The sequence below is a fragment of the Astyanax mexicanus genome, chromosome 11 (assembly GCF_023375975.1).
Source record: "Astyanax mexicanus isolate ESR-SI-001 chromosome 11, AstMex3_surface, whole genome shotgun sequence".
Lineage (NCBI taxonomy): Eukaryota > Metazoa > Chordata > Actinopteri > Characiformes > Acestrorhamphidae > Astyanax > Astyanax mexicanus.
The window spans coordinates 2673205-2957500 of record NC_064418.1 but is presented as its reverse complement, the minus strand read 5'-3'; the positions used below and the strand labels follow the sequence as shown (position 1 = coordinate 2957500).

The window sequence follows — 284296 nt, the reverse complement described above, 5'->3', positions numbered from 1 at the left end:
ACAATAAAAGACTTATTTTAAAGTTAACAGTTAAGAGTCACATATCCCATCTTGCTGCAAACTTCTCTTACTTTTAAACCTTGAATCCAGTTCTATCACTCTTTTTCAGTCAGTTTATATCACTTAAGTTGTAGAAGTATTTAGGTGGTTTTAACTACAGTTTTTAACTCAGAATGATTGCTACTCCTACTCTACCATCCCTGTGGTGTTGCAATCGCAAGTCCAACAGTTAACAGTTCCATTTGAACCACAGTGTATAAATCACTGCTATGAGTATTATTAATAATAATAAAACATTGCCCACAGTACAACAAATATCATCTCTTCACTATAAACTGGAAGAATGTGTTTATTAACAGTTTTATTATCATAAACAGGAACAGGTTGGTGGGGGTGGAAGGAAAGAAGTGTGTTTCTGTGATGCGTGCCCTAATAAGATGTGGATGGGTGATCAGGAAATGAGTGTGTGCGTGTGGGTGTGGGTGGGTGGACCCCACGTCAGTTCGGGGCGTGTGCTCTTCCGCATGGTGCCATATGATGACCGGCACTGGTAGAATTAATCAGTGAGCTGCAGAACTAATCCTGTTACACCAAACACACCCACATACAACACACCACCTCTTCTTCTCTTCTCTTTTCTTTCTTTTCTCATCTTCTCTCCGAAGCAGAACTTCTCTTTTCATACCTCCACTTCCTCTCATCCTCTCTGTGCAGCACTGATAGGATGTTTTTATTGGTTTGTCACTATTACGCAAAACTCTTACAAGTTGATTTTTTACTTTTTAACATATTTTGACAACTTTTCACTTTGCACTTAGTAAAAAAACTTTAATAGTTTAATCTGTTTTACGTTTTGATATTTCCATAATTTTACCTCCCAGCTCTGCGCTCCACCAGTGAACGTTTTAGTTCCCCAATGGCGGAATAAACTACCTTCTACTACCAGATCAGGAGCGTCCCTCACTATCTTTAATAAACTCCTGAAGACAGAGCTCTTCAAAGAGCACTTACTCTCCTAACACCTCTAACTAACTACCTTCTACTACCAGATCAGGAGAATCTCTCACTATCTTTAATAAACTCCTGAAGACTGAGTTCTTCAAAGAGCACTTACTCTCCTAACACCTCTAACTAACTACCTTCTACTACCAGATCAGGAGAATCTCTCACTATCTTTAATCAACTCCTGAAGACAGAGCTCTTCAAAGAACATTTACTCTCCTAACACCTCTAACTAACTACCTTCCACTACCAGATCAGGAGCGTCCCTCACTATCTTTAATAAACTCCTGAAGACAGAGCTCTTCAAAGAGCACTTACTCTCCTAACACCTCTAACTAACTACTTCTATCCTCATTTCCTTCTTCCCCTCCTTTCCTTCCACTGGCATGAGAGGATCAGACACAGCAGTGCTGCTGGAGTTTTTAAACATGTCAGTGTCACTGCTGGACTGAGAATCGTCCACCAACAAGGGTGTACAGTAAGCCAAAAGGTTCTATAAATAGGATACTTTTCACAAATGCATCAGTTTTCTTTAGATTGTCCCTTAAAAAATTCTGCCAGTTTTCTAACAAGGACTGGAAAAGTCATAGTCCTAATAGACTAATTAAAGTTTGAGACCTTGGTAAATAATTATTGAAATTTTCACAAGAACGATACTGACAGTGATATGACAAAACACTAAATAAAAAAAAATAATAACAATATATATATATTTAAAGAATACACTACTGCAACAAAATGAATTTTTTATTTTATTATTGCATACGATATGATATGACACACCCCCTAACTGAGATATTTAAAACATACAAGATTTTTTTAAAAACAGAATTTAATGATCCAGAATGTCATGATACTAATAATAATGCACTCCAGATATCTCCATATATCCAGGATTATAGTAAAATTAATGATATTGGATGTATATAATCTGACTCTAGAAGATATATAACGAGAAAGAAGAACAGTGTGAATTTCTCTTTTGCAAAAAACTGAAAAAATATTACACGATATTTCAGAGTATACCATTCACAATAATCAACAATGCAATACAATAAAGCACATGCCTAATTGTTTATTTAGATGCTTAATTCACCATATATGTACAAATATGATATAAATACAGGGTTTACTCAACATTAGTAGGTACAAAAGGCAAACCTAGCCCAGTGTTGGTTTGGAAACAAGTCTACCACAGTTTGCTGTGTAAAATACATCCTTAAAAGTGTTTTAGTTAATAATATTTGTAATTTATAAAAATCTACTTTGTAATACTTATTTATTTATGTATTTGGGTTGAATGATATTTGTTTTTAAACCATGAGTGTTACTCTTAAAAAGCTGAAGACACTATTCAAAGCCCTCTGCATCTACATATATAGAAAACCAGGCCTCATTTTGTACATCATTTTTTTTATTTTCACACAGTATGTCACAAAAAGCCTTGAAATTAAGAGATTAATAGAAATATTCATTTTATTTTTCCATAATTTAAAAGATTCTTAAAAGACACTTTTCACATTCACATTTTTTTAAATTCATATTGCACAATCAAGATCAAGAAACAACTTACCACATTTTTTTATTTGTAACGTCACATTATTGTTAATTATTTATTATTATTTATAATACTGGTGGATTCTTGCAGTACAATTTTAATACAAAGTTCACACCTTCTCAATGTCAGTCTGATAATATTTGAGCACCATCTACTGGATACTGAACAGAAATGCACTCAAGCTCTTTTCACAGATAGGCTTTTGATTAATAATGCCTTCTCAATTCTGATTGGCTGAATTGAGTTGCTGCTGTTTTAAAAACAGAAGTCAGATTTCTTTCAGATCGTTTAAATCAATCCATACTGAAGCAACATTCACATTCACAATGCAGGCTGCAATGCTACAACTATTTTATTACATTTGCTGATTATTAGCCGAATGTTTTCATCAGATCAGATCAGATTCATTTTTAAATATGAAATATCATTTATGAACATGTGTCTAAATGCAGGAGGAGTGCAGCAGGTGGAGGTTGCTGAAATTAGTCACTGATCACTGAACCACCTGCCCTCATTTTCCAGTGAGCTTCAGGACGTCTCGGACCATGGCGCCAATCCCATCAAATATCAGGTGGAGCTTCGTCTCACACATGAATGCAGGAGAGGTGACGACCTTGTTCTTCGGATCAACGTGAGCTTCGTGAGGTCAAGAGTTAAGGCTCAAATCATATTTAATAGACAAAGTATAGGTTAGGTCCAGCTTTGAAAAAAGTACACCACATACTCACAAAAAAAATGGTTCTGTAGAGTTCTGTAGAATACGTAAGAAAAATAAGCCTGTAGCTATATTGAATCTCCATCTTAACAGTAAGCAAAAGACAGAGCTCTTTAAAGAGCACCTACTCTCCTAACACCTCTAACTACCTACCTTCTACTACCAGATCAGGAGAATCTCTCACTATCTTTAATAAACTCCTGAAGACTGAGCTCTTCAAAGAGTTCTTACTCTCCTAACACCTCTAACTAACTAACTACTTCAATCCTTCATATTCTGTAGAATACTGAAAAACAATACCGTAGATTTATTGAATATTCAACTTAACAGCAAGCAAAAGCAGTTCTACATACAACTAATAGGTTTTTGCCTCTTATTTTTTTTAAAGTTCCATAAAAACATCTATAAGTGGTTCTTAACAACCATTTCACCTGACAAAGAACCATTTAAGCCCCAAACTTCCCTGTCCCAGGCTACATCATCCAACTTTGACTGGGGTATCCCCAGGCGTTACCATGCCAAATTGGAGATATAACCTCTCCACCTGATCCTAGGTCTGCCCCGTGGTCTCCTCCCAGAGGGACGTGCCAGGAGGAACACCTCTTTAGGGAGGCGCCCTGGTGGCATCCTTATCAAAAATACAGTAATCAACTATATACTGCTATTAGTGTATACTATGTTTTCACCTTCATTCTTTTACAAAGGCGTTAAAACTGACTTTGGTTTGAAACTGTTGAACTATAAATTATATCAGTTGAATAAACATAATGTCGTAAGTGCTGAGCAGGATATGGTAACCTCCTTAATCTTGTGTTTGGCGCCAAATGCAGTGATGGCCTGAGCAGTGCCAGCATACGGCCATTTCCCCCCCTGCTCCTCCTCATGCCCCACAGTCACCTCCACACCTGGCAGCACCTTCGCAGCCAAAACTGGAGAGATACAGCACAACCTGCAACACCAACACATTACACAGGGGGAGAACAAATACAGGAAAGGAGAAAGAGACCAGTCAAATATGAACGGGACAGTTCCAGATGCTCAATACTGAGGTTGTACTATGGGATGAGCCAAAACATTAAGACCATCAACTTACCCAATAGGCTTTCCTGCTTTGTGGAAATCCTTTAAGATGCGCTCCACCTCCTTATTCACCTTACAGTCCGTTCCATCAACAGCAAACGTAGACCTGATACGCAAAGACACCATCATGGAGAAAAATCAAGGAGGGGTTTATTGGATGCCCTTAACTGTAAAAGCCAGAACACAATGACTCAACGTTTTCCAACAAACAATATAAAAACTGAACATGTTGATATTACTGTGCTATATCTGTCATTCATGTCTTGTAAAAGTTGGATTAGAGCAAAACGTGGACCATCAAGGGGTCCCTGAAGGGGTCTGCTATTATATGCTGCTGATATTTTGTGATAATGTGAGCAAGGACATATAGTATACAGTATATCGCGATTGTTTCAATTCAATAAAAAATACATAGCATAAAAAAATCTTGTTTAAAAAATCTGTGGTAAAGAAAAGTTTAAATTAATACTTTTTATACATTCTTATACATTTTGGCCTGGACAAAAAAAAAGAATGCCAGCAAAAAAAGATGACTAATATTTTGTTGTACTGCCTATTTATTATTTTTTTTTTTTTGCTGCCTACTTCTCAATTCCACCTTAAATGAAGCAGCAGCTCCACTGAAGCTGGTTAGCCCACAGAGGCAATAAAGAAGCCAACTACAGTATTGTTTAAGGTGGAATTGATCATTCTAATAAGAAACAATGTGTGGAAATAAAACTTTAACTTTGTAATGGTTGGGTTATTCAGTTTTCTAAAATGTATTGTATAGTATAAGTATGCACAGTATAAAGCATAGGTATAGCACAAATGCATCATGACATAAGCAGCTTATTTATACCTGTATAGATTTAAAGAATTACAACTGTCAGCATCCTTAAGTTAATTTATTATGCTTAGTAAAAAATCAGCTTGGAAAATTATCCAAAAAAAGAAAGTGAATCAAATTTGTCTGAAATGTCCATGTCAAATTATTACTTCATACCCACACAATATGAGCCCATGCAAATCCTTACAAGTTTTTTGCAGCCCCAAAGCCTCCTGGGAAGATGACAGCATCATGGTTACTGGCCTTCAGCTTAGCCAGGTCTGTGATGTTGCCCCTGGCGATGCGAGCTGACTCAGCTAACACATTTCTGCAACACACGCAAAAACACACACACACACACACACAATTACACATTATAAACAGAAGGAGAAATATTTATAGTTCCAACATATATATATATAAAAATAATAATTATAATTCCAACCCATCACCTGGACTCCTGCTCTGCAGGCTGCCCTTTGCCGTGGTCTATCACATGCATCTGAGCCACATCAGGAGCAAACATCTGCACCTCAGCACCTCCCCGACTCAGGTGCACCAGGATCCTGCATGCACACAAACAACCCACAAAAACACATACAGCTTTATAAAACACATATAAAACTGTACAGCTGCTGTTCTGTTTATATTTACCGAAACATTACTATAAACACAAGAAATAATTGTAATTAAAAACATCAATAAACTAAACTTTTATTGAGGTATTGTGTTTTGATATGCTTTAACTGTATATCAAATGAACTTGATATGAATCTAATTTAAAGATATTAAGTTGTTATTTAACAGAGAATCCTTTCAGTGACTTCTTTAGTAAATAATAAAACACTAAGATATGGGCGAAATTGCGTAGAATAATATATATAATATTATATTTCAGGGTATTTTGGTATTTTGTAATATTTTTGCGACAATAATATTCTTGGAAATCGTTTATTTTGTTTATTATGATATGGCACCCCCCTAACTGATAGATTGAAATAGATTGAATTTTTTTCCAGATTGTAACAGAAGTTAATAATCCAACATGTGATGATACTAAACAATGCACTTAAGTAAGACTGGATAGATATAATCAGATATAATCTGCATTTCTGCTTATTTCATGGGAAATGAGAACAGTTACAGCTACAAACAGCAAAAGTACATAATGCCCTAAAATATTGCAATATTTCAGGGTTATTTTGCAATAACAACACAAATAAAAATACGGCAATAGTATTGTGAACAATATGATATGGGCACCCTACACTGAGCTTATTGACTAATTAACCCATTGTTGGGCATGGTTTATTTCTCAGTAATGGTTAATGTGTGTGGACAATAAGAGTTATAAAACAAGAGAAACTCACGCTGACGCCTCATGGATCTCTGTACCATCATACACTCCACATCCAGACAGCACCTGTTCACAAACACAGATTTAATGTGTTTAACAAAATATTAATCCTGTGGGGAACTGAAAAACACAATCGTTTTTTTTTAATAGTTTCAATAGTAAAAACTATTCCAAATATCGTCATTAATACTGCCATGAAGGTGACTTGGATAAGGTAGCGTATATATATTATATGGACATCCCTACATCCCTACTCTTCCATGTAGTGTTGTTTGTGTGTTGTATGTTTTTCAAAAGGCTGTGCCTCTTGCCAGGCTGCCATTGTTAATAAGAATTTGTTCTTAGTGGTTTGCCTGCTAAAGTAAAGGATAAATAAAAAAATATATGCCAGTCTGCATTTAGCTGAAGAAAAGAATTTACTTTACACAAAGATTGATTTTAAATTGAACAGTGTGACACACTATTTTAAATGTACCAATAAAACAGTGACACATCACACATTAAACAGAGGTATATGGCACTTGGTTGGTTAATTCATTCTCAATTCCACCTTAAATGAAGCAGCCGCTTCACTGCAGGAGGTTAGCCCAGAGATGAATGGATGGATGGATGGATGGATGGATGGATACTTTATTGATCCCAAAGGGGAAATTCTGGAATTTGTTAAGGTGGAATTGATATTTTCAATAAGAAACAATGTGTGGAAATAAGACTTTGTAACTTTGTGATATAGGGTTATTCAGTTTGGTGAAATGTATTGTGGTGCGTTTGTGTTTTTTGTGAAATAACTTAAATAACAGGAGCTATATGTTCTGTTTAGCTAATCTGTTTATGACTGCACATTACTGCACTGAAGTTCATAGGGTCATAAATGGACAGGAGTAAGATTAGCTAGGCCTGGGAGTTTTCTAGTTAACTAAGTTATACCTTGTCTTTAAACCTGGGAAATAGACAGAATGGCAAAAACAGACCATAGTTATCTAATCTAAGTATACAGCTAATTTATTGTAAATACAGGCTTTAAGTTCGTGCAAATCACAGACTTAAAACATATATATACTCACCACAGCGACTTTAACGCTGCTATATTTTGCACTAGTGTGAATGAAACTGGTGAGCTGGGGCTTCAGCTGCAGCAGCAGCACAGGTCTGGATTTAGAGAGCACTGAGCGCACAGAGAACATGCTGTAAAAAAAAAAACTGCGGGAAACTGCAGGGAAACTTTGCACAGAGTCTTCTTAATAATCCTGAGCTCAAGCTCAAGGACAGCGCTACGTTTAACTAACAAGGTCAGGGGTGCAGTCAGCAGATTTAGCGGCTCTTAAACTCCGGGCTGCTTAAATTAAATAAATAAAAGCTCTTTTATTTCGTCTGCGCTGAAATACTGAACTGCGCTGAGCTCCAGTAAACAGCGGTACAGAGGAGACCCTTCAGTATGAATGTTATGTGCTTCAAGAATAGCAGTACTTTTTACCGTAATCCACAGAAAAAAAACGCACTTCTCCGTCTGTGTAAGTGTATATAATGATCCACTGCTCGCTGTATAGAAGCATTACGGTAAAGTCTTCTTCTGGCAGGTCACAGCTCTATAAACTGTACCACAGCGCCATCTACTGTTCACTGATAGCAGAGCGCTAGCGTCGCACCTCAACTGTGTTTATTATTAACTCTTTTAAAGCCTGTTTTAATGTTTCATTTAGTGTATTCTTGCATTTAACACAGTTTGAGGCCTGTTGTTCAACAGTATTGACATTTATTTTATCCTTAGCCAATCAAACAGCAGTTTAGCAACTCTTTTTTTTACTGCCTAGGGATTTGTTAAATAAAAAAGGTATATAAAATAAAAATAATATTTATACAGATCTATAAAATACGTAAAACATTTCTTCTAAATAAAAAAAATATATATAGTCATTTAGAGCATTTATTTGCAGAAATCAAGAAATGGCTGAAATAACAACACAACCTCAAATAATGCAAAGAAAACAAGTTCATATTCATAAAGTTTAAGAGTTTAGAAATCAATATTTGGTGGAATAACCCTGGTTGGTTTTTAATCACAGGTTTTATGCATCTTGGCATCATGTTCTCCTCCACCAGTCTTACACACTTTAGTATAACAATACCAAAAAGGGAAAAAAAAGAATACCAAAATACATTCAGCTGGAAAAGGTTAAATACAAGGACAGATAGCTGACCAGATGCCTAACATACAAATCCATGATCTACTCTTGGTAAAATCATAGCAGGACATCCTCCAGACAAACATGACAAAACATGACACGTGGTAATGTCCACAAAAGTTTTAATGAAAGACAAACATCTGCTTTAACTATGTGATGCTGCAGTTTTGTCACAGCAAAAACTAATATATTTTGCAATATACCTAATAACAAAAAAGCAAGCTAAGAATTAAAAAGAGCACACATGTCAAAATTTAAAGTCTCCATCCATCTCCTCCTGAAGCAGTTAAGAGGCAGAGAGTACAAACTTGGACAGGACCTGCCGGGCTTGTCTAAGGCGGTCTATGCGTTCGCATGCTGTCTTCCTGCGACGGGCGACGTCAGAATCCTCTTCAATGAGCTTCACTGAATTCTTTTCTCCAATCATGGCTAACATGGCCGTCTGGAGGTGAGAAATGTACCAGTGCAGCACATGATACTGCACTATCAGAGGCACCTGGTTAGCCAGACGCTCAGTGGTAATCTAAAACACACACACACACACACACACACACACACAAACACACACAAAAAAAAAAAAAAATGCATTTAAAACCCGACATCAGCAATATCTGGTAATCATCAACTACTATAGGTTTGTGTGCAATCAATAAAGTGTTAAATGAAGAAGTGGTCAAGGTTTCTCTAATGATATTAGAAAAAAATGTACAGTATTTTGTGCATAGAGAGCATACCACAAAGTAGGCACTTAGGTGCTGAGCCATCTCCCGAACGTCCGCACTCATGGGATAGGAGAAGCCAAATCTCTGCGGCTCTGGTTTGCTCTTGACCGATTCTAGTTTTGAGCTGTAGAGACTATCCTGAGAGTAGACTAGCCTTTCCATCCTAAACTGAGACTTTATCTTCTCCTTGGCTTTTTCATATTCCTCCTCATGCAGATCCTCAATAGGCCCTTTAGCCGCCCTCAGCAGGTTGGAATACGCCTCAAAATGAGTATTCGCAATTTTGTTCAGGCATGAGTGAACGATCTCTTTCAGAATAAAAAATAAACATAAGTTAGTAAGTAGGTAAGTTGCCTTTATTGAATGGATGCAGTATTAAGCTAAAATTAAGCCACACAAGTGCTGCTCTTCACCTGTAACATCCGTCAGTAACTGTAAGGCAGGTTCTTCCAGCTCCTTTATGTGCTTCCTGGCAATGTTCTCAAATGTCCTGTAGTTAACAAATCCAGGAAGCTCCTTTCCCCTCCGGACCCTTGAGTACTCTTCTACCTCATCCCTGAGGTTTTCTTCAACTAGAAAACAGAACAAGGACAGAGAAGATGCTTTTGGGTAGTGTACCTCTTGGTGAGAGATCATTGACAAGATAGCAACATGCATGAAATGTATGAAATGTCGCAATTTACAGCACAGGTGCAAGGCATAGAATTGACTGTTTGCTGGGTGTAAGATAGCAATGAGCATCATGACATGCCTTGCAAAGAGTTTAAGATAGGGCCCATAGTGTATCTTGTTCACACAGAAAGTCTTTTATTGAAAAAATAAAACCTGTGATGAATCCTTCTAAATGAAGCTTGAATGAAATCATATTTTGTTATATTATGATTAGACTGGTCTGTCTAGAGTTGAGCTTCCTAATTACCTAATTGTAGTGCTGCAATTTCATCTACACCAATGAGCACTTCTATATAGCTAGAACTCTAGAAAGCTCTCAAGTGATTATAGGACCTACTCACATGTGGTAGTCTTTTTATCCAGCTGAGATTTCCAGTTTGTGAACTCAGCCCTGATTTTGGTGAAAACTTTGGTGCCTGAGCTCGTGTCTTCCTCAGCCCTCATCACATCTGTAAGGATCTGGTTAAAACCGTTGATTTTCTGAAAATTTAAAAATGAATTAAATAAATATATAAAAGATTAGATAATATATGAATAAATTTATGACTATCCAAAGTGACTTAGAAATAATGATGTACATTTAGCAATAGAGGACATAGAAGGCAAAATCATTATAGGCAGGGCCTAAAGGAGGAGAATAGTGAGGTAGAGGATGAAAGGAAATATATAAATATAATTATCTGCCACACCCAAAATACGTCTTACTAATTTGGTGTTTTTTACCTGAATGAGGAAGCTCTTCTTCTCATTTTCGTCTTGAGGAACTCCGTCACCAAGCTGTTTCAGCTTCTTTTCTGTCACCTCCAGTTTTAGATCAATTTGTTGTTTGAGATGTGGGAGTGACCTCTGTAAAATGAGGAGAAAGACCTTTTCAAAACTGAACTCAAGTAAAAGCTTTTTTCCTGCAGAACTTTCAGTACTTTTTTGACTCACGCCAATGTGTTCCACCAGTTCCTTTGTTAGTCTCTCTGCCAGTAGGGGCACAGTGGCTCTTCCATCTTCCAGAAGAGGCCTGGTAAAGTCATAAGAATCTTACTAAGGTGCATAATTTGATCATTTCTTTGGCCATGTTAAAATTTATTCTGGATTAGTAAATTAAAATATCTCTTACCTGAAATGGGGATGTTGCTCAAAGAAGTCTCTCTCTTTCTGAAGGGCTTTAGCTAGACTCAGATTGGCATTGATGTCTTGCTGTCCACGACACTTCACCATCATGTAGCCCTTCTTCAGTGTGATCACCTGATTATTGACCGTACTCACCACTGTATCCTCCGCACCTTTGTCCACCAAATCAGGCTTGGTTAGAATACCTGTATTAATAAATAAGAGTTATTTTCCCTCAAAGCCATTTATTCTGTCATCAAATCCTGAATATCTTCTGATTAATTCTGCTAAATTACCGAGTGTCCTGAGACCATTGGGATCCACTTTGCTTGCCATCTTCAGTGCCTCAGTAGTGGCAATGTCAATGTTCGCTGGCACAACCACCAAGCTAATGGTTTCTTGTCTCTTAATGAATTTCTCAATGAGATCTTTGATCTGTTGACAATACAATAACAAGGTTTATAAAACATATAGTTAATTAAAAACTACATTTCTAAAGGTTACCAATAAATTCCTTTAGCAAGAATTTTGCAGGTGCACTCACCTGTTTCTCAATGTCCACTGGTTGGTCACCTGTAGCTACTCTGGCAATGCCCGGCAGATCAATAAGAGTGAGATCCGGAACTTTGCTGGATTTGATCTCCAGAGTGATCATATCATGACTGATTCCCTTTCCATTTCCAGCCAAGGCATTCTGAGCTAAACACAACACAGAGCCACATTACTGTCAGGCTTAATGTGAGAAATATTAATACAGAATTTACAAAAATGAAAGAGAAATACAGACCATCTGAAACAGCAGTTCCCACATCTTCTGGCTTACTAAGAACCCTTTCTTTTTTCTGGTAAGAAATGTGTCCAGACCATGCCACTCCTGTTTCAACTCTCTTTAGTTTCAGCACCAAAGGACAGCGAGTCACAATACCTAAAGATCACATAAAAGAAAAAAAAACATGATTGTTCGTAGAGACATTGTTCAGTCCAAGATTCAACCATTACAAACAGCTAAAAGTTCAGATTTCTTCTTAGAGATCACAGTCAAAGCTACTGTAAAAGGCATTGTGAAACTCTACTGGATAAGATTATTGTGATTATTGTTAATTAAACAAACTCTTTAAAAAATAAACAGGTTTTCCTGTTCTTCAGTGTGTGTATATGGATGTCTCACCTGTGCCTCTGGGCAATGCCACGCCCGAAAGTGCTTCCAGCACTGAGCTTTTTCCTGAGCTTTGATCACCTATAACAGCGATGGCCGGTAAACTCAGGTCCTTCTCCACTCCTAAAGACCTGAGTGAATCCACAAGATCGATGCAGGGACGCACCTTTTCCTCATACTGCTGGTTTAGACTGTTACTTATCTCCTCCAGCTTCTTGGAATCTCTCGGCGCCATAGTTTAATCCAGATACTGCTACAGAACAGAAATGTAAATGCAAATATAAAATAATATAGTGAGTTTACATATTTTGACATACGCTACTGTTGACTAACAAAACATTCACTACAGGCTGAATTTAACTAAACTGTTAAAGCTTTTAAACTGCAGATATACATTTTAAACAAGCTGTGACTGTAGGTCCATCACCAGCTCACCAACCAATCAGCACACAGTAGCAGTAATGTTAGCTAGATTTACTCTACTCTAAACCCTGCTGTAGAAAAATGGAAACGTACAGGTAGGTTTTCTTACTTTTTTTGCAAAATACTTCATTATAATGTCTAATATCAAAGGAATTTCCAGTACAAGTAGATAGATACTACTTTCAAAACCTCTGGGATATAATCAAGAGAAAGATGGATGATCATAAGCCATCAAACCAAACTGAACTGCTTGAATTTTTGCACCAGGAGTAAAGGTATGAAGTTATCCAAAAGCAGTGTGTAAGACTGGTGGAGGAGAACATGATGCCAAGATGCATGAAAAAAAAAACTGTGAATAAAAAACCAACCCGGGGTATTTCACCAAATATTGATTTCTAAACTCTTAAAACTTTATGAATATGAACTTGTTTTCTTTGCATTATTTGAGGTCTGAAAGTTTTTTTTAGGGAAATACTTCATTATAATTTTCTACAATCAAAGGAATTTGAGTTTTTAGCTGTTTATCCTAAACTACACAACATGTACAACTACAATTACTGAAATGACCACAGTTCTCTGGAGAAAGCTCAGTCAAATAAAGTGTAATAATAAAAGAATAAAGTGTATAGGCTGATATAAGTTACAGGCTGTAGCGGAACAGTTTTATCTGACGGGCTTTTCACAGATGGGCTGCTGTATCTAGGTTAGTTTACCAGGCACAAACCACACACTCTAGACAATAGAAAAATCAAGTCTAATACCGGAAACATTTCTAGCCAATACCCAGAAATACTTACAGATTAAAAAGAGGAGATTTTTACCCCGAAATAAATTTAATATGAAGTCTACAGTGAAAAGCATGTTTAGTATAGAATTGATGTAGCGTTAGTCACCTTTTCTCATTATTTACCTGACTCTCCGCGTGTCCAGTCTTTCTCTCTCAGGTGTGTGTGTGGGTGTGTGTGTTTGATGTGTGAGATGTGAGAGTGGTACAGCCTCCAGTCCATCGCTCTAGTTTCGTTTTACCTCACAGCTGACTCCATCAGTCCTGTTCAAAGTTTCGTTTTCAAAGAAAATCTTAAAGCCTCATTTACGTTTCCTGTGGTGTCATATTTCTTTCTTTCATTCTTTCTTTCTTCTCAGGTAAATTTGGATGTTATTCATCCCTTTCAGCCCTGAATTATGTTTCAGTGATGGACAAATAATGATAATAAGAATGTTTATTTTTTCTATCTGTAATGGACACAAAATAACACAATACAATAAATAAAATAAAATGTATAAAAAATGAAAAATAAATCAATTAACTATTTGTTTTATTCCTTAACATGATAAAAAATGTTCTTAATAAAAAAAAAATAATAAAAATTAGCTTGTTTTATTTTTCCTCATTTGTTTCGTAGTGCTGATATGCAATAATGCCCGAATTGCTCATTTCAGAGTCTCAAAATCAAATATAATTTATTTATATAGCACTTTTTACAACTGATGTCATCGCAAAGCAGCTTTATAAAAATATAAGAGCAGAACAGAATCAGAAAAAACACTGAAAATAAAATACAGAACTCCTACTGAGCCAAGACTCATGTCTCACATATAAGTTACTATCCAAAGGTGTAAAAAATATTTTCATTTATTAGTATAGATACTTAGATTTAAATAATACTTATTTCCGTGTCTGTAAGTGCATGTAATGATCTAGTGCTCGCTGTATAGAATCATTACGGTAAAGTCTTCTTCTGGGAGGACACAGCTCTATAAACTGTACTGCAGCGCCATCTACTGTCCACTGATAGCAGAGCGGTAGTAACTATTTTTTTACTGCCTATGGATGATTTGTGAAATAAAAAATGTATATAAAAATACAAAAATATATATTCAGCTCTATAAACTACGGAAAACATTTCTCCCAAATTCCAAAAAAAGTATTGTCATTTAGAGCATTTGTTTGCAGAAAATGAGAAATGGCTGATATAGAAAAAAGATGTAGAGCTTTTAGACCTCAAATAATGCAAAGAAAACAAGTTCATAATTATACAGTTTTAAGAGTTCAGAAATCAATATTTGGTGGAATAACTCTGGTTTTTAATCACAGTTTTTATGCATCTTGACATCATGTTCTCCTCCACCAGTCTTACACTTACACATTGGTATAACAATACCATTTAGTAATACACTTTAAAAAATAAAAAATAAAAATAAATAATAGCAAAAAACATTTAGCTGGAAAGGGTTAAATACAAGGATAGATTACTGACCAGATGCCTAACATACACAATACCTTCCACACAAACAAAATATGACATATGTTTAGTTTTCACACAAGTTTTAATTAAAGACAAACGTCTGCTTTAACTCTGTAATGCTGTAGAAGTTATAACATTAGCAGAGGTGTACACAAGCAGCTATCTGAGAAAGGAATTGACTCTTGACTGTTGTCTGGGTTTATTTCTGTCAGTGGTACACCTGTGTTTTCTGCGAGCCATCGACTTTTGCCACAGTGAATACCCACTAAACATTAGACGTCTTGTGGACGTGCAGATCATGTCTATATTGCGTCGGTCGGTCCAAGACCAATTCTGTACGTCTACACGACGTGCAAACTAGGTCCACTATTTGGACGTCTAACTATTAGAGGTGTGCGGATCGATCCAAATATCGATAATATCGATACCAACGCTGGTATTGGTATTGAGCAATACTCGTGTAAAAATATCGATATTCAAGCTTTTTTCTCTGCCGCACGCACTGACTGCTGCGCACGAGATTCACCACAGTCTACTCTCTGGTCTCTTGTTGTTGCACATGCGTCACATGGCTCAGCAAAGCCAGCCAAACCGCCATGCAGGTAGGCTCAGCCTGGCCCCGCCCACTCAGCGCTCTCCTCAAGTCGACACGCCTCTACCTCAGGAGATTAGTGTTGAGTGATATTTTTTTACACTCTGTTTATTTAAGAAAAACTTGCATTTGAATTGCGCTGAAAGGAAGACAATTCCTTATTTTTTATTGTTTTTCCAAATGACAATTCTATTAAAAAAAAGAAACAAAGAACTAGAAAAGATGTCTAGTGAGGGGAGAATTTTTATTTTATTTTTTTATATTTTTTTATTTTATATTTAAACTTTGTTTTGTTACTGTTCCATTGTTTCTAAACAAAAAATGTTGATTGTGATACTAAAGTATTTTGTTATCACTTACAATGTTTGGTGAAATTATATCCTAGGTTTTTGGATCATTTGGCTCTATAAAGCTTAAATATTAAAAAGTATCGGTATCAGTATCGATATCGGCAATACTGGCCCTGCGTTTACTTGGTATCGATACCAAAATTCCCAGTATCGCCCACCTCTACTAACTATGACCCCACTTGGACGTCAATATGCAGTTAAACATTTGAACGTCGGACTAGGTCACTTTTTTGGACGTCATGGGGACGTCTAATACAGGTGCAGGAAATTAACGTTATTTAAGAATATATTTATTTTTAAATGTATGTCAACATTGTTGTTATCAATATTGTTAATCACTATGAATATAGATTATTTATGATTAAGCATCATTTATTTATAATTATTTATTTGAGTATTATATGTTTTATCTATTTAATGAATTAACGAATGTAGGTATTTATTTACGTATGTATTTATTTTTATTTGGAAATGCAATTTATGTGGAAAATTGTTAAGTTGATTTCAACCAGTCAACGCCACTCTGATTTGCTGAGACCGCACGTCATCATAAACTCCACTCTGATATGCCGAGGCAAAACACGCTCAACATTTTTTGGCTGCTGCAGTAGCTCAGCTCAGCTCAGCTCAGCTCGTTCAGTTCAGCTCGCTCAGCTCAGCTCAGCTCAGCTCCGCTCGGACTCAGCTGCCACTAAGCTATAAGGTAAGACGATATGTATAAGTTAATGTATTTGTAGTGTTAGTTGTTTTAGCTCTGTGGTCTTAAATCATCTGAACCTGCTGGCGTTGCCTCTCTTCCCAGGCAGTTAGCTAACTAGCTAGCTAGCTAACGATAGCTAAACAGTGGCCAGTTAAAATGGAATTGGAATTACTTTTGAGAACGACGGTATTGCCAATAATATTTACTGTAACCGAAGCTTTAACGCAGAAGCATTGTCCGGTCATTAAGTCAATGCACTAACCAGAGCTAGGCTGATAAGCCAATCTAAGCTAAATCAAAGAACCGTCTTTGGCTAAATTCGCTAAGCTAGCCTTAAGTTATATAAGTTTGTGGCGCCCACAATTAACCTAGGCAACTGGGGGCAATATCAAGTGCATTCTGAATAGTGTGAAGAAGTAAGTTTATGTTAATATTACATAAATAAGGCAATTTAAAATAGTTTGTTGTGGGAAAAAAATTATTAAAATAGCTTAATATGATGTGTGAGAATTAAAACGGCACGATAATTCTCCTCAGGTGTTAAATGTGTATTCCCACCTTTAGCTTAGCGTTAGCTTAGCGTTAGCTAAGCCATAGCATGAAGAAGCAAGTTTGTGTTAATATTACATAAATAAGGCAATTTAAAATAGTTTGTTGTGGGACAAAAATAAATTAAAATAGCTTAATATGATGTGTGAGAATTAAAACGGCACGATAATTCTCGTCAGGTGTTAAATGTGTATTCCCGCCGTTAGCTTAGCGTTAGCTAAGCCATAGTGTGAAGAAGTAAGTTTATGTGAATATTACCTAAATAAGGCAATTTAAAATATAGTTTGTTGTGGGACAAAAATAAATTAAATAGCTTAATATGATGTGTGAGAATTAAAACGGCACGATAATTCTCGTCAGGTGTTAAATGTGTATTCCCGCCGTTAGCTTAGCGTTAGCTAAGCCATAGTGTGAAGAAGTAAGTTTATGTGAATATTACCTAAATGAGGCAATTTAAAATATAGTTTGTTGTGGGACAAAAATAAATTAAAATAGCTTAATATGATGTGTGAGAATTAAAACGGCACGATAATTCTCGTCAGGAGTTAAATATGTATTCCCGCCGTTAGCTTAGCGTTAGCTAGCTTAGCTGAGATTTCTAATTTGTCTTTTTCTACTTGTGCAGATGGAGTCATGAAATGTGACGGGACAGCCACCGAGGACTTCATACGGATGTGTACTTCGGAGCATCTCAAACATGCACCACAAAGACGTGGAGGACACACCGCTGTCTCTCAGGACCTAGAATCTTAATGAAAGTATAATGATGTTAAGGGAAGGTGTAATGTAAAGTTGTAATGGTGTTAAGGGAAGGTGTAGTGGAAAGGTGTGATAGTGTTGAGGGAAGGTGTAATAGTGTTGAGGGAAGGGGTAATGTTAAAGGTGTAATGGTGTTAAGGGAAGGTGTAGTGGAAAGGTGTGATAGTGTTGAGGGAAGGGGTAATGTTAAAGGTGTAATGGTGTTAAGGGAAGGTGTAGTGGAAAGGTGTGATAGTGTTGAGGGAAGGTGTAATAGTGTTGAGGGAAGGGGTAATGTTAAGGCACATGCTATTTGCACCCGGGTGTACATAGCAGTGTGTGCTATTTGCACCCGGGTGTACGCAGCAGTGTGTGCTATTTGCACCCGGGTGTACATAGCAGTGTGTGCTATTTGCACCCGGGTGTACATAGCAGTGTGTGCTATTTGCACCCGGGTGTACGCAGCAGTGTGTGCTATTTGCACCCGGGTGTACATAGCATTGTGTGCTATTTGCACCCGGGTGTACGCAGCAGTGTGTGCTATTTGCACCCGGGTGCAAATAGCACGTGCCACACAGCAAGGCTATTTTCACCCCTTAATTAAAAAAAAAGAAAGAGAACTCATCTGCGCATGTCTACCAATGAATGCGAGGGAGCGAAAAGGCGCAAATTCACAGATGGGGAAACGGAGACCATAGGAAATGGTAAGCAGAATTTGGTTATTATTTATGTATAAAAGGCCCATCACTCAATTTAACTCTACATTTTAAGATAAATATTTAAGACAGAGTGTGAGAATTATTATCTATCGAACACTGTTGACTGAAAACGAATAAGCTAAGCTAGTGTTTTGGTGGATCTCAGTTTAAGTTATTTGATTGAATTAAAGTTTGAGGCAGTTAGGTAACTTGTATCTAACCTTATCTTAGTTATTAAGTAAAAAGTTTTGTATTTTGTTGCTTATTCTGATTAATTTAGCTAGCTAGCTAGCTTATTGCTGGCTAGTATAGAGCCCGGGAGGGGCCGTGGGTAAAAAAAAAAAATTAAATCGAGCGAACGATGTAGCAGTTCATGCCAACAATTTCTCTAATTCGTGCGAACGATTTCTTTTATTCCAGCGAACGATTAAGCCAACTCTTATTTCTAGTTCATGCATGCACAGGCAGGATAAACACAGTCTCCGGTGATGTTCATGCCTTCTGCGGTGGCGTTTTAGGGCAACTCTTAAAGGTCACCTTCCGCGAAAATCCGATTTTTCTTGTTTTTTGTGGAATACAGTAGGTTTCTCCGAGTTGAATGTGTACACCTGCACATTAAACTGTTTTGCAGCCCCCATTGTCTGCAGGAGCTAAGCAAAGAAATCCCCCCTCCCCCCCTCCGAAAAACGGGTGAATTTTGAATTATCTTTCTGCCTACGTAGGCAGAAACTCACAGACCAGCCCACCTTGGCTCGAGAAACTCCCAGAGGCGGAGCTGAAGCGACGCAACATCACCGCTCATCAGTTAGGAGGTGGGAGGCAGTGAGCGGCAGAGCGGTGGAGGGGCGTCGCAGTGCTCCTAGCCAATCAGAGGAGAGATATTTGCATGCTGTTTGCATGTATGAATATTCATGAGCAAAGCTGGAATCCGGTCATTTTGGACACACCCCTAAAACAGTCCATTAAAAAAGAGCTATACAGAGACAGCTGAGCACTTTTTTTTTTACAAAAACGGCTCACATGTCATTCATTCATACTAGAGACCACAACTAGACATTTTAAAATGAAAGAAAAAACGACGGAAGGTGACCTTTAATTAGAGAATAAAGTCTAATATAACGAGATTAAAGTCGTAATATTACGAGATTAAAGCCGCAGTATTTTGATTTTAATTGTAACTGCTTGGCCTGCAGCGCAGGGCACAGAGGGAAAAGAGCACATGCCGTCAGTTAGAAACGTAGAAAAATGACGGTGATCTCAGGATCTCATAACAGATCATGCATGATCACCGTCAGTTATCTACGTTTCTAACCTGCTTATTATTAATGTTCTAGTGTTACAGCTTTCGGCTCTGCGCTGCGAGATTCCTCTGTGCGGGGAGAGCGCGCGGCGCGACACGGAGGCTTTCCACCGCATTTTAGTTTTTGCTACCAAACGAACATAAATACAGTAAATTCCAGTCATGAATAAAGGAAATAAACCTTTTACTGAAACAAGACGACTGTCTCTGTGTGTTATAAAAACCATATCAAATTCAAATATACTGTGAAGCATGATATGCGCGTCAAAGTTATGATCAATGTGGAATAGTTAATTTCTCACTATTTAGTAATATAGGGCTAATGTATTAATTAAATAAACATAATTCATATTAAAATATTCCCAATATTTCCCAGCAGATCTACCTTATAAAGCACCCCCTATAACTGTACACCCAACCAAGAAATACTTTTAGTACTAGATATTCAGTCAGCCTCCAAGGAAATGCACCCCTTCTTAAATCTGGTTACATCATTATTACATTCATGGTATTTACACCCTCTATATGGGAATCTGTGTAGCAAAATATGGTCACCTTTTACAGGTATATAATGATGGAAACACAAAATTGCATTTCATGTATAACATATGCTGTTTCTAGTGTTGTGTCTTCTTGTTTCTTGTGGACTCCTCTTTGGGTGTTCTTGGAAGGCTGTTGTTTCTTGAAATAAAACTCAGTACACACTGTCTTCTTAACCGGAATAAATATTTATTTCAATCAGAAGCAAAGTGTGGGAGAGAGCTTGTCAATTCTCGGTGTCCCATGTTTTTCTCCCTCTCTCCCAGTCTTGCAGGCTAACCCGTTTAAATAGTCCCTTACAGTCACTCCTATAGCTCTCATGCCTTAAGAATTTCAACCGCCCTATTTACAGCTTTACCATATATGTAAATATGACCTTTTGAGAAGCGGCATGTTGTTTACCTGCAACCACTTGTGACATGCCAATCATATATAGAAATGGACTTCTCAAAAATAGTTTAGCTGGACACATTAACTTCTCTGGGCTAAAGGCCTCTCAAACCAGAAGTGGTGGCCATCCATAGCACAGAAATACACCTCACTAGCTTTTATGTCATATAAAAAGACATAAAATCCAAATAATTATAAAGTAGTTCAAAAAATATGCACATGAAACAGTGTGATAAAACGGTTTATGTATGTTTCTGAGCTTATAATATTATCTGCATTATAATTCTGATAATGATGTATCAGAAAATAGTATGTTTAAATGGTTTCATTTTCATATAATTTGCATACAAGTGTAATTTGTAATACAAATTAGTTGGGATAATTGTTATATGAGATAACAGGATACCTGTTTTTGGTGTAATATCATGATATTAATGTCCTACATCTTACAATTACATTTGGTCACACATTTTTATGACATACTGGAATAAATTATCAAATTGATCCAAATTATAATATATACTGCCCACTCAAATAAACATCTTAAAACATTGTATTATTATTTTAGGCCAGCTATTTTAATTTTATATAGTGTTACAGATTTAAAGTAGCCTAGTACATTATATGACCCATTCATAGACAAATGTCACACACTGTATTATATAAATTTTTATATCATCTTTATTTCCTCATTATTACAGTTTACAATTGAATATACTGTACTAAGTAAAATATACTTATTTACGTTATATTATTGTTGAACATAAGGAATTAATAAACACAATTCCACATTGATCATAACACGTGATTTATAACACACAGAGACAGTCGTCTTGTTTCAGTAAAAGGTATATTTCCTTTATTCATGACTGGAATTTACTGTATTTATGTTCGTTTGGTAGCAAAAACTAAAATGCGGTGGAAAGCCTCCGTGTCGCGCCGCGCGCTCTCCCCGCACAGAGGAATCTCGCAGCGCAGAGCCGAAAGCTGTAACACTAGAACATTAATAATAAGCAGGTTAGAAACGTAGATAACTGACGGTGATCATGCATGATCTGTTATGAGATCCTGAGATCACCGTCATTTTTCTACGTTTCTAACTGACGGTATGTGCTCTTTTCCCTCCGTGCCCTGCGCTGCAGGCCAAGCAGTTACAATTAAAATCAAAATACTGCGGCTTTAATCTCGTAATATTACGACTTTAATCTCGTTATATTAGACTTTATTCTCTAATTAAGAGTTGCCCTAAAACGCCACCGCAGAAGGCATGAACATCGCCGGAGACTGTGTTTATCCTGCCTGTGCATGCATGAACTAGAAATAAGAGTTGGCTTAATCGATCGCTGGAATAAAAGAAATCGTTCGCACGAATTAGAGAAATTGTTGGCATGAACTGCTACATCGTTCGCTCGATTTAATTTTTTTTTTTTTCCCACGGCCCCTCCCGGGCTCTATACTAGCCAGCAATAAGCTAGCTAGCTAGCTAAATTAATCAGAATAAGCAACAAAATACAAAACTTTTTACTTAATAACTAAGATAAGGTTAGATACAAGTTACCTAACTGCCTCAAACTTTAATTCAATCAAATAACTTAAACTGAGATCCACCAAAACACTAGCTTAGCTTATTCGTTTTCAGTCAACAGTGTTCGATAGATAATAATTCTCACACTCTGTCTTAAATATTTATCTTAAAATGTAGAGTTAAATTGAGTGATGGGCCTTTTATACATAAATAATAACCAAATTCTGCTTACCATTTCCTATGGTCTCCGTTTCCCCATCTGTGAATTTGCGCCTTTTCGCTCCCTCGCATTCATTGGTAGACATGCGCAGATGAGTTCTCTTTCTTTTTTTTTAATTAAGGGGTGAAAATAGCCTTGCTGTGTGGCACGTGCTATTTGCACCCGGGTGCAAATAGACACTCCGTAATGTTAAAGGTGTAATATTGTTAAGGGAAGGTATAATATTGTTAAGGGAAGGTGTAATCTTAAAGGTGTAATAGTGTTGAGGGAAGGTGTAATATTGTTAAGGGAAGGTGTAATGTTAAAGGTGTAATAGTGTTAATGGAAGGTATAATGTAAAGGTGTAATAGTTTAAAGGGAAGGTATAATATTGTTAAGAGAAGGTATAATGTTAAAGGTGTAATAGTGTTAAGGGAAGGTATAATATTGTTAAGGGAAGGTGTAATGTTAAAGGTGTAATAGTTTTGAGGGAAGGTGTAATAGTTTTGAGGGAAGGTGTAATGTTAAAGGTGTAATAGTTTTGAGGGAAGGTCTAATAGTGTTGAGGGAAGGTGTAATATTGTTAAGGGAAGGTGTAATAGTGTAATAGTGTTGAGGGAAGGTGTAATGTTAAAGGTGTAATAGTGTTGAGGGAAGGTATAATATTGTTAAGGGAAGGTGTAATAGTGTTGAGGGAAGGTATAATATTGTTAAGGGAAGGTGTAATAGTGTAATAGTGTTGAGGGAAGGTGTAATGTAAATGTGTAATAGTGTTGAGGGAAGGTATAATATTGTTAAGGGAAGGTATAATGTAAAGGTGTAATAGTTTAAAGGGAAGGTATAATATTGTTAAGGGAAGGTGTAATGTTAAAGGTGTAATAGTTTTGAGGGAAGGGGTAATAGTGTTGAGGGAAGGTGTAATGTAAATGTGTAATAGTGTTGAGGGAAGGTATAATATTGTTAAGGGAAGGTATAATGTAAAGGTGTAATAGTTTAAAGGGAAGGTATAATATTGTTAAGGGAAGGTGTAATGTTAAAGGTGTAATAGTTTTGAGGGAAGGGGTAATAGTGTTGAGGGAAGGTGTAATGTTAAAGGTGTAATAGTTTTGAGGGAAGGTGTAATATTGTTAAGGGAAGGTGTAATAGTGTAATAGTGTTGAGGGAAGGTATAATATTGTTAAGGGAAGGTGTAATAGTGTAATAGTGTTGAGGGAAGGTATAATATTGTTAAGGGAAGGTGTAATAGTGTTGAGGGAAGGTATAATATTGTTAAGGGAAGGTGTAATATTGTTAAGGGAAGGTGTAATAGTGTTGAGGGAAGGTGTAATGTTAAAGGTGTAATAGTGTTGAGGGAAGGTATAATATTGTTAAGGGAAGGTGTAATATTGTTAAGGGAAGGTGTAATAGTGTAATAGTGTTGAGGGAAGGTGTAATATTGTTAAGGGAAGGTGTAATAGTGTTGAGGGAAGGTGTAATGTTAAAGGTGTAATAGTGTTGAGGGAAGGTATAATATTGTTAAGGGAAGGTGTAATATTGTTAAGGGAAGGTGTAATAGTGTAATATTGTTAAGGGAAGGTGTAATATTGTTAAGGGAAGGTGTAATATTGTTAAGGGAAGGTGTAATAGTGTTGAGGGAAGGTGTAATGTTAAAGGTGTAATAGTGTTGAGGGAAGGTATAATATTGTTAAGGGAAGGTGTAATATTGTTAAGGGAAGGTGTAATAGTGTAATATTGTTAAGGGAAGGTGTAATATTGTTAAGGGAAGGTGTAATATTGTTAAGGGAAGGTGTAATAGTGTAATAGTGTTGAGGGAAGGTGTAATATTGTTAAGGGAAGGTGTAATAGTGTAATATTGTTAAGGGAAGGTGTAATATTGTTAAGGGAAGGTGTAATATTGTTAAGGGAAGGTGTAATATTGTTAAGGGAAGGTGTAATAGTGTAATAGTGTTGAGGGAAGGTGTAATGTTAAAGGTGTAATAGTGTTGAGGGAAGGTATAATATTGTTAAGGGAAGGTGTAATAGTGTTGAGGGAAGGTTTAATGTAAATGTGTAATAGTGTTGAGGGAAGGTATAATATTGTTAAGGGAAGGTGTAATGTTAAAGTGTAATAGTTTAAAGGGAAGGTATAATATTGTTAAGGGAAGGTGTAATAGTGTTGATGGAAGGTATAATGTAAAGGTGTAATATTGTTAAGGGAAGGTGTAATAGTGTTAAGGGAAGGTGTAATGTTAAAGGTGTAATAGTGTTGAGGGAAGGTATAATATTGTTAAGGGAAGGTGTAATAGTGTTGAGGGAAGGTGTAATAGTGTTGATGGAAGGTATAATGTAAAGGTGTAATATTGTTAAGGGAAGGTGTAATAGTTTTGAGGGAAGGTGTAATGTTAAAGGTGTAATAGTGTTGAGGGAAGGTATAATATTGTTAAGGGAAGGTGTAATAGTGTTGAGGGAAGGTATAATGTAAAGGTGTAATAGTGTTGAGGGAAGGTATAATATTGTTAAGGGAAGGTGTAATGTAAAGGTGTAATAGTGTTGAGGGAAGGTATAATGTAAAGGTGTAATAGTGTTGAGGGAAGGTATAATATTGTTAAGGGAAGGTGTAATGTAAAGGTGTAATAGTGTTGAGGGAAGGTATAATATTGTTAAGGGAAGGTGTAATGTAAAGCTGTAATAGTCTTAAGGGAAGGTAAATGTTTAGTGAAATTGTTATGGTGTGAATCTAAGGTGTATGTTATGTTGATGTAAAATAAAGGCATTAACCCCAAATGAGATTTACTCATTATTTTTATTATTATATTAATGTTTCCCCAAACAGAAAGGGTCAATTTAAAATCAACAGTGGTAAGATGGGGGTAATTAATTTATTCCTTGCTTTTACTGGTTCTTTGCAGGTTGACATGTTTTGGAAAAAGTGAGAGGGTTGAAATGCAATTTATTTGTAAAGCATATTGTGTATAACTAACGTGCATAACTAGTTCCAGAAGGTTGTGAACCTAATTATTTGGCTTAGCTTTGTATGCGTTTCCAGTTATCTGCTGAAGCTGGAACAATGGAACAGTTGCCACCGTCTGAAATGGCACTACAGTTATGCAGGGAGCCTCAAAGTAGTTGGTCTATAAAAACGTATACATGTAAATTTCACATAGAAAAGACGTCCACAACGACTTAATTTAAACTAGAATTAGCCCTTATCTGGAGGTCTGGGGGACGTCAATACTGGACGTGCAAAAATGACCTAGAAAAGACGTCGAAATTGTGGGGGGTTGCGGGGGGATGGGTGACGGTAGCTCATCGATCATTGTGATGTCCATCGTGAAAGGCTTTGCGCAAGGTGCCAGACAGGGCCCAGAGATTACAAACTTGGACAGGACCTGCCGTGCTTTTCTGAGACGATCCATGCGTTCGCATGCGGCCTTCCTGCGACGGGCGACGCCAGAATCCTCTTCAATGAGTTTCACTGCATTCTTTTCTCCAATCATGGCTAACATGGCCGTCTGGAGGTGAGAAATGTACTCGTGCAGCACATGATACTGGACTATCAGAGGCATCTGGTTAGCCAGACGGTCAGAGGTGATCTAACACACACACACACACAAACAAAATGCATTTAAAACCTTCTGTTTGACATCTGCAATGTCTAAAGCTATAGGTTTGTGTGTAATCTATAAAGTGTTGAGTGAAGAAGTGGTCAAGGTTTCTCTAATGAAATCAGAAAAATTCTACAATAGTTTGTGATTCCTAATGGTAAACCTGAACATACATGTAGATAGATGGACAAACAAACAAAAAAAACATTAAGAAAATGGAAAGTAGAGGGCATACCATGAAGTAGGCACTTAGGTGCTGAGCCATCTGCCGAACGTCCGCACTCATGGCATAGGCGAAGCCATTTCTCTTTGGCTCTGGTTTGTTTTTGACCGATTCTAGTTTCCAGCTGTAGAGGCCATCTTGGGAGTAGACTAGCCTTTCCATCCTAAACTGAGACTTTATCTTCTCCTTGGCTTTTTCATATTCCTCCTCATGCAGATCCTCAATAGGCTCTTTAGCCGCCCTCAGCAGGTTGGAATATGCCTCAAAATGAGTATTCGCAATTTCGTTCAGGCATGAGTGGACGATCTCTTTTAGAATAAAAAATAAACATAAGTTAGTAAGTAAAATAAGTAAAAAAAAAAGCCAAAATTAAGCCACACAAGTGCTGCTCTTCACCTGTAACATCCGTCAGTAACTGTAAGGCAGGTTCTTCCAGCTCCTTTATGTGATTCCTGACAATGTTCTCAAACGTCCTGTAGTTGACAAATCCAGGAAGCTCCTTTCCCCTCCGGACCCTTGAGTACTCTTCTACCTCATCCCTGAGGTTTTCCTCAACTAGAAAACAGAAGATGCCATTGTGAGAGAAATATATACACTGAAAAAATTATCTGTCTAAAGATATCACCTGTCTAAAGCACACTTTCCCAGAAGTCCTGACAAACACCTTTGTTTAGGTGTTTTCTGTCCAAATTCAATCTCCAACCCTCCAACCAATGTTCTAATCATCCGTAGCTGACTTGCTGTATCTTTAACTTTGGACCCAAAATTGTATTTCCATTGATTACACTTATTACAACTTATTTTTAGATATTTCTTCACTCATTAAAAAAAGCATAAATAAATAATGCACTAATCCCTGCATGCAGCTAATCCCTGCATGCAGTTGTTTCTCAGATGTGGTCAAACTAGACATTGGGTCTTGCCATAAGACAGCATAAAACATCTAAAAAAAAAAAAGACTCTCTGTGAAAATTTGGGTAATGTACCTGTTTTCGAAAGATCTTTGGCAAGACAGAAACATGCCAGAAATGTACCTAAACACACCTCATGCGTGAAAATAGACTGTTTGCGCGGTTCAAGATAACAATGAGCATCACAATTGGCCTTGCGCAGGGTTTAAGATAGGGACCAAGTGTTTTTTTTAACTACCTGTCATGAATCCTTCTAACCAAAGCTTCAATAAAATCATATTTTGTAATATTATGATTAGACTGGTCTGTCTAGAGTTGATCTTCCTTTGGAAAACAATGGTTCCCAATATTTACCTGTATACTATTTAATTTTTCTAGAGTTCTCTATAGCTAGAACCCTAGAAAAATTTAATTTGATTATAGGACCTGCTCACATGTGGTAGTCTTTTTATCCAGTTGAGATTTCCATTTTGTGAACTCAGCCCTGATTTTCGTGAAAACTCTGGTGCCTGAGCTTGTGTCTTCCTCAGCCCTCATCACATCTGTAAGGATCTGGTTAAAACCGTTGATTTTCTGAAAATTTAAAAATGAAGTAAAGAAATATATAAAAGATTAGATAATATATGAATAAATATGTGACTATCCAAAGTGACTTAGAAATAATGATGTACATTTAGCAATAGAGGACATAGAAGGCAAAATCATTATAGGCAGGGCCTAAAGGAGGAGAATAGTGAGGTAGAGGATGAAAGGAAATATATAAATATACTTATCTGCCACACCCAAAATACGTCTTACTAATTTGGTGTTTTTTACCTGAATGAGGAAGCTCTTCTTCTCATTTTCGTCTTGAGGAACTCCGTCACCAAGCTGTTTCAGCTTCTTTTCTGTCACCTCCAGTTTTAGATCAATTTGTTGTTTGAGATGTGGGAGTGACCTCTGTAAAATGAGGAGAAAGACCTTTTCAAAACTGAACACAAGTAAAAGCTTTTTTTCCTGCAGAACTGTTTTGACTTACGCCAATGTGTTCCACCAGTTCCTTTGTTAATTTCTCTGCCAGTAGGGGCACAGTGGCTCTTCCTTCTTCCAGAAGAGGCCTGGTGAAAAAATAGGAATCTCACAAAGATGCATAATTTGCTTGGAAAATACAACATACAATACAACAACAGCAGGTTCAGCAGTAAAACCCTACTGTTGTTTATCCCCAAGCTCTCTTTAATTAGTCCATGCTTCTAAACATTAAAAGTATTTAATTCCTTTTACTTCACTTTCTTCTTTTCTCTTACCTGAAATGGGGATGCTGCTCAAAGAAGTCTCTCTCTTTCTGAAGGGCTTCAGCTAAACTCAGATTGGCATTGATGTCTTGCTGTCCACGACACTTCACCATCATGTAGCCCTTCTTCAGTGTGATCACCTGATTATTGACCGTACTCACCACTGTATCCTCCGCACCTTTGTCCACCAAATCAGGCTTGGTTAGAATACCTGTATTAATAAATAAGAGTTATTTTCCCTCAAAGCCATTTATTCTGTCATCAAATCCTGAATTTCTTCTGATTAATTCTGCTAAATTACCGAGTGTCCTGAGACCATGGGGATCCACTTTGCTTGCCATCTTCAGTGCCTCAGTAGTGGCAATGTCAATGTTCGCTGGCACAACCACCAAGCTAATGGTTTCTTGTCTCCTAATGAATTTCTCAATGAGATCTTTGATCTGTTGACAATACAATAACAAGGTTTATACAAAAACATATAGTTAATAAAAAAAAACTACATTTCTAAAGGTTACCAATAAATTCCTTTAGCAAGAATTTTGCACTCACCTGTTTCTCAATGTCCACTGGTTGGTCACCTGTAGCTACTCTGGCAATGCCCGGCAGATCAATAAGAGTGAGATCCGGAACTTTGCTGGATTTGATCTCCAGAGTGATCATATCATGACTGATTCCCTTTCCATTTCCAGCCAAGGCATTCTGAGCTAAACACAACACAGAGCCACATTACTGTCAGGCTTAATGTGAGAAATATATTAATACAGAATTTACAAAAATGAAAGAGAAATACAGACCATCTGAAACAGCAGTTCCCACATCTTCTGGCTTACTAAGAACCCTTTCTTTTTTCTGGTAAGAAATGTGTCCAGACCATGCCACTCCTGTTTCAACTCTCTTTAGTTTCAGCACCAAAGGACAGCGAGTCACAATACCTAAAGATCACATAAAAGAAAAAATCATGATTGTTCGTAGAGACATTGTTCAGTCCAAGATTCAACCATTACAAACAGCTAAAAGTTCAGATTTCTTCTTAGAGATCACAGTCAAAGCTACTGTAAAAGGCATTGTGAAACTGTACTGGATAAGATTATTGTGATTATTGTTAATTAAACAAACTCTTTAAAAAATAAACAGGTTTTCCTGTTCTTCAGTGTGTGTGTATGGATGTCTCACCTGTGCCTCTGGGCAATGCCACGCCCGAAAGTGCTTCCAGCACTGAGCTTTTTCCTGAGCTTTGATCACCTATAACAGCGATGGCCGGTAAACTCAGGTCCTTCTCCACTCCTAAAGACCTGAGTGAATCCACAAGATCGATGCAGGGACGCACCTTTTCCTCATACTGCTGGTTTAGACTGTTACTTATCTCCTCCAGCTTCTTGGAATCTCTCGGCGCCATAGTTCAATCCAGATACTGCTACAGAACAGAAATGTACTGTTACACATATGGACAAAATTGTTGGTACTCCTCGGTTAATAAAAGAAAAACTCACAATGGTCCCAGAAATAACTGAGAATAATCTGAGAAAAGGTTTTCTTTCATTAACCGAGATGTACCAACAATAAGCTACTGTTGAGTAACAAATCATTTACTACAGTCTGAATTTAACTGAATTGTTTATTACATTTAATGCTTGTAATAATAGTTGTAGGTCGGAGATGGAAGTAGAGCTAGACAATAATTAGATATCAGTATATTTCTTGACAGAAAATGTTTCTCAGCTTTACTTCAGGTCACTGAGGACCTATTTGTGGGCTACAAATAAGAAATAAAAAGACATGGTTGGTCATAGAGATGTTGTTCAACATTTACTCGATTAAAATGATCAACCTTTTCAATAACACCCATGACTCAACCATTATAAACAATACATTTATAATCTATATAATAATTTACTTATACCACAGTTTTTTTTCCGATGCTGCAACGTGATTGACTGTCAAAATACGACGTTAAAACAACTTTGCCGTATCAACGTTGATTCACTTTTTAAAATCAACACCAAGTCAAACCTTAATTCAACGTTTAAAATGCCAGCTGGGGGCGGCAGGCTCTCTATAAATCGACTCTGACTGAAAGTGTTAAGCAAAACTACAACAATTACTACTAAAATTACTGAAATGATCACAGTTATCTAGAGAAAGCTGTATCCCAGAGCTCCACCAAGACATTCCACCAATAAAATAATAAAGTGTAATAATAAAATAATAAAGTGTACAGGCTGCAGTGGAACAGTTTTATCTGATGGATTCACAGACAGGCTCCTCAACAAACCACACACATTTAACGATAGATTTGTGTTTAGATTTGCGCGGCTCTACACAATGGAAACATCTCTCTCTAATACACAGCTATACTGTATTCACCCTTCCTCATTATTTACCTGACTCTGCGCGTGCCCAGGCTCTCTCTCTCTCAGGTGTGTGTGTGTGTGTGTGATGTGATGTGTGTGTGAGTGTGTGTGTGTGAGATGTGAGAGTGGTACAGCCTCCAGTAAACCGCTGTAGTTTCGTTTTTCTCACAGCTGACTCCATCAGTCCTAGTCAAAGTTTCGTTTTGTAAAAAAAAAAAAGTGTAAAGCCTCATTTACTTCCTTAACCCTCCAGTGGTGTCAGGATACATGAATACTGTGATTAAAAACAGATTCTTTGGTGGGTTATTCCACCAAATATTGATTTCTGAACTCTTAAACTTTATAAATATGAACTTTTTTTTTGCTTTATTTGAGGATGAAATATTTTTCTCAGCCTCTTGAAGGAGTTTCTGGAGGTGCTGAACAAAAAAAGTTGCAGCTTTTCCTTCACGCTGTGAAGTTCCAGCTCATCCCATTTAAATCCCCTCAAATCACCATCTCAGTTCATCAGGTTTAGATCAGGGGGGATTAATGTGGACAAATAACACTTTTTACTGTTTACTACGTAGTTGCATATGTGTCTCTTAATTGTTTGATGTCTTTAATATTAATCTTCAGTGTAGAAAATGTATTAAATAAAGAAGTCATATTGTGTTCCTTAGCTGTGGGCCTTGGAAGTAATCATTTGTGCTCCACTGACTGAAATGAACCTAGACAACATGGCCCTTTAAGCTCTAATCCCTCAGATGGCACAGCGTCATCAACCATCATTCAACAACAGCTGATAGAACCAGTTGGACAGGTGATTACTTCCTTTTAAAAGCTTTACCAAGCACTACAATACAGAGTCACATTCATAAAAGCCTCTAAAAACTTTATTTTGTAAAGCAGGAACTTAAGGTTAACTTTGCCAAGAAGCCCAGAACTACCTGTACTGCTGCACATCTTAACACAGGTTTTGCAGGAAGTATAGTAATACCAGAAACACTTCATGACGTGGCATCATCTGTGCTAAAACATCTTAGAAATGTTGTGAGAAGTGTATTAATTGGTTACTACCATTGCTTATTTTAAAATGTGTTGCAGGCCTGAATGGATGTATTTTAAACAAATTATACAAAGATGACCAGACATTTGTTCCTGAATTTCAACTGTGATGTACTGTAAAACACTGTGCAATAAAGAGAAGAGACAAGTGTGAATTATTTCACTTCAGTTTATTCATCAACCACAAAGTGTTTCAGTTGGCTCTCGATGTTTACAGACAGCACTGACAGGGTACACCCTATGCATATTATTATTATTGTAGTGGAAAATCCTGTTTGAGACAAAAGAGCCCTGCAGTTGTGTTACAGCACATGCTGGTGAATGTGTTGGTGTTAGCTGAAGGTAAAGCTTAGTTGAACAGAGCAGCAGAGGTAGGACATTTTAAAGGTAGAGTGACACAAGTGAGAGGACAATGCGCACGCCACTGGATAAAATAACGGCAAAATAAAAAACTGGGCACTGGGCCTGTTCTTTGCTGTGTGATCCTGTGGCTAATGGAGGGTGTACTTCAGGACCCTGGAGGTCAGTCCAGTTTTTAGCTGTTGTGCTGCATCTCCTCTCTCCCTCCCTCACTCCCTATGATGTGTTTAGTGGTCGCAGCCGAACAGCTCTTGGGCCACGTTGTGCTTCTCAGGGATGGCCTTGGAAGCAATCATTTGCAGGGGGCTTTCAAACTGGTAGAAATGGCTTCCGATCACTACCGTCAAACCCTTGGGTCCACACATGGCGGCATCAATCTGCTTAAAGTGGGTAAGGGGTCCCTCGTTCACTGAGACACGTGGGCTGGCCTTCAGGTCCACATCGTAGATCGTCTTGCCTGCGGATCAAAGGAAACGCTGCGTTAGAATAGTAGTGCATGCAACCCTCGTGGTTCCGCTTGTTTAGCCAATCAGAGCGCGAGTTTGGGGATGCTGAGACTGAGGGGTCTCAGTTTGCTGCTTGCTTACAAAACGGGTTGGAGTTTTTTTTAAACGGTGCAGACATGGACAATAAAACCAAAAAATCCACTAAAACTATATTTAAAATTGATTATACTAGGCCTAAAATGAATCTGACACACAATTCTTTTAATAATAAAATGTGTGTCAAATCCTGAGAGCTCCATTGTGTAGGGCTAAATTACTGAATTAACTCTGAGCTGATGTATTTTTTGTTAGTTAAAAATAGATTTTCTCCATCGATAAACTGAAACACAAAGATGTGTAGACCACATTTCCATTTTTCAAAACTTTCTGGGTATTTTTATTTTTCCAAAACTCATACAGGCCTGAAAATAGCTATTTTCAAATTCCATGACTTTTCCAGGTTTTTCATGACCGTACGAACCCTGTTTTAGAATAACACACACTCACACAATCTATTCTGTATCTACCATAATTCATCTGCTGCAATAAATACTGTTTTTGGGAGTACATCATCTCCAGCAGTTTAATCAGATTGGGATTAAATTGGGATAGGATGATATTTAGTGCTTTCTTACCTTTAATAACATGAGCAATGTGCTTGTCAGCGCACACGAAGGCGGCATCAACAGGACCCTCAATGCCAAGCTCCTCCTTCAGAGGCTTGGGGTATCCATCCAGGTGGGTGTGTGGCTCTCCCACTTTGTAGACGAACACCTGGTTGTCCTGCAAACATTCAGAAGATGTGCAAATGCAAAGGTTAACAGTAGCCAGACGAGCTCTGTACCTGTCTCATACCTGTCAAGTTTTGGATTAAAAAAAGGGACATTTTCCACTAAACCAATTGAGTTCAGTATCCCTTACATTTTAAGACAGATTTACAAGAAATCTAAAATAACCACCTGTGAACCACTACTTACAAACTACAATTAGATTATCAAAATCTGATAGGCCTACGTTTGTTGACACTGAAATGCTGTGGACATTCCTACATATGCAGCTTTTACTAAATATGGACCAGATATATTCTTATACATATATCAGTAAATCCATTCCTTAATAAATTATTCAAAACAGTACATCAACAATGGATTCCATTTACTTGTTTCTAAATTGTTCCTTTACATTTTATGACACGCTAAAACTAATTTTTGAAAGAAATATTAATAAATATTAGTCCTAAGAGGCTTGCCCACTAACCCACTGACTCTCATCCGCAAAACCAGCAAGCTGATTAGCTGTTTCTCCTGAGAGGCGGAACTTGCATCATCCTTGAACCATAATTGGCGTTAAGAGATTTCCCAATTACACAGCGGCCAGTGTCCTGTCTCCTCATTAATACTGTTTTTCTTTTATTATAATAAGGGAAATTTACGGGTAAATAGTAATATGGGAGGACAGCAGGTAAAAGGGGTAAAATATGGTAAAATATTTCCTGGGCCAAAACGAGAGAACTGACTGGTACAACCTGTCTTGCTCTCCCTCTCTTTCTTTCTCTCTCTTGCTTTAAATTCTGATTCTTAAATTATTCTGATTCGATTTTTAAAGCCAACTAAAGGTCCTGAATCAAACCCAAAAACAACAGTTTTTTGCACTAACCTTGATCATGTAAAGATGTTCCTGATAGGAGAAGACAGCGTCCACCTCGCTGTGCAGCTCTTTGAAGGCACTCTCGATGGTGTCAGAGTGGAACTTGTCACCAGAGACACTGATGAAATGGTGGCCTGTGAAGTGAAGAGAGAGAGAGAGTTATTATTTAAAAAAAAAAAAACTATTTTTCGGTCTATAAGGTGCACTTAAAACATAATTTTTTTCCCAAATTCTTCAGTGTGCCTAATAATTCAGTGCATCTTATGTATGAAGAGCAGTAAAGTAGTGTTATACACAAGTTTTTAGTAAAGTTTCTCCAGCACTGAGGCTGGAGCAGTATTAGCATTAGCCGCTAACCATGCTAAGCACTAACACATTCGCTGTTCAGAGGTGAGTATTATCAGCCTGTAGCCTGCTGCTAACCCCGGCTTACACTGCTGGAGCAGCATTAGCATTAACCACTAACCGCGCTAGGTGCCTGCTGAATTAGAAGTAAACATGGCGACACCCCTGTTCCTTACTAGTGTTGCATAATGCACCTTATAATCAGCAATATGGTACACATACTGTGTACATTCAAATATATTTTCACCATACTCAATATTAAGGGCAATATTGACACACAAACAAAAAAAGTTAGTAGTAGCAGACCCTGGTACATAATGAGTACAGTTGTTTTTGTATTAAAAATCCGCTGTATTTAAGCCAATTAATCCAGTTAAATGGGACTAGTTCTATTTTTGCTATGTCTACTTTAAGCACAGATGATATCCTCAATATGCTTAGGAATATTATGACAATACGATAAAATATTGTAATATTGCCCACTCCTAAGGTAAGGTAGGCAACCAACAGGATGTTATTTAGGACGCCTTTAGCAAATTGTACAAACCTCTGAAAGCATAGAGATCCCCGTCGTCCTCCTGAGTGATGGCGTCCAGGTGCACACGGCTGCACTTCTCTCTCTCAAGGTGCTCCTCAGTCTTCTTATCACCTACAAAATACAGGAAACAGGCTGTCAGATACGCGCCGGAGAAATATTAACCTGTTATTCTCTCTTTTCCTCTCTGTCTCTCACTTCCTTTCTGCTTCACGTACCGAAGTGAGAGCATCTCATGAAGTAATCGCGGATCTCCTTGGGGTATCTTCCGTGGACATCTCCGGTGATGGGGTCGAATTTGGAGAACTGGTGTCCGTGAAGGCAGTAGTAGTGTTCCATGTAGCGGAAGGCGGCGGTGCAATTGGGCATGCCTTTGAATTCTTTCTCGTCGACCTTCTTGGTCTTGATGTCAAAGTGGTAGATGTCATCACCTGAAGAAGAAGATAATTGAAACTGATTGAAATAAAAACACCCATCCATAATTTCTCGAATACGTTCTTTTTTGCTCAGATCAAATTTGTCTCTCTTGACGGTTCACACTCACAAATGTAAGTGATCTGTATCTGTGTGTAATGTGAATATAAAAACAACAAAAAAACTCATATTTGAAAGACGTAATGACTTGTAGCTTTATAAAGGAAAATGGATGAGTTAGCAGCTCATATGTGGAACATCTTTTCCTGGAGTGGAGAGTAAACAGCTGGTCAAGTACATGCTCAGGTCGAGGAGGTGAAAAAAGAAAAAAGGCCAGGTGGTTTGCTTTTGCTGTTTTTTTGCAGCTATAGCTGCACAGCTGCACCAAGAGATGTAACGGTACGAGAGAGAAGCACGTAGCGCTAATGCTAATGCGTAAAAGCAAAAAGACGCATGAATTCCACATGATTAGACAATTCACATTCATGTTGCATGTCCATGGGTCAGATACATATCTGATTTAGGACCACATATGAAAGTGAAAAAAATGCATTTGGCCCGTTCACACAGCCATGAAAAAATCAGATCTGAGACAAACTGAGCAGAAAAAATCTGATATGAACCACTTTAGCCTGGTAATGTGAACGTAGCTTATAGTATCTATCATGCATTCTCCATTAGAAACTGTGCTTTGTGCTTCATAATCTCAAGGATTCAAGGATTCAAAGAATGATCAAGGATTCAAGGAATAATCTGTTTGTTATAGATACCCTTGAAGAAGATGACAGTGTCGCTGGGGCAGTCTGGCTTTGGGCACTCCACGGCACCGTCCAGGTGATCAGGGATGCCAGGGAACATCTCAGAGATGTCTTTGGGATAATCGGGCTCCAGCTTGTGCTTGTAGTAGCTAAAGACCTTGGTGTCCTACATGTGGTGAAACAGAAAGGCGAGATGCTCAATTTAAGAGACCAAGACATTGGAAAAAAAAGGCTGAGAAGATTAGAAGAACATGTGGTGACCTGATAAGGACACTTTCTAAACTGTGCTAAGGTGCAATTGACACAGTACCAGGAAGAAGAACTGGTGGTCATGGTGCTCGGGGCTGTCCTCGGAGTGCATGCGGAAAGCTGCATCTACGTGCCCCAAGTGGTGATGGTCATCCAGCTCGGCAAAGGTCTCGTTGGAAAGCTCGGCTTCACCGTGGAATCCCTTAAACAGATGGTCACCTGTTTAAAAAGACATAAGAAAAGAAGGAGTTAGCCATTTTTAAAAAACTTAAAACAACTAGAATTCATTTTTACATTTTTTTTTCTTATTTTCTCCCCAATTTACACGGCCAATTATCCAACCCACTCATGTATATATGATATGCCCCAACACCAGGTTGGTGAAGACTAGCACACGCCTCCTTTGACACATATAAAGTCAGACTCCGCCTCTTTTTGCCGTAGCATTGCCGAGTAGCATCACAGCGCTAATGCGGTTCCGATACATCAGCTCACAGACGCAGCCTTGTGCTGATCCACATCACCCTATGAGTGATGAGGGGAAAGAACGCCATCTATGCCATCTACCCACCCAGAGAGAGCAAGAGGCCAATTGTGCTCTCTTAGGGCTCCAGCAGCTGATGGCAAGCTGCATGAACAGGATTTAAACCGGCAATCTCCTGATCATAGTGGCTCACTTTAAATTAGGATGAGCTTAAAAGCAAAAAGCAATTAAGCACAATGATTATTCTTAAATGCTTAAATGTGGCTTTTGATAAACTGGACCAAGATTAGTTGTGTTATTTGTTCTGGACCAGAAAAAAAAAACAATAAAATGAGCAGGACATGGGTTTCTCCTGCACTAAAGTAAGGGTGCATAAAATGTATAAAATAGTACAAAAAATATTTGTATTTTTCACTCACCCTTGAAGAAGTATGGAACTCCCTCCTCATTCACAGCAACAGCATCGAACTCAATTCCCTTGCAGCGGTCGATCACAGCCCCATGGTGGAATGAGTGGTGGTGGGCGGGCAGGTCTTCAGCAGGTTCCTCTGAGACATGCATAAGAATATTATTAATAAATTCATTCCTTTATTTATTCATATATTTTAAATAAAGTTTGATTTACTTGAGTGAAATGCATATCATCGCTGCTTTTTCACATTACAAAATCAATCTAATAATGTACTACATTTAAAAGCACAGGAGCCTTTATTCACATTGGACCAATAGAATGCCCTGAAATTACTTATTCTGAAATTATTCAGCATTTTTTATTGAATTCCATTGAGTTTTAAGGAGCTAATATTACATTTTAGAGCTACATTTTTTCACAGTTTTCTTTTTTTTTGGATAGTTACGTTCCACACTCATGCACTTACTCACCTGCAGCCACATGCTCGCCCTGGTGATGCCTAAACACCAAAAATCATTTAATTAAAAATATTTAAAAATTAACTTAAAATGTTCTTTTTTATTATTTATCATTGTAATATTGCAAAGTGCAAAATATCTATAATTTTCAGGAAATTAACTACATTGTAAATATATGAAGATAACAAAAATAAGTGAATAGATTGTCTATTAAAAACTGCAATTCATAAACAATACTTCAATACTAATATAGAATATATGTACATTTTTTGCATTTTGACTGCATGATAGAAATCAGCTTTGCAGAAACAGATATTAACTGAATATTAGAGGTATAAAATTGCAGAGACAGTTCAGAAACACTCACGAGGGAACTGCCAGGCTGAGAGAGACAGCCAGGCAGAGAGCGAGGGTCTGTGCGAACAGCCTCATGGTTAAGAGTGTCCTCTGGTCCTGCTGGAGGGAGAGCTCAGCTGGAGAAGGTGCCAGACCATCTGAGACCCTCCAGCTTTTATAGTCCCTGATAGAGAGGGCTGTCGCTCAGGCAGGACAGCACTGGCACCAATCAGTGTTCCCCAAACGCCCACAGTTTGCTCAGAGCGTAGGTGGGGATGCATACGCTCAGACACACGTACCCCCCCATAATCACGTAAGCACACACGACACCCACTCCACACTCAAACCTGGTCAAGGTGCATAAAACTGTTTCAAGGAAACAAAGTGCAGGGGTTGAGCAACGTAAAGCAAAAGTAATGTATCTAATCAGAGTGCTCATCTGCATCATTACAGCTTATATGTGTGTTATAAGTGTTTTATTAATGCTGTTTTATTATATAGGTTTTGGCACTGTGATTTTGTAAAAGTGTTTTGGAAACTATATTGATGTTGTTTCTCTATTTAACCCTCCTAATATATTCATTTGTCAGGAACAGCAATCGTGTTCGGGGTTAATTTTATCCAAAAGATGTCTGAAACAAAAAAAAAAAAACCCTAAAAAGCAGTGTATGTATTTAATTTTTAACTCTATTACTAATTATTCTATCTATATTTAGTGCAATGGTGTTCCTTACCTCTAACAGGTAATGCTTCAATTAGGATAATTCAAATATGTGAGATGAACCATTTTCATATTATATGTTAATTACACAAATTAAGACAAGCAGAAGAAGAACTATTTTTCCTAAATCTTCAAACTTTATTTTGACAGTTTAACCCGTAACATAACAGTACTGTTAACTGTATTTTTAATTTGGTCATATATTTAAAAATATATATAAATAAAGATATAACAAACCAATTTAATAATAATAATACAATTATAACATTAGCAAAGTGTTACATTCATAAATTTAAAGTTATTATGGTCAAACCATTAATTTTGTTTTATGCATGAGATGAGACTGTGTACCAAAATCTGTTTGTGCAAACAAACAGAAAAGGTGCAAAAACTTGCTATAACTTTTTTTTTGTAATTGCCCCACCCACATATTTTATTTTTTTTGTTTTGTTAATTTTCAATATGTTTCGAAATACTAATGCTATTTGCAGCTTTCCCTGTTTCTACAGGATCATATACAACTAAATAATAGATGACTAAGTAAGTATTTGGTGTTTTAAAGCTGAGAAACATACACATACAGGGTTCAGGGTTAGTGTTGTTATTTTATTCTATAAACTACAGGCAACATTTTGTAATTTAGAGCATTTATTTGCAGAAAATGAGAAATGGCTGAAATAACACACAAAAAGATGCAGAACTTTTAGACCTCAAATAATGCAAAGAAAACAAGAAAACATATTTATAATGTTTTAAGAGTTCAGAAATCAATATTTGGTGGAATAACCCTGGTTTTTAATCACATTTTTCATGCATCCTGGCATCATGTTCTCCTCCACCAGTCTTACACACTGCTTTTGGATAACTTTATGCTGCTTTACTCCTGGTGCAAAAATTCAAGCAGTTCAGTTTGGTGGTTTGATGGTTTGTGATCATCCATCTTCCTCTTAATTATATTCCAGAGGTTTTCAATTTGGTAAAATCATTTCCAGTTTGTTGTTTTTTTGTTTTGTTTTTTTGTTTTTTTTCCTTCTGTTTGGCTAATTATTACCCCCACCCAAACACAGTACTGTACGTTTTATATGTGATTTCTATACATTTTGCTGTCTAAGCAGTTCTCCTAGAATAATCAATACTGGTCACTGGTCAAAATAATTGGCTTCATGCCAATAGATTACATCACTTAGTAGTCTAAATAGATTAGGCCAGTTGCTTTAAATAGCAAAATGCTAAATATTATATATTATAATGTCAGTAACATTCATTATATTAAGCCTAATTCTTGCGTGATATCATGTATAATTCAATTATTTATTTATTTTTTTTGGTTTCCGTTGTCTGTGCTGCAGCTATAATGACATTTCCAGCAAAATTAATATGAAATATGCCATTTTCCATTCATTCTCACTCTCAGTCAGAAAGGAATATTCCAGAAGGCACAGAGCAGCCAGCAGGGTCCAATCTATTCTAAAGACCTTTAAAGGTTAATAACACGGAGCATCTAGAAAAATAAATATAAACTGCTGACCTCTGCACTTTACTTTAATAGGGTGATCATTAACAGGATGAACTTGATCTTTTTTTTTTTATTCCTCTTTGCTTTTTAATACCGAAGAGAGATATGAAATATGTGTTCTGCTTAATAGAGCTTCTAAAACCATGAATAAGATGCAAAATAAAATGTAAAAAAATCAGAAACCAATCGTTCCTAGAGTAAGATATATTAAAATATATATTCAGACTGAGCCAGAGAGTTTATTCTCATCTGCACCAGAGTTTGATTAGATAACTGCTATTAAAAAAATAATAATCTCTCTGTCTCTAATTTTCATAAGCAAAATAATCAATGATGAAAACTGAGTATTATTAAATTACAGTAACAGCAAACTGTTATGCTTAGTGAACTCAGCACATGTGTTTAAACATATGCATGCAGATTCCATATCACTGCCAAACAGCCAGATATGAAAATAAACAAGCAACACAAATACTCTGCGTTCACCTATTTATAATCCTGATTTAAGCAACACCCACACTCTAAATAAATGCTGACTCTACGCGTCCAGAGCCAGATTTATTAGACTGATTATGACGTTATATGCTGACTCTTTTTTCCTGTCCCCTCTGATCTGAATCAAGGACGAATTCGCTCATCATTTCTTTTTTTATTTTATTGCTTTTCCAATTTATTATTAATATAACTGTAGTTTCTTTTTAACAGTATATGGTGCTTTGCAAAAGTGATATAATTTAAGGAAAACTCCTCCTCCGCAGCAGCAGCATTGCACATCCAGTTTACTGAGGAACACGGGGACTGTCATTAGGTAAATATGCAACACCTACTCAATAATTTATAAAAGGTTAAAGCTGTCTTTGGTTTTATAGCATTGTTTTAGGATTTTATATTTTATGCAGTTTATGATTTGCTTTTGTGTGCAGAAAATATGAATCAGTATTTTAGCATTTTAGTGTTTTTAACTAAGTACAAATGTAATTTATTAGCTAATTACAGTAGCTAAAATACATATAATTTGATAATTGGGCTATGTGTTTTTAGATAATTCATATTCACAAGAAATGTCATGTTCTGCATTTAAAGCAACATAATGTCAGTAGAATATTATTATACTGAACTTTAATACAGATAAATCTAATTGGGAAAATTGTAGCTGAATCATCTGAGCAGAAATGGATGAGGTGCAGACGTTTCAATAAAAAAGAAATAAAAAAATATATTGTATTTAAAAATATATACTTAATATAATATAGATTAACGTTTTTTATTTAATATAATATATAATGAGAAACTTTTAGGAACAATTGTTAATCTATAATTGTTAATATAAGAGGAATAAAAGTGTGCATGTTTGCATGTTTCATCTTCAGCATAATATTGTATATGCAATATATAGTATACTGTATATAAGTGCATGGATCAGTTTTTAATTGTATTTAGGTATGTTTTGGTATTTTGACACCTGATCACTGTAACAGGTCCTGTTTCATTTGTATGTGGTATTTAAATTCCAAATAGGATGAATATAAGTTTATACTCTAATATAAGTAAAAATTCAGTTCTAAACACATTGTACAAATAGTGCAATATATTGCACTGGTTTTATGTTATTACTAAATGGACTAAACACATCACTCAATTAAAAAGCCAAAAGACCAAAAAATAGTCAGGTCCATAAATATTTGCAGAATTGTACCAAATCTGAGAAAAAGTATAGCTCTGTAAACTTTAGAATATTCACGTCTTCAGTAAACCAAGTTTACCACTAAACCAAGTTTGATTGGCATCCAAACCTGCTCATGTCATAGCCCTGCCTCCACCATGTTTAACAGATGATGTGGTACACATTGGACCAAGGACCTTCCTATAGCTATGCTTACTCAAGGTAATTTTTGGATTATTTTCTGATTTTTTATCTAAAATAACAAGAGATCAGGCAACATCTGGCTGTAACTTTTAAATTTCTGAATGGTAATGCAATATTTTTAATCATCTTTTATTATCTCTAAATAATAAAGTCTTCACTTCAATCACACCCTTTTGCTTTATTTCCATTCAATTTATTGTAGAAGTTTATAGAGGCAATTATTAATGCATTCATTTCTTTATTCCTTAGTCCATCCTGTCCATATAAGGAAACTACAGGATACAACAGGATAGCTCCGCCCATTCACATTACAAATCCAAGTCTTATTTGGACTGAATTCAGTTTAAACAGGGTTCTGGATTTTTGCCTCAGCTAAATATTAATCACTATTTGATTCACAAAAATGAATAATTTATCCTAAATTGATGCAAATTCTGTGAATGTAGTATGATATGGAAGTAAAACAGTCTCACTAGATTTTGAAGTTTAAAAGCATTTGAGTTTCTAGCACTGAAATCTTTTGCATGTTTTTAATAAACTCATTAAACATTAATTTATTTATTTATTTAACATTTTTCAATATATAATTTTCACTTTTTTCAATATAAACAAACTCAAAAGCAAAAATTTAGGTTTTAAAGTAAAATAATTAAAGTAAAATAAATTCAAGCTGCTCAAATTCGTCATGTCAAATTCGCAGCTCAAATTATGAGGTAAAAAATTATTTTTAAACATCCAAAACACACAATATGAGAAATCGATTCACTGATGATCATTTTGCACGATGTGATCATTAAATCGTGCTTATTTATTTTGCACAGTTTGCACTGGAAGTAAAAGAGTCTCTTGTTTCAGCTGAACATTTTGCATGAATGTATCTGCAGCATACCTGCCCAGTTAAAGGGTCCTCTTAAATATATAATAAATACAGGTACAGTATGCCTGTTAAAGATGCGTGAGTATGGCATTAAGTCACGTTGCCTGAGTCAGTGACCGTGCGGAGCCCTACCAGCAGACGTCTCTCCTGAGGTGGACACAAGGTCACTGAAGCTCAGCACTGAGGGCTCCCTGCCAGATTTGTTGCCCCATGAACCCTGCTCTCCCTGCAGCACGTCTGCAATGGCGGTCCCCTGCAGCCTGCGGCTAACCTCTTCCCTATTGAACCAAAATGATCTCTATACAAGACAGAGAAAAGGATCATTTTATACATTCAAACATCAACTGCAATTAATTTACATTATAAATCCTGAACTGTCTGCAAATGATCTAACCAGAGCTGATGATGCTAGTCATCTGGGTAAATTATGGTTAATGCAAAAACAAATGGGCATACTTCAGAATGCTACAGTAATATTACTCTCAAGCCCTCACACACCCCATAACTGCACTACTGTATATACTTGCACTTCAAAAAAAACTGTATGCACTCTGTGACCTTGTTGTATTTGTACATTAATGTCATTCTTTTATTATTATATATTTTTTATTGCTGTAACTTTGGGAAGGATGGTAGCGTCATTTTAATCCTCTGTACGTCCTGTACATATGCAGTATTGACAATAAAACTACTCGAAGTTAAACTTAAACTTGAGAAAGGCTTCTGTGTCAGTTTGATTATATATATATATAATATATATATATATATATATATATATATATATATATATATATATATATATATATATATATATATATATATATATATATATATATATAACCAAAATGTCTTTATATTTGTCATCCCATTCAGTCATTAGTCGTATTATTGCCTCCTTTTACAAGTGTTCTTCAAGCAGAAACAGGAAAAAAACAAAGTATCAGGTAAAAAAACTATAATTCTTGGTATTTGCTTATTGAGGAGTATTTTATCCTTTTTATTTTATTTTTAGTAATACAGATGGCATGATGTATGATACAGATTTGTCTTGAGATATATGGAGTATCACAGAATCACAGTACAGTACAGTGATATTGTTTTAGTTTCGTGAGATGCCCTGTGATTTCCACCCCTAATCAACATCTCTGACTCTCCGGCATATAAATAGACAATCCCAATGCTGATATTTGCATCAAAAAATGAGTATTCCAGATCCTTTTTTTATTTAAAAAAATTAATGCATGTGCTCCAGATTAAAGATAAAAAATAACCAACCAGAATGTTATCAGCAACAAGTCCAAAAGCCAGGGTCTGACATGGTATAGGGTTCAGTCAGTACGTTTCTGTTATGGCTGCAGTGAGATCAATTGCAATTGCACACATTATAAAGGCATGTCTGTGAAAAAAGAGGTGCTAAAGGGTGTTTATACAGGACTGCAATGCCTCCTTTGTTCTGACCTGTGCCCCATAGACACTGTGTGGATTATTTTTACTGTTGCACAAGTTAAAATAGTCAGTAATCTCAGTAAATGTAATTATTTTGAGTATTCCTAAAATCTTTATTATTTTTTTTAAATCACAGCAAAGGCTGATAAAGAGATTTAGGCATTCAAGATATGCTACTGATAATCTGCAAACACGAACAGCAATCTGTGGCTTGGCTTTCAAGAGAGCAGTGGGCCTACATTTTGCCCCGTAACTCAGCACAGTTTTAGCCAAAGCAGAACATTGCATTTATTTTCTCATATTGGCCACATTTTATCATAGGGAGCCCTAGCTAATTTATATATAAATGAATGCCTAATGAGGAAGAGAATATTTAGATACCCAAGGAAAATAGCACTGGCAAATTAGATAATGGCTAAAAGCAATAATAGATAAAAGGCTCTGTAAAGCAAATCGTACACATGTACAAATTGGGAAGTATATTTACTCCTGTACTATTTAAAGACGGAATCTGTGCACTGATGTGCTGAACAGTTAAAACAGAGCAAGTCAAATAGAAAAATAGCAATGCACGGTGCAAATAATCAGTGCAATCAGTCAGATTACAGCACTCTCTGTAATATTAGTCTAATCTTGATATTCACATGGATTTCACTCAACACAGACAGGGCTCATCTTTAACCCCTCCTGGTCTCATTATTTATTCATATGTGGGGTCAATATGGAACATATGGACAAAACTGTGTAGGTATGGGTGCCCAGGTGGACAACCCATCCAGGCCCTGCATGCTCATGTTACACTCTAAAAAACAGAGGTAAGATATGAGTACTTTTTTGTACTCAGAGGTACACTCTTCATAATTGTACCCGCAAAGGTACAATATTGGTCTTTACAGGGTCAGATTTGTTCCCTCTGAAGTACAAAGTAATTTCTAACAGCAATAAGTACAAATTTGTACCATTTAAGCAGCAAAAAGGTACATTCAGTATTCTGTATCACTGTACTAATAAACTATATATATTTAAATTGCACATTTTTTATTTGAAAGCCAGACAATTTTGGATCATCAAGTTTTTGAGCCATATTTAGTTGATGATAATGTTTATAATCTTTACTGGCACAAAAACCATGGGTACAAAAAAGCACTTTCACTGAAAGGTACTTTTTTGTACCTCAATATAAGGTACAGCCCCAGCAACAAGCTTTATACTCTTTTAAGTACAAATCTGTACTTACTTTTCTTAGTGTGTATCTGGTTATCTCATATCTCATGTTATCACATTGTTCATCAACAACAGCCACATTTATTATAATTCTGCTGGGACATAAATGAAAAACATTGTGAAGCACAGTAATGGTGCTTTGCTGCCCTCTATTGACCCAATTTAGAGCAACCGCAAGATGACAAATAGAGCTGATTAGTCCCAGTAAAATAATTAGGTTATTATGTAGGTATTACTACTTTTAATCAAATTCTAGGAAACATTAGGATTCATTTAGGAGTTCCTGTCATTTAGTAAAACGAATAAGCGGGCAGGCGCCATATCACCGGCTATTTTAAGATGATCATGTTTAGAGAGATACAGATAGAGAGAGAGCTCATTTTACTGTCATATCATCTCATATCATCTCAAACCTGAAACAGACCACTGTGAGTTTCCAGGCAACGGAGAGCGTAATGCTCCACAGCGCACGACGTACAAGCTGACTCATACAGGAATATAAACTGTTTACAATCTCGTCCAAAACATCAGCCGAAAAAAAATATTGAAACCTGTATTCTATTAAATTAATCTGAGAATGGGCTTTATTTTGGTTAATGAACCAATGGGGCACCATAGTCACACCACCATGCCAACACACCCCCTGCTTTTGTGCTTGTGTGCTTCTGATGATTAGATTACATTAAACTGTAAGAGCTGGGTTTAAAACTGGGCCCTGTTTACTATATAATCTACTATATAGTACATTGTTAGAGTGTTCAAAAACAGAGCAGAATTGCATAATACCAGTCCCAAAATGCACTGTTGTATATAGTGTACAAACTATATCTGCGCTCTCCAAGGAGTAGGCTGCATTGTGGGTGGACTTTTTGAGTGATTTCAAGGACGCAACCTATGTATCCTTCCGTGTTCTTAATTAGCCTCTATTCACTGCACATGGCCAACGTGATGATGTAAAAAGAAAAAACAGAGCACCATAAAAATGCTAGGAAATGACAGGAAATTAATTTTCTTGTGCAGAGTGTGTTTTAGAGTGTTTTAAAAATATTTTTAGATATTTATAAGGAGTTTCTCAGAGCTTATCAGTGTCTTCACGAGACATTTATGTGTAACTTCACAACAAATCCTCGTTAGACTGTTTAAAATGTGTAACCAACAGGCTTCTGATTTATTTGTAGTATACTGTATGTCTATTCTGATATAATGTATATACTACAGAAGAGTCTAAATGTTTTTTTTTTTAACTGTGGTTTTAATGTTTTTTTTTGTTTAGTACACATATTACAGTAATAATTACATACAACCAACCAGTCACAAACAAGCATAACAAACAAGAGGGAATGCCTAATCAGTAATAGGTATTTTAACTAAATTGTTTTCCTTTAATAAAAAAAAGGTACTTGCACAAACATTAAAATACCATAGGTGATAAAAGATCTGGCATTGCTTGTATTAATGGTGCCCATCTTTTAAAAAATAAATTCAATCGTAACTGTAATTTTGCTGTAATTTCTTCCATTATGAACACATTTTTTACCCTTTCTCTCCATTGTATTATTTTAGGTGGTTGTGGCTTAAGCCAGGAGGTTTTTTTTTTTTTTTTTTTTTGCTATTAAAAGCCATATTCTCAATAAATAGGTCAAATTTCATAAAGTCTAAAGAGTATAAAGAGTTCATAAAGTCTGCCCATTAATGTAGTTACAATAATGGTTGGTTTTTTATACCACTGTCCTTACTTGGCTTCATGGTCAGGAAAATCCACATGACCCGTAGAGATGAACATAATAAAACACCCGCAGTCTCTATGGTGATCAGAGATTATGGCCGACTAATGACCCTTTTGCTCCTCTTGGAACTTCATTTAAACCAACAGAGCTGATATCAAAAATCCATCAGAGCATCAGAGCTTCAAGAACTGAACATATTGAGACCTAGTAAACACATTAAAGCTTATTTTTAATCAGTGATGCTCCATTAATGCTGTTTCTTCATTTGTCATTTTTTGTTCTTGCTGTAATTAGTGTGATTTCAGTTGGAGAACCAACCCCCCAATCGCCTAAAACAATAAATGCACTTTGTTTCTTATATGTACTTTGACTTTTATTACATTGCAGAAGGTAGGAACTCAAGATATTTCAGGTTTTATCTGAATTTTATTCTGATTTCAGACTATTTCAGACTTGCTACATATTGTAATTTACACAGTCAATTACCCAACCCATTGATTAGGACTCCCCCTATCACTAGTGATGCCCCAACACCAGGAAGGTGAAGACAAGCACACGCCTCTTCCGACACATGTGAAGTCAGACTCCGCCTCTTTTTGAACTGCTGCTGATGCTGTAGCATTGCAGAGTAGCATCACAGCACAGCGCTAACGCTCGGAGGAAAGCGCAGCGACTCTGTTCTGATACATCAGCTCACAGACGCAACCATGTGCTGATCCACATCACCCTAGGAGTGATGAGGGGAAAGAAGAGCACCATCTACTGTACCCACCCAGAGAGAGCAAGGACAATTGTGCTCCTTCAGGGCTCCAGTAGCCGATGGCAAGCTACATGAACAGGATTTGAACCATAATTTTGTCTTCAGCAGCCATGTCTTTTTAATGTGTGCAGTGTGTGGTTTTGTATTGTCCTCTTGAAAAATGCATGGATGTCCCTGTAAAAGATTTCAAATGGTTTCAAAGGAAGCATATCAATGAGGAAGCTGTCCAATGAGAAACATGCATTTCCAAAACAGCAACTTTACAGGAGAGAGAAAAAACCTTCTAAACATTCAATGAAAGTCAATGTAAAACTGTCATGTCTTGGCCTCGTCTCGTGTCTCTGTGTGTCTTCCCCACGTGACCTGTGCTCCCCTGTGTCTCCCGTCTCAGTACTTTTCCACCTGTGTCTCATTTGTAGCTCCGCCCCTTCCCCAGGTGTTTCCAATTCTAGTGTGTTTCCTGTTTCTTTAAATAGATCCCATGTGCCACTTTGTCTCCGTCGGTCTTTGCACCTTCCTCTGTTGTTTTTGTCGTTCTCGTGTTTTCTAGCCTAGCCCTCGTTTTCTTAGCTTTAGCCCTTGTCCTTTGTTTATCTCTAGTTTCTTGTTTATTTCCGTGTTCCCTAGTTCCTTGTACATACCCCTGCTTTGTGTTGATTCCTAGTTTAGCTCCTTGTATATATTCCCTGTCTGTTTATCATTATTATTATCTCTAGTTTGTTTGTTTTAGTTCTCTGGTTCCTCTCGTTTGTTTCTGGTTATTTTCAGTCATTTAGTTTATTACATAGTTCCTTGTATGTATCTCCCTGTTTTATGTTTAAGTGTTTACTTGTTTCTCGTTTTTGTTTATTTATATTTATTTATTAAATTATTCATTTTTCCCTTACCTGCACTTGTGTCCGCCTCCTCGTCTCCCTGCCTGGGTATTCCTGACAAAAACAGTTAATTTCAGGTCATTTTAAAGTATTTTCTATCTGTCTATTCATCAAGAGATTTTGGCACAGTGTAAGTGACTATTTTTATTTTTTTCGAATTTTGTAGTAAACTAAAAATTGACAAAATTGAGATACATGTTTTTCATTGGACATGAAAAATATGCACATTAGTACTAAGACCTCTAAGATTCTCTAAGAATGCATTTCTCTGCATTAATGCTGGTGCATAACAGAAGTGTAACGACACAACCCCATACTATAAAAAGTTACTGGAAATCTAAGAAACTGATTCTTTTTTCTTTTTCTTTGTTTTTTTGGGGTTGCATTTTCTTACTGTCCGAACTTTTAGGTTGTATTCTCATGCCACTATTAAGCCAAATGTTGTGGGTCTTCAACATTCAGCCAAAGGTATTTGCATTCCACCATGTAGCAACACCTGAGCGACCAACACCTACAGTATATCACAGCAACACCGCTGAGCTGTAATCACACTCACAGTGTCTGCAGGAAGTGCAGGAACTGGTTGAGCTCTGCTGCTGTGGGCACAGTATGCAGCGCCACAGATTTTGGCTTCTGAACATATCTATCTTTTATACAATTTACAAGGAAATGAAAGGTCAGCGATAGATTTGATATTGAATTTGACACATATTCTTTTATCTGAGCTCGAAGGGAAAGCACACAGAGTGGAGCGCTGTAAGTTATAATTACAAGCCCTGCAGTGTTTTTCCATTTCTTTGCATTCAGTCACAACATTTATGGCCTCTGTAACACCATTTTTTCATATTTGACATTTATGATCTTTGTCTTTTTCTGTATTTACATGGCCTTGTGCTCCACGGTGAGACCACAGGGCTTTTGCAGAAAAGGAATAACCTCCTCTGATCTTTCCGCTTTGCACTGTGACTCCTAACTCTTCTATGGGTTTGCATGGCTGCTTAAGGCAACATAAAGATATGCAGAGTTACTGAGAGCACAAAGGCGTTAGTGTGGGAGCGAGAGAGCGTGAGCAAGGCAAAATAAAGAAAGAAAGAAAGAAAGAGACATTATCAGTTATACAAGCTCTCAGTTAATGGTTAAGTAAGCCACTGTAATGAAGATGCTAATTCTATGCAAATTAACACGGCATGCTTTAACCTATAGTTACATATGTTAATGTAAAAGAGTCAAGACTTTTGATGCATGACTTCTTTAAAAAATTCATACAGGAGTTTAGATGAGCATAAATAAACAGACTATTTTCTCAGTGAATGCACAGCTGGTTAGTAACTATATAAAAATATGTTTATATGTTTAATTGATTTTAATTTAACATTTAACTACACATGTAACAACGTTCACAATGTTCACAAAGACACAAAGGGACAATGAGTGTTAAAATATTTTTTGCATGCAAGCATTGCCCTATTCAGTGAATTATTCTTTTTCGGTGCACACAGACCCAGAAGACTTCTGCAGCAGCAAGATTTTATTAGGTCTGTGGTTTAGACTGAGCACAAGTTCTGAATTTGATCTCTCTGACTGTATTAGCACAAGAGCCAAGTTGACTCTAGATGTAGCACGAGGAGGACAGTCATGAGACATAGCCAGAAAAACACAGCCAGTATGTTTTTTTAGTTCCTCAAAAAGAAATCGTAGAATGTTAGAAAACTGAAAGGAAGCTTCACTGATTGGTGGAAACTTCACACTAGACCTCGAGCAGTTTGGACTGTGTGTCTCTCCACTCTTCCTCCAGACTCTGATCCCTTGATTTACAAATGAAATGTAAAATTTACTGATGATCAGTGATGGTTTGGAGAGACATGTCATCTGCTGGTGTTGATCCACTGTGTTTTATTATCAAGTCTAAAGTCAGTGCAATTTAGTTTTTTCCACAAAATCTTACAGCACTTTCTGTAATTCTCCCACTCCCAATTCACTTTCTGTAACATTTCTCCCAAATTTCAAATAAAAATATTGTCATTTAGAGCATGCATTGAAAATGAGAAATGGCTTACATGCTGGTTTTTAATCACAATTTTTATGCATCTTAGCATGTTCTCCTCCACCAGTCTTACACACTGCTTTTGGATAACTTTATGCCTTTACTCCTGGTGCAAAAATTCAAGCAGTTCAGCTTGGTTTGAGGTTTGTGATCATCCATCTTCCTCTTGATTATATTCCTGAGGTTTTTAATGTGGTAAAAGCAAAGAAACTCATAATTTTTTAGATTCTTCTTCTTTTCGTGTCTTGAAGCTTGTTGGTTATATGATTGTTTCCTATTTCTTTACACAGTCTTTTGCATTTTTATTGAATATGGCAAGATCTTTTAAGCTGCACTGATTGTGTAGTAGGGGGCAAACAAGGCAGTGCTGCATTGTATGGTCCTCTCCACATTCACAGGTGGTTTTGCCAACTTTGTAGCCCCATCTAGCCATGGCAGCTTTTGATCACCCTGTTCCTGTATTTTTAAGATGTCTCTTATTTTTTCCAGAGCTGTATATAATATGAGTTTCCCTTTTTTTTTTTACTGAATTATTGAAATAAAGTGACTTTTCAATGATATTCTATATATATATATATATATATATATATATATATATATATATATATATATTTTTTTTTTTTTTTTTTTTTTAGATAGATGCACTTGTACAAAACTAAATCAAAGTAATGTATAAAAACTACTTAAAAGACACAGACAGACGCAGAAATGTGTTTTGCTGCTTTAAGAATCAGCATAGTAGCAGTATAAAATCTTACACAGTGACTAATCCAGAGAGAGTCAGGCTGTGGGAACAGCTGGAGATGGTGTGGAGATGATTAAAGGAAACTCGCTGTAGAAGAGTGAGTGAGCGGAGCTGCTGGAGCAGCTGGAACTGGAGCTCAGGAGCTCAGGGCTGGCTGATACTGGAGGGTCGCTGGTGGTGGAAACGGGGAAACTTTAAATAACCGAAGCTCTGATTTATCGATCTGCTGCAATGAAGCTTTACAGTGGCCGGACCGCGCCGCTGTAGTCCTACTGGAGTTAAAAGGTAAAGGCTAATGAAGCTAAAAACACCACCAACACCAGCAGCAGCAGCAGCAGCACCACCACCACGCCTCGTGTAGCCTCACAACAACAACCACAGCGGCGGCGGTGGCAGCAGCGCTGAACCCCCGCGGAGTGAGCCGGGCTCTGGGTGAGGACAGGCGGAGACACGGCTCGGTATGGACCGGGGAGGAACAGCGGGAGCAGCGGAGAGATAGCAGCAGGTGAGTTACGATAAAACAATAAAATAACACACACAGAGGAATCTTTACTAACATAACGTTAGCTGTGTGATTTAGTTCAGATTTAAGGTAGCCGCCTTACAGCCGGGCTTTTCCCCGGTTTTTGACCGAGCTGAGGGCACCTGTAGCCCGCCTGCAGGACCTAACTTCTCCCCTTCAGCCTGAATTTAACCTGACTGGAAACGCTACGACAAAAACACAGCCTAAATTCCTTTAAAACGAGCGTCCTGTCGTCCTATTTTCCCCGTTTCCCCCCTTTTCCCCGTAGTCACACAGCTCAAAGCTCTACTACAAAGAAACGAAGCCCAACTTGGCTTTCATTCGCCAGCTTTGTTATTCGACTTTTCCGTTCCACCTTAAATGCTACAGCAGTTTCAATCTGCCGCCTGCATGTTACAGCGTAACTGCTCTCTGTAACTGCTGCACCGTTTAAGGTGGAACGTGAAATTTGAACGAGTGAAGTGTTTCTGTAGCTACACTAATGATAAATACACTCAATTTTAATTTAATTCTTATATTTGTAGCTATACTAATATTGTAGCTATACTAATGACAAATAACTCGCACTTAATTAGTGATAAAATTTAACTTATTTAGCATCTATAGTTGTATTATATTTGAAGCTACACTAATTGTAAATACACCTAATTAGTGATAAAACTGAACTTTTTTTGTATCTATACTTTAATTATATTTGCAAACATGCTTCCACCTCTTGTCTTACCTAAATATTAAAAAAGTGTTACAGAAAGAGTCAGGTCTGGCTGAACCACATGGCAATACAGCTGTACTGGACTACTAGACTTTTTTTTTCATTTATAACCCACTTGTGCACCTAATTGTTGTTACTGTATGTAGATGTGCCATAAAAAATGTCAAATATTGGGCAACACTATAGCGTAAATGGTGCACAAATATTTATGATTTGTGTGTGTGTGTTTGTGTGTGTGTGTGTTTGAGTAAAATGAGCATTGTTGTTTTATTCTATAAACCACTGACAAAATTTCTTCCAAAATTCAAATAAAAAGTCATTTAGAGCATTTATTTGCAGAAAATGAGAATGATGGGTAAAATAACAAAAAAAAAAATATGCAGAGCTTTCAGACCTCAAATAATGCAAAGAAAACAAGTTAATATTCATAAAGTTGTAAGAGTTCAGAAATCAGTATTTCGTGGAATAACCCTGGTTTTTAATCACAGTTTTCATGCATCTTGGCATCATGTTCTCCTCCACCAGTCTTACACACTGCTTTTGGATAATTTGTGCTGCTTTACTCCTGGTGCAAAAATCAAGCAGTTCAGTTTGGTTTGATGGCTTGTGATCATCCGTCTTCCTCTTTATTAAATTCCAGAGGATTTCAATTTGGTAAAATCAAAGAAACTCATAATTTTTAAGTGGTCTCTATTTTTTTTTGTTTCAGAGCTGTATTGTAGAAAAGTTGTAGAAGTATTTACGAATTTAGAAAGTAAGTTCATAAATCAGTAAATAGTTAAGAACATTTAAGGGCATTATAGTCAGAAAAGTGAGGCGTTCATTAGTTTGGGAGTTGTTTTGTTCTTTGTTTGGTCTCTAAATGTGGTGTCATTGACCTGCATGGCCCCCATTTGAATCCTGCTGTGAGATTTTAGCATGGCACTGCCATTAGGAACGAACATAAAAGAAAGAATGTAAAAAATGTGTCCGTGTTTGGTTGGAAGGTGACGGTAAAAGGAAGGGCGTGGTCACGGTACACGTGGTGTGTAGCCTACTAAGTTGCCCACAGGTGTGTCTGAGTTCAGGTAAGCTGTGCTTAAGCTTTGCGGGCGTTTGATAAACAGCTGGGTATTTTACAGGTGTGGTTTCCTGTGAATAAATTGCAAACTAACATACATGTATACAGATCTGGTAGGTGGTGATTGACCTATTTTTCTGAGTGAGTGTGCTTCATATAATGACACACACACACACACACACACATATACACAAACACAGACTGGCTGTGTGAGGTTTCCAGCAGTCTTTCACTGGCTGCTGGTTGGAATGAATGAGGCATCCAGATCTACAGAGGAGGCACTCTTCTGTTTCATGGCCTCCAGTGAATTGTAAGCATGTGATGTATATTTAGAGCAAAAATCCAGCCTCGCTTCTTCTCTCTTCCTGAGGGATTTGGGAGAGAAAGAGGAAGAGTGGCGGCCGCCAGTTACAGCGTGCCTGTCTGTGCATAAACTTTGACCCCAAAACAAACCTTAAGCTTCCATAACTCATTCAGAATCTTGGTGTCTCTGCTTCTCTCTTTCTTTCTCTCTCTTTCCTCATGTTCCCTCTCTCTCTCTTGCTCTGTTCCTCTTTGCTTCATGCCCTGGCATGTCAGGAACCGGGAGGGGAGGAGATATAGGAGAACAAGAAAAACCGGTGAGCAGCTGTGAGAGTGTGTGTGTATATGTGTGTGAAAGGAGGAGGAGATTCCAATCCTGTCAGCATAACCCATGAGACCTGCTCAGAGAAACGAAGGAGACGTACAGACATGGAGGAAAGCAGGAAGAGAGAGACTGGAACCGAAGACCTCTGGGAGAGCATTAAACTAGGAGGGGACAGTGATACAGAGATCATTATCTGAGACACAGTAAGAGATTCCACTTTTTCCTTTCATTTTCTTTCTGACTTCTGTTTCTGTTTTTTTTCACAGACTGAAACTTAGTTTAAACTGTAGTTAAAGGTCATTTAAGTTGCATGTTTTAAGTATAGCATAGAATGTGTTTGATCATGTTGGAACTCTTTCACTTTCTCTGTCTTAGTTTAAGTTCTGGGGTGGGACGTTCTATTGATTCATTCATTCAGAGATGGTTAGATTATTCACTCACTCATTCATTCATTCATACTTACATGCTTTCTTTCTCTTTGTGTCTTTTACTTTCTCACTCGCACTGCTATGGGATATGTTGACCAACACCAGTCTCTGCTATAGGGCTGGGCAATATGACAATATATATTATTGTATTGTGATAATTTTTAATTTTTTTTTAATTAATCATGATACACAAACATACTTTTCAAAGCATATTGTGGATATTGTCAGTGCTAAATGACTGAACAGACTGACAGACTGCTCAACTTAACATAAAGAGTTGAATTAGTCCTGATTAATTGGATGTAAAGTAATGGGTATAAGATGTCTTAACATGTCTTAAATGGTCTATGTGGTCTTATGTCTATACGGTCTACATGTCTAAGTGGTCTTAAAATGACAGAAATATAATTTACATAATTTCATTGCAATTATTTCAAAGTCTAATTTTTTCATGTGCTTGTTTAAAAACTAGATTTACCCAAATGAGCATTGTGAAATAATGATATAATTTGTTTGTGTAGGGTTATGAATTTGTTTCATTAATAAATTAGATTATTTTTTTTTACATAGTATCCCAGCGTTAATATTTTGCTCTTCCAGGCAGCTGTAAAGCTTTGTTTAAACAGTCAGCCCAAATCCAACTTTTGGCAAATCTACATAGATTTTTGATAGTCTGCACAACCAGAAACCATCTAAAATATTCGCCATAGGTTAGTTACTGGCAACAATCTTAATTAACCATTACAAAACCACGTAAATACATTTGTGATGCCTGGACAGGCAATCCAATCTGATCACTTACAAATAACAGTGCAAAAAGTCTTCTCAACACATCTGATTTGAGAAATAAATCCTATTTTCTATATATTTTTTTTCAATTATTTGTTAGAATCGATATGATTCTAATGTTATAGTCTTAAGTCTTACCCTAACATTTGCATAGATGACAGGAGAACTGTAAAGCCACAGCAAGTTCAAGTATTGAGGTATCAGCTGGAGCATATTGCAGTCTGCTTTCGGAGAGCTTTGCGAACCTCAAGGTTTGTGTGTTTTGTCCTTTTCTAGGACTGCTAACGAAAGCAGAACAGCACCTGCACCCAGAAAGCATCTGACGACACACTTTCCAATCCATCACTGCCGGGGGAAATACGAAAATTGACTGAGTTCAACACAAATACGCCACAGCACCTTATATGATCCTCTTACGCAGACGACTGTAAAACTGATCTAAAGGAATGGCTGGATAATTTCAGAATGAGCTCTTAATTGGCAGCAGTATCCATTCTGCTGCTGCTGGAGTGACATGGAGCAAGGTCCATCATTCACGAGGGCCATCGTCACTCCGTCTCTCTGGGCCAGATGAGGGGCTCCAGCCCCAGCCTGCTGCGGGGGCGGCGCTTCCACTGTCGGGAATGGGCCCTGGAGAAGCTGAAGAGGTGCCTGGAGGCGCGGGATGCGGCCAAAGGGCCGCAGGGTTCTGCCCATGGCTCACAGGGGGTTCTTGTGACGGGGGGTCAAGGCACGGGCAAGACGGCCTTGTGCACGGAGTTGGTGTGGCCTCAGTCAGAAACAGGCAAAGCGTTAGGTCTGGCATCGCGATGCCTGGCCTGGCATTACTGCCAACAGGAGGATGCGGGCACTATGGAGGTCTGGAGATTCGTGCTGGGCCTTGTGGAGCAGCTAAGGGACAGTCCACTGCTGGCACCCAGCTACAGCCACTTGTTGGCAAGCCCTGCTATTGCTGCCAGCCTGGAACCAATTCACTGCCAGCGAGACCCTGATGACACATTTAAAAGGTGAGCACTTTAGATTTCAACTTTAAGGCGTTTAAGCCAATTCATAAATAGTCTAAGACTACACTGCCTGTTAAATAGAACGTTTTCATTGAAATATATATAATCTACTAATATTCGTGATCCCTGTGCCTTAGTATTTTTGCCAAATAACCTGGGTGTTCATGTCTAATCAAATGTTTGCCTCCCACGCATTTTCCTCCTGATTTTCTGGGTTTCTCACTATTTACAATGCCTCCATACTACTCGTGCACAAGCTCTCCAACAATAACAATATATTCCGACAAGTTAATCTGGTAATCTGGTCTAATTAACTTGTGGTCCTCTAATTTCGTCCAGTTCCGTCTATTTTTGGCCAGTTCCACCTAATTTCGGCCAGTTCTGCCTATTACGCAGTTTTCTTTCTCTCTCTGCCAATCACGTAAAGGAAATTCGAAACCTCCCTCCTTAGACGAACACTTAAACTTTATTCTTACAAAAAATCCCGTCATAAAACATTTATTTTAGTAACGCTAACAATGTTGTAAAAGTGCAAAAAACTGTTTCTGTAGCTTGGCGGCTATTTTTCTCGATTTTTAATAGTGTTTAACACTATTTAGGGAGCCTAATTCTAAGGGAACAATTTGAACCACCCCTTTCCATGCTTCTTTTATGTAATAAAATTAATACCTTTGTTTCGAATTTAACCATCTCTGCCCACATTTCTTCTGTGTGTCCTTTGCTGTGGCATGGGCTTTAAGCAATACATTCACTAGAAGTCTGTTTACGCTAAAAGGTTCTGACAGAACAAACATGGCGACAGTGTAGGAAGTCATGAAAAGGTCCTAAAAAAATGCCATAGATTTATTTTTTTTTCTTCTTTATCGTCTTCATTCAACAGTGGTCTTGTATTGCTTGTACAATTGCCCCCACAAATTTCCAGTGATATTGCCCCATTCCAACCATGTCTACGTATAAGCTTTTAGAGAATGTGCGAAATATGGATGAAATGAACACAAAGTACAAAAAAAGAAGGCTCCTTTTGTTTCGATATCTTTAACCTTAAAACATCACACATGCATTTCTGGACAAGCTGAGTGACTCAAAATAATACGCTTCACCATCAAAGATTCATAATGCATTTGGCAGAGCTTTAAGCCCAAAGGAAAAGTGAGTCGAGACATCATTCTCCCAATTCTTCGAAGTCAGTGCAGCATCAACAGGATTTTGAAGTTGATTAAATTGAATTTGTTTGCATTATGTTAAGTTTTGTTTCAGCATCAGTTAGCATCTCATCTAAAGATGTGTACATTTTCTCTATATGCAACAGAGGACTACTTTAGCCCATTCTGATTCATGCAATGCTTTATAAGTTGTGTCTGTGTGTGTCTCTACTTCCCTAATATAGAAACCAGCAAAGTATCTGTGCTAAACCATTTCTTACCGCTTGAAACATGTCTCAATGCAGCAATTATCTCCTTAATAAGTTTGTACTTTGTGTTGAGGTTAACACACCTACAGTCTCCCTTCCCTGCTGAGCAGTTTTACCTTTTCACATCTGTTTTTCTTTTTTCTTTCTCCTTTTTTTTAAAGAAGCTCTGTTCTGATATCTCTTTCCTGCAGTGCTTCTGTTGTTAGCACACTAAATCCCCACTGGACTATCTGCTGTCTGCCTTTGAAAGGTCTCTCGGCATTTTGTGTTTGCTCTGTGTTCCTGTGAGAAGCCCTGATGTTTCACAGTTACACTCTGGCTCCAGCTAGCATATTCCCTCTCTGCATTTCTCATTAGCCATTCATGTAAAACTGCACTTCTCTTACTTAAAATGCTCCAAGAACGTGTGTAAATAAACACCACCCTCAGCTTTCCAAACAGATCATAATCTACTTAACCCTTTCAAACCCTGCGTCCGTTACAAAGGACTTCATGTATTTCCTTTTTTGTTGTCCATCAGAATAGAACATTAACCAGCCAATAAACAAGATTTAAGATTCTAACTGTGCACTACAAATTCTTTGAATCTTGAATATTAGAAACACGTTTTCTGGTAAAATAAAGTTCTTTTTTTGCTCCTCGCCAAATATGCCACATAAAGAGAAAAGTAGAAAATATACAATAAAGCAAGAAATAACAAATTCACTAAATATAAATATTAAATAAGTGGATGGAAATATATACATAACAGTGATGTGTTATGGATATTATGTATAAGCAAGTACATGATTATCTACAGCAGTGAACTATGAAAAACGTGCAAAAGTTTCAGTAGTACAATTATAACATTTTTGCAGTAAAGTAAAAGTGAACATGTGCCTCTGAGAAATGTCCTTCACATTTAAACGTGTAGAGAGTAAGGTGCTGTAGGGTTATTTCTGAGGTAGGTTCAAGAATCTGAGTGACCGAGTTTAAAAGACAATGAAATAGTAGCTTAGCCCCGCCCACTTCACTGAAAAGAAAAAAAAAAAACGGCAGCTCAGGCATTAGAGAATGGAAGCACTTGGCACTAAAACCAACGAGGCAAAGTAATGAGAGCTCATTTTTGCTCATTTTATATGATTTAGACACTTTAATTATGTTTATTTTACAGTGTAAGAATGGTTTGTGACATAAAAAGGTCAATATCAAATATAAAGTGTTATTACTCCACCACATACAGGTAACTTAGCCACGATGCAGCGCTTACAAACCAAACAGCTACAAACAGCACAGCTACAAACAGAGCAGCAATGGAACTATAGTGTTTATAACCAAACAGATCGTATTTTCTCCTCCTCTTTTAACTCAAAATCATTCAGTAAACAGCGATAATGGAACTGCGGTATAATTGCAGTTTCTCTGATTTTGCTATTTATAGGTTTATGTTTGAGTAAAATGAACATTGTTTTATTCCACTACTACAAACTACAGACAATATTTCTCCTAAATTCCAAATAAAAATATTGTAATTTATAGCATTTATAATTTGTAGAAAATGAGAAATATCTGTAATAACAAAAAAAGATGCAGAGCTTTCAGACCTCAAATAATGCAAAGAAAACAAAAAGTTTATATTCATTAAGTTTTAAAAGTTCAGAAATCAATATTTGGTGGAATAACCCTGGTTGGTTTTTTAATCACAGTTTTTTCATGCATCTTGGCATCATGTTCTCCTCCACCAGTCTTACACACTTCTTTTGGATAAAGTTATGCCTTTTACTCCTGGTGCAAAAATTTAAGCAGTTCAGTTTGGTGGTTTGATGGCTTGTGATCATCCATCTTCCTCTTGATTATATTCCAGAGGTTTTCAATTCAGTAAAATCAAAGAAACTCATCATTTTTAAGGGATGACAGTAAGATGACAGTGAGAAGTGCCTGTATTTCCACACCATGGATTCGCACATGGAGCGAGCTCTTGTGTGCTCATCTTCATAGCAGATTGTCAGAAGCTGAACTGTTTTGCCTGTGTTGGAGTGGAGTAGTGAAGCACCACCCTCCTCTTCTCTCCTGTGGCAATTTGCGAGGGCAATTGGGCTAAACCCTGTTTGCGCTCGCTTTTATCGTCCTCTCCTCCTCTGACACCAAGCCATCGTCTGTACCCCTCTGAAAGACATTCTCTATGTCAACGACAGGAAAGGGCTGATTGTTCGGCTTCCCTGGCACTTATATTTATTTATTTATCTCTCTCGACCCAATAATGCAGCCTATTCACAGCTATCACAATAGGCCTTGAATGGCATGAATGGACAACGCTATTTACAACCCGTTTATAGTGGGGAGGGGGAGCAAAGGCTGGAAAAATGTGCCCCTGCTGTGTCGGGTTGGGTCCAGTTGGTGAGGTCGCCGCTCTGACAAGCGACAAATTTTCCCTGTCTCTTCTAGAGCTGCAACTAGGGGTGGGCGATATGGCTCTAAAATAATATCACGATATTTCAGGGTATTTTTGCGATAACGATATACTTGGCGATATAGGAAAACTAAAATAATTCATTCATTTCAGGAATATAGTTTAATAGTATAACAGCATAATCATAATATGGCAAAATAAATTATATAGCATAAAATAATATAATGCAGCAAAAAATATTGCAGAATATTTAGTGCATGCATATAAACTGCAAACTAAAACAATTATACAATAAATACACCTAAAGCTTCACAGTAAATAATAGACTACTTTTAAGACAGAACATCCCTATTATCACGATATGGATTTTTAATATCATGATATTTCTGTGTCACGATATATTGTATACGATATAATATTGCCCACCCCTAGCTGCAACTAATGATCATTTTGGTAGTCGACTAATCTGATGGTTATTTTCAATTATATTCGATTAGTCGATTAGTCAACGATTATTTCTGCCATGTCCTCCAGCTAAAAACAGCTGAACATGAGATTTAAAAGCCATTTGCATGTCTAGATGTTGTTTAAACGTGGAAACTATGAATATTAGTTATGCCTGTCACAATAAAAAATATATATATATAGTGCCAAAAATTATTGCGATACACAATTAAAAAAATAAATAATTTAAAGACTAGTAAATGCCACTGACATAATTATAACAGAATAGCATAAAAATTATACACTTTTTTTAAAGACAACAAAATTTTATTTAATCACTTAATGTAATTAGTTTGGGAATTATATACTTATTTCTTCACCTATGTTAGTCTACACTGTTTGTATGTTATGGAGTCACAGTTATTGAAGCATGACTGGCTAAAACATATTTTTTTGTGTATGGCATAGCATCCCAGAAATGATTGAGAGACAGGATATTTTTGTTTTTTTCAGAATAGTAAATGCCACTGACATAATTTTAACAGAATAGCATAAAAAAACAATTATACACTTTTTTTTTTTTTTTTTTTAAAGAAACCAAATTTTGGTTTAATCATTTAATGTAATGTAATGTTTGGGAATTATATACTTTATATATATTATATACTTCACCTATATTAGTCCACTCTGTGTATATGTTATGGAGTCGCAGATATTGAAGCATGACTGGCTAAAATACTGTTCACTGTTTTATTTATATGTGAACAAACATACACACAATAAACATAGACGATCTTATATCACGATTATCAAAAATGGTTGAGGTAATGTTAATTTATTGTACGAATAATCGATATAGAAAATATTGTGACAGACCTAATATTAGTAAGTAAATATGTAATCTGTTGTGTTTGTGCACTTTCGGAGGCACAGATTAAGTTGAGTATAAACTGTGTGAGTGATCCATTAACCCTTTTATCTCCCATTGCGCTTCTGGCCTCAGCACTTTGTGTAAAGCGGTGATGTTACAAATTAACGATTTACAAGTCGACAAAAAAATTTGTTGTCGACAAATTTAAATAATCAACATTCTCGATTATATCGAATAATCGTTGCAGCCCTAGTCTCTCCCCATCTCTCTGTTCAGAGAGCCTTTTTTACTTGTTGCTAACGGCTTCCCTGGCATTTATTTGCTGATCACAGGGCAGAGGTATGGCCCCACATTCCACACCCCCCTAACACACAATCTGCCGAGATGTTTTTCCCTCAAGCACAAGCAGGAGAACGAATGTGTGTGTGTGTGTAAATAAGACCTGAAAGAACTGCAGTTGCTTTGGGATTCTGCTTCCTGAGCTCCTGTCGTATTTACTGACATACTCTTTGATGTACACAGCTCATCTTTAAAACGAGTTCTCTGTGTGTTCAGTAAACGTTAGCTGGTTTGTGGACGGTTCGCTGTATTGGTTTTAGAGTTACAGTTACAAGAGTTTATATTGAGAGGACATTAGGGTTTGATTTACTTTGCATTATCTGGTGCTGTTTACATTGTGTGAACACTCTTCGTGTGAACGTTTCACTTGGAATGATCCAAAATATATTTTTTAAGTTTAACATTAAAATGAAAATTAACTTTGCCTCTTTAAAAGTACCATTGTTTGAGTTTTGTTTTTTACACAGTGATTAGTGATTTACGTTGACTAAAGGACTCGTTCATTCTCTGTATACAATGCCTTATTTGTTCAATAACGGCTGATCTAAAACTGTCATTATGACCCTGAGACTGAGGCAAGACAATTTTCCAAGCAAGGTTGATCCAAAAAAAAAAAAAAAAAAAGCTTGTTTCTTGTCTTATATCGGTCTTGAGGCCAGTTTTAGGATGTTGTTGTTGTTGTTGTTGTTGTTGTTGTTTTGAACTGTACCTATTTCTTTTCATGACACCACTTTTCACTTTTTATTTTTGGAATATTCAGGGACATAAATGATTCCCGCTGACATTGTATAGGTCAGTGTGTTGGATCATGCCAATTATTTAAAAAGGCAAATTTAGATGCAACTGTAGTTTTTTCTTTCTCTTTCTTTTTCTTAATCCAGTGCACATTATGTATGAATTTTACCAGTCAGGTATTAAGAAGCAGTAAAGCCACTCAGCTGAAGTACAGCTTTATAAAGGAGTTTCCGTGAAGTTTCTCTAGCACTAAGGCTGGGTGCAGCAGCATTAGCATTAGCCGCTAACAGCTTTCTCCATTCAGAGGTGAGTATATCGGACTGTAGTCTGCGTGTTTACCATGGTAAAACAAGCTACATGGGACGAACCGCTAGCTGATAAAACAGGAGCGTTTTAGTCACCGAAATAAACAGTTTTCTTAAGAATCTGTGTAGATTATCATCCAGTGCTTGTTTGACTTTGGAAGAAAGCTTTTTTTTTTAAGAATTACAGTTTTATTTACTGTTAGACCTGCTAAACTTAGAAGGGAAACATGGCGACACCCTTGTTCCTTACTAGTGTCGCCTTATAATCCGAGGCACCTTATGTATGAGAATTATTAGTCCAAAGAATGCGGTAAGTTATTGACTAAACATCTTAAAATAGGACAGACCCTATATATGCAAGAATTTGATGTTGATGCAACATTTTCAAATATAATAATATAATATGCTTTAAAAAAAGGTCCAAACATACAATGAGGTCTACTAATGTCCATGATTTTTCATAGCTGAGGCTTCAGGTGTTCATATGTTTTATGTTTGCCATAAACCCAATCATTTCTCACTCCATAAAATTTAGACTGCAGGCAAAGATAAAATATTTTGTGGAGTGGTTTTGCCGTGCTGAGCAGTTCTACTGAGTTTTGGGCACGCAGGACAATTTTCCCTTGAAAGGTTCAAACTCTCCAATCACCTCATCTGCTCTACTGTCCAGCTGGAGTATGCAAGGTCAACGACTGTGTTTATCCTTTTGACCACAGCGTGCTCCGGCCCCCCCTCTTCCCTGCACTAAACCAGAAGGTCGCTCCCAGTTCTTACCATCTCAATCACCGCCATGTGGAGAGAACAGTGCAAAAAGCAGATTATAGGGTTTGGTAACTTCAGTGTTTGGAGTGTGTACCTCTTATCATCTTATAAAAGCATCATTCGTGAGGAGATAAGAAGCTACCAATATATTTGAAGCAGAGGAGCATGTTTATATTCATAGCTGTGTCTTCAGGGTCCAGGAGAAAGAAGAAAAACCCATTAAACATGCAGAACGATGTGGTGGATGAAACATGAGCAGCTGTAAACAATGGATTGGGGATCAAGTTGCGCAGATCCTGCTCACCTCGTTTACCCCAAGCCTCTTTATCACAAGAAGCAAATGATCTGTGAAGATGAAAGGCAGAGTTTGATTGGAGCAGATCAAATATCCTGCATGATTCATCAATAATTGCAATGACTGAACTGAATGCTAAATACTGAGCTTCAGAGTCAGACTCAAGAGCCAAGGCAATAAATTGAGGTCAGGGAAGTTCTAATCAATCAGCTTTAGATAAGTAAGTGAGATAAGCAGTTTTTAATGTGAGTGAGGTGCAGAACTTAAAGGCAGGGATTGTACGACCATGAAAAACCTGGAAAAAGTCATGGAATTTGAAAATAGCAATTTCCAGGAGTGGATAAGTTATGGAAAAATAAAAAAACTCTAGAAGTTTTGGAAAAATCATGGAAATTTTGTCTACAAATTTGTGTTTCTGTTTATGGATAGAGACAATCTATTTTGAGCTAATAAATACATCAGCTCAGAGTTAAATTTGTAATTTATCCCTACACAATGGAGTGCCAGATTTATTTTAGGCGTACTATAATCAATTTTGATTATATAGTTTCAGTTGATTTTTGGTTTTATTGTTTATTTCTGCACTGATGTTGATTTGCCTTGAAGGTATGGAAAAGTAATGAAAAAATCATGGAATTTTTGGGGGTTAAAAAGACTATGAACACTGTAAAAGAGTAGTAGGGGCAGGAGTAAACATGAGGTAACCGAATGGCCTCCATCCACGTGGTTGGGCACGTGCTTGTAAACATGAGCACGTGTGGCAAGCTGTGCACCTTAGCCCAGCACAGTTTTGCAGTGCAGATATTTCCAGTTACAGCTGAATTCTTACTTTTAATCCCAGAAGAAAACGCTCTTATTTACCTTTTAAAAAGGCCATTTAAATGCCTGATTAAAGAGTAGATTACTGTTTTTTGCTGTTTTTTATTGCGATATAGCGTTTGCGATAGAGATTTCCTTTAAGTAGTTAGAGCAGTACAGGGTTAAGTGTGTAATAGAGAGGGTGGCGGTATATAAGGATGCTACGCTTTGACCGGAACAGAGTTATCTTTGGCACTTCAGCAGCACGAGTCTGATATGGTAACAGCATGCGCGTTCGGTCTGCGCCGACGTCTAGCTGTCTCCCAGCGTGCAAGAAGGCACAGGAAATCTCTGAGCTTCCATAGCACTGACTCACCATGCCACATCAGCCACACCTCAGGCCAGAGAGATGAGGATGAGACAAGTGGGAAGAGATTGCGAGTGTGAAGGAAGAAGACACCGGAGGAGTGATAAATGGTGTTGAAGAAACAGGAGGCTGATTTAATTCTAAATCTTAAAATGAATGAATTCGTGATCGGCCGTGTTCCTGCGCCGACATGAATCTAATCCGTGCACGGTGGCATCTCATCTTATTTTTCTGGTTCCTGTAATCAGTTAAACACTGTTGTTTTCTCCACTGCCTTGCTCTATTTCCCCTCTCTGTCATCTCCCTCCTCCCCTCTCTTTCCCTGCCGCTGACACTTCCTCCTCTGCTTCTTGTGTGAAACCCCCCCTCTTCCTCCCCTCAATTGTCCCATTTGTTACTGCTCCCCTCTGCCATTGTAATTAAATCACAATGTGTTATGTGCCATTTCTAAAGCTGCATTAGTCAATTCAGGGTTGATTAAAGGACCATGGCTACACATAATAGGATGCTGGAAAAGAATGAAGCTCGGTGGAAAAAAATGTTTTTACTCTAAGGCCCTATCCCATTTACCATTTCACCCCTTGCCCCTACTACTTGGGCATAAATGTGCAAAACAGAGGAAAAAGGCTTAAGGGTAGAGTGTCACAATTCATGTTGGGATTGAGGGGTAGGGTGAAGTGTTTTGGCTACATAAAAAACAAAAAAGCTTAGATCGAGCCCAAAAAAAATGTAGCCTGCCCCATAAACAGTCATTGTGAGCCCGAGCCAGGGCCTGATTTAAACCTGACATTTTTTTAATAAGTAAAGTGTTAAAACTGAGCTTTTTAGAAATATTTTTGGGCTGTTTGAATGAGCGAAATCTGTTTGGAATCATGTTATTTAACATTGCAACACTGAAGAAGCATAGACCTATTATTTAAGAAAAATATTTATTAAGGAAATTAAGGAAAGCTTCACACGGCTACTTTGCTTTACTGTGATTATCACACCATAGCTTTTATATAAAATAAAAAAAAGCATTAAAAAAAAAAATAAAAATTGGGTCGGCCTCGGACAGAGAATCTAAACTCTACTAAATGGCACTCCAAACTAAGAGTAATGAGAAATCTCCAGCAGGAAACCAACCAACAAATGGATGATATTCTTTGTTAAAAAAAAATGTTTATATCCATTGCATAATCTCAGAATCTTAGTTTAATGTAGTTTCTATAGATTATGATCCTTAAAAATGTCCCATAAGCATTTAAAATTGCTAGTAGTTTGTCTCATTAGCTAGCCAAGCAAGCTAAATATCCTGTTTCACCTTAAATGGTGCAGGATTCATGTTCTGTCACCTGAGACGGCTGCATGATTTAAGGTGGAAGAAGCTTGTGAATACTGTAGCTAAGGGAATTAGGAGTGGATGATAAACAGTAACACACACAAATATACATTAAAAAGGGATAAAATGCCCTAAATTGAAATAAAGAACATCAGCAAGGTCACTGAACATCACCATTCATCTATTATAATGATAATAGAATAGTGACTAGTAACCTGGTAATAAAGCAGTGTAATTTTTATTTATGTTGGTGACTTATCAGGTTTTTAATGGTTGTCTCAGAACAAAGTTAAGAGGGCCTCTAAAAACTGAGGTAAAGGATGACACTTAAAAATAAGGGGTAGGGTACAGATATGATACAGGGTTTGGTCTGAAACTGAACTGTCAAAAACCTAAATAACCTAAAATAACCTATTTATTTATTTATTTTTGTTTCTCAGAGCGGTACTAGAGCCCCTGCTGTCCCTACCTTCTCCAGCTCAGGCTGTGTACATAGTGGTGGACTCTCTGAATGCTGGCTATGGCGGATGTGTTGGTGCTACTGAGGGGGTGACGAGTGGATCCATGGCCATTCAGAGTACTTCAATAGCGGAGCTTCTTCTCAGGCACCTTCAACTTTTCCCTCCCTGGATTCTGCTGGTCTGCTCTGCAAGGAGACAGAACAAAGCTGTCTGCAAGATGTTCTCAGGTATACTAGCATATATAAATAAGTATATATAATATGAAACCACCCATATGCTGTAAAATCTCACGTGCAAAAGGCGAGGTTTTTAAAAAAAAAGGCGAGGCTTTAAAAACACATTATGATCACAGTATTACTCCACAGCTGCCTGTAATGAATACTGTGTACCATTTCATGAGTAAAATAATTCTGATTCTACAATAATGTCGGAATCCCTGAAGCAGCGTCTCAATTTTCAAAGAATTTACACAGTGTGGCGCCTTCATTAGTGGCATTTATAATTTTGAATGCCCTTTGATGTTCCACTCTTTTAGGAAGTTAGCAATCACAAAAACTAATTGGCCATAGGTTTTTAAGCATATTTTAAAGAAGATTCTCATGTATATAGATCAGAGTCTTTGTTCTCGATTGGTAAGTTTAGTCCCAGGCATAATACAATCTAAAAAAAAAAAAAGTATTATTTATTTATTTATTTATTTTTTGTTAGTAATTTCTTCTTTTTTGCTCTTTTCACTCTCTCCACACATCTTTTACGCTTTTGTTCTCATCTGCCCACATCCTTTCAAATGAGTAAATCTGATTTTAAGAGATTAGAGACCCACGCACTTATTAGCACTTTTTTTAAATATGAAAGACAGGCCAAGAAAGCATGTTACTGCTGAGTGATATTTATCTATCTGTCAAAAATAAGCTTTTTTTTCCCCCATTTCTTTTCATTTCAGCCTTTAGGCTTCTCAGATCAGGCAGTTTACTTATAGTTGCCTCTGAGGGATAGGTGGAGTTTTAAACTCTGTAGTCAATCTGGCTAGGAAAAGAAAGAACACGGAAGAAACTCAGCATGTTGCCCATTTCTTTTCTTTCATCGTTCGCTTGTCCAAATCTCCCCTTTTATTTATTATTTTTTTGTCATTCTCTCTTTGATTTCTTCTCTCTTCTCTCTGCAGGGTTTCGGAAGCTGTGTCTCGACGACTTGCGAAAACCTGCAGCCGTGCGGGATGTTCAACACTACATTCTTCGGAGGCTGGATCAGGAGGGAGCGCTGCGCCGGCAGCTCACTCCAGAAACGGCCGACATGCTTAACTTGCTGCACATCAAAAGCGGTGGCTGCTTCCTCTTTTTGGAGCAAGTACTGGATGGGGTGGCATGTGGTCTTGTAGGACTGAGGGAGATCCGGGACATTCCTGGAACGCTGAACGGTCTCTACCTGTGGCTCTGCCAGCGGCTTTTTCCCCGAAGGCTTTTTGTCCACGTTAGGCCTTTGCTCAACATTTTGCTGGCCTCCCCACGACCTCTCACTCCTGAAAAGCTGTACTTTGCAGCATACGCCAGAGACAACTGCTTGGGACATGAGGACTTCCAGTCACTAATGCGTGCTCTGGCACCCCTGATTGTGGAGGGGCCTGAGGGCAGTAAACTTTTGTTCCATGGCAGCTTCGCAGAGTGGTTAACTGATGTGAAATACTGCACACAGAAGTTTCTATGCAGTGTGAAGGATGGTCACCTTTCTCTCGCCATGTCCCTGTCGCTAAGATCTAAAACCCTGAGCACAGAGGACATATGTCAGCTGGGCCACCATCTTCTCAGCAGCGGAATTCATGCTGGGGACCCATCTCTGCTCGCTTTATGGATGATATGGACTGGTGTCCCCACTTTGACATTTTGCACAAAGGCCAGTTCCCAGCAAATCCCTGTGCTGGTTCAGCAGGATGTGCTACAGCTTCTGATGAAAAGTGGAGTGTATCCTCCTACCTGTTCCCCAGACAATGGCCCTAGTGTGGGAATACACTGTGTGGGTGGAAGAAGAGGGATAGTTCGGCGAGCCTTGCAGAGGGAGGACTCTGTGCGAGCACTTTTGGACAGTGGGGTCAGCGTGAACCGCACAGACCCTTCAGATGGACGAACACTATTGTCTACCGCAGCTCATGCAGGGCTTGTGGATATTGTTGCACTGTTGCTGTGTCGAGGGGCGGATCCTTCCCTCAGTGATCACCAGGGTCAGACGGCTCTAACCCTTGTGGCCAGGCAAGGCCACATTGGTGTGCTTCAAATACTGCTTGAGTGGGCTCAAGACCAGGGAACGGACACTCCAGCTGTTCAAGCCCTGCTGGAACATGCAGACAGTGATGGATGGACTGCTCTGCGTTCAGCTGCATGGGGTGGCCATAATGAAGCTGTGAAGATGCTTCTTGAAGCAGGAGCAGATGTGGACGGTTGTGATCCTGATGGCCGCACAGCTTTACGAGCTGCTGCCTGGGGGGGTCATGAGGAGGTCTTGATGACCCTTCTAGACCATGGTGCTAAAGTTGATTGCATGGACCATGAGGGGCGCACTCCCCTCATTGCAGCTGCCTACATGGGCCATAAAGAGGCAGTCGAGATCATTCTGGATGCAGGTGCGGAAGTGGACCTAGCAGATGGAGATGGGCGCACTGCTCTTTCTGTAGCTGCCCTGTGTGTACCATCAGCAACAGGAGGTAGAGGGCACAGAGAGGTTGTAAGTCTGCTGTTGGAAAGGAGTGCTGATCCAGAACATAAGGACAAAGATGGAATGACTCCTTTACTTTTAGCCTCTTACGAAGGCCACGAGGAAGTAGTTGAGCTACTTTTAGAGGCTGGTGCTGATGTGGATGAGGGTACTGGAGCTTATCCTTCTGCTGTTACGCCTCTCCTTGCTGCAGCAGCCATGGGACATGCAGGCACAGTGAATCGCATGTTGTTCTGGGGGGCTGCAGTAGATGGTATCGATGGAGAAGGTCGTACAGCTCTATGCCTGGCTGCAGCTAAAGGTAGTGTTGAGGTTGTGAAAGCGCTACTCGACCGCGGGCTCGACGAGAATCACAAAGATGATTTAGGCTGGACTCCACTTCATGCAGCTGCATGTGATGGTCACAAGAGTGTTTGTGCTGTTCTGACAGAGCGAGGCAGCATGGCACGTGTTGGTGAACTGGACGTGGAAGGGCGGACCGCCCTTATTTTGGCAGCACAGGAGGGTCACTGCAGTACTGTAAGACTATTGCTTGACCGCAAGTCACCCATTGATCATCGAAGCTATGATGGACACTCTGCCCTCAGTGCAGCTTCCCTGCAGGGACATACTGAAGTGGTGGAACTGCTGCTGAGACGAGGAGCTGACACTGATGTGCGAGATGCAGAGGGTAGACCTCTTCTATACCTACTGATTCTGGAAGGACGCTTGGATAGTGCCACCTTGCTCATAGAAAAAGGTGGAGTCCCACTTGAATCGAGAGATGCTGAGGGGCGAACAGCATTGCATGTAGCAGCTTGGCAAGGTGACCTAGATGGGATTGGGCTTTTACTGGGACATGGTGCAGACCCAAATGCACTAGACCAGGAAGGTCGGCCACCACTGCACTCTGTGGCATGGAGAGGTCTCACCTCCGCTGGCAGACTCTTCCTCAGAGCCAGGGACATTAATGTTGATCAAGCCTGTAAAAAGCAAGGTGCCACAGCACTCAGCATTGCCGCTCAAGAAGGACATGCTGAAATTGTCGCCATGCTTCTGGAAAAAGGTGCAGATCCAGATCACGTAGATCATTATGGCCGGACTCCAGTAAAAGTTGCAGGAAAGAGAGGTCTTTTCAACATTATTCGTCTCCTGGAGAGCTATGGCGCAAAGCCTTTCCCTGGAATCATACCTCCGTCACCATCTGGGGCTCCATTAGGCTCCTCTTCCCATACATCCATGGTCAAAACTCAGTCTTTCTCTGGGGAGGGGTGTTCCAGTGGAGCCACAGCCACTTCTTCAACCTCCTCAACATCTCTGTCAGCCTCATGTTCTCCAGCCTCTACGGCTGAAAGATTCCACTCAATGCCTGGCTCTCAGACATCTTCATCCACATGCCACTCTTTGGCTACTGTGCAGACTGTCCCTGCCGACTCCCTGAGTTTCACTCAGCAGATCCAGCAGCACTCCCTCCCTCGTTGCCGCAGTCGACCGTCCACTCTTCCTATGCCCGTCTCAAACCCTCCGAGCTTTCAGGGAAGTGCGTCCAGAAACAAGCAGAAGGCTTTCCCCAAAACTAACCTTCCCCTTGCACCATGTTCTTTCCTTGCACTGCAAGACTCAAACATGCTCCTCAAAGTGCTTGGGTCCCCAGAAGCTGGTGACTACCTCTTAAAATCCAAAACCACTCACCTGATTGAGGATGAACTCGGAAAGTGCCCCCAGCAAGTGGGAAGCGGAGGAGGAAAATGGAACTCATTAATGATGTCCTTAGGGTTAACACCAAACCAAGAGGGTGTCATCAGAGAGCCAAAAAGTAGAGACAGTCCACCATTAGGATATCCTCCTCGTCACCTCCAGTCCCATTCACAGAGGGAGAATTGGGAAGGTCTTCAAAAGACATCCATCTCCCCAGCCTTTGACCTCTCAGCCATGTCCTTACACAGTGCCTTACTGGAAGAATCTGTCTTCAGCATTACAACCACAGATCCCCAGCTCAACCTTAAACAGGCAATCAAGTTGCAGTTTGAGGGGCCAACCAGCGCAGCACTTTACAAGAGGGAAACTCCACTTTAAGGTAATTGAATGTGCTCAGATTAGTAAGGAAAAAATGGCTACCATATTTTTCACATGATAAGGTGCACTTAAAATCTTTTAATTTCCCAAAAATCAACAGTGTGCGTAACAGTCAGGTATTAAGGAGCAGTAAAGCTACTCTGCTGAAGTACAGCATTATTTTTTAGAAAAGAAATCTCTGTAGATTAGAAGGCAGTGCTTATTTGACTTTTTAAGAATTACAGTTTTGTTTACTTGGGCGCTTTCCTCAGTGGCAAGACCTCCTAAAATTAGAAGGGGAAACACATGTGGCGACACCCTTGTTCCTTACTATTGTTCCATAAAATGTGCCTTACGATGAAAATAGACCAGAAAATAGATGTTTGTGCGCCTTAAAATAAATACAGTACTTTAACAGTGTGAAATTCAACATGTTAGAGTCATTAAGTTAAGAGCATGAAATATTTAGTTCTTTGGTTTCAACTCTGCAGTCTATTGCGAGAGAATGTCTGGAATGCTAATGACAACTTTTGTCTCTTTTAGGCAACCCTCGGTGATTAGGAGCTCTAGGAGGGCAGAGTGGTGTGGATAATTGCTGTGTGTTTGAGTCACTCAGGGCGGAGGGAGGTGGTAGAGGAGATCCCACCACACGCTGACCTCTGACCTCCTGCAGGACTGGCATAGCAGAAGGAACAAAGAGGAACCAAAAGACTTCAAAGGACTTATGCTGTGTACATTCCAGAGATTTTCTTTTATGTTGTATCACAACAGACAACAGCTGGCCGTGCCTCCTTTTTTTTTTTATTATTCACACTCAGACACACACAATGACAGGAAAACAGACGTACACAGGAACACATTGGGGAGCGTAGTGCTATGCAGGAAAATATATAGAACGTCTCCTTATGGGACACAGTTACAGGACTGTGATGTGTATATATAGGAAGTTTGCAGCGGTCGTCTCCTTGTGTCAGCTGGGACAAACTATTTTCAGTGCAACTGAAATGACAGAGGCACCAAGTGAGAAAGAAGAAAGAAGACAATGAATGTGGCTGAACTGTGTGTCGATGCTGTTTCTCTGGGCTTCTTCTGTCTTAAACCACTCATTTACTCCCTAACTCCCTCTCTGGAATGTACCCCAGCATTTTAGTGACCCAGGACTCCTGCCAACAAGGGCTCAAGCACATCACCAAAAACACACCCGAACCATTCTTAACTGTCCCTCAGAGGATTTTGTACTTTTTTTTGTTTAGGAATTGCTTTGGTCATCAGTGATGACTGTTTTAAGAATATGTTGGCTTATTATTATTATTTTTTTTGGTGCTGTTTCTATCAGCGACTATATTTATGTTTGTATTTGTTTGCTTATTGTGATTTATGTCATATTCTCCCGTATCTGAACACTGACCAGTATATAGACCAGTCAGCTACTGACACTGCAATACTAACAGAGGCTGTTAAATTTGGATAAAAAACGCATAGAGTACAATTTGAGAATGTAAAAAGGGGAAGGCTATGTTCAGACTGCAGGATCTGAAAAAATAAATCTTCATGGTATAACAATAACAATAACGATACTCGTGGCGATACGAAAACACTGAATTACAAAAATTACTGCAACAAAATGAAAATTAAATGTAATTACTGCATACGATATGGAATGGCACACCCCTAACTGATATATTAAAATAAATACAACAATTTTATCAGATTTGTAACAGAATCCAATGATCCAGAATGCCATGATAATAATAAATAGTATGGAACCCACTTCTGACACCAAAGACATTTAAAATCTGATTTGAATGTTCAGATTAAGACACATTTGAGACAAATCTGATTGTAATCATGTTTCTAAACCACCTTCAAGTGTGGTTTGGATTTGGTTTTGTGGTTTCTGGCTGTCTAGAATATAAAAAATACAGTATTTTCCGGACTATAAGGTGCATCAAAAATCCTTTAATTTTCGCAAAAATCTACAGGCCACCTTTTAATCCAGTATCAGTTTAGTTCTCCAGCAGCGAGGCTGGAGTAGCATAGCATGAACTGCTAACCATGCTCATTATTTCCCTGTTCAGAGGAGAGTATTATCGACGTATAACCTGCTCCTAACCCTGGCTAGCACTGCTGGAGTGATTAACCGCTAATGCTAGTGCTCCAGCCTTAGTGATGGAGAAATTCAGTAATCTAAGATGTAATTGTAAGTGAAAGCGCTTTACTCACACAAATAAACAGTTTTCAGGAGAACAATCTGTGTAGATTACCATTCAGCACTCGATTGACTTTAAAAGAAAGTCTTCTTTTTTGTTACAGTTTTGTTTACTTAGCTTAGCTTTACTTAACTTGGTTAGTAATCCGGTGCGCCTCGTGTATAAAAATAGACCAGACCAAATTGACATCCACTTATAGTCGCTTTATAATCCAGTGCACCATATAGTGCAAAAATACTATAATCTGGATACAATTTAGGCATGCTAAAAATCAGATCTGTACTGGTAGTCTGGACATAGCCAAAGAGACTGAAAACTAGACATTTGAAGGACCATGTCGGGGTCATAATTATCCAAAAGAGCTGAATACAAGAATCTGCCATGTCATTTACAGTGTTTAACATTGTTTATAGCGTTCTTTCTGTTTCTCACAGTTTAATTCATTTTTATACAATTAAAACATCTTTTACTCTTGGGGAAAGTGAGATGTGGATGATTATGGAAATGATTGATTATGGAAATCAGTTGCTTACGGCTGCAACTGAAGGGATGAAAACAAACATTCACCTGTGGAAAAACTGCTTGGAGCTCATCAGATAACTAATCTTTTAATCTCTCTCTATTTCTCTCTCTCTCTTTTTCTCTTGGAACAAATCAACTCTTTGCTGTAAACATGTCTCACCTCTGTAAAAAGAAAAAACAACAGTACATCTGGTGGATATATTATTTATATAATGTAAGCTGCATGTCCAAACGTCCACCCACGTTGCTGCAGTATCAGCCTCTACTCCTCTGAGAAGGCTTTATATATAATATTAGAACATTGCTGTGAGGATTTGAGTGCCTGTAGCCACAAGAACATTAGTGAGATCAGGTACTGCTGTTGGATCCCTTATAAAAGAAAAGTGCCTCATAGTGCAGTATATTTTTTAACAGTATACTTAACATGGAAAAGTACATACATACATACTTTTAGCATTAAAACATACTTAAATACATACTAAATGTGCTATTTTGCAACACCTTATGGCAACTTAATTATATTTTAGCTTTAGGTTGTGCTCTTGAGTGTATAGCGTATTGTAATGTGTAACTTTTTCATATAACTTAGGTAGATTAAGGTCTGTGTTTTTTAAATATCATTTTTAATACACTTAAAGTATATTGTAAATGTACTACTTTTCATATTGATGTACATATTATGTACACCTTAATGCTTCTTGAAAAAAAAACTACACTAAAGTGCACTTTAGGCAGTATTTAATGCCAAGGCACATATCATATTTTTGGCACTATAAGGTGCACTTAAATGATCAGTGCACATGATAATCAAACCCTGTATATAGGTGGACATCACCTATTTCCTTTTGTTAATGTTGTTTTGCACATAACACTAATTGAAACTAATGAAACAGTAGATTAGCCCTGCCTACTTCACTGGGGAAAAAACAGCAGCTCATGCGTTAGAGCATGATGGCAAGTAATAAGAGCTCATTTTTACTCATTTTATGTGATTTAGACACTTTAATCATGTTTATTTTACTGTGTCGGAATAGTCTGTGACATAAAAAAGGTCAATATCAAATATAAAGTAAAAATGTTAAAAACAGGCAATAAAATTGTAGAAAACAGCATTTTTATATTTTTCCATCCCTGGAACATAGCTCAGAATTGAAAGGGTTAAAGCATAGTGCTTAAAATACATTTTATGGAAGTGCAGAGAAAGTATATATTTAATGTGTGTTTTCTTAACATTCAGTCAATTAAATTGAAAATGTACTTTTAGTATTCTTTACCTAATTTGAACATACTTTTAATGTTCTTGAGTATACTTCTTTTTCACGAGAGAAAAACAAGTTCTGCATCACAAACTCCACTCCAGTTCCTCCGTAAGTAATTAGATGGAGCTAAAACACCTCAGAAAGCACAGTTCCAGCGCTCCACAGGCGAGAGCTGAGAAGACTTGTTCAATTTAAAGCTTAATGTTGGCATGGCGACCTAAAAGCGCCGACACAATAGACAGTACAGGAACAGAACAGTAGAGTTTCAGATGCATGCAGAAATCATGACCTTCTACAAGTCATGGGAGGTCTGAGGGGGTTTGTACGGCTCACGTTCTGTCTTTTATAAGCACATTTTATTAAACAGTTTTTTTTTTTGACTCAGGCAGCATCCATACTGGAAACGTGTGAAGGAGCTGCATTTTTGATGCTGTGTCAGCCTCTAGTGTGTAGGCTGCCTCGGGCTGCTGTATGGCGGCTCCAGACTGTTCCACTCCATCAGCTGTGCTTTTCTATGGGGATTATAGGAACTGTGGGTGTGCAGTTGAACACTGGTGTCAGCAGTGTGTGCACTTTCAAGTAGCCAAGCAGAGTTTACTCATTAGAAGAGCTGCCTGGATATGTGGATATGATCTTGATGATCTTGATATGTGGACATAATTTTTTTGGTGGCGACTTTTTGTGTATTTCAGTGTAGAAGTGAGACTGAAGTGTTCAAAAACTCTTTATCCACTCGTACCAGTGTCACTGCAGTGCTGAGAAAAAATGATCCACCACCCTTACAGATTTGCCAGGTTCGTGTTTTTTTTTTCAGCCTAATTGGGCTTGTTTGAAAATCCAGGCAGGGTGCGTTTTTGTTTTTTGTGCTACTTTTTGTTCGCCAAAAAAACGAACAAAAAAAATAATTAAAAAGTCACAAAAAACAAAAGAAATCACAATGTAATCAGAGATCACCAGGCCATGAAAAAAAATGTTGAAGTCAGTGTATTCTATAGACTATGGAAAACATTTCTTCCAAATTGCAAAAAAAAAAAATATTGTCATTTAGAACATTTATTTGCAGAAAATGAAAAAGCAAGTTCAGAAATCAATATTTGGTGGAATAATCCTGGTTGGTTTTTAACCACAGTTTTCATGCATCTTGGCATGTTCTCCTCCACCAGTCTTACACACTGATTTTGTATAACTTTATGCTACTCCTGGTTCAGCTTGGTTTGATGGCTTGTGATCCGTCCATCTTCCTCTTGATTATATTCCAGAGGTTTCAAATTTGGTAAAATCAAAGAAACTCATAATTTTTAAGTGCTCTCTTATTTTTTTTTTCAGAGCTGTATATTCTGGTTGGTTTAAGCTGATTAAAATTTCTGAAGGCAGGTCTTTAGACTGACTTTAGGATGGTATTGTTGTTGAACCTGGCAACCCTGCATCCTCATAATAGCTGCTCTGTGGTGGTCTATATATCCTGTGTGGTCCTGAGTATTGAAGAGCTGGGTGAAAGGATAATAAGGATAATAATAAAGTATACAGAAAAACAGATACAGAACTACAGTCTGTAATTATTTTTTATTATAGAACTACAAAGTGTCCTACATGCTCAGTGGAGCTGAAACAATGCACACGGAATGTAGATATAGAGATAGGAGGCGATTTTTATTTATATTCAGGGTTCCTGCAGGTCCTTAAAAAGTTCTAAAATGTCTTAAATTAAAATCTGGGTAATTAAGGTCTTAAATTGTTTTTAATTTACTGTTAATTTGCTGTAGATATTACATTTTCAGACGGTGCATTTAATACCGGTGGGTAAACACATGCTAACTTTAGCGGTGAGTTAGCTAACATCCTCATGTTAGCAGCGAGTTATCTAGCTACATTACTGGGAAGAGGACAATGGTTAGCGGAGAGCTAGCTAACATAGTAACATTAGCGGCGAGCTACCTAACATAATAATATTAGCGACAAGTTAGCTACATTATTGGGCAGAGAACTAAGGTTAGCAGCGAGCTAGATAACATAGTAAAGTTAGCGGCGAGTTAGCTACGCTACTGGGGAGAGACTCAAGGCTAGCAGCAAGCTAGCTAAAAAAAAAAAAAAATTTCCAATACAACTAATCATTATTTTCTACCAAAGAAAATATGACTACATTTTTGGATGTTAAATTATATTTATTACAGTCTAAAATAGGTCTTAAAAAGCCTTAAATTTGACTTTTAAAATGGTGCGAGAACCCTGATATTTTCTGACTGGAATGTGTAGTATTAGTGTGCAGTGTGTAATTGGGACAAAAAATGTTTGTTTAGTTCTTCTTCTTCACCCCAGTGTTGTTGTCTTTTTCAGTATGTGTGAAAATGTCAAACATTTTCTATAAGCTTTACTCTGTTTGTAGATGGACCTTGGCATTCTCTCGCTCTCTTTCCCTCTCTCTTTCTTTCTTTTCCCCTCTCTCTATCTCTCTCACACATGTCACTAACTCCCAGTGAAGAGCGTTTTTTATTGCTTGCTTGTTACTTCCATAAATCCCCTCAAGCTAACAGAGCCAAGCAAGCCAAAACAGCCTCCTACACACACAAAAACGCTTAGAAACAGATGTCCACAAATATATGCATATTGTACACATGCTTTCAACTATACACATTAAAACTATATAAATGCATCACCCACGGCATCCGCCCATGTACAGTTACACAGTTAAATCACTGTTTAAAGAAAAATGCATGCACAATATGACAAAAATGTTCTTTTGAATAGTGTATTCAAGTGTTTAAACACACTCAGGACTTCAAAAATCACACACTAACTAAGCTGACACACAACAAAGCACCATCCGGTGTCAAATGTGTGCCAAACCTGTGTCCTGAAGGGACCAAAAAAAAAAAGCTCTCCATTAATAATCCTTACTCATTCATAATCTCATTTTCTTAAGTACCATGCAGAATAAACCAGGGGGTAAAACTGTTACCACATACTGAGGCTTAAAAATAGGAAACCAATAGAACAAACTGGGACACACTGCTAATGTCAAAAATATATAAGAGAGCACTTAAAAACGATGAGTTTCTTTGATTTTACCAAATTAAAAACCTCTAGAATATAATAATCAAGAAGAAGATGGATGATCACAAGCCATCAAACCACCAAGCTGAACTGCTTAAATTTTTGCACCAGGAGTAAAGCAGCATAAAGTTATCCAAAAGCAGTGTGTAAGACTGGTGGAGGAAAACATGCCAAGATGCATAAAAAAAAACAGTGATTAAAAACCAGAACTATTGATTTCTGAACTCTTAAAACTTATGAACTGAATATGAACTTTTTTTTTTTGTATAATTTGAGGTCTGAAAGCTCTGCATCTTTTTTTTTTTTTTTTGTTATTTAAGGCATTTCTTATTTTCTGCAATAAATGCTGTAAATGACAATATTTTATTGTTTATATATATATATATATATATATATATATATATATATATATATATATATATATATATATATATATATATATGATTACTTTTGATTCGTTAATTCGCAAGCATTAGTTATTCGAGGTTTAGATCTGCACAACATTTACAGTCATGGCTGGTACATATACTGTATTTCCTCTGAAATAAGGGAAAACTTGCACAGTGGAGGGCTTTTTTGGGGGTTAGTCTTTCATTTCTTTTTAAATAACAACCCCAGAGACTCTGTTGGATGCATTTTATGAGAGTAGAGTTAAGAAAATGACCTGAAATTATTTCAAGATGCTGTTTTTTACTGTCTTATTCAACTCAGCACTGATGTTTGCTTAGAGCACTTTCCTAGTAATTATTGTGCCTTAAATTAAGCTCTTGGAGTTCTTGGAATCACAAAATATGTCACAAAAATAGATTTATTGATAAAAATTTATTTAAAAAAAGTACATGGTTGGACTAAACACCACCATTCACACTGTATTGCTGAGGTAATTCATTGTCTTGTAGCCTCCAGGGCCTTACTTGAGCACTCCCACTTCAGGGGTGGCGTGCCTACCTCCAGGGAAGTTATGGAGAGGTGACGACTGGGCTGTGGTTTCTTTCTTTTTTTAAGGGGTTTTAAGGAGTTTGAGCCTTAAAGGCATGACTGTAAAAAAGTCTCACATCCAGGGGAGAATTATACTTCACACATGTGAATCCTGTTTAGAAAAGGAATGATGGAAAACATGCATTTACTAAAAGCCATGTTGGAAAATGCAACGTGGGACACACTGCTAATGTTAAAAAGAAAACAGTAGTTTGGAAAAAATGAGAGCACTTAAAATGATGAGCTACCTTAATTTTACCGAATTGAAAACCTCTGGAATATAATCAAGAGGAAGATGGATGATCACAAACCATCAAACCAAACTGAACTGCTTGAATTTTTGCACCAGGAGTAAAGCAGCATAAAGTTATCTAAAAGCAGTGTGTAAGACTGGTGGAGGAGAACATGCCAATATGCATAAAAAAACTGTGGTTAAAAAACAGGGTTATTCCACTTAAAACTTTATGAATATGATCTTTTCATATTCTTTGCATAATTTGAGGTCTAAAAGCTCTGCATCTTTTTTTTTGTTATTTCAGCCTGTAAAAAAGTCTCACATCCAGTGGAGAATTATACTTCACACATGTGAATCTTGTTTAGAAAAGCAATGATGGAAAACATGCATTTTCTTAAAGCGATGTTGGAAAATGCACTATACCAAAAATGCTATCTCTCAAAATAAGCTTGAGAAAAGTTGACATTTGAGTGTAATATTATTTACATTGTTATAAATATGTTATTTACGTAGCTGATTTCTTGCAAATCATGATCGTTTATGTATATATATATATATATATATGTATATATATATATATATATATATATATATATATATATATATATATATATATACATATATATATTTAATTTTGTCTTGTAAAACAGCTGGCAGTGAGAACAGGTGGAACTGGTTTCTGTGTCTTTTCCCGCAAGCTGATAACCATCTGTGGAAAGTTCATCTGCCCGTATTTTCTCACACTTTTCCACACTGCGCTGAGACTTGCTCTGAAAAGCCAACCTGCCATCTGCTTGGAAAAGGTGACTGTATAACGCCACTGTTTTCATAAAGGTCACCGAACATGTGGGAAAAAGATGTGAGGACTGCTTTGCAATGGAAACACTGGTTGAATTAAATGTGACTTGAATCACACTCTGAAACCCAGGCATGAGATATTGCTTTCTCAAGCTTAAAAAATTTAAAAACAAATAAATGAATAAATGAATAAATTAAGATGACGTGCTTCCATGGTATGAACAGAAAGAAAGAAAGAAAGAAAACAAGAAATTAATTAAGAAATTATTTCATGTTCTTTCAGTGAATCTGCTTTTAGAGTATAGGAGAAAAATGTACGTTCAGGAAGAAAAAGCTAAATAATTCATTTTAAATACTGTAATATGCAGGCAGTGGACTGTTAATGGAAGTTTTAATCATTTTGTTTATATTCAGCCTTCTTATAGCAATATGTTTGATTTGATTAATCAAATTATATGAACCCAATGGAAAAGATGTATCTCTGAAATAGTAACTTTACAGGAGAAGGCAAAATGTTCTTGAATTGAAATTTATTCTGTTCTTGCAGAATTATTTACACAGTGAGACTCTACAGGCTTCAAATGATGAATATAGATAGATGGTTTTCATTGGATAGGAGGGATATACTAGTGCATCTCAAAAAAGGAGAATATCATTGAAAAGATTGAAAGCTTAATTTCAGTAACTCAGCTCAGACTGTGAAACTCATATATTATATAGATGTATTACACACAGAGTGATGTAATTTAAGCATTTTATTTAAGCTTTTATTGTTGATGATTATGAAATGAAATGAAAACCCAAAAATCCAAAAAGTCTCCGAAAATTAGAAATTAGAATGTTATATAAAAAAAATGGTACTTTTGGCAGTGTGGGCAGTGTGCCAAATCCTGCTGGAAAATGAAATCCGCATCTTCATAAAAGTTGTCAGTAGCAGAGGAAGCACAAAGTGCTGTAAGATTTTGTGGGAAAACAAAACTGCACTGACTTTAGACTTTATAATAAAACACAGTGGATCAACACCAGCAGATGACAGACATGACTCTCCAAACAAACCATCACTGATCATCAGTAAATTTTACATTTCATTTGTAAATCAAGGGAGCAGAGTCTGGAGGAAGAGTGGAGAGACACACAGTCCAAACTGCTCCAGGTCTAGTGTGAAGTTTCCACCAATCAGTGATGGTTTAGAGAGCGTTTCAAAAATTCATAATGAATCGACCAATAGAAATGTTCCAAAATAACACTCCCAAAGAAATAGACCTGTGGGTGTCTGAGTCTGAATACATGAAAGACTCTCACATGACAAACTACATTCCTGACATTGTTCAAGCCTTACTGCATTGCCTAATATTTAAAAAGTGAAAAAATATTTAAACTAAAGCTATTTTGACGGTAGAATGTGTTTTGAGAAGGTGAGTAGTTTAAGTTTACGTTGAAACGACCTTTAAGCTGTTGTATTTATGTTCCATCTCAAAAGGTCACATCAAATAATGTGAATAATATATATATAAATATATATATATTTTTCTTCAGAAGAGGTTGTATGGTGACTAAAGCACTGTTCACACTCTCACAGTTGCCCTCTGTAGGTGATTTTTAGGCATATACTTGAAAAATCACTGTATGCTGTAAAAAGATGAGCCAGAAATTATAAGGCCTAGAGTAGGCTCTATGTAGATCATTAAATTTGCCCTTTTAAACAATTTAGACATATCAATTATTCATTTAGTTATTTGTTTGTACAATTACCAACTATTAAACTATTAAAACATGCACAATTTCACCTACTATTTATCATATCGTCTAGCTTAAGGTAAAGCTTAAGCTCTCTACCCTGTTGTGGTAAAATCTTACTGTAAATAAAGTAATTTTAGAAAATCAAAATTAAAATTTAAAACAGAACAAGCTCAGCATGAACAAATCAAAATGACTTCAATTTTATTTTTTCATCAAATGCCAGTTTATGCCACACCAGACATTATCCACCCTGTCAAGCATCTTCTCTTAGCATGTTGGACAAATGTAAAAAGGGTGACTAATATATAGGTGAAAATAAAGTGATTAAGCTGGGAAAATATGTCTTTTTTTGTATGTAGTTTTATAAACGCCTTATGAACATGATAAATAGTCGAGAATGAAGGAATTAAAAATATTGTCTTATTTTAAAAAAAGGTTGAGGGCCAAAAATGCACAGAAACATTATTTAAAAAGATAATATATATCGTTGCTGTCCTATGAAAAACAATTATCTCCATTTTTGTCGATTTTTAGTTTATTACATAATTTGAACAGACAAACTGTCCCTTACACTGTGCCAAAATTACTTGATGAACGGACCAATAGAAACTTCTCAAAATGACCTGAAATAAACTCTTTTTACATTGACTTCTATTGAAAGTTTACAAGGTTTTTTCTCTCTCCTGTAAAGTTGCTGTTTTGGAGGTTTTGAAAATTATGCAAAACTGCATACAAATGTATTGAATGCAAGTATTATTTTAAAAACTTTTTTATTTTCTCAAACAACTGCATGATAATAAATCAGCAAATACTGTATAATGATATTGATAATGATAGTATTGAGTTTGCCCACAGAAAACTGAAACATTAAGATATAAGCATATCTTGACACCTACTGAAATATACAGAACGTTTTTGTTTTTTAACTATTTTTTTTATTTATTAGCTAAATCACATTATTTATACTTGTAAATCTTAATGCAATGGTGCATGCTGTCTGACACCACTAATAATCCATTGGGTAGCAGAGCAAGCCCCCGAGGGCTGCTTAGTCCCTCAGTAATTATCACACTGCCTGTCCCTTCAGGCAAATACAGCACCACGCGGTGCTGCTCAGCCCAATCGGCCACCAGCACGGCTCCATCCTTGTCAATACACAAACCCCAGGGGCTAGAAAGTACAGGCCCCATGCCTGAACAGACTCCCAGGATCCGCAGAGTGTTCCAGTCCGGTCCCAGAACCTTCACACAGGGCTCTCGACCCGTGTCGCTTCCTCGTTCAGACACCGCCACAAGACCAGACTGTAGACAGGAAGATACTAAGTAAGGTCTGTGGAATCCAGTTACTACTGTGCGCTCTAGCCTTGAACCAGTTTTGGGCTCAAGCTTCATAGCAGTTAGAGTGCCCTTACGAATGTCAGCAACTAAGAACTCATCTTTTTGGGTCACTGTCACTCCTCTGGGTGCTTCCAGCTCATCTCGTGGCACTCCTCCGATGTACGGCGCCCCTCCGAAGGTCTGAAGGAGGCGTCCGTGACGACTCAAGATGAGGAGGGCTCGTTCAGCAGCACAGCTCAGGGCGATGAGGCCTTTAGCGTTTACAGCCACATCAAAGAAATTGCGGCAGCGTTTGGACGAGTCCCCGGTGTCTTTACTCGGGGAGGTCACTTGTTGAAGAACATTACCATTATGATCAGTCACCTGAACACGGGCATTCCCACAGTCCACCAGGAAAAGCTGACCCTGAGGTGTAACATGCACACCACTCGGCAGTGTGAAATCAGCACGTCCCGATCCTTGCTTGCCAAACTGTTGCACAAGTCTTACTTCCTCTGGCGCCAATGGCTCTACATCCTCATCCAGCTCCTGTAAGATTGGATCACTTCTATCTCTCCAAAGTCTGACTCCTCCTGAATCCTGGGGCTTCAACCTACTATCCTTGGAGTCTTGGAATGATCCATCTATGACTGACATGGACAGTGAGCGAGAGACTCCCAAAGAACGTCTGGTATGTTGTTTTGGAGAGTGATTTCCACTACCGGGAGAGGACTTAGTCTGCGTAACCACTGGATGATGCGAAGTGGACGAACTTAGAACTGAAGACTGACGATTTTTAGTAGCTCTCCACTGCTCCCTCACGTTGATAAGCCGTCGACTGAGATTAGCAAGGTCTGCGCTGGATTTGGAGAGTCGAGGTTTAGGCGAAAGGAATTTTTTAGGTGAGCTGACTATGAACGTGTATCCTGAGTCAACACTTTCAGCAGGAGATGGAGCACGAGTGTATGCATGGTCATCTGAAGATGTACTCAATCGAGAAAGCGAGCGATCACGTGAAAGAAGATCCTGACAACTGTGGCTAGTATTGCGGGAGGAAGGCAGTGTGCCAAAGCTAAATCGGGATGTCCCTCTGAAGGAGTTCTGTGGGGACCGACCCCTATCTGTCTTTAGATCTTCATAGTCGAAGCTCATGTGTTCGTGATAGCCTCGTTCTGGGGATGGCGATAGCTCCCGCTGCTTCCGTGCTCTATGCAAAGCAAGCGGCGGAGTTGGGCCATTTCGTCGATACGCAAAATCTTCGCCTTCTGATTCCCCGTTGCTAAGCAATGCAGGAACAGCCAAGAAAAGCTCATCTGCTTTAGATTCAGATGTGGGTGATTCACATTCTTCATCCTGTGATGAATCACGCTCACTCAGGACTTGCTTTGGGGGCCAGCGTTGCATTAGTGGCGACGGTGACTTGGATAAAACCTCCTCTCCAGAATCATCATCACTTCGGGATGACAGTTTGATCTTTCTGACAATCCTCTGGCTTCTTGAACTGTTTGGCAAGCCAAGCACCTGGCCTTGCCCAGGTCCTGCTCCATCAGGGGTGCTCCTCCCATCTCTTCCTGGCTCGGCATGGTTGTCACATTGCCCCCCGGAGGCGTGGAGGGAACAGAGCTGTCCCTGTGGGCCACATCCGCCAACATGGTAGTGAACATTGTGATCCTGCACTTTGACCGCCCCAAAGTTCACAGCTTTAGGTTGAGCACTGGGTTTGAAAGAAACCCGTTTGAGAGAAAGTGCAATTTCCCATGGTTGAAGCAACTCCGCTACACCCTTGAGAAGCGTATCTTGCTTCTGCTCCACTTCATTTCCACCCTTGACACAACCTTTATTTATTTGTTCTCGCAACTGCAAGATTTTCTGCATTCGCTGATCTACCAGCGTTTTTCCGACTCGGATGGCTGCTGCGTTTTCTCTCTGCACCTGCTCAAGTTTGCGCTGCAGGTCCCGGTGATCCTGCTCTACTCTCTCCAGCAGGCGGCGTTCCTCTCTTTGTACTCCCAGCAAAGCGCGATGTACACCACGAACCACCAGCTCAGCCTCAACCGCCTGTCGCTCCTGCAGGCGTTTGAGCTCTGTTTCGCTGTGTGCCAGGTCACAGAGTGCCTGTGTGGCCCAACAGGGCAATGAAAGCGACTGTTTTTGTTCCTCTGTGCTTTCCGTATCTGATTGTACCAGAGGCAGTGCAGCAGTACCAAAGGAAGCCTTGCTGCCAACTGGAGACCCAGGAAACATCTTCGCTCTGGATTAAGAAGAAAGACAGATAGCACAAGAGGTCTGGTGATAATGACTGTGACTGATCCTTATGAGGAGGTCTCTTGTTGCTAGGGACCTGTCAGGAGAAAAAAAAAAACAATGGTTGGAAATTAGAAACACATTCATTAGAAATCAAAAAGATTGGAAAATCTTGTTTTTCAAGAACAATCTCTTTTAATTTCTGATTTTTTTAAAGTGTCTGTGTAGGTGTATAAGAAACTCAAAGAGCTTCAAATCCAACTATGCAACAGGGAATTAATTTGCGGAGGAAAATGATTATTATTCTGCTGTCGTCTCGATTTCGTAGCTCTGACTTTTTGTAGACGTCATTAAATTCTGTGCATCGTTTGATCTTCTGGAAGTTCAAATGACTGAAAGTTATAACAATTAATTCTAGACCATGGTTTCAAGACTGAAGGAACTTTTTTGTAGTTTTTGTCTGTCTGTCTGTCCCTCTCTCTCTCCTTGGCTATAACTGTCTTGTAGGCGTGGCAAAGAAGGCTCTTCAGCTTTTTACCCCAGTCTCCCACATGATGTGGTAACTCAGTAACAGGTAGTGGTGTTATCCACTGCACCACACCAACCATATTTTTTGAAAACCCAATTTTTTCAAGAAACTGAGGAGGAACACGACAACTACATGTGTAAAAGTTACGAGAATAAAATGAAAATAATTAAGGCCACAAAATTAGACATTTCACTTCTTTGCATATCTCTGCATTCAGAGTACATTAGTACGAAACTCTATCTATCTCTATTTCCCCCCAATATAACAGACAAGTACAAAATCAGATGTGTATTAATTATTTAATAAATGTTACAAATGCATTTATTTTTTACAAGCTGTCTGCGACCCACCCAGAACGTGCCCGCGACCCACCAGCTGAGACTCGCTGATCTAGAGGACACATTATTATAACTTATTACAAAAAGGGGCACCCTAGTGAGTACTATATTACTTTTCCCCACTAAAAAAGAAGCCAATAAGAAAGGAACTTCATATGTTTTTCGTCACTCCAGAGGTCACTCTAGCCTCTTCTGAGTTCACCAGCCTTTTTCCAAAAACAGTTCCCTCCTCACTAACTAAGATTTTCAATAAGCATAGGGGGGATAAATTCAGGAGTCCAATTTTAGATGCACTTCTTTGCTTTTAAGCAGCAGCAGGAAACTGCAGTTGCCATGGCGTCAGACAGAAGTCTTTCTTTCCTGGCATTACAGTTACATTTAAAGCATTTTTGGGTAAAAAAAAAATTAGCCAATTATGAAGTATCATCTCAACAATTACACATGCCATCACTTTCTTTGAAACAGGTAATATTAGGTGGAGTAGTTGGGAGAGGAGCCAACTGTTTTTAAAATGCAAGATCCAAGATGGCTGCTAGTGAGAGAGGACTGGTTTTGCACGCTGTGCTGTGTTTTTACTTGTACCATATTTTTCGCACTATAAGGCGCACCCAATTAAAAGGCGCACCCAATTATTATGCACATTATGCGACATTAGTAGCTTGAACCAGTCGTGGATTGCACTAAAAAACCTAGTATTCTTCGGTTCCCTGTGCAAACGAACGTTCCCTTCTTTAGAGCCTACTTTTGTTGGTTGAAACAGTACGAACTGGTTTAAAATTAGGTTCATGAACCAGAACAATGAATTCAGCACCCCTGCCAGGAAAAGCACCCCTCACAAGAGAGGCTACAGGTGACATGACTCGTTTTCAATATTTCTTAGAAGTCAGCGTAGCTTAGAACAGCATCTTGAGTATTTCTGTTATGAAAGTAAAGTTGAAGCCAAGAAGACGGTGCATGCACGCTCCTAAGAGAGGGTGCTTTTCCTAGCAGGGGTGCTGAATTTGGAACGGGTTTCATGTCGGTGGAAAAACAATTGTATATTTGATCCGGTTAGTTTGCTTTTAAGCAGCAGCAGGAATCTGATCTTTAAAACAGGTAATATCAGGTGAAATCTTGTTGTTGAATGAGAGTTTTGGAGTAGTTGAGAGATGAGCCAACCATTTTTAAAATGCAAGATCCAAGATGGCTGCTAGTGAAGGAGGACTGGTGTCACATGCTATACTGTATTTTTATTTGTACCATATTTCTTGCAGTATAATGCACACTATCAATTATTTTTTTTTGGTCTATTTTTATTACTTCTATTACTACTAATACTTTTTATGTTTTTACTACTCCTGTCCTTCTCAGCTATGTGGGCTACACCTCTCTATACATCATATTAATTGGTTTAGTAGATGTTCGCATCCCTTTTCACACCAGCTACTTTGGTTCAGACCCAACTAAACGTCTGAAAACGAGGTAGAGTAGCTTGATTAGAGCTCTGAGGGGTAGGGTAGTGTGGTTGTTTTGGTCTGTTCCCTTTATTTAGTGCTATCAAGGTCAAATTTCCCAGTGTGGTACTGGAGAACAGTAGTTTTAAGTCGTGTTACTGTATAGTTTTGAACAGCTATTTTATTATAAATAAAAGCTCTTTTATTGCTCTTGACATTTTTTTTATTAGAGTGTCAATTATAATGTCATTTATCCCACAAATCTGTACTCAGGGAGGGAAGTAATAGAGCTTGTCATAGAAGTACTGTACATATTCTAAGCTATTTCTAGTTTATTCAGGCAAGTGTTCTCTTCTGTGTTGACAGGTACAGTGCAGAAGATGCTCAGGGCATCATGTCTGCATTCTATATTTGTGCATCTGATAAGTTGCTTGGAGATAGAAACAGAGAAGAGGAGCTTATCTAGGTACCTGAACTGTCGCTTGTTGCAACACACTGCAACAACTGAGACAGAAAAAGAGCTGTAATTTGATACAGCTGAGAGCATATGCTAGTCACTGTGGCTGAGTGATAGAGCAGAAAAGGGGAGAGGAAAGATGAGGGACTGTGGAGTTTTGTGGATATTGACCGATATAATATATATATATATATATATATATATATATATATATATATATATATATATATATATATATATATATATATATAGTTATATTTAGTTATATATATAGTTTTAGGCAGCACAGCAAATGCCACTAATCCATTTATCTCAGCAATATGAGTGTTTTTTACCTGAAAAAGCAGCACATATGATTTGAACAGATGCAAATAAACATACACACAGTAAAACGCAAAAAAACGATTTCTCATTTTTAAATAAATATTGTTAGTATATTATATTCTGTGAGCCGAGCTGAAGAACAGTGTAAAGTGTAGAGATTCCAGATTTCTCCTATTATGTTCAGTTCCATCAGCAGCTCACCTGATTTACAAAATTTACCAAATTAACCAATTTACCAAACCAGGTGTTGATTGATATGATGAGGACTAGAAATAAATAACTATTAAACTCAGATAAGCAGGAGATATTAGGAGATGTTTTAAGGGTTTTAAGGAAAGAAAACAGGGCTGTAAAAGCTCTGCTTTTTGTAAAATTGCTTGTTGTTTGTATTTATTGTAATGCTGTCATGTGTTTTACTGAGCTGATAAACACTTACTTAAAGATTAGAAGCTAAAATTGTCTTTGCTAAAAATGTCCACAGGTGCCTAAAACATTTGCACAGTACTGTATTTGTATTAAAGGTTGGATTATATAAAAACGATGAGCACAAAGAGGACAGATGGACAGATAAACACTGAATAAAAGTAAAAAGAGACTGCAGACGAATGTAAGACATGTAAGAGAAGCCCACCTGTATCTGTATCTCTGGCACTAAGGACTTTATTAGCATTTCAAATGCACAAAGACAGGCAGAGGAGAGAAGAGGAGTGTGTATGAATGTGTGTGTGTTTAAGTGTGTGTGTGTTTAAATGTGTGTATGAGTGTGTGGGTGGAGAAGTCAGCCTTAAAAGCTATAATGTCATTGTAAAACACATCCACACTTTTCCCATCTCAGCTCTCCTCTATCACTCGAGTGTGACGCTACGCATCAGCGTGGAGATCTAATATTTAATTCATGATGATGAACAAAGACGCCGAGTGAGAAATGAGTGAAGGCGAGACCGAGACACAGAGAGGAAAAGAGGTCAGAGAGAATCTTTTATTTTTTCTGTAATTTTTTTCTATCACGAATTTGCTCTTTTTAACAAAAAAGTGCAATTTTTATATTTTTTTGTGTTTTTAATTCCCTGAAATAACCAACACGTCGTGGTTCTGTAGAGAACTAACTACACTGCTCAAAAAGAAATGAAGGGAACACTTAAACTATACACACACGGCTCTCGATGAACAAAAGATTCAAGCTTAAAGTCTCCACTAATATAAACTGTGTAATAAATTTTAAAAAAATTACATAATAGTCAAAGAAAACTAAATTCATAGCAAAAATCAAAAGTTAAACTTTGATGTACACAACACACAGAGTGATCTGTTTTAAGAGTTTATTTCTTTTATTGTTGATTAATGATTATGGCTTACAGCCAATAAAAACCCAAAAATCAGAGACCGATTGGTAGTTTTGGCAGTGTGGGCAGTGTGCCAAGTCCTGCTGGAAAATGAAATACGCATCTCTATAGCAGAGGGAAGCATGAAGTGCTGTAAGATTATGAGGGAAAACAAAACTGCACTGACTTTAGACTTGTGGAAGTGGATTTCATTTTCCAGCAGGACTTGGCACACTGCCCACACTGCCAAAAATACCAATTGTTCTGAGATGCTTATTTTTAGGTTTTCATTGGCTGTAAGCCATAATCATTATTCAACAATAAAATAAATAAACACTTAAAATAGATCTCTGTGTTTAATATAGCTATGTAATATATAAGGTTCACATTTTGAACTGAATTACTGAAATAAAGTAACTTTCCAATAATATTCTGTCTATATCTTTTGTACCAAATCATTTTCCATACTGCCTCAAATTGACCTCTAATGTAAACTAATGAACAACATGACTGTAGATGTATATATATATATATTTCCATGTGTGTGGTTTATACAGTATCTGGGACATGTGATATACAGCACATCCCTGCAGTGAGTGCTTATCCTCCTACCAGGAGATCAGATTATCCTCTCGCTTTACATTCTGCATTATATATGAGGGTTTAATGTTTCTGTAGATGTGAACAGGCCTCTATCTGCTGCACTACATGCAAAAAAAGCTCTATACAGCACTAAAAAGGTTCATTGACTTGTAAATAAAGTAAAAGTCTTATTATAATATTTGTATTTATATACATTTATCCAGAGTACCTTACAGTTATCTCTAATATTGTAGTTTTAGTTCCAAAAGCAGTGTGTATGACTGGTGGAGGAGAACATGATGCCAAGATGTATAAAAAAAAACTGTGACTAAAAAGCACCAAATTATTTCACCAAATATTGATTTCTGAACTCTTAAAACTTACTCAATGAATATGAACTTGTTTTCTTTGCATTATTTGAGGTCTGAAAGCTCTGCATCTTTTTTGTTATTTTTTTCAGCCATTTCTCATTTGCTGCAAACAAATGCTTTAAATGACATTATTATTTTTATTAGGAATTTGGGAGAAATGTTGTCTGTAGTTTATAGAATAAAACAACGACGTTCATTTTACTCAAACCTAAACCTATAAATAGCAAAATCAGAGAAACTGATTCAGAAACTGATGTAGAAAGTGGTCTCTTCACTTTTTCCAGAGCTGTATGTACTTCTATATGTTTTAGAAAGAATCACAAAAACAAAGATTAAAGACAAAAGAGATTAATAAAATAACTAAACGAATATTTGTACTCTACAAAAGCACTACAAAAATCCAACTTTAAATGTTATTGGCTATTTTTATAAAGCTGATTGATTAAGATAAATGTCTAAAAAAATTAAAAAAGCAAGTTAAAAGTTGAGCCAGCAAAAAAAAATAAATGGTTTCTTTTGTTGCGCAAAAGTTTAATTAGTTTTTAAAGTGGACATACACAACTAAAATAAAAACAATCAATTATTGAACTAATATTATTAGGGCTTATATTTTAAAGTCCTGAAATAAAACTCATTAAAATTAACATTAACATTAAGCTGAAATCATGACTTAAAAAAAAAAAAAACTTAAAAAGAATAAACGTTTTTAAAACATTTCAGTGTTGATTAAATATTTTTTTAAGCACATAAAACACATAATTCTGTTAGTTTAGTTTAGAGAAAGAACACACACTCAGAGTCTTACCTGTGCTCTCAGAAGCCCTGCACCCGTCACCTGTACAGAGCGGCTCTGTTACAGCAGGTGAGCGGTCCTCTTACAGCTTCCTGCTGTTGCTAGGATACAGTTCCTCAGATCTCAGGGCTGGAATAGATGGGCTGTCTCTTTTCTCTGAGAGAAATGAAGGTGTCCTTTTTTTAATTGAAGAACCCACACTGCTTTCATTCAGGATTTTAAGGGATTGAATGCATGTGATTCAGGCTGGAGTGAAAAACACTTAGTTGCAATTTTACAAAACTATTTACAATCACGTTTTACTTGTTAAGTTTGTGATCGTTTTTCATTTCTCTTCAAAAGAAGACACCGGGCACACATGGGGACGTCCACCGTGGTTAAGGAGGCCTTTAAGCAGGTTGTACAACCATAGGATCAAATTTTAGGACCACAGCTAGTTATACAGCTTTAGAAAAATTAAGAGAGCACTTCATTTTCTGAATCAGTTTCTCTGATTTTGCTATTTATAGGTTTATGTTTGAGTAAAATGAACATTGTTGTTTTATTCTATAAACTACAGACAACATTTCTCCCAAATTCCAAATATAAATATTGTCATTTAGAGCATTTATTTGCAGAAAAAGAGAAATGGCTGAAATAACAAAAAAAGATGAAGAGCTTTCAGACCTCAAATCATACAGAGAAGTTCATATTCATAAAGTTTTAAGAGTTCAGAACCCAATATTTTGTGGAATAACACTGTTTGGTTTTTAATCAGTTTTTTTATGCATCTTGGCATCATGTTCTCCTCCACCAGTCTTACACACTGCTTTTGGATAACTTTATGCTGCTTTACTCCTGGTGCAGAAATTTAAGCAGTTCAGTTTGGTGGTTTGATGGCTTGTGATCATCCATCTTCCTCTTAATTATATTCCAGAGGTTTTTAATTTGTTTTCATTTTTTTAATGCTGTATATGTGAGGGTGAGATTACCGTATTTTTCAGACAATTTTTTTGAAACATAAAATGCATCGGATTATAAGGCATATGCACATTATAGTCCTAAATTAATACAGTAAATACCTTAAAAAGCAGTCGTTATATTTGGACATCATTTACATCTTGCAGCTCTTGCAGTGGATTAATAGAAATGCTTACATTAATTTCCTCTAAAAGTTAAGGTTTTTATTTTGCAGTAAAGCTCCAAATTTGGTGATTTCAGGGTAATTTGCTCTGTTTTTGGGTAAGTAAATTTTTGTTTGAGGATGTTTCTTGGGCAGCATGAGGCTGAGAGCTTTTCACAGTGTATCACTCCACTTTATCATTGCACAGTTCAGTAGAACAGCATGAGATGCCCCATCAACTTCGTAACATCTGTGATTCTACTTCCTGCAGTTTAGGGAGAGCCATCTTTCCTTTTTCTGCACATTTCACTCACTCTCATACACACACACAAAACATACACACACTGAACACTGCCAGACTCTCCTGCTGGAGGAAAGCTCTGCCAGACAGAGCTGTTGTTAGTCATGACTCGTGCAAACGCTGCCAATCCAAACAGCCTAAATCTGGATGGTGCTGAGGAGATCTGGCAGCGTGCTTCGAGCGATCTGCATGTCTTCACTGATGTAACAAAACCTCTGAAGGACAGTAGGAGGAAATAGCAGGACATTATTGTAGGTTTGTGTACAGATATAAAATATTTTAGTCCTGTAATATCATCCTTATACTGCACGACCACAAGGAGGCGCCACACTTCTTTACTTTGTGTTAGAACGTCTGGTGTGGCAGATTATCATTACTATAGATTAGAACCAGGGTGCAAATATACACTGCCTGGATATACAGGTGTTGGAGAATGAAACTGAAACACCTGTATTATTGTGTTTTAGAGCACAATAATTTATGGTGGTGACGGACAGTTCTGGTGGAAACAGGAGAGTTGAGGTGCACATTGAACTCTGCCGTGATTTGATCAGCCGTGGTTTTATGTTTTTTGGATACAATCCGGGTTAGCACCCGAACATCCCTTTCAGACAGCTTCCTCTTACAGCGTCCACAGTTAATCCTGTTGGATGTGGTTGGTTCTTCTTGGTGGTATGCTGACATTACTCTGAATACCGTGGCTCTTGATGCATCACAAAGACTTGCTGTCTTGGTCACAGATGCTCCAACAAGATGTGCACCAACAAATATCCTATGAAGCATTTGGGAATTACAACCATTTTTCTACAAAGCTTCCTCCTTTTCAGGAGCTTAAAAGTCAATGGATGAATTAACTTTACCATAAATAAAATGTTCATTTTTAATACTTTGTTGAGAATCCTTTGCAGGCAAAAACTGCAAATCTGGAATCTGTAACCTATGTCACCAAACACTGGGTTTTATCCTTTATATGATGCTGTGCCAGGTCTTCTGTACAGCTATTACTTATTATTACTATTGAGGAGGCTTGAATTAAGCCTGAAAGACTACATTTCAATTGCAACTCATTGATGATTGAATGCAGAGCCTAAATTATGAAGATTGCATCATTGAACAAATATTTTTGTGCAACTGTTTTCATCGTTTTGCATACATTTTGAATACACAGTTGTCCTTTGATGGGTCAGTCTGTCCACAGGCAGTTTTAGCTGTATAAAGCATAAGAAAAGCCTTGAATGTGTCAGATTTTGCACAGATCTATGCTGTATCAGACGGATAAAATGCTCTCTCACCACAGTCAGATTAAACCTGAGCAAAGCTTGATATATTTTGCATGATTAGAAAGATCTCACTGCTGATGAAATTCTCATTTCTTTTCCTTCTCAGAAAGAACCTGTACAGAGCAGCTCCTGAATGTAAACAGTGCTCAACACAATATTGGATTTTAATTCGGGAGCAGGGGTGAGACAGGAATCAAATACCTTCCTTCTCTCATTTTGACCTTTTAAATCTGCAGCTCCAGCAAAGAGCTGCTATTTACACAGACTAGATCATAGCAGCTGTTTGAGTTCTGTCATGGGCGGATCTACCGGGGTGGCATAGGGTGGCAGCTGACGCCCTTAAAAGAAAGCCTTGCCACCGGTGATACCGGTTGAAGCTACTTAACCACGTCATTGTGCATTACTTTTATATATATATATATAATTTTCCTGAGTAAAAATATATTGTACTGTCCAGCTGAATGCGCTGAACGTTTTCTAGATTTTTCGGTACCACTTTAAAATAAGACTACCTTTATAAAGGGTTTATAAATGGTTTACAATTAGTTTATTAATGGTTACTAATTAGGTTGTAAATGCCTTTAAAATCATTAATAATCAGTTATAACACTTATATACGTAGTAAGAGCAACAATATAGATGGCTGTGGGTTCAATATTTGGCACTATTTCTACGTATGTGTTATAACTGATTATTAATGATTTTATTTTTAAGGCATTTACAACCTAATTAGTAACCATTAATAAACTAATTGTAAACCATTTATAAACCCTTTATAAACCCTTTATAAAGGTAGTCTTATTTCAAAGTGGTGCCGATTTTTCTTGAGTGCTACAGCAGGATTTTAGTGTTTAGTGCTGTTCGCTGGATTGTCCACTAAAGTCCTCCTATTAGGTTTAATACCGCTGTCCATTTTCCACACCTGCTGTCTCGTCCCTGCCTCTGGCAGCGTCCTCCATCTCTCAGGCTGCACGCTGTCTCTGCCCACACCTCTGCTGTGCGGTGTTTCCAGCAGTCGAGCAGAACAGGAGCTGGATGAAGCTCAAAACTCTGCTGAGAACAGAGAACAGAGAGGAACGAGAGCATCAGATCAGACCCTGCTGCCACTGAACTGAGAGGAGGAGAGCAGAGCGGAGAGAAAGATAAAGAGAAAATCATATTAACAATCATATCAGACTATATTACCACTATCTCACTGGAGTCCAGGTTATCAGCTCCACTGAGCACAGAGGAGCACTGTGTAGTGAAGCTCTCTATTCCAGGGATTCATCATGACATCAAAATGTAGTTTAGGTACTGTAGCCATCATTATGAGAACTGAATCAGGGGCTGGTCAGCTTGACTGATACCACCACAACCTGTGCACTGTTCTGAATCAAAAGCTCAGCTTTCTATTAGCTTCTTTTATGTTCTTTGTTAAAGGAGAACTCTGGTGTAAAATTGACTTTCGCTCTAGTAAAACATGATAAAAAGTTCTTACCTTTAATAAATAGCACACCTCCGCTCTCCCACAGCGTTCAGAGATCCAGAAATTTTAACAGTTTGTCCAACAAACACCCTTCAGACTGGATGATACGGGGCATAATTTGCCCTAAAAAACTGCTTTTTACACCGTTATCCAGCTCAAAGTAGCTTCACACCTCCTGGATAGAATCAGAGAGGAGAGCCCTGACATTTAAAAGGAGGCATTAATAACTTAAAAACTGCACAAGAAGCTCATTAAAAATCCTATAACTCTTTAGCTTCAGCTCCGAGCGCCGCCATCACTGTACTGATAATGACAGACATGTATATATACATGGACTCCGCATAGTGTAGCAGCCGGCGCCAGGAAGCAACTTATTGTGCACTTTTTAAGTTATTAATGCCTCGTTTTAAATGTCAGGACTCTCTGGATTCTAGTAAGGAGGTGTGGAGCTATTTTGAGCTGGATAACGGCGGAAAACGCGATTTATCAGGACAAATTATGCCCCGTATCACCCAGTCTGAAGGGTGTTTGTTGGACAAACTGTTAAAATTTCTGGATCTCAGAACGCTGTGGGAGAACGGAGGTGTGCTATTCATCAGTGGAAAGTACTTTATCATGTTTTACTACAACAAAAGTCCATTTTACACCAGAGTTCTCCTTTGATATTTAAATATTTTATTTGATTGACTTTTTGTTCTCATTTTTTATTCTTATGTTTATTTTAATCTATATTTTATTTCACTATTTAATGTTTTTTATTGTTTATGTTTTATTAAACCTTTACTTTTTAATTTGTTTTTATTTGTTTGATATTACTTATTACTTGTTTTTTTTATTTTTCTGTTTTATTTATTTTTAAATGGAATCACTTCGAGCTGCATTTTTATGTATAAAAAGGTGCTATATAAATAGGTATTATTAATATAAACTCTCATATTATTCTATTCTGTTTAGAATCAAATGGCAAATGCGACTCAAACAGCATTCATTACACAAACATAGAAATAATGAGAAAATTGTGCTGCATCTCACAAAGCTACGGCCTACAACCTCAGACACTAATCTGTGATTCTGAAGAGTCTGATACCATCTGTTCTGTATCGGATCATGCAAATGTTACTTAAACACATTTAAATACAAAAAAAGTTGAGAACAGCAAGAAAAAAACAGTTCAAACAACCAAATAAAGCAAGTCTGCTCAAATAAAGACCAAGGCATCATTAGTATTGCTAGGTAAAACATTTATAAATTAATAAAAACATTCCCTTTTAGTGTTTTACATACTTTACCCCCGAGGTTTAACATTGATTTTTCTTCACCCCATTAAGATCAATCGTACTGACTCAGGATTTTAAGTGTAGAAAAATATTTCTGGCAAAATTCATCATTTCGCATGAGTTTTCACACAGTCCTGTAGATTATCGAAGGAAGAGAAAGGTGGGCTGGGTTTAAACGGTAAGGTGTGTGTGTGTGTGTGTGTGTGTGTGTGTGTTTACACAAGCTGAACTGTTTTTTTAACAACCACTGGGACATATTTGCATAGATAATGCGCCACAAACAAAACATCCACTCTCCATTTAAGCTAAAAAAAAAATAAAAGGAAAATAACTCAGATAATACAGTATTAAAAAAATAAAATAAATGAACAATTACACAATAAAAAAAAAATTCCTTTGCACATGCACACATTCCCCATTTTCCTACAATTATCAAACGTTCAACAGGCAAATAATTTCCCCAAAATTCACCCAAAAGCTGCAACACTAACGAATTCACTTCATCCACAGACAAGTGAGAAATTGAAGTGCTCTCGAGTTTTCAAATCTGAAAAACTGATGTGTGTGTAAAAGGTGCTGTAAAGTAAATACATAATTAACAGGCATCAAAAATGGCTGGAAGTTTGCTTACAAAAAAAAAAAAAAAATAAAATAAGACCTCTGAAGATGTGTCCCATTTTGTAGGTGAACTGTTTTTAATTCCCAAATTAGGATCTTCTTTTTGCTGTTTTTCTTTATGGGTAAAGTAAGGATCACCATATTACATAACTTGACAAACATCATATTTTAGATGCCAAGTTTTAAGCCAGAATGTCCTCAATCGTGTATAACGACAATCATGATTGGCCAGTTTTTAAAATAAAAATAAAAAAATAAAAATAAAATGACAATTTTTGCCTCTTACACTGTGTCAATTTTTTTTAATGAATGAACCAATAGAAATTCTGCAAAATGACCTAAAATAAACCCTTTTTTACACATATTTCTATATATATATTCTGTAAAGTTGCTGTTTTGGAGATACAATTTTTTTCACTTGACAGCAACAATATGCATGTGAGGTTGTGATTGATTCCTGCCAGAGTCACTTTTCCGTTCACACGGACAATTCTAGCCAGATGCCACCGGTCATGATACTGATCTACGCCTGGTACTGATAATTCACTTCTCCTTGCCATGAGCATGCTGGACAGTGTTTTACCTCACTCACAAGATAATACCTTACAACTTTGGGCATTTCCAAGCCGTCCCCTGAGGGAACACTTCATGATCAATCTGCATACTGCATACTACATATCCCGTGACTTATGGCATCTCAGTGTATAAATATAGATATTATCTGTAAAATACTGAATCAATAAAATCATGAAACCTCAAGCTCATATTTGTGCCTAATTATCTTCCCTAGATGTAATAATGATCTAGTGCACAATGTTTATTCACACTTTTCACTAATGTGAATTAAGAAAAAGAAATAAGAAAATAAAATCAGGGATGTTCAAGTTAAAATCTAACATGGATTCAGATTTACATCCAAACACTTGGTAAATAAAAAAGAACACAAATGAAAAGACACTTTCCTGCAAATAAATCTCCCATCTGACGAAACTGGCATGGCACACCACATTCAAACATAACCACATGCTGTCTGTCAAGAAAACACTTAAAAGAACACTTTTTCCCAAAATAAGAGCAGAAAAAATATATATTTTTATATCCATCTGAACATAACGGACAGAAGTAGGGCAGATGAGTAGCTGGGGAGGATGGATACATTGATGTTTAAGGAAGTGATACTGAGACTAACTAGCCATTCCATCCATCTACTGATCTGTACTTTCTTTAAACTATCGCTTCCTCCTTTCATAATATCAATCTGATTTAATATGCATACATGATTTAAAGTGATTTCATTTCCAGTAAAAATGCCTCCTTAAATCAGATCTTTGCCACCTTTCCAACACATGATATGATTTGGCTGCAGGGAGCAATTCACACTCAAAAAAAACAAGCAGTCAGAAATTAGAACAAAATGTGAGGTATCATCTCTATGGCTTGTGCAATGATCAAATAAACAAACAAACTAAAAAAAAAATATCAATGAGAAAAATATTATTTTCAAAGAATCGAGTCATTCTCACAAAAGCCCAAAATGCAAAACACACACATGCACTCAAACATGCAGCACTTCCACAATGGATACTAAAGTGTCATAAGTGTCTTGGCAATCAAACAAATTAAACAAAAAAAAAAAAAAAAAAAAAAAAAAATTAAGAAAACTAAACTGAATCATTGTGCATTCGCAGCTTTCCCCCCTAATTTCAAGCACACTGATCTTCTGAAACACTGAGATGGCTTCTGCTTTTCAAACATGGCACATTTCCCAACAGAGCAGAGATTTCAGGGCTCTTCTGAAATCCTGTCGAAATCCTGTCTGCAAACCTGCGGCCGACCACAGGAGAAACTAAAAAACAGAGTCTGAGATGTCTAAGACGGAGAAAAAACATTTAAAAAAGGGATAAAACATCATTCCTAAACCAGCAGCCCAGGTGGATCTCTGCTTTCCCACTGAGAATATCACACCTGACATGAGAAACAGCATGCATTTGTTCACAGTGTCGCACACTCATAATCTACAGGGGTTGGACAATGAAACTGAAACACCTGTCATCATTTTAGTGTGGGATTTTAGGTTTCATGGCTAAATTAAAGCAGCCTGGTGTTCAATCTACATTAATTGCACATTGCACCAGTAAGAGCAGAGTGTGAAGGTTCAATTAGCAGGGTAAGAGCACAGTTATACTCTAAATATTGCAATGCACACAACATTATTGGTGACATACCAGAGTTCAAAAGAGGACAAATTGTTGGTGCACGTCTTGCTGGAGCACCTGTGACCAAGACAGCAAGTCTTTGTGATGCATCAAGAGCCACGGTATCCAGGGTAATGTCAGCATACCACCAAGAAGAACCAACCACATCCAAAAGGATTAACTGTGGACGCTGTAAGAGGAAGCTGTCTGAAAGGGATGTTCGGGTGCTAACCGGGATTGTATCCAAAAAAACATAAAACCGCGGCTGATCAAATCACACAGAATTCAATGTGCACCTCAACTCTCCTGTTTCCACCAGAACTGTCCGTCAGGATAATAAATTATTGTGCTCTAAAACAAGGTTTCAGTTTCATTGTCCAACCCCTGTATATTCACACAGCAGGATAGAATGGTAAATCTGATACCCTTCATTTATCTGAATTCTTCACGTGAAGTTTCGGTTTCATTTTGTCAGAATCACAGGAGCTAACAGGTAGTTTAGTGTCTGACAGCTGGAGTTACTACAGATAATTTGTTTGGGTTTTGTGTAAAAAAAAAAAGTGTAGAAAAACATATTCTTTTAAAATGCAATTTAGCATCTAGAACTTTGAGGCTGCATACAGGCTTTAAAGGCTTTACAATCTTTAAAGCCTTTGAATAGATCTTTCTTTTACAAACAAATGTTAATGTGGGAGAATGTGATTTTTCTTTTTTTTAAGCAGTGGAAAAAGCCTCCACACAAGTGGCTGAATGAATTAATGATTTATGTAAAGTTTAGGAGTTTAGGAAGTGCTGTGCATCTAAAAACAGAATAAAATCCAGTAAATTAAAACTTGGAGAGTGCAAGTAAGTTTCTAATGTAGCTTTTCTGAATAAATGCTTGCTTCATGGTCTTCTTGTGGGATGCTCAGGGGGCTCAATGTAATCCAATAACCTATTAAAAAGCTGCTTTTAGGTTTAATCTCTGTGGTGTGAGCTGGGAACAGGTTTCAGTTTCGTCTCAAGTCTTATCCTGGGCTTAATAGTTGAGCTGTTTTATTCCCTTCTTAACAGTTTAATCACTCTATTGGACATTTTCAGAAACAAAGGACACATGGAGGGGCAGTGATTGGCCGACACTCAAAAGCATGCAACCTGAATCCACCTAAAACAGAAGGCAAGACCCACATTTCCGTCTCACACTACTTCTTCATTAAAGGCTGAATGTGCGCTTGATTTAAAAAAATTGCAGCCTTAAAATGTTCATGTAAACTCAAAACAGGGCAGCATAAACAACAAACGCACCCAAGGTTTCAATGAAGGAAACTGCTGTGCGATTGATTGATTGACATGAGCTAACTGCCAATGGTTTCTCATTCTGTAATTCTGTAATGATCTTAAAGTAAGATTTGTTTCTATACAAAGCAGGAATACAATGTATTGGTTTTTCTTTTTTCTTTCCTAAAAATGCTAAATTTTAAATTGTTTCCCCCAATTCTGATTAAAAACCAACAAAAAAAAAAGTTTTCTTCTTAGGCAAGACTCTAAAGGACAAGTTCATGCTGCATCATAAACTAAATATTGATTATTCACATTTCCAGCATGCCATTTACCTTATGATGTATCGTTACATTGACCAGGACTGTGCTTTTAATTTAAGGTGAAACTTTCTGGACATAAAATTGATCAAAAACAATATAACACTATTAAATATCTCCCTACATACTTATCTATAAGCAAGTATCACACATGTGTAGATTCTTGTTACAATGATTTCTTGCAAAAAAAAACAAAATTCACGGTGCACAACAGCAGCAGCAGAAGATGAAAATCAATACGTAGTTAAATCAGGCAGAACTTGTCCTCTAGGAATTGCCTGTTTACAGCCAAACCTCCACATTAAAGGATACAGGTTGCTCTGAGTGTACTGTGTAAAAACATTATACACATATTTTATATAGACTATTTACAAGATTTATGTGCACAATTTTCTAAAGCTTTATCAATGATGCTCTTACATATCCTGTACAGTTAAAAAAAAATATTATAAACACAAGATTACACCTGTCTCTGTCCGCACGTCGGCTTTCCTTTTCCTTTTTTCATAAAGTCAACAGTTTGTCCTTAGAAGAAGTCCAAAAAATGAAATTTAAGGGTTCCTATGAAAAAAATTAAATAAGATAACAATAATGAGTCTTAATGTCGTACGTTGTGTGTTTTTCTACAGCTGTGTGCCTGGAACAGTGGGTAGGACGGGCACAGCGGGCGCACTCATTCCTCAGTACCCTGGCTGGGGGGGAAGGGCATGGCCACCGCGTGTTCCTGTGCCAGAGCGGCCAGCTCTTTGAGAAATTCAGAGAATATTACGGCACAGTAAACTGTGTTCTTCACACGCAGAGCCTCCGCCTGCTTCTCTAGACCGGATGCCCCGGTGCCCGCCACCACCCCCCTGAAGAGGGCGCTGTGCAGAGACTGACCACCGTCCCTGACGTGAGCCAGGGCTGCCTGAGCCGCGTGCCGCGCCCGCGTCGGACTGTTGGTGTGCCTCAGGATCAGATCGCCCAGCGACGGCTTCCGACTCTTCACTGTGAGAATCAAAGAGAGAGAAAGAGAAACAGAGATCTGTTTTTAGCAACAAATCTGAGAAAATAAGACAAACACAATTATATACAGTAAATGGATGTGATTTTTTATTGTTTGGCATCTTTAATACAAAATAAACGCTTTAATAGTATGAAAAATGCCTTTTATTAAAGAAGGGTGCTTCAATATGACTGAAAAAGAAACTTTCTTAACTGGGTTGAGATCATTAAAAAAGATCACTGACTCTCCTCCTCCTTTTCTACTTCTCTTTTCCTACTCCTTCTCATCCTTTCCTATTCCTCCTCTTCTACTCCTTTTCTAATCCTTCTCCTTTTCTAATTCTCATCTCTCCTCCTCCCCCTTTCCTACTCTTACTCATCCTCTCCCTTTCCTACACCTCCTTCCCTATTCCTCCTTTTCTCCTCCTCTCCTAATACTCCTCTCCTACTCCGCAAGAAGGTGGTAGACTCGAGGAGAGGAGGAGTGCAGAAAAGGAGCAGTAGTAATTTGGGAAACGTGACAGCTGATCCATTTTAATAGGATGTTGATCACAACGCTCATTTTTAGCAAATCTGATTAAAAAATATGTGCTGAGGTGTGTTGTGGGCGTGGCCAAAATCTTTAAAACATTACTGGATAGGATACTGTGGTGTATCGTCTGTTGGAAGCCTCTTCAATGAGGATTTTAAACAGCTTCTTTTGTCTCTTCAGCTATTCGGACAGGCAGCAAAATTGCGTCATAAAATCAGTTTCCGGGTCACAGAGGAGAGGAGGAGGATCAGTAGGGAAAAATGAGCGACTTTTGGAGTTTCTGAATGCAGTCGCTCACACTCTCACGCACACTTTCTTTCACACACTGTTACGCACACTCTCGCACACTCAAACCCTTTCATTTTCTCCTCCAGTCTTACTAACCCAGTGAGTCTGAGCGGCGCAGAGGCGGCACTGCCGTGGGCGAGTCTGCCCAGTCCAGTTTGCCTCTCGCCGCGAGGAAGCGCCGCGCTTTCCTCAGCATGGAGGGAAAATCCTCATGAACTGCAGCAAAAGCTTCAATACGATTCTTCACAGTTCCGAGCACCTGAAGAACAGAGAGAGAGACAGGAACGTTACAACTGCCATCAAACTACAACAGACAAAACACAGTTCAGCACACAGAGGCTAAAATCTCACTGTGAACTTCACTCTGAACTACAATCTAAACAAAACAGAGCCCTGCGCTTTTCAATCAAAACTAAACGCACAAAAAAAACTCAGGGAAAATAGAACAGGAAACAAGAGAAAAGCAGACAAATTCAGGCAAAAGATTATTGTTTCAAAACATGACAAAATACAAGCTTTCACATCAGAAATGCTTAAAATTAAAAAAAAATAATAATAATAATAATAAAAATCTAATTTGAAAGGCCAACTAACCCACCCACTTATTAGGACTTTTGATTCTCAAGTTTTCAAAATACAGTTAAAATGGAATATATAACAGGCAAACCTAACAAAGCAAAATCTTATTTTGTCACCTTACAACCACAAACTTAAATGTATTTTACTGACATTTTAACACAAAGTAGCACAAAATTTTCACTTTCTGTGACATATTTCTCTATATTTTTGTATTATTTTCACCTGTGATTCGAATAGTGTCTGTGTTCCTATTATTGTACATCATGGTCTACTATCCAGTCCCCTTCCCTCCCCCATCCAATGTGTGAAAAGTAAAAAAAAAAGTTTAATAAATGTCCTTAGAAAGTTATAATGCTATACAACCCAATACTGTACATCCTCTTATCAGTATATCTTATAACAACTAGAACTCCACAAGAATGAATGAGGGGCATGATGGGAAAATGACCTACAGATAAAGTGTAGAATCCACTAGAGGGCAACACATACAACAACAAGAAAATTACAACAGCTTACATAGAACTTACACATTAGGCATAATTTACTACACACTTAGTATTTTATTATATTAAAAGCTTTGCCACCCTTAAAAAAGGCATATAATTCATTGTATTTTTAATGTGCAATCCAAGCATAATAATAATAATAATAATAATAATAATAATAATAAGTTTGAATATGTTTGCAAGATACTGAAGATTAAACTACATTTTTACTGTTGATTGAACTTTTCTCTTCTGTGGTACAAAAATAAACGTATTCGTGTTTAACACAGTCTGTTCCCACAAATTATATGTAATTTGGTTTATTTATTTCTATGGATTTAGACTAAAAAGCTCACCTGTTTATCCGTGCAAAAGTCTCTGAACTCTGCCACTCATCCCCCTGACAATGCTTTTAGACAAAATGCTCATAAAAAGCAGCCGCTGGAATTAAAGCCTGAATGTTCGTTTGTATCTGAGCTGAGTAGGATGATAATGTACAAATATTATGAACCTCGCTGTGATGCTTCTAATATTATGTAGTAAAAAAAAAAAAAAAAAAAAAACAGAGTTGCACAACTGATTGTAGGTGGGTAAATTAGCTTAATTCAATAAACTGGGTTCATCTACAGCAGGGGTCAGCAACAGGCAGCAACCATGAAACATGAATCTGACCCATGAGGTTGTTTGAACTATAATAAACGATAATGAAGAAAATAAATAAATAAAAAGGCGTTTAAAAAATTATTTTAAAAATAAGTAAAAAAAATAAAATAAAAAATTCCTCTCTTCTTGGGTTTACCTGCTTTGAGATCAACTGTTCTGCAATTGGGTTCAACAACCCTCTGGGCTGGAGAGCTACTAGTCTGTAGCACTTTTTCCTATTACACTTTATTTTCCAAAAATTTATTTTTTTTGCGAACGATATTTTGTCCCAAAAATTATTGCGATAGACAATATTTTTGGCCTTTTTAGACCACTAGTTTGGCACTAGTAAAATAATAACATAATATTGTAACAAATTAATTAATCCTTTTAAAGACAATAAACTTTCCATTCCTGAAAACGCACCTAATTGTGGGACCTAAAAAAAGTTCCAGCTTGAACCAAAGTAGGTAATAGTAGGTTTTTTTTTTTAGAGTGAACTATATATAAGTACACACATTGCAAAGTGCGGAGGCAGGGGAACTGTGTGTCCGCCCCACGCCATGACGTGCAGCCCCGGTCTGTTCAAGCTGGCTCGCATTGAACCGTCATAAAGAACCTGAGGCAACATGAACGCCGCACTGGGCCGTTACTATGTTTCTTTAAGCTGGGTGTTGATAAAGTGCATTTTTCCTAATAAAGGTGCAGCCATGCCCACAGTCACAATATATGTCAGTGAATTTTGTAAGTGCAAACACAAAGGACGATATCACGATTATTAAAATGACTGAGGTCATGTCCACTTATTGAACGATCTGTTGATAATGTAGTGATTGTGACAGGCCTACTGCCACGTAATGGCTTGGAAAATATCTATAACATGGCCGAACTTAATTCCCGACCCCTGATCTAAAGCAACGATGTGCTGTGAGGTCTTACCTGTATGAGGGACTTGACGCTGGGCTGGAACACCATGTTTGTGTTGAGAAGGAAGGAGCGGAGGAGAGGCTGAGGGTAGCAGGCCAGCTGAAACACAATGCCCGTCAGCAGAATGTTCACATACAGAGAATTCTGCATCATGCTCTCCAGCTTTGAAAAGAGCACCGTCATGAAAGGACCTGCACACAGAGCAGACACAGCACAAGAATTATCCATCATTATTTCTGAAAGAAATAAAAAAAAAATACATTTTCTATGCTTTCATTTTTCTTTACAACCTTTCTGTGCCTTTAGTCCACGGCCTACTCAATTCATTTAATCTGTGCGCAGAGACTTTTACATAAATCCCTCATATTAATCTTCATGTTCTGTCTGTAATGCACTACATTATGTCTCATTGTTGCACTGCCCTCAATACACAGGTCAGCTAATTACCTCGTTTCTGCTTGTATTGTTTTGTATTATCTGAAATGCAAGAGTAACACCCTGACTCTATTTTGCATGTGTGTGTGTGTGTGTGTGTGTGTGAGGGACACTACACTGTTGCATGTGACCTGTCGCACTGTCGCAAATACAGCATTTTTTATGGTCATTAAGAACATTTTCACACCTGTAGTTGGTTTCTATGGTCAGAATCAGTTGATTCAGTTCACTGAATGCTAAAATTCTGCACTTTCACAGCTTAAAAGTAGACATAGTAAATGGAGTGAATATGTTTAAATGTATAATGAGCTGACGTATAGTGTATAGTGAGTACGGGGGTTGTCTTGTCCCCTATCTGGAGTGTTTACACTTTTGGAGACACGGAGAGCCACTCGGAGAGATGTCAATGAGACAGTGAAATTGTGGGTCAGTAAGTAAATTTAATGTACAGTACATGCATGAAATATTTAAACAACACTGACAGACAGTTACCTATGTAAGGTTGTGCGAGAGGTTGCCCGAGGGGTCTTGCTGGGCTAAACATTCCATCGGTCTTCGATTCGCCGGCACCTCCCTGCTCTGGCTCCAGCGGAGGACATTCCTCGTCTGCACGGTTTGCACCAGGAGAGGCGGTTAAGGGATCCTGGCTGAATTCATCAAAGCTTCTAGTGTGAACCTTCCTGGCTTTCACTTGCTCCTCCAGCTCTCTTAGCTCCTGGTGGAAAGCTTCGATGCTGATGCCCTGGCCGTTGGAGTCTCCGGGCTGAGGTTCGGACGGCGTCTGTTCCAGTAGCTCCTCGATCAAGCTCTCCACAGACTCCAGGCCGTGGGTGGAGCACGTCGTGAGGGTGGTGTCGGCCGTGCTGGGTGCTGAAGTTGAAGTTGATCTTTGGCCCTCGCTGGGGTTACATTCCTGGGATGAAGGCTGTAGGATTGGGGGGCTTCTTTGTGGTTGTGGTTGTGGAAGCATATTGGATTGCACCTGAGATGGAGCTGGTTTCTTCACTGTAGTAGAAGCAGTGTGGAAATCCCTGTAGCCTCCCTGTAAGGTAAGACTGGATTCGATAGAGCCCGTACCCACTCTTCCGTTCATGCTGGAGTCTCCGTCTGTGACGTCTGCGTCTCTCTTCACCTTCTTCACCTCCATCCCACCATCCGAGCTGTCCACTCGTTCATCTACCTGTCCGGTGCCGTTATAAAGCGATCGGTGAGGGGCCGTATGTGAACCCGTGGGTTCTTCGGTCCCTAATAAGGGCACAGTGGTTGATGAAGGTAGTGAGGAAGGCTGCATAGGGATGGAGCTGGGCAGTAGGCTGCGTTTCTTGCTGCGTGGGGTGAGGCTGATGCAGTTTTTGGTGATGGTGACGTCCCACTCTCCGCTGTTCCTCTCCGAGCTGCTCCACTCCGCTCGAGCCGCCGCCACCACCGCTGCCCTCTGCTGGGCGGCGTCTGTAAGTCCTCCACGCTGCTGCATGGAGAAGTGCTCAGGCACCATACTGAGAGACGGATTGGACGTTGGAGGAGGGGGTGGAGGCGGTGCAGCGTTTGGGGACGGGTTCTCTCCATCGTAAGGAGCTGACCAGTTCCGACAGGCCCAGGAGCACAGCTCGATACCCCGGCGAGCGTCACGCAGGTACTCCAGGTACCCTGACTCAGCGTCTGAAGCGTCTGGCTGCTGGTGCATTGGGCTGTTGGGAGAGGGAACGCTGCTGCGGGGGGAGGAGGGAGTGTTGTCGAGGCCGGAGGAGGGGGAGGGGTTTCCTGCACCTCCAGAGCTTTGTTGGCGGATGAAAAGTGCCAGGCGGGATGGAGTGCTGGGTCTGGGGTGTACCGGTGACTCGGAAGTGGGGCTGCCCAACACTAGAGAGAAAACAATCACACAATTACAAAAAATGTCATGCAACTTTATTAAAAAAGGTTTTAAATTGACCAGGAACGATTAAATTGACCAGTAACAATGGCAATAGAAAAACATGCTGCCTACAAAGCATATTATATGAGACATTCACACAGCATAGATGTTATTTTCAGAAAATTCTACTTAAATATGTCTTCAATTTTTGTTTCTATAGTGAGAATATTTTTTGTAATAATTTTACTGAGAGGGAACTCAAAGATTTTTTAATTCATGTAAATTACCTTAAGTCAGTTGATTATTTCTATATAATTAGTTTATTTATTAGTATTACCTCTTTTAGTAATAATATTTCCCTTTGTATTGCACTCTTAATTTGTAGCCTTGTAGCCCAAGTTGCCAGGTTGACGATTTTTACAAAGTTGGGCTTGTCTAATAGTTGTGGGTGAAAAAAAATCTCAAATTTCATTGCAAACTGTTCAAAATAAAAAAGAAAGTACTGGGTTGAGAACATCTGTTTCAGTCTTAGATACTGAGCATTAAACAGACTTTGCAAGTGATTTTTTTGCAGGACCTGGCAACCCTGGCTGCAGACTGCGGTAACTCTCTGTCTTGCTTTTTCTTTGTTGCTCCAGCAGAAGCTTTAGGGAATTATTCGCTGAGGATATGTTATAAAAAATATTATATAATGATGTCCATATACTGTATAATAAGTCAATGATGGAATTATTATAATCAGCCTAATAAAGAACAAATCTTCTCCAGAAGGTCTTTTATGAGCTCATTAGTAAATGTTCTCACCTTTGCCCCAGAAGGCCGGCTCCTCCTCCCTCTCACCGGAGGGCGCTGTGGTGATCCGGCAGCACTCCGGGATCAGAGACAGAAACTTATCGGCTGATTTGCCGTAGAGGTCAGTCTCTCTGACGGCACGCCGCTGACTCAGCATCACGTGTGTGCAGGGCAGCAGATACCTGCACAGAAGACAGCGCATTACAGCAGCGACTGCATCACACAGCGCATTCACACTGTCTAAACAGAGAATCTGTCTCACACAGCCTCACACACACACACACACACACAGTCTCACACACACACAAAGAAAGAGAGAGACACACACAGACCTGAGAACGAGCTGGAGCATGAGGTCTTCACAGTTGAAGGAGAGCAAAGTCTTGAAGAGACTGAGAGAGACCATGCACAGCTACAGAGCGGTACAAGTGAAGGAGGAGGAGAAGAAGAATAAAGTTACTACATATATAAACCCACACCAATTCAAAAGTCTTTTCCTCTGTTTATTATATATATATATATATATATATATATATATATATATATATATATATATATATACACTATGTATATATATATGAATAATCTATAGTTTTTTCTTGAAAGGCCAAAATTTGCACGATCATAAGGTAAGACCAGGCAACAAAAAAATATAATTACAGCCACATCTACATTCCCTACATAATGTGCAGCTAGACAGGATATACTGCACAATATTAAAATTATATAAAAAAATACCATATTATAATATTACTTTTGCATCAATTAATAAACTATATAAACAAACTAAGATTAGCCATATAAACATTGTCATTTTTAAATCAATTTAATGCCACTGACTTTGTAAATGATAATATAAAGGCAATACTAGTAAAATATACCTTTTTAAAAAGCACTTACTTACTTCACTTCTAATTATAAAAAACAACATTTAGACACTAGAATTAGAAAAAAAATCCTAGCATAAATAAAAATGAAGTGAACATTACAAGCTCATAAACGTTAATGGGTTCAACCTCACCAAAAGAATAAAATTACAATGTCGAGGTTAAGTTTTACAATTATATATATAATAATATATATAAGGTTTTCCTTCATATCTTTTTATTTTGTATATTATGCTACTCCTCATAAACATATTGAAATATAGGTTTTAAATCTTATCACCACAGATCTTGTTAGTGCCACTGACTACTGTGTGAACAGGAGTTCTTGTAATGATAATAAATTCCCACCCTTCAGCAAAACCAGCCAATCAGCTCGCTTTTACTGTGGAGATGTGCGCAGGCACAGCAGCCATAGCAAGTCTTGGTCTCTCCACATTCAAACCAATGGAAGCCTAAAAGTACTTTGATACCACCCAGCCCTGTACTGAGGCTAACAACTTAGAACCTGCTTAGCATTTTTAAAACGAGGATATAATTTAAACTGCCTGGTATATAATTTGTCATTCATACATCATTAATACACACCAATACACTAATAACTACACCAAATAGCAGCTGATCCTTCTTATTAAAATGAGTGTGTTCTTATAAATTGATAAATAATTATCATCATCATCAAACACTAATGCTAAATGAGAGCACAGCAGTTGTAAAGAGCTATTCAGGCAGAAGACAGTAAGGGTTCTAATCACTACAGAAACCCTCTCCCAGTAGAAAGCTCAGGTTAACTGGTTTCCAGACTGACCCGTGAGTTGCTGCTGATGCGTGTGAGCAGTGTGTCGAGGATTGTGTCGTTGTCGTGCCGGTGCAGCAGGATGAAACGGAGGAAGGTCTTGAGGAGGGACTTTTCTGTGATACTCCGCAGAAATAAGTCCAGATAGGCTGTGCTCGCAATCATCTCATCCACAGACGACTAGAAAGACAGAGAGAGAGAGAGAGAGAGAGAGAGAGAGAGAGAGAGAGAGAGAGAGCAAAAAAAAAAAAAGCATGGTTTGTATTAAGGGTAGTATGTCTGTTATCTCCTGCCCTTACCTGGCAGTCCACAAAAAAAAAATTGGGGAAAAAAAAGGAATAAAGGTATAATGGGATGGAGTGCTACAGACTAGTAGCTCTCCAGCCCAGAGAGTTGTTGAACCCAATTGCAGAACATTTGATCTCAAAGCAGGTAAACCCAATAAGAAAGGAAAAAAAAATAAATAAATAAACACAGTGCTCCTCACACGGGACAAAACCTGAGTCGTCAGTGTCGCAGTTCAATACACTTTCCATCTTTTTTGTTCAACTTCACAATTATGTGCTACTTTGTGTTGGTCTACAACTTAAAATCTCAAGTTTGTAATTGTAGGGTGACAAAAAGTGAAAAAAATCAAGGGGTATGAATACTTTTGCAAGACATTGTAAGCTTTTTGAGACTTTTGAATTGAGACGTTTGTACTGTACGTTACAACTTGTTATGTCACACTGCTAATTTCCATATACTACTAAAAGCATGTGTATAACTGTCATTATGACGGACTCACCTTGTGCAGGGCAGGTCCCATTACAGGCACCAGGAAGCCATTGTGGAGGTAGTCGAGGAGCTGGCAGCGCACGAGCGGGTGAGTGATCTGCACCACAGCGTTACAGAACTCCAGACTGTTCATGAAGAGCACCAGAGACGGCACTCCCATCCAGTCCTCCCGGCGCAGAGCGTGCCAGTCATCACCCCGCACCTCGATCTTCCGCGGCAGAGACGAGTACAGAGCACTCAACCCCGTCGCCAAGACCTGCCGGAGAGTTCAGTACTTCAGTAAATCAATCCTAAAGGATTTAAACATGTATTACTGATGTATTACAACATTTTAGATGCCGTCCTACTATTAGGCTGTAAAATTAAACATGGTGTCACTACAGCCCGGTCTCACGCATTCAGATATTCTTAAAAACAGAGCGTTTTACTACTTCATTAGTAAGTAAAAAACTCTATTTTTGGTGATTAGGAACTGAACTTTCAGGAAATACAGATGCTACAACTTTAAATAACTCTACGCTCTTTGGACCAATACTATTTCACCCCTTGGTCCTACCCTATAGCTAAAGCCCTCTGTTTTGAGTGTACACTCCTAGGGGTAGAATAAGAATATGAAGAATAAGAACACAAAGAATATAAAAATGACTGGATAAACTGATTTTATTTAAATAAATGTTATATATTTTTTTATTTCTGAATCAATCCAGCATGTGTTTGGACTGTGGTAAGAAGTGGGAAAGCGCTGTGTTCATTTTAAGCACTAAATTAAATTTTAATGTCCGGAGCGGGTGGTAACGGTACTAAAACAAGCGGGAGCAGGCAGGAGCGGGTTTAAAAAAGCAGTCCTGCGCAGACCTCTAATGTGTAGTTTTAACCTCCTGAGACCCTGACTTTAGAATCTAACAAGCAAAAAACAATGTCTTCAATTAGAAATTGTTGTTTATTTTAACATTTAAGAACTACGTTTAACCCAATAAGTCCAAAAACAACCTTTTATCTTATGACAGTAAGCAGAGCAAAAAAACATAAGGAGAATAGTTTCAAACATAAAATTGTATCTGGCCCATGTTTCTGTCTGAACTGGCTGTAGAAACCTTTGACTGGGATTCCCACCCTCTTCATTTCAAACAAACGGAGTGTTGAATGTTGTCATGTGGCCACTAGTTGATACAGCAATGTGTCCATATGAGGCCAAAGGGTTAAAGTTCTGCAAAAGTATTAAGTATAATGTTGCAGAGAAGCAGAAATGTGATGTCCTCATATGAGGACGCAGGGTCTCAAGAGGTTAATGTTTTGTGGTCATTTTCTACATAACAAGGATAAAACAAATGGTAGTTAATCATCTTAGGAGCTAACTTTTCCGTTCCACCTTAAATGATGCAACAGAGCCCATTATGCCATTAATCATAACTATGAGGAAAAATGCTGCAGTACTTTACTATGCACACGTTTAAGATAACCTCTTATCTACTTGTTGTTGTTGTTGTTAAGTAGGTCAGATGAAAGCTAATATATTATTCTGCTGGAGAAGAGAGGAGGTGATTAAAACAAAACTGACCCATCTTCCCTCCATGAATAATTAATATGTGAAATGCCCAAAACCACATGTTTAGCATCAGCGCAGAAAAACAGGAAACAACCCTGCACACATTTACACTACAGAAGTGAGGATGATATAACTCTGGAGCCACCTGCTGTACAAACACCACAGCACACCTGATTATGACTGATGGCAATATCAAAAACATATAAAAAACATAGCCACAAAATTCTATATGTGCAGTCACATTAATACAGGTTATTTACAATGTGTCTATTTTCACAAACATCCAGTGAAAATTAAGATTTTTCATCATCTTGCTGTAAAGTTACAGTTTTGGGAATGTTTTAGATTTTTGTGTGAATGCACAAAAACAATATAGTCTTATCCAGGAGCTTTAATATTAGGTCAATGTAATTTGAGAAATATATCTGAAGAACACATACAAAAAACCCTAACAAAGTAGAACAAGGACTTATTAAAGACTTATAATAATAAATAAATTGAGGTAATTTCTGGGGCGTTTTAAGAGAATTTATTGCAATTTAAATGCCACTGATTTATAATAGATAATAGAATAGCATAACAAAGCATTCATACCCTTCTAAAGACAACAGTACTGTAATTAATCATAGATTGCAAATATATATTTTTATCTTTACCTACTGCTGTCAGTCCACGCTGTGTGTATGGATTTGCAGTTATTGAAGCCCTGATTGGTCACTGCATGACTGGCTAAAATACTATTCACTGCTATATAAAGTTATATGTGGAAAAACATACAAATTAACACAACATATGACAATATCAGAATTATCAAATATTATTGAGGTCATGCCCATTTATTGCACATTAAGTCAATAATGTAATTATAATGACAGGCCTATACTCAACATAAATTTACATTCACCGAAACTGTAATAAGAGTTAATCGTTTCCAATAATTTATTGTTTTTAATAAATTAAGCATCAAGGCCAGTATTAAAAGGATTAATAGCAGCAAACATCTGACAATTATAACTGCAAACTCATCTTCTTCCTCTGTATTCATGCAGTGACACAGCAGCATCATTTGGCTGCTGCTGACTGGCTGTATTCATCTACAGGCGCTTTGCTCTTGTTCTTATTAGGCTGTAATTTCCAGTTGCAGAACTATTTAAGATACCATAATTATCAGTGAAGGCTGTAATTAAAGCTGCAGCATTGGTTTAGTTTACCACTGCGTGCATGCGCTCTAAATAAGATAAGATGCTCTCATTATAATTATTACCTACAATTACACCACAGAAGACTATTTAATTTTCTATTTATTAGCAAATACTACACTGCCTGAATGTGTATAAACACAAAGAACACTGTGCAGCTGAGTGAAGGGAACAGATAAAAGCCTAAACTTATTTATCGCTCATCCAAGCAGGCAAGTTTAAAATAACAAGTGCTGTTTCATCATTACTTTCACAATCATTCACTGATGCCACACACAATAATATCACACAGTGCACCAGCATCCAGGCTTCAAATTCATACATCTTATTTAAGAAAAAAAACAGCAGCAAACTATTACTCATTCACACTTATATTATTGAGTCGAAAAAAGGCCCTAAAATAATATCACAATATTTCATGGTATTTTTGCGATGATACTTTTGAAGATATGACAAAACACTAATTTAAAATTTACACACACACATATATATATATATATATATATATATATACATATATTTATATTAAGAATACAGTGCTGCAACAAATTGTAAAAAAAAATTATTAATGCATACAATATGATACAGCACACCTCCAACTGAGATATTAAAAAATACAATAATTTTATCAGATTTGTAACAGAAGTCAATGATCCAGAATATTATTAAACTAAGAATAATGCTCTCCAAATATCTCCATATATTCAGGATTAAAGTAAAATAAATGAAACTGGACAGATACAATCTGTCTCTAGTAGATATATAATGGGAAATGAGAACAGTGTGAATTTTTGTGGATAAAGGTATCTGGATGTAAATATTAAAACACAAAATGTACTTTCAAATATATAGCTCTAGCTCTGAGAAAAGAGCTATATATATATATATATATATATATATATATATATATATATATATATATATACATATATATATATATATATATATATATATATATATATATATATATCTAGCTCTTTTCTCACACTCACCGGGCAGAAGTAGGAGTTCTCAGTGATGTAGCGTCCCACAGCGTGGTTGCTGGCAGAGGTAGCCATGACGAGCAGCAGAGCGTCACGGGCCTGCTGACCCAGAACGCCGTCTCGATGGATAAACGGCACCAACAGAGAGAAGATCAGCAGGTTAGTGGGACCCTGCTGGACCGCCCCACACCTGAACAACAGCTCCAACACTGCAGGCTGCCTCGCCATCGATACACACACCTGAACAAACAAAAAACAAGGTTTAAAACAAGTCTCTGTGTACCAAAAAACATTATTTACAAACTTTTAACCTAGCTCACACCAGCACGATTTTTGCTGCTCCATGCTGTTTACACACTGAGTGCTGTATGTGCAGCGTTCACTGCTCACATTCGCGCAACTCTGTTTATTAAGTTTAAATCTGTGCTACACATCCCATTAAAATCAATGTGTTTAAAAGCACAGCGGCACATTTTCACTCACGTTTTCAATTTAGAAAAAAAAAAGATCTTAAAGACTGTAGCATTAACAGACAGAATCAAACAAGATTTTTATGATCCATGAAACAAAAATCGCTATTCTGGTTGGCTCCCCTTACTATATTTGCACACAATAACTACTATACATGCACACAGTAACCCACCTGGTTAAGCAGCAGGACGAGGCTTGCCTCCAGGTTCGAGGGACATCCGAACTGAGGGTCCACACAGGCTCCCAGCAGCATGAGCAGCGGCTGCAGGACGGAGGTGTGCTGGAGCAAAGGCTGATGGGACTGACCGATAAGCATCTCAAACAGCTTTAGCAGTGCCATCTGGCTGTCGGGGTCCAGGCCACGGCGTATGTGCCACTGCACCAGCCTCTCCAAGATGTTCTCAGAAGACACCAGCTGCAGAATTGGGCCCATTGCTGAGGGAAGAAATTCAACAACATTTTTTAGAGTTGACTGTGTTAATAAATCTGGTGCACCTTTAAAAAACAAAATAGATATTTTGTTTACAGAATAAAATCAGCAAATTATCAAGAGATCTTTTGGAATGATGTAAAAACCTGGTGGATCACTGTCGCCCCCTGCTGGTCTCTCCTCTGCCAGGAGACACAACATCTGATCAGTGTGATTCCTCACTGCAGTCAGATCATCTGCTCCTCCGGCCCCAGAGTCCCTCTGCTCCAACACCCAGGATACCTGAGAGAGAGAGTGAGAGAGAGAGAGAGAGAGAGAGATAGAGAGAAAGAATGTGAAAGATAGGTAGACAGAGATAAAGTGAGAGACAGTGTGTGAGAGAGAGACAGAGAGAAAGAGTGAGAGAGAAATAGAGAAATAGTGAGAGATTGTGAGAGTGAGAAAGAGAAAAAAAGAGAGTGAGAAAGACAGACAAAAAAGTGTGAGAGACAGTGTGAGAGAAAGACAGTGGGTGAGAGTGAGAGAGATAGAGTGTGAGTGAGACAGTGTGTGAGAGACAGAGAGAGAAAGTGTGTGATAGAGTGTATGAGAGTGTGTGAGAGACAGAAAGTGTGTGACAGACAGACAGATGAAACATTTCTTTCATATTTTAAGAAAGATCATTGTTTTCCCATCTTATACAATATCATTTCATCGTAACATAAAAGGAAAGGACTGAAAGAAAAACATAGCTTTGTTTAACATTCTACAACTGAGTTACATCCCTTTTGGTGTGCATCAAACTTTCTGTATCCAGCACAGAGTATTCACTTCTTGTTTTGGGGGAATTCTTGACTATTTTTACATGACTTCTAGTTACAGTGGCTTGCAGAAGTATTCATACCCCTAAACTATTTAACAAACTTAAATGTATTTTATTGAGATTTTAAGTGATAGACCAACATGAAGTAGCACATAATTATGATGTAGAACGAAAATGTAAAAATCTAAAACGTGTTACATGCAAAAGTAATCAGCCCCCTATATCAATACTTAGTAGAGTCACTGTTAAGGTGTAAAATTAGGTGTTCTGTAAGAGATTAAGATTTTTGCCTATTCTTCTTTGCAAAAGAAGAAGAAGTTGAAAAAATTAAGGGCTCGGATTGGATGAAAACGATGTGTACAAGGGGTGTGCTATATCGTAACGTACGCAATAATATCGCCAACATTTTTGAATATTGTTATCGATATTATACCCTGAAATATTGTGCCGTATCACCCACCCCTAATTATCACATCAGGGAACTATTTTTTTTTTTTTTTTACTGTTTTTAGCAAAAGAAAAATTCAAACTGTTCTCATTTCCCATTATATATCTACTAAAGACAGATTTTATTTGTCCAATATCATTAATTTTACTTTGAAATAATATGATATTACTTTAGGGCCATATCGCCCACCTCTGATGTGTACAGTAGAATATGGATCCATACAAACGTACATGCTGGCAGGTCTAAAAGCAGTGCTGAAACACAGCACCATACATACAAACCACACATACAGTATGTATCCAGACACACTACCATCCTCTCTGCTCTCTATTCCCTCTCCTACAGTCCAGTCCTGATCAATTATCTGATATACTGTACAGAATCTGGCAGTAATCCATAGGCTACACTCCAGCCTGGACCAGTGTATACACACACATGCACACATCGATCTGTAGTGGTTCAGGTTCTGTGTGAGTGATTGTATTGATTTTGTTCTACACAGGCTTCCCTACTGCAGCATGTTTAGCAGTCAGTACTGTAGTCACGATAAGATTTTTTTATTTTATTTCGTGGAATATATTTTGTCCCAGAAATTATTGCGACACACAATAATTTGGTATTTTTTGTTACTATTAAATGTCATTAACATAATGAGAACATAACAGCATAAAATTATATGCAATTATACATGTATTAAAGACAAAAAAATGTGAATTAATCATTTATTGTAATTATTTTTGGTGAATGATATACTTATTTCTTCACCTATTTTTTATTGAAGCATGACTGGCTAAAATACTATTCACCGTAATACATGTCAACAAACACACAGTACAGGCCAGATGTTTGGACACACCTTCTCTCTTTCAATGCGTTTTCTTTATCTTCATGACTATTACATTGTAGATTCTCACTGAAGCATCAAAACTATGAATGAACACATGTGGAGTTTTATCTACTTAACAAAAAATGAGCTGAACCTCCACAGTCACCGGACCTGAACCCAATCCAGATTTAGGGTTTGGGGTGAGCTGGAGCACAGAGTGAAGAAGGCAAAGGAGCAACAAGTGCTAATAAACACCTCTGGGAACTCCTTCCTTCCTTCCTTCAAGACTGTTGAAAAACTTTTCATTTCAGGTGGCCACCTCTTGAAGAAGAGCTCATTGAGAGAATGATGCCAAGAGTGTGCAAAGTAGTAATCAGAGCAAAGGGCGGATATTTTGAAGAAACTAGAATATAAAAAATTATTTTTAGTTTTTTCACGTTTTTTTGTTAAGTACATAAAACTCCACATGTGTTCATTCATAGTTTTGATGCTTCAGTGAGAATCTACAATGTAAATGTTCATAAAAATGCATTGAAAAAGAGAAGGTGTGTCCAAAAATCATTGAGGTCATAAAGCGATATTGCAGTTATTGTGACAGGCCTGTTCTCACCTGTCTCCAGTGATTCTCAAACACCATCAAGCATGTTTCAGGGTCTGCAGTACAGGGGCTGGAGGGGGCAGCGTTCCGATCCGTCCGTCCTCCGGTTCCCCTGGGAGTGATACGGCTTAGCCAACTCATCTTCAGCTCAGAGAGGGTCAAAACTCACAAGACGGCCTTGAGTAACAGGGAAAAGGTCAGAGAAGGAAAAGAGAGGAGGAAAAAGAGGAGGAGGAGGAGGAAGAGGAGAGTAGTGGGGAAAGAGGGGGAGGAAGGGAAAACGTGGGACAGAAAAAAAGAACCAAAAAGAGAGAAAGAGAGAGAGAGTCCACAGGTGTTCTGGAGAGGAGGAGAGACGAAATCATGAAAAGGAGGGAATCCCGCTGTCGTCCTCAGCAGAGTTTGGGGTCGCGTCACGTTAAGAAGGTGGTCAGGATGTGGGAATAAGGCTGGCCAGCGCTGTCATCCGGTCTGGAGCCAGCACCACTCCATACCGATACACACACACACACACACACCTGAAAAGAGAGAGAGAGAGAGAGAGAGAGAGAGAGAGAGAGAGAGAGATTTAATGACAATGCATAATGCACACCTGCAAAGAAAGCACAGATGGAACATCAGAGTCAACAGTTGAGAATAACTGAAGTTATCAATCATAACAATTAGGGCTGTCATAGTTAAAGCGTTAACACACTCTATTAATTATTAGGAATTACGAATTAGTAATGCATTAGTTTAGTCCCTGCTGCTCCTCCATGCAGCTAATTACCACAGATTAGAGCTGGACGATTAATCGATTTTATCGATTAATTAAAATTTACAGTTAAGGACGATGTGTTTTTATGAAAATCGATTTTCTCTGAGTTTTACCACCATTTTCTCAATTTTCACCACCGACGCTCCTCTGAGTTTAGCCCCGCCCCTCCCTTCCGCGCCCGCCTGATAGGCGTTTAAACGGTCTATCAAAACAAAGGCCTTGTTCAGTATAGATGGTAGGCGTGCTGTAAGAACTGCATCCTCAGGGCAGTTTTACAGTAAAGCAGTGAACAGTGGAGAGCAGCTGAGCGCTCGCACGGATAGCGATGAGCATTTCAGCTCTTTTCAGTGGGTCAGATCAATCAGCTCAGCTCATCAATAAGAGCTGACTCTTTCAGAAGCTCGTACAGGATGTAAACAGCAAAGTTACAGTGGCTTGCAAAAGTATTCATACCCATATATTAATATTAAGTTGAGCCACCTTTTACTGCGATTACAGCTGCAAGATTTTTGCCCATTCTCCTTTGCAAAATAGCTGAAAATGAAGCACTCGGATTGGGTGAAAGCACTCTGCTCTTGTGCAGGTCAACGGCGTAATTAACTTCAGTGACAGCTTGACTGAAACTGGTGAAATGTGAGATCAAATTCTCGAATTATGTAGAATATATGGAACCGTAGTGAAATTTGAAACAGATCTCAGAGGCTCAATAAAATTTCATTTTCAGCATTTTTTGTCAACACACAATAAGACACACACACAATCTTATAGTCACCAAAATAAATGCAATTAATCAAAAGAAAAAATAAGATAAATAAATGTGAAAGGCATTTCCCTGTGTTGTTCCCTCTACCACAACACATGAAACAAAGATGCTCTGTCTCTCAAACTTTACTAACTTCACAAAACAGAACTAAACTCATTTGAGTGTTACCAATAATAGGGAATAATTGAAGCTTGAAGTCTGTTTGCATTGAATAATAATACCAAGCAATCAGGTTTTTGAGAAACTATGCAGTACACTGTAGTAAATTCCAATGCTGACAAAAAACATGAATGTTGTCTAATTCGATTCAGGTCTTTCTTGTAGCCACCAAAAACACAGAAAAACTTTCAGAGCAATAAACAAAATTAACAAAGGAAAAATAAGCTTAAGGTAGAAGCAGAATCCACATGAAGTTTCTGAGCAGAATCTGTACCCATATCTACTGAAACTTTCCCAGAATAGGGGTGTGTTAAAAAAATCGATTATTCGATTTAAATCGATCCTCATTTGAATGATCCGATATCGATTTATATAAACCCGAGATCGATCTTTATAACTAGCCCCTTTTCCCCGTGTATGCGTAGCTTTAACGTCTCGCGTAGATCTCGCGAGACCATCCTTTTTTTCCGAGCAGCGCGCTCTGGCTGGGGTGATCAGTTAAGCATGGCTGAAGCAGGAGTGCAGGCGCCCAAGAACCTGAAGGCAGACGTGTGGTTGCATTTTGGATTCAGAAGCTATGGCGGTAGGGAAGAGCTGGATAAAAGCAAAGCTGTGTGTAAACTGTGCAACAAGGAGCTGAAATATTGTGGAAATACCACAAATCTGAGAAATCATCTAACGCGACACCATCCTGATACTCAGAAAACGGCAGAACCCACACAAACTCCACTAGAGAAAGCATTTGCGATGAAACTACCTTCAAGTTCTCCTCGTGCTAAAAAAATATCTGAAGCTCTGGTAACATTTATATGTAAGGATATACAGTTCATAAGTGAGTGTTCATAATATAAACTAATATTTTAATAATGAAATTTGAGTGTTCCTTGTATAATTACATTTCATATTCAAACTACAATTTTTATGGTAACTGAAATTTCCCTAAATTAATCGATGTTGAATCGAGAATCGAATCGAATCGAAAATCGATTTGAAAATCGAATCGAGACCTTGTGAATCGGAATCGAATCGAACTGGGAAATCAGTGATGATACCCACCCCTATCCCAGAAGCAGAGCAGCTTTCCGAGCACTCCACCCTGCTACTCCAAAAACTTCCTGGAACGTCACATGACAAGATGGCGCTCTTCCCAAAAAGAACTCGCTCACCCCACAGAGGAGGGTAAAGAATTCAGACGACTTTTTTTTCGTACAGCCAAAGTGCTGCAGAAAGCTGAAACAAGGGTCACCAAACACAAGAAAACCCAAGAGGTCCGCCATGACTTCATGCAGTTGGCATGAACATTGTCACTGTCAAAACTAATGATGTTTGGCAGAAGAAATTGAGAAAAACTCTGGCCACAATGTGGGCGGTGCTTGTAGCTCGAACAGCCCTGCGCTCTTTAATTGGAGTAAAGCAAGTAAAAATATGATGGAGGTTTCCTGGAAGAAATTAGTAAACTTCTATAAGACACTGAGAAATCACGAAGGGAGCAGCTGGAGGAGCAGAAGACGCAGCAGGAGAGCAGCCTCCACACCAACACGAAATAACAGCCTAAATCTACGGCCCATTAGCTAAATAAAAACTCCTCAGAAACTGAATTACTGCAGTAACGGGTCATACTCCAGCAGATTCTTTATCTGGCTTGTGAATCTGTAACATTTTGAAGAGTTTATCTCTCAGATTACTGTATTCACAAACATCTCCTGCCTTATTCACTGCCAAAACCACTCTACTTTACACTGTTAAATGTACAAATCCCTATGTTTTTTAATTAATACCAAAAAAAATGCCTGTAAAAATACTCAGCTGCTAAAAAAGAAAATCAAAACCTACAAAAGACCTTGAGGAAGATATAGCAGACTCTGCAGTGGCAGCACCTGCATAAATATAACCTTTATAGAAGAGTCATCAGAAGAATGTCTTTCCTGAGTCCTCACCACAGATGTCAGTACTATGATTGTCTAAGTTAAACACTGGTCATTTATTTAGTTTAAAACTTTTAAGATATATCTTTTTACCAGGGGTGTAAAAGCAGCTACAGAGCACATTGAATACCTGAGGATCTAAACTTGGTCCTAGTCAACAGAGATAAAATGAAATATGTTTCAGTTTGTTTGCAAAAAGCACTTAGTTTACTTGGGTTGTTTTCACACTATCACTACTTTCCAGTTTAATGGACTCTGGTTTGTTTGTAGTCTTTGTGCAGTTGATTTTGGTAGGTGTGATGGCAAGCTGCATGACCGGGATTCAAACCAGCAATATCCTGATCAAAGTGTCAGCGCTTGTTTCATTTCAAAGATCAACTGAGGATTAACATGGGCCTCATTTGCTGACATCAACATGTATGGTACCTAAAACCTACACATTTTCAAACTTATGCTTTCATACCATCACTGACTGTTAAGAGATAAAAACTCACAATATGTGACTAGACATGAAATACATTCAGTTTTAATATAAAGATAAGATTAGCTTTATCCAAGTTGCTTTTAAATACCATACATGATATATAGTATGTATAATTAACATGCATATAACAGCTACTGTTAACAAAAAACCCTGCAGCAAAAACATTAAAATAAGATATTTGTGTAACTATTCCAGTAAATGCAAGTCATTCAGGATAGTGCTGCTATCAGCGTGGTTAACCTGGCTAACTGAATGGCCTTTAAGATAAGAACCCTATTCTGAGGAAGTGGCAGCTGTGTGTGACTGCGCTAACATTAGCTGCTACATGTTAATGTTTATGCAACTTGGTCTTATCTAGATATTATTCTAATACTTAAGGTGATAAAGAGGTCAGGTATAAATGGGGTCAAAAATTATAATTCATCAGAATATTCACCATATTTTACGGACTATAAGGTGCACCATCAATAAGCATTCATTTTCTGGCCTATTTTTATACATAAGGTGCATCGGAATATAAGGCATGGTTAAAAAAAAAAAAGGCTTTCGAATTTAAACAAGCGCTGGATGTTTATTTGGGTAAGTAAAACGCCTGCATTTATTTTACAGTAAGCTTACATTTCCAATACTTTCAACAGCACAGTTAGCAGCAGCACTAGACAGGTTTAAAGGGGCTTAGCACTAGTAAATACGGTAAAAACTGCTCCAGCCTTGGTGATGGAGAAACTTCACTGAAACTCCTGTATAACTCTGTACTTCAGCAGAGTGGCTTTACTGCTCCTTAATACCTGACTGATAGAATTCATACATAAGGCACATTGTCGAGTTTTGAGAAAATTAAAGGATTTTAATAGCGCTTTATACTGCAAAAAATACAGTACAAATAGTAATGTTTCAACTTTATTAAAAAAGGTACATGGTGAGTCAAAAGGACACTTTTAAATTCAGAAATGAAATATGTCAGCTTTCATGATGGTGGCGATGTTCAGGATACAGCCTAAAAGATAGGCCCTCTCATATATTTTTCTAAAATAAAAGGGTGCCCTGTGACGTTTGACTCACCCTGTATATTCTATATGTACACTAATATTCTATAAGTATCTAAAACCCGTAAAAGAATGCTGAAAGAAAAGACTTGCAGGCAGAGAGAAAATTTTGCATAAAATCTTTGAGTAATAACTATAAAACATGGCCTAAAAAACTGAAAAAGATTTTGTGCCCCTTTATTCTGTCCCAGATTCAGAACAACAATCACACTGCCAACTAAATTACAAGCGATCCAGAACTTTGGGGTGGGTGGAGGGTGTACAGCTTAGTGCTGCTGGTCACAGAAGGCCGTCCACTCCAAATTCTTCAAGTTCCTGGTTTTGTCTCACAGAGTTACAAACAAAAAATACCAAAATATAAAACATGCATTGGAGACGGAGTCAGTTTCTTGGTTTACATGCTGTGAGGCTTGTTATTGACTCCAACAGCCAGATTTCTTTTCTTACCAGGCGGCCACACTGTGTGGAAACATGGAACACTGAATACCAAAGCGTGATATTCAAAATGCACAGTCATACTTAACTCAGTCTCACTCATTCTCAATCTTTCCTGGAACAAATCATAAACACATCACGCTCTGACCTTTGAACCCAAGCCACTTCAGTTTCTGCCTGGAGTCGTACCTGCACATTACTGAGCTCAGCAACAGCAGTAAAGCAGTAAACAGGCTTTCCAGAGAGCGCCGCTGATCATTTCTCTGAATTTTATTCTTAACACCAAACAGATTTGTGGTTTAAAGCAGAGTGGAATGATCAGTAGTTATAATAACACTCCTAAGGCTAATCTATAGCTTTATACCGTCACCTGACCACAGCGGGGAGAAGAGAGACAACAGCCACACCTAAGCTATTTCGTAAATTTGTCAGCTGAGAACACTTAGCTCAGATCAGATTTTCTGCTGTTCTCCTCCAACTTCTTCTGTCTTAGTGAACAACCGTCCCCACTCACTGTCTAAAGCTGAGACTACATGCAAAAAGAGCACTTAAAATGATGAGTTTCTTTGATTTTACCCAATTAAAAACCTCTGGAATATAATCAAGTAGAAGATGGATGATCACAAACCATCAAACCACCAAACTGAACTGCTTGAATTATTTTTTGCGCAAGGAGTAAAGCGGCATAAAATTATCCAAAAGCAGTGTGTAAGACTGGTGGAGGAGGAGAACATGACAAGATGCATTAAAACTGTGATTAAAACCAGGGTTATTCCAACAATGTTTATTTTACTCAAACATAAACCTATAAATAGCAAAATCAGATAAACTGATTAAGAAACTGAAGTGGTTTCTTAATTTCCAGAGCAGCATGAATTTCAATATTTAGCAATGGAATTCATTAACAGTAAAATACCCTTGAGCTGACAACTGATATTTAGATAATTACACCATTACACATTTTTTTCATTTTGTGTTATAGGTCACACAAAACAAACAGTTGTTTGTACTGCTTTGTCTTTGTTAAATTATTATGAACTTTATATTAAGATAGACTACACTCTATGGACCAGAAAGAAATAAAACAGCATACATATAATAATAAATTCATGGGCAGTTGTTAGATAGTCCTTTGTTTAAAAAGTGATTGAGTACCAGCTCCCCTCAAAGTAAAATTATAAAATTGTATCAGTTTCCCACGCACTGACTGTGGCAGAGAGGAAATATTTTGGTATCTAATTACATGTACTGACGTTACCCTTAAATATAGGCTACTGGACGCCAGATAATCAGCTTAGACAACACTTTCAACAACACGCAGCGGTGTCAGCAGTGACACTCCTCATTAAGGAATTCAACTACTTGAAGGAGAACACACAGCTGATTCAGGAACACACAGCAGCGGAACAGCAGTACAGGGCTTGCATAATCTCCACAGAAAAGCCCTGTCAGTGTACACTGAGCACTGGCACGTGAGGTCAACATGCAGAGAGCCAAGTGTCAGCTAGTTGGCTACCCTCAACACTTAACTGTGGAGCACTGAACAGTTTTACTGGAAGGAGTTCGATCAACTGAGATTGTGATTTGAGGTGATTTGGAATGAGCTGAATAATATACAGGGCAATCTCACAAAATTAGAATATCTTTGAAAAGCTACTTTATTTCAGTAATCCAGTTAAAAATGTGAAACTCACATATTATAAAGACGTATTACACACAGAATGATCTATTTTAAGTGTTTATTTATTTAATCAGTGTCTCAGAAAATAAGAATATTGTGTAAGACCAATTGGTACTTTCAGCAGTGTGGGCAGTGTGCCAAGTCCTGCTGGAAAATGAAATCTACATCTCCATAAAAGTTGTCAGCAGAAGGAAGCATAAAGTGCTTCTGGGAAAAAGATTTTGTGGGAAAAAAAAAAAAAAACTGCACTGACTTTAGACTTGATAATAAAACACAGTGGATCAACACCAGCAGATGACACACATGACTCTCCAAACCATCACTGATCATCAGTAAATTTTACATTTCATTCCCATCATTCAATGTATATGAATACTAGTCTTCATCAAGTCAGGACTTGAAAGTGAAAGACAGAAAGAGAGGGAGAGGAAGAGAGATATTGATAAGTGGTAAAAGGTTCTGTAGACACAAGCTCATCCCATCTTAAAAAAATGAAGAACAATCATTCCAGAGGACACAGTTCCTCTACTCCACAGCTCACTGCTGAAACTGCTTCATACCTGCCTTGCCCCATCTTAAAGGCATTAGGTACATTACCAATAGATTCGTTTTTATTGGCACAAGAAATCTAAGGTTCTATTTTATTAGAAGGTGTTCACAAACTTTTGATATATAGCGTGTAAGTACTAATACTATTTTCTCTAAAGCAACGGCAACAACAACAAAAAAACTAAACGTCTGTACATTCATCAAATCTTTTAAATGTTTCAATGAATTCATCACTTGCAGAAACAAGTTGTTTTGGGTCTTCTTGCACTGAGTAAAAGGGGCAGCTTTTGTGCTGGGCAGCAGGAAGGCTGTGGTGGCTCTCAAAGGGCTTCTTGTGGAAAGTCTCTACATCTCTACTGAAGGCCATAACTGACAACATTGTTGTTTAGCAGGACATTCAATCGAGGGGTGTTTTGTAAGCAGTGGTAGAAAACACTGTTTAGGTGGTGTCCCCAACTTTATCTTCATACAGAATAATTTTAGACTTTTTTATTGGTTTGAGAGCCACTAAAATTACATTCAGAAGCTTATAAAATCCATAAGATACTCAAAAGCAGAAAACCTAGACACTTGCAAACCACAAACATACTTCTATCCATTTCAGTTTAGTTCTATACAAAATGGTCATTATGAACAAAGCTTTGTGTTCACTTTTTAAGATAAAATAATAACAGGTTTCCTTGTTAGGCAGTGTTCCATAACCTCTTCACTGAAAAAAGAATGCCATTGAAAAGTTACATTATTTTAGTAATTCAGTTCAAAATGTAAAACTTATATTTTATATAGATGTATGACACACAACGTGATCTATTTTAAGCGTTCATTCGTTTTATTGTTGATGATTACGTCTTACAGCCAATGAAAACCCAAAATCTGTATCTTAAAAAAATAAAATATATATGCCAAGTCCTGCTGGAAAATGAAATCAGCAATTCGATAAACGTTTTCAGCAGAGGGAAGCATGAAGTGCTGTAAGATTTAGAGGGAAAACAAAACTGCACTGACTTTAGACTTGATAATAAAACACAGTGGATCAACACCAGCAGATGACATACATGACTCTCCAAACCATCACTGATCATCAGTAAATTTTACATTTCATTTGTTAATCAAGGGAGCAGAGTTTGGAGAAGGAGTGGAGAGACACACAGTCTAAGCTACTAAATTACTGAAATAAAGTAAATTTTCATTGATACTCATTTTTGAGATGCACTAGTAAGCATAACATGATTACTGACACATGAACCAGGCAGAGTGAATAAACTTATTTTGGATTTTTCTTTTCACCATATACAATCATTTACCCTGCTGTCTCTTTAGTTTTTGTAGTTAGAACATTATAATGGCTTTACATTTCAAGTTATTTGCCTGACTGTAAAATGGACAGTCATTATTAATAAATAATGTTGTTCAGTAGCCCCAGAAAGCTGTCTGTGCCGTGATTTCAGTTACAAGCAGCAGAACACTTAGCTTCTTCACTTACAAACAGTGACGTCTTTATTGAACCATACAACCACAAACCCACAGAAAGAAAACAGCTGTGTATCACTATTGAACGTTATTTGCATGCTCTTTTCAATTCAAAACACTCTTTTACACACAAACACACACTTACCAACTATACCAATACTATACCAACAGATTCATATTTTATATGAATATCTGCTCCAGAAAGTATTGGTTTCTATTTTATTGGCAGTATAGCTGCTGAATAATTAATTAGAAGCTGTGTTCACACACACACAATAGATATATAGTGCCATTACTGCTGAGTGAACGCTGATCAGGGTCAGACTGTTCTGGCTGAACAACTGGGTTGAGGTACCTCTGAAATAAATAGCTATGCTGCCAAATAACATTTAAGAGGATTTGGGCATGCAAGGCACTTGGAAGGAAATGTAAAAGGGCAACAAATGTTATACCATCCTGGTATAGGCCTACTGTAGCACAGATCACAGAAACAGAGTATTAAACCTTTTAGGAGAACATTTTAAGCAAAGATCACCATCAAATGCATCTAAAATGGCCAAGCAATGGTCAAAACTGATATTAGGAAAACATGCTTAGTCAGCAGTGCTTCAGTGCTGCCCACCTCCATTCTCCCAGCCACATTCCAAAGAGACACAGACACACGAACACTTGCAGGAGTATAAATGTGGACAGCTGCGTAGGGCGCTCACACAGGCTATGCTGTAGCCAGCATGTTGACTCAACACAGAAGTGTAAACCAGCCTTAAAGCTACACAATTCACCTAAATCAGATTAAAATGCTTCTATACTTCAGACTTCTTCTGAGGCATAGTTTAACAACTACTTTAACAACCACTCCACCCAGTTTTCCACTCCGTTCATATCCCTAAAGTGCATTTCTGCTCTTTGCTGCTATAAATCATTCTGGATTAAATCACTGGATGAAACGTGACCACGTTAAACTGTGCAAAGACACCTGATTCACTGGTAAGTCAGCATTTCTGACAACTTACACTGTGCTTTTATTTACGTACACAAACAAAACCAATGGCAAAAGCAGGTAGTAGTAGTAGTATTGAGCCACAAACACTGTTCGTATGATCATTCAGCTTATTCTGCTCATTTAAGTCACATGAGCTGGTTTCACCTCTGTTCCACCTCTATTCCACTAAACACAAATCCCTGGTTTGTTTGTTCAAATCTAAAAATAAAACTAGACAGCAAAACTTGGAAATGTGAGTTATATTTTCCAGACAGGCAGTAGAATTACATGTTTGTAAGGAAAACTCTCATCTATCTCAAGTTCTCCACACATATTACACATATATTATTTTACATAGGGGTTATCAAGAGTGAATAATCACATAAATACCTGTGTGTACTGAACACAGATATATATACACACACACAACAACAGACTTTCCACAGAAAGTCAAATCAGCCCTCAGGTCATTATGAATCATTAGCCACTTCTTAGCTGGGAGTCTACAAACCTGCTCTCCGGTAATAGCAGGTCACCGCCGCCCGGGAGTCACCCGTAACACACCAACAGAGTTCTACAGAGTTCACAGTGTAATCTACTGGGTCTCTTCTCGAGAAAGGTTCTCGGGGTCTGCATGCCCGTCATAAAGGCTTCAGCTATTACCTGCAAGAGCTCCACTTCAAGCAGCAGGCGGACTGTAAAGACGCAACAGCCTAGATCACATCAAACATCTACTTCCTTATGATTTTCATCCCGTTCAGCAAACATCATATAATCAACTCCCAGTCGCTCACAACATCTGACCCCATAATTACAGAAAATGAGGGGAAATTGTGCACAGCAGCAGGAGGAAAAGAGAAGGATGAAGTACTACTGTAAAAGGAGGTGTTTCTTATGGATGGCATAGATACTGGAGACAAGAAAAAGAGAGAAAAATTAAAAGAGAAAGAAAGAGAGAGAGAAAGAGGGAGGGAGAAATTGTGTTTGCAGGTCACATTCCTTGAGTCAGCAGCACGCGATCAAAGTTCAGTCAGCCTGACACTAAAATAAATTCAGCAAGAACACTCAGTAGCAAGAGGAAAACAGAGGAAAACATTACTCAGTTTTTTTGCATTTCTATGTGTGTGTGATTGTCTGTGTGTATGTGTGTGTGTGTGTGTGTGTCATAAGGTTAATGATAGATGGATCTAAAGCAGGCAGGGCATCACTTTACGGTTTGGGTGTTAGGGTTTGGGTGTCATGTCTGTTAATGGCTTTACGACACAGTTATTACACAGTTACAGCAAGGACACAAACAACGTGACTCACTGTGGTCTACTTTTGAGGTGATATATTGTCTCTACATGTACTGGAATTATTCATTGTATATGTTTACCACAGTAAGTTCTGACCCTGCAATGTGATTGGCTGAGAGGTGTTCATGAGTGCCGTTATCAGCCGGTAATGCACTGTAACCAAAGCTCTCTATGTATAAGCTAGCAACAATGCAGCGCTTACAAACCAAACAACAATGATCTTACACACAGAAAATATACAGTACATGCCATTAAGGTAAATACAGCAATTTCACAAGGCTGCACCATCCTGAAACCTTATTCCACTGAGTTAGCATGGAATTGTGGGAATTGTTGTGTAGTTTAGGAGTATTGCAATGGTAGCCTTGTTTGTCTCCCTGTCCTTCTTTCTCCTTGTATCCACACTTTTTAAGTTCTGATCCAATTCTAATATAAACTACCAATTTAGACACACATTTCCATAAAGGTAAAGCATGAATATTAAACATTGTCATTTATTTACACATTAAACATATTTGAAAGTTCATTTACTGTTGGTGCTTATAAGTAATAATAATAATTTAAAAAAAAAAGTCATCATTGGAGAGCAAAAAAAATATACAGAAATACACCACATTTAAATGCATTCCAATGAAGCTTATAAAACAGATTACACCTGGACACTAAATGCTCTAAAACAGGCTGGAAACACAACAGTTTTCACTAAGGATAGTAACTGGTCATTATGTATAATGAAAATGAGCTACTTTTCTGTAATTTCTTTAGCTTTTGGGTAGTCTTCTGACTCACATTCATCACATTACTGAATAGCTACATCAGGCTACACAGATTACTCTGACGTAGCGCACAGTGCAAATAAGAAAATACTGGCTGAAGCTCTGCTGACAACAGTTGTCTGAGCTTAAACTCAGCACGTTTTCTTAATATTTGATTAAATATCCTGATCATGTAATGAGTTACTACAGAAAATCTAATGCTTAATGGTCGTTTAATGTGTCAGAAATTGTCTGCAAATGTCTGCAGTCTACAGATTACAAATACATCACTGTAGGAGGTCTCTAGGAATGTTTTCAACACCAGTAGAGATGGTTGCATTTTAAATAAAAAAAACAACCACATTTATAAAGCAAAGCACTCAGCACTCAGCATTCAGTCAGCAAATGCAGGTTCCCTGCACAAAAAATGACTTTAAACGTCATCAAATTCTTGAATTCCACAATGCATTGGAAAATGTAACCACTCTGAATTCAGCACTACTGGGACGCCAGCAATTAACACTAGCTTCAATGCACATGTGGGACGTGATGCAAGATGAATGACCAGTGTGATAAGTGAGTGAGAAACAGAGAGAGAGGGAAGGAGAGGTTCAGAGTAGAGTTAGAGTTAGGGAATTGACCAGTTTTCCATACAGGCGCTGTCATAAACTGTCAAATAAAAGACAAACTCGGACAGGCTCATCCACCCTCTTTTGTTATTCTAACTCTTTACTCTATGAGAAACGCTCATGTTGTGACTTGACCTGCTCAGACCGAAGTAAATTAGGTTTGCAAAGGGCGGGTTCAACACAGAGGGGACTTGGAGGCAGTGTCCTACTTACAGACCAGAGCACTGAAGACCCCAAGCACAGCAATAAAATACTCAGTGTAAATCTATACACAAGCTAAGAGCCCCTTTTACACACTCATCATCCTGCTCACACTTATGTCTGGACTAAAGGAATTTTCAAGACTAAGTATAATGCTAGTAAGTCTGGCACTTACAGAGGCAGTTTCCCAGACAGGAATTAAGCGTGGCCTTGGATTTCACAACATTTTCAGAACTAGGACAAAATCTCTGTCCAGTAATCCATTCATTAGCTTACACTCTAGCAAAGACAAACCACAAACCATATTTATTATATCATCATATTACAAATGTGCACACTTTTTAAGCATGCATCTGTAAAAACAACAGGGCTGTTTACACAACCTGTATTGCTCTTTCTAATATGTGCTTGATGTTACATGTTGCTGATATAAATTCGGTTTTGTTTACTCAGCTTAATAGAGTTCCTATCAATCTACAGAATTCATTAAACACAAACTACGCGTCAAGCAACACAAATCCACCACTACACAAACCGTCAATTACCCAAACTCAACCTAAAGAGGATGTCTTGGTGTAGTTAAACTGAAACCTTATCCGGTTTATCTACATTGTAAAAACTAAAAAATACTTTTTAGCTGGTTCACACTTTTTGGATAAATTACAAAAAAAAAAAAATAAAAAATAAAAAGGACATCATCACCCATTCAACATCAGAATAAAAAAAGAAGAACAATCATCATTCTACAAATCAAACAAGATCAAGTGCATGAGGATGCAGCGCATGTAGGTGAGGACAACAGGATGTAGCAAAGTTCTATAATGCACTCACTAAACTGCAGAGTGAAACCAAAACTAACCAGACCAAATAAAAAACAGTAACTACACAAAAACACAAGAACCTTGGTCTACTCTAGACGTTCAGGTATGATTATGCCCTATAACCTGAAACACAGTGCCTTCAACAAAGGACTGAGCAATAATTCAATATTAATATGTATTAAAATACAATAACAGTGAACATTTTAAAACAGAGTTCCAATCCTTAGATTTAATCTATATTATTAACACCCATCACTGATGTCCATTACAGGGTGCACTATATTAACTAAAAATATATTTTTAACATGTACAAAAGCTTGGCGTTCTTGACAGTTTAAGTGTATCTAGCATTGGAATTAAGAACTATAATGTGATACATTAGGTCTGAATAATAATGGAAAAAATATTGCAATGTTTTGCTGTTATGTAATATACATTGCAATAATAAAGAACAGTTTTTTTAAGTTAAGTTCAGCATGTGGTAATAATGCATTTGGTGTAACAAAGATTCAAGTAAAAACTTTAGGAATATATAATATGGTGTATCTGGTAGAAATGTCAAGGAAAAATGGGAACACTGGGTTGACTGCGGTGAATTTTGGGGTCTGGGGTTAGTTATATTATTTTTGGTTGACTAGCTGGACTTCAGCTGGGTTTTTAGCAGGGTAGCAATTTGCAAATATGGAAAATAACAGTACACTGCTAGCTAACCTAATTAATTAACTAATACTAGTTAAGCTATATAGCTATAATACTACTACTAACAGTTGGCTCACCAGTGGTCACTTTATATTCACCTTGAAGAGGCAAAATCTTCAAGAAAGCCTTAGTTTATCTCCAAACCAAACACAGACTAGCTAACCTAGTCTTGCAAAAGTAAAATAGCTCTACAGTGTCAATCAGTGAACATTTCATCCAGAAAAAAAGAAAAAACACACGAGTGACATTATTTACCACTTATGGCAATCGTTATATTGTAACTAAACTACTGTTCTCATTGAATAAAAAAACAATTTTGATTTAATGCTAAACAATCGCGACACGTTGCCTTGCTTACAGTATAACTTTACCATTAAATCGCGATATTCAGATTCGTATCCCCGGTGTCGTGATGTGCCAAGCTTTTGCCAACACACAGCTATTCAATAGCCAGCTATTGAAGGATATCTTGGTTAAATAACAGTGAACTGCTAACTGTTAACTACCTAAGCTAGCTAACACTGATTAACCTAGCTAACTTTAGCTATAACGTTATTATTAAGGGTAAGTTAGCTAGCTAGCTAACAGCCAGTTAACCAACTAAGTTAGCTAGCTAGCTAACCCTTCCACATCTGTCTCGCCAGTGGCCACTTTAAATCCACCTTGAGCAGGGTAAACAAAATATCTCTACAGTGTCAATCAGTGAACATTTCATCCAGAAACACACAAGTAAGTTAACATTATTTACCTATTCTATCAGTTGTTAGATCATAACTACGGTTCTGATTGGATAAAAAGCTATCAGAATCGTAGCCCCTGTATCGTGATGTGTATGGTATTGCCAAGCTCTTGCCAACACACAGACCTAGTAAACAGCAGCTACCGTTAGCTAACCTAACCCAGCTATTGAAGGATATCGTAATTTAATAACAGTAACGTTAAGTTACACTGCTAACTATCTAAACTAGCTAACGCTGACTAACCTAGCTAACGCTAACGTTAGCTAAAAAGCTAGTTAGCAACAATATTACTATTGAGGGTTAGTTAGCTAGCTAGCTAACCGTCCCACATCTGTCTCTCCAGTGGCCGCTTTACATACACCTTGACGAGGGTTAAAGAAATAGCTCTACAGTGTCAATAAGTGAACATTTTATCCAGAAAAAAAGAAAACACACGACTGACGTTATTTGCTTCTATAGAGTAGCTATAGATACATTTTTTCCCAAACTCTTAACGTTACCGCAGACCTGCAGCAGGATAACGTTAACGTTAACTAACCGAACTAAACACTAAACAACAAGTCTCTCCAGGGTCAGACCTGCACCCAGCCCACAGACCTGCAGCAGCAGCACCCAGCGTTAACACGCCCCAGGGCTAAACTCACCTCACAGACTGAGTGCTGTTCCCCGGCTAACTCCTCCCGCGTCCCCCGCTCGCTCTTCCTCCGCTGGATGGTGGAGGTGCGGTGGGTGATGTCCCGGGAATAGAAAGCGCTAAAGCTAGCGGGCAGCCCAGCAGCCGAACTGGGTCACAGCTCCACTGTCCGCCCGGCACGGGTCACCACAGCGGGCACGCACACATCCACCGGAGGCCCGCCGGAACTCCGACACACCGCGGGCCGTGTTCTCTCCCCCGTGTTTCTGCAGCGGACGGGCTGTCCTCCACCATCAAATCCGAGCCTTCTCACTCTCCCGATCCGCAGCCATCTTCTCCTCTCAGGCACACACCCACACGCAGGGGACGCGCTGACGTCTTAAAGCGCGAGACTCAGAAAACACCGAGCCGCAGGAACACACACCGCCTCCTAGCGGAGGACAACACACACATATATAACACACACACACACATATAACATAAACATATAACACACACACACACACACACATAAATATATAATACACACACTTATATATTCACGTATCACACACACCACATCGTAGTGGAGGATGACACATATACATATATTATAAACACATACATATAACACACACATAGATACACACACATACACATATATGTAATACACAAACACACACACATGACACACAAACACACACACACACACTGCAATACATAATACCAACATAACACAAGCATACACACACTGACATATATAACACAAACACACATATAGCACACACAAATATAACACACACACACACACATACACTGACACCCTGCAACACATAATACACACACACATATATATGTAATACACAAACACGCAACACATACACACACACACATATAAACAATGACATATGTAACACAAACAAACATATAACAAATAGACAAATAAAACACACACGCACACTGCAATAAATAATACACACAAAACACACCCACATATATAACGCACACACATACAAACTGACATATATAGCACAAACACACACAGACAAATATAAGGGAGGCTGTTACTGGTAATAATCAAGTCATTTTGTTACATAGAGCTACTCTTGTAACTTTTACATTTAAAATGAAAAAAAATATGCCGTGTATAAATGTGCACAAGGTAACTTTAAAATACATTTTATTATCAAGCATAGTGTCTGCGTTGACCTAATTGCAAAAGTAAGATATGAAATTAAAAACATTACAAAAACTACTTAGAACACTGAAAACTAAGCATTTGTTACTTGTCCCCTCTCTCTTATCATACATTTTACCATGAAATATTATTAAAATCCTTCAGATAAGTATTTATTTTGCATTGTGCATTGTTGTGTGAATGCAAATAAAAAAAATCATATTAATTCATAATATATAAGTTAAAATACACATTTTAGTTGTGTCTCTGTTTTCACTTAGCTATTTTTCATGTTTTTGGTAATTTTATGTAATTCTAATTCAAAATAAAGTAAAATTAATTAATATAAAAGAAAAGTTTTGTTATCCTTGGGTGTGTGTGCAATTAACCCCACCTATAGAGGAAGTTGCAAACATTACCCAGACATTGTACTTGGGGCTAGCGGGATAAAATCAGGTTAATGATCCGTACAGCTGATACAGACACTGGCATTCACACATACAGCTCCTCTGAGTAATATTCAGGAAGAGTTCTGGGTTACACTCTCAGGAAAAAATGGTACTGTACAGGTACATTTTGCTCATCAAAGTAGCACAAAAAGTGCTGATGTCCCCTCAAAAGTACAACCTGATCCTTCAGGTCCAAATGTGTACCTTACAATGAGGTGAAAACAACTGCAAAGTCATACAGTACATCACAAGATGATCAGGGATTGGACCCAAGCACACGGCGGGTAATAAATGTACACACATATGAGAGTATACATCAGTTTTTTGTATATTATTGGCTGCTTATATGATGAAGTAGAGACAGTGAGTGCGTTCACCTCTGTGAGGGATTGTTTCAAGCAGGGCTTTTAAACAATAACCTTGTCAGTGCTGGGCAAACCCTATAGCACTGCAACACGCACACACACATACATGTAACACACATACATACACACACAGCAATACAAAATACACACACAACACATAACTAAAACACACACATAATATACATACATAAACCATACACATATATAACATACAAACAACACACACACACACACACATGCACACAAACAAGTTTATTTTAATTGATAGATTAAGGTATAATTGAGTACAGTTTCTCTTTATACAGTATTCTCTGTATATTCTAACATGACTAAAGAATCCAAAATAACAGAAAAAGACACCTTTTTATTGTAGATACATTTTTAAAATTTGACATTATGTATGTAGAGTGCAGAAATGAGTGTGTGGCTTTCAGACAGAGGAGAAGTGTATGATGGGTTGCTAAGATCACCTGAGCTGATTTGATTACCTCTCAGGAGGTTTGTTCTGTCCTCACTGCCGCAGGAACCGTACGCTGAGTCAGTGTGAGGAACCTGAGGGACTCCTGGGGAGCTGATGCTGTGGCAACCAGCATCACCTGTGCTGCCCAGGTGAGGCTTATGAGGCCAAACAAGGCAGAGAATGTTGAGCTTACAGCTGAACGAAAACACACACACACACACACACACTGACAGAATTGCAGATGGGAGGATGGCAGTTCATATGTGAGAAGATGTTCTGGGAATATGTTGGAGTTATGTTGTAGGAGATGCTGGGATCATGCTCAGTAAGATCCTGGACCTGGACTGACTGATTTTAATACAACAATATATGAAATAATGAGTCGCTGGAATAATCTTCTTAACTGGCAGCGCATGCAGAAGAATGATGCACAAGAACCAGCGCAGGAGAACAAAGCAGGCCAGGCAGCGGAGACGAAGAAAGAGGAGAAGAAAAAATTTAAGTAAGTGTAAGAAAATAATATGCCATTGTTTTAATATTAACTTAAAAAGGTTTCCATTTCTTACTTCTGTAACTTTTGTATTTATTTCTGCTTTTGTTAGAACCTAACTCTAACCCCAAACCTTAACCATTAACCATGAACCAACCTTAAAACCTTACCTTAACCCTAATCGTGACCTGTACTTTAGGTCTAACCCTAAACCTTACCCTAAAATGTTGATATTAGAGTTTGAGATATTAGAGTTATGTGTAGAGTTACATTCCATAGAGCAGGGGTTGGCAATTAAGTTTGGCCACAGGCCAGTTATTTTCCAATATTTTCCAATTACACACAAAAAAAATCTGTTTTGGAAAATGAAGTGTAATGGGATGGATTGCAGACTAGTAGCTCTCCAGCCCAGAGGGTTGTTGAACCCAATTGCAGAACTGTTGATCCCAAGCAGGTAAACGCAAAAAAAAGAAAAAAAGTAAAAAGGTAAGCACACCGCTCCTCACGCGGGATCGAACCCGTGTCATCAGGGTTGCGGTCCAATACACTACCGCTGCCCCGCCTAGTGAATTGGGACACAGTGGGGAAAAAACGTCCTCATAAGGAGATAGGGAGCCCAAGAATGGGACTAAAGTCTAAATCCGAGCACGACAGAGAGACAGGGGAGGGATGCAAACAAAAGCTCTCCAGAGAAGCATGTTATTAACTGTTTTTTTTTTTTCATTATTGTTTCATATCGTTTAATTATTTTTTGCAATAGACCCCTGCAATAGAGAATCATTCTCAACTCAGAGTTCAGTTGCAATCTATGATGCATCTATAATGGACCATTCAGGTAAAGAAATGGCAATATTTTTGCGATTTTGTGATGCCTCTGTTGGGTTTATACAGACCACATATTTGAATAATAGTTCAGCAAATCGAATTTGAAGTCAGTTAGGCAAAACACGAAAAGTGTCTATACTGTGGTGCCATTGATTGTGGAGGGGAAGCTCCTGGTATGCTCAGCAGCCTTCTTTTTTTATTTGGGTTATTTTAGGGTGGTTTATGTTAATTCTTGGTATTGTTCTTATGGTACTTCCAATAGCAGAATGTCTTTCACCCTCCTGAGTTTGGGGTGGAGGGTGGATAAGAATCTGCTCATTTGCAGATATTTTTAATGGTATTTCTAACTTAACTAAAGTATGGCTCAGCCTCATTCTTCCACACCCAGTAATGCTACAATACTGGGCCCAGTTTTACAAAAGCATCTTAGAATTAAGAACATCTTTACATAGAAAAAGAGAGAAAGAGAGAGAGAGAGAGAGAGAGAGAGAGAGAGCGAGAAAGAGAGAGACTGCTAAGAAGCTTGTAAAAACCCTGTCAGTCTGTCTGCTCTGGACTCTGAACTATTTAAAGACTCCAATTCCCAGCATGCACTCATACCAGACTTCCCTGACTCTGCTAATCATGTAGAACTACAGTGTTCCCGCTCTCCCAGTAACTGATTGCTTTCACCTGGCCTGTCTTGTATAAATACCCCTCTGTTTGCTCTGTTCCTTGTTGATCAGTAGTTGTTTTCCTTTTTTACCGACTTACATTTTTCCATTCTTTTTAAAAATATGTAATAGTATCATCAAAAACTCATATTCAACCTTTTTCTTCCTTTCTCTCTCAGCTTTAAGGAATGGTCGATTGATCCCTCTGGAGATTTTTATTATACTTGGCTGCAGGTCATGATCTTTCCTGTTGTCTACAATTGGTTTACCATCATCCTAAGGTAAAAGATAATGATTCATAAAGGTATCTACATCAAAGATGCTCTGATGTAGAAACTGTAGTGCACTCTAAAAAACAGAGGTACGATATGAGTACTTTTTTGTACTCGAAGGTACACTCTTTATAATTGTACCCTCAAAGGTACAATATTGGTCTTTACAGGGTCAGATTTGTTCCCTCTGAAGTACAAAGTAATTTCTAACAGCAATAAGTACAGATTTGTACCATTTAACCAGCCAAAGGGTACATTCAGTATTCTGTATCACTGTACTAATAAACAATATATATTTACATTGCACATTTTTTATTTGAAAGCCAGACAATTTTGTATCATCAAGTTTTTGAGCCATATTTAGTTGATGATAATGTTTATAATCTTTATGATCTTTACTGCCACAAAAACCATGGGTACAAAAAAGGACTTTCACTGAAAGGTACTTTTTTGTGCCTCAATATAAGGTACAGCCCCAGCGACAAGCTTTGTACTCTTTTAAGTACAAATCTGTACTTATATTTCTTAGAGTGTGAAAATGAATTACAGAATCATCAGATATCAATTTGAAATATATCAGTCAAATCTAAACTGATACCAGTATGATTCCAATATTAGTGTGCATCCCTGGCAAATCTTAATTGTAATCTCTGTAATTATATCTAAACTGTTTCTTTATTGCTGTAAAGGGCCTGCTTTGATGATGTTGAGAAAACATACCTGGCAGTTTGGCTCACTTTAGACTACGTTTGTGATCTGGTCTACGTGGGAGATATTTTCATGAAAGTCCATACTGGTAAGTGTTTCAGTGCCAAAATATGTTTTATAGAATATTAATATTACTAATATACTAATATTATATATAGACACATTTTAAAAAGAGTAGAGCTATGTCTTCTTAAAGAGTTTCTCTGTATGTTTCACTGAAAATCTCTGCAGGGTTTTTAGTTAAAGTTTAATAAGATCCAGTCTGAGTATCATAATGTCTCACTTTTTATATAGTGAAGTAGCCAATTAGTAAAATTAACATTTTATGCAGACAATAATCGAATGTTAGATTAAATTACAAAAACGTTTACAATTTAATATATTTCAACTATATTTGTTCTTACTATTATATAAACAACTAAAATGCTAAATACATGTTGTTCTCATTTTAAAAAATGTAGTAAAATAAAAAAATATGCTTTGGATAAAATGTGCATTCTTGTAATGGTGCCTAATAATCACCATGATCTCAGAACATATGTGACAAACCAGTACAAAACTGCCCATGGGAAAAATGAACATGTACAAGTTCATTCTTGTTTTTAAAACTTAAATTCTGGAGTAGCCTACATTTCTACTTTTTTACTGAACTACTTTTTTCTCAGACTCAATGATGCACACAAAAAAATCAGCCTTTTCTGGCTGCTGCGCTTACGCAGATCTCCACATTCTCCAAGTTGCATTGTAGTTTCTTCTTTTTATCTGGCTTTTTATGTCAAATAGAAGTACTGTTAAAGTAAATGTCACCTTTCTGTGGGATGTATAGCTAACATTATTATATTATAAGTGCTGAACATGCTGACAGATTGGGTTGATGTTTTGATCTGTACTGTTCTCTTTTGTTCTGTTCCACAGGGTTTCTGGAGCAGGGTATTCTGGTTGTGGATCAGGCCCGTCTGAAAAAGCGGTACCTACATTCCTCTCGTTTCCTGTGGGATCTGGCCTCTCTGCTGCCCACGGACCTGCTGTACCTGCACCTGGGCGTCCACACACCCCTGCTGAGGGTAAACCGCTTGCTTCGGACGCCCCGCCTCTCAGAGGCGTTGGACCGTATGGAGACTCGCACGGCCTACCCCAACATCTTCCGTATCGCCAAACTGATGATCCTCATTTTCATCCTCATCCACTGGAACGCGTGCGTCTACTTCGCGCTCTCCAGCTTCATCGGGTTTGGGACGGACTCCTGGGTCTACCCCAATCTAACCGACCCCGAGTTCGCCTCCATGAGGCGTCAGTACTTCTACTCCTTCTGGTTCTCCACTTTAATTCTCACTACAGTGGGGGACACTCCTGACCCTCAGCGCGAGGAGGAGTACCTGTTCATGATCGCTGACCTGCTGATCGCAGTGCTGGTGTTCGCCTCGGTTGTGGGGAACGTGAGTAACGTGATCATGAACCTGCGGAACCGAGACAACGTGTTCTTCCCTAATCACGAGCTGGTGAAGGGCTACCTGCGCAACCGGAGGATCAGCAAAGTGCTGCAGAACCGTGTGAACGACTGGTACCAACATCTACACATTAACAAGTGCGTCTTCTGTTCTAATTCCTAAATTCATTAGTTTATTCTTCATTAGGTTTTTATTTGTCACAAGAGTTGGGTGGCATCCACATTTTTTATAACCTTATATTGCCTCAAAATATAAAATACTACCTCATCATATATAAAGGAGTAGCATAATAAAATGCAAACAAAGTGCAGATGGTTCTGCATTTGCATAACTTGAGTATAATCATACAAAAAATATCAATTTGTTATTTTTTTCTACTACTGTTTTATGTTACAGTCCCCCTTTTTAATCAATCAGTTATTCAATAAATCAGTTAATCAATCAATCAATCAATGCTATGATTATAATTGATTTTATTATTTTTATTTTTTATTTTTAACTGTTTTTTTTAATGGTTTGTTTTAGCTGTCCTTTTACCTTCCTTTAATTTTTTTTTCTTGTTTTATTGGTATTAGTTATTGCTTATTATTTTTTTACTCATTTATATACGTCAAATCAATGAATCAATGAATCAATCAATCAATCAATCAATCAATCAACCTTTATTTAAATTCAGAGTACATTGAGGGGTGGCCCCCATTTACAATGTAACGGAGCCAATGCATAAGGAAGGCATTGTCAAAGACAAGGAATAAAAAAAGACCCAACATTATAATAAAATATAGCAGATATTTTAAAATAAGGTCTAAAACAAATAAAATAAGAATTTAGTGGGATCATAAAATCATAGGTAAGAAAATCAAAGGTAATAAAAAATGTAAAGAATGCAATAACAGGTCAATAAAAAAACAGATCAAAAAACTACTAGGAAAGTAAATAAACGAGTAACAATAATAGAACTAACAATTAAAACAATAAAAGAAGAAAAACAAATATAAGAAGGACAGCTTTAACAGACTAAAATTAAATGAAAAGTTAATCAAAAATTAAATAAAACTAAAAACTACTAAAAAAAAAGGGCTATGAGAATCACTGGCAAGGTGGCATCACAAGCAACCAAAGAAACTCTCTAATTTGAATATTTTCCTTGTTAAAAATGACTAAAACCTCTAGTTATATTGCTATAATTTTAATTAATGTATAATTTCAGTCTTTTATGGCCACTTTCTTCATAACAAGCATAAAGAAACTGCTTTACTCTTATCTTAACATTGTTTTTGGTGCTGGAGTGTTTTGATAAGACTGATCTCTGTACTGTAACAGAAAGATCACGAGGGAGAATGAGATCCTCCAGCAGCTCCCAGTAACTCTGCAGACGGCCATCGCTGTCAGTGTGCATCTCCCCACCCTCTCCAAGGTCACCATCTTCCAGAACTGTGAGAGCAGCCTGCTGGAGGAGCTGGTGCTGAAACTCACACCGCAGGTCAGAGAGCAGCAGTCAGAAGTGATCAGAAGTTTGTGGGTAACGTCAGGTTAACGTTTATTATAATGCATCTGCTCTGCTTTCTGTATACTGTAGGTGTACAGCCCTGGAGAGTACGTGTGCAGGAAGGGAGATGTGGGACATGAGATGTACATCATTAAAGAAGGAAAGCTGGCTGTGGTGGCAGATGATGGTGTCACGCAGTTTGCTGTGTTGGGAGATGGGAACTTTTTCGGAGAGATTAGCATCCTGAACATTAAAGGTAAGATGAACTGTGTGAAATTCTGGGGACACAATTAATGTACTAAAAACAGGCTATAATACCCAGCTCAGATACGGCTGTTTAATATTAATATTTGACATTTCATTCAATGTTTTTTTCTTTATATAATTAAGGTCCAATCGCCACCAAAAAGCTTTGATTAGCTTTGATTGCGGCTTCATGCCTTAATTGTGGCATAGTTTCAATAAGCTTCTGGAATGTCACAAGATTAATTTTAATGCAGTGTTGCTTAATTATTAATTCTTCACCAAAATCTTACATAATTCCACCAATCACATGGTTACATATGAATTAGGGCTGTCAAGATTTGACACCAAGTTTGACCCCAAGTTCTGCCGTAATCAGTTTAATCTGGTATACATAACCGTTTAAAAGTGCAGTGATTGATTTACAGCATTCTTAGTTTAAGCACCTTCACACTACACAAATATACGCAGTAAAACACAGAATCTTCTCACTATATTTACTTTCTTGCTCCCACGCCAGACAGCTCTGTTCAATCAGAGGAGATGATGTGCTTGCTTGGTTTATTGGTGCACATTTTGGTGCATTTATGTTCACAAACTCATCAACTCATCTGATCTGGATCATAAAAACTTTCACAGCTACAGGTGTGAAAACGCGCTTTTACTCAGTTCTTTAATTCAGTTCTAGTTTAGAAACCCTTACAAACAAGCTGAGATGTTTATAGTAAAGTATAATGCAGTTAAGTATTCCAGCGCCCCACATTTTTTTTATCTCCCCTCAAACATACAAGTATATATTAATATTTTAGTATGTAATAAATATGTAGTTTTTCTCATTTTTGTTTTGTCTCTATATTTATCTATTTTAAAATTCCTCTTTGGGTGTAATCTGGACATAGAAAATTTCGTTCCGCCTCATGCATCACATGTGATGCGAAATGAAATTAAAATCTCCTTGAATTCTTATTAAACTGAATTATTAGCATAATTATCAATGTTAAACATCACCCAACTGACCCCAAACTACTGTACCATTTTCTAGGCAACAAATCAGGCAACCGCCGCACAGCCAACATCCGCAGCATCGGCCACTCCGACCTGTTCAGTCTGTCTAAAGAGGACCTGACCGACACGCTGTCCGAGTTTCCAGCCGCCAAGCAGCTGCTGGAGGAGAAGGGCCGGCAGATCCTCACCAAGATGGGCATGCTGGAGAAGACAGATGAATGTGAGGTGGAGAAGGAGAAGACCGAGGATAAGGTGGAGCGTCTGGAGGGAAGCCTGGAGACGCTGCAGACCAAACTGGCGCGGCTGATGGCCGAACTGGAGTCCACGGCCCGGAAGATGATGAGACGCGTGGAGCAGCTGGAGCTGCAGACGGAGGGCTGGGAGGGGATAGTGGCTGAGGGAGCGTGGAGCGAAACGGAGGAGGAGGGAGAGAGAGAGAGGGAGGTAGGGGACGGAGAGGGAGAAAAAGAAGAGGAGCCGGATGGAGAGAGGGGCGAGGGGGACGGAGGAGAAGAAGAAGAGGAAACAAGCAAGGATATAAAAGAGAAAGAGTGAAGAAAGAAAAACAGGACATTGTTTTATATAAGCTTAAACTACTTATTATTTGAAATAGTTTCATTAACTGCTTGAATTTCTGCACCAGGAGTAAAGGCATACAGTTACCCAAAAGCAGTGTGCAAGACTGGTGGAGGAGAACATAATGCCAAGGTGCATAAAACCTGTGATTAAAAACCAGGCTTATTCCACCAAATATTGATTTCTGGACTTTTCTTTGCATTATTTTAGCTATTTAATTTCTCATTTTCTGCAAATAAATGCTCTAAATGGCTCTATTTTATTTGAAACAATGTTCATTTTACTCAAACATCTACCTATAAATAGCAAAATCAGAGCAACTGATTCAAAAACTGAAGTGGTCTCTTAATTTTTTCCAGAACTATTACCTTTTCTTGTTGTAGCTCTTCCAAATAAAACTTATCTTCTACAACTCTGAATCTAATAACACCTAGATAATATAGAACAATCGTTAAAAAAGTAAGTATACAAAAACTATGTTATAAGATGGTCATTTTTAATTTATAACTACTAGAGAGCTTATCTGAGAAAAAATAAACTTCTATAATTCACCCATCATACTACTTTGGAGGTTCTGTTCCATGTCAAAAAACTAAAAATAGTAAAAAACAAATGCATTTTTCATACTCCAGGTGTTCAATGTACAATTGTATATTTTTTATCTGCAGATGTGTGTACTGTCGGTCAAGCTCAATGGCTCTTTTAAATAATTCTTATTAGGACAGGCTCCATATAATTGTAAACTTCACTTTTTTAAAAGCTAAATTCCATGTTTTTTATTGGTCAGATTGAAATGGTCAGGCTCAAGTTTCAATTTCAAACCTGCTATATGAATAAATCAAGAATCAGGGATCAGAGACACTTTATACTACAGTATTTTATAGCAGCTGTGCATCATCCTGATCTGAACACTAGGTGGCAGCAAATATTTTCCTATAGTTTTTTAAATGTATTACTGAATTGTTAAAAGCTGTGAAATTGTTTAAGAGAGTCATATTAAATGACCGTGATTAATAATACACCGATCTGCAATGTAATTGTTGTTTTGTATTGTATTTAAAAGCCATAATATTAATACATTTTTGAATGGTTGTGAATATTAGTGCATTATTAGCAAAATAGGTGCAGTAACAGTGATTGGACACTAGAGGACAGCACACATTGCGTTCATATCTGTTAAACAGATCACATATACAGCTCTGGAAAAAAGACACCACTTAAAAATGATGAGTTTCTTTGATTTTACCAAATTGAAAACTTCTGTAATATAATCAAGAGGAAGATGGATGATCACAAGCCATCAAACCACCAAACTGAACTGCTTGAATTTTTCTGGTGGAGGAGAACATGATGCCAAGATGCCTGAAAACTGTGAAAAACCAAGGTTACTCCACCAAATATTGATTTTCTCTGTTAAAACTTTATGAATATAAACTTGTTTTCTTTGCATTATTTGAGGTCTGAAAGCTCTGCATCTTTTTTGCTTTTTGTTTTTTGCAATAAATGGTATTTGGGAGAAATGTTGTCTGTAGTTTATAGAATAAAACAACAATGTTCATTTTACTCAAACATATACCTATAAATAGCAAAATCAGAAAAAAACGTTAAAAATAGCACATTTATTATGTATTTAAGTACATATTTTAATTTTAAAAAGTATTTTCTTTTCCATGTTAAGTATACTTTAAAAAATATAGCTAATATACTTTTCTTTTACAAGTGAAATCAATATGTTACTTTATAGAGTCTATTATTGAGTAAAATTTAGGAAGTTTTTGTATATAGTTGATTTCTGTGTTTTTTATCTGGTATTTAGTCTCAGAACAGAACGTTGCAGCCCTGCAGCCACGCAAACTGGTGTCAAGAACCTGTCAGACAGTTCACTGTCCATCAGATGATGGACTCATCCATCTGTATCAGTTGAAGCTTCTCCCCCTGAGGGAAGCTGAGCGACTGCATGGTGTTGAATCTCCTGGAGAAATCAGAGAACCTGATCCTCACAGTTCTGTCTGTTGTGTCTCAGTGGGTTTATGTTTTGACCAGCTGGTGAATGACTGACTTTAATATCATCCTGGTAGGTAAAAAACTGCAGGGTCAGGAGATGATCTAAGAGGAGGTTTCAGGTGAGCAGGTGACCATCTCTCCATCAGGTGGGATGTCAAAGCAAGAGATCAAATCATTCACTGATGTCAGCTGGATTTTTTTGGGGGGACCACACAAGATGTTTTCCCACAGACTGAGAAACACATGCAGAAATGACAGCCGAGAACATTTTAGCTTATCAGAGACCATCTACAGTTGCAAGAAAAAGTATGTGAACCCTGGTTTCTGCATAAATTGCTCATTTTATGTGTTCTGATCTTCATCTAGGTCACAACAATATGTTTGCATGGTTTTATTGAACACAACATGTTACCATCCACAGTGAGGGGGTGAAAAGTATGTGAACCCCTAGGCTAATGACTTTTCTAATAGCTAATTGGAGTCAGGATGTGATGAGATGTGATGGATGTGTTGGTTAAAGCTGTCCTGCCCTATAAAAAACATCAGCACACCAGTTTTGAGTTTTAAGCTGTTCTTAAGAAGCATTGTTTGATGTGAATCTATCTACGTACAGAAGACCTGCGTTCAAGAATAGTTGACTTGCATGAAGCTGGAAAGGGTTACAAAAGTATCTCTAAAAGCCTTGATGAGCACTGTTGCTACTCTCCCTAGGTGTGGTAAAGTCCTGTAAAGATGACTGCAAGAGCACAGCAGAAACCAGTAGAAACGTTCTAAAATGACTATATCTGATATTTTTAAGATCTTAAGAACATTTTTGCCTGTAAAGTCACATTTTGGAGATACATTTGGAGTTTTTCACTGAACAGTGATGATATTGACAGCTCTATTTGTACCAGACCTCTAAGGTGTGTTTTCCTGCATTGAGCCTGAGCCAGTCTGTCCCCAGCCAGCCCCTCAGATCCTCGGGTCCTCAGAGGGACGGTCCCACCGCACCGCCTGCACTCATTCCATTCATTTTTCCCCCGTCAATCACAATCTGTCATGGATTACGTCAATTTAAAGCGCATAATTGTACAGCAGTGGTCAGGGGGACGGAGCGGTGGAGGAGAAGGTGGAGGAGGAGGAGCAGATGGCTCCTAATTGGCGTGGGGTTAACAGGGAGTCCATTTTACGCCTCCCTGCGGCCTCGGGTGTGCTGCCTTTGTGTTTGTGCAGATGTGATTGTTTTCATTTATCTTCTGTTTTAATCAGAGTATCAGTCAGGCTGCTCTCATAACCGTATCTCAGGACAGTTTTGGGGAAAAACACAATATAGTGATGGAAACTGTGTTCGTCCCCAGTGTTATTTACACACTGATATTGAAATTATTCAGTATGAGCTTCATCCACCTCCAAACACGCAATGGATGGGATGATATATATATATAATCACATCTGCTCTGAATTGCATCTGTTTAAAGAACATATCTATTTACATCTATTAACATCTAAAATCTAAAATCAATACAGTGCTTATTACCACATTAACTGGTTAAATAAGAAAAAAACTGAAGAGAAATTTGACTTTTAACAACTTTTTATTTTTCCCAACAAGCTTTTTTTTGGGGTCCACCACCACCTCCCTCTTCTGAGGAAATAAAGATAAGTATTTGCCCAATCTGTGTGTATGTGTGTTTTATATGAATTTCTCACAAAAAAATAGATTTAAAGGTTATTTATTTTACATGATTTCACCATTGTACTTTCACTTTTAAGAGTGCTTGAGCCTCCTAAAAAGAGCTAGCAATGCTCCTGTACTCATTATCACATTTAACAACCCAAAAGTAGGTCAAACATATACATTATCTCTATAAACATTATCTTTAGCTTAATTAATATTAAGACAATCACTATTTAACTTTTTTTTTTACTTCTGTGTAACATACTGAATATTAGATTTTTTTAAATGGGTCTTAGCTGTTCATTTTTGGCAGTATTCACATATTGTCAATGACCAATCTTCATTTACGAACATAATTTGAACAAACAAGCTGTCTCTCACACTGTGTGAAAAATTCTTGATAAATGGGACAATATATATTCTTTAAAACAACCTGAAATAACCACATTTTGCCTTGATTTCTATTGAAAGTTAAGGTTTTATCTCTTTACTATAAAATTTCATTGGACAGCAACGATATAAGCATCCAAAAGACTATGGATTTAATGGCGTTTTCTTATTTTTTACTTGACTATTACCTGTCTGGGTTTAGAAACTTGACAAAATCAGGGAATAAGTGCTAAAGTTTCCTCAGGAAGCTAAACAGGCCATCTCCCATTCCAGCTGTGATGGATGAATCAAATATCACTGGAAATTGGAATAGGAAACATCTATAAATACACTATTGTGATTTTGAGTTAAAATGAGGAGATTTGAGAGCAGGTGTGAAAATTCTCCATTATGAGTTAGAGCCTCTGTCTTACTCTCTCCATCTCTCTCTTTCTCTCTTACTGTCTCTCTCTTTCTCTCAGACACACACACACACACTTACACAATCACAGCCATCATTGCCATCACAATCACGAAAGCCCATCAGCCCAGAATTGTATGTTAGTAAATGAATTATATTGTATATTGCACTGCTGTATTGTATATTCTGCTGCTGTACTGTGCTATAGGCTACTTGTGCTTTTTTCAGGCTGTTTGTATAAGTTTCCTAACTACTTCATTGGTAATTATTGAGGCAACTGTTAGACATCTACCTTTTTATGACAAATCAAAATTTAACAAACATATTTAGCAAACATTTATTTAATTGCTATTTATTTATTGCTCTGGTAAGATAGGGTCTTTTTCTGAACCTGCATTATAAAACCTATAAAAGCAGGCGGCAGGCAGCTTGGACAGTTTTGTGCTTGGAGTGTGTTAGTCATGGTGCTGTTATTCTGAGCTGGATTACTCACTGAGTGTTAGTTACAGGTTCAGGGCACCACACTGGATATATCAGTCAAATGTTACTCTTTGCTGCGATGTGTGTTTGTACCTACATATCTGTAGGTTATTCTCTAAGGTGGTCAGTCGCTTACATCTGCCTAATTATCTGATACCCATGTTTTTAATATCAGGACTGATATCTGATCTTGTGAGAGATTGTGACACACTATTATTTTAAAATAAACTTTTATTTTGAAAGTATGGTTCGCGTGCTGTGTTTGTTGTTAGCAACTGGTTTTAGTTGTAATGTGGTCTTTCACTTTGTTTAGGCTTGAGTTGAGTTCAGATGCCTGTTCTGCCAGAAATGTCCTGCAGTCAGGAGCTTCACTGACCTGAGCTTTCACCTCATTGGACGTCAGCTTTACACGCGAGGTCAGTGATGAGAGCAATGAATCGCAACACTACCAATATACTGCAATAAAAGCTGCTTCTGGATATTATATAATATAATAATAATAACCAAATCTGTTGTTATATTATTAAGTATTAATTATTAGGTGATAACTGATCAGTTTTTGTCATATGTGTATAAATCAGACAATGCACGCATAATCTTTCTAACAACAGTACATGTAATATGGAGCAACATGTTTAGGTTGTAAAGTCAATTTTGGTTGGATTTAACTAATAATAAACAGAAGTAGAGATTTTTTTTATTATATGTTTTATGTGATTAACTGTAATTCCACAAATGTTGTTGTAAGTCACTGTAGGGTGTGTCAAATCTGCTCCTACACCTTTGCATATATATATTTATATATATATATATATATATATATATATATATATATATATATATATATATATATATATATATATATATATATATATATATATATATGTGTGTGTGTGTGTGTGTTAATTTTTGTGTATGTCTCTGTGTGTTTAAAGTTGACTTAACTGCATTTGGTCTTGGACAAATGATTAAATCCAAGCAGATGTTGAGTAGGAGTCTCATAATACCAAACCAACACCTGCCGATTAAGACCAGTAATCCAGTAATATCATGATTGGAATCACTCTGTAGACTGACGGCTATTTTTCTTTTTTCCAGAGGAAACAACTTTTTTTCTATAAGCAGCAGCTGATGCCTATCGTTGCGTTTTTATGAGAGCAGCTAAAGCCTCCTTAAATGACAAAAACCAAGATCTATCCTGACAGATTTGGGATGAAGTGGCATGGCAGTGTTCCTGGTGCTCGCAGGATTGGGTGAGATAGCTCTGCTCGCCATGTCTGTGCTCCCAAATGAATACGGCGAGCGGCGGCTCAGGTGGTGCGCGCCGCGCCTCAGATTGTCAATTTAAAAAAGAATGCCTCGGAAATGGCAAGAGGAATGCGCCGGAAATAGGATGCGGTGTGAATTCCAAACGAGCCGCGCGGAGAGCCGTCGCTCTGTATAATGCCTCTCGCTCCTGTATCAAACTAATAAATTACAGTCCATCTCTCCAAAAACGGCAGGATAGAGAGAAAGAGAGAGAGAGAGAGAGAGAGAGAGAGAGAGAGAATGTGATTTAGATCCCAGATGTGACCCAAGGTTACCTAGCAACAGGTCAAACCATGAAGAGAGAAATCGAGAACGAGAGAGACTCAATATCTTACCAGAGTGTCAGAGATCACCAGAGAATGTGAGTAAAATGTCAGTAGTGCTTTTATCCAGTATATAACACTACAGCTTATCAAATCATATCAAACTACAGCTTCAAATCGAATCATTTCACCTCACTGACTTCTTCTCTAGACCTGGAAGGGTGACATCCATCATTGTGTAGTATGCCACATAGGTAAAATGTACAATTGGACAATTATATAGTTTCTAAAACTTTACAGCATAAAAGTTGAATCTAATTGTGTCTATTCCAGATGATCACCTGACCCACACACTGTTAAATATGTGGTGTGTTTGGCGTAATTATGATAGGCAGAGCTTTCAATCAGGTTTTGGCTGCAAACGCTGTGATATAAACTCAAAGCGCAGCAACCTATTTTTGACCCAGTGCATGTGTAATATATTCAAAATATGTGTGAAACAAAAAAAAAATACTTACAAGCAGTGTGAATATTTAATTCCTAACTCCATTACTAATTATTCTATCAATATTTAGTGCAGTGGTGTTTCTTACCTCTAGCAGGTAATGCTTTAATTAGGATAATTCACTCGTTTAAAAAAAAAAAAACACACGTTCAACCTTTTTTTGTTTTGTTTTTGTTTTTTGCTTGCATAAATGTGAGATGAACTATTTTCGTATTATATGTTTATTACACTAATTAAGGCAAGCAGAAAAGGTTTCATACCGAATAAAATACTTTTAACTATTTTTCCCCAGATCTTCAAACTTTAAAACGGGTGAATTTGACCCAGAACATAGCAGGACAGTTAATTATTTAATTATTTTCTTTTTTTTTTTTTTGGTGTCACAGGAGTCAAACATGGGACAGACAAGCACAAATACAACAAAAATAGTTTATTAAAATAGAGCTTTAACAGATAAGAGTAGTCAAGGAGCAAGATGGTAGCATAAATGCACAACATACCACAGTGTTTAAGGCATGAGGTCATACACAGGAAGTCCAAAACAGAGCAATAGGGCAAGAAAAAGGGGAGGTTGATTAAAAAAACTGACTAATATTTGTGGAATATTTGTCACATTGTCACAACACAATAAAACCAACATTCATACAAACAGTGGAGGTTTTACTCTCCTCATCAGTGTCTTAAGGAAGGTATTAATAAAATAGTTATCATTATAACTATCATCACACCCTGTTGGATAAATAAATGCTTAATGTTATATGATGTTAAATCAGGTGAGCTGTATTGTCGCATGTTCATTGATCAGATATCCGATTTAAGAACACATGTAAAAGTGGCTCAGATCTGATTAAAAAAAAAAAAAACGGTTTTGGCATGTTCACACAGCCATGAAAAAAATCAGATCTGAATCACATTGCAAAAAATCTGATTTGAGTCACTTCAGCCTGGTAATGTGAACATAGCCTGTGTTTCCAGAAGATTGTTGAAGTAATCATGAAGTTAAAATGAGCCACAGAATGGGCAAAAAAGTACATTATATTTAATTTTGTATTTTGCATCTGCATATATATATATATATATAAAGTTCTCTGGGATGATGTTCAAGAATTTAGGAGTAGCATAAGATGCCGTGGACTATGAGTGGTCCTAGAGGTTTGCAGTAATGCCTCAGCCATGCTGGAGCGAGGCCATGATGTGCAGTTATGTTGGGTTTTTTACATATTATATTTTTCATAATATTTATTTTAATAATTAAAGTTAACTGATAAACTAGGGTTCTCTGTATGTGTTTGTGATGGAGTGAGTGAGTGTGTGCATGTTAGAGCCTGTTGTTTTCCAATGGACATGAACATTCACTCATATCCTCAAGGGAGGACGAGCATTTTCGTGCCCTGACATGCTTTAGTGCATCCCTCTTTCTCTCTCTCTCCCTCTCTCTCTCTTTCTCTCTTTCTCTCTTTAACTCCAGTGGCTCACACCAGGTTTCACTTTATTTTCTATGATCAGCTAATGTACATGTCACCTCTCCTCCCAGGTATTATCTCAGGAATTATCACCACAGCGACCCGTCCGTATCAGCACCTCAGAGACCCGGAGAAAACAAATGGCTGAAAAACACATGCAGACATGCACACACCTTACACTGCAGCATATGTTCTACTTCCCTCAGGACTTTTCTACAGGAAGAAGAGTTCTCGCGTGAGGCCGGCTGCTGAAATTAGAGCCGTTTGTTTCCATTTACTGCATGTTTTCAGAGAATGCACCTGAAATCGTTAAACTTTTGGAGTAATTGAAAAGACTTTATACTCATGAACTGTTTCTGATATCGCAGGACCGGAAACAATTCAGCAAAAAAGGAAAATTTTCGCAATGCATTTCACACCTGTAATAAGCTTCTCTGGTCAAAATCAGTTGATGAGTTTGTAAACTTGGAGGACTTTCTTCCTTTCGGCCTGATTTGTTTTCACACAGGCAAAAACCTCAGCACACTAAATTGCACCAGAGCTGGAGTTGTCTGGCATGGGAGTAATAAAGTAAATACAGCTAGAAGGTTCTGTGTTCCAGATTAGTGTGTTTTTTTGAGCTGTAAAGCTGGTTTAACAATAAATGTTGAAAATTTGCTGCTGCGCTCTCAAACACTGATTTTAATGTGATTTTCTATGCTGTAAGCGAAGTTGTACAGGTGTGAACGGCAAGCATATAACCGGCTAATATATCAGGTTAAACTTCACCTGAACAGCCATTTAGCTCATACTTTCTTACCACAAATGAATCACCTCCTCTTACAGGTCTCGGTTCGGGTGTCTTGGTCCGGACCAAATAGTGCTGGTGTAAAAATGCTGTAAAAGATATGTGCATGTGCTAAACAACATAAATGCTAACTAAGGAAGACTAGAAACGTTTATATGGTGTAATCCAGCTGGAAAACGGCCAGTGTGTAAAGCTTTAGTAAATGAATACAAAGCGTGATAAGTGGTGCTGATCACTTTATTTAAACTGCTGTTTGTTGGCTCTTAACATCAATCATGTAATATTTATTTTAAAAAATACATTTTACTGACAACAGTCATACCTACAGAGACATGTTGATCTGCTGCGGTGAAAATCTGATGGATAGAAGAAGAGAAAAAGAGGAAGAGAAGAAGAAGAGGGGGAGAGAAAGTCATTTAAAAGAAGAATCCATCATCACGGGTCCTGTCACTTTTCATTAGGCAGTGGCTGTGGGGGTCCAAGACAGACCTAGAGGAGCTGAAGACGAAGGAGAATTAGTGAAAGAGAGAGAGAGAGAGAGAGAGAGAGAGAGAGAGAGAGAGAGAGAGATGGGTGTTATTGTCAGATGAGTAACAGGCACAGTTCTCCTCGGGCCAAACACCAATCCCTTATACACATATGTCCATTTCACTCATGTCTCTCTCTCTCTCTCTCTCTCTCTCTCTCTCTCTATCTATCCACTCTCACACAGGGGTGACAGACATGATGAAAATGATATATGATGTGAATTATAGTGAGGCAGTGCTGATAGCTGATGGCTGAACTACACTAAAAACACAAAGCACGGGTGATAGGTGCACGTTCACAACAAATAGAAATCTGAACTGGCTTGAAAACCAACACTCATATTTTTACTTCATTTTATTTATAACCATCATTCTTACTGTAGGTTCATAGTAATTTAATTAATTTCTAAACTGCACTTTATGGACAAAGTACTGGGACACCTGCTTATTCATTGTTTCTTCCAAAAATCAAGTGTATTTAGAAAGATTTTTTCTGCTTTTGTTGTAATAAATGCCTTTATTGCACAGGAAAGCCTTTCTACAGCTTTGATTATTATTAAGAGAATAAATCTGATGAGGATGTTGAATGATCCCCACCCCACCTCATCCTCAACTCCTCAATTCATCCCAAAAATACTCCCAAACTATAGCATGAAGCTCAATCCTGATACATAATGATTGTCAATCTTCTTTTGCCAGCTGATTTCGGCTCTTTTTGTTAAAAGGTGGGATTTTATATGTAAACAGATGCTATTCATGTTTCCAACAGGTTTGTACCACTTCAAGCATTGCATCCCTAAAAATCATAACCAGCACCAACATTTCTAAATGAAATCTCAGTACAGCTGTTCTTTTTTGTGTGCTGCTGATGACGAATTGCAATGTTTAGCAATACCATAAGTTACATAAGTAAAGAGCTCCCACAGACAAAAGTGAGATACGGTGGATAGACGTAACAGGTAAGAAGACAGGAAGCTTGATAGAGCAAAACAGATGGACTTTAAATTCAGTGGAAATCCCTGAGGAGACAAAGATACAAAGGTCTAGAACCACGATTTACACCTCAGATGTGTGTGAGAGTGTGTGAGCGTGTACTAGCTTTCTATTTGCACCTCAAATGTTGCTTATGGTAGAAAACACTATAGCCAATACCTCCATGCCACACATTCTGTAGAAGCTGTATCAACTCAAGCTTTTAACTTAAATTAAAGTTCTGGTAAATACAATGGGCCCTATTGTACACCCTGTGTAAGTTGCCTCAAAACGCTCTTTGCTATCTTACACCCCGTCAACAGTCTATTTTCACACCTTAGGCTCATGCTGTTAAAATAGCGTCAGAGTTCAGAAAAAAATCTACACTGATGGAAGTGTTGGTCTGGAAGTGAAGAGCTCAAACCCGACTTTTAACTCAATAATAAACAGAATAAAGAACAAAATAACATTACCGTGAGCTGCTGGCGTATATATATATATATATATATATATATATATATATATATATATATATATATATATATATATATATATATATATATATATATATAATCCATGTTCATATATTCATATATATATATATATATATTTCTTTTGCAGTCTTAATTTACCAAATTTAAGTAAAAGTAAATAGTAAACAGCTCTCTCTCTCTCTCTTTCTCTCTCATAGACACATTCACATTTTGCCTCTTTCTCTCTCTCTCTTTCTCTGATACACACACACACACACACACACACACACTGGGGGTCTCTCACAGGTGCAACATTGGCCTATGGCAAAGAACCAGATATTGGCGCTCATCATCACCATGACACAAACACACACACACACACACACTCCTCGGCTCAGCTGATCTCCACCTGAGCCCACCACAGTGTGTGTGTGTGTGTGTGTGTGTGTGTGTATGTGTGTGTGTGTGTGTGGGGTGGGGGCATAGCAGGAGGGCTTTGACCTCTGATCACCCTCAACATATAAGAAAATATTTGCATATATCTCAGATTAGATTTTCAGAGATTACTCCAATCTAAAAATCAGTGCATGTTGTCTACATGACTACTTGAATAGAAATTGATTTAAGGGCATTTAATACTCAAAAAGTATTAATATTTTATCAGTCTGTAGGTAGAAGTATAAAGGAGATACAAGTGTTTGAAAAATACTTCTGTAGAAGTTGAAGTATCAACTCAAGCATTTTATTTTTAAATTAAAAGTGTAAAAGTACAGAATGACCTAAAGTATAACAGTAAAAGTAATGTAAGGAGAAAAAATAAGGCCATTAAGAAAAAAAAAATAGGCCACGCCCACAGAGTCCTATGGTGCGCTACCCCCCTCCCCAAAACACATTTTACTAAAACCCATAATATTAAAATGTTAACGATGATAATATAATTTGGGATGCACTAAACTGCCCCCTTTTTCAGCTGCATATATGCTGATTGTAAATGAATGTATTTTAGTACAATATAAATATACAGTATTAAAGAAGTTTAGCTGGACTGGAGTTTATCTGGAGTTCTCTTGAGTCTCTGCACAGATCATCTTCATCTTTTTTTTTTTAACGATTAGAGGAATAGAAAAAAAAAGTTGAACGAGCTGAAACAGTAGGAATATGGCTATTTTTACAATCTAAGAAGTAGAAAGTTCAGATAATTGTGTGGAAATATAATGAATAAGAAATAAAAATTTGCCTAAAAAACTAATTACTCTTATTAAATGATAGATAACCAAAATTCCTACTCACATAAACAGTATCAAATGATTTGGGCTTTATTAATTGAGACTTTTGTTAATTACAGATGTCACGTAAATCAATGAATTACTGATTTAGATAAAAAATATATATATTTTCCTTTTCTAATATTTCAATCCTAATTTATTATAGAATTTAATAGTTCAATTTGCAATGTTAACAGTAGTGTTTCTGTGCACTATGTGTCTCTATAAGTCTCTATAAGTGTGTGCGTGTGTGTGTGTGTGTGTGTTTGTGTGTGTGTGTGTGTGTGTGTGTATCAGAGTGAGAGCATATCCAGCTCTAGACTGAGCTCAGGTGTGTGTAGTTGATGAGCTGCAGCTGGCTCTCTCTCTTTTGGGCAGTAATGGTGCTTCTGTCCAGCACTGGGGTCACAGTCGTCCAGCTGCGGCCCCCCCACACACACCATCACACCCCACACACACACACACACCCCTTTACACTCTACAGCCACCCCAAAAATGAGCTTCAAACTGGACCAAAAGAGCTAATGATGTGTTTGAGCCACATGTGTGCCCTTGGTGGTCACGCTGTATTACCGTGTGATGTATGACTGTGTACCAATAACCAGTTCATGCACTTTTACACTACTTATCAAATGATCAGGTTCATCATTTTGGTAATAATTGTTTTACGATACTCCTTTACATCTTTTTTTGGGGGGGAAATATAACAATAGAATACAATGTCCATGTTCTATGTTAATAATGATAATAGAATTATCATTTAACAGCAGAAAGTGATTAAATTACTAATAGTACACTATTTCAATCTAATTATAGTAGTCTAATAGTATAAAATTAAAGGTTTTAGTTCTAAAATCTGTTTAAATTAATTTAATGCTATTTTTAAATCCTCCAAAAAAACATATCACAAAAATCTACTGAACTCTGAATGATTTTGTCTATTTAAGAAAAAAAAAACATTGCATCTGGGGAGCTGTTAATTTGCCGTTTCTGAGGCTGGTAACTCTTGATGAACTTTCCTGGGGAGGTCCTGATGAGTGCCAGTTTCATCCTAACATTTTTGATTGGCTGAGCTACATTTCTTATTTCTTATTTCTTCTCATAATCTGGATTCGAACATTACTCAAATATTCACTATTCACTGTATACCTGTAACTCTACCTCTTCACTACTTTACTTTAACTGATGCTCTCAAACTCAAATTAAGAGGAAAGAAATTGAAGTAATTAACTCTTGATGAGTTCAGCACAGCTGTTAACTGAAAGCCTGAATAAGCAAGATAAGATGGATTGTTTAACCCTTTTTTGTTTAATAAATAATTTCATATGTATGTAGTTTGACTGACTTTAGTTTTAATCTACAATGCAGAACATTTTAAAGTAATGAAACAACATAAACAATAAGTTACATATATATAATTTAGAATGAACACTAAATTACAAATTGCATTTTTACCAAAGCAAAATGTAGCTTCAAAAATGTGATTTTTTTGTTGATGTGCACCCTGTGATAAATGTTGGTGTTCAAGGTCATGTACACTTTATACAAATAATGTTTCATAATTTCTTAAATTAATAGTTACATACTATGTATACTAAATGAAAAATGATTAAATTAATATCATTGCTAATATTATTGAACATGGTTACAACTACACATAATAATGAGATGAATTATGTTTGATAAGCATTTAATTTACAATAAAATACTAAATATAAAATAGTCTATGTTATCACGGTTTAAATCCTTTAACATTTAACAGTTTCGGGTATTATTTAAATGCTTATCTTTATATACTGTAAATTTATTCAGATATATTCGTTTTATCCTTAAGCCGTTGCTCAGTAATTGTAAATAAGAGAAACAGTCAAGGCAGAGGAGACAATTTACCAAACGCTAACAATACAAAACTGTGTCTCCAGTTGGTGCAACTGAAAAGGCCAAACTATTAAATATTCATGTAAAATCTGGACTCAGAGAAGGCCAGATACACACCACGTAGTGTGTGCCATATGTCAAACATCTGTGTGTGTGTGTGTGTGTGTGTGTGTGTGTGTATGTGTGTTTTGTTAAAAGGCCATGCGTCATGGTCCAGCATGGCAGGAGGTATTTTTTCATTGATTTAGTGCTTTAGCTGAATTAAGCCGTGAAAGGGTTCTCCATCCATCAATCTGTCACAACACAGATCAATAAACATGATCCCAACTGCCTTTCACTTAAAAACACACACTATAAATATACACAATGAGGACAAAAGTAATGGGACACCTGCTTGAGGGTATTAAATAAAGGTTTACTTTGATTTTGTCTTTTTTTGTTGGAGTAAATCTCTTTATTCTAGGATTTGATTGAATTCATTGATAAAATCAGTAGTGAGATCAGGATGTTGGATGATCATAATTATTTGTATCTTATTCCCATCTAAACCCAAAAGAATTGGATGGAGCACCATCATTCCAGAGAATTCTGATCTACAGCTCATTATTGGGGGTGTTATACACCTTTTCCTTACAATGCATTACGCATAGTGACAACATGTTGATGTTAATGTACTCTTTCACTAGTAGCACCATATAAACTAAAAAAAAAAACACTATATTAGTAAAAGCACAAATAAAAATATTGTCATTGTCAAATATTGTCATCAGATCCAGAGCTTTCAGACCTCAAATAATGCAAAGAAAACAAGTTCATATTCATAAAGTTTGAAGAGTTCAGAAATGAATATTTGGTGGAATAATTTGGTTTCTAATCATATTTTTTTAATGCATCTTGGCATCATGTTCTCCTCCACCAGTCTTACACACTGCTTTTGGATACCTTTATGCTGCTTTACTCCTGGTGAAAAAAAATCAAGCAGTTCAGCTTGGTAGTTTGATGGCTTGTGATCATCAGTGTGCTAAAAAATAAGTTAAAATTAGTTTGTGATGAAAAGCATGTTTCACCTGAGTATTGGTTACTAAGAGCTCCACAGCTATCTATCACAATTAGATCATCAATGTATTTATCATGAATTTATAACCATATAATCATTATTTTGACCATGAACCATGAATATTTCTCTCTTTCTCTCTCTCTCTCACACACACACTTACAACAGACAGGTCTGGACTTTAATTCCTACAGTAAATCTTTGTTTCTTTGCTTCAGCAGTGGGGGGAGGTGAGGGGGGGGGGTGAGAGGCTGTTAGGCTGGACACCATCTGCCCCTTTCTCACATCTGACTCGGACATGTGTGTATATTTCCACCGGGAGAGAAACTGAATGCATAGTAATGTGCAGAAGATGCTGCTAGAATATTCTCATAAAGAAATATTCTCATTTTTTGCCCTGAGTTTTGCAGCGCATAGAGAGCTGCTCTACAGACAGACTCAGGAGATCCTTTGTCCTGAGAGCCATCAGACTCTTTAACTCCTTCTAGTGGAGCCGAAAAAGAAAGGAGGACAGATGAGGAACGAGTCTCATATGCTTTTTTAATCACAGCCTGTTTATATCTGTACTTTAATCACATTCTTTAACATGCACGTCTACACCCTTTTTTCTGTACATCCTGTTCATTTGCTCTGCTCGACACTACACCTGGCATATATCTACTGTGTAAAATGAATCTTGACTATATGAATGCAAATTTCTGAAGTTTTCCCATCTTATTACTCAAGTTAATGTATTATTTACATGAATAGATGTCTGTCAGACTCTGATGTTGTGAATTGAATTGAAAAAGAGCATGCCTCCTTTATAATCAACCCAAAAAGCATGATTTAACAATTTATCTCAAAAATATTATTCATTTTTTTAATCAGTATTTTTTCTATTTGTCTTTTAAAGATGATTAAAAATGATTTGTTGTGCAAATCCCCTCCTTTATTCATCTTTACACTTTAGAAAACACACATACATGCACATATATACATATATATGTCTCCCACTTCATCTATAGTTATGGGTATCTATATCGTCCATGGATTGGCTGCTCTTTACTGGGCTGTGCTTGTTAAAGTGAAGGTAATAGCAGACACTCCCTTTCACATGTCATTTTACAAGCCAGTGAAACACACAGTGGACACCATCTTTCTCTTTTTAACAGCCTCTATTTTCTATTCTCATCCCTCGCTCTTTACAAGGACAAAACCTATAAAATATCTGTTTTCCATCAGGTATATTTTCAGATGCACCAGGATGTTCTTATCCTGGACATACAGGCACAAACAAAACTAAAACATACCTTAACTTGTAGAGATGAACTGTAGCTTACTCTAAATGTTGAGTTTAAAACAATAAGATGATGTATATATTTTTTCTAGCCACTGTTTATGCAGATATAAAGTGGAAGATCTCTGACCATGGTGCTGAAACAGCCCAACACATAGAGCAATCAAAGAAAACAAAAGTATGTTTAATGTTTCAGTTCAGTGAAATCAAATAAAGCCGAAAGAGTTAGGTAAAAAATGGACACTGGATATGGATATGCAATTAGTGCAAAAAGAGTGAGTGACTGAGTGTATATGTAGAGTGAATGAAGGGTAAAGGATGTAAAGAAGGAGGCATATATAGAAAGAGTGAGTCTAGGTGAAACATACATAAAAGGGAGAGAAATAATGAAAAAAGAACAGAAGAAAAAAGAGTGTAAGAGAAAATTGGTGGATGCACATGAAAGGCTGGTGAAGATAGAGAAAATAAAGAAGATAATAAATGAATGAATGAGTAAGTAAATGAGTAAGGGAAAGGCAAAGGATTGAGAGACATACAGAGAGACTAAAAAAGAGAAAGAGAGACACATGAAATTGAAAAAAAGTGAATGAGAGAGAAAAGGTGAGGGAGAAAATAAGAAACTGACAAGAATAAAGAGAAGTTTATAGATAAAAAAGTAAGTGAGTGAGTAAAGGATAGAGAGAGGGAGGCATAGAAAAAGACACTGGAGACAGAGACATAAAAGTAAGAAAAATAATGAAAAAAAGAGAAAAGAGTGTGAGAAAATAGAGAGGGAGCACATGAGAGGCTGATAAAGATAGAGAGACATAGAGAATGTAGAAGAGAATAACTGAGTGGATGGATTTAGAGAGAGAAACATAGAGACAGAGACTAAAAAAGAAAGAGAGACACAGTGAGTTTAATGAAAAAATAAATGAGAAAAAGAGTGTGAGCAAAAGGGAGATATAAGAGACTCAGAAAGATAGAAAGACATACAGAATCTAGAATAGAAAGGATAGAGAGATGGAGGCATAGAAAAAGACAATAGAGACAGAGAACTAAAAGCAAGAAAAAATAATAAAAGAAAAAGAAAAGAGTGTGAGAAAAGGTAAAGAGACTGTAGGAGAGAATGAGTGAGTGAGTGAGTTAGTTAGTGAGTGAGTTAGTGAGTGAGTGAGTGAGTGAGTGAGAGAGAGAGACTAAAAAAGGAAAGAGAGACACATAAAAGACAAAAAATAGAGAAACGAGGGAGGACATAAGAGAATCCCAAAGATAGAAAAACAACCAGAATTTAGAAGAGAAAGTGAGTGAGTGAAAGTCAAAGAATTAAGAGAGACACAAAAGTGAGAGGAATAACGAAAAAGAGAAAGAAAAGGGGAGGGAGCAACATAGAGAGAAAGAGAGTGAGTGAGTAAGAGAGAGAGAAAGGGGAGGGACAGTGAGAGAAGAAGAGGGGGAGAAGGAGAGAGAGAGGGAGCACTCACATGAAATACAGACAGAGAGCCGGAGAGTGAACGAAAGAGCAAAGAGAGAGAGATAAAGAGAGATAAAGTAAGAGAGAGAGAGAGATGTAATACAGATGTATTTGAACTCCTCTAGCACTTCTTCATCAGGCTTGGTGTGATGAAGGAGTGAGAGATATAAAGTGAGAGAAATAGAGAGAGAGAGATAGAGATAAAGTTACTCAGGATCAAGATCTGCAGTTCTTTCACTCGTTTTCAGTCGTTTATGTGTCTTCAGTCCGTCTGTTTGTGGATGGAGAGATCAGGACGGACCTCAGGAGGAGGAGAAGATGAATGAATGATCAAATCCAGAATAACGGAGGAGTGTTCACTCTATACACTGAGAAACTACAGCTTTACTCGTTTACACACTTTCTGGAGAGAGGAGGATAAAATAAAATAAGGTGAGTTTAATGCATTATCATCAACAATATCACATTTAAATGTTATGAAATATATGTTAGATGTTATGATAGATAGGTCCTAATGATTTTCACATATAACAAACAGCAAAAAAAAAAAAACAGGAAAAATTAGAGTAAAAGTGAGAGTAAGAGTGCAAAAAAAAAAGATTAAATATAGAATAAATAATATAAATTGCATATATTATGGAATTTCTTTGTGCAAATATGGTAATATATATATATATATATATATATATATAATATAAGATAATAGATAGGTAGATAATATAATATTGATAATATATAAGAAATGAAAATCTTTAACATGAATTATTATTATTATTAATAATAAATTATTGTCTCTATTATGTATTTATTTTTTAACTACTTACAGACTGCTAGAAAGACTTATTTTGATTGATGTATAAAATTTGTCATTTCAGATAAACATAGTAGCCTTTTCTAGAATTTGCTCCTGATAATAATATATTAATAACATTTACATTAAAATGAATGTAATGCAGGTATTTTATCAACATACTGTATAAATATGATGGCCTTGCATCAACCAAGTAACTCCAATGCATTTCTTCTTTTAGAAGTCAGTGTATGATCGCTTAAATAAAAAATAAAATATATACTGTACACTCATTATTATTATATTTAGTTGTTTTCATTGTTATATTGATTGTAATGATAAAAATACTGTATATCTTGTGGTGTGAAATAGAAGGAGAGTGTGGCTGGAGCTCTGCTGGGTTTCACACACTTGAAATTAATTTTTAATAAGCACTTAAAGTCCACAGGGGCGAATGTGTGTTTACCTCTGACGTCATGAACATCTGTGAGGAGATAAGAGCGCTAATAATCTGAATAAAAAACGGGAATAAGTGAAAAAAACACCTCTGATTCTGTAAAACAGCTCTAAATAAATCTAATGGATGAATTCTGTTATGGAAGACTGTATAGGATGCACTTGTTTGATACTAATAAACAGATAAAGATTAAAATATTGAAATAAAAATAAAAGATCAGATTTATTTCTTGCTGAAAGCAGTGAATGAATGTGTAACTGAAGTTTCTATATATTTGATATATTGAATGAATTGAATCTTGTAATACACACGTCACATATCTCTTAACTCACTGTGTTTAACCTTAGCCTGATAAAATAAAAAAAGACAGAGACAGAAAGCGAATAACAGAGAAAGTCATAAAATATTAGAAGAATAAATATATGAATAAAAATATGTTCAGATAAAGAAGTCTTAGTGGTCACTCCACTGTTGACTAAAGTGAAATGTGTGGCACAATTTAATTTAAAGTGCATTTATTTTAAAAGTCTGTTTTAAATCAGCTCCAAAAAGGAAAACAATATAATGACATAATTATTAAATGATAAGTATAATATTATAGATTTATAGATTTGTATTATAGAAAATACGTATTTCTATCATATTGATTAGCTGCAAAATTCTATATTTTATGCGATCCATCTAAAACACCCATACAGACGGATTTTTATACAGTTTACTATATAAATGATATGTCTAGTCATATAAAACTCAATTAAAATCACAACTGCCTTTTATTCATATTCACTTTCCTAAATTCCTCTCACTCTCAATTTTGAGTTACTTTCTTGTGTGGAATCCGATTGGATGCATAAAGCTACTGCATGTATGCACTGAGACTGAGACTCATTCACACTGCAGATACAGATACAGATATAAATCACTTACTGATTAAAAACAGAACTGATTAATGAGGCTTGTGATGTGAACTTAGTCAAATGTTCACTTTTGGTTGCGTGAAGATCTGTGTTGGTGATAGAGATGTGTAAGTGTGATTAAATCCCTTAAAATTGGTAAAAATAAAAACATTCAAACATCAACTGAAGATTCTTGGTCCACATTACAAAGACACAACAACTATATTAGTGGATGCACTTAAAGAACCATTTAAATCAGCTTTAATTTTAAGAATGTCTTATTTAATAATTTGGTTTAATAACTATGTACTATATGTTTAATAACAAATTGTTATTAAATTAAAATGATTATAAATACACTCAGATTCTCAAAAAACATTTGAGATGTTTGCAAGAAAAACGAATGCATGCATGCAGGCTGGAGACGTATGTGCAGAAGGACACAGAACTGGACGTGTAAGTTTTACAGACATTGAAAAGAAGTAGTCTAGAAAAGCCAGAGTAACTGCAAAGTGACAGGAGGAAGCTCTGCTTTTTTTTTTTCAAAATAATTCATGTCTACCCTGTATACACTAATCATCGAAAAATTGGTTGCACCCAGAAGAAAGAGTTAAATTGAATTGCATTGTATTTATTTTCCTGCAATTTAATTGTTATCAGGAACAAAACAGTTCAGATGTCACATTTTAGTATGGAGTTGTAGAGGTTCCCATGCATTTAGAACATTCTCACATTGTTATTAAACCAAATGATTTTGAATACACTCAGTTTCCCAATATATATTTGATATGCTTGTAAGATAAAATGCATGCATGCAGGCTGGAGAGGTATGTACAGTTTGTAAAGCAAAATAACTTCTTCCTTTCTTGATATTTCTTTTATTTCTCTCTTATTCTACAGGACCCCGAACGTCCAGACCCCCATTCTCACCCTCTCCTCCCACACCTCCTAACAGAAGATGATGCTCAGTCCAGATCACTCCGACTCTGACCTGCTCTGGCCTCAGTCTGACCCCGAAACTCTCCTCAACGTCATTAAGGTGGAGCATCCTCCAGAACTGGATTCGGACAGTAAGCCGCCCTGCTCTCGCTCCCTCGTTCCCCCGCTGACCCGCGAGGAGAAGCGGAGACGGCGGCGCGCCACCGCCAAGTACCGCCTGGCCCACGCCACGCGAGAGCGCATCCGGGTCGAAGCTTTCAACGTGGCATTCGCTGAGCTCCGGAAACTGCTGCCCACACTTCCGCCTGACAAGAAGCTCTCCAAGATCGAGATCCTGCGGCTCGCCATCTGCTACATATCCTACCTGAACCACGTTCTCGACGTTTAAACCCCGACGAGGAGGAGAGAAGCTGGACATGAAATATTCAGGAGAATGTCATCAATAACTTAAGAGAATCAGCGCTGCTGTTCGGCCGAGTGAAAGCTGTCGCTCTATTGGACGATGCAGTCACTCAGAGCAGGTACTGTAAGTAAGAGGGTACATCTATACATCTATACAACAGAGAGAGAGACTGCAGGAATATATATAAAAATATATAGAAAATGACACAGAACTGGACGTGCATTCAGAAAAGATGTAGCCCATAATAACCAGAGTAACGGCAAAGTGAAAAAAGAAGCTCAACAAGATATGTTACGGATTTTTTTTTAATGATTATAATATTTATTTATGTAATTATTTATGCATTTATTTATTTATTTGCCTGTTTGTTTACTCAAATAATGCTTTTCTTGAATAATTTATGTCGACCCTTTATACACTCATCATCAAAAAACTAGTTGCATCCAGAAGGAAACATCAAATTGAACTGATATGGAAGGAAGATAAACATAACATAACATGTTACCAGGAACAAAACATGGAGTTGTAGAGGTTGTAGAGGTTCCTAATGGTGTCCAGGGATAATCCATCCCATGCATTTAAAATATTCTTACACAGTTCCTGCAGATTTTGTGGTGGAAGTAGACTGTTGATAGCCCTGTTGATGTCCAATAAGAACCTTCAAATTGGGAGAAAACCTTTACAACAATCTTTTTGACAAAAACCTTGCCCCTGGTGAAATAGTGCACCAGTATGTGTGATTAGAAAATGTAAGGCCACCGGTTGCAGGACATTGAAAAATAAATTGATATATACCAGTGTGGAAAATGTCTCAAAGCCATATCTAAGGGACTTCTCAGGCGTGATTACTCCAAAAGGGCATGAGCAACTCATCTAGAAGGTCACAAGAAAACCCAGAACAGTAGGACATAATTACCATAACACAAAGTGTCTGTAATGAAGACTAAAGGTGATCTGGCATTGTAGAGCTTGAGTAATTCCACAGAAAAAAAACACTACTTGTTCCATGAAGAACCATATCTGTTAAGGCTTGTTTGTAATATGTAGGTTTTATAAAGCTTTAAATTGGTAGAAAACCATTGCATCAAAATATAACTTTTTTGACAAATGTTTTCCTGTTAAAATAGTGCACTAGTGCGTTCTATAAGAAAAATAGAGCCACTGGTTGCAGGACATAAAAAAAACATAAATATATATATATATATATATATATATATATATATATATATATATATTGCCATCTACCAGTGTGGAAAAGTTAACAAAGCCATTTGTAAGGCTTTGGGACTCCAATAAACTTTCTCAGAAGTGACTGGCCTACTGAAATTACTCCAAAAGGGCATGAGCAACTCATCTATGAGGTCACAGGAAAACGTAACATCGTAACATCTTGTTGGTTGATTCCTTCTGTGTGCAACTTTTTTTTTGATGATGAGTGTATTTTTGTGTTTATTAATGTATTTATTTATTTATCTATTTATTGCGTTTATAAAAAGCCTGATGCAGAGTGTTTATCAGTTGTAAATATGTATTAATATAAATGTAATGTACAGTTGTCTACTACCGTCTACTACAGTCCTGGTTTTGCTGTTGATCTTATCTTGCACTTTTTACCTGTAGATGTGTTAAAGCCTTTGATGTGTCACATACTGTAGATATCATATGAGATGCTCCTCTTGAACTGAATCATAAACTGTGTCATAAAAGAGTTTCTCTTTAGCCATAAAGCAATCTAAGACATAGTCCTGACTGATAGTGGTCAATATGATGCAATATATACTGTATCTGTAGCTATACATTGGTTTATAGTGCAGCTGATTATTGTGTATACACTGTATATAATATGTACTGTGTTATATTTTATATTCTGTACTCTAGTTCTTAGATTATGTCTGCAACCGAAAAGGACTTGCTTTTATTTTTTATTTATTTATGTTTATACAGACTATTTTCTATAGATTATTATTTGACATGTTTATTGTTAGTCTCTAAAATTGTACAGTAAAAATGTTTGATAACTGCTTTATATCCAAAGATGCCCTGATGATTCAGCAGGGCTTTTATTGTCATTTTGTATTATGAAAATGTAGGATTTCTTATCTTTATGGAGAAAGGTAATGATTAAAAAATAGAACGATTTAATCTACATGCTTGTTTTTAAATATGTTTAATTAATGGGAAGAATGATCTTTTTATTTTTTATCTTATAACACTTTATAATTATTGTGTTATAACAAGTGTGATTGTTTCCTGCAAAAAAACAATGAGGTAATCTTTGTATAAATTTGCAGCCTAAGCCACACATACGTTTAGTGCTGAGAGTAAATAGTATTGGACTAGGGCTGATAAAAATAATATATCACCATATTTATAGATTGTATAGATTTTATTTATAGTGCTTTCCCCTTTGGGTTGGTGTAAGCACATGTTCTCTGCTGATGGGTCAGATCTGTGGGCTGAGCAACAAAGTAAATACAGGAAGAAGGTCCTGTCTTCTGGACAAGCGTATTTATTTTTAAACAGTTTAACAATAAGCAGCAGAAATTAGTTACCATTAGGTAATGTCTGTAAAAATTACTTGGGAAATAAATCTGGTTAAACTGCACCTGAACAGCTGTTTAGATCTAACATGGGAAGTATATTGGATAGTAGGACCGTTGGAACGTATATGCAGCTCTGGAAAAAAAAATATGAGACCACTTAAAAATGATGAGTTTCTTTGATTTTACCTAATTGAAAACCTCTGGAATATAATCAAGAGAAAGGTGTTCTTTTCTCAAGCCATCAAACCAAGCTTAGCTGCTTGAATGTTTGCAACAGGAGAGGCATAAAATTATCCAAAAGCAGTGTGTAAGACTGGTGGAGGAGAACATGATGCCAAGATGCATTAAAAAACTGTGATTAAAAACCAGGGTTATTCCAGCAAATATTGATTTCTGAACTCTTGAAACTTTATGAATATGAACTTGTTTTCTTTGCATTATAGCAACACATTATGCCCTGATCTGAACAAATTCAAGAATATATGAGAAAACACTGAAAAAGTCATTGACATCTACCAGTGTGGAAAAGGTCACAAAGCCATTTTTAAGGCTTTGGGACTCCAGTGAACCTTCAGAGGATTGACTAGTCCACCAAAATTACTCCAAAAGGGCATAAACAACTCATCTATGAGGTCACAAAGGGAACCCAGAACAGCAGGACAATAGCTTTAAGCACACTGACAAGTTCACCTCTGAATGTCTAAAAAAAAAAAACAAGATAAAAGGGGGCAAATACTTCATATGTGTGTTTTTTACAGAAAGCAACAAAACCTTCTTGAACTCCGGAGCACATAGTGATTCAGTGTGAGGCTGTGGTCAGCTGTTAGACCACACGGTGTGAGTTTGCGGGGTGTGTGTTGTTCTCCGCTCTCCACCACTCTGCTCTGTAGATCCCTGGAGACCAGACAGGTGTTTCTGCAGACGAGCCAAGGCAAGCAAATCACAGCCCGTCTGCTGCCTCCCGCGGGAACACGGCGGGCCAGAGGGGCTGAGGGGCGGCGGACGGCCATCAAATCACAGAATATATACTCTACAAGATCATTTACAGCCCACTCTCTGTCTCTATCTGTCTCTCTCTCCCTCTTCCTCTTTCTGAGCATGTTTGTGTGTGTGTAATAATTCAGCTACGACAGGTTTGAATGATGAACTGAATAAAAAGAAGAGTTAATATGTGAAAGAAAAGATGCTCTCTAACTGCTTCATGCATACAGAGAGGAAAGGAATAATATTTTTGATAGATTTTGGTTCTTGTGTCCTGTTCAAGGTCTTCTCTAGCAGCTCAGTTCTGTCTATTCATCATTCTGTCTAAAGACCCACCCTGCTTTACATCTGCTGCTCTGACTATCTGTTTATTGCTTGTTTTCTTCTTTTTTGTTCTATCTGTCCATAATTTCCCAAAACATCCAGATGTAATTCATGAATAAGTTATCAAGTTATTTAGTTGGAATTGTAATTATGAACTGTATAATAGTAAGTATATAGTTTATACAATATGTAATACATATTGTAATATTACATTTAAACCAATAGAAATGCTCCAAAATCTAAATTTGGATATATATTATAATGTACACTATATTGATAAGCCATAATATTAGTACAGGTGAAGTGGAAAACATTGATGATCTACAGTGGCATCTGTCAAAGAAGACAAGAGATGCATTTAAAAACAGGTGCGTTTAAAAAAAATAAAATAATTGAAAATTAAAAAAAAGTCCTGCTGGAAAATGAAAACTATCTGCATCTCCATAAAAGTTGTCAGTAGCAGAGGGAAGCATGAAGTGCTGTAAGATTTTGTGGGAAAACAAAACTGCACTGACTTTAGATAATGATAATAAAACACAGTGGATCAACACCAGCAGATGACAGACATGTCTCTCTAAATCATCACTGATTGGTGGAAACTTCACACTAGACCTCGAGCAGTTTGGACTGTGTGTCTCTCCACTCTTCCTCCAGACTCTGATCCCTTGATTTCCTTTAAATGAAATGTAAAATTTACTGATGATCAGTGATGGTTTGGAGAGTCATGTCTGTCATCTGCTGGTGTTGATCCACTGTGTTTTATTATCAAGTCTAAAGTCAGTGCAGTTTTGTTTTCCCACAAAATCTTAAAGCACTTTATATCTCACAGCTTCCCTCTGCTGCTGACAACTTTTATGGAGATGCAGATTTCATTTTCCAGCAGGACTTGGCACACTGCCCACACTGCCAAAAGTACCACTGATTTTTGTGTTTTCATTGACTAGAAGCCATAATCATTAACAATACTGTAGTACTGTAGATTGTAGTAGTGAGACAGAGTGAAGAAAGTGAGAAAGATAAAGAGAAAGAGAGTTAGAGAGAGAGTGTGAGAGTGATTCTGAGAGTGTGTGTGGGCCTATTTGAGGATTATGCCGCTCTGTGGCCTGCTGTAACACCATATGCCCATGTGAGAGAGTGTGAGCGAGTGTGAGCGAGTGATGCTGAATCTATTAGTCCTCCTCTCCTCCACCTCACTCAGGTACAGCAGAGACTCAGACCGCCCTGTAAACAGCCAATCTGTTTGCTCTGCTTGTTACCGTAAGACTATTAAGACTTCTACAAAAGCGTCGTCTGTTTAAACAAACAGCCATATGTTCACCAAAATCCCCAAATATAAAGTCCTTCTCTTTCTCTCTCCTTCTTTCTCTTTTTCTCTTTCACCCTTTTACAGTTTGCAGTGTGATCCACTTCACCAGCAGGGTCCCTGTTTGTCTACAGACAGATGGACGTGGACTCAGGAGGAACAGAGGGAAGGCTTGACATAAAAAGATAAAAAAAAGAACATTATGCAAATAAAAAATAATAATAATAATAATAATGTGGCTAAATTGAAACGACCCCTTATTGTCCTATTGGGAGGGTTATGAACCATTAGGTACTGATGGGACACTTTTAAAAACTGTTGTTTGTTTCAGTTTCACATGATAATTGGGATGTACAGAGCTTGAAAAAAAGTTTTTGCTCCCTTACAGATTTCTTTTCTTTTTGCTCTTTTGTCATTCTTACATTTTTCCAGTATTTCTATACTGAGAAAACATAAAAAGCATGTTTTAAATTATGATTTAATTTATTAAGGGACAAAACGCAATCCAAACCAACCTGACTGTAACGCTGTGTTGAAGGACGGGACGAGGAGAGCGGACGCTAATGCAAGTAACATTTATTGAAAAACAGAAAACAAAACATAAACCAAACAGAAACTCAGACACATGGAGACCAACTAACAGACGGGATTAACACAGCCGTGACAGACGTGAAAACGCACAAGAACCGACACCGGGGAAATGGAACACGGACCTTAAATAGAGGTGCACACACACAGGAAACAGGAAACACCTGGGACGAAGGGGCGGAGCTACAAATGAACACAGGTGAGTGGAAAAACACTGGGAAAGAAAAACAGACCTGAGAATAACACAGACATGAGAACCAGACAGACAAAAGACCTGACACTGACCCTATGTTGTCATTGATGTTATTTAAAGCAGCTCTCTGTATAGCTGTAAATAAACAGCATTTTATTGCTGTATTTAATGTTCTGCATGCAGAGTCATTCAGCTCAGTCAGTGTGTTGTTACTCTCACAACATCTGAGCATGTCTGACACCAACAAATCTCTCAACAAATGTTTTTCTTTTGTTGTTCGAGACAATGGAAACAAAAGAAATTATAATTTTTATGTGTTTTGCTAACTACAACCAAATAATAGGTGTGCTGTATGTAAACTATTGAACCTGCATGTATATGTTTATATAAACCAAAGTCAAAATGTGTTATGTTAATATTAATGACTATATCAGATCTTAGTGAAATGGAAGAGTCTGAGTGTATGAGGTAACTTTAGAGAGATGCTGTGAAAAAATTATATTTTTTTATGTGTCCATTGACTTCAGGATTAATTTTATAATAAAAATGGTCAGACATGGAGCAAATAAGCAATCTTTATAATTACTATATTAGTAATTAGTAAATTGCTAATATTAAATTAAATGACTAAATTATTAAAAAAATAAATTACTAAATTATATTAGTAAATTACTATATTACTATATTACACATAATTACTGTATTAGAGTAAGGGGGCATTGTTAATTTCTCCACTGGTGATGTATTGAGATGATCCTGAGAGCAGGTCCTGTCATGGATAATGGATCATTAGTGTGAAGAAAGACAGAGAGGATTAAGAGGAATTATATAAAAGAGGATAATCCTGTAAAAGTTATCATTATAACTGTAATCTCCAGCACAGAGGAGCAGCTGGAAGATCCTACTCTGGAGACACAGTACTGGGATTTAGCGCCATCTGTTGGTTATAAAGGAGACTAAAAGTCAAATCAAGGCAAATGGCGCCCTCTTCCGGTCCTAAAAAAGAACTGCAGTCTCAGATTAATTAGTTAAATTTCTGCTACAACCTGAACACATGGAAACAAATTGAAAATTAAAACAATAAAAAACAAAAGGCCTAAAAGATCCTTTAACATATTAAGAAATCATCTTAAAATATCAAAAGAGTATCTTAAAATCACGTGAAACCATTACAAATATTAAGATAACATCTCAAAAAATCAAGAAATTACCTAAATAATATAAAACCATTAAAACATATTGAGATATAATCTCAAAATATCAAGAATTTACTTACAAATATAAAAGAAAATCTCAAAATAATGACAACACTTATCAAATTAATGAGAAATCATCTAAAAAGAAATGACCTAAAATAACATAAAACCATTAAAAACTATTGAAAAGAAATTATCTAAAAATGTACAAAAAACACCCTGAGAAAATTTATTAAATGAATAAAAAATCTCAAAACAATAAACAAAAAAGGAAAAATATTAATAAAGAATCTTAAAATAATGAGAAATCACCTCAAAATAATGAGAAATCTAAAATTATGACAAATTAAAAAGTACCTTAAAAATGAATGAGAAATCATCTCAAAATATTGAAAAAATACAGAAACATGTTGAGAAAGTTTATAACATTAATAAGAAATCTCAAAAAGAAAGATTTTAAGGAAGTATCTTAAATCTTAAAATAATGGGAAATCATCTCAGAATAGAAAGTGTTTAAAAATATACAAATAATCTAAAAATATAAAGTTAGCATCTTAAAATATCGAGAATGTGTCCAAAAATAATGAAAACTCTCAAAACTAAAAAAAATATGATATACAGTATTTCATATATAATGAAAAAGCAATTTACTTCCTACTGAAAAAAGGATTATATAATGGAATAATGTGGTGGCAGGAATTAGTATTTATATAAACACATAAACACATATGAAGTTTGGAGGTCTATATCAATAATAACTATGCTTTTTTTTTTTCTATGTGACATACCACTTGCTGAGTCGCTTCCGTTCCCAGTCGCTCCTACTGTGTTATAATATCACTGACAGTTGACTGTGGAATATTTAATAGTGAGAAGTGAAATTTCACGACTGCACTTGTTGCACAGGCACGTATATGAAAAAAAAAACTAATTAAATAATTTCACTAAATAAAATGATTATTTTGAATTTAACAATCTAACTGAATGGCTTCCACACATCACAGCTGTTTGCTGGTCTTTGCCACACAAATTCCAGTTTCATCATCTTTCACTGCTATTTATAGCTGCAGATTGCATATTCATCACTGAATGACACAAGCAGGGACTGAGTAATTATATCTGTCCATCAGTGAACAGGCAGCTCAGGCAGCGAGCAGTAAATGAAGAAATGATGTAGGTGGTGAAAAGCTGCCATATTCAGGGATTTGAGAGGATTTAAGGGGATTTTGAAAAGCAAAGTCAGTTTGGGACGTAATTAAAGCGCTGCTAAGAGGTGGCCGAGAGCAGGAGTGTGAGTACTGAAGGTCAATACTGAAAACCACAGAGAGAAACAGAGAGAGGGGTGATTATAATCCAGTCAAGAAGGATCCTTAACGTCTTATCAACAATTCAGTTACTGATTATTATATTTACCCTTTATATTTCTCTCTGTGACACAGCCCGACTGAGACATGTGTAATTTGTTGTTGTGTGGAAAAAAAAAATCTCTATTCTGTTTTTTTTGCCTGTTTTTCACTTTCTGACATAATTATGGACAGAATTTAGTCAAGCTGTGGAACTGCCGCACCCTGTCATTATAGAGAAAGAGAGAGAGAGAGAGAGAGAGAGAGAAAGAGAAAGAGAGAGAAAGAAAGAGAGCAAAAGATTGCAGAGGCTGCAGGCTTAGACTGTTAAAATAATAAATAGAATAACAACAGTATTTAATAGATTAAAAGCAGTTTTTAATGCCACTATATATATATATATATATATATATATATATATATATATATATATATATATATATATATATATATATATATATATATATATATATTTATCAACACAACATACTGTATCATTTAAAGCATATTGCTTAAAAACTTTTTATGGAAATAGAGAGAAAGTATATTTAATGTGCATTTTAAATAGAAAATGTAATTTTAGTATTCTGTTCCTAATATGAACATACTTTTATACTTCATTTTCACAAGGGCAGCACTAGATATGAGAATAAAATACTATCCACATATTTAACCCTTTCAGACCCTGCATCCATTACAATGGACATCATGTATTTTATTTTTTTTTTTTTTACAAATGTTTTGTTGCACATAACACTAATTGCACTGAAAAACAGCACTTAAGCCAAATAGGCAAATTAAAGAGCTATTTTTTTCTAATTGTGTGTAATTTAGAACACATTTTTTCATGTTTTTCACATTTTAGTGCTTAAGGATGGCTTGTGAACAAAAAGGTTAATATCAAATCTAAAATTAAAATATGGGAAATGGGAAAAAAACAGTTACTTACTTTAGTTAATTGGAATTAATGAACTAAAATAACTCTTAAACTCCACCTAGACAACACACTGCACCGACACTGTACACGGACAATACATAATAAAAAACAACACTGTCAGTTTACCCGCATTAAGACACTTTATGACACTTTATCACTTTTTACTTTCACGTCACTGATATCCATTCAATCATCATGCTGCTGTAGCAATTTGCAATTTGGACTTCATGTTGCTGCTACTTCTCTACCTACTCCTTTATATTATTATGTGTATTTATCTTATCTATTTTATTATTGTGTTTTTTTTTATTCTATTTTATTTTGTCTTTATATGTATCTATTTTTATATTGCTCTTTGGGTGTAAATGTACCACATGTGATGTGAATGACAATAAAGTCTCCTTGAATCTTTAAATCCATAAGGAAATTATATTATTATTATTTTTATTATTATTATTGTTATTATTTCCTTTTATTTTTTCCCTAACTCTTGCACATAATTCAGATCTGAAATGGTTAATGTAAATTAGGTAATAAAATCTTAAAGTTTTAGTGCATTAGTGATGGGAAAATGTACAGGCTTGTGTTTTCCAGCTGCAGAACCAGACAAAGGATTTTTTTTATTTACCCAACAGCGCTGCTCACAGCTAAATGAGCAGATCTATTTCAGCACACAGGAGGCCGGGGGCAGCAGATACTACTGTACTGATCTGCGGTCATGTGTTAGAGCGCCCCATAGCGCTGGATGAGCTCATTACACCGCCCATCCATCAGGCGTGAGTCCAGTCAGCCAGTCTCTACTGCTGCTGGAGGAGGAGGAGGAGGAGGAGGAGGAGGAGGAGGATCAGGGTGGTGGTGGTGTATCTGAAGCTGGAGGACTGTGTGTGTATGTGTGTGTGCGATAGCCGGGGATTGTGATCGCTCTGTACCCGGTGTGGGATCACTGTGCTGGGGATGTTCTCGTGGAGATAAGGTAAGATAGGCTGGTTCTGGTTAAGCTACATAAATATTTAATGTTTGTGCTGTTTGCTTGTTCTTTGTGCTGGCTGCCCTGGGGGCTGGTCAGGAGACAGCTAGGGGGGTGTGGGATCACCTCTGGAACAGGGTACGTTACCTGCTACCTGCTGGGAGGTGTTATATATGTTTGGTTATAGATGCTTTTTTTAAATTTGATAATATAGATAGTAAACTAGCTTATCTGTGTGCAATACCCTGTTCTCTCATCTATCTCATCTATCTTTCCTAAATTTCCTTCGGGAGAAATAAAGTATCTATCTATCTATCTATCTATCTATCTATCTATCTATCTATCTATCTATCTATCTATCTATCTATCTATCTATCTCAGTCCTGGTCTGTATTTTTTTTACTTGATCTGTATTTTCATCTTATTATAAGCGCCTTATAATAAGAAGGAGAATACGAATAATAATAACCCCGCGTGCGCGCGCGCGAGGTTCACCCTCTGACCGCTCCTAATGCACCAGCCTCGCTCTTTCTCCGGTTTTCTCGTTTTTTCTCTCGTTTTTTCTCGGGTTTCCCGCTTTGTCACAGACACAGCACACAGCCGACAGGGTGTAGCGCGACCCCAGCGCCCCCAACTGCTGCTGCATCCTGGTTTTAATGGTTTTAGACGTGAGAAGGTTGAGTGGATGTGCACGTGAGGCTGTAAGCAGCAGCAGTAGCGGCTCTACGCCTCCTGAGAGCCACATGCTCAGCATTCCTCTATTACAGAGCTGCCTCTGCTCTACACCAACAAAGCTATGCGGATCCATAGCCTCCTCCTGCTGTTCCTTTCAACCCTCAGCAGATGTTCATCCCTCAGCCCAGACACTGAAGAAGTTCCTCATGCCTAACTTCACCCCAGAGACCTTCATCTGTCTCTCTGTCTATCTGTCTGTCTGCGCAGGATTAGAAAGAGCTGAGAGCTGCAGGTAAGAAGAAGGAGAAAAGTCTATTAATAGTCTATTATTGCAATATGTATAAAGCAGTTAAATAGAAAATATAATAATATTAGGAATAGTATGAATAGTAGTAATTTATAAGTCATTATCCTGTGAGCTCCAATTAAACATAATGCAATTCAATGGAAAAATAAAATAAAATTAAACTGAATGTATTTACATTCATATGTTTGCATGTGTATTGTTACTAGGGGTGGGAGATATGGCGCTAAAATAATATCACAATATGTTAGTGTATTCTTGTGAGAAAGATACTCTTGTTGATATGACAAAACATTGAATTAAAAAAAAATGACAATTTCAAGAATAGAAAAAACAATACTACATATTATTTGGCAATATTACTGCATACAATATGATATGGCAACCCGCTAATAGAGATTTTCACCAGAGTCTAACAGAAGTCAATGATCCATCATGTGATGATACTAATAATGCACTCCGTGTATCCAGGATTGAGAAAGTAAAATAAATGAAACTGTACAGATATAATCGAATATAAGAATAGTTACATTAACTGCACTTTTAAATAATGCACATTGTTATGATATCTAAAGTTTGTATATGTGGTCTACTGGGAACAGTATGGGTTAGGCCTTTTACAATAACAACTGTTTTTCTGGGCGATATATTGTCTTAGAAATAATTGCACAAAATGATATAATTTTTATTCTAAGACAATTTTTTCCACTAATACTATAATAGTTATAACACATTACTTATTTCTGAAGACTTGTACAATCGATCACTTTGGAAGACGAGGAGCAAAGCGGACCGTGGGAATGCACAGTATACCCGGAAGACATTACTTATCTGATGTTCATGTGAATCATGGTGTGCATTAAAACACAGATGAAAAAGGAAGAAGTTTTATTTTTATTTTTATTTTTGTTACATAAAATAGAAGCTCAAAAGCAAAAAAGTACCGTCAGCAAACAATAAGAAAACTCATAACAAATAAAATATTACAGTCAAAGAAAGATTAATAAAGTTCTACTGCATAATATGCAAACCTAATCAAATTAAACTTATTCCAATTAAAAATAATATTTAAATGTGTTCCAATCAAAAGGCAAAGGCACCAAATGAGTTCCCTCCAGTCCTAATTGTAGGAGGAGCTTTAGGTTGAGCTAGATTTAAAGTCCCAGTGGCTCATCGAACAATACCACTACTCTGACAATTTGTAAGAATAACTTAATGATATAACAATAATGCAATTACACCATTTAAAAAAGACAATGTTAAGATGATTCAGACATTGGAGTTAGAATATAATCAAAAAATATATCAAATAATATTAAACGTAATGGATGATATCGAACTCAGCACAAATGATAGTGGTCATGTCCATTTAATGTGTGATGAAACTTTAATGTAATTATGGTAACAGGTCTGGTATTGTTTGTTTTGTTTGTGTTACATATATTGTGGAATAAAAAAGCTGGTTTTTGCAGTCCAGGGCATGTTTTAATATTGTTGAGGTGTGTGTGTTGAGATCTGCGAGAAAAATGGTTGCAAATGGCTTTTGTGAAACATACCTCAATTCTGCAGCTGTAACAAAGGGCCTTAAAAACGGATAAACCGTCATTTGTCATTAATGTGGTTAATGCAGTTTGGTTAATAATTTAGCCTAAAGCAAAGCAAGAGAATGAGAGAGAGAAAGAGAGAGAGTAAAAGGTAGAGAAAGAGAGAGAGAGAGAGAGAGAGAGAGATTGATGGCTGTAAGCTGGGGCCCAGATGGTGCTGTGGTGGGTGTCAGTAATTCCAGTCATGGTGAGTTCTTCAGTCACGTCTAGATTCAGTGCAAGTTCACCTTCAAATCGAGAGCTGTGTAATATGATTGAATCCGCACTCATCAGTTCTGTGGTGATAAATGGTCTGGTGGCTCTGCTCTCCACAGCGACCGTCTGCAGTCACACCTGAGCACTTCTCTATTGTTTGTAGAGAGTAAATAACACTTCCAGTGTGAGCGGCCTCTCCTCTCGCGCCAGGCTGTGATGCTCTGAGTGAAGGCAGTGAGTGGTACTGATGCTGAGGATGCTGAAGGATGCAGAGGGCATTTGGAGGACAGCTGACCTCATGTCACTGCAGAGCTGCACTAATCACTTTTGCCTGCACACACACACACACACACACACACACACACACACACACAGACAAACACACACAAACACAGCTGTGCATAACCATATGCCCACTAGCTGAATGAACTGTGATGAGGAGTTTAACCCTTAACCTCTCCAATCTACTGTCTGGAGGATTGAAGTTCATTTAGCAGGATCTGTCGACCAAGCTAACATAAAGTTATTGTTATAAGAATGTTTTGCAATGTTATAAGCGGTGTAACCAGAATGTTTAAAAATGCAAAATATAAATTATCGAAGAACATCCAGAAAGCTTGACAGATTTAACGTTCTAAGAACATTAGTCATCATGTCATGATTATTAGCACCCACTTTGCTGTTCGCTGTGGGTGGTAACATCTTGTATGATGTATTCCCGATGCAAAAGTAACCTAACTAAACACACATCACCTTGTCATAAGCACGTTGGTCCAGTGTTTGGCCTAACTCACAGGATAACATTACATTTCATTACATTAGATTACATTTGGCAGATTTATCCAAAGCAACTTGCAATATTGATGTATATTTAGCAATAGAGGGTGTAGACATTCAAATAAAAAAAAAAATTGACCGGGCCTAAAGGAGGCCAAAGGAAAATAGTGTGAAAGAGGAGGAAAGATAGCGAAGGATGCTCCTGATGTTCCACCATTGGGGAACTCTGTATGAGAACAGTTAGGATTGCTTTGTGTGAATGTTTGGCAGAGCCAGGCGACGTTCACTGGAGAAACAAATTTGGCAGGAAATGAGGTAACACCTTACAGCTTATACAAGTTAAGGCATTCTCAAGCCCACATACTGTACATACTGCTATCTCATGACTTTTGGCATGTCACAGTATGTATATTTGAATATTTGAATCAAGCAAATTTTCAGTGCAATTACTCATTGTTAGATTACAAATTGTCAGCTGCAGTCCAGCCTTTTTATATAAAATGTGCAATGTGCAAAATTTGACACCCTCCTACACGTTATTACACGTTATGTTAACAGATATCACAGCTCGCATATATTTTTTTATATAAAAAGCTAATATTCTTTCGGTTCTTGGTTTTGGAATCTTTACAGGCTTTTCCTGTTGAATGCTTGGAATTGAGCTGTATATTTGGATTTAACTTGGTGAACAACATGTTAAATATCTGCCCTTATATTAACATTTTTAGTATTTTTGCATTGTAAATGAAATATTGAAGACTATATTAAAGCTCTTCAGGAACACATGCTGAATTATTCTCAAAACAAAAAGTGTGAAACAGATCAGAATATGTTAGAATTATACTTAAGACTCTTCTAAATACATATCATATATCTCTTTGAGGACAGATCTGCAGACTCTTGGTGAGATTTTACTCTCAGTGTCTTCATGAGGGAGAGTCACCTGGAATAGTTTTCTCAGCGTCTTGAAGTAAGGAGTTTCTGGAGGTGCTGAACAATAGTTGCTGCTTTTCCTTCACGCTGTGAAGCTCCAGCTCATCCCAATTAAATCACCTCAAATCACCATCTCAGTTCATCAGGTTTAGATCAGGGGATTAAAAAAACATTGTATTGTTTTGGTGTCTGTAATATTAAACTACAGTGTAGATGGAATACTGTCCATTTTCCCCTTTTAACTAGTACTGTATGCTTAGAGTGATTGTGCCAGTATGCAGACCAGACTCTTTTTATCGGCTTTGTGCCTTGACTTGGATGACATTGGATACCTGTGTTTAACATTTTTATTTAAGATTTAATATTGAACTTTTTTCACTTCACAAATCACCCAAAAAGAGTAAATATGATGATTAAAGTGTTCTAAATGACATAAAATTAGTAAAAATTTAGCCTTTACTTTGACTCCTCCTTGGATCTAGTGCTGCCACGCCCTAATGTCTGAGTTGCTATTTTTTTCTGATGCAGTGGGTGGGGCTAATCTATTGTAAAGTTTTCACTGGCTGGTTAATGTTCTATTCTGATGGACAATAGGCTTTGTTGAGCGTTATGTGCAACAAAATATAAAAAAGAAATCACATGCTGTCCATTTTAATGCACACAGGGTCACAGGGTCTTAATTTCAGTGTTTTTTTAGGTACTAAAATAGTGTTTTTGTGTAGAGAGGGATATTTTGGAAAACGCCGCCTTTTTTAAACTTGTTTTCAAAATTGTCCAAATTAATGTGGACAGGGCCTGAGTTTGTGTTCTTCTAGAAATAAGCATTGAATTTCTCTGCAACACTAATGCAGGTAGAAGTATCTGTAATCAGCGCATCTTTTCATCTCTTCATCTCTGAGTCTTTTTATTTTCAGTTGCTGCCGTTGACTTTCCTCTTCACTGAACAGTTCAGTGTACGGAGATGATGATGCAGATTCACGTTGCACAGCAGCGTCTATACAGTGAGTCGTCTCCATCCTGAAAGTGATGGTGAAATAAAATAATTGGCAATAGTGCATCATGCTTTCTCAGGCACCCTGAGACCGGAGAACAGAGTAGAACGTCACACAGCTGACCTAAATACCCATCCCCAAGGAGTGGGCTTTTGCTCCAGCTCCTCTGCTGGAGCGCTGATGGAGGCTGCTGGACTTCCCCTGGATGTACTGTGCTCTAATGTGGGCCTCTGGGCACTGTGGGATTCCCTCAGCCATCTGAGAGCTGCTGCTGCTGCTGGAGCTTCTGAGGAAGTCAGAAATGTGGGAGTGCAGAGGAAGAAGAAGAAAGGCAGAGAACAGAACAAAGGAAAAACTGGCAGAATTTCATAGAGAAATAGATCCCATAGTTCTCACCTCTAAGCATGGTTTCATTTTTCCCCTTGAAATACTTTAGAAGACTGTGATTCTAAAAAAATCAAGGTGTCAGAAATGGAGACACGTCGTATAAATGAAACACTTTAGTTTCCTGAAATACCTCTCAGGCTGTTTTCACATATAGTGAACATCAGCTCTGGTAAAAAATTAAGAGACCACTTCAGTTTCTGAATCAGTTTCTCTGATTTTGCTATTTATAGGTTTATGTTTGAGTAAAATGAACATTGTTGTTTTATTCTATAAACTACAGACAAAGTTTCTCCCAAATTCCAAATAAAAATATTATCATTTAGAGCATTTATTTGCAGAGAATGATGAAATAACAAAAAATACCTCAAACAATGTAAAGAAAACAAGTTTATATTCATAAAGATTTAAGAGTTCAGAAATCAATATTTGGTGGAATAACCCTGGTTTTTAATCACAGTTTTCATACATCCTGTCATGTTCTCCTCCACCAGTCTTACACACTGCTTTTGGATAACTTTATTATCAACTGGATGGTTCTTTATTAACACATTTTTGCAAATGAGCTAGACATTTGTAAACAATATTTTAAAGGATTATTGGTTTGACTTACAGTGCTGTCAGTTATTTTCACCAGATACTGACTGTCATTTTACTGAAGCTGAATTGTAACCATGTTAATATATATATATTTACTTCAACAATATACAGTTAACAAGACGTTGATACATGCATGAACAAATAGACCCGTCTCATGCCACTCAACACATATTTACTGTAATCCAATCCTTGGCCCACGTTTTCTCGAGGCTAGCTCTAGCTGGCATGTGATCCAGCTCTTTTCAAAGTGCTGGAGTGATTTCCCAGCATGCTTTGATGGAGTTCTGGCTGGTTTTATTTGGAACAAGTAATTCCCACTCTCCCAAACCACACAAACAAACAGATTGTCAAACTCAGTGGCAGAACCAATTAAAATCCTCATTTCAGCTGAAGAATGGGACATTTCTCAAAAAGCAAAACTGGTGGGACTTTATGCTGAGTGACAGAACTTGGTGCAGAACACAGATCTGGTAAATGTTCATTATTGTGAAGCGTGAACTAACATATGTGCAGTTTTTCAGACCAATCAGTACAAAACAGCCTAGAAGTATAATACTAAAAACTTTATCTTTGAGTAATGAGAGTTTTTTTTTTGCAAAAAACAATGTCCTTATATGGACAAAACCCGTTATTTTATTATTATTATTATTATTTTTTTTTTTGTAGGTTCCTATTATTTCCAATTTTTTTCCAAAAAGCATGCCAAATGAAGCCATGGAGAGCAGGTAAATTAAATATGTTTAAAAAAATTACCCTGGTGTGTTGAATGTATACCCATATATGGATCGGCACTCCTCAGTGCACGATGCAGTCCTCCAGATGGACAGTGGTTTCTGGTTGAGATTAGGCTGTGCACTATTGGCTGCCGGGAGTAAACTCACGGGGAGACACGGGGAGAACGTACAAACTCAACACAGAAAGATCATAGTTACCCCAGCCGGGAATCAAACTCTTGCTTTAAAGGCAACAGAGCTACCCACTGCATCGCCATGCCGCCCACAAATAGACTAGTTTCTTGTTTTCTGGCCCATGTTCTTTTCTTTTTGGACTGGCTGTAGAAACCTTTGACTGGGATTCCCAGCAACGTTTTTGTAAATCAGTTGAGTTTAATGTTGAAGATGGGAAGGGTATAGTGTCTCCATATGAGGCCAAAGGGTCAACGTTTAAAAAAATTGAAGTATCATGGTGCAAACTAGAGAAACAGAAATGTAACGTCCGCTTTTGAGGAATGCAGGATCTCAAGAAATTAAGAAAAGTACACAACACATCCTGTACCATCTCCTACCTCCTACCATTTCAATACATGCCAACTATATCGTTCATCTGAGCATCTTCATCTTAGTAACAGATTAAAAAAAGACACTGCAGTGATGACTTGACAATCGTTTTCCTATGGAAAACTGGATTCTACAGTATATATCTGTTCATTTTGCTTTTTTGTATATGTGGAGCATCTTTTGCTGAAGTGGAGAGAAAAACAGCTGGTCTGAAGTTCATGCTCAGGTCGAGGAGGTGAAAAAAGGCCAGGTTTTGGTTTGCTTTTGCTGTTTTTTTTTTGCAGCTATAGCTGCACAGCTGCACCAAGAGATGTGTTGTGGGTACGAGAGAGAGAGAGAGAGTAGCACGTAGCGCTAATGCTAATGCTAATGCTTAAAAGTGAAAATATGCATGAATTCCATATGATTTGACCGCTTACATTCATGTCGCACGTGCATAGATTGGATGCATATCCGATTTAGGACCACATATGAAAGTGACTCAAATTTTAAATATTAAAAAATTGGATTTGGCTCATTCACACAGCCACATTGAGCAAAAAATCAGATTTGATTCACTTTAGTATGGTAATGTGAATGTAATCTTAGTGTTTAAGGTTTCTTGTTGCTGTATATAGAGTTATATATACAGTAAGCGAGGAGGCTGCTTGGTTATGAGAAAGAAATCGAGAGAGCGTTTTATTCACTGCAGATAATGGGGGATGTGTCCGACTGCTGGACTAACGGCGTGATTTGCTTTGTAGTACAATAATAAGCAGCGAGCGCACCACTGAACACACCCGCAATCGAGTGTGAAGCTGTCAGACACACACTCCACAGCCCCTGTCTGTCAGAGAGCATGAATAATTTATTACTCTGCTTTTCCTGCGCTCTCTGGCAGTGCTGACATAACACTTATCATCATTTCTTCAAAAACCCGGAGAGCTAGCGGAGAACAGTCCTCTAACAACGTGAAACATTCCTCTCTATTCTTTCCTCTGCTTCACACTCACATTCGCACAACTAGCGTGACCTAAGCTGCCTTGTAAAAGTGTGTAAATTATTATAGCTGTCACCAGTGTCCTTTTCAGGCCTTCTTTTATTTTTTTTTTGTGTGTCGTAACAGAGAGAGACACACTGACCACATCAAAACTCAGTGCAGCTCAGCCATTACCCGGCCACTCCCTCACTAAAGACCTGCCAAACAGCTGCTTTTGTTGATCTTTAATTTAACCAGCAGTTAAGAAATGCCTCGCCAAACATACGTCTGTGTGTATAGTGTGTGCTGTCTCTGTTTAATTTAATAGAAACAGTATTTAATAGATACGGTGGTGTTTTGAGTTTAATAACGTTTGTGAAATTGCCAAGTTTTAAATGCTAGCAGACTCTTATACCACTCTTATTTGTCTTAAAGTCACCAGTTAGCAGCTTATAACTCAAGAGACAGTTTATAACTGTATTTTAGTTTATAATGATGAACAGAAACAGTCTGGCCAAGTGGTCTCGGCCTACAGCCATCTGCCTCTTCATTTTAAACTCATTCGTTTCACACTTTAACCCAGATATAGTCCGTACAGCTCTGGAAAATAATAAGATACCAACATAAAGGGAATCCCAGTCAAAGGTTTCTACAGCCAGTCCAAAAAGGAACATGGGTCAGGTAAAAATTCTCATCCAATTTTATATTGGAAACTGTCATGTCAGAACACAGCTGTACTCAGGTCAAGTACTCAGGTGACCTGCATCCTAGAAATATCGTATGCTGTGTCATGTAATCGGGATTGGGTGTGATGTCAGTGTGTGGTGCATCCTGGGCAATGTAGTGGAGTGTTGGAGAGATAGGAGCGCTTTTAGTGTCAGACCTGACATAAACTAGTTTATTTGCTTGCTGTAAAAAGATAAAATCCCAAAAGACAAGGATAATAATTTTTAAATGTAAAAATTAACCACTGTCCCTATGTAAGGACATTGTTTTTTGCAAAAGCAACTTCCTGTACAAATACTAAACAAAAGTTTTGTTTTATATTTGTTTAAACTACACAACTACGTCTCTCGGCTCCATAACAGAATCCAGAAAGAGAGGTCTGTACGAGCACAGAGCCGCTGTGGTTTGAGGTTTTGGCCTTTCTGAACTCCGGGGTTGCATGTTGGAAACTCTTACAGGATCAGACACATGGAACTGTCACAGATTCTCACCACAGAATTCAACATGGCAGAAGCTGAATGCACAGTAAACCGGATTTACAAGCAAGACACCAACGGTATTGCTCCGTTTTTTCAATGATGAACAGCAGCATAGCATAAAATGTTATTAATTAACCACTAACACACTAGCTCTTAAACTGGCGTACACAGAATATAAAGAAAAACAGCATAGAGCATAGATTTCACAAGATGCTAATTTATTTACATGTTGGAATGACTAAAACACATATCTTCTGACGTACTGGATTGAGAAGGTCATAGAAGAACTGTCACATTCGAGAAATTGCTCAGCTTCTACAAGATACTTTACTATACAAGCATATTACTGAAGAGGATAAAATATGCTTTAATAATTATGGTTGAGCATCGCAAAGCACCTTATAAACAATATAGCTACCTAACTATACCTTAGCAACCACCTAGCAACAACATAAATTTTCTAAATTTGCTAAATAAAAAATCTATCTGTCTATCTAACAACCACCACAGATACCACTTAGAATCTACATAACAAACTTCAGTAACCACCTAACAACCTCCTTAGCAACCACCATGGACACCATGGCAACACCATAGCAATCACTTAGCATCACTATAGCAACTGCCATTGACACCATAGCAACACCTTAGCAACCACCTAGTAACACTTTAGCATTCACCTAGCAACCACTGGGCAACACCTTAGCAATCACCTTAGAAACAATCACCCTAGAAGCCAATGCACTTTTCTAGTTAAATAAGAGGAATTATGGATTTATTGTTGTCAGTTTCACTAAATTTAACAATTAATGAAAGTATATTTAAAAACTATTTGTATTGTAATTTTCACCACATTTTACCTGAAGTGAAAGTGAAGAAACTTGAGTCATGATTTTAATAATCAGGAAATAAAAACAGTGAGAATTTTGGTATCAAGCTGCAAAAACAATTTTTTATATATTTGACATCGCACATGCAATGATGTGGCGGTTGCGCATGTGCACATTGCCATAACAATGCAGGAAAAATTATATTGTGCATCCCTACAGTTCACTATATATTAGACATGTGCATTGCTGAAGCAGGGAAACAAATGGGATAAAATGTTAAAAAAAATTTGAAATAATTTTCTTATGTGGGTAAAAAGATTAATAAAGCTTGAAGAAGAGGTTTTTGGGTCACGGCAACAATGTGTGTGTTTCTGAAGGGTGAGACAGACTTATGTAAAGCAGGGCGGTGTGTTTGTAGGTTAAAGTGCAGCAGGAGGTCAGATTGCTGCGGGCGTGAATAGTTCTGTTACTGTTTCTGTCATTTCATTTTATTTCATTTCCTCCTAATTTTAACCCACGGATTACTGATTATCTCTCTCTCTCTCTCTCTGTGTGTCTCTCTCTCTCTCTCTGTCTCTTTCTCTCTCTCGTTCTTGTGTGCACAGTGTGTGAGGGAAGGTTAAAGATGGTGATGTTGTGTATTTATATTTTATATGCTGGGTGGAATGTGTTTTTAGCAGTGTTTTGGTTACTGTACTAATAAAGGGTGATTTAAAGCCTCTCTCTGTCTGCATGCTCTCTCTCTCTCTTTCTCTTGCTCGATGACTCACTGATGTAGTTAACACCCCTGGAGACAGGCCAGTGTCCACTGTGTGTGTGTGTGTGTGTGTGTCGGTGCCTCACAGGGAGAGATGAGATATCCTTTTATCAGAGTTTTGATCAGCGTGCTGCAACAAATGGAACATAATCTCTCCTGCACTACAACAGCTCTACCTCAAACACACACACAGAGGAGCTTTTAAAGTTTAAAGAACCTCCGCACTGTTTCACTACACTGTGAAGGTAAATAAAGCTTTTGTATAGTGCTGTAAACTAGAGCTGGGTGATTTCAGCTCAAATCAGAATCACGATTAATTCAACACTTTACCTCGATATTGATATATCCTATAAGAAGTTTCCTAACTGGTATTTAACTTTATATTCTAGCAAACAATCTGGCAGAACAGGTGAGTACACCTCACAGTAAAAATGTCCAGATTGTGCCCAATTATGTTGTCGTCCCTCTTTGGTGTCATGTGACTCGTTACAGTTACTAAGTAGATTTAAAACTTAAAGATATTTGCATGGGTGCTGCCAACATTGCTGCAGAGGTTGAAGAAATATGAGGTTAGCCTAAACAATTTATGCCAAAAAACAAAGAAAACATGGTTATGATGAAAACAAGATTTATTGTTATTATGAAGTTAATAAAGGTGAGACTACACAGAATGCCCTGCCTCTTTTTATTTTTTTCTCCACCAACTGTACCAAAAATGTACCAAAAACGTACCGAACCGTGGGGTTTATCCCGAGGTTTGAACTGTACCGTTACACCCTCAGTCCCATTAAAAAAGATGTAATACACTATTTACAGAAATGCGAGAGATCTACTCACTTTTGTTGGATACTGTAAATGCCTTGTTACAAATCAAATAAATAATTCCAGATGTTATTCATCTATTTGGACTTTATCAGATTTTAGAATTTTCTACTTTTCCACTACCTTTCATTCATAGAATATTTTGTTTTTATGGGAAATTTGAAAAGTTTGTAGGATCATTTCATGCATTTGTCTGTAGCTAGTAGAGCTGTATTTGTATTAAAACAATAATTGTCTATATTTAAATCATTTTATTGTTGCTGTCACTTAAAAACAAAAACTTGTAACTTTCCATGGAGGTAAATGTAAAAAAAATATTTTGGAGCATTTCTATTGGTCCCTTTCTAATGAAGGACTATTCTGACAGTATATAAAATAAAACTGCCAGATTCACATACTGTTCAGGAAAAAATGGACAGTACATGTGAACATGTGGCCTGATGTCGGCCCTGTTAGCCATGTCTGCTCATTCAGACTGAACTACAGGGTGTACGTATCACTGTGGTGTCAGTCTACAGTCACATCTCTCTCTGTTTCTGTTGTTCCTTTAGTTTCATTCTGTGAACACAATCCATACAAGGGCAAGGCAAAAGAGTAGTCAAAAACAAGACGGTAACAAAAGAGCAGTGAGGCGATGAGGAAAAGAAAAAGGGGGGCGGGTATTCATACAAACAGGACAGGTGTGGGTAATCAGAAGCTCGGCGAGTTAGAACTCTGTAGTGTTCCGTTATCAGCAGCATATCTTTTGTGTGTCCATCAGAGTTGAAAATATCACGACTGACAATTTTGTTATTATGGGAAATTTGAAAAGTTTGAAAAATTTTCAGAGTAGGATCATTTCATGCCTTTATCTGTAGATAATTTCCAGTATTTTAATAATCTTACTCTTGCTGTCACTTAAAAAAAAACTTCTTTATTAAAAATGGCAACTTTACAGGGGAAGGACAAAAACCTGTTCACTTTCTATGGAGGTCAAAGTATAAAAGACTTTATTACACAACATTTTGGAGCATTTCTGTTGGTCCCTTTCTAAAGAAATTCTAACAGTATACAAAATAAAGTCAGATACACAGACTGAACTCCAGGGTGTACATATCACTCTGGTGTCAGTCTACAGTCACGTCTCTCTCTGTTTCTGTCGTTTCTTTAGTTTCATTCGGTGCTGAATTTGCCGGTGGGTGAAGAAGAGTTGCCATTGTTTGTTTTTCTTTGATCATTGTCTGCAGCCTCTGGGTGAATCTGCAGCCTCTGGAGTGTGTGGGAGCATGAGGGGGAGATTTAATACACTGCTCAGCTCTTTGAACATATGTCTAAACATCTCATGCTTGAGAGCACCTTTCAGTCTGATGGTCTCTGTGTGTGTGTGTGTGTGTGTGTGTGTGTGTGTGGTGTGTGTGTAGGTGTAATGGCTCTGTAATGCTGAGTTTTGAAAGCTAAATGTAAATGCCTGTAGGCTCTCTTCTCTTGCTCCAGTTCCCGCTATATATACTTCTCCACTATAGTGTTCTCATTATTCCAATACCATAAACCCTCACACTGACCTCCTTACTGTATCAATTTATTGGTCTTATCCACTGCTCCCTGCTTTGCTTAACTATATTTTCTGTGTCTGGCATCTCAAAATGCATGTTGTGTATGTTTAGTGTGTGTTTAGTAGTATATTTGATTTCTTGGAACAGTGTTTTGAAGTGAATTTAAAGTTGCTTGGCTTTTGCTTTATTTTTTAGGCTGTATTTCTCTCATAGTGTTAGTATACACTCTTTGAAATAATGGTTCTAAGGGAGATGCTATAGATCCTGGTTCGTATCCCAGTCATGCAGCTTGCCATCAGCTGCCAGAGCCCTGAGAGAGCACAATTGGCCTTGCTCTCTCTGTACTGTGGGTACAGTACAGTAGATGGTGCTCTTCTTTCCCCGCCATCACTTCTAGGGTGATGTGGATCAGCACAAGGCTGTATCTGTGAGCTGATGTATCAGAACCGAGTTGCTGCGCTTTCCTCCGAGCGTTAGCGCTGTGATGCTACTCGGCAATGCTACAGCATCAGCAGCAGTTCAAAAAGAGGCGGAGTCTGACTTTACATGTGTCGGAGGAGGCATGTGTTGGTCTTTACCCTCCTTATGTTGAGGTATCACTGGTAAAGCCTCTAAGTCTCTAAACTGCGCTACAAAAAAGGGGTTATAGCCAGTGACTAATCAGACCACAGCTGTAATTAACATTATATATGACACCTGAGATATAACTGCACGATACATGTGATTTTTTTCAGCAGTCCATTGTGTGTTATTTTATGTATTTTATTTTTTTGCTAATTGCTGCATTCCAAAATGTAAACTGCAACTGAGGATGCTTTGGAGGAATGTCCAATAAAGACTTCTTCTCACTAGATTTTTCATTTCTACACAGAAGCAAGTTAGAAATAAGTTTAAAACCTTATTTCTTACAAAAAATATGCACAGGGAGTTGTTGGTAACTGAGGGCCAGGAAGGATACATCAGCTGCGTCCTTCAAACCACTCTGAATGTTTGTTGCATTTATTGGCTGTATACGAAGGATCTTCAATGACAAAGCGATAAATGATAAATTCAGCCCACCTATGATACATAATATTGCCTGACAAATCCTGCAGTGAAACACCTTCCTACCCATTTTTAAGTGCAGTACTGAACTACCACTCCTGCTCCAGCTTTGATAGTGATGCTCCGGTGCTTTCTTGTGGTGTTTTATAGCGGTTAACCTTTCTTCAGCGTTTCATAATGTGTACTTTGTGTTCTGGTTCCAGCTACTTGCTTCACTCCTCTGAAGTCCACGCATTCTTTCTTGGCCTTTGGAATAGAAAAGAGATTTATAAGGTCATTTTTACCCTGCAAGCACTTAATAATGATGAGCTTAATCATAAAAAAACAACAACAAGAAGACACATCAGAAATGATAGAGGTGGAGAAAGTGGAAGGATACCTGCAGCATCAGCACAGGATGCAGCTTTGTGTTTGTGTGTTTTGACTGTGTGTGAAGTAATCCCATAAGAATTCTTTGTGTGTGTAAATATGTGTGTGTGTGTGTGTGTTTGTGTGTGTGTGTGTGTGTGTGTGTGTTCCTTTCACTGTAACATGAGGTGAGGTAACCCCAGAGGAATGCAGTGTTTGCACATGAGTCTCTCGGCTTGGGTTTCTCATATTGATGGCAGTGACTTTGGGGCAGTAGAGTATTGTGTGTGTGTGTGTGTGTGTGTCTTTGTGATAAGGATACTGGCATGCTGGATTAAATATTAGTAGGAACTCGATCAATATCTTGCGATGGTATTGCAGTAGTACAGTATTAACCCTGAGAATCGCCTCTGTTTTTGTAGGCGCTCAGCTCATCTTCACACCGACAATTCTTACATATCTAAGCAAAATAAATGCATATGATTTATCAGGACATTATGTTTGTGTTTTCTTGAAAAATAAATCCACTGTAACTACTGTACGATATAGTAGCAGCACAGTTAATTTAACATAATGAAGCACTGATTAAGCAAATCATGTACTGAATAATAGCCACTTGATCTCGCTCTCCAAGTGACTAATTGGCTCCACCTGTCCTCCCTAGTAAATATACCCCTAAGTTTGCTTAGTTCTTTGCTAAGTATTGTCTTTTGCCTTTTGCTCATTCTATTGATTTCCTCGATGTACTTCCGAGTTAAAATAAAGGTTGATTGATTGATTTATTGATTGATTGATTGTTTGATTGATCATTGGTCACAGGGCACTGTCCACAGGATGATGTTGGCTGGATATTTTTGATTGTTTGTCTATTCTCAGTCCTGCAGTGACACTTTGAGGTGTTTAAAAACTCCAGAAGCTCTGCTGCTGTGTCTGATCCACTTGTACCATAGAAACACACACTAACACCTCATACACCACCACCATACCAGTACAGTCAATGCAGTGCTAAGAATATTGTCGCAAAGCCCAAATAATTGACCATAATAAAGTGTGCAGAGAAACAGATACAGGACTAGACGTTAATTATAGAATTATAGACAAAGAGCCCCTAAATATGCTTAGTGGACTTGATACAATATTAATAAGTATAGAAACAAGGAGGTTTTTATAATGAAGTGGATAGGGCACAAATAAGGCATGAGGTATGAGATACACCCCCAGAGAACCTTTAGTTTTGACCTACTGCTCAATAGGGCTGGCCCGAATAGCGTTTTTTGAGCTCCGGATATTCGGCACTGATTCGAAGCGAATATTCGAATATTCGTTTTTAAAAAAAGAGGTAAAAAAAGAGGTAAAAAAAAAAAAGAAAATCACGGCCCCCTTAAGACATATTCACCCCGGATTTTTGGTGTTTTTATCCCGGATTTTTGTTTTTCACCCCATATTTTTTCTGTGTTTTTAGCCCAGATTTCTTTGTGTTTTCATCCCGGAATTTCTGCTGCCGCACACTGCGGCTTATCCGCTGCGTAAGCAGGCTAGGAGCGCTGCTGCTGCACGGTTTCTTAGAAAAATAACAAACAAAAATAAACCCAAAATGTTGACAAAAATATAGTCTAACGAATAAAAAAAAATAAGAAACGAAAAACTCCACAGGACCAAAGAAAATTACTAAGACATGTAATACTGAAAAAAAAACGGAAAAAACAAATACGCGTCTGGGGATAAAAATTAAACAAACCAAACCACACTCAAAGAAATAAATGTATATATAAACAAAACAAAAGAATGGACAAAAACAACAATCCGTTAAAAAAAACTCATTTAAATCCATTAAAAAACTCATTTAAAACAATCACAGGCTTTTTGCGCAGAATAATAAAAGTTTCGGTTAGTTTCAGTTTCAAATCATGAAAACAGCTCATCAAAACCTCAACCTATCCTTTATATTTGACAATATTTGATTAACTTACAGGTCCTTACTTATTTTTATTTAACTGAACTGAGTTGTAAATTATTTATAGCCTCGCGCTGAATTCAGCTCCGCGCTGCGAAAGAGAGAGAGAGAGAGAGAGGCGCAGCGCATTTTGCCTGATTTTAATTAACAGTACATTTGTTGGCTTTAGTAAGTTTAATAACATTAATTTTAGTATACTTGTCAGATCTTATTTATAAAAACTTTTTTTAGAAGACAGAGGTTATTCTGCGCGCAATGCGCGCCGCTGCGCCAAGCACCACTTTGCATGCCTGACATTTCAGAGCGCTGGACGAGATTTTAATTCATGAATTAATATATTTGATATTTTAATAAATTTGCCCTGGTGATAAGAAACGAATGCTAACATATAGCTTTATATTTCTGTGTATTTCAAATGTTTTAAGTTTTATGTAATTGACGGGCAGCACCACGCGCCAGATTGACAATGTGCTTTGTTTTTCAGATATAAAAGTGAAATTCAGTTAAATAATAGCAAAGTTAACTAAAATAAATTTATGTTCAGTCAAAGTTATTTTCTCTTTTAATTTTCCATTTCAAAACTCTAGCATTTGAGTGAGAATAAGCATCTGTTGAAATTTTTAAACAGCAGAATGCCTAGTTACAGTTATTTAGTCTGTGTACTAAACATAAATATAAATCCTTATAACTGACAGAAATAAATATAACTAATAATAATTTATAGTTACAGTGCAGATTTTTAAGTATATATATTTTTTCATAGTTGATTGCTGAAGGCTCTGGGTGTGGTTTATTTTTATGTGGTAAAGATGTGATGGGATGGAGTATTTTGGAGCGCAGGGTGAGCAATCGCGCTAAGCTTTTTTCCGCCGCCAAGATAGAAACACGCCAGAAATTTACCTCAACACACATCATTTCCAGACCACCACGCCCATCGGTGTTAATATATTTCAAAGTCCAACGCTATTTTAAGGACGCGTGCAAGGCCTAAAAATAGACTGTTGACGGGTGGCAACGCGCCACGCTACACGCCTTGCGTGGGGTGTATGATAGGGCTCTTTGTCTGTATGCGCAAAGTTAAAAAAAAGTTCATTCAGCTGCTAAAGTAACGTGCAGTAACGGAGTGTCGAAAATGGTAACGGCGTTATAGTTACAGTCATAGTAATTAGTTAGATTACTCGTTACTGAAAAAAGTAACGGCGTTAGTAACGCCGTTTATTTTAACGCCGTTACTCCCAACACTGTCGTCTGGATTAAACTCCTGCTCCAGCCAATAACAGTTCAGTTCTGTCCCGCGCGCAAGATATTCTGACGGGACCCGCGAGAACAGAAGTGGTTAGAGTGAGGTGGAGCTCTGGAAAGTAGAAAAAAAACGAATATCCGAATACCAAAATTAAAAACCGAATACCTACTCAACGAACGAATATCCGAATACCCGAATATTCGGGTCCAGCCCTACTGCTCAAACTGATTGTTTCTGGAAATGTCACAGTAACAATGTGAACTGTCCCGTTAGTTACTTGTGCAGGACTTGGGCTGCAGTAGGTGTATTTGGAATGAGGTAAGTGGGCCGTACAGAATGCTGTATGTTTTTTGTGAATATGTGTCTGTGGGGGGAACACCTTCTGAGTCTAAATTATCAGCTGCTTTTATACACAGAATTAAAACATATTTGGATTTACTGAGTATCTGTTTTGGACAATGGCCGTAAAACTGGACCTTGGGCGTGAAGCGTGTGTGTAATTAGGTTGGGTTTGGGAAATGGCTGCTGGTATGTGGGTCAGTGGACCACTTAGCCTCGACTTTGCTCTCATTTCTTGAAAGTCTCTGATTTATGTTCATGCAGTGAATCGAGTGCCCACAGAGATCTGAGACACATTATCCTGATTTATTTTTCACAGCTGCATAAACTGTGCTTCTGTAATAAATCTGTAACAACACATACTTTATCATTAATTACACTGTTTTTACATAGCTTGTTACCGTGTAACTACAAAGTACATCTGGATTATTATATCTAATGTCAAGACAAATCGAATTTTAAGCCCTATCCGGACTGGATTAGTTTGTCAGGGGATTCCGGGGGTAATTTTCTCTTTTATAAGGGGTTTTTATCCTCTGTGATTTTATTCCCATCCGGAACAACCATGTACGTGTTTTTCTCAGACGTCCTCTGAGAAAATTACATGCTAAATTACCTACTGTTACCTCGCTGAACTCTGTTGTCCTCTATTTATTTTATTTTTTGGGGCGCTTTGTGTTTCCATGGAGATCCACATTTAAAACACAACAGTGAGTGGAAATGGAGGAGCTACTGAACGCGATGAGGATGCAGGATATTTATCACTGAGTAGAAGTGTGAAATATATTTTTCCCTGAGAAACTTATGAGATTTATACAAAACCTGAACCTTTTCTTTTATTAAAGCAAACTATAGCACAGTTAGTCCTGAGCCTGCAATGTGATTGGCTGAGAGGCGTTCTAGAGCTCCTGGATGCTGATTGTTAGTTTGCAAAAAAAGCACTGAAGAGTCAACAGATAATAACAGATAATAAGACTGTGGAATTATAATCAGCTACCAGTTCCTAATTATAATTCATGTCCTGCTGAATCGGTTCTAATCACTCAGTGAAGGACTGATACAGTAATTAACCTCAGGCAGTTAAATGCAATTAAAATGCCGTCCAAACATTTGAACAGCTTTATTTTTCTGACCTCCGTTTGCTACACAGGTTGTGTTTACGTGTATTAAAATCATCTAAATTTATTTGTAGATTGAATACAAATTTATATTATTATTTGTTTCATGTGAGTTGTGTTGGGTTTTGTAAGAAGTTAGAGTCTCCTGTGGTGTGGTCTTGTTTCTGAAACTTTTGAATCATTTTAAATAGTGTGTGTGTGTGTGTGTGTGTGTATGTGTATGTGTGTGTGTATGCATATTTCAGGACATACACTATATTTGTTTTTATGTGATGTCCAGTGGGATTAGAACATCTTCATAAATCATTGTGGCCTAAATTCTGCTCCCTCATCCACTCAGCTGTCATGTGATATTTTATCAGTGTTATTTATCCTGAAATATGTCAAAACACATGTTTTGTCTCCCGGCTGTTATAGCGTTTATTAGACTCTTCTCAGGACCTACTTTTCTGCCTGTGTTTCACAGCAGCACAACTTAATTATCAGAAGGATTTCCTGACAGCATGCTCTTCATCATACCGGCCGTAGATTCAGTATTGCGTAGACGTCTTTGGAAAATGATATGCAAAGCTAATTATCTACACAGCAAGTGTTTTTTTGTTTGTTTGTTTGCTTAAAAAGGCTTTAACTATGGGTGTGACACAAGACGCGAGACATCTCATGAGACCAGACACAATAACGAGATGTAGAAGAGCTAAAAAAATATAGATTTACTACTCGGCAACAAGGAGTGCAAACAGAGGGGTATATATAAACAGCAGTCGGGTGGGAACAATCAGAAACTCGGAGAGCAGGAACACTGTAGCATCACGTGATCATTGGAGTCAGGGAAGGCTGGTGTGAGTGCATGCTGGGAAGTGGAGTTTTGTGTAGCAAGTTGTATATTATTTTAGATATATTGTATATATTGTAAATTTTAGTTTTTGTAAGACAAAAGTTTACAGATTTCATTGGTTGTACTGAATGTTAATTGTTATATTTATACTTAACAAAACATTACAAAATGTTAATTAAATACTGTTTTTGCAGTTTTATTGTTATATTATCATGAAATATTTTTAATATCATTACAATACGCTGAAGTACAGCATATTGCTTCTAAATACTGCAATCAACAAAATACAATTTGTTCATATATTGTAATAAAAAAAAATCCTATTTTTTCTAAAATGGCTAGTTTATGGGATGAGAAAATGTTTTTAATTGAAATGGAAAAACACCATTAATTTATTGTGTATAAAATATATACAAAACTTCTGGTATTTAACAAAGGGAAACAAATGTAACATATTTGTTGTTTATATTACTTGCAATAGGGATGAAGCAAACATCTGCGGGGGAATTTTAGAGCAAAAAATAAATTATCAATGATTATTTTGAATTAAAATCCTCCAAAATGCAATGGTTCCCAACAAAAAATGAAGAGCTTACAGAGGATAAGGCATTCAGATTTGATTGGATTGGGATATTTTTGATGTGATAATGTTGTATAGGTTTTCCAAGCAATGTTTTATTATAATGGAAATTTAGTTATTAAATATTAATCTCTTTTTTTCCCTCTTTCTCTTTTTTTTCAGAAATCCAGTTTTTGACATCGCCCATCATTTTCCTGATTGAGTGCCTGTGGCCATCACGCATCTCTGGCCACGCCCCTCGAAGCCTTCCACCAATCAAGGCCGACACACTATCACCATGGACACAGACTCTGTTCACTCTGGCCAGTCTCACCAGTCACGAGGGTCAAACAGACACAGGTAAGATAGTGAATAGAGTTACACACACTGAGTTACACACACTCACACACACTTACACACACTCAGCTCTGAGCTTCTGCAGTTTTATAGAAACCACAGCGTGTTAAATCCATTTAATGTGTCTTTGATCGTGAAAATTCATACAGTGTACCCCCTCCCATGAGAAAAATGAGTTTCATTTATATTATAATTTCATTAATAATGTTATTTTAACATTTTATTTCAATTATTTATGGCAGTGATATCTCATTAGGAGCATTGAAAGTGAATTAATTTTATCAGCAGAATTAATTAGATTCATGAATTTGCTTCAGTAATTTTATCTCAATATTGAATGTACTTAGCCGCTCTGGCCCTTTCCTCCCTTAGAACCATCTTTATGGTTCTTTATGGTTATTTACGTTCCAGAACAGATATAATCATCTCCCTATTTCTGCTTAAATGTGGTCAAAAGTTTGAGGTAATCTTCTAAATTCTATGGTGTCCTGTTCTTAAAAAAAGAAAGTTATAGAGAGGAGTGAAGCAAGCCAGGGTCAGACATGGGGAATCCAAAACAGCAAAAGGGGAAGACAAAAGAGGAGTCAATAGTATAGAAGAGTTTGGCAACTAAACAGACAATAAACTGGGCAGAGTATTTACATGATAGTAGGTATTTAAAATGATTGCTAACAAAAAGGAAAAAAGTGCAAAAGAAACGTGACATAGAAGAGCTAGAAAAACTAAATTAAATACTCGGCAGAGGGGTGTGTATACACAGGAGGTCAGGTGGGAACAATCAGAAACCCGGAGAGTGGGACCACATGATCTGTGGAGTCAGGGAAGTCCGGTGTTAGTGCATGCTGGGAAGTGGAGTTGTGTGTAGCAAGTTCAGAGTCTGGAGCAGGCAAACTGAAAGCATCAGGACTCAAAATGTTGAGTTTCTTTGATTTTACCAAATTAAAAACCTCTGGAATATAATCAAGAGGAAGATGGATGATCACAAACCATCAAACCACCAAACTGAACTGCCTGAATTTTTGCACCAGGAGTAAAGCAGCATAAAGTTATCCAAAAGCAGTGTGTAAAACTGGTGGAGGAGAACATGATGCCAAGATGCATGAAAACCGTGATTAAAAACCAGGGTTATTCCACCAAATATTGATTTCTGAACTCTTAAAACTTGAATATGAATATGAACTTATTTTCTTTGCATTATTTGAGGTTTGAAAACTTCTTTTTTATTTTTTGTTATTTTAGACATTTGCTCTAAATGACAATATTTTTATTTGGAATTTGGGAGAAATGTTGTCTGTAGTTTATAGAATAAAACAACAATGTTCATTAAACCTATAAATAGCAAAATCAGAGAAACTCATTCAGAAACTGTATATTAATCTTACAAAACAGTGTTCAATTAAATATATTGTTTTTAATGGGGTTAATAGTTTCAATTTCCCGTACAGAGTGTGAGTCAGTGCTGGTCTGTCTCTTTTTACTTCAGTATGTCTCTGTATTTTTCTACTGATAACTGATGTTTGTAGTCATGGTGATGTGAAATTGTGAAATTGTGAGTTTTTTGTTCACGCTGGCTCTGCCCCCCTGGTGTTGACCCTCTCCGGCTGAACGGTGCTGGTGTTACCTGACGCACTGCAGGCTCAGAGCTATTTTTTGCTCTCTATTGTTGCAGGCTTTCCTGTTGCCACTCCACCAAAACCCTCCCAGTAGAGCACTGGAATTTAGGCACAGCAGTAGAGATTAACCCTTCTTAAACCCTCTGCTAATGCGGCTTCCTACTTTCACACACAGCTCATTAACACAAGTGGAGGATTTCTGTGGAAATGATCTTTTACTGTGGAAAAAAAATATATATATTTTAAATGTGTTTTGTTCTAATTTAATGGTAGAAGTAGGGTAGAGAATGCATGTCAAAATGTATGGCAAAATTGCTACTATATAGTATATAAACTATATTATAGATTCATTTACTATTAAACATCCCTTACTGTAGTTCTGTCCTGAAACAATTTAGTCAGTTTATTCTGTTAAGAATGGATTAGATATCAAATCAGGCATTTCTACTTATATTTTTACTTATATTGCTCAGTATATTGCTGGTTTACAGGGAAAATATTTTGTGAAATATATGACAAACAGACAGGTATATATATTTCTGAGTAAATTACTAACACCTGTCTAATCTAAAACTCGTGAGGCAGAAAGTCCAAACACATGGTGTTGTCAGGTGCATGCTGGGGATTGTAGTTCTGGACCAGGGTTTGTCCATAGACGGGAATGGCAGAATGAGAGTTCGGAACTACAGAGTCTGTGGCCGGCTTGACAAATTTCATCAATGTAAAACTGAAATATATTAAAATGCCCTTGAATTAAATCACTAATTTCTAATTGGTTGAACTGAAAATCAAGACGTAATGTATCTTCGTCTCAAACATTATGGAGGGCGCTATAGATCATTTGCTTTGATTTCTAAATCAAGAAGCACAATCCAGACCTCCATCACTCTCACTGGTGGCTCAGGCCAAAAGTATTATTATCAGGCAGAAGCAGCTTTTTAATTGAGATGGTTAAATCGCGATTGACACAGTGATCCTCCCACCACCCAACATCACCCCACACCACCACATGTGTGTGCATGTGTGAAAGTGAGTACCTGACTATGCAAATACAAATGTGCATTTTATAAACACACAGACATATACAAATAAATAAATACAAATAAATAATCAAAGTATAAAAGCAAAAGTAATGTAAGGAGAAACAATAAAGCCATTAGAAACAAAAGCTTAGGCCACGCCCACAGAGTCCCATAGTGCACTACAATTTTTTTCGTCTGAAAAATAATCATTACTCCAGTAAAGTATAGATTGCCATTTTGCAAACAGCACATTTATGATGCTAATGCTACAGTAGCAATGCTAATGGCACTATAGCAATTCTAGCCAGTGTGCTAACCAGATTTTAAAAATAGGTTACATTTTAAGAATCAATGGAACACCATAACCATAACAAACAGTGGTAACCATTTCAGCTGTGCAGCCATTCTGCCATTACCATTTCCTTTAGGCAAAACAACAACAAAGTAAGCTATCTAAAGGGTTAACTTTTCCCCACTTTCTGTCTTCCTGTTTATGTGTTGACTCTCAGAGCAGTGCAGAGCTGTTTAAACCACAGAAAAGAAAAGTGTGGCAACATTTTTTCATTAACAACTTCACCAAACTCAGCGCCACAGGACACACTCTGCTCCAGTTACTGAGATCTGAGCCTGCAGAAGTGGGTTACAGAACTTTTACTGCGTTTTTCCATCAGATCTCAACATCTAACACGACAACTCATTTCTTCCACACGTTTTCATCACATTTCACGCCGGCCTGCGTTCCTGATGGATTACTGTGTTTAGAGAAGCTGCTGCTGGTAAAGAGTTTAATCTGTATGTTATACAGAGAGGAAAGCAATGACCCGGAGAATTACCCCGAGCCAGACATCAGGACCCACATGCTCAGTCTGCTGCCGTTTGATAGGACACACGCGCGTGTGTGTGTGTGTGTGTGTGCGTGTGTGTATTTATTTGTCTGTGTTTGTCCATTAAGTTGTTTGTTTGTCTTTTTTATGCTAATATTCTAAAGCGTGAGCTGCTGGAAAAATGAAGCAACAGCACAGAAAAAGAGAAAGAGAGACAGAGAGAGAGAAATGAAGAAAGAAACAGAGTGTGCTAAAGCATGAAAGAGAGAAAGAGAAAGGAGGGGAGAAAGAAAGAGGGCGAGGAGAGGCAAGAAGGAAAGGAAAAGGGGAGAATAAGACAAGGGGAAGAAAAATGGCAGAATAAGACAGAGAGAGAGAAACAAAGAAAGAAAGGTAAAGGGAGAAAGAAAGAGTGACCTAAAGCTTTAAAGAGAGATAGTGAGATAGAGAATCATAAAGAGAGAGAGAATAAGAGATACAGAGAGGGAATGAGAGGGAGAAAGAGAGGGAGAAAAAAAAGAAATTGATGAATGATAAACAGAGAGGTAAAAAGAAAAAGAAAGAATAATATATAAGAATACAGAGTGAGCTACAATGATAGATAGAGGGAGAGAGAAAGATCGGAAGGAGTAAGAGAGTGAGCGAGATAGAGAGACATTGAAAAAGAAAAAAGAAAGATATAACAGAGGACGCTAAAGAATAAAAGAGAAAAAAGAGACGGAGGAAAGGAGGAACAAATGAGATACAACAAAGGCAAAAGAGAGGATGCTAAAGCATGAAAGAGAGATAAAGAGAGGGAGGAAGGAAAATAGAAGAGAGAGAGACAATGAAAAGATGAATGATAGAGAGAGAAAAGGAAGAGCGTGAAAGAGAGACAGAGACAGGGAGGAGAGAGATAGAGAGAAAGAGAGAGAGACAAAGAAGGAAAGAAGAATGTATATGAAAACAGAGTGAGCTAGAGCATGAAGGACAGAGAAGGAAAGATAGATAAAGAGAGAGAGAGGGAGACAGAGAGATGAACGATAAAGAGATGAGGGAGGGAAAAAGAAGGAGGGAAACAGAGTGAGCTAGAGCATGAAATAGAGAGAAGGAATGATAGAGAGAAAGAGAGAGTGGGAGGGAGAGAGAGAGAGCGATGAATGATAAAGAGATGCAAAGAAGGAAAGAAAATGAGTAAGAAAAACAGAATGAGCTAAAGCATGTAAGAGAAATAGAGAGAGAGGAAGACAATGGGAGGGAGAGAGAGATGAATGAGAGAGAGGCAAAGAGAGAAAGAGAGAGAGAGAGAGAGATAGAGAATAAAAAGAGAGAGAGAGAGGGATAGTGGGTGGGGGGTAAATAAGCCCTGTAAGGATTAGGGCAGTCACAGCTGACTGCATCTAACCCAGTTTACAGCAGCTGCTACAGCAGAGGAGTGTGGACGAGAGACACAGAGACAGAAAGAGAGAAAGACAGAGAGAGAGAGAGAGGGAGAGAGAGGTGAAGGGGGGACAGATCAAGTGAACAAGTGTGCATCCAAGTCAGGCCGAGGAGAGAGAAGGAGGATCAATGACAGCTCTAACCATGTGTTAACACCGAGAGAGTGTGTGTGTGTGTGTGTGTGTGTGTGAGGGTGTGTGTGTGTGTGAGGGTGTGTGTGTGTGGATACGATGGCGGCGGCGTTCCCCTCACCCCCGTCTCTGTGTGTCTCTCTGTCCTGCAGTGAGCGCAGCAGCAGAGAACGGCACAAACCACGCAGCCGCGACGGCAGCAACCGATCCGACAAGAACGTCACCATCAGCACCACGTCCGCACACACAGCCGGAGCCGAGCAGACCCCGCCCACCACCGAGCCACAGGTCAGTACACTGGTTCAATAAGCTTCTGCAACGTCACAAGATTTATTTCAATCCAATGTTTAATTAATTTAATTTTTCACCAAGATCTTTGCATTTGCATTGATGATGGTAGAGTCTGACCACTGCACAAAGCAGCTCTTCTCCATCCAGCACTCTATCCCAAAGATTCTCAATGAGGTTAAGATCTGGACTCTGTGGTGAACTCTCTCTCAATCCATGTGTGAAAATGATAAATGATGATCTCATGCTCCCTGAACCCTGAACTCTTTCACAATTCCAGACCCATGAATCCTGGCATTGTCTTATCTTGGAATATGGCCGTGTGTATCATCAGGGAAGAAAAAATAAATCCATTGATCCAGGAATAACTTGGTCTATATTAAGTATATATTCAGGTAGAGTCAGCTGACCTCATTTATTCAGCACATACTGTTGCTGAACCTAAACCTGCAGACCAACTGCAGCATCAACCAACCAACACATCATTTACTTGGATTATATCAGTACAATGAACTGAAAATAAATGTCTGAAGCCTGAATTTACTGGTTTTAACAGCAGTGTGTGGCCTATGGATAGAGTAAAACATTCAGGGTGTGGACTGAAGTGTGTGAAGTGTGACTTTGAAGCTGAGAAAGGGTCTGTTAGCAGCTGTGTTGACGTCATCAGTGTAACAACTGTAATCAAACCATGGGGCACTGGTCTTACAACACCCCACACACTGCTTACACACACACACACTAACAGTACTGTCTAATTCTATCTGTGTGTGTGTGTGTGTGTGTGTGTGTTGGGATTTGTGTGTGGAGTAATGTGGGTTTTGCATGTGCTGTAAAATGGAATGAAATCCACTTATCTGCACAGTCGGCTCAGACTGTGACTAAAGCCTGCTGTGTGACCGCTGAGGCTGAGCACAGAGTACTATCAAAATAAATACACACAGAATACAGCCGAATAAAAGACCAGAGGAAAAAGGAATAAAACATTAAATTGATTAAAGATAATAAGCTAGTAATAGTTTAACTGCTTGAATTTTTGCACCAGGAGTAAAGCAGCATAAAGTTATCCAAAAGCAGTGTGTAAGACTGGTGGAGGAGAACATGATGCCAAGATGCATGAACACTGTGATTAAAAACCAGGGTTATTCCACCAAATATTGATTTCTGAACTTCTTTGCATTATTTGAGGTTTGAAAGCTCTGCATCCTTTTTTGTTAGTTTAATCATTTCTCATTTTTCGGCAAATAAATGACATTATTTTTATTTGGAATTTGGGAGAAATGTTGTCTGTAGATTACAGAATAAAACATCAAGGTTCATTTTACTCAAACATAAACCTATACATAGCAAAATCAGAGAAACTGATTCAGAAACTGAAGTGCTCTACTATTTTTTCCAGAGCTATAAATGTACACTCCAACCTTCACACAGATTCATCAGCCTTATTTTTTTTTTCTATTAACATGATGAACATATTTGTATTTCAAATATGTCAGATAGTATTATTGCTTTTATTATGATGATTGTTCATAAGCCTTAATTTTTGGTGCCCTACGTGCAAATACGTGTTCCATGTGGGCGGAGAACACCAGCACTGGACACTGGAAATGTTTGATAGTGAAGCAAATTTGCTCCCAATTTAACATCCTATAAATTCCTGTGTTAACCTACTGCTTGTAGGTTGTAGGTTGTAGGGAAATTGCCACACCAGCAGTAAGCCACCAGCTTTACCTGCACTGTCTGCATTATTTCTCTTCACTGCCTTCCTCCACCTCTCCTCTCCAGAGTCTCTGAGTCTATCTTCTGAACTCTGAACTCCCCTGACCATCTGCCTGCTCTATCAGCAAAATTACTCCAAAATCCCAACCGAGATCCGCTCTCTCCTCAGAGAGTTCAGTTTCTGCTACTGCCCAATGCTTATCTTCCCCCTCAGCAGCCTTGTGCTAAAAAAAGATTTTCTTCTTTTTTTTTTTAGGAAAATATTAAGAATTTTAAATTTAAACAGTTTTTTTTTTGTTGTTGTTGTTATCCTAGCTGCAATAGTGTTGTACCTGTGTGTACGTGCAGTGTGTACTCTCACTGGTTGCTAAAGGTAAAGCATATTAAATATATTAATAAAGGCCTACAAACTATAACCAGCCCTAAAACTCTCTTTCTTTATTTCAGTTTCCGAAGCTTAAATGATAGTTGGTGATCTTGGCTGATTGTAGATTAAATATTGAAGGTTTGGGAATGGCACTCGCGTAGATTGGCTCTATTAAAGAATAATGAAGATATTACAGGAACAGAGTGAGAGGGGGACAAATCCGTTCCAGCAGCCGTGAAAATGGGAATGACATGTCATGGAGAGAAAGAGAGTCGGAGGGAGCGAGAGAGCGGGGGATATGTCGTGGAGAGAGAGAGACAGAGTTGGAGGGAGCGGGAGATGCGCTTCTCTCAGCTTCATATCGTTCCTCACTCATTCTGACCTACTTGGCTTAACCTCAGTGGGAGATGACACACAGTTTTTACAAGTCCTCATGTCTGTCTGAATTCATTAGTGTGTGTATGTGTGTGGGAGGGTGTGTGTGTGTCGGAGGATGTGTGTGGGTGTGTTTTAAATGCCACTGGTCAGTCCAGAAGTATTACTGTAATACACAGTGTATTAAACGCTTCTGTAATGATGTAATGTTGCCCACATTACAAGAATTGCAGTTTGCATTAAAGAAATGTTGTTTTAAATTGGCAGTTAACACTGATTTGAGTAATTCTATGACCATTTCACATGGGGAGCAGTTTAGTTGTACTGGGAGGATTTTTAGATGGATGGATGGATGGATGGATGGATAGAACACTGTACAATGTACACCATTAACTGTGTATATTGGAAAGATGACTGATGTCAGCCATACAGACAGTGAAAGTACACAGGTATATAATAATTTAACAGTGCAAATTTACAAAGCTGTAAACAGTGGACTATAAATAAGAAAGAAAAACTAGTGCAGAATGGGCTAAATTAATATTTTCATAGATTCATAGTATGCATCTAATTGGACTAAATTCGATTGATACTATGCATGGTTGGTTGTTGGTGTGGTGCAGTGGATAACACCACGGTTCAATTCCAGGTCTGAGTGACTGAACAAGACTCAACACAACAACACTACATTGGCCCAACTCTGTAATAGAAATAACCTTGTAAGTCGCTCTGGATAAGAATGTCAGATAATTGACGTAAATGTAAATATATATGTAAATGTATTAGCTAAGGCTAATTTCAGTGTACTGCAGTGGATGAGCACACACACACTGTTACGAATGAGAGGGTGGACGTAAGTGCAGATATATTACAAATATTTTAAATAAACAAGATAAATGAAAACAAAACAGAGAACAAACACGGGTATCGCATAAATAAAGAAATAAACCCTTAGAAGTAGATAATGAATAGAACAAAACTAAGTATGACTAAACAAACAAAACACTGGATAACTAGAACACTAGGGACACAAAATAAAATAGGTACACTTACTGAATTAACAAAACAACAGACCTGGATTCAGGGAACATAGATTCACAAAATACAAAACTTGGATATACAGACAGCAAAGATACAAAAGACTCGACAAGCAAACACTCATACAAAGGGCTATTTATACACAAGGAGGGTGAGGACCGGTAATGAGGGGGCGGGGTTACAAACAGGACACAAGGTGACAACACTAATGGCTAGGGCGGGGCTAGGGCGGAGACAGGACAATAACAAAACAATACCATGTGCTCAAAAAAGCACATGGCTGGAAACACAAGACAGGAAAACAGGGCAGGAGCACAGAAAACCAAAAGAGGGAAAAACACAGGACAGACACAGGCTAATATGTGACACACACACACACACACACACTTGGTTGTTTCATGTATGTTCAGCACAGTGAGAAAGGGAAAGCCCCTGGCGCTGCTGGAAGGCTAATGCTAATCCCTGACTGGTTGTCATGTTTGCTCATATATCTGGTCTTCACCGTGTAATGCAGCCAGTGTAGCTGAGGTGCTCTGTATTATGGGTGTCGTACAGTGTGTGACTGGGTGTGAAATGTAGTGTATTGGTCACTCACTTCATATTTATACATTGAGAAATTAAGGCAAGTAACGGAATGCAAATTACTAATTACATACAGACGCCTTCATATGTGTGTATTGGGGTCTTCCTTCATTATTCTATTGCTGGGAATATTTCTGCATGTTTCTAAAAATAATCTAGCTATATTTTAGCTAGTGAAATTATCTTATTTGAGGGCAATACATCTTTAATTTCTCTGATCAGAAGGTTTATCTCATTTAGCATAAGATAAAAAAAGTATTTTTAAGCAATTTGAACTAAAAATAAGCATAAAAGGTCACCAGTTATGTTATTCTGCTACTTGTGTTCATATTTAAAATATAAAACCAGTGATGTTTGCTTGAATTAAGTCTTACTTTACACATTTTGAGTCTTACTAAGAACCATTTGCTCATCCTACTGGAAGATTTGTTTTGTTTGCCTAATATAAAAATATACATCTCAGTTTCTATGTATTTTAGCTAGTTTTTGCCAGTAGATTTTTTTGCAGTGTATTAGTTTAAAATTGTTTTTGTGTAAGACTTTTTTAATCCATGACTATTTTTGGCTCTGAATGCCTTACTTCTGTCATGTTTGTAAATTGCATGCTACTGGTCAAGAGTATTTACTCTGAGAAACTATTAGAAGGCCAAGGACCCTATTTTAGCGTTTTTAGACATGCCGTCAAGTGCAGCTTGATTTAGGGTGTGCCAATGTGTCTTTGCTATCATAACGACAGGAAAAGTACACCTTGCACACCCCAAACGCACAAAAGCATGTACTAAGTCTTGTTAATTAGTCATTTTTTAATACATATGAAAGCAATAATGAACCAATGTAACCAGGCAATTAAACAGCAATTCTACATTCAGGTGGGTACATATACGGTAGAAACACTACTACTACTAAAGAAGCATTTCTGTAAGCTAAAAAGAAATCGGTGTCTAATCAGTAGGTACGCTAGGTGAGCTCCTAGTCCTGGTGGAAGTAAATAAATTCATACAGTGGCTGAGTTGTCAACATATTACTAGTATTATGACCATATTTTACTGCAATTGTCCTTTAATCATTATATTATTTATCAATAGAAATAATACACTGCTTAGATAAACAAGTAATATAATATAATTGCTGTAAGTCATTTTCACAGTACTTTATATTTATTGCTAATTATATTACAATTATCAGTGATTATTTGAAATGCTTTACTCAAATGAGAGAATTATTTAAAACTATGTTAGAACTATTTAGAATAAACAGTGCATTGTATTTGGAGTAGAGTTGAGTAGCGTAGAATGGATTGTGGGCTGTTTTTGTCTTTGTTTTTTCATTTATGTGTTCAGGACTGTTGGATGGCATCAGCTGTGTCCTTGTGTCCTCTGTATTCTTTGTTCCTGCCCCAAATAAGAAGATTTATAGGCCCATTGGTGCAGCTAAGCCCGTGCTCCACGTTTCCTTTGTACATTGTGCCAAATATAATGATTCAGACTGAACATAATCTTTCTGAGGAATATTTTCAGCACTGATGCCCTTTTACAGAACATGCACTAAAACAGGAGACCTTCTGTTACTCTTATTACACGATTAATATAATTCAGTTTACCTTCAGTTCAGTAGTTCTGTATGATCATGTTGTGCACTAAAGGCTTAGTCAGGCTGTTATTATGATTATATTATTTTATTAATCTGAAGGCTGTTATTTTGTGATTTTTCAGTAATTACTATGTAACTACTTACTTATATGTTAGCTGTATTTTTTTGACAGTGAGAAATTTGATGTGTGAGCGCACGTACAGGGTCTCAGGGTTGAGGGCTTTATGAAAATTGATTTGGAATTGGAAGCTCAAGCTGTAATCCTACTTTATCTTTCTTTTGAATATCTTGAACATGTTATAAAATAAATTTATTCATCATATCAGTTAAGCTGTGGTCTCTGAAGAATTCTGATGAGTTTTGTGCTAGAATTTGTGTTTATTGTGCTGTATTATACAGCAGTGGCTACAAAACAGTCTAATTCCCAGTTGGGTTACATATAGTACTGGCCCCACATGTTATCTGGATACCTCAGAGCTCAGTAGAGAGACGGTACATATTTGACTTTTTGATTTTGGTTTACACTGTCAATATTATGGTAATTTCTGCTTTCTGTTTTTTTTTTCAATGTGTTGTAAACTATACATTGTGTACATTTACATTTATCTATATACATTTAGCTTCATATAGCCTGTTGTTAGTTAACATTATTAGCCTTATTCTGCATTTAAGGGTTTGGAAATTGGGAATCACCACTTGTAGGATTTGTAAACTGCACTCAAACTAGAGGGAAATACAACTTTAAAAAATATGAAATATAGTGCAACTGTTTACCTTTTCTATATGTTTTTAACCATTTTTGAGTTAACCTTATGAAGCTTGGCTGTAGACCACTCCCGAATCAAAATGTCCATGTAGAGACCCCATGCAGGCTTATAGAGGCTCTATATAGGCTTTTTATAGAGGCTTTATATTGGCTTTATAGAGGCTCTATATAGGCTTTTCGTGACTATTGAGGCTTTATAGAGGTTCTATATAGGCTCATGGGGGCTCTATAGAGGCTTGCAGATGCTCTATCAAGGCTTATACAGACTCTATCAAGGCTTGTAGAGGCTCTATATAGGCTTATAGAGACACTATCGGGGCTTATAGAGGCTCTTTATAGGCTTATACAGACTCTATCAAGGCTTGTAGAAGCTCTATATAGGCTTATAGAGACTCTATTGAGGTCATTGAGGCTCGATATAGGCTTATAAAGGCTCTATATAGGCTTATAGTGACTATCGAGGCTCTATAGAAGTTCTATATAGGTTTATAGAGGCTCTGTCAATGTTTTATAGAGGCTCTATTGAGGCTTTAAAGAGGCTCTATATATTGGCTTTATAGAGGTACTTTAAAGGCTTTATAGAGGCTCTATAGGCGTTATGAAGGCTCTATATAGGCTTTATAGAAACTCTATATAGGCTTTATAGAGACTCTATCAAAGCTTTATAAAGGCTCCATATGGGCTTCTTTTGTATTTGCTTTAAATTAATTCCAAAATCATCACATTATAAAACGTTAGGTCAAGTTGGTCATAACGCTAAACCAGTTAAATGGATTATATATTTGTTATAACCTTAAGACTTTAAGTCGTGGTGGATGGTGGTGGAGTTTTAGATGAAGTGAGTTGGTCGGATTGTTTAGCTGCCATTGGGAAGCTCCTGGGTATGTTTGTAAATATTTACACCGCTGTCTCATGAATCATAAATCATATTTAATTATTCAGGACTCAGGGCATGTGGTAATACTGTCACACTGAGCCTGGGTTTTGTGTGTGTGATATTTTAAACACAGCCTCTCTAGAGAGTAAGCGGGATTAATCTGTTCTCAGGTTTAGAACTACAAGTCCCAGAAGGCTTTGCAGCACATGTGCTCACTGCTTACAGTAAGACGTTTCTTACATGCTTGCTGTTCAGAGAGAGAGAAAGCAAATCAGATCCAATGTGACACATGTGAAGTCAGACTCCGCCTCTTTTTGAACTGCTGCTGTAGCATCACAGCGCTAACACTCGGAGGAAAGCGAAGCGACTTGGTTCTGATACAGCAGCTCACAGACGCAGCCTTGTGCTGATCCACATCACCCTAGGAGTGATGAGGGGAAAGAGAGAGCGCCATCTACTGTACCCACCCAGAGAGAAAAAGGCCAATTGTGCTCTCTCAGGGCTCCGATAGCTGATGCCAAGCTACATGAACAGGATTCGAACCGACAATCTCAGAAGATAAACTGAAGAGTTTATTTATATAAGAGTTTGCATTGTGGAACTACTTTACATGGTATCAGATATTTTGTAAAACTCTTTTACTATGTTATCTGATCTGATATTAATTTAATTAGATGTATTAGGCACTCTGAATGATTATAAATTAATGGACATAGCTGATATACCAATATAAACACACACTGAGTCACTATTCCTGTGAAATGCAGAATTACACTGCCAGTCTGCTCTGCGTTTAGTGTCCTGGCTCGTTCGTGAACACCCAGTCACAGAGTATTATTGTGGAAAGAATGAGAGGAAAAGGGATGGAGGCTGGAAAGAGGAGAGGTTCAGGCTTTCACACGCTCGTTTACCGCTCCCTCGCTCTCTCTCTCTTCCTGCTGCTCTCTTTCTCTCTCTCTCGCTCTCTCTCTCTCTGTGCTGGAACCCACTGTTCACCTCCACTAATGAGGAGGAAATGAACGGCAGTCTGACTCAAACAGGGCACACACGTACGGGCCTACAGAACACACACACACACACACACACACACACACATACACTGACTCTTACATACCTGACCCTCAGAGTGTTGTTCTATAATCGAAAATACAGCATTCTCTCACTTTGTTTAAATAATTATTTTATTGTGGGCCCTATTTTAGTGGTCTATAGTGCACTGGTCAATTACGTATGACACAGTTGATGTTTAATAACATTAAAATCATTAAATAAACCAATCAGTGTGCCAGTTGTCATTCCCTTTAAGAGTCAGGTGCGCTCTGACTTTGGCGGGACAGAAATGTGATGAACAGGATGTGAAGGTGACATCCTGTTACAGGGCTACAATGAAAGCCATCAGAGCTCACTCAGATTTCTCTGTAGTCTTTGTCTGGGTTTTTTATTTTATTTGTATTTGATAACTGGTTTATATCTGGCACTGCCGCTGCCACATTTACTCTGTGTGTAAACACTGATTCTGTGTGTAAAGAGCTCATAAAAGCAGAACATGCAGGCAGTGTTATGAAAGAGAAACACTATTTCTGTAGCTGTTTCCCTGCATCGCAGCCAGCATGTCAAGAGTGACATTCACTCATAGTTTGTGTGGATGACAGAAAACCAGGACTGGAGTTTTGGATGAAAGATTAGAGTACAGAAAATTTAGAATTTTTGATTGCAGACGATGTGAGCCCAAGATATATTTTTTGGAAGGTTTAACCCTTGTGTTCGGGTCTGTGGGACCCGTTTTCATTTTTCATTAAATGATACAAAAAAAAATATTTTTTCTAACTCAAACTCATTGCCATTGGCTCATTTTTTGTGAAAAACATATATCAAAACACATTTTCGATAACTAATAAAAAAGAGTAGCACTTTTTGAAAGAAATGTTTATATTGCTTGCAATTTAGGTGAAGCAAGCATGTGTAAAGCATTTTAATGTAAAATTGCTTAATTTTGCTGAATTAAATTCAAGTAACAAAGTAAACGAGTAACAAAAATATGAACACCACACAAGGGTTAAAATAAAAAAAATGGATATTTTTTGGTAGTGCATGATAGCTGTTTTTTTTTTTTTGGCTGATTTTGAATCAGCTGAAGCTATTTGATTGATTCAAAATGCAAAATGCAGCTGGCAGAGTTCCCACTACGATTAAAAAAAGGGAGCACATTTAAGTTTGCATATAAAGAAGTAACCAAATATCTTCCGTCAAAAAATTTAAAGATCTTGTAAAAGAAAGATTTTAGCATGAAAAGATTTGAATAGAATAGCAATTTTGTAGACTATTGCCAAAGCAATTAATCATAAACTTAAATAGATATTAGAAAAAAATAATAATAATAACATAAACATAGATTAGAGATTAGAGAGAGAAAATAATAGTACGCTTAAAAACTCTCTCTAATGGTTCTCTCTTTCTTTCTCTCTCTCTCTCTCGTTCTCTCTCTCCCTAATAAACTGATGAATATAAATAGCCAGTTTTTGTTTTGTTTTTTCTCTTGCGTTACTCATGCATAGAGAAGGGAATGAATTTTTCCTTTTCATTTTCTCCACTACTCCTCTACACAGCGGTGTAGAGCCCAGGGCAGAGTGAGCTGGATTAAACTCCTCATATTTCTGCATTTTCTCTTTCATCTGTGCCTCCATTATTCCTCCACATCACCTACTTTTTTATACTTCTTTTACTCTCTCTCTCTCTCTCATGTCCGGAAACTTCTTCTCCCTGACGTCTCATTGTTATGATCGTATTATATCTTCTATTTGCGAGGAATCAGAGCTACTTCTCTCCCTTCAGATGAAAGACTAAACTGCAGCCCTGAAACAGCAGCACATAAACAAATAAACAAATAAATAAGTAAGTGAGTAAGTGAGTAAGTAGCAGAAGATAAAAAGCAGAAAAATCCATTTCCTCACTTTGGTGTAATCCAGGCACTCGGTTTTATTCAGCTTCTGCAAACGGCTCTGCTGAGGTATTAACATGTCACAGTGCTGACTGGCTGTGAGGAAGTTTCTCGGCCTCATTTATATGCAGATTTATGCACGTGAGAGTAGAGTGCGATCATTGCTTTATGCTGATGAGGTTGTCTTTTGCATCCTGTGTGCTGTCTGTGTGTATTAAGACTGGAGGCACATTAGGAGATTTTTTGCTGTAGGAAAAAACCCAACAAAAACACTTTTTTATCGTTTCTATTATCCCTTAAATAAGTTTTAATGAATCTGCAGTGTTTTTCTTACTGGTAACAATGAGAACACTAAGAAAAATACTGATTATGCTGAAGAATGCCAGTTTATACTGCTCAATATCATCTTAACAAGCTTGTGTGCATCTTTGGACAAATTCAATAATAAAAATAGACTGCCAATATGAACAATTGAGTGGTAACATAATACAGTAGAATGAAAAATCCTGCACTTAAAAATTTGGGAAATGCATAAGGTCCATCACATTCTTTTCCCCTATAATCACATTTACATAGATGAAAACAGTTAGGGATGAAACTGGCTCTCATCAGGACTGCTTAGTTAAGGAAGAGAGTTACCTCTGTTGCAGAGGATAAGTTAATCAGAGTTACTTCACAGAGTATTTAGGTTTGTTTAACAGTTTTCACTACATGATTCCTTATGTGTTATTTTATAGTTTGGATAAATGCAGTGTTCATATACAGTGTAAGAAAAAAAAGAATATATGTATATGCTACAAGTGCAGGGAGTCTGTGCTACTGGGGAAAGCTCCCATCTGTAAGGAGATCTGCGCAGTCGCAGTAGACATAACATGCTAAAAAACTAGAATAAAATATAGTATTTACGTGGTATTCTGACCCATATTTGAATGATCTATACCTATTCAAATGTTGGCTAGTCTTAAATGAATGGATATAACTGAAGATGATCACAGAGTGAACTGACTTTCCAATAAAGACATAAAGTACCAACCGCTTTGTCCAGATATAGGTGCATCTCAAAAAATTAGAATAGCATTAAAAAGTTACTTTATTTCTGTCATTTATTTCAAAATGTGAAACTCATATACTGTATTATATAGATGTACTACACACAGAGTGATCGATTTTAAGCATTAAGCATGATTATGGCTTACAGCCAGTCTCAGACAACTTTTATGGAAATGCACATTTCATTTTCCAGCAGGATTTGGCACACTGCCCACACTGCCAAAAGTACCAACTGGTCTTATAAAATATTCACATTTTCTGAGATACTGACAGTAAAAGAAATAAACACTTAAAATAGATCACTTTGTGTTTAATACATTTATATAATATATGAGTTTCACATTTTGAACTGAATTACTGAAATAAAGTAACTTTTCCATGATATTATCATTTTTTGAGATACACCTGTACATTGCTGCCATTTTAAACACACTTTTAAAGCAAAAAATAAATAAATATAATATTTAATAATCATAATAATGTCTTTTTCTTGTTTTTCCAGGATGATAACTGGGCTGAGACCACCACAGCGGTCACGGGCACATCTGACCACAGTCTCTCTCAGGAGGATTTAGCTGGTTTTGGTAAAGACTCTGAAGCTCCGGTGCAGAGGCAGAGCTGGCTGGCCTTCCTGCCGCTGGCGCTCACTCTGCTGCTGGGGGTCCTGGTGCTGGTCACCCCCCTGGCCTTCCTGCTGCTCCCCCAGCTGCTGTGGCCCGAGCGGCTGCAGGCGTGCGGGACGGCCTGCGAGGGGCTCTTCCTCTCTCTGGCCTTTAAACTGCTGATCCTGCTGCTGGCGGGCTGGGCGGTGTTCCTGCGGCGGCCGCGGGCTGCGCTGCCACGGCTCGCCATCTTTAAAGCCCTGCTGGCTCTCCTCACTCTGCTGCTGCTGCTCTCCTATTGGCTCTTCTTCGGAGTGCGCATCCTCGACTCACAGGTGAGGAAATCTTTACAGCATATACTAGTGCATCTCAAAAAATTCTGTTCAAAATGTGAAGCTCGCTTATATCTTTCATTGTTGATGATTATGGCTTACAGCCAATGAAATCCCAAAAATCAGTGTTTTAGAAAAGTAGAATATTATATAAGACCAATTGGTACTTTTTTGGCAGTGTGGACAGTGTGCCTCTAGAAGTCCTGCTGGAAAATGAAATCTGCATCTCCATAAAAGTTGCCAATTGTTCCAAATGAAATGCAAAATTTACTGATGGTCAGTGACTTATCCAACTGCTGACAAATCTTTTGAAGAGGTGGATTTTATTTTCCAGCAGGACTTGGCACACTGACAAAAGTACCAATTGGTCTTATTCAATATTCTAATTTTTGGAGGCAATAATAGACGCTTAAAAAAGATCACTCTGTTTGTAATACATCTATATAATATATGAGTGTCAGATTTGGCAGTGAATTACTGAAATAAAGTAACTTTTCAATGATTTTCTTATTTTTTGAGATGCACTAGTCCACTACTGGTGTATGTACCATACAAGCTGATTTTATTTTTATTTTTTTTCATCTAGTCAATGACTTTATTAGTGCATTTCTTTACCTGTCAGACTAACTCTAATTCTTCTCTTCACTGCTGAAACTAAAGACTTAAGACTAAACCTGTTTCCATGTGGATCAGCCAGACGTCTTCATCTAAAATGTCTCTTAAGAAAAAAAATCTACTTTTAATAGTTGCAGAGTTCTCTGTGTTTCTTGTGTGTAAGTGTAACTGTGTGCTACAGGCTTTGTAAATTTAGTTTTTATTATTTAAGTTTTCATTATTTCCATTGCTTCAGACCAGCTGTAAGCTGTTAACCAATTAAACATTAGCTTTTTTCTGTGTGTTTATGTTACAGGATGAGAATTATCAGGGTATAGTGCAGTTTGCAGTGTCGCTGGTGGATGCCCTGCTGTTTACACATTACTTGGCCGTGGTGCTGCTGGAGGTTCGGCATCTTCAGCCATGTTTCTGCCTGTGTGTGATTCGCTCTACTGATGGAGAGAGACGCCACTACAACCTGGGACAGCTCAGGTACATCCCACTGGGTGTTCTATGTGTGTGTAAGGGAAAAGAATGGCATCAAGCAGATCAATCAGGGGATTGCTAAAGTCATTGTTTAAAATAAAATCATCATATACATTTTTTAAAATAATTTTATTTAAATGTTTTATCTCATTTTCTCCTCAATTTACAAGGCCAGTTACCCACCCCAGTCATAAGGACTCCCCCAATCACTAGTGAGGCCCCAACACACCAGGAGGGTGAAGACTAGCGCACGCCTCCAGTCAGACTATTATTATTATTGTCATTATAGCATCATGATCTTATTGTTCATAAAATATGACTTAGGTTTAATAAAAGTAGCTGTTTGTTCTTTAATAAACCTGTAGAGCTTTATTCATTACTCTCTCTCTCTCTCTCTCTCTCTGCAGTATTCAGCGGGCGGCTGTGGTGGTTCTGGAACAGTATTATAAGGATTTCTCTGTGCATAACGCTGCTCTGCTGACGGCTGCTAAATCCAGAACAGCCAAACACCTGGCTGCTCTAAAAGTTTATAATGTGGACGGTGAGTTGGATATTTTCATATGTGTTACAAATTAGTACTGACTATTTACTGCATGAATAGGTGCATGAATACCAATACCAATGTACTATACTAATGTACTATTTAGCCAATTAGCGAGTTAAAATATAGTATACAATTAACTTACTTCTATAGAGTAAAAATCTGTGAATAATTTCATAACTTCTTAAAAGTGTGCTTCTTTGTAAAAGTAAAGTAAAAAAAAAAAGACTACCAAAAAAACTCAAAATAGACTCACTTAAAATTATATTAGGCTACTGATTTATTCAGGTTAATTGTAGATAGAGGTAAAAATATACATACGTTTTCGTATACGTATTCGTTGGGAAAAAAATTATAATGATTCATCCCTACTATATTTCACATTACAAACATCTGATTTTTTTTTTTTTACAAAAACTAAGGAAAACTAAATCGTTATAATTGGTTATATCGTTATAACATCCTCTGTTTCCAAAATCAACATTTGTTTACTTAATCCTTCATAGAAATGTGATATTTTGTTGAAGTGGTATTTACAAATTCCTGTGAGGTAATCAGATCCCACACTTCACTCCGAAAAAGACCACTTAAACCAACTGTGCAAGTTCAGATATTTTAGTCTAATTCGGATTGAAATTCCACAACAATTCCGCAACAGCTTGCCATCAGCTGCCAGAGCCCCGAGAGAGCACATTGGCTCTCAGCCTTGCTCTCTCTGGGTGGGTACAGTACAGTAGATGGCACTCTTTTCCCTCATCACTCCTAGGGTGATGTGGATCAGCACAAGGCTGCGTCTGTGAGCTGGTGTATCAGAACCGAGTCATTACGCTTTTCTCTGAGCATTAGCGCTGTGATGCTACTCAAGCAACAGTTTAAAAAGAGGTGGAGTCTGACTTCACATGTGCCGGAGGAGGCATGTGCTAGCCTAAATTATGAGAAAAATGAAAATATATATATATATATATAAAAAAAATGTATGTACTAATTGGTGGAGTACTATTGTAAAAGTTGGAGTTCTGAAGTAGGGACTGTCTAGTGAGAAAACTGGTAGAATTTTAGTCTGTTGTAACAACAGAGCCACACACACACACACACACACATACACACTTACCATTCCTGTGGTTTGAGGCTGACAAGATATGAAGACTATTATCCAGTCACTTGATATCTGGATGCATTTTTCTCTCTGGGGTCTTTCTCTCTCTCTCTCTCTCTCTCTCTCTTTCTCTCTCTCACTCTCTCCACAGCGTTTAAAGCTAAACTGAAAACCTATCTCTCTGACTGTAAGTTAAAACCATGGAATGCACTGAGCACCCACTGACCCCTGCACGGCCCTGGGGGAATTTCAGCAAGCAGGAATTTTCAGTTAGTGATATAAAACCTCAACAGCATATCCAGTGACTAAAGATTTATTGATTTATGACACTTTATTGATTGATAGTTGATAGTCTGTAATACATGTTTGTCTAGTTAAACATCTGAAATTATACCTGTTATGATTAATTTAAAATATTTTGCGGTTTTATGTTATTCCATCAATGACTGTCTTAAAACCCAAATAGTCATGTACTCATTCTCTTAATTAATCATGTATGTTTTTAGGCTTGTGTGAAATTTCAAGTATTTTATATATTTCAATAGATTCCAAGATTTCCAGTATTTTGTCTAAGGGTGAGTTTTCAGTGAAGGTTCTCCAGCACTAAGGCTAGGGGCAGCAGCATTAGCATAAGCCGCCCGATAGCGCTAGACTGAGAAACCCTGAGTGTTCCTGTAACCCAGGGCACTATCAGGTAACATCAAAAGAGCTAGCACTGTGGTTAGCGGCTAATGCTAATGCTGCTGCTCCCAGCCTTAGTGCTGGAGAAACTTCACTAAAACTCATCCTTATAACACTATTCTTTAGCAGAATGGCTTTACTGCCTTCCTTATAACCTGACTGGTAAAATTAATACATAAGACGCATTCATTATAAGGCACACTGTTGAGTTTTGGAAAAATGTAATGATTTTAAGTGTTCCTTATAGTGCAAAAAATATGGTATATGTGTGTATATAATTATTATTATTATTATATAATGATCTTGTTGGACTGAGCTTGAGGTATACAGCTGAGAAATTCAGCTTTTTTGACTCCTTTGGGCTTTTTTACTTTCACACAACACAACACAACCCACACACACACACACACATATATACTGCACCTACCTGCTTAGTCTGCACTTAGTGTTCTGTGTAACACCAGTGTTCTCCCCGCACCACCAACCCTGTTCACACACTCCCTCACACACTGACCGACTTCTGTGTGGTGCACCTATCTATCACTGTGACGTTCTCCTGCCCCCAGGGTGTGTAAACTCACCATGACCCAGTGATTCTCACCAGGGACTGGAGGCACCTAGAGTAGTAGAGCATTCTCACCAATAAGCAGCTAATAAAGTACACCAGGAATATGTGTGTGTGTGTGTGTGTGTGTGTGTGTGTGTGTATACAAGAATTATAAGATGATCGGTACCATGATATTAAAAACTAGTGCTGTGTTCTATTTGCATTTCATAGTTAGAGGTAGGACATTTTAACTTTTTAATTGTTTAATTTTAACACCACAGGTTAAATTTCCTACTAGAAAAGCAGGGAGAGCCCCACAAACCCTGAGTTCAGAATCCAAGATGGTCAACAGTAGTAAAATCATTCAGAAATACATGCTAACAACAATCTTACAATGCTAGCTGTTGCGGCATAGCATTCATTACCCATGCAAAAAAAAAAAAATCCTTTACAAGCTCAAAATAGCTCTACACTTCATAAATTGAATTCTGAAAGCCCTGGTATTTAAAATAAAGCACTGAGAGCACTGTTTATACACACAGTAGTCTACCCTAGACTACCCTAGTCTAGACTGCTATCGCCGCTGCCATCTTGAAATTAAATCTAAATAATTTTATAATGCTGATACATAAATTGATGTAAAGTTTTCTTAAATCCTTGAATTTGACAAGAGGTAAACAGGGTGATAGGGTGAAGTGAACCCTATAAACTCATATTTGTGTTTTTCACAGATTTATTACTACAAGACACTTTCTCTGAATTATGTGTTCTTTGCTGTTGTAGTTTGGAGACCTGTGGCGCCCTCATGTGTTAGTGTAGTTAAACAACACTTTTTCTTACAGTAAATCATAAGTTATTATTTCACATTTAAACTCAGTACAGATGGAGATTATTAGTGTCAGACAAGTTTTTGCTACAGGAAATGATTTGGATGAGTGTGCGAATACTTCTGGCTATATAATATATGCACATTACTGGCTTACCCTGTTAAGACAGTTAAAGACTGGAAAGGACTGATACCATGTGATACTCGATAGCACAGCATGATTGCGTTACAATAAAGCAAACTAGCACATTATATCTTCAAACACCATTTAGCGACTCTTCAAGCAGGCTTTAGATACTGTCCTCTAAAGGAAGTTGGCAAAGCTGAGTTAAAGGAGAACTCAGAAAGTGTGAAATGGACTTTGAGTGTATTATAATGTGATTAAAATTACTTACTTGTGTTGAATAGCCCTCCTCTGTTCTCCTGCAGCTTTCTGAGATCCAGTATTTTGTGCACTTTGCCCAAAATTTTGCCCCTGCAGATAAAGTAAAATGTTTTTTTCACCGTTTTCCAGACTCAAAGTAGCTTCACACTTTGCAAAACAAGGCCCTGACATTTAAAACAAGGCATTTAGAACTATAAAAACTGCACAAGAACCTTATTAAAAACACTGTTTACATCCTATATTGTAGGTAAATCTCTGGGTACCGCCATCTTGAATTTAAGTCACAATAACTTAACCGTTGACCACGAAGAAATAGAAGAAATTTATTAAATTTGTTCCATGTTTTTTGTCGTCAGGTCCCGGGAGTGATGGTGGAGCAAGTCAATCCCGAGCCAAAATGGCAGCAGCCGCCCGGCACAAAGACACCAGCCACAGCGAGCTGTACTACGAGGAGGCCGACCACGAGAGGAGAGTCCGCAAACGCAGAGCACGGTACGGCCATGATAACAGACACCCTGATCATCACCTGTTCCATCAGCTTCTCTCAGGCTGTTGAGGATAAAGACCTCCAGACTATGGAAAAGCTTTTTCCCATATACCATCACACTCATGAACAGCTGAACACACATATAAAACACTGTAATCAGGCTTTGAGGTGATCTCTTCTTTACTTCCTGTTTCCAGGCTGGTGGTGGCAGTAGAGGAGGCCTTCACACACGTACAGAGGCTGCAGGAGGAGGAGAAGAAGAAGCCTCCAGGTGATGTGATGGATCCTCGCGAGGCAGCACAGGCTATTTTCCCCTCGATGGCCCGAGCCCTGCAGAAGTACCTGCGGACCACCCGCCAGCAGCACTGCCACACCATGGACAGCATCCAGACCCACCTGGCCTTCTGCATCACCAACAACATGACCCCGAAGGTCTCACAAATTACACACACATCATTTATTTAACTTATTTATTTAACTTGTTCAGTTTCCTTTCATCCTGCTCCTTCCCGTTTATCCCTTTCTATTCCCCTAAATATTATCTGTATTCTGTCCAATCATCACACACTCTCTCTTTACATCTTAACCTCTCCTCTAACCAGCCTTCTTATTGGGTGTAGGAAAATATATGGTATTGTATTGCAATATTTTGTTTTGCAATACTGTATCGATTTCTTTTTTAAAAACACAGTATTGATTTTTAATAATTAGTTTACATGTAAAGATTAGTGTCTGACATGGTTCATTTAGTGTTGTTTTTAATCCCTGACCACTAGAAAGCTGTGTAATACTGTCGTTAGGTCCCACTGTTCTGATACAAAACAAAAGTCATATTATTAATGTTAATAATTGATGCGGATTTCATTTTCCAGCAGGACTTGGCACACTGCCCACACTGCCAAAAGTTCCAATTGGTCTTATATAATATAATATTCAAATTTTCTGAGGCACTGATTTTTGGGTTTTCATTGGCTGTAAGCGATAATCGTAATCTTCAACTATAAAAGAAATAAACGCTTAAAATAGATCACTCTGTTATACAGAGAGAGTAATACAGCTATATAATATATATGAGTTTCACATGTTGAACTGAATTATTTAAATAAAGTATTAAAGTTTTTAATGATATTCTAATTTTTGGAGAAAATTCCAATTATGTTTTATCAGAATTGTAATGTTGTTTTCTTGTTTTCTGTCTCAGGCATTTCTGGAGAGTTATCTGAGCTCAGGACCCACTCTGCAGTACGGACGGGAGTGTTGGCAGGCGCTGCAGTGGACGCTGGTCAGCGAGGCGGCGGTCACCAGCCCCCTGAGGGACGGCACCGAGTTCCAGCTGAAAAACGCTGACTTCAGCCTGGTGGTCAGCACCAAGTCCATCCCCCACCTCAAGATCAGCGAGGTGTACGTCCACCCAAAATCACACAAATTCGTCCTGCTGCTGCAGTCAGAGACGTCCGTCTGACACCGGCCGAGTCTCCATTACATCATCTTACTTTTCTACACGATAAACTTTGGAACAGTGTTTTTTCCTGATGGATTTCTTTTGGAAAAAAAAAAAATTGCCCACGCTTTTTTTCACTTTTTACTAATCGCATTTTACATATCGGACATATTTTGATACGCAGCCATTTTTTTTTTTTGTGGAACTGAATGGGAAAAAATAAACGTATTTATGAATAATTGACGGACATGCCTGAGTGCATATACCCTATGTGCATAAGTGTTGAAACGAGTGTTTGTATGTTGCACAGTGTTTAAGGAATTAAACTGTACATTAAAGGTGAGGTCAGACAGTAGCGTAAAAAATGTAGGAGTGTTGTGTTACACATCGTTCAAAACCTGTTCAAAACCTCCCAATCAAAATAAAAAAAGAAAGAAATTAGACGGAAATGGAAAGTGTTTAGCGTCAGATACCACAGACAGTCATTTAATATAATGCATTTATAGCCATTCATGCTTATGGAAGACTCAAAGCTCACTTTTAATAGAAGACAATTGGAATTTTTGAATTGTGTGAATTTTGTTAAAACACCCAAGGTAAAAATCTCTGTTAATCTATCTTCAAAAAAGCATGAAGCATTATTTTATTAGTAATACTTTTGTCATTGACAAAAAGTTAAATGGACAACACCCCTTTAGGTAAATATCACAGCTTGTAAATAGCCTGTTTTTTGGAGCCAGCAATCATATAAGTATACTTCCAGATTTCCCGAGTTCCTGTTAACTGCCATTTTTAATAACCAAACGAAGGAAATGACTGCCTGAAAATGCTCCTGATTTGTGGATATCTGTTACAGTATGTTATTGTTGGGATACATATATGCCGATTGTTGGGAAAAGTTAAAATTGGTACCATTTTAAAATATGGCTCCTTTATAAAGGATTTTTAAATAGCTTATAATGGTTTATTAATACTATTAATTAGGTTATAAATATGTTGTAAACCATTACTAAGCATTTACAACACTTACATAGAAAGGACAACAGTGGCCTGTAATTTTAGAATATTTATACTGTTAAATCTCATATAACATTCTGTATGCTTATCTTACTTTGTCGTCTGTTTCATCAGTCATCAGTCATTAACATATCTGTTATTAACTTTAACTACCCGGATTAATCTTGGATTAAATGTGGTGTATATTAAAATAAATTAATAATAAAGAACTAAACTGACTTTATATATTACTTTTTAGGTATAAAAATCAGGTATTAATGCTGACTGATAAAAAATAAAAAAAATAAAAAACAAGGTAGGATGCATTTTATGTTTATGTTTAAGTATTCACCATTTATAAACTTCCGCATTGACTGTTTATAAATCCTTTATAAAAGAGCCTTATTTTAAAGTGGTACCATAAAATTTATTTGATCTGTCCTTTCCTAACAATAATTGAGAACAAACCACAGCTCTAATGAACTAGTGTAGGTTAATGGTGCTCAGGATAAGACTTAATATAAACTCAAATTTTGATCATTGGCTTCAGCAACACAGTGAAAAAAAGGTTGTTTGCCGTAACTCTCCCTTTAAGAGTACTATAAATATTTTATTTTATCAGCACTGTTGTTCAGAAACACATCTATAAAGTAGTGTACCAGTGAGACCTGCTGTAGACTGAAGGGAATTCTTTTAACACCATTACATTTAATTTCTGCACACTGTATGTTTTCTCATATCACTTATAGGAAGTGCACCACAGCCTGTTTTGTGACTTAATCACTGTAGTAAATTACAAACTACATCTAAAGAAGATACGAACCTGGGGATGCTGCCTAAACTGCCTTTCTGATGAGCCTCGTTCTTCAGCAGTGTCTGCGTCGTTTTACAGGGCTCGAAATATTCACCAAAAGTGTGCAAACTACTCACCATACTTTTCTACTCATCGTTCATGAAGACTGTTTTATACTTTGTTTCTCGTTTCTAAAAAGAAACGATGCCAAGCCCTGTTTTTGCCTGTTTTACCTTCTGTGTCTGCCTCCCTGTAGTATCTTCACTTTTTGTGGTTAAATAGGTTAAAAAATTAAAATTGGAAAAGTGGAGTTTCTGTTTTCAAAGAACCTGCAGGCCATAATCTACTCCTGTAATCTTTTTATTTTATTTTATAAAACAGACAGATCCGTTCTGTAAATGAGGAGTTTGTTAAGAAACTAAACAGTGACACTGAGTGATTTGTATTTTTTTTACATTAATATTTGGATGTGTATATATGTACGTGTATATATTTAATTTATGAGTTTATGTAAACAGTTTGTATACCTCCATCTGTAAATATTTATATAACGCAAGTAGCTTTTTTCTATATTAACATAAGCCTTTTTTTTCTCGTTATTTACTTTTTGAAGTGGTTAAGATGAAGTCTTTAACATGCCTCCTCTTCTTTTTTGCATTGGCGTCTGTTAATTATTGATTATATGCATTTGCTAGAAAAGTGCTTCAAAAGAACTCAGTTCTAATAAATTGTATATGATACAAGTTCATAAAAAAAGTGTTTGGACATTTCTGACTAATATCTCATGTTACAGGATGATTCTCAGTTATTATTGTGTAATTATAGTGTAAGACCATGTTCCATAGCTTTCTTATTAATAATGCACAAAAAATCACTTCTTCTTAATTTGACAATCAAACTAGTTATATATATATATATATACCATTTTTAATTTCCCAAGTGGTATACAGCTCTGGAAAAAAAACAGTTTTGTAATCAGTTTCTCTGATTTTGCTATTTATAGGTATATATTTGAGTAAAATGAACATTGTTGTTTTATTCTATAAACTACAGACAACATTTCTCCCAAATTATTTGCAGAAAATGAGAAATGGATGAAATAACAAAAACGATGCAGAACTTTTTAGTTCAGAAATCAATATTTGGTGGAATAACCCTGGTTGGTTTTTAATCACAGTTTTTTTCATGCATCTTGGCATCATGTTCTCCTCCACCAGTCTTACACACTGCTTTTGGATAACTTTATGCTGCTTTACTCCTGGTGTAAAAATTCAAGTAGTTCATTTTGGTGGTTTGATGGCTTGTGATCATCCATCTTCCTCTTGATTATATTCCAGAGGTTTTTAATTTGGTAAAAATAAAAAAACTCATCATTTTTAAGTGATCTCTTAGTTTTTTCCAGAGCTGTATGTATAAATTGTGCAAAAAACATTTGGTATAATGTAACAGAAGTTCCCCTAAGAAAAAAACTGCTCTGAAAGAATTCTGTACCACATTGTTTAATCTGGTTTCCGCAGAATTTATACAGTTAGAGCAGAGTGTAAAATGAAATTAAGATTTCTGTCCATAGTTTAAAAATCAGTTCTGGAGCATTTATGAATATGAAAGTTCGTAATCTCATTCAGGATCCTGTTGTCCATCTGAGAGCCAGTAAACGCATTTGAAGGTTTGGTTTCCACAGATTTCAAATATATTACTCATCATCATCCTCATCATCATCATCATCGTCATCATCATCATCGTCGTCATCATCCTTTTCATCATCATCGTCATCATCATCATCATTATCATCATCCTCATCATCATCCTCTGTATTGACTTTTCCGGAGAGCACATCTTCTATCCAGTCCTCCAGCTCCTCAGCAGAGGGCAGATCCTCATCATCATCCATCTCCAGCCACACGCTGTCCGCCTATCAAAACATCAATATAAAAAATCAAGGAATAGAAATCACACTAAAAATCACAGAATTTTGCAATTTGTCCACACTGATGCAGGCTGGAAAGTCTACAAAATATTTAAGTCTGAAATTATATATACAGCTCTGGAAAACAATTAGGCGAGCACTTTCTGAGCAGTTTCTGCATCAGTTTCTCTGATTAACGCAAAGAAAACAAGTTCATATTCATAAAGTTTTAAGAGTTCAGAAATCACTATTTGGTGGAATAACCCTGGATTTTAATCACAGTTTTTTTTCATGCATCTTGGCATCATGTTCTCCTCCACCAGTCTTACACACTGCTTTTGGATAACTTTATGCTTCTTTACTCCTGGTGCAAAAATTTAAGCAGTTCAGTTTAGTGGTTTGATGGTTTGTGATCATCCATCTTCCTCTTGATTATATTCCAGAGGTTTTCAATTTGGTAAAATCAAAGAAACTCATCATTTATAAGTGCTCTCTTATTTTTCCAGATCTGTAGTTCCACATATATCCCTCTAGTCTCTACTTGGCATTAAGCATGGTGCTAATTTGTCTATGCTGATCTGCTCCAGAGAGTCCTATTCTATTGGCAGTACTTGTCCACAGGAATTAGACCTAAATATGTTTGTGTGCATTTGCACATCTGTATTATGTTGTAAATGTGTGTAGTAATAATCTTAAAGTTGCTAAATTTACGAAATATCATATATTTACTGCAGCCTAATCAGTGCTAATCTCATTTTTATCATTTCACTGTCAAACTATAACGCCTTCTATACACTGACATGCCACATATCATGTGTGTGGATTGTCCTGTATGGAGTACACTTATGTATGGATCTCATTTTTTTTTTATTCTTAAAATTTTGATTTTATTTTTTTTTTTTGCGTACAATTTTGGCACAAAACTCACTTTAAATGTGGACGTAATTTTTAGTAATTTGTGCCCTTGCTAATAATAATTTTATAAGGCTGGTATATTCACATAAAACATAGAAGGAATTATTTTATCTCCACATATTTTATACTTACATCTGTGACGTTAACTATTCCGATCTGAGGCCTGAAGAGGTCAACCTTAAAGGTCTTCTCCCAGTAAGGAATGAGCTGAAAAAAAAGGAAAAAATAAATTAAATGAAACAAGTGTTTTTTTTTTCTTTATTATTTTTTATTCATATTTCTGAACGATTAATCGATCATACTCCTAACCAGGTACTCACCAGAGGGAAATCATCAGGATCAATCCAGACAATACTCAGGTCAGGGTTTTCAGTGTTATCTCTGGCAACCTCTTTCAGGATCTCTATGAACTCAAAGCCGTCTAAAAACAACACAGAGAGATTTAATACAATCTAACATGAAGCTAACAGTATATGATTCTAATCTTTACATTTTTATAGTGTACCTGGATCCTCCTCTTCTGCAAAGGCAACAATGTGAATCCCATTTAAGTCATCCTCCTTAAGAAAAAGATTAAGTAGTAAATATATATTTTAATTTTATTTAAATAAAAATATATATATATATATATATATATATATATATATATATATATATATATATATATATATATATATATATATATTTTTTTTTTTAACATAGTGTAAATAATTGTATTATAATAAACATAAGACAGTTTTATTCTTTGTCTTTATTCTTTACTGGTTTGGTAAGCTATACTGGTTTATGTTGTTTGAAATGGTGACATAAATTTTAAAAATATTGTTGCTGCAAAGCAATAAATACTTTTAAATATATTAATATTTTTAATATATATATATTTATATAAATATAATTTAATATATATTATTATATTGAATCAGTGGATACTTTTGTACAGGGTAATATTTTTATGTGTTACATATTATACATATACATATATTTCTCACATATACATATTATATATATAATTCTTACCCAAGTTTCAAACATATCCTCAGCCTTCAGTTTTCTCAGTGTTGGCCTTTAATAATAAAAAAGAAAAAATACAAGAGAAGATCAATAATTAATCCAGCACAAATATCCAGTAATTCCAGCATCCAGACACTGCGGTTACCTCCTGTGCTCAGTGATAAAAGCCACTATCTCCTCCTCAGTATGAGGCTTGTCTGGAATAGTGACTGGTTCCTCCATAAAGGGCTCATAGAAATCCACCTCATTCATCTTCAGAGTTAACTCCTTCGCCACCTGAAACACAGAGCAGGAGATTTTATACAAATTTAAGTTATATTTCTGTAGTGGACGCTTGATATTAGACATGATGACCAAAGGCCAAATCGTTCTATTAGTAATGCTATCATATGGAGATTAAACAAGCATGCACACATACAATTAAATAAACATGTGAGAGCAAAGGTTACACCTCAAATTTGCTGAATTCCCCATTACTGTACATCCTTACAGCTTCATCCAGCACTTACCGATTTCTCAAAGGTGGCAAAAAACTTAATAAAGGGCTGGAACTGTTCAGCTGCTTCCTGAAAAGCCAGGAAATCTGAGAAGAGAAGAGATTAAAGAAGAGAAGAGAAAAGGTCTTAATCTAACACTAACTGGATCTGAATAATCTTATCTAATATTTTGCTAATTAATTGAAAATAAATAAATTATCTATTGAATACGGTTATCCAAACAAATTATAACAAAATATTTACCACTGTATGTACTGTATGAAGTTATACAATTTTATGTACAATTCTATGTATACACAAAAATAGTAACTTCTAATGTTTGTATCTGAATAGCTAAGCTTACAAAATATATTTCCAAATAAAGTAATGTAAAATATATCTGAATTTGTTAGATTATACAGACTTTAAGAATTCTTTACTGGTGTTTCATTGACAGTGTGTTAATAATTTCATATCAGTATCACTAAACACTTGCAGAAAATTTTAGCAGAATATAAATCTGAGAGTTAACTGATTTTAGAATCAGATAATCCAATGACTCAATCCTGATTTAAACACATGAACACACTCACATTCTGACTCCTGGCTCTTGAAGTAGCCAACGAGTCTGATGTCCTCCTCCATGCGGTCGAAGGCCTGCAGCTCCAGAGCGTTATCAAGCACCTCAACAGGATCCTCCAACAACTATAAAATACAGAATAAAGCTCAGACTAAACAGAACACAGATATTTATTTATATTATACCCTGCACCAAATTGACTCACATCCAGCAGAAACTCCACAATCGTGTCTGCAGAAAGTAACCCGTCAAACTCGATCACACGATCATCTTTAAACACGTACAAACTGCCCTCTTCTTCTAGACCTGAGAAAAAAGATACACATCTGTGTTAACCGGTGCTGTGCTGAATTCAGCACCCCCTTCAGAAAAAGCACCCTCTCTCGGAGCGTATTTCTAAGCAAAGTTAAAGCGCTTTTATCAAGAAGACAAGGTTATGATATTTTTAGACTGAATTCAGCACCCCCGCCAGGAAAAGCACCCCCTCACAGGACAGGCTACAGGTGGCATGACTATTTTTCATTATTTCTTAGGAGTCAGCATAGCTTAGAACAGCATCTCGGGTATTTTCATTTTCTAAAAAAAGTTAAAGTCAAGAATACGTCCTACGCGCTGCTGAGAGGGGGTGCTTTTCCTGGCGGGGGTGCAGAATTCAGTCTATAAACTTCATAACCTTGTACTTAAAAATAATAATTACTCAACAATTTACTTAATCTCGTTCGTAATATAAGAGTAACCTTAAGTACAATAATACTTAAGTACAAGCTTTTTATATACAGTTCCACCAAAAAAGCACATAAATATAAATATATAAATCATTTTGAATGAAACATTTATTTCTTACATAAATTACATCCAACACAAACAAAAAAAAGACAGATTGATCTCATGTGACACTGTAATTTTTGTTCTCTCTTTATAAAGCAGTGACCGATTTATGTTAGTTTTACCTAGCTTCTTAGCAACTTTAGCATCCTTCTCAGAGTCCACCATCCCGAAACCAATGTCCTTCTCCTCCAAAACCTGAGCGGCCAGCTGCAGATACACACAGAGGAAATGTTCTTTAGAAAAAGTGTAATTTTACTACTGCAGTGTTCAGATAAACAGTTATTAAGCTTATGCGCTGTATGTAACGGATTTGTGCGTTTGCACATCTCAGTCCATACAATCCAAATAAAGACACAGCACAGCTTGATTTAGGGCGTCAGTGTATCTTTGCTATCGTAACGACAGGAAAAGTATGTATCGCTTGGCTCAAAATGTGCAAAGGAATTTATTGATTTAATTTGTTTGGGTGTAACATGCAATAAACCTATCAGTGTGTCACTTGCCATTTTTGTACAGATTTATGTACCTTAATTCATGCAAAAATGATTAACAAGCAACTTTCTGTGTTGGTCTATAGCTCTATTATAACTCAGCTGTAACAGCAGACAGTAGAAAAGAGACCTTTAGAGAGCAATCCATGTCCGAGAGTGACATACCAGTTAAGAATAGAAGAGAACTATCTATGTAAACAATTCTGTAGCTCAAAGACAAATAACTTTAAGGGGTTAAAAACTGATGAATATATTTGGCAACTGCAGTCTTCTTGCAGCCTTTTACTATACTAATTTCCTGCATGAAGGACAAAAAATTCTCATATCTGGGGGCAGGAACCTTTTTTTACCACACTGAACAGAAACAGTTTGCAATGTTTAGTTAATTTTAGGAAATTAGATTTGATTAATGCAATCAACTATACTGATTAGGTGAATACAGAGAACAAAAACTTTTATTACTACAAATAATGTTTTATAAGCAGACATACCAACAAACCACAATACATTTAGATTGGTATTACCCTACTATTTTAGTCATAAACATACCTTAGCACTACTACACTAATCATAAATTTACTTCGGAACCGTTATTCTAATCATAAATTTACCGTAGTAGAGCTGCACAATCCATGGCATGACTATGTGTGAGTAGCTGCTATCTAGTTATCTTAAATACACTTTGTTGCCTTCAGTAAATCATTCACAAGAAGTTACATTGTTTAAATTCATCATTCCACCTTAAATCCTTAAAGATTTAGACATTTTCAGCTTTAACATGAAACAGGATTGTACAAATTCAGTTCAATAAACCATCTACACTGTACTGGTCCCCTCCCACGCTCAACCCCCCAACTATTATAGTATAATACACACTGTGTAAATGGCACCAATCAGTTTCCAGTGGTGGACATTTATCAAGTTCATTCTGACTATTTCAAACTGCCTTTACAGTTCTTTTTCTTGCATCATGCATCCTGCAGTAGATGTATTGCATAACACTGATGTAATATCCTGCTGTTTTTATACTAAATTACACTGTCATGTTATCTCTCTCACCTCCAGCACCAGTTCAGTCATCTGGAACTGTTTCTCCAGCTCTTTGCTGGCTGGTGCAGGTGGGTGGTACAGCAGGCACAGCATGCGGTGGATCTTCAGAGCTTTACGGTAGTTCTTGCCATCGATGTCCAGCACTCTGTCCTTTCCATCATAGCGAGGGAACTCCAGGCCTTTCTCAGCCCAGGCCAGAGCTGCCAAACTCAGACACAGCAGCACCAAGAACCAGGGCTTCCTCATGGCTCCTGCCGCTGACACACTAAAGTACCCTAAAGTATACTAAAGTACCCTAAAGTACACTAAAATACACTAAAGTACACTCAAACTCACACACACTCAGGTTTATCTCCAGCCACGCTTCTGTAAAGGGTCACACAAGCCAGAGAAAGAATTCTAAAAGGTAAAAATTCTTTAAAAAGAGAGAAAAGATACTAGAAAAATAAAATAAAATAAAACTAAGGAGGACAAAAGCTTGAGTCCTCCTAGTTTCATGAATCTACGTCCATTTAAAACATAAAAATCCCTCTATTCTCTATTCTTTCCGTCTCTCACCCTCACTCTCTCACTGCTCACTGTGAGAGACAAAGGCCAGGGCTAATAGTGGGTACTGTAGTTAGGATGAGAGAGAGACAGAAGGAGCGAGAGAGAGAAAGAGAGAGAGAGAGGGATACCTTACATAGCAGTGGCCTTCTGTGTGTCTCTATGGGCCTTTTTTAGGAGTCCAGTTGTTTCAGGGCTAAAAATACTCCAGTTAAACAGCACGGGGGCAGGAACAGTGTGGAGGACTGAACAAATGCCTGTACAGATGATATTTTATCATTTAGAGAACAGGAGTGAGATTGATATGGTTAAGGTGTCCCGGGTTTAGTGTCGCGTGGAAAGTAATCGGAGGAAAGTGCACATAGTTCTAGGAACGGGGTGTTACTTAGGCGTGCTGAGTTGTGTGAATGTGTGCATGGGAGACAAAGAAAGAGAGAGAGAGAAGGATAGGGAGACATTTATTTTTACGTTTATATTTCAAGTGTTTTTCAAAGGGTGTAGAAAGAAAACGTTCAAAAAAGTTAATTACACTCTAAAAAACAGAGGTACGATATGAGTACTTTTTTGTACTCGAAGGTACACTCTTCATAATTGTACCCGCAAAGGTACAATATTGGTCTTTACAGGGTCAGATTTGTTCCCTTTGAAGAACAAAGTCATTTCTAACAGCAATAAGTACAGATTTGTACCATTTAACCAGCCAAAAGGTACATTCAGTATTCTGTATCACTGCACTAATAAACAATATATATGTTTTAATTGCACATTTTTCATATGAAACCCAGACAATTATGGATCATCAAGTTCTTGACACATATTGAGTTGATGATAATGTTTATAATCTTTATAATCTTTACTGGCACAAAAATATGGGTACAAAAAAGCACTTTCACTGAAAGGTACTTTTTTGTACCTCAATATAAGGTACAGCCCCAGCGACAAGCTTTGTACTCTTTTAAGCACAAATCTGTACTTACTTTTCTTAGTGTGTATAGTTGTATCAACATTACTAAAAAAAATAAATCAAATATTATTGTAGATTACTACAACACACAAAATTTACAGAATCAGTCAAAACTCTGGACATACCATCTCAATGTCTTATTCAATGTTTTATTTTTTGTCCTACATAGTAAATGAATATTGAAGTGATCCAGACTATGGAAGAACCCATAAGGAATCATGAATTATGTAGTAACTTGTGTTAAATAAATCAAAATACTCTGTGAAGTTATAGAGATACTTCCAGTTAGTTGTTGATAGTAACCGCATGTGTGTCGGCTTTGTAGAGTGTGTTAATTTAGCATTCTCCTAGCATTGCACAGCAGAAAGATGACAGATAGCCTTATTGCTGTTTTTGTGTTCTGCGCTTATATGCTATATGCTTAAAATGAAAAAAATATGTTAGTTCAGAAAGTATTTTATATCCTTAAACATTGTTAATTATATTAGATTAAAAGAAAGTAATTGTAAATTGTTATTTTTCTTGGTCTATTTCGGTTTAATGAGTGTGCAGTGCATAGCCTTATCGCTGTTTTAGTGTTTTGCAATAGGCTATATGTTTAAAAGAATTGTTTGTTCAGAAAGTGTTTTATTTTTTTTTTGACATTTTTAATTATATTAGAGTAGATGGAGAGATTGGTTCTTAATAAACATTGTTCTTAAATAATCTAGGTCTAATAGGTCTATGCTTCTTCAGTGTTGCAATGTTAATTGACATCATTCTGAACAGATTTTGCTCATTTAAACAGCCCAAATAAATTTGAACTGTATTTTTTGGGCCCGATCTAAGCTCTGAGCAAGACCAGTGGAAATCATGGGGTGGTGTAAACTGTGGTTCAATCAAAACAAGACAACTGCCATATGGAAACAACAACACCTACAGTAGAGCTCGATTTGCATTAAGTGTAGAGAAAGCAGTAGAGCTCTGGGTACAATCAGAGAGACTTTTAGGAAAAGGTTGAGATATTTTAAAGCTGTTAGACGGCACTGCCACAGACAGAGGACAACCTGAGACATACCACTGCCAGAGGACCTTAGTGTGTGGGCCAGGATATTTGTGTGTGTGTGTGTGTGTGTGTGTGTGTGTGTCCAGTGCGAAAGCCATTGTGTATACACATGCATGCATACTGTACTGTAACCAGACACGTGTGTACTGTAAGGGGGGCTGTAAAGGGGCTGTAAGGGGGTCCTGTGGCTTTGGCACGGCACCATCATTGTACATGTGTGCAGCTTTTATCTATGAATTATCTCATACAGTATCTAACACAGTCAAACTGTTTGCAATATAATCCTCATTATCATATTTATTCATTATTAGAAATCATTATCCTCTTGTCATTTCAAGCACTGGATTCCTTCATGTGTGTGACCTAATCCTGAATATTACAACCAGTTCAGCTTCTCTCCAGCATGCATGCGTGTGTGTATGTGTGTGTGTGTGTGTGTGTGTGTGTGTGTGTGTGTAGACAGACAAAAGCAATGTCCTAAGCTCTCTATAAATAACCACTTTAACAGAACAGCTGACCAATTAGCTCCTTAATTGGGAGGTGAAGGAGGAGGAGGCGCAGATACGGTTAAATCCCCCAGCCGCCCTGACCCTGCCTGCGACCCCCAGCCTGGAAAAACCTGGAGCCCCTCTGAAGTGAGACAGGCTCCTTCAGACAGACAGCTGCAACTAGTAGAATAGTAGAATAGTATTAGCACTACAGTTACAGCAGAGACATAGAGGTACATTTTACAATGTTCATGATTAAAATCTGTATTATACCATAGTTAGTTCCGATTCTGCAATCTAATTGGCTAAGAGGCGTTTTATGAGTGACATTATCAGCTGGTAATGCACTGTAACCGAAGCTCTCCATGTATTACTCCGCCAAATACAAGTAATCTAGCAATGATGCAGCGCTTACAAACCAAATGCAATGATCTTATACACTACTAGGAGCCGATGGATCCCATAGAGGCACAGTGCAGAAACACCATGTCTCTAATAGGCGGCGTAATTATAATTATAATATGCATTTTTACACTTTACTCACTTTATCAGATATATTATTAAAATAAAAGCTTAACTGTATATATCTTCCAGGAACCATTTATTTGGGTTTACAGTATGCTTAGATTTCCACAATTTTGACTGAAATGGCCAAAAATGCAGAGCTTGACAATACTGGAGCAGTATTAGCATTAGCCACTAACTGCGCAAAGCGCTAGCTTTCTCACTGTTCAGATGTGAGTGTATTGGACTGTAGTCTGTGCATTAAACATGTTAAAACAAGCTACGTGGGACGAACCGCTAGCTAATATCACCCTGGCTTACCTGAACTGTCAGGGCAGTTAGTGACCAGTGTAGTGCAGTTGGGCAGCAATTACTAGCTTTGTCCTTGGCTAGCAGTTAGCTGCTAATGCTAATGCTGCTGCACCTAGCCTTAAGTGGTAATCTGAAAATCTAAGCCTACTGTAAATAAACAGAAGTCATTAACTCAACTAAACAAAATGGTTTTCAGGAGAGAAATCAAGTGCAGATTAACATCCAAAAATGTTTTTTAAACAACTACAGTTTTGGTTACTCAACACCCAGTGGCAAGAACTGCTGAATTAGAAGGAAAGCATAGCGACACCCCTGTTCCTTACTAGTGTAGCATAAATCGCCTCATGATCCTCTGCACCTTATGTGTGAAATTAGACTAGAAAATAGACGTTAATTGATAGTGCGCCTTATAATCTGGAAAAATGCGGTTATGTTAATTGATGTTGTTTTTTGTCATTTAATTCTTTTCTCAGGTTCACTCTTAAATACAGTAAGTGTGTATAAGAGGTGCGAAGTTTCTTTTTTAAATGACTCAAACCTGACGCCTCACCATTATACTGTGTGCACTATACTTTATTGTGGTCTTTGAGGCGCTGAAGTGAATAACGTGCAGCAATCCCGACAAATACCACTGGTGTTTGTACCACCCAATTTAATTTTTTAATTTAGAAAGGTCGATAGGGCACATATCAGATAAGACATTGAACCAATAATAAAAAAAAAAAAAACTCTTGCAGACTCATTTAGAAACACTGTAGAAATACTGTAAAGTTTAGTGGTACAAACCTACATGTTTGATCAGGCCTTCAGCTTAGCTTAAAACACTGCAGCTCTGCACACTTTTATTCTGTAACGGCACTTTTATATCATGCTCTATTCATGCTTTTTTTATTTTATTTTATTTCCAATTCTTTGTTGTTCTTTTAAATTTACTTCTCTTTGTTTTAATCATGTTTAAGTCAATCATGCTTTATTCTTATTTTAGTTTTTATTTCCATTTTTACTGTTATTCTTTTACATGTTTTTTTAATTTGACTTCTCTGTGTAATTTCTAATTTGTAAAGCACTTTGAATGACCGTTGTGTATGAAAGGTGCTATATAAATAAACTTGCCTAAATAAACAGCTACAAGTTAAATGTGTGTTAAAATGTTTAGAAATTAACTTGTTCCTCTGAATAATTTACTCCCATTCAGTGAGTCATTCAGTCTAAAGAACAATCAGCTTTTTTGTTTTATAATAATCTTAATTTGAGCCTTAATTAATCGTGATTTCTTTTTTATTGTTATTTTATTGTTTTTATTATTATTTCTCCTTTTTTATGACTCCTTATGTTTAGAAAGAGTATGAAGAAGAAGAGTTTGGGTCTTGCTAGATGCCACCACAAGGTGGAGATAAAGTTACTCTGTACTCAGTATCTAAATATTGTATACTTAACACCATAGTACTGTAATACTGTAACGCCATTTATTGTAATAATGTAAATCCACAATAATCCAAAATCCAAAATAAAAGCAAAGACTGGCAAAATCCAAACTGATTTTTTTTTTTTTTTTCAAAATTATTGAAAATAATTATAATAAAGTAACCAAGTATATTTTATTATATATATTTGCTATATTTATTTCTCTTTTAAATTTGCAATATAGAATTTTTCCTTTGGATTCTTAAAAATTTAAGTGAGAATTTAATTATGCTGGCACAAAATTTACTCCATGCTAAAAGCTCTGGATAGAAAAATAAAAAAATAGTGTTTGAATGGTAGTTTGATCTTTATGATTATGCATGATGATGCATCATCATGATTGTGCTTCATAATTAATTTATTGGTTATAATTTGTGTGTAATGCATTGGTTTTTAGTGTTAAACTTAAATAATTTATACAACAACTGGTAATTAGTAACAACATATTTATTATTTACTGCAGGAAGATCTTAAATTTTTCTTGCATCTGATTAATCTGACATAAAACAACACCTAAAATTAGTTTAGTATTAAATTAAATGAACAAACTTGATGTACTGTATATCACTGTGCCTTGCAGCCGAGCAGCAGGGCAGGTCAGGGCCGGTCATGGTGATCCGGGCCCGTGGAAGGTCCTGGTTCCGGGGTTGGAGATGACGTAAGTCTGGTTGTAGGCTTAAAGCTGAGGCTGGGTGCTCCAGTCTCCTTCTATATATTTATGGTACGGGTCGTTGGAGTGCTCCCTCCTCTTGGACTTCACGGTGCTCACCAGAATGGCCACCACAATGAAGGCAAACATGCCAATCATCACCACCAGGTACCAAACCACGTTCTGGAAGTTTTCCTCAGCCAGTCGGGCGTCCAGAACACGTTCAGCCTGAGTTACGTTCCATCTCCACTGCTCCAGAAAACCACCTATTGCACTCGTTAACGAATCCTGCAGGTGCAAGGTCAGGTTGGACCAATCAGACGGCACTGTCATCTGTTAAGAGAGAAAGATAAGAAAAGAAACACAGTTTAGGAAAAATAATATCTGTAAAGTGAGCAGTAAATGCAATATATCTGTATTGGTTTGAGCAAAAATTAAATATATGCTGCATAATGATATTTTGCATTATGCTAAAGTACCTTATGTTACTTCTATATTTTTTTTTTCAGCAGCAGTAACCAGTTTTAACTAAATTTTTATTATGGCCTACTCATTTAAATAATTCAATTCAATTAAGTAGGCCTAATGCTTGATGTCATGCTACTTATCTTACTATCTCTTCATTAACTGTCTGTTCTTCAGCTAAAAGATAAAAGCAGAAATGTCAGTCTTTTAACTTAAACCTTGTTTACCAAAAGCCTCTCTTTCTGTCTGTTAATTTTATAAATTTCATATTTTTCTGTAGTCTTGATATAAAGTTTAATGTAGTGCAGATGCCTGCACGTGACTTTTAAATTTAGATTTTAAATGTAAATTAAAAGTCTTCTGCTGATATTTGTAATTGTCATTTCCTGACATTAACATTACTTACAAATACTAACATTACTTGTTATTTGCAATTAGTTTAGACAGAACTAAAAAAGCAAACCAAACGAAAACCTCTGAAAGCCTAAAATTGCCATGCAATTCATTTATCTATGATGAGAATCTATAACTATATAGAAATATTACATTTTTGACTTACAATGTTACAATGGCATGTCTTATCTCTTAGTCTCATTTAAACAGCAGCGCATATATTTAAAGCATTGTCTTTTAATCATAAAAAAGATGGTGAGATGGTTTTACACTTACTTTAGTTTTAGTTCCAGAACTGCTGCTGGGAAGAAAGGAGTTTAAAACCAGCTCAACACATTAAAGTACCAGTACCAGGCACTACGTCTCTCATACTATTTATCTAAATTGTGTGCTGATGTGTGTGTGTGTGTGTGTGTGTGTGTGTGTGTGTGTGTGTGTGTGTGTGTGTGTGTGTGTGTGTGTGTGTGTGTGTGTGTGTGTGTGTGTGTGTGTGTTCTGCTCTGATTCCCCATATCAACCTGTGTAACTAAGCCAGAGTAGCTAATCTCATTTCTCAAGGACATCAGCATTTCCTCTCGGAACACATCAAACCCACAGAGCATAAACTTCCCCACAGTCAAATGAATTGGAATAATATTATATTATATCTGTTACAGTGTTGTGGGGGAGATGGACTCAAATGCAGAGTTGTTGTTTTTTTATTTTTATTACATATATTTTTTTATTTATTCAACATATTCAATATTATATATATATATATATATATATATATATATATATATATATATATATATATATATATATATAAGTCTGTATGTGGTTAATGGTAATTTTCTGTATTTGTACTTTTAAGTAGGGCCCAAAGTGGGATTTAAATGAACTGTGTGCTACCACTACACTACTACCTGCCGCATGGCAAGGCCCAAACAAAGCAAGTGAAATACAAACCAAACAAATTTAAAGAAACTTAGGAAAGACTTTCTGTAAAAAGAATTTAGGAAACACTTTGAGACCTTTACTCTTTTTGTGGTTTCTTTTAAGATTTATTTTCTTTCTTTTCTCTTTCATCCACTGTTACCAGTCACCCCTCTACAAAGGTGCGACAGAGAGAACTGAGGTTTGGCTGGGGTTTTTAAGCTGTGGTCTACATTGATAACCACTGGGAATTCTGGGACTTGTAGTTTTTTTTTTAGCTCAGATCCACCAGCTCTTCCACTGCAGTGTCCAGGCCCTCTGCTGGTGGATGGTGGCATGTGCTGCTTTCTTTCAATATCATCCTCCAGGAACCCTGGACATCAGTTTATTATGTTGTTCCATCTCCTTTATTCACCTTCTTTATGCCCTGATTGGTACTTTTTAGCATGTAAATTAGGAATGTTCTATGGTATATAACTATGGGAAAAAAGTGTACAAATTGTCAATAGTCCATCAGACTTTAACCCAAAACTCACTGAATTTAACTGGAAACACCCTCATTTTTTGATCTGAAGAAAACGGTTTATTTTCTGCATGGATGTGGATTATTACTCTGGATCTTTCAACTTTTCATATTTATGTTCCTGATTGATTCATGTTATTGGGAATATGCTGATAATAAGTTTGCAAAACTACATTGACGTTATGTGATGAATTGATTTTATTTACTGTTAATAAAACTGTATACTTGCAGTGAGAGTTTAATAGGGTGGCGGGTTTTAAATGATATAGTTTAGTTTATAATATGAAATTGTGATGTATATAGTTTTTTTAAAATGGAAAATAAATATTTGATAACAAAAGAGAGCACATGTGACCCAGCTTATAGTTTTTTTTAACGTAAATTAACGCAATTATTAAGTAAAAATTTTCATGTTCGGATCCAAATACTGTTCTTTAAGTGTGTGTGGGTGTGTGTCTGTGTTCAGGCTAGTAGTGTTTGTCAAGGTCAAGAATAAAAGGTCCAGACAAAAAAAATAAAAATGCTCAGTTGTCTTTTTCACCAGCAGATGGAGCTCCTTACAGTACTTATGAATATAGTGCATTCATTAAAGAAGAGAGAGAATACAACTGTACAGGATAATGAAGGGTTCGTGAAAAAAAGTGAAAGCTGTTATTCTACAATATATAATTTGAATATTTTAATATTTCAGTAATTATTAAATATGGAATTTAATTTCACCTCAGTTTATCTTAATTTGCAATGCGTGAGGCATTCATTAATCCAAAAAGGTGTTACACACTGTAGAGTTTTAAGAAAATTAAGAGTCATATTCTCTGTATCTGGTAGTGGAAGAGCAGGTTGGTCTAATGTGTCCCTGAGATAAAAGGACATTTCCCTGCTGTCATTAAAGCATTACTGTGTGAGTATCACTCCTAATTGTTTAAACCCTTCCCAGCAGGCATTTCAACGTTGAATCAACATTAATATAATTGCATTTGGTGTTGATTTTGAAAAGGGAATCAACATTGATGTGACCTTTAATAAAACATAGCTCACAATCAGGATGTTCACAATTGTATGGAAGAGGAAAAAAACTATATGCACTTATAAATATTTTTAATTTACATTTTTATTCTCTCTCTCTCTCTCTCTCTGTCTCTGAATATACGTCTCTAAAAAGTAGAAACTGTACAACTATAAACAAAACGCTTTAAATACTACTAGTAGCTAAAAGTAGAAATCCTATAGTTAACAGAGTTTTAACAGTAAACATACATCACTGTAGTAAAACTATAAAATAAAGAATGTTACCCACCACTACCAGTCTGATTACTGAACATCTGATCTCAAAAACACTAAAACAGTAAAACTAATAGAAATTATATGGTGATGAAATGTAAAATGCTGCTTCAAAAGGCAGAAAGTTTAGGACATTAGGAAATTTGTTAACATTAAATGTTAACAACAGACATTACTTCAACCAAATTTAAACCACTTTTCAACGCTGAAGGTAGGGTTGCCACCTTTCAGAAATGAAAAGAAAGGGACGCCCACCAAATAAACAGATAATAACAAATATTACCTTTATAATATATGATATATTATGGAAATAAAGAACAAATCCGCTCCTGTTGGCATCCCAGATCCAACCCTCTTAAAGCCAGCTGTTAGCATCACAGCTAACCTGATCCAAACCTGATGATTCTAGTGGTTTTCTTTCATAGCATCATGACTATCCTGCTCTAAAATGTCTAACTATTATTGTTTCAACATACCAGTAGTTGATTTCATACAAAAAGAAGAGTTATTTAGTGAAGCAACAAATATTTAGTGAAATTTAGTGAAACTGGCAAAAAAAAAAAAACTCGAAACAGTGTTTACAAGCTGTGACAAATGCTAATAAAAGGTCACTAAGTTCTAACCCAGTGCCCAAACATTTGCTCTGTGATCCTCTGGCTAAAGTTACAACAGAATCTGTGTGGAATACATGTGGCGTTTTGCGATAAACAGAGAATCAGGGAAGAGGTCACAGGCAACAAGAAAACTACCACCACCCACAAAACCCACGGGGAAATCAGACTGCTCCAAAAATCTATTTATACTACGGCAGAAATGCAGACAGAGACAGATTCCACAGGATCTTGTCCCAAATAACATCCCTAAATACAATCCTGTTCCTAATCTGAGCTCACAGCATATTTCATCTAGTATTGAAAAAAATTATGTGTTTGAGGAGGTTTGATGTGATGACCAGAGAGGACCTGAAACATGACAAATGTCCTGAGACATTTGTCATGTTTCAGGTCCACTCTGGTCATGTTTTTAGACAACCATGCAGTATGAATGCACAGCACCATTGCAAGAAGGCAAGCAAACCAATTAATGGCCTCAATATGTATTAAAGTTTCTGACAGTGAGTCTGGCAGAGTTATCCATCAGGAAGCCAGAAAAGAAAGAAATTTGCTTGCAGTTCCCACCCAGAAAGCAGTTGGGTTTCGGTATTTTGCCTAAAAACATTGTCATTTTAGGGGATCAAACCAGTGACTTTCCAGTCCAAGGCCACTTTCTAACTTTTAGTAGCCCAAAAGTTAATTTCTCTATTGTTCTGTTTCATTTTAATACCAATAGCAGCACACTATAAGGCTGTAGGGTGGAGCAACTGTCTAAGTGTAGCCTTTTTTATTGGATATCCCTTTTAATTCCATAAACATTCATGGCCTTGAGTCTCTGAGAGCACAATTAGGTAGGATGGCCCATCTTCTCCTCCCATCACTAGCCAGCCGGCTAACAGTTACTGTTCTAAACATTAAATTTTCCAAAAAATGTGTTTCCAAAAACATTGTGGCAGTTATTTAACAAGATACAAGTGTTAAACAAACCAAAATACTCTGTGAAGCAATTAGTTGCTCTTATCTAGGGCAGCTGTTAACTTGCGTTGTCTGAGGTTGGTAACTCTGATTAACTTATCCTGTCCAACAGAGGAAACTCTTGGTCTTCTTTCCTGGGGTGGTCCTGATGAGGGCCAGTTCTATCATAATAGAAAAGCAAACAATAAAAACCTCTGGAATATAATCAAGAGGAAGATGGATGACCACAAGCCATCAAACCACCAAACTGAACTGCTTGAATTTTTACACCAGGAGTAAAGCAGCATAAAGTTATCCAAAAGCAGTGTGTAAGACTGGTGGAGGAGAACATGATGCCAAGACGCATTAAAACACCTGCAATTAAAAAACAGGGTTATTCCACCAAATATTGATTTCTGAACTCTGCAGCTCTGCATCTTTTTCTCAAGTGTACCAGTAGCATATATATGAGCACATGCCAGAACAGAGGGTGTGTCAGCAGGTTTGGCAGGTCTGTATCTGGCCTGCTGATCTGACAGTAGTGCCACACTGTCATGTCCTGTCTGTTCTCTTGTCTGTATGTTCTCATGTGACCCGGCTCCTCTGTGTTTCATTCCCAGTGTTTTTTCCACTCACCTGTGTTCATTTGTAGCTCCGCCCCTTCGTCCCAGGTGTTTCCTGTTTCCTGTGTTAGTGCACCTCTATTTAAGGTCCGTGTTCCATTTCCCCGGTGTCGATCCTTGTACGTTTATCGTCTGTCAGTGCTCTATGTGTTCCCCAGTTTCCTCAGTCCTGTTTTCAGTTTATTCCATGTGCATTTTGTATTTGTTTTCTTTAATAAATCCTTTTTTGTTTGCATTTGCGTCCTCCCTGCACCCGCACCTGACACACACACTGTCCATGTTTACAGATGCTCCTGGTAAACTGCGTAGAACATGAGTCAGTCAATGGCATTCACACTGTACTCTTACAGACTAACAGCTTTACATACAGCAGTGGATGAACGTTTCAGACCCTGCATGCATTAAAATGGACATTATATATAAATTTGTATTATTTTAAATGATGTATTGCACATTATAAACACTATTTAGGAGCTGTTGTCCATCAGAATAGACCACGAACCAGCCAATGAACAAGTTTATAAACCAAAGAAACAGTAACAGGGCCCCACCCACTGCAAAAACACTGGAAAAACACCAGTACTATAGCCATTGAGGGAAAGTGACAGCTAATTTTTACTAATTTAATTCATGTGATTTAGAACACTTTTTAATCATGTTTTTATTTTCCTGTTCAGGAATGGTTTATGAAATAAAAACGTCAATATGAAATATAAAATATTTTTTATATAAAAAACAAAAAAAAACTAAATATTTTAGATAATTGGATTTATTTGGTGAATAGATTTTATAATAGAATATTATAACCTTTTTTTCTGTTACAGACATTACAGACAGAAAACAGCTGTTTTTCTTATATATTTTTATCCATCACTGGAGATAACCCAGGTCTGAAAAAGTTACATTTTTAACTGTTTTTTGCAAAAAAGAAAAAAAGCCTGAAGCTAAAGTTTGGGCACCCACTTTGAGAAGTATCACAGCTTTTAAATGCTATTTCAGCCAGTTAAATTTCAGGCTTTTAGATATAACTTGTAAAAGTGTAAAAAGCTTTAGAGCATTTAAAGTATGTTCAATTAAGTAAAGAATACTAAAAGTGCAATTTCTATTTATTATACTTTATGAGAATAAAAATTAAATATAATTTCTCTGTATTTCCATAAAAGTTATTTTTGCGCAATATGCTTTAAAGTGGCAGTCCGTAGTATTTTTACAAGGGATTGTTTGAGGGATTTCACCAAATCCAATGAAATTCTTGGAAGATCTTGTGTGCACTGTTTGTGTATTAAGGTGTATCCTGCTGTATCCTGCTCATAATCTTTTTTTCTTCAGTTTTTTTTACAGAGGCTGTGAAGAAAGGTTTTCGATTCCACTGAAGCCCAAAGAATGATCCCTCCACCCCCATGCTTTACACACTTTTTTTTCAAACATACCTCAAACATTTAAATTAAATGTTGTGTTAATAGATAATACAGTATATGTAGTGGCATTAAATACTTCTTTCTGGATTGTGGCAAAAACTTGTTGTAATTTCATCAGCCTACATGACTTGCACTATTGTCTTTTGTCTAACGTATGTCTATTTGTGTCCTTGTTGTATTGTACATATAGTGTCTCCCATTCTTTTATATTTATAATCTTATTTTCTGTACTTGCTGTATTTTTGTGGAAGGAGAGTAACGTGATTTCAATGCTCTGTATGTTCTGTACATATGCAGTATTGACAATAAAAATACTTGACTTGACTTTTTGCATTTTGGATATTTCCAAAACATCCAAAATGCATTATGCTTGTTTAGGTTTTCTTTGAAAATATACAGAGCTTTGCACTATCATTCCAGAATCTATATTTTTGAGTAGTTATGAACCAGCCCCATCCCTACCCACACAGCCGATCACTCAAAACCCAAGGAAAACAGCAAAACGACAATAATCTGCCCTTTAATGGCCTTTTAAAAGGTGAATAAGAGCGTTTGTTTTTCTGCGATTAAAAGCATGAATTCAGCTGTAACTGGAAATATCTGTCCAAAACTACGCTGGGCTAAGGTGCACAGCTTTCCACAAAGTGCGTAAAGTGCATTTACCAGCACGTGCCCAGCCATGTGTATGGAGGCCATGCAGTTACCCCAAGTTTACGCACTAACGATGACCTTAACTGAGGCAAGTGAGACCTGCAGTTCTTTAAATGTTGTTCTGGGTTGTTTTGTGACCTCCTGGATGAGTTGTCCATGCCCTTTTGATATAAAGTGAGCTTCAATATAAATGGAATTAATGGTAATTATCAAACTGGGCATGGAAATAGATGTTTGGCAGGATGTAAGGTAGGAATGAATAAATGAGTCTTTACAGCTGAACTGGGTGATTAAACATTTGAACATAAAACATTTAAAGACACATGAACTTTAATACACGCTGTCATCATTCAGTGATCTTTGAGTAAGTGACCTTTTATCAGCCAACCATCCCAAACATCAGTCCACTCCACTGCTCTTACAATCTCTCTGTCTCTCTTTCTCTCTCTCTCTTTCCCTGTTTTTATGTATTTTCTTATAACATATCACATTTTCTTTCAATGACCTAATTGCCATTTTTACCATTCCTGCAGTTGCAATACTATTAACGCTATTAATATTTCTTTACACACATCTATTACTCACTGGAACACACAGAAATATGTCATGACTTCATCATAAACGCTCACAAACTGGGGTCAGAGTTCTCTCTGACATAAGAGCATTTCCCCATAAACACAATGACATCATGGCAACAACAACACAGCTCATTAGCTCACCTGGACAATCCCACAGTGAGGTGTCTTTCTGTCCAAAGTTCAAACAACCAGTTCCAACTAATCCTCAAGAAAAGTTACTTGATTTATTCAGTAATTCAGTTCAAAGTGTGAAACTCATATGTTATATAGATGTATTAAACAAACATAGTGGTCTATTTTAAGTGTTTATTTCTTTTATTGTTGATGATTATGAAGCTTACAGCCAATGATAAAACCCAAAAAATCAGTGTCTCAAAAATTAGAATATTATATAAGACCAATTGGTACTTTTTTGGCACTGTGGACAGTGTGCCTCTGGAAGTCCTGCTGGGAAATGAAATCTGCATCTCCATAAAACTTGTTATTAGAGAGAAGCATGAAGTGCTGTAAGATGTTGTGGGAAAACAAAACTGCACTGAATTTAGACTTTTGGATATAACACAGTGGATCAACACCAGCAGATGACAGACATGACTCTCCAAACCATCACTGATTGGTGGAAAATTCTCACTAAACCTCAAGCAGTTTGGACAGTGTGTCTCTCCACTCTTCCTCCAGACTCTGCTCTGCTCTGCTGATTTACAAATGAAATGTAAAATTTACTGATGGTCAGTGATGGTGTGTTTGCTTGATCTCTGATTCCAATAAAAGGGAAAGTAATTAAATTACATTTTAAAATGTCATGTTTTACTGCCCACTTAGGTGCAGTCCCTATTGACAGACAATATTTGGGAAAGAGTTTCTCTCATAAAAGAGTCTCCAATAGATCTATAAACCCTATATAACCCTGATATTTAAACTCGTAATATTTTGCTACCTTACATAATAAAAATAAAAAGGTTTTATGGATGGATCATAACCACAGAAAAGCCTTTAAACAAGTCAGGCAGATCTACAGATCTGCAAATTTCCTGGAAACAAAGATGGTTTATTTATTATTAAACAGCTGCCATTCTTCAGAGGGCCCTCCTTTGTGTCTTTAATCCAAGGTGACACACTTTTCTGCAGGCATTTTTTGACCCACCCACTTCTTCAGACTCTTAAACACTTAACCATGTTCTTTCAAATACAAATTGAAGAAAAGAAAAGGGTGGAATTTTCCACTGAGAGCAGCAAAGCCAAGATAACCTGTATCATCATCATCATCATCACCTCGACCTCCACCTCTAGCTAGCCCTCTTGCAAGGTCAAATGTGCACCTGTTTGAGAGCCTTTAGCTGTGTGTGTGTGTGTGTATATGTGTGTATGTATGTGTGTGTATGTTTATATAATACATGTTTTGCTCTAAGGCCTGAAGAGATGGCCAGAAAATGACATTGCATAACAAAAAAAGGCCTTTATTTTAGGGAGCTCATGTCAGGTAGGGAGCAGGAATGAGATGTTGAGAGCAGGCGAAAGTGTGAGAATTTATTGAAAAAACACTAAATAAACATAAATAAACAAATAACTCAAGAAACAAAAAAAACGTGTAATACATGGAGACTGGAAAAAACAACGACACACACACACAAATACCAAACACACAATTTATTAAGTAGAGGGTTAAACTTTTAGAAATAGTCAAGGAACAGGCAAGATCAGTAACCAAAGGGAAGCACAGACAAACAGCATACCCACAACTAAGGGCCTAGAAAAAAAAAGGAAAAAAGCAAGGAAATATGTTATAGAAGAGCTGTAAAGATAGATTCAATACTGAGTAACGGGAGACTAAAACAGAGGCTGTTTATACTTTGGGAGCCAGGTGAATCTGATTAGAAGGCTGGCGAGCTAGAACACTGATCAGGAATGTCCTGAAGGTTAGACGCAGGTGCATGCTGGGAAATGGAGTCTTTAGTAAGTGAGCTAGAGTCCGTGGCAGGCAGACAGACAGTGACAGGACTTACACTAAGGCTCATAAGGACAATTTATGGGTCGGGCTCAATGAAAGTCAATAAAAGATCTGCTTATTGACTAAATTCCAGAAGACAGTAGCGTAGTGACCTGAGGACCCTGTGTTTATTTGGGTACGAGTAATTTTGGCAGATGAACGCTTTAGGGCTGATTGCTAAAATAGCTGGACATCATCATCCTCATCATCATCATCATCATCATCATCATCAGTTATGTAAACAGCACATGCACATATAAAAATGATGTAACACACACGGACAAACACATCCACGCTCCTCTGAGCTTCACTCTCACACCTGTGGTGTTTTTAGTGAGTCTGTGAGGAGAATCCAGGTAGATCTAACAGTCCTGTACAGCGTTAATGGAAGCAGGCATGAACTGTCCAGTTTAATGTGTTTGTTTTAAAGAGGTTTTCAGTTCATGCTTTGAAAGGTCTGCGTATGAACTGTATGAATCAGAGGGGTTACATAATAACGCCACATTCTTCAGCGTACGTGCATCTCGGTTGTGTCTGAATTCATCAGTGTTCATAACCTCACTGAACCTGAAAGGCAAACTGCCTAAACCTGTTCTCTCTCTCTTTTTCTCATCATTCTCCCCTGGTGAAAAAATATACTTAATTGTACTTAAAACATACTGAGAAATGTCTAAGTATGCTGTAAATATACAGATAACAGATTTTTGTATTACTCATTAAAGTTATTATCATTTTACTGTGTAATAAGTAAGTGTATATTCAAAAGTTCAAAGTTTTATACATGAAGTAGTATGTGTAAATGTTACCTCCATTTTAACTCAGTTAAGTACACTTATCACCCTTTTGTACTATTTTATACAATTAAAGTATAAAGTCATAGGAAAATGTAGGATGCCTGATAAAATATTTAGTTCCTTATGAAGAAATGTGGACATATCAATATTTGTTCTTCTTTTGAATAATATCTATAGATACTGCAAATACATCTCCTTTACAAAAACAATGAAACTTCCCCTTTGTTAATATTTATTTAACAACTAAATAAAAAAAAAACTACTCCCAATTCCTAATTAAAAATGTTAAGAGCCATTGGTGAGCCTAATGGCTCATATTTCCCTCTTTGGCTATAACCATCATCCAGCCTCTAACCTTCACTGGAAGAAAAGTCTTCCTACTCCTCCATGCAGAATTCTTTCCGCTGTGTGGTGTTTCTTGTAAGCACAAAATCTTCACGTTATCTCAATTGGATCCGGCAAGATCCAGCAGAGACTCTTTAGTGATTATTGGATCTTTAAAAGTTAGTTAAACCACTAGGAGCCTATATTATTTAATTATTATAAAAAAACTGAACTATTACAGAGAAAATATAAACTGTACAATTTCGCTTTCCATCCCTCTTACAGTGACCTGTTCTTCCAAATTCAAGGGTGTAAGAACTAAACAATGATGTGATAACCTACCCTGCTCTCCTCTGCTCTGCATGGTAGTTAAATAAGTAGATAAATAACCTGAACTCTAACTCCCCAATGCTGCCTATTTGATTACAGCATGTTTACTTTTGTAGACTTCCCTTGGAAAAGGTATCAATGTGTCTCAATGGGACTGACATGGTTAAACAAAGGCTAAATAAAATAACTAAAATTTAAACTAATAAAAAGATAACACTTTGTTTGTGCACTAATTGTATACAGACTTGTTTTTGACAATTCTAGCCGGATGTCACCGGTCACGGTCATAGTTACAAATATAGTGTCCCATTTATTTGGCAACCACTACTGGACTGTCTTTCAGTTAACAGCTGTGCTGAACTTGTCAAGAGTTAATTACATGAATTTCTTGTCTCTTATTGTTAGTTTGATAGCATCAGTCATGCAGTCAAAAGAGTCCATCAAGATGTTGTGATGATGAAACTGGCACTCATCAGGATCACCCCAGGAAAGGAAGACCATCAAATGCTTCACAGAATTACTACATGATTCCGTAAGTATTACTTTATAGTCTGATAGATCACTTCACTATTCTTTCACTATGTAGGAAAAACATATTTATATATTGAATAAGAAGGTTTGTCTAGTCCTTTGACTGAAGTGGCCTCAAGTTCTCAATAAGATCTTCCTCCTTCATTCCAGCGATTTGTTTGAGAGAACAGAGGCAATCTGCAGTCTGTTCTGCACATCTGTTGCAGGGAGCATCTTCGTCTGTCTCTGTGTGATAAGACAAGATAAGCATTCTAACGAGGAAAAGACAAAAGTGTATTGTATAAAAAGCCTCAGAGACAGCTGGTGCTGCCCTCTCCTCAGTGAAAACTCTGGACATCAATCATACCACCAAGCATATCAACAGGACTGTGAGGGACCAGTCCATTATCTTTATTACCAGTTATATTTAGTTTGTTTGAACGATTTACTGTATGTTTATGAGGAATGGGTACATTTATATTGCTTTAAGTTATAGATGCAGTAATAGAAGTGTCTGCAAGCCTCATCGCATGACAATAGGGATTCTGAACTTCTGAACATCTAATCTTCTGGTGTGAATAACACTCATATAATGTGTCAGCCAGTACTTTTCCACTAAACACATGTCCAATATTTATCTCTCTCTCTCTCTCTCTCTCTCTCTCTCTCTGTCTCTCTCTCTCTGTCTCTCTCACTCACTTCTCTCTATTCTCCTCTCTTAACTTGTGAGATAAGACAGCAGTGTTGTGGCTAGTATCTTTCCAACAACACAGTGACCAGCCATGCAAAAAACAGTGACTCTGTAGAGACGAGGCATTTGTAAAGTTTTGAATGTTAAAAAAAGGAGAGGTTGAAAATTCTGGGGATTAAAGGAGACTTAACTTTGATGAATAGCACACCTCCGTTCTCCCACAGCGTTTCGAGATCCAGAAATTTTAACAGATTGTCCCCAAACACCCTTCAGACTGGGTGACAAGGGGCATAATTTACACTGATAAATCGTTTTTCCACCGTTATCCAGCTCAAAGTAGCTCCACACCTCCTTACTAGAATCCGAAGAGCCCCGACATTTGAAACGAGGCATTAATAACTTAAAAAGTGCACAAGAAGCTTAGTAAAAAACACTGTTTACATCCTATAACACTAGCTTCAGCTCCGAGCGCCACCATCATTGTACTGATAATGACATAGACATATATATACATAGACTCCACATAGCGTAGCAGCCGGCGCCAGGAGTAATGGAGGCGCTCGGGGCTGAAGAGCGTTTGGACAAAATGGACAAATTGGACAAATTTCTGGACCTTGGAACGCTATGGGAGAAAGGTAAGTACTTTTTATCATGTTTTACTACAACAAAAGTCCATTTTACACCGGAGTTCTCCTTTAGTCCCCTATTTTTCAACATCAGTTTAAGCCCTGTAGTGTGACCCAGACATAATCTTTTTCTCAATGTAAGTATATGAACAATTCATTTGGAAAGGGTTAATACTGTTTGCTATTTAAGAATGCCAGATGATTCCTTGATTACCCTCAAGACAAGACAATGTGTGTTTATGTGTGTGTGTGTGTGTGTGTGTGTGGCTGTGTGTGTGTTGGGGGTTTGCTTTGCTAAATGTCAAAAGTGTTTCCATTTGACATTTCTGAAATAAGGCCAATGAAATTATGGCCACACCAAAGATTTCATAACTGTGTTTATATTTAGAACAGTGACAGGTTTAAACTGTGCAAAGCATTTCATGTTGCTTTTGTAAAACATGTCAAAACAATCGGGACTGCCATTCTGATAAAGTCATTCAGCTTGAACAAGTGCGTATAAAATGTATTAGTGTCAATCGATTAAAAATGTAATCAGATGAATCACAACACTATTCTATTCTGTGAATAAAAGAATGAATGTTAGAAATGTAAAATGCTTTTATATCAATACTGGTGGTGTAAATTTAAATACTAGTATAACTAAGGTTGGGCACTGGAATAAAGATGCATGATGAATGACTATATGTATAAACGTTACTGCAATAAAATTAAATATAAAAACTGCACAAAATAATTAAGATAAATAAAATAGATATTTTGTTGCATTCAGAGTACATTAGTCATAAACTCTCTCTGGCTCTTTTTTCCCCACAGTATAAAAGGCGAGTACAAATTCAGATGAGCATTAATAATATTTATTTTTTTTTTTTTTTAATGTATTTTTTTTTTACAAGCTGTCTGTTTTTTTAAGTCCCGGCCCACCAGTTAAGAATCATTGCTGTAGATGGTGGGATATCCAAATCCTTTACAATTTTACAGGAACATTGAGAAACCTTAGTGACCAAAGCTTATTAAAAACCACTGTTTACATCCTATAATGCTAGCTTCAGCTCCGAGCACCGTCATCATTGTACTGATAATGACAGACATATAAACATAGACTCTGCGTAACCTTCCGCCTGGCGCTGGCTGCTCAAGTCTATGCACATATGTCTATTAGTACAGTAATGGCAGCGCTCAGAGCTAAAGCTAGCATTATAGGATGTAAACAGTGGTGTTTAAGAAGCTTCTTGTGCACTTTTTAAGTTATTAATGCCTCGTTTTAAATGTCAGGGCTCTTCGGATTCTAGCAAGGAGGTGTAAAGCTACTTTAAGCTGGATAATGGTAGAAAAAGCGATTTATTGGGGCAAAATATTCCCAGATATGGCTGTTGTAAAGAGTGCTGGGCAATAAAAAAAGCAAAGGTAAGAACTTTTTACCATGTTTTACTACAACAAAAATACATTTTACACTGGAGTTCTCCTTTAACAGTACATTTCATATTCCATCTACTTCTTTTTTGTAGTGTATTTCTATTGAACATGACTGAGTGTACACTCCACACCTGATACTCTATGATGACCTAAGGATCTACAGTTCTGTAGGTGACCTCAGTCGACCTAAAGCAGCGCTGCCCTGCGAATGCGCCTCGCTCAATTCTCACCACAGCTTTATCCTAAACACATCCACAAAGCCAGCTCTATTCTCCCAGCGCTCATAAATATTTCCTTTTCCCATTCAAATCCCTTTCTGTGGAATGATTCCATTAGGACGGGAATCTCTGGCCCGTCGCGGCGCAGATTTACCAGTCGCCCGTATGGAATTCTGGGAATGAGTGGAATCCATGTTTGGGTTCTTTGGGAGGGGCGTAATTGGTAGGGGCAGTGGTGTAAATCACTATATGTGACCAATAGGGTTTGTTCACCAGCTCTGCTGTTTTGCCAATGTCTCTGAAGTCAAGAGTGCCTGAACCTGACAGGTTTACATTACTTCATGAGTAGACAATAACTGGAGGACAAAGGTTGACGGATTTTTAAAGATCTGTGGTGTTTATAACAGTAATCGTCTCTATATACACTAAATTTAAGTAACAACACTTTTATCCAAATATTAATGATCAATTTCTGATGGTTCCTTTGTATTTAAAATACATTTTAAAGAACAGATGGTGATCAGATGGGATCACTTCTACTCAGTGATAAAACTCCTTCATCCGGACTGCAATTGAAAAAACAGGTTTTCTCGGTCACATGACATTGCGTTCAGTAGCTCCTCCATTTCCACTCGCTGTTGTGTTTTTAAAGCAGATCTCCGTGGAAACGCACAAGCACCCAAAGTGTAATTACGGTGTGCGGCAGTGGACAAATAGCTATTTTATTAAACGTAAGGAGACGAAACTCAGAGATGTGCGTCCAGACAAGACTAAAATTACAGGAGGACCACGGAGTTCAGCAAAAACCAGTAGATAATTCAGCCTGTAATTTTCTCAGAGGACGTCTGAGAAAAACACGTACATGCTCGTTCCGGACGGGAATAAAATCACAGAGGAGTTCAGTTAGAGTTGAGTTGAGAGTCAAAGTTGGGTATTACCAGTCTGTAGCTTGCTGCTATCCCCAGCTAGCACTGCTGGAGCAGCATTAGCATTACCACTAGCGTTTAGCCACTAATGCTAATGCTCCAGGAAATGGGAATGCTTAACTCACCCAAAAACACAGTTTTCAGAAGAGAAATTTGTATAGAGTAACATCCTGTGCTCATTTGACTTATTTGTCTGACTCGTCTGAAATGTTTTTTTATTTTAAGAATTACAGTTTTGTTTTCTTAACTTAGCTTAGATTTACCATTTCCACCACCCTGCGACAAGACCTGTTGAATTAGAAGGAATACATGGCAACACCCCTGTTCCTTACTAGTGTCACATAATGCGACTTATAATCCATTGCGACTTATGTATAAAAATAGACCAGAAAATATTCATATTCATTAATAGTGCACCTAGTATGAAAAATACAGTAGTTAATCTGAAAAGATATGGTTTTCTATTCAGATTGTTCAGGTTATTTTTAATTAAAATCAATTTGTTGCTCTTAGTTTTGTCATTAAAGTTTTATTGGGCTAAAAGAAGAAGATGATTTTCTAAACGCCACACCCATAAACTGAATTCAAGTTGAACTGTGGTTTAAAGCCAGTGCCAGCTTGCAATAAGGCTGATGCTTAAATGAAGGCTACAGTGTGGTGCGAAATTATATAACTGGCATTGTGTGCCCTCGAAAAAACAACATATTATTTAGAACGGTGCACTAACTGCAGATTAGTGGTGCAACATGCCTGGAGGAGGCTTCATGGGGGTTAAGTCATTTTTGTCTGTTTGCTTCCACAGCAAGCACCAGGAATGTTAACCAACTTCTGGAGGGCTTTAAGTTGAAGTGTCCTCCCTTTGGCATGGATCTTTAAGGACAGCATTAAAAAAAACCTAATCCTGCTCAAAAGTTGTGGAAATGTAGCAGCTCTACTACCAGTTATAAGCTTATAAGCAGCAATTCAGCTTTAAAAATGATTAAAAGCTTACTTTTTATCTTGTTTTTTACAGGATCAGTCCTTCTATGAAGAAAAATACTATTTTTATTAAACTTGTGGGTTTAAAAATGTTGGTGTAGTGAGTAAACCCATGGGATAGCAATATGCAAATTGATCATAAAGTGATACCTCAGGGGATGGCTTGAGAATGCCCTCACCTGTATAAGCCAATGTGCTTGTACTGAGTGCGGGAAAATGATTGTGACCTGCAGCATCTGGCTGGAACTGTCAGTGCAAACAGCATACAAGCGACTCGTCCACATCCAAATGTAATGCAGCAATCCCAACGTGGGACATGACAAAAGTCATGGGACACCATTTCTGTACCAGGTCCCATCCAATTTGGCAGGTCACAGGACAGTATATGACTGTGTGCACACCTGACTGGTTAATGAGAGCCAGCAAGCATTAAAGCTAATCATTTATAGCTCAGGACATTAGTAAGTTAAGCATTAATTATAATCCTGGAATTCCTTTACAATTCAAACAAAAAAACCCGCTCTGTGACTTTTAATGGCCTTATTCAACCGTATAGTAAAAAAAAAGAGGTTCCACACACATCACATCCTCACAGCACAAAGCTTGTTTATTCATTGCGCGTTAAAATGCATGACGTATATTTTGTCCTAACATGCTGATGTGTAATCATAAGCATGCATTTAAAATAATCAGCATAAAGTAATAATAATAGGTGTGTGTTGTTTGGTCCACATGGATTGATAGAGCATGTTGAAATAGAGCTGTTGCTGTTGCTCTCCAGAGCTCTGAGGCCACAATGAACAAAGGGCAGCCCACTGCATCCTTCTAGCCGCCAGTACTTTTCCACTGTCTGAAATAGCAGCACCCACCCATGAAGACACGACGTGAGAGAGAGAGAGAGAGAGAGAGAGAGAGAGAGAGAGAGAAACCTGAACTAAATTAAAAACAACAATAAGTTAAACGAAACAAAAGGCAGTGAGCAGAATTGCATCAGGACACCATCTAGAATTACACCAAAAAAGAATTAGCCCTCTACCTGATGAGTTGATGCTGGCCTGAACTCTACCAGGAGACTCTTATAGAGGTACCAATGAAAACCACCGGCCAATTAAGGACTTGGGTTACTGGCAGGAGATTGGCACCTGGTACTTTGGCAAATACAGTGGATTTAGGTCTTGAAACAGTGTTTATCAGACCATCCAAAAAAATAAACAATGTTTATCTCCGACTCTGGTGGAAATCCAATCCACATTTAGTACAATAGGAGATTTGGAAATATACTGGTTCATGTCCCATGACATTTGGCATGTCAGGGTATAATGGCGCTCAATCACATTGCAGGGACAGAACTAACTGTGGTATAATCTACATTATATGTTGAATGCTTTGGAAGAGTTGTGCTTCGGGTTTTAGTAACTAAAGACATAAGGTTTGGGAGCGCATATTGCAAAAGGACAATTTTTACAATTTAAGTACTTTTCAGTTGGTAAATGAAGTATAAGTACAGTGTTTATCAGCATGCCCAAAAAAAAAAAAGTTTATCTTCGATTCTGGCTGAAATCACATCCAAAAAATACTAAAAAATACTGGTTCATATTATGTGCAACCTGATAGGTTGATGGGAGACAACAAGCATCACTCATCAGCTAATTATTTATAGCAATACAGCTTTTTACCTTAGCTATATATAGAAAGCTTCTGGTACATGAGTGTTAACAGTGTTAAAACACTGTTGATCACACTTAAAACCAAATAAAACAATGGACATCAATTATCTTGGACATATAATCATACGTATCAGCATATAATCATACGTATAAATATGTGAATGACTCCTAGTGATGCTACAGTAATCCACTTGGTGATAAGGGAGCTGAATTCACTGATAATAACGGCTAATCCTGTAAACATGATGAATCATGAATGAATGAATCATTGCTTTTTCCTAGACAAAGCTAGACTAAGCTCACCGGAGACTCAGAGATCAAATCGTTCATACAGTGAGACTCATTTATCAAACATCTCAGAGTACAAGTACTAATTAGAGATAATTAGATAATTAGATAATTAGTTATAATTAATTTTAAGCAATACAATACATGGTATGGGTTTACTGGAAATTTACTGTACATGTTCTTGTGGTGGATTACTCTTTGTAATAGAATAAATAATAGGATTATTCAAGCTGCCTTTCTCAAATATTTGTTCACAGGTCGCAGGGATTTGACTCATACGAGTTCTAAACCAAGCCTCAGGATTCACTTGTTTGTTCTGGGTGCCTCATTTGGACAGAGCTTCTAGATACACACCTCTCTCATTCAGGATTCTTGGGACGCCACACTTATGACTCATTTTCATGCACATACACATACACACAAGCTTAAAACTGCATTCTTAAATATAAAGATATACAGAGAATGATGATTTGGAGAGATGTCATAAAACAGGGCTCATTTAATTGGGTCCATTAGAGAGATAGCATAACCCTGTAGTCGTATTATACTTACTTTATGAGTCTGTTAAATAAATAAATACCTACATATTTAATTTAAAACCTATATAATTAAGCAGTAATACACGAGAGGGAGTGCTATAACGTGTAATATTGGCACTGCTGTGCTGCGGTCGTAGGCATGAGGCCACAGGCGATCTGTTTGGTTATAAATACTCTGCGAGTTAAAATAGTTCCATAGTTCCACAGCTCTGTTTGTAGCTGTGCTGTTTGGTTTGTAAGCGCTGCATCGTTGCTAGGTTACCTGTATGCGGTGGAGTAATACATGGAGAGCTTCGGTTACAGTGCATTACCGGCTGATAACAGCACTCATAGAACATAGCCTCTCAGCCAATCACATTGCAGGGTCAGAACTAACTGTGGTATAATCTACATTATATGTAGAATGCTATGGAATTCAAGGTTTGGGCAAGCATATTGCAAAAGGACAGTATTTAGCTGCCACAAAAGCTTTTCATTCGGTCAAATAAAGAATAAGAAATCATAGTTTTTCAATGAAATTGCTTCAGATTCCAGGCAGAGTCATACAAAATAGACATTAAATATTAAATTTTACATGATATGTTTTGTTTTGTTTTGTTTTGAACTCATGAAATGTCAAATGATAAACCTTCTAAAAAAGGATCTCCACTCAGTTTTGCTCAGCTTGTCTTCTTATTTTATTAAATTCTACACAAGATATCAGTGGAAAAGTACTGGAAGGAATGAGAGAGAGATTGACATGCAGAGAGCAACAAAGGAAGAGATTAAGAAGGAGAGTGGGTGTGACATGCAAACCATTACAGTGAAGAGGTAGAGAGGCACAATGGGAAAAGAAAATCAGCAGCTGATATTGTCTTACATATAAACCATGCTCTAAAAATAATAAGAACATTTTCTTTCCTGGAATAAATCCAGTTCGTCAGCAACCACAGTGTGTGTTCACCTGGGAGCAATGTGTGGCCACCTTTTATTTACCTCCCTCCACCCAGTCACGAGAAACGGTCTAGCCAAACCCAAACCAACTTAATGAAAAACGTCCTAAATCTGACCTACAACAAAGACAGTGAGACAGAATGGAATTAAAGCACAATTTATCAAGGTTTTCCACTAGTCATACATTACCCTGCAGCCACTGATCCTGATCTAATGCTACTGTCACCTCGTACCTGTTCAACCAGCACGGGCAAGGCTTCACTACTGTTTAAAAAAGAGCAGAGGACAAACAGAGAACAATACAGTTGAATGCAAGCGATTTTTGGACAGACCTCAACACACCTGATTAAAAAGAAGTTCCCATAAGCTGGGTTGAATCTAAACCCTCAGGATTATGTCTGTAGAGAACAGCTGTTAGAATTGTACAATAGTAATGAGCATCATGACGCACCTTGCGCAGGGTTTAAGATTTGGCATATTTGCACCAAAAAAACAGAAAATCTCAAATCCGCATCAATTAGTCTTGTTTTTCCAACTGCGTTACATACACCATCACAGCTGATCCAAAATGAAAACATAAAATGCATCTTAAAAATTAGAATATCATTGAAAAGTTACTTTATCTTAGTAATTCATAATGTGAAACTCATATGTTATATAGATGTATTAAACACAGAATTAACTATTTTAAGCCTTTATTTCTTTTATTGTTAATGAATTTAAACAATAAAACCCCAAAAATCAGTGTCTCAGAAAATGTAAATAATATATAAGACCAATTGGTACTTTTAGCAGTGTGGGCAGTGTGCCAAGTCCTGCTGGAAAATGAAATTTCTCATCTCTATAAAAGTTGTTGTCAGTAGCAGAGGGAAGCTGTAAGATATGAAGTGCTGTAAGATTTTGTGGGAAAACAAAACTGCACTGACTTTAGACTTGATAATAAAACACAGTGGATCAACACCAGCAGATGACAGACATGACTCTCCAAAGCACTGCTTTTGGATAACTTTATGCTGCTTTGCTCCTGGTGCAAAAATTCAAGCAGTTCAGTTTGGTGGTTTGATGGTTTGTGATCATCCATCTTCCTCTTCATTATATTCCAGAGGTTTTCAATCTGGTAAAATCAAAGACACTCCTCATTTTAAGTGCTCTCAATTTTTTTTTCAGAACTGTATAATGAATAAAATATGTATAAAGTATAATAACTAATTCAAACCCATTGAAAACACCAAGCAAACACATGTTTCTCCAGTCAGGCTGGCAGAGGTAGAACTTCTTTGGCTTCAACACAGGCAAATATTTCCCAAATCCAGTAAATAAACTCAGTGCCAAACATAACTTATTACACTCTAAAGGAACCTCTTCACTCCTGGGATCTTTAAACACCGGATTGTGCCAAAATCACACCAAATAAATACCTCACACTCACTTACAAAGTTCCCTTGGAAATATTTCCATGCTTTGAAGCTCTGAAGTCAAACCACCTTTGCTATTTGGATTCTGAAGTAACCTCAACTAATAACACTTGTTTGACGTTTCATGTTTTTCTTTGTTTTTGTCCTGAAAGACCCTTTATTTATCTGCAAATTATATATATTTATTCTCTATTTATTCTATTTTTTCATCGTGTATGTTATAAATGGCTTACTATAAAAAATATATATATAATAAATATAAATAAAAATACATTTTAATACAATTAAAAGCAAAGTACTACACGACTACAGAAATATCCGGAGTGAATAAACTAGTGCTGTCTTAAGAATATTCAAATTAATCTAATTAATTACATGTTCTGATGAATTAATCTAAATTAATCCCATTCATTAATTTTTGCTAATACAGTATTTAAACTGTACAATTAAAAAAATGAAGCTAAGGAGCAAATTAATGAATAAATTAATACATAAAATGAACAGTTACAACCTGAATGGAATAAAATACAAAATACAATAACACTCGGTTTAGGTAGGTTTGTGGTTTGTTATGACAAGTGAATATATATTGTTATTGTGGCTATAGTTGACCCCAGTCTTTAGTTATTAACCTCTGAACACCCCAATGAAGCTAGCAGCTCAATGCTAGGCCTGTAGCATGTTAGCCTGGATGCTAACTGTTTTTATGAGGTGAATTAATTGCAGATTTTAGAGATCTAATTCAGTACATACCTGAACACCTCAGCCTGCTGAATAAACCTGCTGAGTGGTCCAGTGATCTTAACCACTGCCACTATGATCGGGAGATTGCTGGTTAGCATCCCAGTCATGCAGCTTGCCATCAGCTGCCGGAGCCCCTAGAGGGCACGATTACTCACCATATTTTTTAGTCTTCTTATATAAATCGTAGTTTATTACTGATCTAACAAACAGTAAATATCAACTTTTAACCCTTAAATTACTGCATAAATCTCACTTTTTAATTTAATCTATTTATTTTATTTTTTTATGTACTCTTTGCACTTTTTTCTGTTAATTTTTGTGCTGCTGAATCTATCTATCTATCTATCTATCTATCTATCTATCTATCTATCTATCTATCTATCTATCTATCTATCTATCTATCTATCTATCTTTCTATCTATCTATCTGTCTAAAAGAGATCAGATGCAGCATAAGCCACTTTTTTGTCAACATTTACAAACAAAATTGCCTAATTGCTTTAACTGATTAATTTGATTGTGGGACAATAAAAACACAAGCAAAAAAATAAATTTGACGTCTTTTATTTTCTATTTTGATATCATGTTGAAGTCATTAATATAAAACATATATATATATAGAGTCACATTTTCATCATTCACTAAACACACTTCTTTCTGGTGAACCCCAACCAAGATATCAACCAAGACTCTGAACCCACCAAGACCTTTAGGACCACTATCTTTGCTGGTTGACCAAGCAGCTCTTTAACCTGGCCATCCGCTGTAGCTGTTTGGGGGCGAGAGCAGGCTAAATCTAATTCGTTCCCAGAAGCACTTTTGCAGCATGAAATAGATTTTTCTGAACACCAGCACTTCAGCTGGATCTGTGTGATGTTTACTCAGCTCACACAACATCTACTACCTTTTTGGCATGTACTGAACTTCAGTCAACATAACCTGGAGGCCAATAGGTCTGGACAGCGTCCAGCGACGATACTAAAACCAAATTCAAACTCAAAAACACTCGTCTTTGGTGAATAAAACCTTCATGCCCGTGTTTGCCTGAAGCCAACATCCTCTTTTTGCTAAACAAACAGCACATTCAAAACCAGTACAACAGACAATGCCTGTCCCTGCCACCCCAAATGAAATTCTTCCTCTAGAAGAACTAAATACTATTTTGCACAGCAATCAAAATTGGACATCCCAGTCTTAGCCGACCTGATTTGGGATAGCACATATGTTTTCACATATTACACAGATAGACACTGTGATTTCAACTGATGTTCCCAGCTGGCGTTCGTCCTGCGGAGGCTAATGTATGGAGTGAATTTGTGCCAAAGGTTTTTAGATTTTAAAAAAGAAAAAGAAAAAGTGTATACAGCATAAACATCTATATTTTTAAATATAGAAGAATATAAAGAAGGCATTCCTTTTGAATCTCCTTTGGTAGGTCTCAGACAAGGGTTCAGTGTGACCGCCAGTCCAAAATTCTTCTTCTAAGCCCCGCCCACCCATGAACCAAATATACTGTAATATACAACTCTGGGAAAAAAAATAAGAGAGCACTTAAAAATGATGTGTTTCTTTGATTTTACCAATTTGAAACCTCTGGAATATAATTAAGAGGAAGATGAATGATCACAAGCCATCAAACCATCAAACTGAACTGCTTGAATTTTTACACCAGGAGTAAAGCAGCATAATGTTATTCAAAAGCAGTGTGTAAGACTGGTGGAGGAGACCATGATGCCAAGATGCATGATTAAAAACTATGATTAAAAACCACCAGGGTTATTCCACCAAAAATTGATTTCTGATCTCTTAAAACTTTTTCTCTCATTTTATGCAAATAAATGCTCTAAATGACAATATGTTGGATTGGAATTTGGGAGAAATGTTGTCTGTAGTTTATAGAATAAAACAACAATGTTAATTTTACTCAAACATAAACCTATAAATAGCAAAATCAAAGAAACTCATTCAGGAACTGAAGTGGCCTCTTAATTTTGTCTCCAGAACTGTATATTTTTTTCTCTTTTGAATTTGCAACATACACTTTTTCCTTTTATACTTAAAATTTTGATTGCGGATTTTATTTTATTTTTTTGTGTAAAACTTTTGGCACAAAATTAACTTCATACTAGTTGCTTGTCCTCCTCAGGAAAACAGACTGTGCTTGTAGGATCTGCGTTTCAGTGTTGAACACAGAATTTTTGAGAATTTTTTAACTGGTCACCAGGAATTTATCCACCACGTCTATAAATCCCCCTAAACAAGGATGAGATGTTTTTTTTTTTTCTGTTGACAGTAAGAAGGCATTTTTGGTGGTTTATTAATAACACCTTTGTGCACTCAACATTGCTTTATACAGGATGATACAGTAAAATACGTAACCAGAAGGAGACTGAAACATCTACAAAGACTGACTGAACACTCGCTTAAAAAGATACTGCTAATATAATGACAGTGGTAAGTTAGACAGATTTCACACCACATGTTATGGCATATAACAGCACTGCAAACAAAATTAAAATTGTTCATGACACACTAACATGTAAATTTACTATTTTTTTTCTTTGCTAAGAATTACCCAAAACAATTATCCATTAATTTAATTTAAGTAAAATATTATTATATTAAGAATGTCAGGGAGCATTTTTTAGTTTAGTAATGCAAGTGACAAATTTACCTCCACTGTAAAGTCCTAGAAATACAGTAGGTATTAATGAAACAATGATAAACAACTATAAATGCAAATATAAGACACAGCCTCTTAATCCTTAATTGATGTATTCACTATTGATGATAAAAATGACCCTCAAATGGAGAAGAAAAAAGCCTGAGGCAGAAAACCAGCAATGGTTTAAGCTAAAAGAGTCCTTACAATAAATAAGGCATTCATTTACAGGGTTCTACAACTTTTAAAACACACATTTATGTGCCTAAATTTTACATATATAAAAGGCTCACTTTTTCAGTAGTACCTTTGGTCACCAAAATCCATAATGTATAAAAACAACAGCTGGAATACATTGAACAATTTGGTGATATAACAATGGTAACAATGGCAACAATGGAAACAATAGAAAAGGCCCAGTTCTTTTTTTTATCAGAATAAGGAGGAGTGTCCCAAGAGCCTGGAAGCTGCAAAAACACATAGCATTTTTATTTTTTTTATAAAATAAAGATCACACACACATAGTGCCCTTCACCCTAGGATTGGGCGGTATCCACTTTTTTTTTAATATATATATATATATATATCGTTTCCGAAGTATAAAAAGTTTCTAACATTTTGTTTCTAACATAATCAGTTAATAAATGCAAATAAATAAAGTTCAGTTTGCTTACAAGTCAAATACAATCGAATAAATATTTGTTATAATTGTTAAACCCTCAGTCTAACAACTGCAACTGTTAAACCTGCTGCAAATCAGGTGAAAGCAGCTGGTGTGGTTGGTGTGGTGCAGTGGATAACACCACCCCTGCCAGTGAGCTACCAAATCATGTGGGAGAATAGGGTTAAATTCCCAATCTGGAACAGTACATTGGTCCACCTCTGTAATAGAAATAATCTTAAGTAAGTCAGCTAAATGCCACAATATGATAAGTATTGTAATGTAATGGTTAGCATTAGCTTAGCTAGCATGACAACATACTGTTTACCATAGTCTGGTGTCTGGCTGACCTAAAATCCCCTTATAAATCCCCTTTAGAATATAATGAATTAAATTTGTACTCTGAATTCAAGTGCCTAGTGTTGGAATGACAGTTTTTTTTTTGGTGGAGAAATTTCTCTGTCCATGGTTTGATGTAGTTGATTATTTTCAGTTAGCTAACTTGCTAAAAGGTTAGTTTAGCTGCCGCATTACTGTAGATGATAAAAACCTCTCTGAAACAATTTGCCTGAGACAGCAAAGGCAAGTTACTGGTACTAGAGTGACTAAGTCCAAATGCATTTTACATTTTACATTGGGTTTAGACCTGTAGCTGGCTAGTCAGAATTAGCTTAGCCTGAATTGTTAGTTAGTTATCTGGCAAGTAAAACAACACCACAGCCAACATAGAGTTCCAGCTGACTGAGGCGTAAATTACACACGTTTACCCTCAAATCTGCACGGTAAATGGTTGTAGAAGTAACAGACAAAATTAAACACACTGTCTCAGGGTTCTTGCACCATTTTAAAAGTCAAATTTTCAATAAATATAATTGTAAGACCCAAATATGTAGTCATAATTATTTTATTTCTCTCCCCAGTAACGTTAGCTAACTTTCTGCTAACGTTAGTATGTTAGCTAACTTGCTGCTAATGTTAGCTAGCTTTCTGCTAATCTTAGTTCTATCCCTGGTAACGTTATCTAGCTAGTTTAAGCTAGCTAAAGTTAGTATGTTAGCTAGCTTGCTGCTAACTTTAGCTAGCTTGCTGCTAATGTTAGTATGTTAGCTAACTCGCCGCTAATGTTAGCTAGCTTTCCGCTAACCTCAGTTCTATCTCTGGTAATGTTAGCTAACTCACTTTAGCTAGCTAAAGTTAGTATGTTAGCTAACTTGCTGCTAACGTTAGCTAGCTCACCGTTGATCTTAGTTAGACCTTAATAGATCTTAATTTCAGACCTTAATTACCCAGATTTTAATTTAAGTTTTGTTTTAAAACGTTTTAAGGACCCGCAGGAACCCTGTGTCTGACAGAAAACTTGACTAACGCTAGATTAATATAATTTCCATATCTGGTTGTAACTGTTTTGAGGCTTTGGGATTTCCCCATATTTAATGCTTTTTTCTATTATTTATTTGTTTTTTTATTATTATTATGTTTTTTTCTCTTTTTTTTGCCGGTTCAGCATATGTTACCGTTTATTCATATCTCACAGCACATCCTTCTAAAGCGTAGCCTTGACCGTACACCATAATCTAATGCACACCTTCAACAAAAACAAATGTAACTATGGTCCGCTGAGCCTCATGCATTCTCATGATGACCCATATTAGTACTATAGTACTATATACAATTTTAAATACAATCCTTAAAATACTGTACTTATTTGGAGATACCATGGTATGCCATGGTAATTACAGTTACAGTATACCGCCCAACCCTATTTCACTATTTCACACTGTGCAATGGGCAAAATATGTATAACAAAACAAACAAAAAAAAAGAAGCAGATTACAAAGAAAAGTAGACATACATGAAGATACCCAGAGAACACACTACTACCAGGCCAAAGTTCAAGAGAAGCTTGATTTTTGGTGGTTCATAAAGCATCTCCATAACAACCCGTTCATCTTCCTCAATGGCTTTTGGTGCAGGTGGAGCATTTTGCTCCTTCTGCCCACAGATCCAGTTAAAGAGGCGTAGACACAGCCCATTCTCAGACTGCCCGCTCCCATTATCCTTCCTGCCAACCAGCTCAGCATGCCCATTGCTGTAGGTATCCACTGGGGAGGGAGCTTCAGTGCTGGGAGTCACAGGATCTAGGTCACATGGTGAAGGCATAAGAAGTTTTACGTTGGATCCATCAAGACATCGCTCTTTCTGGACGTCCAGAGGCAGGTCTTTCTGAAGCATGCTGCTGCCAATGCAGTGATCTGGGCTCTTATTGGTCAACTTGTAAGTCTCCTCACGGTCTTTCACTGGTATCTTCTCGATGTTGCGCAGACCCCACAGCGTTGTGCGCTGGATCCTCTCTTTGGTTGGAGGAGGTGTGCAAAGACTGACTACGACCGTCACCAGTCCGGATGCCCAAAACAGTCCAGCAGCTATGTACATGTAGTGGACATGTGTGATAAATAGCGGCCTTTCATCAGGTTGGTCGCATTTTGGTTCACGATAGATGAATCCAAGAAGGAGACGCAAGGTGCCCAGAACGAAGCCAGTCATGCCACCCCAGAAGGCTCCAGTCTCGTTGCAGCGCTTCCAGAAGACACCCAGAAGGAAGAGAGCAGCAATGGGTGGCGTCAGGTACCCTGACATTTCCTGGATGTACAAGTACATTTGGCCACCTTGCATTTCAATGATGACCGGCACCCAAGCCAAGCTGATAGTCACCATAAAAATCACGAAAAGGCGACCCACAATAACCAGCTCACGAGAAGAGGCGCAGGACCGCACCATCTTGTATATGTCCAGAGTGAAGATGGTGCTGGCGCTGTTGAATATAGAGTCCAGGTCGCTCATGAGCGCAGCGATCATAACAGCCATCATCAGTCCCCGCAGGCCAACTGGCATAACGCTCATGACCAGACGAGGGTAGGCGATATTAGAACAACCAGCCTGGCTGCCGCACACAGCCATGCAGTGCTCTGGACCAATGCAGGCCAACTCATCTGCAAATAGGATCCGGGAGATCATTCCTGGAATGACGATGATAAACATGGGTAGAACTTTCAGCATTCCTGCCATAAGAGTGGAGCCCTTTGCGTGAGCAATGTTTTTAGCAGCAAGCACCCTCTGGACTATGACCTGGTCAGCACACCAATACCAGATGGATGCAGGGGTCTGGCCCAATAGGAACCCCGGCCAGGGAATGTCCTCATCAAGTGGTCCTCGTAGAAGTTTGAGGGAATCCGGCTTTGGGTGTATGCGACAAGAATTGGTGTAGGTAAAGCTATGGTTATAGCTGGCAAGGATGGCAGTGACATTTGGAACAGCCTCCATGTACTTCTCTCGAACACCTTCCAGCCCTCCTACCTTCATCAGGCTGATGACTGTAAGGCTCAAAGCTCCACCAATCATGAGCACCGCCTGAATAGTGTCAGTATAGATCACCGCAACTAGTCCTCCTGTTACTGTCAGCACTGCTGTCATTGTGATGAGCAGGATGATAGACAGATAGAGATTCCAGCCTAAGGACTCGTGAACAAAGAGAGCCCCAGCGTACAAATCCACTGAGAGTTTAGTGAAGATGTACAGCAGAAGAGAGAGAGCAGCGAAATAAACCTTAAGTCTTCTGCCGCCGTAACGCTTGGAAAGGTACTCTGGCATGGTGTAGACCCCAGAGTGGATGTAGACTGGAATGAACACCCAACCCAGTAGCTGAAGGAGGAGAAGAGCATTGAACTCCCAGGCGCCAACGGCAAATCCACTTGCTGCACCTGAGCCAGCCAAGCCGATGAAGTGCTCACTCCCAATATTGCTCACAAAAAGCGACGCTCCAATCAGCACCCAGTTCATAGATCGTCCAGCCAGGAAGTAGCCGCTCACAGTGCTGCGGTTCGCCTTCCACGTGGCGAAAAATCCAATGCCAAGCACAAGGAGAAAATACAGTGCAACAACTGCAATGTCTGCTATCTCCATTGAGGGGGGCCCCATGTTTAATGTCGATTGAATTCAGAAATAATACAAAAATATATATTTAAAAATCTGTAAGGATGGTGTGTGTCTTTGAACGATGCTGCTAAGTTATGCCAAACAGAAAAATCGTTGCATCTGTGGGTTTTCTGTCTTTCTGGATGAAAACAAACACGTCCACCACCTGTCGGGTGAGTTTCTGTTTGGTTTGTGCATTTAGGTTCAGATAATCCTCAAGCGCACAGGGAGATGTCTTCCTTTGGAGATCTCGTCGTCTCAGGCCTCTGGTCTAGTTAAGCCAGAGTTTACATTCCTGTAAGACAGTAAAAAGAAAGAGAAAGAGAGAAAGAGAGAGTCAGTCACTCACTCATTTAATTGGTTATTTGGTTTGATATAACTTTGTTTCAATTTCTCTCAAGCATCATGTATAGCACTGTATATACTGAGTTTAAATTAATTAGACATTGTCGTAACTATGGGTGTGCCACATTGTATTGTATGCAACAATATCGCCAATATATTGAATATGGTGAACGATATTATACTCTGAAATATTGTGCCATAATCACCCACCACTAATTATCATATCAGGGTTCTACACTTTTTGCTGTTTTACAGATTATATCTAACCAGTAGCATATATTTTACTTTAATCCTGGATATATGGAGATATTTGGAGGTGTGGATGATTATTATTAGTATAATGACATTCTGGATCATTGACTTCTTTTACAAATCTGATAAAAACTTGTATTTTTTTAATATCTCAGTTAGGGGTGTGCCATATCATATCATATCGTATGCAATAACAAAATTTAATTTTCATTTCATTGCACACATAAATACAGTGTTTTGTCATATCGCCAACAGTATCGTTATCACGAAAATAACGTGAAATATTGTGATATTTTTTAGGGCCATATTGCCCACCCTTAAATGCTACTTTAACAATGTTTTTTAAATTGGATTGAAATGTCTGGTTAACATTAGAGGTGGCATTGTTATACAAGCGTTGTTATACTGAAGACAGTAATGCAGGTTTTTAACTCTTTTTAACCATATTTTTATCAGCTGGAAAAGTCACAGCTGATCTTTCCCAGTCTTCTGAGCTGAGTGACTTTCCACTACTGATATGTTTGCATAACCTACACATGCAAATGAGCTTTTCTTGCCTCCAGAGCCACGCCACACCATTTCAGATCTCTCACATACTCAGGGATATAAATCCCTGTGAGTCAGAGGTCAGCTTATTGCATAATCCTACATGCATGGTTCTTAGTCTCTAGCCCTGCACACTGCATTTGGTCTTTTGCCCGAGTACTACAGAGTTTTCTTCCATTTCACCTATGATTTAGTAATAAGCAATATTTTTGTTCTGACTGATGCTATTACAACACAACTACATTGCAATCCAATTGGATACAACCCAGCATCCCCGACAGCATCACTGTCCACAGTATTGCAGTTAATTCTGTTAAAATCTGAACATATGAAAAGAAAAGAATCATGATAAAATGCAAACAGCACGTTTTAATGGCGCTAAACTGCACAGGGCTGTGAGTCAGATCAGAAAGCCTCTGTGCTGGTGCCCTCTTTTGGTGCTCTTGCTTCTAACAAATTAATATAACACACTTTGTGTTATATTACACTTTACATACACGCGTATATAATATACAAATAAAAATGCCAATCCATGCCAATCACTACAGAGTTATTTTCTTTTCTACCTGTGATTAAAAAAAAACTCGCTGCACTCTTTATACACCCCCTCTATACTTCCTTCCTTCCTTTTGCCCTACTAAGATCAAAAGAAGTGTTTGTATTTGTGTGTTTACATCCCTTTTACTACGTACGCATGACATAAGAATGCACTTTTATGCATTTAAAATACAGCTAAGAGAGTAAAATGAACTTTGTTTTTTTATTCTATAAACTATGGACAACATTTCTCCCAAATTGCGCATAAAAATAAATATTGTCATTTAGAGCATTTATCTGCAGAAAATGAAAAATAAAAATTTTTTTTCATGCATCTTGGCATCATGTTCTTCTCCACCAGTCTTACACACTGCTTTTGGATAACTTGATGCTGCTTTACTCCTGGTGCAAAAATTCAAGCAGTTCATGTTTGGTGGTCTGATGGCTTGTGATCATTCATCTTCCTCTTGATTATATTCCAGAGGTTTTTTGTAATGTTTAAGTGTTCTCTTATTTTTTTCCAGAGCTGTATATTTTGCTTTATACAAAAATGCATTAAACAGATGGTTTAAGAAGAAACATTATGAGTTATTATATATATAAGTCACATACACATGACTAATATAATTGCATAATTATAGACTGGATAGTTATTTGACTTGGATACAGCCCAAAACCTTTGTGTCAGCATCAAGACATATGCAAAGAAAAGGGTTAGGTATTGGCCACAGTACATTTGATGAGCTTCTTTTTGACAAACACACACAGATACCAAGAGCATTTTGCAGAGGACCCGAAAGAGAGGTTACTCTAGTTCACCTTATTGCACACACCAAGCACCACATGATATTCACCAAACGCAATGATAAGGAGATACACTATAATTTCCTGTCGTGCCCTATTTGCAGACTCCCTGATTATCAGACGATCCATTTTGTGGCAGATCCCTGTGATAAGTCTAGGCACATACTAGCATCTGATCCAGTGCTTCACTGAGGTTAGTGAACCCCAGCAGACTGACTGGGCTAATCTCCTGTGTGCTGCTTTCACCATCAAGACAAAAAGAAGGTGGCATTGCCAGTCAGCTATCCTTTTACATGTGGCTCAAAGCCCACCACACAGCATGGTACTGGATCGTATTCTCACAGTCTATGCATCTCTTGGACGGGCTCTGGTAAGCCTTGGCAACTGATCAGCTGCATCGCATTCATGTCACCAAGTGATGAGACAGTTACTAGAGCATCACGAAGTATGTGCCTCATAATTGAAGGGCTTCAGGAATCAAATGAACCCATGGTAATCCTGGTGACCCTGGCATCCAAATCAAATGAAACCCTGACAAGACAGTTTAATGTACAGCTATGTTATCAGTGCTGAACATGTTTTAACCTTCCTGTTATTCTCAAATTTGGTAACATCCTTTATCATTAGGGTCAGTTTGATCCCAACAGTATAAGCGTCTAGAGAAATATCAAGATCTAAACAAGATACGCAAGTATCAAATTGAAAACCTCTGGAATATAATCAAGAGTGAGATGGATGATCACATGCCATCAAACCAAGATGAGTAGCTTGAATATTTTGCACCAGGAGTAAAGGCATGAAGCTATCCAAAAGCAGTGTGTAAGACTGGTGGAGGAGAACATGATGCCAAGATGCATGAAAACTGTGATTACAAACCAGGGTTAACCACCAAATATTGATTTCTGAACTTTTTTGTTTTCTTTGCATTATTTGAGGTCTGAAAGCTCTGCATCTTTTTTGTTATTTAAGCCTATTCTCATTTTCTTGCTGTAAATGACAATAGTTTTATATTGGGAGAATTTTGAAGAAATGTTGGACGTGGATAATGGAATAAAACAACAATGTTCATTTTACTCAAACAAATACATATAAACAGCAAAATCAGAGAAACTGATTCAGAAACTGATTCAGTTGTCTCATTTTTTCCAGAGCTGTACATATTTATTTAAAATATAAAAAAATACATTTAGTTATGTTTAATAATGTCTTAATTAATGCCAGTTAATAAATAGTTAATTAATAAAACATTAGCTCACTTACTACTGTTACTTATTATTAAAGTCAGTTATTTGTGTTATATTAGTGAATAGTGAGCTGAAGGGGCGTGGCACGGTTTCACTAAACCGCGCTCTGCTACGTCACCCCTCGGATGAACACAAGCATCACCAACGTGAATCAAGTGCGTGGAATTTTCTAGAAGTGTGATCAGGGCTGGGGGCGCGGATTTCTCCTGAGTTAACCATCTATATTTCAACCAAAATTCGTAGATACTGCATATATATTGCAACTATCTTAAAAACAGCTTTTGAATCAGGACCCCTGAATACAATGCCATTTTTGTTATTAGTCTGTGTTCAGCTGAAAGAAGCCTGTTTTTAATAAAACTAGCAGCTAAAACAGTAGCGTTTAGTATTTTTAAAACCAATTTTTAGAGCAATTCTGTCTTTCCCAGCTTATAAGTTAATACTTTCCTAAACAGCTTTGTATCAGTATATTTTAAAACAGGCACATATAACTACTAGCTATAGACACACACACCAAACCGTGACGTCTGGAGATAAATCGGCACGTCTGTCAGTTTATTTCCGCCAAAATAACGCTATACACACCTTTCTCTTACTATTTAATAAAATAATGAAGGTAATAAGAGAACACTTACCTTTATAAACAGGCTTTAGTTGGAATTAAACCCCCGTTCAGCTGCAGTCTGTCAGAGACTGTAATGAATGAATGTAGTTTATAGCGAATCCGGAAGAGCGCGTACAGCTGGAGGATAGATCATTTCTCCACGTCTTCTAAGGAGCTTTTACTGTAGATTTAATCATAAAACAGACCCTGAAGCTCAGTGTGTTTCAGTACAGGAGTTGTAGATACCGCTTCCAGTACTGATTCTACATCTTGTGTTTCTCCTCCTCCTTTCCTTTTATATTCTTCCTCCTCGGCTTGAGAAGGACTAGCTGCGCAGCGCGCTCGCGACTCTCTTAAAGCCCCGGATCACGGTTGTCCCCGCCCCTTTTTGTGTATTAGCTGAAGGTGACTACTTACCATATTTCTGATGGACACTCCCATATGGTAAAGTAAAAGTCAGTGTAACGTTTAGCATAAGCTGTTTAATTTTCTGACCGTATCAAACTAAATTAGAAAATAGAAATTTGGGTATAAAATAGGATATAATAATAATTATAATAAATACAATTTTTTCCCACTCAGTATAGTGAAGAAGAATTTGGTTTCCATCCATTTTTTTATTATATCGTTTTTTATTTCAGCCTTTCGCAAACAGAACTTCAAGAAAAATGAAAACTTGAATTGTCTCTCGATTTTGTAGATTTGTACATTTTTGTATCTGTATTTTGTAACGCAAACCTGATTCAAGATTCAAGATTTTTATTGTCACGTCACAGAGTACAGGTGTACAGGTGTACATGTGAGTGAAAAACTTGGGTGCAGGTTCTCACTAGTGTGCAGAGAACATTATTTACAACAAGTAGAATAGTAACATAAAATAGAATCAAATCGAAGAACAATCCATCTTGATGGTATAATCCGGTTAGCACAACGCTTATCAGTTTAATTTTGACTGTTTAAAGGCTAAATGCAAAAATGTAAAATTGAATGTAAAAACTCATTATTATTTTTTTTTTTTACATTTAGTGCAGTGCAGAAGAAATATTTTTACCTGATTTTTATAGTATTTAGTAATTTTAGGAAAAAAGAAAAAATGTCTTTATTTTCTGATTTGTAACAAATCAGTTGTAACAAGAGTTAGTTGGATTATACCATCAGATCTGTGTTACAAGATCTGGAAAAATCTGGAAAAAATGTACACCTTGTCCCATTAAAACCATCTCTCAAATCATCTGTTTTGTGTCAACAAATATACTTTCAGCATGAATTGCTTATTATTAGTTTTATTATTTTATTTGGTGTTTTTATTACTTATTTTGCATTGTTATTTAACACTACTAGAAAACACTGGAAACCTGCTGTTTTAAACGCCACAATTAAATCACCAGGATAAGGAACAGCTTTTGTGGTAGCTAATTCTAATCCTATTAATCTCTGAAGTCACTACAAGAACAGTCTGGAATTTTACCACGGCTCACATCTTTGCCAAGTTCAACAGCAGACCAGGTCAAATATCATCAAAATCCAGGGAAATATGTTGCCTGCTAATGTCATTAGTCTAACCACACAATATAATTTAATGTAATGTTATGTAATCTACTAGTATCTAATGAGTAGTAATCACTGAATCATTTAATTATAGCTCATTAAAAACTGAATTATAACACATCTGCTGTTATGTGTTTCCATTGTTATGACCCCCAGTCATAACATACATATTCTAGATGCTGATATTCTAGATGTGTTGTGTTTTGTGTCTGTATTGCAGTGTGTCCACCAATTCCTATTTTAAAGGAGTCTGAACCCATACTGGTGCTGTGCCAGCCGCGCAAATAAATAATTGACAAGTTGTGCTACCTGTCCAAACATGCAGGTAATATTAAGAACACAACTGATGTGGTAAAACATTTTAAGCGGACAAGAAATTCAAGTAGCCTAATTATCTCTTCATAAGGAACAGCTAAAAGTCATTCCAGGTGACTCTACCTCATAAATCTGACTAAGAAAATGCAGCAGAGATGTGTAAAACTGATCATTTAAGCAAGCTGTACCTATTTTAAAGAATATAAAATATAAAACATATTTTGAAGTCTGTTTGCTTAAATTAAAGAAATTGAGAAATTGTGAGCACGAATTCCAAATCGTTCACTCGAATGAAAGAAAACATAAGCACAAACTGCTATATTGTCCGCACGATTTAATTGTTTTTTATCCACGACCCCTCCAGGGCCCCGTAGTTTAACACTTTTCCCCTGTTTTTTCTTCATATTTTGAATGACATTCATATTAATTTTAAAATAAAGAATAATTCATTTAAAAAAACATTTTTAATAATGAAAAAAAGACTTTTATACAGGTATCAATGTGCGCATGTAAAGCATTTCATGGACAGATCCGTTCACATTACACACAGATACAGATCACTTACATATGTGAATGTGAACCTTCAAGATATAGAGAAAATCAAAAATTGCATAGCAATTCAGTTTATTTTGTTTTTTTTGTATTCCATGCATTAAGATGTATATATATAGATTAGACATACGCAATATTTAAATAGTTCAATAGTTGAACATGAGAACAGTGAGAGAGAAATGTAGAAAAAGGGGAAAATTACAGGGTTTGAAGGGGAGCAAAGCTGATCTGCCCTGCAGCTCGGCCTCGCTCTGTCACTGTCAGTAATTTTCCACAGAGTTGAGATAGGGCTACACACTACATATCCCAGAATGCACCTTAGAAACCTCGCTGTTTTAACGCGTCTCTGTGGCGCATGCGCAGCTGCTTTGACCTACACAGAGGCAGGAGAAAATGGCAGCGCTAGGATTGGGGCAGGTATGAGCTTCTGGAGAACTGTTATATTTTTTAATGAATGAGTTTAATATTGTTACAGGTTTAGTTTGCTGTTATTTTACAAAGTAGAGAGTTTTCTGGAGGTTTTGGGAACTTGCTCCTGCAGGCTGCCCGTTTCATTAGACTGAGCCTCGGCCTCTATCCGGCTAAACCCGCTAGCCTCACGAAATTTAGCCGCTTATGTGCTGCACTTTTACTAACGTTAACTACTTAAATATAGCTTATTAACATAAACTCAGCGATTTTACAGTCAAATAACAGATTTAAACGTTTATTCATTGAGCAGTAACATATATTTTTTGCTTTATTCTGCCTGTAGCAATAGTAATGTTGTGACAGCTCTTGAAGCTAACGTATCGCTGTGGTAACACAGTATGGCGTGAAGGTTATAGCTAGGCTAAGTAGCTAACAACCTGATCAGAGCTGTATGTGATAAATTATGATTTAACCACAGTTTATTATTAGATATTCTGTGTTAAATCCATATAGCACCACTTATGACTAAGAAAAACTGTACAAAATGGATATTTCCCTATTAAAGCAGACCGTTTTTACCTAAACTCCAGTAACACCAGTGTTAACTAGCTAATACAGAGCCTAGCTAAATTTAAAAAAAATAAAGATTTTACGTGTATAACCCCTAATTCAAGATCTCTGCAACGTAGTTAATAGCTCCGATTTATTTTCTAGCATTATCGGCTCTAGCTACTGTATAAACCAGACTAAAGTCAGGCTAGTCACATTACTAGGGGACATAACCTTAATGCCACCCTAATTATATGTAGCTAATATTTATATTAGCTAGTAACATGCAAAAATGTGTCATGAAAACGGCACTGCCTTGTATCTATAATCTAGTCTATAACGTTTTTTCTAGAACATTTCCCTTCAGAAATCCCTACAAATACAGCTCTGGAACAAATTAAAGAGACCCATTCAGTTTCTGAATTAGTTTCTCTGATTTTACTGTTTATAGGTATACGAGTAAAAAGAGAAATGGCTGAAATAACAAAAAACTAAAGATGCAAAACTTTCAGACATTGAATAATGCAAAGAATACAAGTATATATTCGTAAAGTTTTAAGAGTTCAGAAATCAATTTTTGGTGGAATAACCCTGTTTTTTAGTCACAGTCTTCATGCATCCTGGCATGTTATCCTCCACCAGTCTTACACACTGCTTTTGGATAACTTTATGACAATTGTATGCAATAATTCAAGCAGTTCGGCTTGGTTTGATGGCTTGTGATAATCCATCTTCCTCTATTGTTTTATAGTGGTCTTTTATTTTTTCTACAATCTACAATATAGAAGAAACAGTTTTCTACACTGTAATTCTAACTAGTAAAAAGTCTAGTTCCTCATATCCATTTATAAATTCACTCACCATTTTTGGCCAAAATGTTTCGCCATAGTTACTTACTAAGGTGAACTGTCAGTGGACAAGGACAAAGTAAGCAACCGTTGTTCTGCTTCTGATACCCAGCAGATCTTCCATCATGCTGTCATGACACAGTATAGTGTGGATGTCTTCAGTGCGTCTTGAAGGATGGTTGGTGAGGCAGAGTCATACTGAAACCTTGAAGTGCCTCTGGTACCAATCTGGTTTTGACCGTAGCCATGAAGTACAGAGGGGCCGGTCCAATTTTGGCTTTTGTAGGTTAAGGTCAGGGTTTTGTATCTGACCCAGGCAGTAACAGAGAACAGGTGAAGGGGTCACAGTAGCGAAGTTGCATAATTAAGCTTAGGAGTATGTAGGAACACAAGCACACAACATAAAGTAGCAAACTTCAAACGCTATTAATGTCTATTACGCTCCTGTGGATCATGGGATATAACATATCCCTTGTGTGACCTTGTGTAGATGTGGAATACAAACATTTACACTTTTAGCTCCTGTTGAACATGCACTTGTTTTTGGATGACTTACACTGACACTTGCAGGTCCACAAGTTAGCTGTTGTCCAATAGGAACTCCGCTGGAAGAACATCTGGGCTCCCAAACTAATCCATCTCTCTTTTAACTCTGTCTTTCTTTTACCGTTCCTCTCCAGGTGCGGCAGTTCAGCACATCGGTGGTCCGGCCAGTAGCAAAGCTGATTAAGGTATTATGGATGAGAGTGCTCTTCATTTGTATCATAGTTCAGATTAGCTCATTGGGATGTAAAGAGTGTGATTTTTGGCAATAACAATTCATAATTGGTTCAATTTTAACTATTTTTTTTACTATAGCCCTGTTTTATTTTTTGAATGTGTGTGTGTGTTGTAAGCTGTCAGTTAAAAAGTCTTATATTTCTATTGACATCTATTATTTACAGTGTTTCAGAATTTCCTTAGTAATGGATAATTTTGGGATGCTAAAAAATGACTTACATTTTTTTTTAATTCAGTTGTGTGAAAACAAATGTTCTGTTTGTGTCAAAACTGTGCTGTTTTACTCCAACTCTAAACTTGTCTCTACAGCCACCTATCCAGATATATGGAGTAGAAGGCCGCTATGCCACCGCTCTGTTTTCTGCTGCCAGTAAGCAGAAGAGTCTGGACAAGGTGGAGCAGGAGCTTGGCCGTGTGGCTGTGAGTTAAACTCTGATCTAATTTCTCCTTTTATTCACTGAGCAACAAATCTAAACTGAAATGTTTTACATTTGTCTTTTACTGATAAATTTCTCTGCTTCCAGGGTCTTATTAGGGACCCCAAATTGTCAAGCATTGTGCTGAATCCTCACGTCAAGCGCAGCATCAAACAGAAGACCTTCAATGATGCTTTAAACAAGGCCAAGCTCTCCCCCATTACAATCAACCTCATCAGTGAGTATCTCTAATCATCTACAATTATGGACTTCTTAAAAGCAGGCTGAAACAAGCAACTGTTTATTGACCAGTGTCAGGGTCCATGCACTGACATGTGGGATGCATTTATGGGCTCCTGCATTAATTTATCCAAGGCTAAGTCACATTTTTTGGTCAGATCGGATTTGGCTGAATCTGTGAATAGCCTCACATGGGCACAGTGATACGTGTATAAACGTCTCCTTCACCAACAAACAACACAACAATATCTGATTTAGGACCACATATAAAAGTGACTTAAAGCAGATCTGGAAAAAAACTGAATTAGGGCATTCAGACAGCAATGAAAAAATCAGATCTGTGCCACAATGAACAAAAAAAGTCACTTCTGCCTGGTAATGTGAACATATCTAGTTGCACAGGCTGTTCTAGCTAGCACTGCCTCACTCTTGTTCAACCTCACTCACAAGATTACACCTTACAAAGTAGACAGGTCTGGGTGTTACCCAGCCGGCCCCAGAGACCACTATATGATCCATTTAGATACTGTTGTCCTGTGACTTTTGGAATAATATTGTAGGTTCTGTAGTTGTGCGAGCTCAAAATATAAAATGAGTGACTTTATGATGGTTGTTGTTTGCCTGTATAGAGTTGTTGTTGAGATTTTTATATATATATATATATATTATTTTATTTTTTATTTATTTAATTTTTTTGCTCATTACAGATGTGCTTGCTGAAAATGGCCGGCTTACATTGACCCCTGACGTCATCACCGCTTTCAGCAAAATGATGAGCGCCCACAGAGGAGAGGTCACCTGCACAGTTACCACTGCTCAGGTATGACTCTAACATTGAGTCTTAAGTTATGAATGACTTGGCTTCAGTGTTTTGAAGATGTTTGAAATGTGTTTTTCTGTGCTGTGTTTAATGCAGCCCCTGGATGAGGCAAGCCTTGCGGAGCTGAAGGTGGCACTTAATGGGTTCCTGGCCAAGGGAGAGACTATTAAACTGGAGCTCAAGGTATTGGTGCTGTTACATTTTTAGGTTTGAAAATCAGCATTTGCACTGGGTATTATTATTCTTATAACATGCTTTAATTGTGTAACATATATATATACTTATACGTCAAATTTAATATATGTTTCTCCACTCTATATACACTCTATCCGAAGTCAGTACAGCCGTCTACCACCCTCTGCTGGAAAGCTTTATTGTAGAAGCATATAGAGTGAATTTTGTGCCAAAGGTATATATATATATATTTGCTATATTTTTTTCCTTTGGACTATGCAACATATACACTTTTTTTTTTCCTTTTGATTGTTACAAAAAATATTTATTTTTTTGTGTCAACCTTTTGCCACAAAATTCACTCTAGAAGCAGATTTTATTTTTTTTGCTGGACTTGGCAACTGCTGGACTTTGGGGTTTTTATTAGCTGTAAGCCATAATCAACATAAATCCAAAGAAATAAATGTTTAAAATAGATCAACTTTGTATAAAGAGTGATACAATGAGTTTCACATTTTTAAATTAAATTACTGAAAATATAGTACTTTTTTTTTTTTTTTTTTTTGCAGACACACCTCTATATGAACTTGTAAGGGTTTAGTCTTAAAAATATAACATGATTTTAAGCTTTTTTTTTTTTTTTTACTATTATCTCTTTCTGTTCACAGAGTGATTCCTCCATCCTTGGCGGAATGATCGTCAGTATTGGTGATAAGTACGTGGACATGTCCACCAAGACAAAGATCCAGAAGCTCACCAAACTGATCAGGGAGACTTAAGTCCTGTGGACTGACCGGGCCCAGTCAAAAGTAGAATATGTTTTGGGGTGGATGGAAACACCGCTGCCCCACTTCCTCCTGATGGGAGTATTCTGTCCTCTCGTGTTGATAATAAATATTCTTTAACATGTAACCTGGTGTCAAGCGTTTTTCATTTGTTATAAATTTAGTGTGACTTAAATATGACACTTAATGACTGTCCAGGGAAAATTGATAAATCAAAAATAATGCTTTTTTAAATCTAAAAATGGGTGAATATTGTATTTTAAAGGTGCAATTAGAATGAACTGACTTTGGGGTATTGGACAGCTCTAGTACCTATATTCTGTTTGGAAAGTAACTAGTGAGGTATTGTCTCCCTCTGCTGGAGGGTTACATCAATTTTAATTTTAATGTTCATTTCTCTGCAGTCTATAATTTTCTAGGGAAGACTTTTTTGGCAAGTTTAAGGATTGTTCAAAAAAATTACTTTAAAATAAAAATATGTAAGTATTCTCATTCTGAAATTATATGTTAATATAATTGATGAGTTGTCCATGCCCTTTTAGAGTAATTTTGGTAGGCTGGTCATTCCTGGTAAGGTTCACCAGTGTTACATTTTTTTTTTTTTTATTTGCTGGCAAATCATTGTCAATGCATAAACATACAGAATAACATTCACAAATACCACCAAAATGTGGGGAAATATATATTTTCACGATTTTATGATTGTTAGATGTCTGCATCGTGTAGACAAAATAAATTTGCTTTTGATACAAATCTGAAAATTTCAAGTTTAAAATGTGATAACCAGAAATTGATTTAGTAAATTGAAAAAATGAATGAAAACTCATGTCCTCTTCACTGCTCTAGTTGAAGAATAACAAAAATAGAAACAGAATTTTATATTTTTGGTTTTTGCCACAATCATAGAACACCTGGATACATACTTAATCCAAGATTTACGTTTGAGTTGTGACGTTGGTTCTTTGGGTTATGCATTGCATAGTCTAGAAATATATTAGCATAATCTAATAACACTGGACAGCACTCTGTAGTAGATTTGGACATGTGCTGGAATGGAGATTTACACAGTCACAGAAAAGTGGGTCAAAATGACCTTTAGAGAGATGGTGGTCTTTGGCAATAGAAGTAAACCTTGCTTGCTTAACCTCAAAATTGCATCAGAACATCAATACTGAACACTTTGTGATTGTGTGGAAATAGGAAAAATAGCAGTTAAGCATTTTATTAAGTAAATGAGGCAACATATGACAAATCTGAGTATCATATTGCCCATAGAAATTGGCTTTAAAAAAGTATTTTATGAATTTATAATAAACTGTGCCTGATAAAGTAAAAGTCACTGGATTATAGAATAGCTTTAAAGCAGACCTCTGGCACTCAGGTATTTATTCCGTCCCTGTATAACACTGCCCACTCTGACTAATGGGTCTCTGTAAAGAACTCAGTGAAATCAGGTCAGTCCTGTGCTCATGAACTGGATCACAAACCTCCTTAACTATTTTTAAATATGAAGTGTAGAGCAAAATAGAGATTTAGGGAAAACACAGTGCATTAGTCTGTGTTCATGCTCACCTTCAATCTGTTCAGCTAAAGAATGTTGTTCATTGCTGTAGATACTGATTAAAAGAGCAAATATATTATAGTTATTCATCAGTTTTTTATTCATTTATGAAAGTTATTTTTACGCCATGTAGTTTTAATGTAATAAAACTGTAATTTTACTGTAATTTTAAATATATACAGTTTATTGTTTACTTAATGTTTTTTCTTTCTTTTTTTTTATCTCTGTTGACTACAGTTTTAAATTTGTACTCAAATATCGCCTACAATTTTGGGGCACATGGTTTTAAAGGTGTGTTTTAATTGCTTTATATTAAGATAAGAGAGCATCTAGCCTTGATTCTGGACTTTTGGTCAGTATTACTTTTTCACAAATATTATTATAAGGTACACTGACCCTTAACGACATTTTGGGAGGAGCACTGGGTGATGTATGAGTTTAGGGGCGGTGCAGGAGGGAGAGCTGATTGGCTGAGCTGCAGCAGCAGCAGTAGTGTGCCTCTGATAGAAGCGAGACACAGATGATTGGACGTCAGCAGGGGGACGTTATTATTGATTGACTGATTTGCATTTTGTGACCAAATTATTATCTATTAATGTCTATTTTCATACATAAGGTGCACCATATTATAAGGCGCATTATGCTACAGTAGTAAGGAACAACGGTGTCGCCATGTTTTCCTTTTAATTCAGCAGACCTGTAAAGCTAAGCTAAGCTAAGTAAACAAAACTGTAAAAAAAAACAAAAAACATTTTCTTTTAAAGTCAAACGAGAGCTGGATGTAAATTGACACAGATTTCTCTTCTGAAATCTGTTTATTTTGGTGAGTAAAAAAAAGTATGGGCCATTTGGAATGATGAAAAAAAATATATATATATTTATCAATTCTATTGAGAAGTTTCTTGAACGAATCTCTATTATAAATCTCTATTGTAAATATTTTGTCTCAAACCATCATTGATAATATTGTTATTACTCTTAATGCCAAGTAAATTAGAATCATTCACTTTTATGTGGGCATCAAAACAGTCACCTTTAAAAATATATTTTTAAGTTTGAGTAACTGAATAAATGCTAAAAGAAATCGCTTTGCACACTGTCTTAAAATCTGTTTAATGCTAAGAATATATGTTTTAAACAGGGTTTGGTGCAGTGTGAGCACTGAGGAGCTG

The 284296-nt window shown here is 37.2% G+C and overlaps 14 protein-coding genes and 1 long non-coding RNA gene across 56 annotated transcripts; 6 read left to right on the top strand and 9 right to left on the bottom strand.

The window, feature by feature from the left end:
- Positions 1–1741: 1741 nt before the first annotated feature.
- Positions 1742–7977, bottom strand: gatd3 (glutamine amidotransferase class 1 domain containing 3). The gene is made up of 6 exons (XM_049485235.1): positions 7585–7977; positions 6534–6586; positions 5616–5729; positions 5372–5491; positions 4369–4461; positions 1742–4224 (listed from the first exon to the last, which is right to left on the bottom strand). The coding sequence occupies exons 1-6, from the start codon at positions 7702–7704 to the stop codon at positions 4026–4028; spliced, it is 699 nt and encodes a 232-aa protein (XP_049341192.1). The 5' UTR covers positions 7705–7977; the 3' UTR covers positions 1742–4025.
- A 676-nt stretch (positions 7978–8653) lies between these two features.
- Positions 8654–13788, bottom strand: LOC103038560 (interferon-induced GTP-binding protein Mx-like). The gene is made up of 12 exons (XM_007227749.4): positions 13691–13788; positions 12370–12610; positions 11989–12126; positions 11746–11900; positions 11498–11636; positions 11209–11407; positions 11031–11109; positions 10821–10943; positions 10439–10577; positions 9839–9997; positions 9438–9733; positions 8654–9226 (listed from the first exon to the last, which is right to left on the bottom strand). The coding sequence occupies exons 2-12, from the start codon at positions 12590–12592 to the stop codon at positions 8990–8992; spliced, it is 1887 nt and encodes a 628-aa protein (XP_007227811.3). The 5' UTR covers positions 12593–12610; positions 13691–13788; the 3' UTR covers positions 8654–8989.
- A 9038-nt stretch (positions 13789–22826) lies between these two features.
- Positions 22827–25370, top strand: LOC125805007 (uncharacterized). 40 transcript variants are annotated; one of them, XR_007441260.1, is made up of 8 exons: positions 22827–23158; positions 23230–23306; positions 23357–23411; positions 23523–23577; positions 23633–23723; positions 24565–24696; positions 24828–24904; positions 24981–25370. It is a non-coding gene; the product is annotated as an uncharacterized LOC125805007 (long non-coding RNA). The 40 variants fall into 40 exon arrangements; XR_007441257.1 differs by lacking the exon at positions 23523–23577; XR_007441245.1 differs by having other exon boundaries at positions 23523–23723.
- Positions 25371–25466: 96 nt separating this feature from the next.
- On the bottom strand, positions 25467–29995 carry LOC111191270 (interferon-induced GTP-binding protein Mx-like). The gene is made up of 11 exons (XM_049485175.1): positions 29773–29995; positions 29394–29531; positions 29149–29303; positions 28901–29039; positions 28612–28810; positions 28344–28422; positions 28142–28264; positions 27760–27898; positions 26811–26969; positions 26427–26722; positions 25467–26179 (listed from the first exon to the last, which is right to left on the bottom strand). The coding sequence occupies exons 1-11, from the start codon at positions 29993–29995 to the stop codon at positions 25793–25795; spliced, it is 2037 nt and encodes a 678-aa protein (XP_049341132.1). The 3' UTR covers positions 25467–25792.
- Positions 29996–32152: 2157 nt separating this feature from the next.
- hpxa (hemopexin a) lies at positions 32153–38625 on the bottom strand. The gene is made up of 10 exons (XM_015603183.3): positions 38512–38625; positions 38157–38185; positions 37694–37822; positions 36852–37009; positions 36554–36707; positions 35588–35800; positions 35382–35483; positions 34499–34623; positions 33478–33625; positions 32153–32814 (listed from the first exon to the last, which is right to left on the bottom strand). Exons 1-10 carry the CDS (start codon positions 38574–38576, stop codon positions 32585–32587), a joined length of 1353 nt encoding a protein of 450 aa, XP_015458669.3. The 5' UTR covers positions 38577–38625; the 3' UTR covers positions 32153–32584.
- Positions 38626–56704: 18079 nt separating this feature from the next.
- Positions 56705–75348, top strand: ankrd50l (ankyrin repeat domain 50-like). Its single transcript, XM_007227748.4, has 4 exons — positions 56705–57429; positions 67904–68151; positions 69090–72686; positions 73208–75348. The coding sequence occupies exons 1-3, from the start codon at positions 56993–56995 to the stop codon at positions 72683–72685; spliced, it is 4281 nt and encodes a 1426-aa protein (XP_007227810.3). The 5' UTR covers positions 56705–56992; the 3' UTR covers position 72686; positions 73208–75348.
- Positions 75349–83834: 8486 nt separating this feature from the next.
- On the bottom strand, positions 83835–87112 carry LOC125804888 (uncharacterized). The gene has a single exon (XM_049484549.1). It carries the CDS (start codon positions 87015–87017, stop codon positions 84414–84416), a length of 2604 nt encoding a protein of 867 aa, XP_049340506.1. The 5' UTR covers positions 87018–87112; the 3' UTR covers positions 83835–84413.
- An 11403-nt stretch (positions 87113–98515) lies between these two features.
- fhip1b (FHF complex subunit HOOK interacting protein 1B) lies at positions 98516–136662 on the bottom strand. The gene is made up of 13 exons (XM_049484978.1): positions 136292–136662; positions 120273–120778; positions 117733–117868; positions 117329–117591; positions 116695–116925; positions 112968–113213; positions 112193–112360; positions 110833–110912; positions 110513–110682; positions 108349–109716; positions 107434–107612; positions 104885–105047; positions 98516–103971 (listed from the first exon to the last, which is right to left on the bottom strand). The coding sequence occupies exons 2-13, from the start codon at positions 120399–120401 to the stop codon at positions 103658–103660; spliced, it is 3447 nt and encodes a 1148-aa protein (XP_049340935.1). The 5' UTR covers positions 120402–120778; positions 136292–136662; the 3' UTR covers positions 98516–103657.
- A 2180-nt stretch (positions 136663–138842) lies between these two features.
- On the top strand, positions 138843–146599 carry cnga4 (cyclic nucleotide gated channel subunit alpha 4). Its single transcript, XM_007227743.3, has 7 exons — positions 138843–139217; positions 140863–140964; positions 141645–141751; positions 142579–143248; positions 144435–144594; positions 144691–144856; positions 145886–146599. Exons 1-7 carry the CDS (start codon positions 139093–139095, stop codon positions 146401–146403), a joined length of 1848 nt encoding a protein of 615 aa, XP_007227805.2. The 5' UTR covers positions 138843–139092; the 3' UTR covers positions 146404–146599.
- Positions 146600–164571: 17972 nt separating this feature from the next.
- Positions 164572–170212, top strand: nhlh2 (nescient helix loop helix 2). The gene is made up of 2 exons (XM_007227744.4): positions 164572–165017; positions 167629–170212. The coding sequence occupies exon 2, from the start codon at positions 167687–167689 to the stop codon at positions 168053–168055; it is 369 nt and encodes a 122-aa protein (XP_007227806.1). The 5' UTR covers positions 164572–165017; positions 167629–167686; the 3' UTR covers positions 168056–170212.
- An 8099-nt stretch (positions 170213–178311) lies between these two features.
- On the top strand, positions 178312–226012 carry vangl1 (VANGL planar cell polarity protein 1). Of its 3 annotated transcripts, none has more exons than XM_022665627.2 (10): positions 178312–178451; positions 199914–200090; positions 205249–205384; positions 217186–217620; positions 218528–218703; positions 219105–219238; positions 220486–220521; positions 223130–223265; positions 223458–223692; positions 224462–226012. In XM_022665627.2, the coding sequence occupies exons 2-10, from the start codon at positions 200029–200031 to the stop codon at positions 224720–224722; spliced, it is 1611 nt and encodes a 536-aa protein (XP_022521348.1). In that variant the 5' UTR covers positions 178312–178451; positions 199914–200028; the 3' UTR covers positions 224723–226012. The 3 variants fall into 3 exon arrangements, with proteins under 3 accessions (XP_022521348.1, XP_007227804.1, XP_022521349.1); XM_022665628.2 differs by lacking the exon at positions 178312–178451 and adding an exon at positions 178920–179412; XM_007227742.4 differs by lacking the exon at positions 220486–220521 and having other exon boundaries at positions 178313–178451.
- Positions 226013–227973: 1961 nt separating this feature from the next.
- casq2 (calsequestrin 2) lies at positions 227974–234377 on the bottom strand. Its single transcript, XM_007227741.4, has 11 exons — positions 233757–234377; positions 232329–232413; positions 231584–231684; positions 231392–231503; positions 230832–230905; positions 230468–230598; positions 230329–230374; positions 229817–229871; positions 229632–229732; positions 229444–229518; positions 227974–228402 (listed from the first exon to the last, which is right to left on the bottom strand). Exons 1-11 carry the CDS (start codon positions 233991–233993, stop codon positions 228184–228186), a joined length of 1236 nt encoding a protein of 411 aa, XP_007227803.3. The 5' UTR covers positions 233994–234377; the 3' UTR covers positions 227974–228183.
- Positions 234378–239499: 5122 nt separating this feature from the next.
- Positions 239500–241066, bottom strand: LOC103035942 (potassium voltage-gated channel subfamily E member 2). The gene is given in 2 exon segments (XM_049485171.1): positions 239500–240052; positions 240854–241066. A coding segment is annotated over 1 exon segment (375 nt). The 5' UTR covers positions 240854–241066; the 3' UTR covers positions 239500–239677.
- A 24667-nt stretch (positions 241067–265733) lies between these two features.
- Positions 265734–274480, bottom strand: slc5a3b (solute carrier family 5 member 3b). The gene is made up of 2 exons (XM_007227737.4): positions 274157–274480; positions 265734–270088 (listed from the first exon to the last, which is right to left on the bottom strand). The coding sequence occupies exon 2, from the start codon at positions 269794–269796 to the stop codon at positions 267652–267654; it is 2145 nt and encodes a 714-aa protein (XP_007227799.3). The 5' UTR covers positions 269797–270088; positions 274157–274480; the 3' UTR covers positions 265734–267651.
- A 2388-nt stretch (positions 274481–276868) lies between these two features.
- On the top strand, positions 276869–281690 carry atp5po (ATP synthase peripheral stalk subunit OSCP). The gene is made up of 7 exons (XM_007227738.3): positions 276869–276957; positions 279029–279079; positions 279438–279548; positions 279653–279782; positions 280492–280604; positions 280701–280787; positions 281447–281690. The coding sequence occupies exons 1-7, from the start codon at positions 276934–276936 to the stop codon at positions 281555–281557; spliced, it is 627 nt and encodes a 208-aa protein (XP_007227800.1). The 5' UTR covers positions 276869–276933; the 3' UTR covers positions 281558–281690.
- Positions 281691–284296: the final 2606 nt, after the last annotated feature.

What these genes read in the sequence shown, in the direction of transcription:
- gatd3 (XM_049485235.1), bottom strand. Translation starts at nt 7,704, where the DNA reads ATGTTCTCTGTGCGCTCAGTGCTCTCTAAATCCAGACCTGTGCTGCTG. An exon ending in CCTGCAGAGCAGGAGTCCAG is followed by an intron (nt 5,492 to 5,615) that starts GTGATGGGTTGG and finishes CGTGTGTTGCAG; the next exon opens with AAATGTGTTAGCTGAGTCAG. An exon ending in AAAGCAGGAAAGCCTATTGG is followed by an intron (nt 4,225 to 4,368) that starts GTAAGTTGATGG and finishes TTGGTGTTGCAG; the next exon opens with GTTGTGCTGTATCTCTCCAG.
- LOC103038560 (XM_007227749.4), bottom strand. Translation starts at nt 12,592, where the DNA reads ATGGCGCCGAGAGATTCCAAGAAGCTGGAGGAGATAAGTAACAGTCTA. An exon ending in GAGCAACATCCCCATTTCAG is followed by an intron (nt 11,110 to 11,208) that starts GTAAGAGATATT and finishes TGACTTTACCAG; the next exon opens with GCCTCTTCTGGAAGATGGAA. An exon ending in GGATAAAAAGACTACCACAT is followed by an intron (nt 9,998 to 10,438) that starts GTGAGTAGGTCC and finishes TCTGTTTTCTAG; the next exon opens with TTGAAGAAAACCTCAGGGAT.
- LOC111191270 (XM_049485175.1), bottom strand. Translation starts at nt 29,995, where the DNA reads ATGGCGCCGAGAGATTCCAAGAAGCTGGAGGAGATAAGTAACAGTCTA. An exon ending in CCATGGTCTCAGGACACTCG is followed by an intron (nt 28,811 to 28,900) that starts GTAATTTAGCAG and finishes TTATTAATACAG; the next exon opens with GTATTCTAACCAAGCCTGAT. An exon ending in GTTACTGACGGATGTTACAG is followed by an intron (nt 26,723 to 26,810) that starts GTGAAGAGCAGC and finishes TTATTCTAAAAG; the next exon opens with AGATCGTCCACTCATGCCTG.
- hpxa (XM_015603183.3), bottom strand. Translation starts at nt 38,576, where the DNA reads ATGAGGCTGTTCGCACAGACCCTCGCTCTCTGCCTGGCTGTCTCTCTC. An exon ending in CTCAGCCTGGCAGTTCCCTC is followed by an intron (nt 38,186 to 38,511) that starts GTGAGTGTTTCT and finishes TTTGGTGTTTAG; the next exon opens with GCATCACCAGGGCGAGCATG. An exon ending in ACCACCAGTTCTTCTTCCTG is followed by an intron (nt 36,708 to 36,851) that starts GTACTGTGTCAA and finishes CACCACATGTAG; the next exon opens with GACACCAAGGTCTTTAGCTA.
- ankrd50l (XM_007227748.4), top strand. Translation starts at nt 56,993, where the DNA reads ATGAGGGGCTCCAGCCCCAGCCTGCTGCGGGGGCGGCGCTTCCACTGT. An exon ending in CCTGATGACACATTTAAAAG is followed by an intron (nt 57,430 to 67,903) that starts GTGAGCACTTTA and finishes TTTGTTTCTCAG; the next exon opens with AGCGGTACTAGAGCCCCTGC. An exon ending in TGTCTGCAAGATGTTCTCAG is followed by an intron (nt 68,152 to 69,089) that starts GTATACTAGCAT and finishes TTCTCTCTGCAG; the next exon opens with GGTTTCGGAAGCTGTGTCTC.
- LOC125804888 (XM_049484549.1), bottom strand. Translation starts at nt 87,017, where the DNA reads ATGTTTCCTGGGTCTCCAGTTGGCAGCAAGGCTTCCTTTGGTACTGCT.
- fhip1b (XM_049484978.1), bottom strand. Translation starts at nt 120,401, where the DNA reads ATGAGTTGGCTAAGCCGTATCACTCCCAGGGGAACCGGAGGACGGACG. An exon ending in GCATCAGCAGCAACTCACGG is followed by an intron (nt 110,913 to 112,192) that starts GTCAGTCTGGAA and finishes ACCGCTCTGTAG; the next exon opens with CTGTGCATGGTCTCTCTCAG. An exon ending in TCTCGCACAACCTTACATAG is followed by an intron (nt 107,613 to 108,348) that starts GTAACTGTCTGT and finishes CTCTGTGTGCAG; the next exon opens with GTCCTTTCATGACGGTGCTC.
- cnga4 (XM_007227743.3), top strand. Translation starts at nt 139,093, where the DNA reads ATGAGTCGCTGGAATAATCTTCTTAACTGGCAGCGCATGCAGAAGAAT. An exon ending in TTTCATGAAAGTCCATACTG is followed by an intron (nt 141,752 to 142,578) that starts GTAAGTGTTTCA and finishes TCTGTTCCACAG; the next exon opens with GGTTTCTGGAGCAGGGTATT. An exon ending in TAGCATCCTGAACATTAAAG is followed by an intron (nt 144,857 to 145,885) that starts GTAAGATGAACT and finishes ACCATTTTCTAG; the next exon opens with GCAACAAATCAGGCAACCGC.
- nhlh2 (XM_007227744.4), top strand. Translation starts at nt 167,687, where the DNA reads ATGATGCTCAGTCCAGATCACTCCGACTCTGACCTGCTCTGGCCTCAG.
- vangl1 (XM_022665627.2), top strand. Translation starts at nt 200,029, where the DNA reads ATGGACACAGACTCTGTTCACTCTGGCCAGTCTCACCAGTCACGAGGG. An exon ending in TACAACCTGGGACAGCTCAG is followed by an intron (nt 218,704 to 219,104) that starts GTACATCCCACT and finishes CTCTCTCTGCAG; the next exon opens with TATTCAGCGGGCGGCTGTGG. An exon ending in AAAAGTTTATAATGTGGACG is followed by an intron (nt 219,239 to 220,485) that starts GTGAGTTGGATA and finishes CTCTCTCCACAG; the next exon opens with CGTTTAAAGCTAAACTGAAA.
- casq2 (XM_007227741.4), bottom strand. Translation starts at nt 233,993, where the DNA reads ATGAGGAAGCCCTGGTTCTTGGTGCTGCTGTGTCTGAGTTTGGCAGCT. An exon ending in CAAGAGCCAGGAGTCAGAAT is followed by an intron (nt 230,906 to 231,391) that starts GTGAGTGTGTTC and finishes TTCTCTTCTCAG; the next exon opens with ATTTCCTGGCTTTTCAGGAA. An exon ending in TGCAGAAGAGGAGGATCCAG is followed by an intron (nt 229,733 to 229,816) that starts GTACACTATAAA and finishes TGTTGTTTTTAG; the next exon opens with ACGGCTTTGAGTTCATAGAG.
- slc5a3b (XM_007227737.4), bottom strand. Translation starts at nt 269,796, where the DNA reads ATGGGGCCCCCCTCAATGGAGATAGCAGACATTGCAGTTGTTGCACTG.
- atp5po (XM_007227738.3), top strand. Translation starts at nt 276,934, where the DNA reads ATGGCAGCGCTAGGATTGGGGCAG. An exon ending in CAGTAGCAAAGCTGATTAAG is followed by an intron (nt 279,080 to 279,437) that starts GTATTATGGATG and finishes TTGTCTCTACAG; the next exon opens with CCACCTATCCAGATATATGG. An exon ending in CTATTAAACTGGAGCTCAAG is followed by an intron (nt 280,788 to 281,446) that starts GTATTGGTGCTG and finishes TTCTGTTCACAG; the next exon opens with AGTGATTCCTCCATCCTTGG.